The sequence below is a fragment of the Brachypodium distachyon genome, chromosome 2 (genome assembly GCF_000005505.3).
Source record: "Brachypodium distachyon strain Bd21 chromosome 2, Brachypodium_distachyon_v3.0, whole genome shotgun sequence".
Lineage (NCBI taxonomy): Eukaryota > Viridiplantae > Streptophyta > Magnoliopsida > Poales > Poaceae > Brachypodium > Brachypodium distachyon.
In genome coordinates, this window is record NC_016132.3 from 12,035,450 (window position 1) to 12,313,589 (window position 278,140).

The 278,140-nt window shown below is 47.2% G+C and overlaps 20 protein-coding genes and 2 long non-coding RNA genes across 40 annotated transcripts; 12 read left to right on the forward strand and 10 right to left on the reverse strand.

Annotated features, from left to right (window-relative positions):
- Positions 1-6,066: 6,066 nt before the first annotated feature.
- Positions 6,067-8,402, forward strand: LOC100836438 (putative FBD-associated F-box protein At1g61330). 2 transcript variants are annotated; one of them, XM_014898460.2, is made up of 3 exons: positions 6,067-7,322; positions 7,441-7,584; positions 7,705-8,402. In XM_014898460.2, exons 1-3 carry the CDS (start codon positions 6,132-6,134, stop codon positions 8,050-8,052), a joined length of 1,683 nt encoding a protein of 560 aa, XP_014753946.1. In that variant the 5' UTR covers positions 6,067-6,131; the 3' UTR covers positions 8,053-8,402. The 2 variants fall into 2 exon arrangements, with proteins under 2 accessions (XP_014753946.1, XP_003565784.1); XM_003565736.3 differs by having other exon boundaries at positions 6,069-7,322; positions 7,408-7,584.
- Positions 8,403-16,000: 7,598 nt separating this feature from the next.
- LOC100824905 (nitrate regulatory gene2 protein) lies at positions 16,001-20,991 on the forward strand. The gene is made up of 4 exons (XM_003567687.4): positions 16,001-17,453; positions 18,040-18,218; positions 18,634-18,857; positions 19,990-20,991. Exons 1-4 carry the CDS (start codon positions 16,259-16,261, stop codon positions 20,780-20,782), a joined length of 2,391 nt encoding a protein of 796 aa, XP_003567735.1. The 5' UTR covers positions 16,001-16,258; the 3' UTR covers positions 20,783-20,991.
- Positions 20,992-21,600: 609 nt separating this feature from the next.
- Positions 21,601-27,715, reverse strand: LOC100825715. Of its 4 annotated transcripts, XM_010232615.3 has the most exons (8): positions 27,464-27,654; positions 26,497-26,659; positions 24,642-26,293; positions 23,716-23,889; positions 23,527-23,643; positions 23,218-23,397; positions 23,057-23,103; positions 21,601-22,221 (listed from the first exon to the last, which is right to left on the reverse strand). In XM_010232615.3, the coding sequence occupies exons 1-8, from the start codon at positions 27,509-27,511 to the stop codon at positions 21,969-21,971; spliced, it is 2,634 nt and encodes an 877-aa protein (XP_010230917.1). In that variant the 5' UTR covers positions 27,512-27,654; the 3' UTR covers positions 21,601-21,968. The 4 variants fall into 4 exon arrangements, with proteins under 4 accessions (XP_010230917.1, XP_024315298.1, XP_024315297.1 ...); XM_024459530.1 differs by lacking the exon at positions 26,497-26,659 and having other exon boundaries at positions 23,716-23,918; positions 24,725-26,293; positions 27,464-27,715; XM_024459529.1 differs by lacking the exon at positions 26,497-26,659 and having other exon boundaries at positions 27,464-27,715.
- A 3,132-nt stretch (positions 27,716-30,847) lies between these two features.
- LOC100826031 (AMSH-like ubiquitin thioesterase 3) lies at positions 30,848-37,896 on the forward strand. The gene is made up of 14 exons (XM_003567691.4): positions 30,848-31,432; positions 31,666-31,730; positions 31,835-31,928; positions 32,164-32,337; positions 32,471-32,577; positions 33,204-33,309; positions 33,398-33,444; positions 33,585-33,915; positions 34,073-34,162; positions 34,243-34,305; positions 34,926-35,000; positions 35,672-35,734; positions 36,562-36,614; positions 37,464-37,896. Exons 1-14 carry the CDS (start codon positions 31,304-31,306, stop codon positions 37,642-37,644), a joined length of 1,578 nt encoding a protein of 525 aa, XP_003567739.1. The 5' UTR covers positions 30,848-31,303; the 3' UTR covers positions 37,645-37,896.
- Positions 37,897-49,253: 11,357 nt separating this feature from the next.
- Positions 49,254-51,282, forward strand: LOC100826343. Its single transcript, XM_014899886.2, has one exon. The coding sequence runs from the start codon at positions 49,438-49,440 to the stop codon at positions 51,046-51,048; it is 1,611 nt and encodes a 536-aa protein (XP_014755372.1). The 5' UTR covers positions 49,254-49,437; the 3' UTR covers positions 51,049-51,282.
- Positions 51,283-51,779: 497 nt separating this feature from the next.
- Positions 51,780-57,077, reverse strand: LOC100826655 (protein LNK2). The gene is made up of 9 exons (XM_003567692.4): positions 56,815-57,077; positions 55,721-56,090; positions 55,491-55,602; positions 55,266-55,371; positions 55,072-55,167; positions 53,398-54,120; positions 53,063-53,220; positions 52,317-52,459; positions 51,780-52,226 (listed from the first exon to the last, which is right to left on the reverse strand). Exons 1-9 carry the CDS (start codon positions 56,842-56,844, stop codon positions 52,135-52,137), a joined length of 1,830 nt encoding a protein of 609 aa, XP_003567740.1. The 5' UTR covers positions 56,845-57,077; the 3' UTR covers positions 51,780-52,134.
- A 2,830-nt stretch (positions 57,078-59,907) lies between these two features.
- Positions 59,908-61,518, forward strand: LOC100826966 (annexin-like protein RJ4). 2 transcript variants are annotated; one of them, XM_024459007.1, is made up of 4 exons: positions 59,908-60,039; positions 60,162-60,529; positions 60,680-60,914; positions 60,986-61,518. In XM_024459007.1, the coding sequence occupies exons 1-4, from the start codon at positions 59,964-59,966 to the stop codon at positions 61,243-61,245; spliced, it is 939 nt and encodes a 312-aa protein (XP_024314775.1). In that variant the 5' UTR covers positions 59,908-59,963; the 3' UTR covers positions 61,246-61,518. The 2 variants fall into 2 exon arrangements, with proteins under 2 accessions (XP_024314775.1, XP_003567741.1); XM_003567693.4 differs by having other exon boundaries at positions 60,680-60,901; positions 60,989-61,518.
- A 1,450-nt stretch (positions 61,519-62,968) lies between these two features.
- LOC100837367 lies at positions 62,969-70,516 on the forward strand. Its single transcript, XM_010232616.3, has 4 exons — positions 62,969-63,442; positions 64,730-65,177; positions 67,743-67,858; positions 69,825-70,516. The coding sequence occupies exons 1-4, from the start codon at positions 63,088-63,090 to the stop codon at positions 70,247-70,249; spliced, it is 1,344 nt and encodes a 447-aa protein (XP_010230918.1). The 5' UTR covers positions 62,969-63,087; the 3' UTR covers positions 70,250-70,516.
- LOC112270794 (NAD(P)H-quinone oxidoreductase chain 4, chloroplastic) lies at positions 65,479-66,736 on the forward strand. Its single transcript, XM_024459008.1, has one exon. The coding sequence runs from the start codon at positions 66,057-66,059 to the stop codon at positions 66,603-66,605; it is 549 nt and encodes a 182-aa protein (XP_024314776.1). The 5' UTR covers positions 65,479-66,056; the 3' UTR covers positions 66,606-66,736.
- A 193-nt stretch (positions 70,517-70,709) lies between the features above and the next one.
- Positions 70,710-74,742, reverse strand: LOC100827270 (CRS2-associated factor 1, chloroplastic). Its single transcript, XM_003567694.4, has 5 exons — positions 74,049-74,742; positions 73,601-73,728; positions 73,277-73,502; positions 72,376-72,503; positions 70,710-72,299 (listed from the first exon to the last, which is right to left on the reverse strand). The coding sequence occupies exons 1-5, from the start codon at positions 74,659-74,661 to the stop codon at positions 71,286-71,288; spliced, it is 2,109 nt and encodes a 702-aa protein (XP_003567742.1). The 5' UTR covers positions 74,662-74,742; the 3' UTR covers positions 70,710-71,285.
- An 805-nt stretch (positions 74,743-75,547) lies between these two features.
- LOC112270795 lies at positions 75,548-76,410 on the reverse strand. Of its 3 annotated transcripts, none has more exons than XR_002963150.1 (3): positions 76,161-76,410; positions 75,856-76,063; positions 75,548-75,733 (listed from the first exon to the last, which is right to left on the reverse strand). It is a non-coding gene; the product is annotated as an uncharacterized LOC112270795 (long non-coding RNA). The 3 variants fall into 3 exon arrangements; XR_002963152.1 differs by having other exon boundaries at positions 75,856-75,995; positions 76,161-76,409; XR_002963151.1 differs by having other exon boundaries at positions 75,856-75,984; positions 76,161-76,406.
- Positions 76,411-79,563: 3,153 nt separating this feature from the next.
- Positions 79,564-81,680, forward strand: LOC106865943. The gene is made up of 2 exons (XR_001405763.2): positions 79,564-79,998; positions 81,333-81,680. It is a non-coding gene; the product is annotated as an uncharacterized LOC106865943 (long non-coding RNA).
- A 24,647-nt stretch (positions 81,681-106,327) lies between these two features.
- LOC100837978 (probable purine permease 4) lies at positions 106,328-107,986 on the forward strand. The gene has a single exon (XM_003565739.4). The coding sequence runs from the start codon at positions 106,617-106,619 to the stop codon at positions 107,757-107,759; it is 1,143 nt and encodes a 380-aa protein (XP_003565787.1). The 5' UTR covers positions 106,328-106,616; the 3' UTR covers positions 107,760-107,986.
- Positions 107,987-123,994: 16,008 nt separating this feature from the next.
- Positions 123,995-128,684, forward strand: LOC100827882 (sec-independent protein translocase protein TATC, chloroplastic). The gene is made up of 4 exons (XM_010232617.3): positions 123,995-124,349; positions 125,735-126,027; positions 127,216-127,506; positions 128,283-128,684. The coding sequence occupies exons 1-4, from the start codon at positions 124,094-124,096 to the stop codon at positions 128,490-128,492; spliced, it is 1,050 nt and encodes a 349-aa protein (XP_010230919.1). The 5' UTR covers positions 123,995-124,093; the 3' UTR covers positions 128,493-128,684.
- Positions 128,685-130,650: 1,966 nt separating this feature from the next.
- LOC100828189 (metal transporter Nramp4) lies at positions 130,651-140,786 on the reverse strand. Of its 7 annotated transcripts, none has more exons than XM_014899704.2 (13): positions 140,250-140,749; positions 136,826-136,907; positions 136,542-136,582; positions 136,356-136,434; positions 136,165-136,269; positions 134,711-134,820; positions 134,307-134,488; positions 134,016-134,085; positions 133,049-133,219; positions 132,693-132,797; positions 131,953-132,078; positions 131,679-131,774; positions 130,832-131,510 (listed from the first exon to the last, which is right to left on the reverse strand). In XM_014899704.2, exons 1-13 carry the CDS (start codon positions 140,418-140,420, stop codon positions 131,208-131,210), a joined length of 1,641 nt encoding a protein of 546 aa, XP_014755190.1. In that variant the 5' UTR covers positions 140,421-140,749; the 3' UTR covers positions 130,832-131,207. The 7 variants fall into 7 exon arrangements, 6 of the variants coding, with proteins under 6 accessions (XP_024314334.1, XP_014755190.1, XP_010230920.1 ...); XM_010232618.3 differs by having other exon boundaries at positions 136,826-136,904; positions 140,250-140,748; XM_014899705.2 differs by lacking the exon at positions 140,250-140,749 and adding an exon at positions 137,581-139,987.
- Positions 140,787-142,820: 2,034 nt separating this feature from the next.
- Positions 142,821-150,544, reverse strand: LOC100828490 (ATP-dependent Clp protease proteolytic subunit 3, chloroplastic). Its single transcript, XM_003567698.4, has 5 exons — positions 150,197-150,544; positions 148,048-148,162; positions 144,469-144,644; positions 143,434-143,529; positions 142,821-143,351 (listed from the first exon to the last, which is right to left on the reverse strand). The coding sequence occupies exons 1-5, from the start codon at positions 150,458-150,460 to the stop codon at positions 143,073-143,075; spliced, it is 930 nt and encodes a 309-aa protein (XP_003567746.1). The 5' UTR covers positions 150,461-150,544; the 3' UTR covers positions 142,821-143,072.
- Positions 150,545-166,884: 16,340 nt separating this feature from the next.
- LOC100828790 (tetratricopeptide repeat protein 5) lies at positions 166,885-179,201 on the forward strand. Of its 2 annotated transcripts, XM_010232621.3 has the most exons (13): positions 166,886-167,213; positions 170,900-171,009; positions 171,097-171,207; positions 171,281-171,338; positions 172,585-172,674; positions 173,904-173,998; positions 174,139-174,192; positions 174,280-174,417; positions 174,970-175,027; positions 175,123-175,237; positions 177,797-177,866; positions 178,025-178,096; positions 178,736-179,201. In XM_010232621.3, the coding sequence occupies exons 1-13, from the start codon at positions 166,970-166,972 to the stop codon at positions 178,850-178,852; spliced, it is 1,332 nt and encodes a 443-aa protein (XP_010230923.1). In that variant the 5' UTR covers positions 166,886-166,969; the 3' UTR covers positions 178,853-179,201. The 2 variants fall into 2 exon arrangements, with proteins under 2 accessions (XP_024315538.1, XP_010230923.1); XM_024459770.1 differs by lacking the exon at positions 172,585-172,674 and having other exon boundaries at positions 166,885-167,213.
- Positions 179,202-182,022: 2,821 nt separating this feature from the next.
- Positions 182,023-187,262, reverse strand: LOC100829093. 2 transcript variants are annotated; one of them, XM_010232622.3, is made up of 6 exons: positions 186,804-187,257; positions 186,501-186,706; positions 183,773-183,983; positions 183,614-183,699; positions 183,436-183,530; positions 182,023-182,690 (listed from the first exon to the last, which is right to left on the reverse strand). In XM_010232622.3, the coding sequence occupies exons 1-6, from the start codon at positions 187,053-187,055 to the stop codon at positions 182,476-182,478; spliced, it is 1,065 nt and encodes a 354-aa protein (XP_010230924.1). In that variant the 5' UTR covers positions 187,056-187,257; the 3' UTR covers positions 182,023-182,475. The 2 variants fall into 2 exon arrangements, with proteins under 2 accessions (XP_010230924.1, XP_010230925.1); XM_010232623.3 differs by lacking the exon at positions 182,023-182,690 and adding an exon at positions 182,701-182,848 and having other exon boundaries at positions 186,804-187,262.
- Positions 187,263-209,035: 21,773 nt separating this feature from the next.
- Positions 209,036-221,085, reverse strand: LOC100829392 (uncharacterized PKHD-type hydroxylase At1g22950). Of its 4 annotated transcripts, none has more exons than XR_001406416.2 (9): positions 220,601-221,084; positions 218,271-218,318; positions 215,775-215,951; positions 215,539-215,689; positions 215,346-215,432; positions 212,427-212,565; positions 211,971-212,089; positions 209,456-209,567; positions 209,036-209,364 (listed from the first exon to the last, which is right to left on the reverse strand). XR_001406416.2 is itself a non-coding variant. In XM_003567701.4 (9 exons), exons 1-9 carry the CDS (start codon positions 220,925-220,927, stop codon positions 209,329-209,331), a joined length of 1,182 nt encoding a protein of 393 aa, XP_003567749.1. In that variant the 5' UTR covers positions 220,928-221,081; the 3' UTR covers positions 209,036-209,328. The 4 variants fall into 4 exon arrangements, 3 of the variants coding, with proteins under 3 accessions (XP_003567749.1, XP_024315518.1, XP_024315517.1); XM_003567701.4 differs by having other exon boundaries at positions 212,441-212,565; positions 220,601-221,081; XM_024459750.1 differs by lacking the exons at positions 209,036-209,364; positions 209,456-209,567 and adding an exon at positions 211,328-211,575 and having other exon boundaries at positions 220,601-221,085.
- Positions 221,086-222,512: 1,427 nt separating this feature from the next.
- On the reverse strand, positions 222,513-225,569 carry LOC100838277 (phosphatidylinositol 4-phosphate 5-kinase 6-like). Its single transcript, XM_024458734.1, has 3 exons — positions 225,170-225,569; positions 224,976-225,069; positions 222,513-222,632 (listed from the first exon to the last, which is right to left on the reverse strand). The coding sequence occupies exons 1-3, from the start codon at positions 225,274-225,276 to the stop codon at positions 222,513-222,515; spliced, it is 321 nt and encodes a 106-aa protein (XP_024314502.1). The 5' UTR covers positions 225,277-225,569.
- A 7,685-nt stretch (positions 225,570-233,254) lies between these two features.
- LOC100838886 (palmitoyl-acyl carrier protein thioesterase, chloroplastic) lies at positions 233,255-235,573 on the reverse strand. Its single transcript, XM_010234788.2, has 5 exons — positions 235,087-235,573; positions 234,849-234,982; positions 234,455-234,737; positions 234,155-234,223; positions 233,255-234,058 (listed from the first exon to the last, which is right to left on the reverse strand). The coding sequence occupies exons 1-5, from the start codon at positions 235,471-235,473 to the stop codon at positions 233,750-233,752; spliced, it is 1,182 nt and encodes a 393-aa protein (XP_010233090.1). The 5' UTR covers positions 235,474-235,573; the 3' UTR covers positions 233,255-233,749.
- Positions 235,574-239,871: 4,298 nt separating this feature from the next.
- On the forward strand, positions 239,872-251,294 carry LOC100829699 (lisH domain and HEAT repeat-containing protein KIAA1468). The gene is made up of 20 exons (XM_003567702.3): positions 239,872-240,330; positions 241,190-241,342; positions 241,755-241,930; positions 243,982-244,089; positions 246,015-246,185; positions 246,264-246,806; positions 246,914-246,988; positions 247,069-247,197; positions 247,348-247,422; positions 247,499-247,708; positions 247,872-248,024; positions 248,098-248,318; positions 248,426-248,543; positions 248,622-248,760; positions 248,833-249,034; positions 249,124-249,229; positions 249,303-249,443; positions 249,544-249,667; positions 249,804-249,920; positions 250,646-251,294. The coding sequence occupies exons 1-20, from the start codon at positions 240,102-240,104 to the stop codon at positions 251,011-251,013; spliced, it is 3,558 nt and encodes a 1,185-aa protein (XP_003567750.1). The 5' UTR covers positions 239,872-240,101; the 3' UTR covers positions 251,014-251,294.
- The last annotated feature ends 26,846 nt before the right edge of the window (positions 251,295-278,140 follow it).

A 278,140-nucleotide genomic window follows, 5' to 3' on the forward strand; every position in this document is an offset into this window, starting at 1 on the left:
AATGATCACGGTGCTCAGCACATACGTGGCAAGCACCAAACCATCGCCCCTTTCCTGCCATTTGTTTTTCGGTTTGCTATTTCCGATGCTAACGACCGTCTGATCAAATCATTGATATTCGTGCAAGAATCATACAAGTACAAAAATGAAAAAAATCTTTATCGGATGGCTATGATTGTCGACTGAGAAATAACTACTCCCTCCGTCCCATATTAAGTGACGAAATATTACATGTATCTAGACACTTTTTGGGTATAGATACATTCATATTTGGACAAATTTGAGTCACTTAATATGGGACGGAGGGAGTATTTATAAATCGACCTAGAAATGAACATTTTTCACTAACACAAGATGATGAGGATGAGCCAATCCTATCCTTCCGTCATCGAGCTCTTTTCTCCTACCATGGTAGCCATTTGCTATGTCACCATAGCAGCTCTTTTGAGCATGTTTGGTTCCTCGCATGGGCTTGGGTCCGCATCTGAACTGCAAAAATGCACGTGTTTGGTTCCTTGCATGGGCCTTGGCTCGCACCCGCACGCGGTAAAATGAACTTGCAGTTTGAAACTGAATTGCAGCGAAACGAATTTAGAATTGTGTTATTTGTAGCCTTAACATAAAAATATGCTTATTATATAGGAGCATGGATCTTACTGAACCCCAGCGTCTTCAGATGGAAGTTCAGAAACGTCTTCATGAACAACTTGAGGTACTAGTCCAAAAGCACATCATGTACTCCAGTACTGGCTCTAAATTTGCTTGCCGTCTGGTTTCATGCCAAATGATGCCCTAGTAAAAAAAAAGTACGGTGCCAAACGTACTGCACCTTTGGACAAAAAATGTGAGACTGTGATTCTCTTTGTTACCATAAAGAACTATTTGAAAATAATGAGTGCTGAATATTGCACCGTTTGGAAATGAACTTGCAATCGTGTTACTGATTGTACTTCAACTTCTTGTGTTGCTCTTGTAAAATGAACTTGCAGTTTGAAACTGAATTGACATCGAATTGAATTTATAAATGATGCCAAGTGCAGTTTGAAACTGAATTGACAGCCAACTGAATTTACAAATGATGCCCTGTGCAGTTTGAAACTGAATTGACATCCAACCGAATTCAATTGTGATCTCTATTTTTCAGTCTACTTCCTCCGTTTACTCATCCATAAGTGTGATTTCATGCAATTAATGGAAGGCTCCCAGCTGAGCTAGTTCCCATTTGGTATTAGGAATGCGTGTTTGCTAAATTAATTTGTCTATCTACGCACTACATCACTCTAATATCCAACAATTTTGTATCTATATACGCTGAATAATATTCAGTGACTTGATGTAAAAAAAAGACATTTGGTCGACTTATTAATTTTTGATTTTTGAGAAGGACTTACTAATATTATATTAATGTGATGCGTAGAGGGTGGAGTTCTAAAGTTCCAAAGACGAAAAGAAAGAAAGGAAACATCCTTTGTGTGTGATAACCAATTAAACGTAAGATGAATTAAAATTGGGTAAGTTAGTTCGTGTGATAACCAGTTACGGAAGACGAACTAGGCAAGTCAGTTCAAATTGCGTTCGATAGCAACCCAAATGTGAAAATCAAATTCAATTCATCCAAATCTAGATCATATCTTTTTTTTTGTAAGAAAGGAGATTTATTCATTAACAACATAGTACATGGCGGAGCCTGTATAAAACAGAGCTCTGAGAGATACAAAGTTGTCTTAAAGGACAACCTACAGTCCTGTGAAGTTCATTGGTACATGATATAATAGGATTGATGTTCTTCCTATTTTTTGCTGCCCTAGCAAGTTGATGAGCTACAATATTATTGTCCCTGGGAGTATAGATCATCCTAGTGCTCAACCTGGAGTGGATTTCGATGATTTGCGAGAGATAGGCTCTGATAGACCAATGCCCTGGGTGGTTGTCCACATCCTTCTGTTGACAGGCGAGTGCCAGGACTTGATTATCTGTTATTTGTTTTGCTTCCTACTGATTAAGGCGAGAGATGATATCAGCAGCCAGGAGGCCTCCTCGTGCTTCAGCTTGCAGAGCTGAAATGACCGGGGAAGAAGTTGCTTGAATCTGAGCAATCCATCTGTTTTGTGCATCCAGCGAGTCTATGAAGATACCAAGACCTGCAATTGAAGCATCATTTCCATCGGCAGGCACCTTCCAAGCGGCGTTTGAGTAGACATTAAAACCTTGCAAATGAGAAATTTGGGTAGTAGAAATGGGAATGGAGTGAGACTGCAAAAGATTCTGCTTATTATCCAATTCTGCAGCAGATTCCAGCTCCAAACCTGCAAGTAAACTTTTTGTATTTGGAAAAATTTGGAGAGGAGAAGTGACCTTTCTGTTAAAGAGGTAACTGTTCCTGGACTTTCAAATGCACCAGACAAAGGTGAAAATGTTTTGAATAGAAGCTTTTGGATGGCCAGATTGGGTGATAGCAGCAAGAATGTTTATGATAGAGTTGTGCTGAAGAGCATAAATTTCAGACCTGATAAACCAAGGAGAGGCAAACCAACAGCTCTCACAAAAGGAAGAGGAAGAAAATATGAACTTCATCTTCAATCGCTCCACACCTAATGCAGTTTTTAGAAATATGCTTAGAGATTTTACCTGCTCTTTTACCTGTGGGAAGGGCTTTCTGAAAGAGGCGCCAAGCAAAAGTCTTTATCCTAGGAAGGAGGGTTTTGCTTTTTCCAAATCTCCATCATAGCAGAAGATCCTGTTGAGGAATAGGGAGAGGAGAAGCAGAGGGTTGAAGATTTTGAGCACATAATTTGTAATATTCTTTAGCGGTGCAAATCCCAGAGGCATTATGCTTCCAACAAAGAATATCTTCTCCATCTCCTGGTAAAATAGCAGTTTTGAGAATTTCATCCGCCATTGGCTGATCAAAAAGCTGCAAAATCAAGTTAGTATTCCAGAGTTTACAATTATCAAACCAATGATCTTTAACCTTAGCCGGGTAAGTGAAAGGTCTTTCCTGAATTCTAAGATAATCATGGATATCTTTCCAAAGAGGGAACCAAGGGGAACTCCAAATCGAGCTATTACCATCCTGAGTTGATAAAAACAGGAGTCAAAAAGAATATGTTTTATTTTGGAGATGGAGGCCCAAAAGGCTGATTTCGGAGTGTCGCAATTGGGTCTCCAGAAGGAGGATCCTGGAAAATATTTAGCTTTGAGGATGAGCGAAAGATGGTTGTTGGACTCATTAACGATACGCCAGGCCGAAGAGACTAACATGCCTTTATTCATGGCCTGGATGTATCTAATTCCTAGCCCACCCATCTTTTTGGGCTTGCAAATGTCATCCCAGGCTTTGAGACAAAGAGGTTTGGTTGAGCCTCCTTCCCTAACACCTGTCCACCAGAAATTCCTAATGATTGATGTGAGTTTAGCTAAGAATTTTTTGGGAAAAAAGAAATTAGACATGTCGTAGACAGGGATGGATGAAAAAACCGAGTTAATTAGAGTGAGTCTACCAGCATGGGAGAGACGATTGGCTTTGAAACTGAAAGATCGGTATGGTCGACTAGAGAAGGGGGGGTGAATAGGCGACTAACAAATTTAACTTTTCTTTTTTTTTTCTTGAAAAATACAAACACTTAATCCTAGGGTCCACTAAATTCTCTAAAAGGAATGCAACCCTAGTATGAAGTGCTATAGCCGAAGCACTAGCCGAAGCAAAGTATAGACAATGAAGTAAAACAAGTAAGTAAATTCTCCACACGGGAAGACGAAGATTTCACCGGAGTTCCACCTATTGGGATCGGTGTACGTCTCCGTTTGGAGGAGTGCTCTACCACAAAAGGAGAGACGCCACGAAGGCTCACTCTATTCTCCAACTCACCACACCACAAAGGTGGGATGAGCTCTCACAACACCACAAAAACGAGGTGAGTTCCACTAATGGCTTCCTTGAAGGCGAATGCCGAACCTTTACAAACAAGGAGAAGGGCACGAATCCACAACTAAATTGGAGGATCCTTCCCAAATCTTCAAACACCTCCTCACAAGATTGGAGTGCTTGAAGAGACACCTTCCGGCTAGGGATCCCAAAATCCCAAGAGTAACAAAATCCACCAAGGAAAACGAGGGGAATCAACTTTTGATTTGGTGAAACCCTAGATCGAGCTCTTCTCAACCCTTCCTCAAAGTATTGGCTTGAGGGATGCACTAGGGAGAGAGATCTCGAGATTTGAAGTTCTTGGTGTTCTTGAGTGAGAGAATGTGGATGAACTGGGTGTGCTCAGACTAGAAACCCGTTGGGGACGAAACCCCTTTTATACCCCATCGAAATCTAGCCGTTAGGACACATTTCAATAACCCCGGTACCAAGCCGGTAGTGGACCGGAAATTCTAGGGGGTAGAACTTCCGCCCTGCCGCCGGCCTCCTGCCGCTTTACGCAGTAGGATTCCAGTAGCGTTTCAGTACCAGACCGGCACCAGGGCAGAACTTCCGCCCACCGGAACCTCCGGCTAATTAGGCGGTAGTACCGGCTATCACTGGAAAAGTCTGACAGCCAAAGCAGGATAACGACAACTCTCAACTCAAAACTGGGTTTAGGCTTTATGTGGGTGCAATCTAGTAGATTTGTGTACGTGAAGTTGATTCACCTAAAGCTTTCCAAAATGGACTCCCTCTTTATAGTACGGATTTTCCTACGACTCAATAAAATAAAAAGCCGTAAATCCTTATACGCTTCTTTCCTTTTTGAGGGCGATGAATCATGTCACAACACTAGTTATCAAATCTGAAAACACTTGGCGCACGATTAGTCCACAAGTTATGTTGTCATTAACACCAAAACTCATTAGGGATCGAAATGCCCTTTCAGAAACCATTAAGTTTGGAACTGAATTTGTCAATGAGGAAGTTGTAGGCATAGGATCTGTTCTTAGCTGGAAGGATTAAAGGATGCCCTAAATGAAGAGTGTAGTTGTCCAGGTCTTGAACAGGGAAAGTATTCCTAATTTGAGCAGCAAGATTGGGGTCCATTTTCTTACTGAAAAGAATGGCAGATTTGCTCCAGTTGAGGGTCTAGCCCGAGTCACGACAAAAGTCATTAATGATCTGGCGGATGTTTGTCGCTTCATGAATAGTTGCCTAAGCACAGATCAGAAGATCATCTGCATACATTAAAGAATGAATAGGAGCGCAATGTGGACCTAGAGAAATACCACTGAGTTGTCTACCCTGCAAAGCTTCCTGTAAATAGATAGACAATTCGTTAGCAGTGAGAACAAAGAGGTACGGCAATAAATGACATCCTTGTCTTATTTCGCGGCTGCCAGAGAATCTCCCAAAAGGTTGGCCATTAATGATAACGAAAAAGGTAGACGAAGAGATGCAGGCCATAATGAGATTGATGAAATTACCATGCATTCCTTTACGTAGAAGCGCTCTCTGGATGAAGTGTCATTCTAGGCGATCGGAAGCCTTGGCTAAATCTATTTTGAGCATGGAAGCCTTATGGTTCTAGGAGAGGCTGAAGGAGTGAACTATCTCTTGAGCTATGATGAGATTGTTAGTGATGCGCCGACTTTTAATAAAAGCTTGCTGCATGGGGTCAATATGATCAGGGAGATGGCTTTTGAGTTTGTTGACAAGAGCCTTGAAAATGATTTTATAAATAACATTACAAAGGCTAACGGGTCTGAAGTCACGAGTGAAAACAAGAACCATTTCCTTAGGTATTAAAGTAATGTGAGTTTCATTGATCTTTTGGGGCATCATATTGAGCTGAAAAAATTCCTTACCATCTTGACAATGTCATCACAAATCAAATCCCAAGCTGCTAGATAAAAGACCACATTGAAGCCATCTGGTCCTGAAAAAGCATTCTTTGATTCTTTCTCATGGAATTTAGGATCTGCAAAATTTCATCTATGTTTGGAATGGAATAAGTATAATCATCGTGGCCCATTTCGATGTCTATCGCGGGTCTGTCACGTTGTTTACTTCGCTCAAAAGAAAAGAAAAGCAAAAACGTTGTTTATCATGCCAGCTGCAGCCAGACGGGCCCCCAAAACATAACTGGCGTTTAACGGCCTACAACAACGAGCTTTTCCAATTCCCCTTTCTCCCAGACAGTTTATTCGAGAAGAAGGCCATGGCGCTTGATTCCGACGGCGACGGCAGTGCCAAGAGGCCGCGCGCAGACGAGGAGGGCAACCAAGGCGGCGCGTTGGATGGCGACGCCATCGCGAAGAGGCTCCGGGTAGACGAGGAAGGCAACCAAGGCGATACGGTGGCGCTCGAATCGTACGGCGACGACGACACCACGGAGAAGGGCATCCATGGCGATGCGACGGTGGGGGTGCTGGCGCTCGTACCGGACGGCGACGCCGGGGCGAGGATCCCGCGAGAAGACGAGGAGGGGAACCAAGCCGACTCGACAGCAGGGGCGACGACGAGGGCAACCAGGGACCCCCTCTCGGACCTGCCGGATGATTTGAGGCTGAAGATCCTGACCCTTCTCCCACTCAAGTCTGCGATTCACTCGTCGGTGCTCTCCAAGGTGAGGCCCAGGGTGTGGGAGAGCCATTCGCAGGACCGTGAGTGTCCACATCCCTTCTTCCTCCACTACGACCTCGTCGCCGGCACCTTTCCATCGCCGGAGCAGCTGCTCGAGTTGCTGCAGCTTCGACGAGGCAACCACCTCCACCGCTTCTCCCTCGTCGTCGACAGAAGTGGGGTGTCCGCCTTGTGCTTCAAACGCATCCTGGAACGTGTCGCCGACTGCGCCGTCGAGGACCTCCATATCGAGCTGCGGTCCACTTCCGCTAAGATGAAAATCGCATTCCACTTCCCCAAGTCGAGCAGGACCCTCGTGCGCCTCTCGCTGCGCGACATCAATGTCTCCCATGTTCACTATAAAAACGCCCAGGTCTTCTCCAATCTCGAGGTTATCCATCTATACGCGGTTCGCATCAATGATGATGTCTTGTGTAAAATGGCCGCCCTTTGCCCTGTTCTCCGTATTCTCGACCTCTGCTATTGCGATAGGCTCAGCGATGTTAGCAGGCTTTTTGAGCGGACGAACCTCATGAGGACTCTCACTGTTGCGGAGTGCGCCGGAGTACGTGTGCTGGATGTACGGCCGGTTTTTGGCCTCCGCTCCTTTAGGTACAGCGGCTCTTTCCTCTGGCCATTCTACCTTCCGAGGAGTGTCGCGTTTACAGATCTCTACATCTGCTACAATGTCGTCATGCCTCCTCATGTTTCCGGTCAATGGTTTGACAACACCCTATCCAATACTTCTGAACTCACCGTCCTCACCATCTGCAGCAATGCCCTCCAGGTCTGCTCTTTTGTTTTTCCAGGCTCATTTCATTTAGCTTTGCCATCACTTAAATCATTGGTTGCTTATTAGCCTTGCCCATTAGGCTGTGTCTTCTTTGACTGATGCCGGAGTACAGACAGGAATTGCCAAGGTGGGCAACTTTCAGAAATTGAAAGAGCTTCAGTTGATCATGTTTGAAATGAAGGCCGTCAACCTTGCTGACATCTATGCATTCCTCAAGAACTGCCACTGTCCTATTCTTAAGAGCCTCTTTGTGCAGGTAAACACATGTAACACCTTTCCTGAATCACATTGCTTGTGGTCATTTTATTACATGCATGTCTTTGTTGTGTGCTCTTACTTCATTCAAATGCTTAGCAATCACAATTCGTGGTTGCAGCTCCCAACCGTGAGATCTGATATGCCCTTGGTGGATGCTCACAATGATGTGATCGAAGAACCACCAGAGGATGTCTTAGAAAACCTTAAGGTGGTAAAGGTCATGAACTTCAGTTGCCACCACATTGCGGTGCAACTAGTGCTTTTCTTGTTGAGGAAGGCTAAGTCCCTGCATAAACTGCTACTGGTTGCTCCGGATACAAATCAATTGAATGTGTCTGATATTCCTGATATTCAGCAAGCAGACCGTTTGCTTCTCAATGGATCTTTGGCAAATGGCAAGTTAGTTCTCGAGCGTTGCAGTACTGCACCCCGTCCACTTCATTCAGAGGTCTTTGCAAAGCTTTAGTTGTCAGTCAGTAATCAAGTTGTGGTCCTATATGGAGTTTTGTACAAGCTAGTGGCAAAATATGAAGAAACTATATGGCGTTTGTATTTCTTCTGTCCATTTGGATATTCTCAAAGTTACTGAAATGCATGGTATTCCGGTGCCTGCTTACTTGTCCTGTTACTACTGGCATCTTATGCTTTGTATGGATTAAGCAAACGTTTCCGTTTTCCATACTTTGTAACCCTATGACTTGAACCAGTTCCATGTCATGTTTTACATCAAGATATGATTGTGCTATGAACTGGGTTTTAATTTTGTAGCGGCAGCTGGAATTGTTTGTATTTCAAATTTAGTGATGATTGTTACCACTCATGTCGGAGTCTAGTGGTGGCTTGAATTACTTTATATCCCTGTGCGTTGAACCAGTTCCATGTCATCTGTCACAATTCATTAGGATTGTCTGATGAACTGGGCTTCAATCCTGAACTGGTGGCTGGAATTATTTGCAATACCTAATTAGTTATGATCTTGGATATTTGTTATCTTCTCGTTTGGTCAGTTAGCTGATATCACATTGCATCACTGGGGTGTTGGGTATACAGTGTACGCAGTGACTTGTGGACTTATTCCCTATATAATTCTGTAAGATAATTTACTAGAAGTAGACTGATATAAAAATGACATGACTTATGAAATGTATGTTGTTGACATATACTCCCTCCGTTCCTAAATACTTGTCGCTGTTTTAGTACAAACTTGCACTAACAAGTATTTAGGAACGGAGGGAGTACATACGAAGTACAAAACTACAAGGAAAATAAAGATTTTAAGCATTATTCCTCAGTTAATTCGGACGGAGGGAGTACAATCCTGGAAACAAAGCTTTTAAACAGTATTCATGTCACATACACATATGAGTTACAAATCTAGGGATAAATCTTTTAAACAGTGCTTTATGTGTCCCTTGTCCTTGTTATATCCCTGGAGTAGAATAGAGAAGCAGCAACTAATTGCCCTGTTTTCAATAGTATGTCATACTCTGAGATGTTAATGGTTGTGTATCATAAGCATTAAACTGATTTCAAATCTAGACGAAGCATAATGAAGGGAACTTGAGATATGTTTATGTCACTAAATAGATGAACTTGCAGAGTTGTAGTGCCTTTGCCTAGTATCTGTGCAATACATAGGTGCCATGTTTTCTTGCCTACATTCCTTCGAGCTACAGTCTAAATTTCTCTTTATCTGTTTTCCTGCCACATCCCTACAACCTCTAACGGTGGGAGAATTGAGGCTCAGCGGCTGCTGTTACGTGGTCGTATCTTAGTCGTTCCCGTGTGGCTATCTCTGCCGTTGTTTCGTTCCTATACTCTTCGAGTGTAGAGGCCTCGGTCCTGGGGCCTGGGGTGTGCAGCGCCTGTGATTAGCCCGAGGCTGGTCGTCCCCTTCGGCTTCATTGGCACCGTCGCTAGCCAGAGTTGGGTGCTGGAGGTGGTGGCTGCTTCCGGGGATCGCCGGTGTTTAGGTGATGTCGTTTGTTTTGTTTTTTCGCTCCAGGACTGTCGCTCTTTCCGTTTTTTTAGCTTACCTTCCGCTTTCTCACTCTGGCACTTTTCCCTTCGATTTTATTGTTGTAGTTTCTTTTGTTTGGGAAAACTCTGGCAGGCAGTTTTCCCAATCGATGGTCTGGTTTCTATTGTTTTCTTTGTGCAAGTTGGGGCCATTGATTGGGTGATTTGGTTGCCGATTCCTTTCATTGTTCTTCGGTTCGTTTCGGTTAGTTCTTCAGTTTATGTTTCTTCTGCTGTTAGCTTATATCTTTTCCAATTTATCTTCTGGAGATGTCAAATGGACCCGGTGCAATGCAGGCTCTTGAATGGGATGTATAGCTGCAAATATTTCATGCTTGCAGTGCGGTGCCTCTGCAAAGGTTGGAATTCCGATTGGTTTTTCTTTCTACCTGGCAAGGTTTTCTTGGATGATAGTTTGTTCTCCTCAATCTTGATCTTTGCTAGCGGAGCAGAACAATGTTATCCAAATCTTTATTTTCTAAGTGAACTTTTCAGGGCTCAGGTGACACAGTTACTTGAGTTTGTCCATCCATTTAGCTCGTCTTTGATAGAAGCTATGATTACTTGTACCAGGTCTTATTCAGATAATTTAATTTGTATGTTCTAATACAGACATACAGTGGCAGGCATCATAGCTAGGTAGTTGGTTTTCACTTGATTCAACATCTAGAAATGACAATGTATTTTGATTTGCGTTTGGGATTATTATTTCCATTGTTGGGATAACTCAACACTTCTTTTGGCATTTCTGCACACCATGTGGAATGCAGCATGGTGTTTCTTTATTCCAAGGAAAACAAGAATTCTGCAAACACAATAGTAAGTCTATATTTTGGTGAAAGGAATTATGGCTTACGTTGTCTTTAACAACTATGTTCTTAGTGTCCTATGCTGAAAGTTTGGGCACTTCTTAACTGATCATGGTAATCCTGATTAACATAGACGAAGCAATCTAGAAAGTGCAACAGCAAAATGTGACCGATGCTTTGGAACCCAAAAAAGAGGGCAGGTGACTGAAAATAGCTGCACACTAAATTGAGGTAAACAAATAGCTAAAGCTTTTTGAATAAAACGAGGCCCTGTGGATGTTCAAAGTGAGCTCATCTAGGACACACTATATAGTTGTCTCCAATGTACGGCTCCACCATCTCGTACATCTGAATGCTTGCCAAAACTACCCATGCAGAAATGAATAACATTGGCGTGCACTACATTAAAGATCAATGTGCCTGATCAGGCCACCAAACTATGTTTTATCAGTTCAATTAGGTTTCTCCAAGTAGTGCAGTCTTTTGTCTGGAGAATTAATGTTCTGCATTGGAAGCGAAAAATAAGCCTCCTTGAAGGCTAGATCACCAAGCACAAGGAGATTTGTAATATGGCTACCAAAGGATCACCGTACTACCAATGCTACCGGTTTTTCGTCATTTCAGACTTGCACACTGCTCTAAGCAAATCACATTGAAGGCGTGTCAATTTTCGATAAGTGGTTTTGCTCTTACTGGATAGGTTATTTATAAATTGAATTGGGCGATGTTCACAAAGAATATTACAGATGCAACAAAGATTTAAAATATAAAAAAAACGTAAATCAACGGTCAGTTTTCTCTATTGTTTCACTATAAGATGGAGGAAATTGCACATTCCATTCATCTTTGGGAGGGTTGTTGCAGAGAACACCAACTCGACGACTTTTTTGCGGAAACACCCACTTGACGTTCAATCCGTTGCGCAAAGGTCCTGATCCTCGCTTGGGCTTGTTAAGTAGCTTTCTGACCGGTGGGACCCACAAGTTAGAGCCACGTTTTGCGGTTGATGAGCTCCTGGGTCGGCGTGCAGCAGCCTCACGACGCCGGCGGCGACATCCACGCTGTGGTGCCTTCTAAAAAGTGGCCCCTTCGCGCTCGTGTGGGCAGCAGGTCATGCACATCGTGGACCTCAACGGCGGCGCGCTGCAGTGGCTCTCGTTGCTCTCGGCTCGCACGGCCCCGCCGAGTTGCTCGCCGGCGCTGCTCCGCGTGACGGGCTTCGGCGTGTCGGTGGCCCTGCTGCACAACGTCGGGAACCAGCTGGCCGGGCTGGCGAGCAAGCTGGACATGCCGTTCGAGCTCTGCGCCGTCGCCGCCGCTGTGTCCTCCGGCCTGTTGCTCCCAGGAAAGAGGCACAGGGAGGCCGTGGCCGTGCACTGGTTGTGCCACACGATGTACGACGCGGCCTGGGACGAGGACGCCGCCTTGCGCTGGAGCCCAGGGTCACGACGGTGGTGGACCAAGTGGAGAGGCTGCCCAGAGGAGAAGGAGAGGGGCTCACAGGGGAGCCGGAGATCGGGCGTGAGGCTGCGCTGGAGAAGAAGGAAGAACAGAGGGGAGAGGAGGGAGCTTGGAGAAAGGAAGGCACAGGGAGAAGAAGGCCAGCGTGGTTCTGACTTGTGGGTCCCACCGGTCAGAAGCTGCTTAACGAGTCCAAACGAGGATTAGGACTTTTGCGCAACGGATTAGACGTCGAGTGGATGTTTTCCGTAAAAAAAATTGTCGAGTAGGTGTTCTCCACAACGGCCCGCCAAAAGATGAATGAAACTTGCAATTTCCTCCGACTAGACGTAAGCATCAGACTTGCCTTTTAAAGCTTCGATCAAAGAAGACTCACCGTAGTGATGATGGGAGACCTGCTGCACGTAAAAAAATGTACTCCATGTTCCTTATCCAAGCTTCAGATTCAGTGCGCTTCACATGCCAACCTGAATTTTAGTTACAGAAATTCGTAGGACATTGTTGACTTGTTTTTTATTTCCTAGAACTGTGCGCTTCACTCTTTTGATTGCATTGTGGTTATGATCCTGAGGTCTAGCTGCTGAAATCATCTGTTGAGATTGCAGGGTTGTCGATATTTCTTTTACTGTTGTCGTGTTTTAACTGCTTCTCCGGAGCTTACATTTCATGACTCCTTATTTTGTGATTGCAATTCTGGCAGTAATTTGCTGATGCAAGTGTGGTCTTGACGCATGACTGATGATTCATCCAGCTCGAGCACTAATCAATGAGCGTGAAATGCAGTCGACGTTTTCCTTACTGCCACCAAACCATTTACTTAGTACCCTGTACGTTCAGAGGTGGCTTTTGATGTGATTTCATCTTCTACATTGCCTTCAGCATACAGCTGATGAACCTCGAGTGTTCATGTCGAACTAAATCAATTTTGATCTTCTGTTTGACAATGATTGAGAGGCTTCTGATGTGGTATGCCTTAGGTTATTTGCATTGTATGCACCATATGCTCATAAAAGATGAAAGCATCAAGCAAATTTATGTAGATTTTCTATGATCTCTGCTTTCCGGGTAGTCAATATATCAACTGGTTCAAAATTTTAATTACTCCTTTAATTATTAAAAGCACCAATAAAGCTTTTATGCATGGATTTTTTCTGAATGAAAATGACTTGGAACTCTACCGCAATTATACATTTTCAGATTTGCTAGAATGTAACGTTTATTCTTTTTGGAAAAAGCCATCAATACCTTTTTGTATGTCAAATCATGAAAACAAAAACTAACTTTATATGCCGATGACAGGCCGAAGAATTAGGAAAAGACTTTCATGCTCTGACAGTGTAGAGAACATCGAATGAACCGCAGGGGGGAACATACAACAAAAGCTTGCCACCCTCAGGGTAACGACGCGAACATCAGAAAACTACAGGGCAACGGTGGCGAGCAGCCAACTGGCATATAGAGAGATTCACTTGTAATAGGATACATCCGGAATTTCCACGGGAGCTTTTGGAGCAGTATTGTAATCATCACCTTAAGGGCTATGAGTCTCCCAGGCACAGGCGACTTATTCTCCTTCACGGGCCTACCTGGTTGGGTATTCCTCGTCAACTACCCTCAAGGCCTCAAGAACATCTTCATGTTTGTTAAATAATAAAATAGGAAATATGTACTCTCTCTGATCCATAAAAAGTGTCGAAACGACACTTTTTATGGATCGGAGGGAATACTGTTTGAACATCATAATCATCATTCATTGTGTACTTTATTGTCCATCATATGTTTCAAGTAACGGAGAAGTTACCGTGGGTTCCGACTTACACAATTTGTGAGGGGGGAAGTCAGTAATGGAGATTTGATCGAAATGGAGTCGGTGTTGATCGATGTAGATGAATATGATGGTGGTGACCACGATGGTGCTTCCCACGAATAAGCACGGCGTAGGATAGTGACGGCGGCGATTTGCCCCATTGTGAAGGTAGCGGAAACAGTTGAATTCTGCCCTCGAGACTTGGTAGAGGTGTGGCAGAGGCTTCACGAAGAATTTGCGAAAACCTTCTCTAACAGGTTTTTACCCCATGACCAACATATATGCGAAAAGGGTCGTGGCAAACGAGGTATGTGGGCCTCATGTGCCCATGAGACCCGTATTTATGTTGACCGCCTCTTTTTTTACTAAAAATTGCTCTGGTATTTTTCCCTCTTTATAAAAACGTGTTTTTCATGTATGAAAACAAAAGGGAGAGAACTCTGCTAAAAACATCATTAGTTCCGACAATTTCAGTCCATTTCAATAAGATTCCCGAACCAAATTATGAGGAAGTGATTGGAAAATTGATACATTTTAGATGTATCATCGGTCCAGCAAGAAGGTGCAACGTTGGAAAAGTTGATACTCCCTTCGATCCATATTAATTGTCGAAATATTACATGTATCTAGACGTTTTTTGTGCATAGATACATCCATATTTGGACAAATTTGAGACAATTAATATGGATCGGAGGGAGTATGTTTGAGATGTTTAAAAATTATTTCTATTTAAGTAAGTATTGAAATTCAAATAGGGTTAAAATAAAATCAAAGCGGTGACAAAATGCCAAAAATATATATTTGAGTTTACCTAATATAGAACTCTCAAATACAAACTTCTATGGATTTTTAAATAGATTTATCATATTTGATATATATATATATTCAAATATAGTTTAATGGGAAAAAATATTTTAGAATCCAAACAAATTTCCAAAATATCGAAACTTTGCATGGGCTCATCTTGTGAAGAAATTTCTAAGGTCATTACATAATTATATAAGTGGGTTACTTCATATGGGTTCGAGTTAGAGTTACGATATTTATAAAAGCAATTCTTCTCGGGCATGTTTGCTTTGCAACCAAATCTGACCGTGCCAAAAAATTGGCTCTCCGGTAACATTGGGACACTGTTTGCATGCTAGCCAAAAGTTGTCTCTCCCAGCCCATCCGAGGACCCGCCCGCGCTGCTTCAACTAAAACGTGGGCGAAGTCCGGGCAGCGAAAAGCTTCGCCAAAATTTGGCAACTGCGCGCACTCTCTGATCCCTGGTGGGCTCGGCTTTTCTTTATTCTTTTCTTTCTCCAACTTTTTCCTCTGGCTATGCACTGAAGCAGAGCACGACTTTTTCCAACTTCACTCGTCTCATTTCTCAGCCACATTAAAGGAAAAGTCCAGCAACATTTTCCCATCTTTTGTCTTGATTTCTTTTCCTAGCACATAATTTACCTCTAGATCTTGGTCTGCTACCCCACGGATTACTAAGTTCGTTGCAAACCAAATGCAAGTTTTAAAAGTTTGTCAAAAAATCGGTTGTAAACCAAACAATATCTACTTGCCAAAATATTGGTCATACCAAAATTTGCCAAAAATTGGTAGGGCAGATTGGGGGTTAAACCAAACAAACCCTATATCCTTGGTGTTCTCTTCTTAGGATTGTATATACCCCCTTTTTCTATCAATGCACAGTGACGCAAAGCTTTTGCATTTTCTCAAGAAATAGAAAGGTGCCGGGGAGATAAGAGCATCATCGTTCGTCGAGAAAATGAGCACATGAGCAATACGTAATTTAATCAGGTGAGAAACGTCCTTTTCTTGAGCTAAGAGTAACAAAAAACATTAAGTTTAAGTAACGGAATCAATTCTCTTGGACAAACTAATCATTTAATATATGTTCTGCACGTATCGTTGCTATCCACTTTACCCCCTCACCTCTTGCACCCACATCATTTGTCCTCCGTCGCTCCTCCTCCCTAGTCACCGTGGGGTCCTCACCTCCAGTCCATTCTTTGTTCACAACAGCTCTTCCTCTCCAGCCACCGTAGGGCTTTCTCGCTTCTTCTCCATAATTCCCTACTTACTCTCTCTCTCCTCGTTATATAGCTTTTCATCCTTGTCATCATGGAGTCTTCTCCCTTCTTCGCGCCATTTCGTTCAGCGTTTAAACCTAAACGATTTTTTTTTGTAAAACTTGTCTCATTATATTGTCTTGTTATCCTAGAAGCACGTAGAACCGGTGGAAAATGCAAATCTCAACTGCACCAACGGTTAATCAATCAAATAAAATTGGCCAAACAAATGAAACGGGAAGAAAAGAGAGGAAAGAGAAGCGAGAAGAACAGCACCCATCTACTCAGTCACTTTCCCCACTCTACCGTAGCACCGCAGTAGGCCAGCAGCCTATACCATCCGCCGCCACCGGCCGTCACCAATCTCCCCCGATCCTCGACTCGCAAAGCAGACACCCACGCCGCCGCTGCGCCGCATCATCACCCCAAGAACCTTTCCCAGGATCGATCGGAAGAACCCTTCCAAAGGATCACATCGTAAGAACCCTAATCCTCGTTGCCGCACCCATGGGGTGCGGGCAATCCAAGATCAGCCAGGAGGAGGCGGTGTGCCGGTGTCGGGACCGGAAGCGGCTTATGGGCGACGCCGTCCAGGCGCGAAACGCCTTCGCCGCCGCCCATTCCACCTACACCGTCCTCCTCAAGAGCACCGGCGGCGCGCTCTCCGATTTCGCCCACGGCGAGTCGCCCGACCCTGGCATGATGGCTTCCAATTCCCATCAGGCCGCCGTTGTGGCGGCTGCCGCTGCCGCCTCCGTCTCCGCGCCGCCGCCCCCGACCACTGCCGCTGTCCTTATCCCGCCCTCTCCGCCGCCGCCGCCATTCATGGACTTCTCCCAAGCCAGCCTCCAGCGCTCCTCCTCGACCCCCAATATCCCCATGCCCGATCCCAAGAACCGGCCACCGGCTGGCGCCGCTATCCGGGAGGAGGAGGAGGGCGAGGAGGATGATGGCCATATCATGACGGAGAGCGATGATGAGGATGATGATGATGAAGATGACGACGACGATGAGGAGGATGATGATGATGATCACCACGAGCATGACGATTTCAGCATCGACGATATGGTGCATGGGCAGCTGCAGAAGCGGGGTGTGATGGACAGTGTGGGATCTTCTCCAGTGACACCACCGCCGCCGCCACGGGCGAACCCATCCCCACAGACACCAGCGTCTGCGACACCACCGCCCCCCATGCCAGAGTCACAAGTTGGTACCTGGGACTACTTTTTCGGCCCAACTCCCACACCACCCCCTACTCTGGAGCAGCAGGCTCAGGAGACTTGGATGGATAGACGGGAGAGGGAGTCAGTGCCTGAAGTAAAGGCACCGGTGATGAAACCACTTGTTAGTGAGCCAGCTGCACCTTCACGTGCTGCTGAGGAGCGGCTGCCGCAGACAGCGCAGGAGAAGGCGAAGGCCATTGATGAGCTTGCGGCGAACCTCCCCCCTTCAAAACCTATTGTTAGGAAACCACCGAAGGCACCTGGCCCACCACCAGAAGTGCACCACCAGCATGCCGCGTCTATGGGTGCAGTTGAGACCCGGAAAGGGAAGGTTATGATGGTGTCTGCCAGCTTACTGCAGATTGTTGCTCAGCTTGATGATTACTTCCTCAGGTCTTCGGAGAGTGCACATGATGTGTCAAAAAAGCTTGAGGCTACACGGATGCATTATCACTCCAACCATGCTGACAGTCGAGGCAAGTTTGTCTCAATTTGTTTTGTAATCTGTAGTTTTGAATCTTGAGCAACCAGTGCACACCTGTTGAGTCGGAAAATCAAGCCTAAGTAAATATTGTTTGTCCATGAATATTCTTTGGGAATAGATAGAAGTGGAACCTAAATTTCTGCTCTTTGTAGTTTAGTTTAACAATCTAATATCCAGTTTAAGTAGCTTTAGTGAGCATGCTCCCCCTCTTTTTGCTAAACTAGGTGCAAAATGTGTAGTTCCCTTTGATTACAATTTGAGAGGTTACCTTTGATTTTGTGTGAGTTGGGAAATTGCATTTTGTAATTCTTTGTTGACTTGGTGCTCGCAAGGCACAAACACATCTGGAAGGTTGATTTCTGTACTCACATTGAACCCTAGTGCAAGGTCACTATATTTAGTATTTACCGTCACTTATTATTTTATTTCTGCTAACTTATCCCAGTCATAATGGTTGTGAACTTGTGGTCCACCAGCAGCTAGTTTAGAGTTGAATTTCATGTTGAACTTCTAGCTTTTACCGCGTGCAATGTGGTACTGACTTTACCCTCTTTAACTGATTCGTTCAAATTTTTCAGGACATATTGATCATTCTACAAAAATCATGCATGTTATCACATGGAACCGCTCCTTTAAGAACTTACCCGATCAAGAGGATTTAGGTGGTCATTTCGAGGTTGATGAGAAAGTTGAGACTCATGCCACAGTTCTCGACAGGATGCTTGCGTGGGAGAAAAAATTGTTTGATGAAGTGAAGGTAATGTCTATTCAACAACTTGGTTTGGACTGGATTTACTAGGATAATCCTCATCATTTTGCTTTATCTATTTCTCATTTTGCTGTCTGAATACTATAGTGTAGTTCTCTGGGCCTCCATGGTGATGTTTTGATAATCATACTGAACAGTCAGAATTTTTAATATGGCCAAACGTCAGACAAAAACTGTGGGACCATGGTAACTTAAGTTTACAATTTGTGACAGTGATAACCGATAAGACAATTCTTATTAGTTAGTGGGAGCAAGGAGTGACTGTAGGCTAAACTGGCCTATTCAGATTCTATTAACATGTGAAATCCATCGGTCATTATTCATTGGTCATGTTTGTTCCTTTTATCTTATGTTTTCTCAGCCTCTGTTTTTTGTTGACTGATCTATGAATGTACCAAATCAGGCAGGGGAACATATGAAAATTGATTATCAAAAGAAGGTAGATCTATTGCAGAAACAAAAGAAACGTGGTGTTAAACTTGAAACCCTTGAGAAGACAAAGGCTGCTGTTAGCCACTTGCACACAAGGTACATAGTGGATATGCAATCCATGGATTCAACAGTTTCAGAAATAAACCGGCTACGTGATAAACAGCTATACCCGAAGTTAGGTGAACTTGTTGATGGGTAAGTGTCCTTAATTTGACTTCATGAAAAGTAATGAGTGTGCATTTTTCTTTTTATGCCTTTGCTTTGGTTTCTATTGCTCAACTGCAATTAATTGTGTAAATGATATTGACCTTCCCGATGTCTATTTGATGTTCCTTCTCATAATCTTGTCCATGTGCTCTGACTAGGCTCCCTGATTCTTCTTGCTAGCGTAAGGAAATAGAGGTATATATGTATTTGTATGGGGATTGGTTTAAAGGGCTAGAAAAAAGATACAATGGTTAGACAGTTTAATCAATGTTAAGTACAAGAAAAATGCTGCCATGGCATAAAACGCTATTCTAGCCTTGATTGTACCTTTTTAACAATTTGCGACTATCAAGTGGTATGCCACCTATTTCTTTGTTACCAATAATGATTCAGCATTTCATTTAGTTATCTCACAACGAGGAAAAAAATTCCATCCCACCTGCACAAACCACTGAAGAAACCCTCCCATATCCCGCACAAACCACTGAAGAAACCTTAAGAAATAATCTTTCCAAATAAACTCCCAACAAATTGTCAAAGTGGGACAAACCTGTTACCTTTTTTGAGATCATATATGTATGCCAATGATATTGCTTTCGACTACTCCCTCTGGTCCATATTAATTGTTGAAATATTACATGTATCTAGACTTTTAGATATAGATACATCCATATTTGGGCAAATTTGAGACAATTAATATGGATTGGAGGGAGTACCTTTATATTGTTCAATTTTGGGTGTGGCTCACTATTAAGCACTTGTTTTATTCCAATCATATAAAGTCAATGCATCCAATTGGACGCCAAACGCTCGGATTTTCTGCAATGAATGGAATGGAATGGAATAAATAGTATGAATTCCATATTAAATCTCATAGTTGTGCATAGGAATAGAAAATCTGTACTACTAATCAACAAAGGTAGCAAGTCATGTTTGTAATCATTAGTCAGGACACAGATAGAAATTCATGGCAATAAGGGAGTTTATATTGTTAGTTCTCATTTAATGAGATCACACCTTGTGATGTACTGTTTGCTATCTTAGGTTGCACTATTGTCTAAGCTTTGCAGCTTGTTTTTGTTTACCATTTCCCTTTTAAGTCAATATTTGCCTTGTGCAGAATGGCAAACATGTGGGGTTCTATGCACCGTTATCATAAGAGCCAGCTTTTGATCATATTGGGAATCAGAGCTTTTGAGGTTCCACCTGTTCCAAGAGAGACAACTGATGTGCATCATAAGCAGACCTGTGAGCTACGTGATATTGTCAGGGAGTGGCACATGCAGTTCGAGAAACTTATGGACCATCAGAAGGGGTACATCAGAGCACTCAATGCATGGTTGAAGCTTAATCTCATCCCCATCGAGAGCAACTTGAAGGAAAAGGTCTCCTCTCCTCCAAGGCAGGTGGAACCACCCATCAAGAATCTGCTACATGCCTGGCATGACCAGCTCGAGAAGCTTCCAATTGAACTTGCAAAAACTGCCATCAAAAGCTTTGCTGAGGTCATAAGCAATATTGTAGTGCTTCAGGAAGAGGAAATCAACCTAAGGAGGAGGTGTGATGATACTCGCAGGGACCTCGTCCGAAAGAAGGCACAGTTCCAAGAATGGCATCTGAAGTACATGGAAAGAAAGGCATCCCTGGGTGAGGAACCTAACCCAGAAACCGCTGAAACTCCTACCGTAGATCCTGTCAATGAGAGGAAGATAGCCATCGAGGAAGTAGAGATCAGGCTGAAGGAAGAGGAGGGGCATCACCATAGGCTTGCGAGGCAGGTGAGAGAGAAGACGCTCGCAAACCTCCGGATGCACCTGCCAGAGCTCTTCAGAAACATGGCGGATTTTTCATTCTTCTGCCATGACATGTACAGTAGTTTGAGAAAATATGCAGTGCTGCCGAGAGATGAATGAATGATGTCCAAGGCTGATGCTGTTGCGGTTGCTGTATCTGAACCCGTTGAAATTATTTTTGTTGTAGCTGCTGGCCGGTATGTTTAAATTGTGAGGTCTGCTAGAAGATGTTCCAAGTACATTGTAAAGTTTAGTCGTTATTGATGATTTAACTGGTTCTGCCTGTACATTGAAATTATCCATCCTCAGTCCATTACTTATTACCTTCATTGTGATTTGTGAATGTGCCAATGGGGCCAACCTTCATTTCTTTCCTCTGAAAAATGCAAACCGAACCCTTTCTAGATTTGTTTGCGAACCGAACCCTTTCTCCTTTAGCTTTGGTAACTCTGCACCCTTTTGGCTGCGATCATTTCCAGAATGATAATTGCATTCACTACCGTTGTAAAGGCTTTATCGATAAAGTCCAAGCCTCTGTTTGCTTAAGCAACAATGTCTAAGCTTGTGTGTGTGTGTGTCTAAAAGGCCATGCCTAAGCTTTTGTGCGTCTGAAAAACGATGTGTCCATAATTGCTTTCATCAGTATTGAGTTGATTCAACAGAGGATCCACGCAAGACAGTGATGCGTACTTGAGTCCTACACATATTTAAAATTTTCAAATAATGTTTCTAAGAGCATTGGGTTTCCAAATTTTATGAATTTCATTTTTTAATTCCATATTTGACTCGTGCATTAGTTTGCTGTGCACGCTTTTTTGGCATCAGAAATTCGACCTTACCAAAAAAACTGCCAAGTAAGGATGGAAGCGCCGGAGTCAGAATAAAATTGTCAAAAGAAGGTAAAAATAAATTAAACCTGATGGACTGATCTAACAAAATGAAGGTAACATGCATATATTCAAATCATGTTCTTTGCAAACATATAATACGCACACTTGATCTTGTACAAACATAAGCACATCATTCCATGTTTATTTACATGCTCAATTCAAACATATTTAATTAATTACAACACTAAATACTGACAGATGTAGATTTTCATATTTGTGTGTGTGTGTGTGTCTCTATATATATATATATTTACGAAGGGTCAAGCAACGGCATAGTTCAGTAGGTTTCAACTTCCAACAGTAGCAGTTTGGTGCATGGTTTCTGCCATCCGCAGCTGTGGGGTTGTACATAAGTTTTGGGTGAGCCAAAGCGCGGCCTCTTATTGACTCAACTCTATATTGAACACTGAACCAGTCTAGACTCCAATTTTTTCCAGCACCTCCCATCCACCATCGCAGTCATCGTCGTTGTCTGAAGACGCAGTGTGGTCCTTAGCATGGCTCCCCACCATCTCTTCCTGAGGTAGACCATTTCTGTTCCCATCGTTTCCCAGACACCAGTCTATACCAATTGATGCGCTCTTGCAATCATCCATGTGGGAAGAAGTAGCTGAGCAGGCTCTTTCTTTCATTGCCACAACATTTGCATGGATGCTTGATATTTCTCCTCTGCAGAAGTAAAACAAGGGCATTAAGATTCCGAAGTTGTATCGATAATAGAAGGAGAGCTGCATTTTGTCCATATTAAAAATGTGATATAACTACCCTAAAAGAAAATAATGCGGTGCTTGTGCTATTCTATTCTGATGAGGTCTAAATGAACAGTAATAGCACTAGGAAATATTGACAATTATCCAGATAATTTTTTTTATCAAATCACTTATTAGCTGTGTACAAGAAAAATCGACATCAGATACTTTTCCATGGCTCAATCCAGTCGCATTTGTGGAGGCCCCCAGTCAAGTGAAATTCTTCTTGTCACTGTCGAGCCAGAACCTCTGCTGGACAGATGATCATCTGACGCAATGAGGCCTGCCACACCAACCAACTGCCTGCTATGCAACCAAGTGCCAGAGACTGCACCAGCTGATGGTCGATTGTGTCTTCTTTCTTCAGGTATGGTATAAGGTCCAGGCTTGGATCAGATCCACCAGATCACTGCCTGGGCTGGGTGACGTTCATCAACAGAAGTTAAGGGGTGCGAGCACATTGGCTCACAGGAAAGGTCTGGCATCACTAGATTTTTCATTAAGATCTAAGACACCTATGTCTTGGAAGACTTGGGTGGTGGGGGTTTACACCCACACCTCCCAGTCTCCAAGCTCCCACCCACTTTTTTTTCTTTTTTTCGAAAAGGGAAAGATCCCCCGGCCTCTGCATCAATCAATGCACACAGACAATAATTATGGGAGAGTCTCCTTTGTAAATGACACAAACTAGCAGTGACCAAACAAATGCAAGTATAAATGAGCAGCAAGACCATATTATTTGGAGTCTAACATACTGCAAGATATCAATGATGCGACCCCGGTCCAACAATATCCTTCTCAACTGCAATGGAAATTTTCAAGCCATTAATACAAAGTATGCAAGAAGAGCAATGACCTTGTTTCAAAGAAACAACAAATCTACAAATATAAATTTGTCTTGTATGTGCTCTATTACCAAAATGTTTTCTTCAGCTTCCTTTTCAAGCTTTCTTGACCCTTCCATTATACTCCCCATTGTAGCTTCCTTCTCTTTACGCACCTGTAGAGCTAATTTTTCTTCTTGAAATATATTCTCCACTGCTGTGACCTCTTCTTCCAGTGAAGTTGCTAGGCGTGCATCTAGTTCAAATTTAATCTGCACATTGGATTGGGTAAGAGAATAAAATAACACTACAATTTCCAAATTACAGAATAACAGCACATATCCTTGTTCACTATTATTTAGTTGGACACTCCACTCCTAATTAAGGGTAGCCATTGTTACCTGCTGAACAGTTGTAAGTGCTTCGTCTCTCTGAGCAGACAATTTGCTAAGCTGAGACTGAAGGTCCTGAGCTAGAGCCACCAATGAACATTTTTCTTTGCGCATGACTTGAGCTTGCTATAAAGGAATGAATATGTAAGCCGCAATTTCAATAATACGAAAGGAACTGAGCATTAAGAAAAGTAATACCTTATCATTTGACTCTTTGGATTTTTTAATGAGCTGATTAAAGTGCTCTACCATGGAAATAAATTTTTGATGTGCCTTGTCAGCATTTTGGTTTGCCTGTCGAGATTTTTCCTCTTGAAGCTGCACCTCTTTCATCTTCATGGTTGTAGATTCATACAACGAACTCAATAATTCCTGTAATGAGCTTATGAATTGTCTACAGACTTCAAGGTCAAATATAAATTAAGTGTTATTAACTTATTAAAAATCTTGGTCCAAATATTTGTCAAATGTTGGCTTGCCAATTACTCTCTCCGTTCCTTTCTTATGCAAGTTCAAGCTTTGTCCTAAGTCAAAATTCTTAAAGTTTGACCAAGTTTATAGAACAATGTACTAATATATCATAAAGCATTTAATAAAACTAATTTAGAGTTGTAGATGTTGATAGATTTTCTATAGACTTGGTCAACATTTAAGAAGAGCATCTTATAAAAAGTAATAGACTGAGTATTGTATTGGAAACATTCGGCATCAACCCAAAGAATTTTGGCAAATTCTTAATGCTTTAAGTGAAAAAAAAGAGATATTTCTGACTCTACATGCATTTAACAGATAGAATTGGATTTAAGTGGACATATTAAGTAAACATTTATAGATAAAATTAGAGTTTCCATAATTAAGTATAGGGATTTAATCAAGAGCAATTCCATTGACTTAGGATTTGGCTCGGAATTTTAGAAAAATAATCATGTAAATATAAAACTGCTGATTGAGAGCTTTAAAAATTATTTATTAGAAATTAGACATTGCATTTAAGTTTTTTTAGGGTTTATCCTACACTTTTGGACTTATACATCAGTTTTAGACCCTTATCTCTAAAAACTCGAGTCCAGACGCTAGGATAAACTATTGTATCAAATTAGAAAGATTAAACATAGTACAATTACCTTGCTTTTAGTGATATCAGAAATATTCTTGTTTAGTTCAGTGATATGATATGACTGAGTAGAGATATCGAGAAATTCCTCACTTGTATGTGCACCAGGCATCATCCTCTTTTCATTAGGTGGAAATGCATCAAGCTCAACAACCGGGCATACGAAGTGCTTATCCACAATATTAGAACACATGACTCGCCTTTCAGCTTCATTACTCAAATCACATGTAGAATCTAGATTAGACATAGAAGCATTTTGAGTGGAAGATAATGTCTCTGACAGGTTAAACTCATCATCCAAATTGCACATACTAGTAAAAGTTCCATGATTCTTGAAATCTATAGAAGGTTGGTCTTCAGTATCAACTGTATGTGAATCACCCTTTTCTTGACACATATGTAATGAACTATTTGACATTTTGAATGACACAAATAAGTCAAAAAACTTCTGTTGATCATGAAGCTTGCACAAAGACTGTTCAAATTCATCCTTCCCATGAAATTTAGAAGGTACCTGAGTTGTGCTATCGGCTGTGCATAGTTCGACAAATAAATTGTAGAAGCTACCATCATTTTCTGACTTGTGGAGTTTAGGGGGATTTTCTGCAGTACAGAGTATGCCCAATTCTTTTCCAGCATTATCAATGTTTTCAAACAGAACTTGCAAGTCACAATTATCCTCTGATTTCGATTGTGTATGGACAGCTGGAGCACTTGGCAAATTCTTTAATATGTATGTGTCTTCGGTCAAGCTAAAATTCACAAATAAATTCTCTAAATTAGAATTATCTTCTGGTTTGGAAAATAAATGTATGCCTTCAGCTTTAGAAAGCTTAGGAGGCACTTCCTTTTCAAACCAAACTTGCAGGTCATTGCTATCTTCTGATTTGGAGAGTTTATGGACAGTTGGAGCAATTGGCAAGTTCTTTGGTGTTTGTCTGTCCTCCTTTGAGTGAAAATTCACACACAAAGTTTCCAAATAATAGTTATCTTTCGATTTGGAGAAATCATGTTTACTTTCAGCATTAAAAAGTTTCGAAGGTACTGACCCTCCATATTTCAGTGCACAATCTGAAGGGCCCTCCAGATATAGTGGCAACATACTCCCAGAGGAGGCAAACAAACATGACAGCTCATAATTATCGTTATAATGCTTGTGCTTGCCAATAGTTTCCGTCTTTGGAGTCACTTTATCTTTTTCAGCTGCACAATAACCAATAAATGCTGCTGAAGAAGACTGTTCATATTCTACTATGTGTGGCTCAGTAGCAGATGATGATGATCCAACTTGTGCACAATGGTCCTGAATAAGGCTGCTCATAACTTCTGTATCAATTCTTGTTTCATTAATCACCACCTTATCCTCAATCTGGGAAAATTCTTCCATTTTGTTGTGACTGAATAATGCTTCATCATAACCTGAAAATTGATTGCATTCACCAATAATGCCACTACTCTCAACTGGCGTACTAAATACGACATTAGAATTTTCTCTAGCTCCTCGATCCACCAATGAGATTCTTGGTTCATCATAAGATAATGGATTACATTCACCAATATTGTCACTGTTCCCAGCTGACGTACTAAATTTGGCATTAGTATCATCTCTAGCTCTTCGGTCCACGAATGAGATCCTTCCAGAGTATAATTTAGGCTTCTCAGCTAATATATGAAAACAAGCAAGAATGAGACTTCCGGTAGAAGAAAAGGCAAGCATGAGACTGAAGGCCCCACCTAATAAACTACTAGTAGATCCACCCATTTCATGGTCACAAGTACTTTCCATGCAATGGCTGAACACCAGTAATAGCAATGCAAGGGAAAAAAATATTTATGCGCAATACATACTACACAACATAACTTACAATCAGGATGATCATGTTCGTCATAATCAATATCTTGGAGTGCATAATGTGTTTCAGTAGGTTCGCTTACTGCTGGAAGGACATCGGAAAGAACAAATCCGATAGCTGCATCAACATTAGAGGAATATTGACTAGCTACAGCCTTCAATATTCGAAGATCAACCTGTATCGCAAATACAGAAGCAAAATAACATTCATGTTTTCTTTATCTCAATGTGCAATTCTTACATAATGTTATTTGTTTGAGCTGGTTCATGCATGCTATTGAATTCAATCTTCCAAGGTGAAAGTAAACATTGTTTGGCGTCTGTTCACAAGCAAATCATTAATTCTGCTGGACATGAAAGTCAGCATGTATTACATTTTACTTGGCCATTGATATTTCAGATACTACTTTAATTTATATTAGACACGCGCAACCTTCTACCTATCTTTAAAAAAAAAATACTCTCTCCATCCCATATTAAGTGACTCAAATTTGTCTAAATATGGACGTATCTATCTACTAAAATATGTCTAGATACATGTAATATTTTGGCACTTAATATGGGACGGAGGAAGTATATATTATTCCAGTACCTAGTAATGTTGTTTTCCTGAATAGAATAGGATACAAATTTATAGTATTACTATTATCCTGTATTTGGCCTATACTGAATATTCACCCCTCGTGTTAAAAAAAAATTAAAATATCCTGGGGGCCTACTAGATTTCACCAAACCGTTCAACAATTGTCGGCGACCCATGGTGGCACCTCCTATATATCCTGAGCTAAACACAGCAGGGCAATTACAGAGAGGAGTGGGGACAAGCCCATAATCAAAAGGCAAACTGAGATGAAGAAGAAATCCCTAGAGAAACTTTTGGCATGCGACCTTACGGATTAGTATTGTTTTTAGACCTGCAGCGTAGTCATAGAGGAGGAAACTGCCCTCGCGCTATAACAAGCAAAATCAGCTTGGCGTACCTGTGGGAAAAGCTCTCGCAGAGCGGAGAAAACCTGCTTGAATGCCATCTCCGATACCTCCGGGTAAAGAGAAGGTTGGATTTATGGTCGAGAAGGTTGGGGCCTGGGGGAGTGTCCGACAGTCCGAGTGTGGAGGAAACCAGTGAGAGGCCTTCTTCGCCTCAACAGACGAGGAAGTGAAGGAAAGAAGTCCAGAGAGAGAGAGGGTGGTGGGGAAAAGCTCGGATAGAGACATGCCAATTACTCACCAGATAATGAGAGTTGATTTATTATGGCATCTGGGGCCAGCAGCTGTGGAGCCAACACCGTCATTGGCGTAGTGATTAGGTACAGCGCTGAGCGCTATGAGCGCGGTGGCGTCGACTATAGGAAATTGACCAGGCGAAGTTGACTGTTGCAGGAGCAGGACACACCTGTCCAGCGAAGACGACACACGCGGGCTGTTGGCACGTCAAATTCCACTTGGTCTGGGACGTGCAATGCTTGTTTTTTTTTTTACCTGCAATTATTTTATTTTTAAGAAGAGTAAAATACACTCACGGTCACTGTATTTGGTTCCCAATCTCAGTTTAGTCATTGTATTCTGGAAAAAGCAAAATACGGTCCGGAAACTCGTCGAAATATCTCATTTTAGTCACCGGTACGGTATTCTGTACGTACGGGCCGTACCCCGTGCCATGTCAGCCCATATTATGCATTCGCCCCCGTGAATTCAATCCACGTGGACCGGACCCACCCGAGGGACATTTTCCATTTGCCCCCCTGACGAAACAACTTCCAGGGACCGGAGTGGCGAGATTCACGGGCTCTTGGCATTCCTTCCTTGCAACAGACGGAGAGAGAGGCGAAGAGATTGAGGGCGATCGGGGCGGCGATCGGCGGCGGAGAAAACGAGGGCGAGGCGGTCGCGAGGCGAACATTGTTGCAGCGGACGACGATGGCTTGCCGCCGCTGGTGACGGCGGTGCGGCAGGATGAGTTTGCTGCCAAGGATTCGTCGCTCCGGGGCACCGCCAGTTTATGGTAAGCACCGCAATCCCTGCTCCCGATAGATTGGAGCCTATAGTACTGCCGAAATCGGTGCAAATGTATGCGGAGATTTTGCTTGCTGTTAGAACTAGGGTTCGGGTTTTTGATTCGAATTTGTTCATGTGATTGAATGAGGTTCTTCTCTGTTGTTTGTATGTGTAGCTAGTTGCGACACCAACTACTGTTTTAGTTTTTGTATGCACCATGGAGAATTTTTTGTGGGCTCATATGTCAATTTGGGGTATGTTGATGACAAGGAGGTTTGGGTAGATAATGTGGCAGGGAATTTGTGGTGTTTTAAAGATGTTGAGGAAATAGTTAAGGGTCTTGGTTATGACATGGCTGGTAGAGTGCATGTTTACTTCTGCTTACCTGGAAAAGAAATGAACAAGGGTGGGCTAGTGGAGATGAAATCAGATGAGGAGTGCAAGTTAATGAGGTCCCATGTGATCTGTGGTCACAAATTTCTGCATATTTTCCTTGATCATCAAAAAAGCTTGGGCAAGTTGATAGATGATGTAGTGATGTTTCCAATAGCTGAGTTGCCTGCAGTCTTATCACCTAAGAAGACCGCCTACACAGAAGAAGAAGAGAAGGAACGGTTGTCACCTTTTTACAAGAAACTGCCCAAAGGTGTAGTTGAGGAGCACAACTCATCTGATGACTCTGACCCTGACTATGATGAGATAGTTGATAGTGATTATGACATTAGAGATGGAGATGATGATTTACAAGATGACCATGTACCTCTAGGAAAAGGAAAAGGCAAGGAAGTGACAGAGCCAGAAGTAGATTCAGAGGAGCATGAGTTGCAGCTGCCTGATTCTGACTCTGAGGATGAGGATAGAACCAGTCACATGTTCAAGACCTTTAGGCCAGAAGACATGCTTGATCGATCCCACTTTCAAGATTGGTCAGGTATTTCAATCACCTGAGATGCTTAGGAAAGCTATAAGCGAGTACAGTTGCAAAAATAGAGTTGATATCTCTTTGCCTGCTAATGATAGGCAAAGAATTTCTGCAAAGTGTGAAGTTGGATGCCCTTGGTCCATATGGGCATCTTATGATAGCAGAACGAAGTACTTTGTGATGAAGAGGCACAATGATGAATACACATGCAGCAAACAATGGAAGATCAGAGCATTCACTTCAAGATTTCTGTCAGAGAAGTACATTGAAAAATTCAGAGCTAATGAGAACATGAATTTGCGGGACTTTTTAAGGACACTGCAGTTGGAATGGAGCATGGCACCTTCAAGAAGCAAGCTATCAAGAGCAAGAAGGATGGCAATGAAGAAAATATATGGAGATGAGGTGGGCCAGTACAATCTCCTCTGGGATTATGCTAATGAAGTGAGGAAATCCAACCCTGGTAGCACTTATTTCATATCAGTTGACAATGAAGGGAGGTTCAACAAATGCTATTTCAGCTTTGATGCTTCTAAGAGGGGGTTCCTTGCTGGTTGTAGACCATTAATATGTCTTGATGGTTGTCATATCAAGACCAAGTTTGGAGGATAGTTGCTCACAGCAGTTGGCATGGATCCAAATGACTGCATATATCCTATGGCTTTTGCTGTGGTTGAAGGGGAAGACACTGCTTCATGTACCTGGTTTCTGACCACTTTGAAGCAAGATCTTTGCATTGATCTGGTTTCAGCTCGTATTTTGCATTCGGCCCCCTGAATTTAATCCACGTGGACCGGACCCACCTGAGGGACATTTGCATTCCCAACTAAATCCCTAAATCTTCTATTCCTCTCGTGTGCCCAAATGCAAAATGGTCAAGAAAATTGAATCCCTGAATCTCTAAATCCCAAGATCTTGCTTCAAAGTGGTCAGAAACCAGGTTGTCGAGGACTGCAATGGGAATCACAATTGGAGTGTGTGGATTGTGGTAGGTACATCTTCATCCTACCAAATATGTGGATCATGATGGATGCATCTCTGTTCTATCGATTGAATGTTGATTGAATGTTATATATTATGTGATCGTCATCCATCTTTGATGTATAATTTGTGTTGCTTAACTGTCCGTGCCATCTTATGGTGACTCTCGGCTGTTTGGGGACTACAAAACTAGAAAACAACCATTTGCCGCGGCAATAGAGGACGGCTTAGTTAAGTACGAAGAACAAGATGTCACGAAGACGACAGTACCTAGGAACTCCATGTTCATCGATCGTCTCCAAGACAAGAGCCTGCTTCATCAGCAATGGTGTCACATGGCACCAATAATCCTTCATTAAACATTAAAGTAGTGATAAAAACATGATTATTTATTCGAATGATTTGCATTGGAGATGACCTTGTAGATCTTTTTTTCCCCATGGACAGGATCACACGAGTAGGACGAGACAGAGGGCAACACGGTTGGAAAGTCGACCGCGCCATCGGCCACCCACCAGTTAAGATTTGCAAGGAGAGCTGACATAGTGTCGCCATTATCCGTCGATCGCGAACGGCGCCGCCCCCATCGCCGGCGTTCTCCGCTTTCCTCGTCCGTGCGCCTCCCCCTCTCCACCCCTGGCTCATCTTCTACACCTCCCCGTCAACTGACGCGCTGCAGCTGCCGTGCTTCTGACTGCCATCTCGCTTCTCCGCGCTCTCCCCGTATCGCCTCCCCGCCGCGTCGGCCGCTCGCCGGCCGATCTCCCGCCACCTCTCCGTGGGCGTCCCTCTGCCTCCCTTATCCTCTGTGTCCTCCCATCACATCTTCCCCACTTTTGGGGTGGAGACCTGGAGACCTTCCGGATCCTCGTCGCCGTAAAAGCTCGCCGGAGGAGTCGCCAGAGAACAAGGCCCCACGGATATGGCCATGACGTCACGTCGTCAAGCTAGGAGAGACATAAGCATCGAGGGGATGACGCGCCCCGTCGCCGTCGACCACCGCATCAGTCTCCCCTATTACTTCCGCATCGCCGACAATCTCCTCCGCCAGGTACAACCCTAAGCCGAGATCCCCAGGCGCTTAACTGAAATTGCGCTGCTAGAATCTCCCTCTGACTCGCAATATCGCATTTGTGGTGCTACTGTTGTTGGCTTTGCATGTACAGTTGTGGTTTTGGGGTTCAGGGACGCTCATTCGATTCTTTGTTTCCTACAAAATTAACGTAGACACTGCTAACTAGCTCGCCGGCTGTAACATTTTTGGTTGTTTAATGTGGTGTGCAGGCTAACATATATCGCGAGGAAAAGAACCTCCTGGACCTATACATTATACTCCTGAGATACTCGAGGTGGGGGTGTGCTCTGTTGGTAACTTGGTTTATCTTGGTATTAGCATGTACTAATATCTTCAGCTCGGGTGTTAATGGTATGTCTGACTGCTGTTCATTGTCAGCTTGTTGTCCGAGACAATCCCAAAGCATCGTGATTACCACGCATTCAAGTCAAGAGAAAAGGAATTCTTGAAGAAAGGGCCACATAACTCAGATGTATTACCTCTGTGAGCTTAATGGCTATCTTTCCTACTGTTTCAGCATTCTTCGATTGGATGTGTACTTGAAGCATTCTTTGTAAAATGCGCAAGTATATTATGATTAAAATGCTTAACTCAAGCACTCTGTTTTGTTTATAGAGTAACATGGTAATAGAGTATCATAGCTTGTTCTTTTGAATTTAGAATGGAAATATCAAATACTTTTGTTGAATTGTTCAAATTTGTTGTAGAAACTCTTGAATGTCATTAGTGAGCTAGAGTCTCTCAAGCCAATTGTGAAGCGACAAATTGCTGAGCTTACTAGAGGGGGTGCAGAAGAACCTGATGAACTATACGGAACCTATGCTGCAAATAGTACAAGCAGTATGATGGATCAACTTGCTCCAAGTCCATATATGGCACAGGTATACCATTTATGTACCGTCCTGATATTTTGATACATTTTGTAACAAAGGTTATAGTGCAAAGCCCCTGCCACCTTTGCTATGTTTTTATTTTATTCTTGTTTTCATGGAAAATATTTATTTTCTCATGCAGCCATTGTTTGGAAGCTCAGCAGGATCATTGCAGAAATCATTCTCTAGAGGGAATCATCAAGGGGCATCACTGCAGGGTGTCGAACTTGATAGGCAACTAGTCAAATCGTATGTGTATCATTTGGTCCTGCATATGTGCACGTTATGATTGGATAAGTAATGTGCATAAGACCAGTTCAACTGTTCACTAGATTGCCTTAAAAATTCTAACTGGTGATTTTCTAGGGATAGCTGAGCTACTTGATTCACAAAAAAAATTCGAGACATCTCGTTCTATCTCTTTGTGTGTAAATTTAAAGCTAATTTTCACCTGGAAGGAGTCTGCTATGTATATCCTTTATTCTCTTGTGAATACTGGGTATCATTTGGAATGGGCTGGGTACTTTTCAGTTGAAATTCAGAGTTTATTTTGACTGCATTCTGATTGACATGTACCCTCTTGGTCTTAAACTATTTTGTAATATGAAAAATTAACTTGAAATTTGTGTGGCTCCTGAAAATATGAAATCATGCAGAGTAGTCTTCTAATTTCTATTCCTTTGGATCTACTTTAATCTATTTGCTTCTTTTATCCAACTTGTTACTATAGATGAATTTTCTACTTCCTTTTACGGCAAGAAACACATGGACCAGCATATACAAGTCTAGATTTACACATTGTATAGTCATTGAATAATTCTTTCAGTTAATAATCAGGGAAAAAATAATTTGCATTTACTGTGTACATTATGCAGATATGCCAATTTGCCTCGACCAAAAGAAGAAACATTATCCAGACATTCAATACTTGGACCGAATGGCCTTCATGGTCAATGGACAGGGCCTGTCACTGGTGTCAAGGTATAATTATTACGTTCTGATTTGCTTTAATGGCAAGAAACTATTGATGTATGGATTATTAAAGTATGAATTTCACTACCTTTTTCAGATCCAGTATCCAAGTTACCCGGAACTAACCCAAAGTGATATTCCTAGGTGAGAACTCAGGAAGGTTTTAGCTTAGATTTCTTTAGCTTATTCTCTTTTTCGAAGTAAGCAAGCCAGCCCATATGGCTAGATGTAGATATGACTTTCTTTCTGATCATATGTCACTGTTTATTCCATTATTTATGCAGTTTAGTGCCAGCAATCTTGAACGAAAATGGCTCATATGGTCCTAGTACAAGTACAACATCGCAGGATGGCCCTGCAAATAACAGTGGTGATATGCAGTCTGTTCTCTCACTTGATGATGGTCGATGGTCTTTACCAATAGAAGAGCCAGCCTCTGTATCTCCTGCTGGTTTCGAGGCAGAATTTTCACAGCTGAATATCAGGCAGCCTGCTCCCCCACCAGTCCTGGCACAAGTGCACCCTGAACATAGACCAATTTCTCCATCAAGAGTAGCTGATCCAAGACCAGGACTTGCTACCTGTGACACAGGACGTTTTCAGAATTTGCATGTGGTAAATAGACTAAATTCAAACTGCCGACGCTTCTTCACTGTATTGTTTCAGATCCACTGTTTTCCCTAGCATGATTCGTTTATCCATATTTCAACTTGTAGCCAATGTATACTTTAAACTTGTCACACCTCTTGTTTGAATGTTGTTTTCCCTTCAGCCGGTAGCATTAATGGAGTCTTTTCTGAGGCTTGCTGAGGCAAATACTGCAAACAATTTGGAAACATGTGGAATTCTTGCTGGTAACCTGGTATGTACCCTCCCCACGAATGTAATAAAAGGTATGTATATATTTGTCTACATCACTAACATTTAAATATGGTTGTGTAGAAAAAGAGAACTTTTTATGTGACGACGCTGATAATTCCCAAGCAGAAATCAACATCTGATTCAGTAAGTTGTTATTATCGTGATGTATCTTATTCTTCTGTTTGTTTTTCATTAGCTGTGAAGTCTCGTGTCAACTGTCAACTGACCTTTTTCGGGAACAGTTTATTTGGTTGATCATGTACAGACTAGAGAGTTTTTTGTAACGACTGCTGCTCTTAAATCTTCCTTCTGTAGTATATATTTTATATCATTAATTTGCATTTACTGAGGTGATTTCTTAGCAAAACATTTGAATAATTTTACCGAACCTCATGATTGTAAACCGTACATAATACAGAGCACCCTAACCAGTTGACATACAGTTGCACAGAAGAAAATGGACTAGTGAAGGAGTTTCTTTTTTATTTAGCAAATGTATAACCTGTGCTTTAGGAATATCCTCTTTCTGGTTTCCGTTATAGTACTTATGGCCCAAAAGTAGTGAGCAGTGGAAAGTTGTGAGCACGCTTGATTTTCAGTAAGTTGATTTGATTAGTCGCTACTGGCTAATGCTGCATCCATCATAAGCTGATGCTAGAAGTCCATGTCTGTATCTTACTGCAAGTTTACATATTGCAGTGCAGTAGCCGAATTGTAGCATTTTAAGAAACAAGTTACATGGTTTTTCTTCTTCTGTTTTCCAGTGTCAGGCTACAAATGAAGAAGAAATATTTGAAGTTCAGGACAAAGGCTCACTTTTTACTCTGGGTTGGATTCATGTAAGCCTCGCTTAACAGATACTCAAGCTGATATTTGCCCTTCTGAGTACTGCATTTTCTTGTCCTATATTTTAATGCATATCTGATGATCTTATTGGAAAGAAATGTTAACATTAATCCTCCACCTGTTTTGGTTCCTACTAATAATGACTTTTTAACACATAGATCTAGCCCGCTACTGAATATTAAAGACAGTAAGACTCACTGATCTAGCATACTCGTTGCTATTCTGGTTAAGCACTGGGAAATGGGCTTATATCAAACTGTTTTATTACTATTGGGCGCTTAGGAAAGCCTATTCATAAATGGATTATGTTCCCCATTTGCGAGAAGTGCATACTCTGTTCTAAAAGCACCCAAGACGTTTCATGGAAGTCGTGCATGTTGAGTACACCTACGAATTTTATCAGTCATATGTTTAGAGAATAGGCATCCTCTCAAATATATTTGAGAGAGGCTGAGGTTGTTTTTTCAGGACTTTTTGAGGCTAAGGTTGTTGTTCAGTCATTCGACCTTACTCTAAATGCTACAATTAATGTTAGTTCTGTGAGTTTTATGGTGCTCAGCTGTGCTGAAGGCACCATATGTGTCTCTGTATCCAAAACCCATGACATTTTTTTTATTGATAGTTATATTGTCTCCCTTTCTCACAATTTTCTGGTTTTTTTCAGACTCATCCATCACAGACCTGCTTCCTATCTTCCATTGATCTTCACAATCATTATTCTTATCAGGTATTTACCCCCTTTGTGCCATACTTCTGCTGTAGCAATTGTTGTTTCTATTGTACTCAGCACTCAGTGATGCCTTGTCCTGCAACTATCTATTTGTTGATCTGAGGGTAAAAGTTTTGTTTTAAAGCAAGGGGAAAATGTTTTTGTCAATCTTTGTACTGTTTCTTGTTTAGTATTGGTGCATAGATTTGGAACGTTAAATGCAAGATAGCACTGAAGCTGGTTCGTACTTCCGGATCGATAGCTAAATGGTTGTTGTTTCGCGTTTCTTGTATGGATTTGGTTGACACAAATATCTGGAAAACTGACTGTTCGGCGAAATGTTATGCCCCTGAGATTGGGAGTGTAACAGGTGACTGAGCTGTCCCAAGCCGCTCAGTCACTGGGTTATGACCCTTTTTGTTGGAGATAATTCTTGTAAACTCCTGCCCTTTAATCCACTGCCCTTAAAAAGGAGGAATAGAACTGAAGAGAGAATCCAATTAATCGCAATCTATCTTTTACTAACTATTCCTAATTCTAAAGTCCTAGCCTGATGGACAACGAAAGGACTTATCTAGTATGATTCGACCAAACCTCCTTGGGCTTGATTGTGGAGGTACTGAAGTCCATAGTACATGGAGTTTGTCTTGTCTGCTCTTGTCCAGTCTTGGATGTTATTGCTTAGCAAAAAAGGATGGACTTGTGCTCCTACCAATAAGTTCTTCATTTATTAGCATATTTGCAATTGTATTTGTCTGTGCTTCTTGCCTCATATATTTCATAAATTGTTCTAGCAAATTAGTTATTTTTTAACTCTTGAGTGTTTGGCATGATGGTGTCAACAGGTCATGCTTCCTGAAGCAATTGCAATTGTTATGGCACCTACTGATACAACAAGGTATGTGTTCCATCAGAATCACATACAGTTGTTTGGGTCAATTTGGTTTGACAGCTATGGTCATTATGCCATACATTGATGCTAATTTGATGGTTTGAATTCTCGTTGCTGTAGATTATCTAAGTTACCGGTATTTCTGACCCATAGTTCAGCTAAATGCTTTAATGCCATTGATAGTGAAAGGAAAGGGTAGACCTCCTTTCTAAGACCATCGATCGGCCAATGGTTCTATTGACATGTACATCCAACATCCTAACTTGTAGCACTAAAGTTCCTTGACTGCAGTTATTCTGCATTCTTCAGTTTTAGTGTTCTTTTTTACAGAGTTTTGGTGAATTTGTTGAACCTGAAATAACAAGTACTGAGTACTGTTGCATGATCCTCGTAAAAAGTTTGAAAGAAAACTAGAAAAGAAATGGAGTACTGTTTCTCATTGTCTTCAAAAGCCTATTCTGGGAGTGTGCGCTCTATGGATAAACTGTAAAGTCAGAAAAAATGAATAATGTCTGAAAACTCTGAAAACATTCACACATAATGTCTAAAACGATCATATCTTCTATGTGCTTGCAATTTTTCCACAATTTTTTTTGTCCTGCAAATTTTCCACAATTTTTCTTTTGTGCTTGCAAATTTTCCACAAATTTTGGTGTCCTAAAAACCAGAATTTGAGCAACTTGTCTTTTCTTACACAGGGTGCAAAACTAATCCGTTTCGCACGAACATTTACAAGCACATACTCCCTCTGTCCCAAATTAACTGTCGTATCCATGACAGTTAATTTGGGACAGAGGGAGTAGAAAACATGAATATTTACATTGTGATTTTGTTTTTTTTTATTTCTGTGCACAGGAAACATGGTATATTTCATCTCACAGATCCAGGTGGCATGGGTGTGATCCACGACTGCCAGGAGAGTGGATTCCATCCTCATGAGGAGCCCCTAGATGGTACTTCAATTTACGAGCATTGCTCACATGTGTACATGAACCCCAATGTGAAGTTTGATATGGTCGACCTCCGTCAAGTGTGACGAGCCTTACTCTATTTAACAAAGTTTGGCGTTTTTACCTCATGGAGATACAGACCACAATTTGTTTTGTTTATTTTTACTGTACTGACAGACTTGTAAGTACCATGTGATAGTTTGTATATAGCTATTATATATGCCACTAATTTCCATGTATAGAGGTTTCTTTGAGGCGCGGGATATCATGAGCTTGTGTTAACATCTCTTGTGTATCTCAGTTTTATATTGGGTTGTAGTAAGATTTTGTCATTTGAACATTCTGTTTCCTGGGTGAGGTGAGGGCCTTCCAAACAATATACATATCAGATAAATATAGCACCTGAACTAGTAACAAAATCTTAATGTAGCTATTCCAAATTCGGAAATATGTGTTTCTACTATTGCTGAAGTTCGGCCGTGCTTTGCAAAAAAGCATATGCTGCATGATCTAACACACGTTAGATTCTCGTTTCTGTTAGCTACTGCCAATTTAGGATTTAGTACAGAGCCTATTCCAAGAAGTTAAAATTACGACGTGCAAGTACTGTGGGGATAAGGATGACCTGCAGCACTGTTCTTAAGCTCAAATATGTTTTGTCAACTTGTCATATTGATAAGTCCAGGATTCGGATTAGCGCGTGAAGTTACTCTTTGTGTTGGATGTTCTCTTCCGAGCCATCTCCAACTGCTTCTACTTCTCTGGGTTGGACCGTTACATCACTCGTACTTTCTGGCGTTTGGAGATTGGTCGGTACTACTATTATAACTTTAGAAGTATCTATTTATAGAACCTGTTACTCACTTATTCTGTTCCTAGCTATGCTTCATGCGTGTAGCTTGGACTACGTACAGTATAATTACTCTCTATTCTATTGGATTTATTTTGATGTGGGACTAGCATGAACCTCTCTACGCATAGGATCCACTGATCATCATATATATCATAGACGTCGAAATTCCGGTGCGTTGTTTTCCAAAAATTGCGATGTCACATCGTTAACGACGCTGTAGAGAGAAGACTTTTGTTTTAGTGAAGAGACTCTAGTTTGTGTTAGTAAAAGAATCTGTATAGTTAAAGAATTGTCGCGGCACTTTCATCCAAGATTAAACTGAGCTTTTTCTTTCTGATGCATATGCTGTGTGTGACAGTGTGAGGCTTCCATTCATGGAAGAGTTGACTTCACTTTTTTTTTTGTGTGTGTGGGTCGGGGGTGGGTGGTTTATTAACCTCTGGCAACCTGAACTTCCTCCTGGCCGGCATTTCGCTGTGCTGAAGAGTGATCGGTCAGTAGGGTGATCTGTCCTGATCGGATCGAGTCATATCTTATTTTGGCCAACGAAGCATGCATACGTACAGGTTGGGGTTGGTATCTGGGGAAAGTCAAATGGCACGTTGGCGCGTGGAAGGACGAAGCATCCTGGACGGCCACGAAACGGAGGCGTCACAGAGAATCCGGATTTATTGATCCTCAAGCTTGAGAAACAAACATTCGAAGGGCCTCCCGAAAGCGATCGACACCTCCAAGAATCCTTCCTTCGTCGAGAAAAGCTGAGGAGAAACACGAAAGAAACGAAAGGGAAGAAAGCCCATGTCGCTGTTGTCTTTGACGAGTCGGCCAATCCAGAAGCGCCATGGTTTTGGCTGCTTGCCATGCCGTGATTAGTCGCCGACCCACCAAGACTGGCCACTACGACGTGATGCCGATGGTTGATGTCTCTTCTTCACCGCACGCAAATTTAATTATAGAGCGGTAATTTTCAAGCTCCTTTTCGTAAACAATGGGGCGCAAGCTGTATTGGTTCGTAGAAAACGCCTGATAAATTCATGTGAAGTGGTTCGATCTGAAAAAATAAATTCATGACGAGTTCGTACTATCGTCCCGGTCCATGGGCGAAATAACAAGCAATTGTGGTTTCTCACCGGCGTATAGACAAAACATTTTTTTTGAAAAGGATATAGACAAAACAAATTGAACCTATTTCAGGGGGGAAAAGTTGCGTGGCCACAAAATTCTCTGTAACGCACACGACTGTCGTAGAGTCGCCGAGAACAACCAATGATTCCCCATCAGAGTGGCAGGTGAATGAGGCTAAACCAGAAATGGGGTAGTTCCTGACATGCATGTTGGAGGCATAATAATAATAGAGAAAGGCATGTTTGATTTTGGTGGAAAACATGTCCAGGTATAAGTGTCACGTCGTCCTGATATGTGGGACCAACCTAGGACTACCTCATTTGTAAAATGATATTCGAAAATAATATTCAGTGTGGAGTTAGGTGCAAAATATGGGTCAAGCTGTTGCAAAAACTGAGTTATGGTTCAAAGTGATGTCCAACCAGGGATTAACATATCCATTTTGAGGTAGGGGAAAGAGGATCTCCAGCAAAATTTAGGAGGGTGAGGATACTTTGCATAATGATGGAATTAGGATCTTTTAGCTGCCTGTTCTGCAGCCGACGTAAGGAGAAGCGTCGTACTCATCAATTTCCTCGACCGACTCAGTTTAACCCAAATTATATTGTTAAGTCTGTTTGTTGCAACAAATCTGCTACATCACCTACCTAAAAACACTACGTTAAAGCATTGCTATGATACGATGCTTTTACACTTTACGTAGCACACGTGTTGTTCTTTGTGAAAACGATCGCAGAGCACGCGTAAAATGCATATCTTTTTTTTTCCTAAAGAAAAATGCGTAATTTTGTCCACTCAAAACCCAAACACTTTTTTATGTGAACTCCGCATGATTCTTTCCTACTGTATATGTTTCAACGACGCAAACGGACCACTGTTCCTCGGAGCACCCGACGCCGAGCGCCGGTCCAAGGAAGGAAGGTCACCATCAGAAAATCCAACTCGCGATTGCTAGATTAGAGCTAAAACTTATAGGGCACCAAAATTTGAGATATATGCACCAAAACTGTTTTTGTTTTTTGAGATGATGTATTTTAGGACACTGCTACCGCACTAGATGATGTAAAATAGGGCACGGTTGCGCACCAAACACAACTATTTTCCCCGGGCATGGTCTTTTGCCTCTTCGGCTTTCCGTCGGTGGCCGGCGCATTTGTCCTCCTTCGGTCAGCGCATTTGCCTGGCTGTGCCATGTCGCGGCACATTCCCTCCCATGGCGACAGATCAGGGGCACGCGTGAAGACCGAGCGACAGGGGAGGGGAGAGGGGTTGGCACCCGGGTCATGGAGGCAACGGCGAGAGGGGTGGACTGGGTTTTGGCGCCACCGTACACGGCGTTCCGGTGCCGGCGGAAGGCAGGGTGAAAAATTTCCGAGTGGCTATTGAGGGATTGGCACGCGCTGAGATTTTGTTTTGTGACAACAGCTTGGTGTTGCCTATTTGCAGCACTAGGGTGGGGGTGGGAGGATGCTCTAAAAATCAGTTTCTACGATACTACTCTGTTTGATGTGTGCCAAATACAACCTACCAAACGATAGTTTGGCACTCACTTTGCCAATTATTTGACAAGAATCCGTGAAAAAAATGGGATGAACCAAACGACAACCAGATGACCATAGGTTAATTTTTTAAAAAAAAAAAAACAAACCCAGCTATTTTAGCTTGGCTACTAGTTGAAGGCTACTAAACCACGGCCAGCTATCGTTGGCACTTGGCACCCGCCACCGCACGGAGCACCGGCCAGGCACCTTGGCCCCTCGCACTCGCAATCTACGCGCTTTCGTGGCAGTCCCATCCATCCAATCACACACCTCCTCCTTTGCACGTAACCGATGACAGCACCCGGTTCCGCCGAGCGCGACGGCTGGGTCTCGGTCTCGGCCGCGGACCCGTTCCTAGCTAGTTCCACCCCCAGGGTCGGATCGGAACTTTTCCTGTGGATCCATCCATCCATCCATCCAGGAGGAACACACAGCACCGTGCAGGCGCTTGCGTTGCTCAGGTCGGGTCTCAGGTCCGCCGTGCCTGCCTGCCTGCATGCTGAAGTCCGATGCAAGCGAGAGCGAGAGAGCAACAGCTTATTTTCTTTCCCTCGCGTTATTGCTTGCTCAGAGTACCACTTCGAAGTGGCTGTGAAGTTTCCTTCTGCCTTGGCAAATAAAATCAATCTGCGTGCGTACGCACCGGGTGACCGGGCCGGTCAGAACTCATTCGCGTTGAAGCATCGCCTTCCTTCCAAAGCCTACCTCTCGCCTTTGATGGAAGCAAAGCGATTCGATCCGTTCGTAAACCGGTAAACGTCGACACGCTTCAGAGTAGGATTACGTAGAGCAGGTGGATTTCCTACCAAGGGAACGCTGTCAGTCTGTCACACCATGGGAGGGAGTTTTTGGGCTGACCGTAACCTTGAATTAGTCAGTCTCCATGCATGTCCGATGCTCTTATATATGTGACCGACCATCTCTTGCTCGTGGAATTGTATTGCCTCTGCTCGTGGGAATCAGATGGGAGGATTAGGGCGACTGGGGATTAGGGGATGAAATTAGAGACTTAATTTATTTTTAAGTGATTTTTAATGAGCTAATTAGTATATTAAGTAAAATTTATTTTCTTAGGGGGGCAAAGCCCCCGGCGCTCCCCCCCCACCCCCTTGTCTCCATCCCTGAATGTGAGATGTGACCAACACCAAAATTCTTGTTATAAACATTACTCTCTCAGTTCCATAATTCTATGGAGACAGGTAGATAGGGCCACAAAACTCTTCGACAAAAACAAATCTAAACAAGTTCTTACCGAACCTATCTAGTTTTGTCTTAAGTCAAACTTGTTTAGGTTTGACCAACTTTGTTGAAAAGAGTAACGACACATATGACATCAAATCGTCATATTATGAAACTACATTTCATAATTGATCTAATGATGTTAATTTTGTGTCATAAATGTTGTTACGTTTTTCCATAAAATTGGTCAACTTCAACATCTTTGACTTAGGACAAACCTATAAGTACACTTATTTGTAAACGGAGGGAGTAGTTATGGAGCACAAATTTTGAAGCTTGACTGTAAATTATGCCCCCAAGACAGTACCACCCTACGAAGAGGTGGTTTTATGTGGACATCAAACAAATTTATTTTAAAAAAACCCAGTATTGTTTAGCTAATTAATCATATTTATTTAAAAAAAATAAAACCAGTACCATTTAGCTAATTAATTGAATCAATCTAAAAGAAAAGGCAAATATTGCTAACTGTTATGAACGCGACGAGTAAGAAGAAGAACGAAGAAGACATCACGGCACAAGTACACACGGATTTAACATGGAAAAACCTCTCAAGCAACGAGAGGAAAATCCCACGGGCGCCAGCCAGCGAAACTTTACTATATGGGGAGTGTTTACACAACACCGGGGATGTTCCACCATCAACTTATCCCGAAACGGTGGCTTACAAGGGGTATATATAGCAGGAGCATTAGGTCAAAACAGATCTGTATCGGTGCACCCGGAAGTTCCCAGTGCGTGGCCGAAAGTCAAATTCCTCGAAGAGTAACAGAGAGCACTCGGAGAAACAGCCGGATGTACGGGTGGAAGTTCCGGTCTTGGGAAAGCCTTTGCAATGAATTTGGATCATAACTTCAACAAACTACGCCTTGAGACAAATTTCTTCTTGTAGCATGAACAACAACTTCCTGAATCAACCAAAAAGAAACACTTTCGTCGCGAACAGCCACTACGGGCTAAATAGTTATACCAACTAAGCTTGAGCAACTTAGCAATAGGAACAGGCTTTGTCATCATATCAGCAATGTTGAAAAGTGATCCGAATCCGTTACCAACTCTTGTAGACATAGCAGGATAGGTTTGGGCTTTGCGTTGGTACTGACGTAAACTCGTTTTCCTTGTCCTACTAGGACTCATGTTTATTGCCCATTATATATGTCCCATGTAGTCGCACGTAAAGACGGCATGTCATCTCGTGCCTGTAATACTCCAACACAAGTGAAGTTGCGACTTTGTGCATCCGTGATTTTTCCCGCAAGGGTTTCCACGTTAAAATTCATGTCTCTCGGTTCTAGTTTAATCTCTATTTTTGTAACAAGCAGGATTATCATGAGTGCTAATCTTGTATACCTTCAATTTACCTTATGCAACAACGTCGCGAACATAATGATACTTGACATCAATGTGCTTGGTTCTCTCATGTAGCATCTGATCTTTAGTAAGGTATATAGCACTTTGACTGTCACAAAACAGGTTAATGCAAGAAACATCCTGATAAAGCTCAGCATACAATCCCTTCAACCAAACAGATTCTTTGCAAGTTTTAGCAATAGCCATATATTATGCTTCAGTTCTAGATTGAGTAACAACTGGTTGCGGTGTTGCCTTCTAACTCACAGCACATCCACCTACCGTGAACACATAACTTGTGAGGGATCTCCTCTTATCCAAGTCGGCAGCAAAATCTGAATTTACATAACCTGCGAGTCCCTCATCAGTCTTGCCAAACTTCAAGCAAGCATTGCATGTGCCACGGAGGTATCTGAAAATCCAATGAACAACTTTCCAATGTTCTTTACCGGGAGATTAGGCATGTAACGACTGACCGCATACATCAAGGAACCAACAATAATAGAATAGGTAACTCGTGACATGTACTCAATATCTTCATCAGAAGTAGCACATTGCAATGCTGAAAACTTGAAATGAAAAGCAATATGAGTACTAACAGACTTTGCATCATGCATATTAAAACGATGAAGAACTTTCTCAATGTAACTTTGCTGACTAAGAAATAGCAACCTAAATTTTCTGTCCCTTTTAATTTCCATACCTAGGATTTTCTTAGCAGCACCAAGATTCTTCATCTCAAATTCACTACTTAGTTGAGCCTACAAAATAGTGATTACTTCCGTGCTCTTGGCAGTAATTAACATATCATCAACATATAACAGCTGGTATATCGGTGATCCATCAACAAATTTAATGTAGACACAATTGTCATACTGAGATCTACTAAAGCCACGTGAGATCATAAATGAATCAAACCTTTTATATCACTGTCTAGAAGATTGCTTTAAACCATAAAGGGACTTCTTCAACTTGCATACAAACTCCTCTTTAATAGGAACCATGAACCCTTCAGATTGGTCTGTATATTTCCTCCTCAAGCTTTCCATGTGAAAACGCAGTCTTTACATCTAACTGCTCAAGCTCAAGATCGTGCATAGCAACAATACCAAAGAAAGTATGAATGGAACTATACTTTACCACTGGAGAGAACACATCATTATAATCAATACCTGGTATTTGACTGAAACTTTTTGCCACTAAACTTGCCTTTAAACCTCATAGGCTCATTAGGAGACGAGCCCTACTTTCTTTTGTATATCCATATGCAGCGAACAACCTTCTTTTGTTCAGGCAAGGGCACAACATCCCATGTGCCATTTTTCTCGAGAGATTGCATCTCTTCTTGCATGGCAGACAACCACTTAACACGGTCATCGAAAACAACTGCTTCATTATATGTGGTCGGTTCACTATCATGATCCACCTGTTCTGCACAACTCAAAACATAATAAACAAGATCACACTCTTCAATTAAACGTTTGCGAGGACCCTTATTTCTCTTTGGACGGTTAGCTGCAATAGGCCGTGTTGGTTGCTGCAAAACAGGTGGTGAGGGTGGAACACTATCATCATTATTATCATCATTGTTCCCTTCATCATTACCACGATCAACATGAGCATCACCGTTGCCAACAATTTCATCAACATGCTCCGCCTGCACTCTAACTCTCTCCTCTTCAATTCTAGAGGCATCAGTGGACAAAGTATTATGGTACATAACTTTTTCATTAAAAACAACATTCCTGCTCAGTAAAATCTTTTTAGCTTCAGGATTCCACAACCTATAAGCTTTAACTCCAGAACCATAGCCAAGAAATATGCACTTAACGGCCCTAGGCTCTAGATTTCCATTATCAACGTGAGCATAAGCGGTGCAACCGAAAACTCTCAACTGTGAATAATCAGAAGGTTTAACAGACGATATCTCAATGGGAGTTTTCTTGTCAAGTGGAATAGAAGGTGACCTGCTTATGAGGTAGCATGTTGTGAAGGCTGCTTCAGCCCAAAAATGTTTGACCAAACCTGCATTGGACAACATGCAACGAGCCCTCGAGATGATGGTTATGTTCATGCGCTCAGCCACGCCATTTTGCTGTGGAGTACGGACAGCCGTGTAGTGCCTAGCTACACCATCATTGCTGGAAAACTCCTCAAACTCATCAGAACAGAGTTCAACACCATTGTCAGTACGTAATATTTTTACCTTCCTTCCAACTTTCTTTGCTACCATAGCCTTTCACTTCTTGAACGCACCAAAAACATCAAATTTGTGTTTCAGAAAATAAGGCCAAACTTTTCTTGAGTAATCATCAATAATACTAAGCATGTAATTAGCACCACCAATAGAAGTCTTACAGGAAGGTCCCCAAACATCGTAATGCACATAATATAATATGCTTTGGTGGTATGAGCGGAAGCAATGAACTTAACCCTTTTGTGCTTACCATAAATGCAATGCTCACAAAACTCAAACTTACTCAAGTTGCAGCCATCGATCAGCTCTCTCTTAACCTATTCTGACATGCCACGTTCACTCATATGCCCATGACGCATATGCCACAGATTCGTTTTAGCACAATTATCAGAATCATTAGGTGTAACAGCAGCAGCAAAACCAGGTAAAGTGCTAGTAAGAACATACAATTTGGCAGAATTCATATCACCTATCATGTGAATAAGAGAACCTCTTGCTACTTTCAAAAGTCTACGCCCTCCGGCTATTTGTACCCTTCATAATCTATGGTACATAGCGAGATCAAATTTCTTGCCATACTTGGTATGTGGTTCACCTCATTCAACGTGCGTGTCATGCCATCATGCGTCTTGATCTGAATAGACCCAACGCCAACAATATGAATGGGATTGTCATTGCCCACACGCACAAACTCATAACAACTGAACCAATCTTTGTTACAACAAATATGAAATGAACATGCAGCATCAAGAATCCATTCATCATCATGACAAGCACAAGCAGCAAGAACAACGAGGCATTCACCCTCAGAGCTGTCGGTAGAAACGACAACAGCCTTACCAGCACCGTCGGACTTGTCTTTCGGTTTGTACGTACCGTTCCTTTTATCCTTGTTCTGCAGTTTATAACAATCCTCAATAACATTCTTTTTTTTCTTACAATACCTGCGTAACTTATCTTTTTGCCTGTACTTTGAACGAGCTTTCCCGTCCCTGCTCTTATCTATGTTATTGCAGTTGTTGTTTCTCTGCTCGGTCATCCCACAAACCTGCAGAGCTTCAGCCTTGGAAGATGACCCATCGGTCTGCACCATAGATTTCATCTTCTCTTTCTGTCTAAGTGCCTCTTGGACTTCAACAAGGGTTAGTGTATCATGGCTCAAAAGAATTGAATCATGGAAATTTGTAAAGGAACTATGCAACGAGCATAAGAGTAAAAGGCTAAATTCTCATCATCATATATTACTTCCAAAGACCGCAAGTCAGAAATGATCTCTCTAAAGGCAGCCATATGAGATATTTCTGATCCACCTTCTTGGAGCTTATGTAAGAACAACTTCATCTTACTTGCATCTTATTGGTTAGATCCTTTGTCATGCAGATCGATTCTAGTTTCACCCACATGGCTGCTGCGGATTTCTCCTCCAACACTTCCTGCAAAATAGTATTGGACAAATGAAGTTGAATCAAAGACAAAGCCTTACCATCTTTTTGTTTCTCTTCGGCAGTCCACTCTTTTGCATCCTTCTTTCCGAAAGAATAAAGCGCTTCATCTAGATCTGAAGTTTGGACGAGAATCGCACGTATCTTCACTTGCCACAACGAGAACCGTGTGGTGTAATTCAGCTGCAGCAGATCGAACTCAAAGTAGACATGTCGCAAACTCTAGGCAGAACCTGGTGTTCTGATACCACTTGTTATGAACGCGACAAGCGAGAACGAAAAAGAAATCACAGCACAAGTACACACGGATTTAACGTGAAAAAACCTCAACCAATGAGAGAAAAACCACGGACGTCAGACAGCGAAACTTCACTATATGGAGAGTATTTACACAACGGCAGGGATGTTTCACGAATGCAACTCATCCCGAAACGACGGCTTACAAGGGGTATATATAGCAGGAACATTAGGTTAAAATAGATCCGTATCGGTGCATCCGAAAATTCCGGGTGCACGACCGGAAGTTCCGGGTGCGTGGCCGGAAGTTTCACAAATTTCTCGAAGAGTAACCGAGATTCACAAATTCCTCGAAGAGTAACCGAGAGTATCCCGAGGAACAACCGGACTTACGGTGGAAGTTTTGTTCCTGGGAAAGCCTTGGCAATGAATATGGATCACAATTTCAACGCTAACATCGTTCCGCTGGCAAGGTTGTATCCGCCCTCCTGTCTTGTACGGAGTACACCGTAAAGACACCTGATGCCAATCACAATTGAGCCAGATGGTAGATTGTCAAAAGAATCTAAAGAAACCGCATTTCTCATTAGTTGGTCTTTAAGAATTTCTCTTTCACGCAATATTTCCTTCATTTTGAGAATCTGAAGACTTAACCTGCTCCTTCCTTGCTGAGACCCGCGTAATCATTGCTTTGTGCTAGAACCTACTCCTGCTTTCTAGAAAGACAATATAAAAAAAAACTGTAGTGCAAGAACGGAAAGGAAATTCCACTCGTATGAGCGAGTGAAGGTGGTGTTGCAAACTCTACCTACAATACAAGCGGGTCAGACTAGGTGAAGCTGACCGATATATATTAGCTGTCTGGAAACACGTTTATACTACTAATATATAGCATAAACTCTATCAAAGAATATGAAGTAGTATATCACACAACTACTGGGCAGTCACATGCATTCTTGCAATGAATAGTATAGATCCAACGGTCTTGCAATCATCTCCCACATTTTTAAGTGATTTCATGATTGTGCAACCAAATACATACAGATTCTGTGACTCTAGAAGCAAATATTCTACATAGGGATTATTCAGAGTTGTTTTTTCTTAGAATTATTCAGAGTTGTTGACGTAAAGAACTTTTGCAAATACAAAAGGTTGGCCAGAATAAAAAAAACAAAGAACGAGGTGTAGTCCTGTTCCCGATTGTACTCAACAGTAGGATAGGAGGGCCTTTCTTTTCCCTTTTTGAAAGTTAAGCAACGGAAGGAACGAAGGAGAAGGAAGGATTAACCGATGGATATGGATGGATGTAGCCCGAAGACGAGGTGGCTGTGTCTGAGTTGGCTGCCCTTGCTCCATCAGTCCCAACGGAATATCACGTTGGTGTAGCGTAACGCCGAGCCCCATACGTGACGTGATGCATGCACCAGCTGTGTACAGCTAACACCGCCACGCGTTCCCATGCAACCCCCGGGAAACCAAAACCTGACAAAAAATATGAAGAAATTGCGTGGCCGGAACCTGACTGCGGCCGCCAACCGCGCCACGCAGGTTCGTTGGTTTCGGTGGCACCGGGTTGGGTTGGGTTGGGTTGCCAGTCCATGTCCAGCAGTCCAGGCGGTCAGCGGCGCAGCCAGTTTCCCTTCCCTCGCAAGCCAGCCAGCCAGCCTCCCTCACCAGAACAGGACGCGGTTTTATTAGCAGAGCAAGCAAAGGAATTCCTACCCCTCCACATTTAAAAGACAGACGCCACCGAAACACCCCCACAACTCCATCCAACCCTGCTGAGGCCACAGCGGTTCCACGCAAAACTCTTTGGTGCTGAAAGCTCTTTCGCTCGCTCTTGGCTTTGCTTTCCCTGGTTCCTGGTCGACTGGCTGAGTGGCTGGCTAGCGGGCATGGTGCATCACCACCGGGCGAGCCTCCTGCTGCAGCACAACAACCAGCAGCAGCAGCTGAGGAAGCAGGTGGACGAGGAGCAGCAGGCTGAGGAGCAGGAGGGAGCAGGCAAGACGATGAAGGAGCTCCGTTGCCGGATCGTGGACTACGCGTGTCACCACCGGAAGAAGCACGGCCACGATGCGCTCCTGCTCATGCTGGGCGGCTTCGCCTTCTTCTCCTGCCTCCTCCTGCTGCTCCCCTCCAGCCCCTTCTCCGCCGCCATGGACGAGCTGCTGCAGCTGGGGAGGAACAACAGGTGCGACCAGGAGCAGGCGCGCTCCGACCCGCCGTGCGCCGCCGTGGCCGACGGCACCGTCTGCTGCGACCGCACCGCGGAACGCACCGACGTCTGCGTCATGCGCGGGGACATCCGGACCCAGGCCAAGTCCAACTCGCTCTTCCTGCTCCGCCCCGCCAATAGCTCCAGCTCCGGCAGAGCTGCCGACGAGCGCATCCGGCCATACACCCGCAAGTGGGAGTCCAGCATCATGAGCACCATCGACGAGCTCCGCCTCCGCACAGTGTCTGAGGACTCGTCCAGCAGCGTGCCGACGCCGGCGCGGTGCGACGTGCAGCACGAGGTCCCGGCGGTGGTGTTCTCGACCGGCGGGTACACGGGGAACGTGTACCACGAGTTCAACGACGGGATCATCCCGCTCTACATCACGGCGCGCCGGTACAACAAGAAGGTGGTCTTCGTCATGCTCGAGTACCACGACTGGTGGATGACCAAGTACGGGCATATCGTCGAACAGCTCTCGGACTACCCGCCCGTCGACTTCTCCGGGGACAACCGCACGCACTGCTTCAGGGAGGCCGTCGTCGGCCTCCGCATCCACGACGAGCTCGCCATCGACGCGTCCCGGATGATGCCGCCGGGGAGCATCGCCGACTTCCGCCAGATGCTCGACGACGCCCACCGCGGCCGCGTCCAGGTCATCATCGACGAGGAAGCGGAAGCAGCGAAGAACAGCAGCAGCAGCAACAGCAAGACGAAGAAGCCCGCGGACGATGAGGACGAGGACAAGCCGCGGCTGGTGATCGTGTCCCGCAACGGGTCGCGGGCGATCGAGAACGAGGCGGAGCTGGCGCGCGCGGCGGCGGGGGCCGGGTTCCGGGTGGAACTGCTCCAGCCGCGGCCGGACACGGAGCTGGCGCAGATGTACCGCGTCCTCAACGGCTCCGACGTCATGGTGGGCGTGCACGGCGCCGCCATGACCCACTTCCTCTTCATGCGCCCGGGCTCCGTCTTCATCCAGGTCGTGCCGCTCGGCACCGACTGGGCGGCCGAGAACTACTACGGAGAGCCGGCGCGCCGGCTCGGGCTCAGGTACATGCCCTACAAGATCCTGCCCGCAGAGAGTTCGCTGTACCGGCGCTACCCCAGGAACGACCCCGTGCTCACCGACCCGGTCGCCGTGAACGCCAAGGGCTGGCAGGTCACCAAGAAGGTGTACCTGGACGGGCAGAACGTGCGGCTCGACATGCCGCGCTTCAGGCGCCGGCTGCGGGAGGCGTACGCGCATTGGGCGGCGCAGAGGCGACGCCAACACAGCAAACCATTGTAGTAGCAGCGTGTCTGTCAATACCGAGGTTTTTTTGTTTTTTTTACAGGGATACTGTATAGACAAATTATTTTGGTTTTTACATACATGGTGGGTGGGTGAGGACACTAGATTACATGTGTGAGATTCTTTCACATTTGTGAAGGAGAATAGAGGCGTTGTGTACATAATAAATGCAGAAACGGAAACAATATACAGAGCAAAGTATAGAAGAACTCTTGTTCATTTTTGTTTTTTGGGAACACCCTAATGAATGGTTGTCTTCGCTTGGCAGAAAAGTTGCCATGGCTGGCCTCGAGAGCATGCTGCCCGTGCTAATTGTTGTTGAAGTTTAATTCACGTTCGTCGACATGCTAACCGCACTGTTTGGTACTCCATGTGATGCTTCGTATATTCGTTAATTAGTTTCCGGAGGGTTGTTCTGCTATCCTATGCTTAAGGACGCCAACAGAAATATCACGGGTGAACCGTGAACATACACTACTCTAATTTCGTGCCGATGCGAGAGCTCGTAACTGTCGACTACCAATTCTATAAATAAAAAAACTGTCGACTACCAACTTTCTTTTCTGAAGCGACATTTGCAAATCTTAAATTACTTATTCGTCTCCTTTTAAAAAAAAAATTAGCTCATGAATCTTGGCTACCTCCTCCGCTGACACTTGCTATGTACGTTATCAGACAGCTCGCTTTGCATGTCAGCAAGACTTTCATCTCAGCAAGCGAACAAAAAATAAATTAAACATTGGACAGTCACGATATTTCCTTAAGAGAACAAAAGCAAAAGGAAGAAGATATGTACAGAGCCTTTCTATGAGGACTCTTAAGTTACACACTCGCTACAGTCCCGTCTCACGATTAATCCGGTCCGTACAGTTCTGGCTGGAATGATGTAATGCAATGGGCAAAAAGCCTAAAATGGTTAACTTGCTATATACATAATACAGTGGAAGACCAGAAAAACATTCGTGGGTCTCCAGGGACGTAATCTATGGAAAAAGACCAACCAAGGAGGAAACAGACTCGTCAAAATAAAAACAAGGAGTTCCTATTTTACTCCGTTTGAGTAAAATCTTCTCTTAACACGTCTTACATTACATTGAAGGCTGCGGTGCTATTGCCTGTGTGCATTTTGTTGATCTTCTGATGGTACCCCAGGTGTGTCTGCAGGTAACCAGTATCTGTCCAACAATGCAATATTCAAGGCATCATGTTTTGTTTGTTCTATGCACAGCTCTAGTGGCAGCACATACAGATTATAACATACTCACCAGGCTCTATTGACAATGCCGTCGCGGATATGATTTCTTCCTTTCTAGACGTTGCAATTTTTGAACATGGTCTATGAAACAGCAAATGTGCCACCATTCGATCAATTGGATTCGTGTCTGCTTCTGCCTCCTTCACTAGAGATCTGAGATAATGGAAAACAAGGATGAATCATTGTTAGTTGCAACGATAAGTACTGACATAAACTATCAGCTACAAAATGCACAGAAAGATAGGTTTCTGATTACATTCCACTAAAAGAAGGCAAATACAACATGGTTTCAGGATTGCTCTGGAAGGATATGAATACATGCCCTCGATTACTCGTTATGGTTACGTAGGAATTTCTGGGTCTCTTACCTACAGTCAAATTTATGTGGGAGTCACTTTCTGAATCTTATTGTCTCCAAGCCTAAAAGGATGCATGTTCCAGCTACACCATTAAATATCTAAAGCTTCCAATTTTTGGGGAATATTTGGCTGTTGCCTGCAGCAGACCAAGGTGCCCCAATCTTCGAAGATGTCCATGACAAAGGAATGCTTGTACCAAGGATTCTTTAATGAAAATATTACTATCTTTTATCATACAAATATAAAGAAAATACAAAGATTAAGTTTCCTGATTTCTGATTTACCTAGTTCTGTAAATTGCAATATTTTAGGTTGGGTATGAGGACCAAAAATTTCAAACAATACTAAAATTTGTCACTAATACAGAATGAACCAACTAAGGCATGAAGCAGCATACCTTTTTCTCCTGCTGGTTGTGTCGTTTTCTGAAATTTCATTTTCATCTCTTTTAGTCTTGTTACTGCTACTTTTCTCACCAGCAATTTGTCTCTCTGAGGAACTACGAGCCAAACGAAACAAACTGTCACGAATGGAGAGCCTAGTTCTGGCATCCAACTGTGTAAACAAGAAAATATTTAGTCAATTTAATATTCAAGAAGAAAATCCTGCAACTCAATCCCCTAAAAAAATTCCAGAAACTCAATCCCCTAAAAAAACTCCTGCAACTCAAAAGTGTTTCACTCAACACATGAAACATCAAATAACATTTTACAGAAAGAATAAATGAATGACCTTCCCAAGAGCATCTTTAAGCTCATAATATATTTTTTCCTCTATGAAGGGATCATCAAGAATTCCAGAATTCTGCTGAATCTCTTCATGTCCAGTTGAAATCTGCTCCGGTGAGAGGACCTTATTTGCATTTTCGTCTGTGACAATTGAACTCCCTAAGGAACCTGGATTTTTTTTCTTTGGGGAGTAGGATTGAGGTACCATGGTGTCGCTGCCAGCGCCCTCTTGGCCAAATTGCTGCTGCTGCTGTTGAATAGCTATGAGTGCTTGCCGTTGCTGCCGGCGCCTAAGCTTTTCAATCTTTTCTTGGGGTGTCATCATCAGTGGCCTTGATGGCATATCTTGTGGCTTTTCTGTGGAACTAGAGTGCTTTGGGGAATCTGCTGAAGTTTGGTCACTTGGAGCAGCTGGCTTTGTCTGATGGCCTTCAACCTGAATATTTGACACCAAAGGAATTGTAGGAAATGGATGTGCATGATGTCCATAGCCAGGGAAGGTAAACTGATTGGCATGCTGAAATTGCCCTATGCTCTTGTTATAGTGGAGCGATACATGTTGAGGACTCTGAACAGGCTGCACGGGAAGTTTGGACAATGAATGCAAACTGTCTGATGGATTTTGTCCTTGGTTCTTGGAGGAGCCACTTGTATTGCTGGATATTTTACATTTTCTTCTTTCTTCTGTTTTTTTCCGTGATTTGACTGGCTTTTTCTGCACATCTCCCTACATAAAGTAGCATACTTGTAGCAAGTTATGATGAGCCAGGTCACTGCTTCAAACAGATGTAACTAAGTGTCTCAGACTCTCAGTTGAACAATTTCAAACTGAAAAGGGCACATGGAAAAGGCAGTCTCCAATATGATAGGAAAGATAGAGAGCATCATACATGACATGATCCAGAAAAGATCATTGGATCAAAATAATTGAGAAGTTTGTACAGAAATTTAAAATATATATTAAATCAGCTATAATATTTTTTTCGATGAACTAAATCAGGTACATGCCAAGCTTAATGATGGTTGGTGTAGATAATTTTTTTCAGGAAAGAACCATCAGTTCCATTCAAATCAGTTAAAAAAAACCTCCAATTTGAAACACAAATTACTCAATTTGGTCATAGCAAAAAGGAACTGCATGGAAATGAATGTGAGCTCAAAAATCAGTATCCTGAACAACCGACACCTTTCTCTGTGTTGATGTATATGCTTACAAAGAATGGTAACCGTGCAAAGATATTAATTTTTCAGTTCCTCATGACAGGTGGAGGTGAATTCCATTGATGCTGATAAAAATGGGCATCATATAGATGACAACCTCATTTGCAACTGATTTAGATTTTGAGAATAATAACTACTCAGACAATTTATACGCTCAGCTTACATCTGCTCCAGTGCTACCTCCGAAAAGTAGATAAGAATAGTATCCGAGAGATGATTACTAAACATGGGCCCTGTTTGTTTGGGCTTCTGCTTCAGCTTTTGCTGCTTCTAGCCCTCTAAAAACCACTTCTCCCATTTACAGCTTCTGCTTCAGCTTTTGCTGCTTCTAGCCCTCTAAAAAGCACTTCTCCCGTTTACACATGACATGTAAACGGGAGAAGTGGTTTTTAGAGGGCTAGAAGAAGCAAAAGCTGAAGCTGAAGCCCAAACAAACAGGGTTCCTTCAGTCACGTACCTTGTTTTCTTGTTTACTCACTCCATCAGGAGTATCATTAATCAGAACAGAAGAAGATCCACAATCAGAAGATGGATGCTTATTCACTGGTACACGCTGTAAAACAATCACATAAATTACATGGATAAGACGGAGCTCACTGCTACAGGAATAAATGAAAACTTTGATAGAAGATGATTACTATATAGACATACTGGAAAGGTGATTGATTCTACAGTAGTATCAACCACATCTGAAGACGTGGAGAGAAAATCATTGCCATTGCTGATCATCTCATCACCGAATAAGGATTCGCTGTTACTGCAAAACACATCACACAATAAGTTTATTAAATCAATAATAGTGCCCAACTGTGTAGGTATCATAAACTGATTATTTCGTGAATTCTGAAGTGAAAAGAATTTGACTTCCAACCTTACCTAAATAAGCGGTCAAAATCATCAAAGTCTCCAATATTGCCCCAGTCGCAATCAAGAAAGTTGTTACTCTTTTCTTCATGGTCATTACCAAACACTTCAGGTTCCAGCTGCACTGTATATGGGTTAAGTAAAAGCTATATAATTTGCTTCCAAAGTACATCCCTTCTTGTCCACTACATTCGTAGCATCTTTAGATGTATAAACATACATATTAATAAGATGAAACAAACCTGATGTGCTTGCTGTGACTTTCTCTAAACTAGGTGCAGAACTGAAATCCAAATATGTCGATGCTATGTTATCATCGCTGTAGTTTCTATCAAGTGTAGTGTTCAAAGAAGGCAAGTCGGGCCAGGATTCCATGTCAAGTCGTGTAGCTGAATAATGTCCAGTAGCCTCAGTAGCAGGCTGCTTTTCCAGACCTGGATATTCAGTTTGATCACCAGAAGTATGTTCAGTAAGGCCCACAACACTTGCTGCTGCTTCATCATTCTTCTTCTGGTCTTGAGCACAGGCTAAGATACTATCCTTCACATCCTTGGGGTAAGGCATCATACGGTCTTCATTCTCATTGAGTTCAGCCCATAGTTCGTCCCCTACCTGCATTTCAAAAGGAGAGCTTATGATCATCTAAAAATCATCCTGAGGTTAAGCAGTGCATCTGCCTCGTTCATTGAAACTATTAGAAACATCAAACAGCTTTGGAAATCTTAAAAGTATACAATAGCAAATCTCAAACCACAGAGCACTTAGTTCGCTACGTCGCATTCAGTAAAATCGAGTTTATAGAAAAACCATTTTCTCGACTGATTATATTCTTCTTTTCAGAAGTCTGACAACCGCACAAATCTGAATGCCAGGGTCCAGCAACACAACACACAATTCTTGCTATGCTCCTTTTCCCTCTTAAGCATCTCTCCCAGCGTTCCAGCACTTCTAGGCGGAATAGAAAGTCTTACCGAATAACATAAAAACTACTAGCAATTCTGGCAGATATGCTCGAAAAACATGCTTGCTTGCATAGAGATGCCCAAACGACATGCTCTGCTACGCCAACCCGTTCAGGCCTCCATAGAAAGCAACCTCCCTTCGGCACCGAATCCCCTGCCCGTCTCCAACCCCGAGCACTTGAGCACACAGAGGACGAGACCAAAAAGAGCGAAATCCCCTTCCCAGACCACCACATCTAAAGTTCTAAACCTACAACCGCAACATACATGACACGGCAAATCGCAAATCGCCAGCACGTAGCAGATCTAATAGCTTGAGACGAGCAGTAATTAGAACAGAGCAAGGATGGGGATGAGATTTCTCGGCGGCGCACCTGCTGCTGGTCTTGGTTCCAGTCAAACATCCTCCTCCTGCTCAGGTGGCGGCCGCCACGCCCGAACGAGAGCCCGATTCGCGCTGCCTCCCGGGTCCCAGCGGTAGCATATCCAGCCACAGCCACGAACAAGAGAGAGAAAAATCCCAAATTCGCGGACGCGGCGCCTCTTCCCCTCCTCTCCCGTGCTGGCGTGCTGCCTTGTCTTCCCTTGTCCTCTCGTCTGCGCCCTCTCTCGCTCTCCACCCACCGAGTCCAGGGCAGAGGGGAGTCGTGTCCAGGGAGGAGTGGACGCGTGGTAGGCGGCTAATGGGCGAGCGGTGGAGGTGGGGCTTGGAACGCCACGTAGGCTGTGGGCGCATCTGTGGTAGTGGTGGAGAGGGCTCGATCAAATGCTGCGCTGTGATTGGCCGGGGAAGAGGTCAAGTGCGTGGGGTTTCTTTACAAAAAAAAAAGGTGCGTGGGGTTAGCGGGCTGGCCGCTGGCGAGGGGAATAAACGGGCTGGGCCGAGCGGTGAGAGTTCAGGTGAGTGAGAGTCGCTTTGAGATGGTGGCTGGCGGCTGGCCGCCATGGGCCCATGGTAATGAAACCGTGTATCTGGCTTCCTTTCACTCAAAAAAAATAAATCTGGCTTCATTTGGGACTAGAGAATTTCCCTCAAAAAGAAAAGAAAAATCGACCAGAGAACAAACAAGCTACTCCATTTTTTCGGTTATGCCACAATGGAATTGTTTCTGATTATAAGAAATTTCAATTATGTATGCAAGTGTCGGACTTGTGTACCAATTGGTGGCGATTATGGGTCTTGTAGAAATCTTGCCTACTACTCACAAGCAAGACGTATGGACCATCTGACGTAATCAAGATTTTAGCCTTCAGAGGGTTACTTAACTAACTATGTTTATCAAATTGACATCATCCTCCGTTTGATGGATCTGGGAGTCCCGTTGGAGGCTAACAACTTAAACATAAGGTTTTCCTCTCGCTCTTGTTTGATAAATCACACAAATACTAGTGGAATGTTCTAGATAAAACAATTTCATCTACCATCATGTGAGTGTGTTCTCTGTTGTTGTTATACTCAAATAACACTTAATCTAGTGGGTGTCAATGCACGATGTAGCACATAAAGTAGGCGTATACGACGGTTGTATGTCAAAGGTCGTTGTATACTCGACAAGATTGACACGTTAGTAGGTTCGGTCTATCCAATGGGGTGTGAACTAGTCCTATGTTAGGAGCAAGTTATGAGTTAGGTTTCCTCTAGTTTGGGCCAAACGGGGTTTTCCAAATTACAAGGTTAGGAACTCGTCGGGGCATCTCGTGCTCGAGCCGAACGGGGATCCCGAGCGTTGAGGTTATGATACCCACGGAGGATCTTAAACATTTTCCTTAATAACGAATCCGAGTCGGAACTAGGCTCCTCGGAAGTTACAACTAGCTATAGCCCCTCACTTGAGTTTATTCAGACTAAGAGTGAGTAGTTACATATCCCCTTAGGGAGTTTATATAGGCTAATGGTCCATGACCAAAATTCATGACTACCCTTTGTGGAAGTGAGGAAGTAGAGACGAAGTAGGAATCTTGGTCCATGAGTGGTTCGACAAGTGGGAAAATGGGTGGTTCATGGTCCATCATGGACCATATACCTTGTCCTAGTCTCATTTCTTTGGCCTTTTTGCTTGTAGATCACTCTTCTTTTCTTCCTCTCATTCCAGTTCTTTCACTTATTTTACCACAGTTAGGAGGCTTGACTCCTTTTGACTTTGGTTAACTTTCTTTGACAAGTGCCTTGTAAGCTTGACCATCCCATGTAGCCACCTTGACGGAGTTGAATGTTATCGACTTGGCGTTTGCCACGCAAAATTTAGACCCAACTCATATAAGGGATTTATTTTACTACAACTGCAATCATATTCAACCCGAGAATAGAGATCTTCTATTCTTGACTGAGCCCCTTTGCAAAGGCATGTTGAACTTATGTTAGCTCCAAGTTCTCTGCTCAGCCCTCTCTCCACGAGAACTTTTCAACTCTCAAGCAAGAGTTGAATGTCCCTTTTCATGTGGAGATAATCAACCTCATATCTTGGAGCATTTGGAAGATTATAAATGACTTTATTTTCGGCTATATTCAGCCAAGTCTTTACGGATGTAGGAATACTTCTAAAGAAGTTTAATAGTTTTCATGGAGTAAGAAGAATTGTCTTTTTTTTTAGGCCTGGATTGATTCCTTTAGATAGTTTTCCTTGTACATTCTTTCCTGTAATGCTTTCCTCCCTTTACGTCCTTCGTTAATAAAATTTGCGGTACCTAAAAAGCAGGATGCATGGCCTCCGGCCTAGCATACAGACAGTGCATCCCCATCTTTAGATATTTGAAGGTCTGAGGAGGCGTCTCGTGGAACACACACACACCGTGAATTGGGCAGAAGGAGAGATGCCGATCACCATCGTACCCATCTACATGTCGTCGCTACACGGTGCTCTCGTCATAGGGTGTAGTCATCTCATCCCTACTGCACCCAAGCGCGACGACTCGCTGCACATAAATTTCAGCACATATACTAAAAAGTAAAGTCTCTGAATTGCAAGCCCCAGAAAATATCAGGCCAGTGGCAGTGAATAAAACCTACGGCGAAAATTCACGGTGAGTGAAGAACCAAGAGAATCGGACGGCGGCTACGGAGCACTGGAAGAAAATCAAATGGGCTCAAATAATTTGGGTGAGGTGTCTAGCATTCCAGCCCACTCCCTCAACAATTACCTTTAGTACATCTACAAAAAATTACCTTTAAATTCCCACTCCCATTCCCTAATATTGCCAAACACGCTGTTAGAGAATTACCTTTAGTATCTCTCTAAAAAAACAGTTACCTTTGTTCTTCAGTGGCATCGTTTTCTTTAAGGGGAGAATTAACAATTAAGTGCTGTCTATGAACCGTAAAGATGAGTTATTGTTGTGTACAGTCCTAGCACATGGTTAAAACTTGTAAATCAATAGTCGGAGTAATGTTGAGTTACCATTCGGTTTCACCGAAGGTATTTATGCTCAGTGACATTTATGGCTTGAGAGATCACATCTATAAATACCGTGGAGTTTGTGTGCTGGAGAGAGGAAGCAAATTTGCACGGAGACGAACACGTGAGAGATGGCAACGATTACAGTCCCTCAAGTTATCCCTTCTCCGACTGAAGACGCTGATGCACTCATGAAGGCTTTTCAAGGTCTGATTCGAAAAGAAAAAAAAAATACAAAGAGCATCTCTAATTTTCCCTTTGCATTTCTTTCTCCCTTGGAACATATATTTTGTGCTCCAGTGGATAATGTTGTTCTGTGTGGGTTCCAGGATGGGGCACTGACGAGCAGGCAGTGATCTCCATACTAGCTTACCGGGACGCAGAGCAGAGGAAGCAGATCCGGCTGGCGTACCAAGAGAAGTACGACGAGAGCCTCCTCCAGCGGCTCCAATCCGAGCTTACCGGTGATTTCCAGACGGCGATGTGCCACTGGGTGCTTGACCCCGTGGAGCGACAGGCCGCGATGGCGAACGCCGCCACGAAATGCATCCACGAGGAGTACCCCGTGATCGTGGAGATCGCGTGCGCCAACTCGCCCACCGAGCTCCTCAAAGTGAAGCAGGCCTACCACGCCCTCTACAAGTGCTCTCTCGAGGAAGATGTCGCCGCAAGTGCCCCCGCCGGAAATCTCCGTAGCGTATGATTTTATCATCAACATTCAATTCAAATAGTCAAAAAGATTAAAAAGATTAGCCTAGTAGTACTCTACCTTTTCTTTTCGGCTGCTTCAATCGTCTTTTGCACGCAAGAACTAATAATGCACAATCTTGTTTCTGTTGGGTCTTAGCTCCTGCTTGCTCTGGTGAGCACTTACAGGTACGACGGCGAAGAGGTGGACGGTGGGCTAGCCAGATCGGAGGCGGAGCTCATCCATGAGGCCGTGAAGAATGGCGAAAACGGCACAACGGATGACGGGGAGCTCATTAGGATTCTGGGCACGAGAAGCAAAGCCCAGCTCGGTGCCACGTTCAGCTGCTTCAGAGACGAGCACGGCACCACCCTCACCAAGGTCGTCACCCAATGTATAACCAAAATTCAGTTAAAATTACTTCAGTCTTTGGACAAATTATACAGATGATACGATTATTACCAGCAGGCCCTGCGGCGTGGATCCGATCCCACGGGCTACACGCGCGCGCTGCGGACCACGGTGAGGTGCGTCTGGGACGCCAACAATTACTTTGTGAAGGTCCTGAGGAACGCGATGCACGAGTCAGCGGGGACCGACGAGGACAGCCTGACCCGGGTGGTGGTGACGCACGCGGAGAAGGACCTCAGGGACATCAAGGACGTGTTCCGGAAGACGACCTCCGTTGCCTTGGAGCAAGCCATCGCCAAGGAGACATCCGGTGACTATAAGACCTTCATCGTGGCTCTCGTTGGAAGCCAATGAACAACCCAAGACCTGGTTATATCTACTAGTATTGCTGTAGTCTGTCTTACTGTCTGTTGCAGACTTTGCAGTTACCTAAATCGAATAAGCCTGCTTGGTTCATTAACCAGAGCTAACTAAGAACTTTGAATAAAATTCACTTCTTACGAGAAGAAAATTGTACCAAGTGATAGTATGTACTATCACAAAGCCAAAGAAAGAAGAAAACGGAGAATTCATTTGGAAGTGAAAAATGAGCCCTTCAGCTATCTGATATCGTGCGTCCGAGGCATATTCCCCGTTTAAAGTGCGAGTCACTATCACAAAGATTGAACCTCCTCTGCGGCGATCTCATTCCGCGACAGATGGAGCTTTGCGACGCACTACGTACCGATCCAAGATCTTGTAAGAAAACTGCGAGCACAATCCTTTTGATTCAACTCCAAAGCTGTTCTCAGAAAGTGATTTTCATACACGCAGAAATATTTGTTACGGAGTATGATAAACAAGAAAGAAGTAATCGTAGTTTGATTACCACGCTTTTCTGAAAGATAACGAATCCACCGTCGCCAGATGTCTAAGCCTTTAACCGTCATCTTGGAGAAGTACCGAATCACTTTGAAAACGCATGATATTAAAGCACATAAGAAAAGAAAACACAGCACTGTAATGTCACAACTTATTGAATTTCTGAGAATGGTCCATTGGATACAACAAAGGGGAATAACGGAAATTTCATATTAGGTTAGGCCTCCTTCGATGTCCATGCATGATTTTTTGTAGAAAACGACAGTACAAACGCAGATGCTTACAAAAACGTACGCACATTCAACCCTATGAACGCATGCATGCACAACCTACCTTTATGAGCACCTCCAAGAGGCTGACCCAGCGTGATCTTGAGATTGAAGAAATCACCACAGGCACCTCGTAAGAAATCATCACAGGCACCTCGTAGTTGATGGGTATGTCACTCACACTGAAAAAAACAACGCTAATTAAACTCTGAAATAAATGCAGGAAATGCGAGCATCCCGTCAAGTCTACGACTTGAACCTGGGTTTTCAGACAAACTAACAAACCAAATGAAAAATATTAATCTCTCCTACAAAGTTAACGGTTAACAAAACAAATAAAAAAAATATTAAATCTCTCTTACAAATTTAATTAACTGTTACTTAGTAGAACACCAAACAACAATATATTTTGGACGCATTCTTTTATCATTTATTGTTGACTAAAAGACAACACTTGAGAGACTATGCATTATGAGAGATCTAAGACAACTATGCATGATGGTTGCTCAAGTTTTTTTTTTTGAGTCAGTTGATGTTGCTATCTTTATATTGTCACAAATATGGATTTTACCCACGGATATCTTTTCACCATGATCGGTGCATATAAAATTTGTATCCGACGACAAATAGGTAAGGTTAAGAAAACCGGGTAATGATTTGGGTGCGTCCGTCTATACGGACCTAGAAAAAATTCTAAGAGATATGGTCTCTCAAAAAACTAAAATTAATCTCAAAGCATCCGGAGTGAGGAAAAAAATCATTATTACAATAAGGTGAATTTCTTACTTGTCACAACATAAAAATGATCTTTCGTGCTAGAGGAGAAATCAGATCTTTTAGAATTATTTTCTACTCCTATCTAGAAGTACTAACATGTATGCTTCCTCGGTTCATCCTTGATTCGTCTAAAAAAACAAAAGAAAAAAAAAATTCTCTCATCACTCCCACTCGGGCACTCCAATCCCGATCCGCCACCGTCACAGGACTCCAAGTCCCAACCTCCCCCTTCACCGTCCCGCCGCCGACATGCACGACACAGGCCTCTCCGCTCGCGCCGCCGGCGCCTCCTCGTCTTCCTCTTCCTCACCCTACGCCGGCTCTTCCCCGTCCTCCGCCGCCACCAACCCCGGGGACGACGACGACGAGTCCAAGACCCGGAAGGCGCACCCGGCCTTCGTCGCCGCCGCCTACGCCCGCCTCCATTCCTCCCACCGCGCGGCCGTCTCCCTTCTCCTCCTCATCGCCGTCGCCGCCACCGCCTTCCTCGCCGGCCGCGCTCACCCCCGCGCCGACTGCCTGCCGCCGCGCATCGACGCGCGTTTCCTCGCCCTCCAGGACGCCGCTGCCGCCTCCGACTTCGGATCCCTCGGCGTCCCCTGGTGTAAGCTCTCGTGCCTCTGTTTGTTTCCTTGACGAGATAGATCCGGTTCCCTTTTTCAGAGTAGTCGGGCGCCCTTTTTGCCAACTAATGTACTCTTTCGAACGATTATTATGCTCATGGCAACTAAACCCGATGTTTTCCATGTTGGTGTTTGATGGCGACCTCATCCAGACTGTTTTATGCTTGTGGATATATCTATGTGAGTAAAATACACCACTGGTCCATGAACTCGGCAAAAATGAACACTTTAGTCCACGAACTCGCAAAATGCACACTTAAACCCCTAAACTGGGAAACTATGTCACTCTAGTCCAAAAACGGTTGGGCGAGGCTTAAACACGCCACATGGACGCCACGTCGGCTTCGACGACCCCTTCACCGGCGTCCTCTTGTCAAAATTGAGCGTTATGGGCTTGATAGCGACCTTAGGCGAGGCAGCGGCATCAACGACGTGGTTCTCAGGGCCTCAGAATCCCCGTCTGGGCGCGGCCGCCTTGCCCCTCACGGGCGGCTCGAGCATGGTGATTTTGCAAAAAAAATCTTGAGAAAATCGAGTAGCAGCCCGCGGTCCTGGCCGAAGCCGACGTGGCGTGTTTAAACCTCGCCCAACCGTTTTTTGACTAAAGTGACACGGTTGTCCCAGTTTAGTGGTTTAAGTGTGCGTTTTTCGAGTTCGTGGACTAAAGTGTTCATTTTTACCGAATTCATGGACTAGTGGTCTATTTTACTCTATCTATGTAGTTCTGGGTTAGCTTTGTTCATGGTGATAGTAAATTATCTTTGCGGGTTAGCTCTGTTCTGGTCGCATTGCAGATTCACCTGCAATCCTGAATGCTGTGTCATCAAATGGCTCGATACTTCACATTTGCCTTGCAGGAATGGCTAATGAACTAGCGTAAGCTGCTCGTTATGCATAATTCACTGATCTCTACTTAAGAGGCGTGGAAGTTTTATCTCTAAGTTTGTCCCCAGCATGATTCAATTAATTCTATAGAGTAAGGATGTGATCATGGTACTGTAGTTACTTTTCTTTGCATTCCTCCAGCAGTAGACCAGCACAGTTGCCAACAGTGAATTGCTGTTTATGTTGGTACCTGATGTATAAGTTGTTAATGGTGAGAACAATTATGTTACTCTATGTATCATTAGGTATTGTTTGTAAGGTGTAGTTACTATTTCATGGACATCTTCATATGTGCATGATTTTTTGAAATAATAAAATATCAGTTTGCATTATACAAGATATCATTAATCATTAGACTGTCTTATGCTTTTTCTTCACAAAAGGCAGATCAAAAACTGGGAAGATAGTGGAGTGGACTTCGAAGGATTTACTTAATGGACTGGAAGAGTTTGTCCCTATATACGAGACACGCCCTATCAAGAATAACATGAATGGAATGGGCTTTGACCACAGTTTTGGTCTTTGGTTTATGGCTCGCTGGCTTAAGCCTGACCTGATGATTGAGAGTGGCGCATTCAAGGGGCACTCAACTTGGGTTTTGCGCCAGGCCATGCCAAACACTAGGATTATATCAATCACACCCAGACACCCTGAGAAATATCTTAGGAAGGGGCCTGCATATGTTGATGGGAATTGCACTTATCTATCTGGGAGGGAGGGCTTTATTGACTTTGGAAGCGTTGATTGGGAAAAACTGTTGAGGAAGCATGGCATTTCTGATCCCAGTAGGGTACTTGTTTTCTTTGATGACCACCAAAGTGAGTTGAAGAGGTAAAGGTTTCTGGTTTTCTTATTTGCTGATGTAGAATAATTATTGTTGCATACTACCATATACATAGTGTTTCCTGTCAGTATTATTCTTATAAGCAAAAGTCTTAGCATCAGCATGCAACAAGGCCTAACAAGTGCAGTTTTGTTCAATATATTCTTTTTACAACATTGTTCCTTTTTTTAGTAGGTTATTGCATAGTATTCTTTTTTACTTAAATGAATTTTTCTAATTCATTGATATTGCAATTTGAATATTGCAATAATTTATATTGAAAGACGGTAGCCAATTTATTGGCGAATTCTAAATTCGTATAATTATGATTGTTGAGGTCCAAAATTTAAGTCTCTTGGCTCTTTTCACGCTTTCTCACAAACAGATTAAAAAATAGATTTTTTTTTTTGAAGTTTGGACAAACCATTGCTTCGTCTGGTGTCTACAATACATATGACTCATACAGTACTAATTTACCAGATCGGAAAAATTTTATGTTGAAAAGAAAAATTTATAGATCCAATGTCACATTCTGTAAAAATTTATGATACATGTATAGGATGCACTCAATGTGTACGAGCTTGTCCAACAGATGTATTAGAAACGATACCCTGGGATGGATGTAAAGCCAAGCAAATTGCTTCCGCGCCAAGAACCGAAGATTGTGTGGGTTGCAAGAGATGCGAATCCGCCTGTCCGACAGATTTTTTAAGCGTCCGCGTTTATTTAGGGCCTGAAACAACCCGTAGCATGGCTCTATCTTATTGATACGTTACAAAAAACTCCACTTGAATCGTCTGATTCCTCTTTACCGAAGAAGCCTGTGCTCGAAATAATCGAGCACGGGCTTTTGTGGGCAAAACGTATCTTATCTTTATCACTTTATCATGAGTTATTTTCCTTGGTTAACAATACTTGTAGTTTTGCCGATATTTGCAGGTTCATTAATTTTCTTTTTACCTCATAGGGGAAACAAAATCGTTAGGTGGTATACTATATCCACTTGTTTATTAGAATTCCTTCTAATGACTTATGCATTCTGTTATCATTTCCAACTGGAGGATCCCTTAATCCAATTAAAAGAGGATTCTAAATGGATAGATGTCTTCGATTTCCACTGGAGATTGGGAATTGATGGACTTTCATTAGGATCCATTTTATTGACAGGATTTATCACTACTTTAGCTACTTTAGCTGCTTGGCCTGTTACCCGGAATTCGCGATTATTCTATTTCCTGATGCTAGCAATGTATAGTGGTCAAATAGGATTATTTTCTTCGCGAGACCTTTTACTTTTTTTTATCATGTGGGAGTTAGAATTAATTCCTGTGTACTTACTTTTATCCATGTGGGGGGGGGGGGGGGGGCAAAGAGGCGTCTATATTCAGCTACAAAGTTTATTTTGTATACTGCAGGCGGTTCCATTTTTTTCTTAATCGGAGTTCTGGGTATGGGCTTGTACGGTTCCAACGAACCGGGATTAGATTTGGAAAGATTAATTAATCAATCATACCCTGCAACCTTGGAAATACTTTTATATTTTGGCTTCCTTATTGCTTATGCTGTCGCAACAATCATATACATTTAGCTCCAGGCTAATGAGAGTATCTGATCACTTGGACCTTCCTATTTTCCAAACACCTCAGTAGTGTCAATCCATTTGTCATTCCAATGATTAGTGACATCACCATGAGAGTAACCCAGGGTCAATATTGCATTGTTAATGCCACCTTCCACAGCTTGCAGAAAACAGGCTTCTTTTCCTAGGGTGGTAACAAGTAACAACCAGCTGCCATCACCAATAAGCTTCTTCTTCCTGGTTTCCAGATCGGCTTGCTGCCTATTTGCTTGCCCTGTTTCCCTAACCTGTTTGCTTTAACAATTTGTCATGGATCGGTGGATTATGAGGCTGAAAGCAATGTTGCTTAACCATCACCAATAACCTGATCTCCTATGGATAAATTACGAAGTTGCGTATGCCATGGCAAGAAACACCATTTGCATTGCGCCTAATGCTGTAACCTTACCGTTATTAATAATAACAACCCTGTTTAGGTGTAAGCACATTGTCCCTGATCCAAACAGCAACACTCTGTTTACAGCCAACCGGTTCAATATCCTATAGCATAATTGTCCGGAGTAGCACCTATTATTTTGGAGATAATTGAATTAGTATAAATAAAAGTTGGGTTTCCAGCATGGCCTATGGAATAGGTAACATATTTTTTTTTCATCCATCCCCACTCTTCATGCTTGTTTGAGTTTATTTCATAGGTGTACTAAGGCATTTTACTAGGTTTATTTTACAACTGTTTCTTCCATATGCTAACATCATCCCGAGCATATCATCTCAATGACTTACGGGTTTCATCATTGTTCATCTTATAACCGTTCAACACTGGTTTGTATTTCATAATTTTTTTCTTCTGATCATATAGTTAGGTATCAGATGATGGTTTAGTATTTGCTACATCATTTTTATCAAGAGCCTCATTATCATCCAAAAATTTGGATAATTATTATTCATGATTCTTTTTTTCATTTTTTAACTTACTCTGACTTATTCTGTGCAGGTTAAAGCAGGCACTGAAGGCTGGATTCCGGCATCTCATATTCGAGGACAACTATGATACTGGTACAGGTGACCATTATTCCTTGAGGCAGATATGCGATCAATCACACATCAGAGGTGCGTGTGACCTTGCCACCTTCGTAGAACCTAAGCGTACAAGATACATCGAATGCTGCACGTAGTTTTGTTAGTTGAATTGAGATGATTGTATTGTTAGCATCACTTGTCTATTGTAAGCTTGTCTTGATAGTATAACTTCACTTCAGATTAGATTATCAGTCCCCGCTACTTGTTATCTACTTCATCTACTGCCTAGAGTGATAAACATTAACATCATACCCATAAAACCAATAAGATTTGATTATTCTTATCTGATGGTCTCATTTGCTTAGAGTAGAAGCTTTGGGCCTTATTAATATTGTTTTTGAGGTGATGGTTGGTTTTGTCCCAGTTTTTAGCAGCATTTTCGTATCGAAGGTTTATACAATACTTGGTCTAAATGGATAAAACATTACTTCATACTATTTCATGTGTCTTCTGCAATCTGTCTTCTTCTCTCCATTATTGTTAATTTTAAGCATTTCTGTTAATCATACAATTATAAATGGTATCAGCTTGCTGGATTTGTGTTCTTTTGTTGCATTTTGGGTACACGGTGGTGACTTAATTGTGACGCTCTCTAGTGTAAGGTGCTTAAAAGCGATAGAGTATGCTATGCCGTTAAGTATGTGGAAAGCTAACCCGCCAATGCAAACACCTCTTATGGGTGGTTACATGCTCCCATACTTTCAAGCGCAGCAGTGGCATGTGCCTTGCACGAGATGGCTGTTTGAACTTTGAACCTCTGGGTAGTTGGTTAGGAGCCGTGTTGCTTGAGTTCCAGGTTATTCCCTGTGGGTCCTTTTCTTTGTTGTCCTTTTTCATCCTTTTTAGCAAACTCTTGTACTCGCTGTTCTTTCTCTTCTTGGTGAAGGAGTCATGCAAAGCTTTTGCATTTTAACTAAAAAGAAATGCATTTGTTATCATTTTATTTCTCCAGCGTAGTAGCAAAACTATCTCTAGCACCTACCACATAGTAGCTCTGCAGTTTTCCAAAATGATATTAAGAATGTTTTTTCTCATCTGTCTAGACATATTTAGATGTGCTTCCAATTATGATTTGATCTTTAAGTTCCATTTTTCTTTGATTACTTAATACTTTAATTCATTGAGTTAAAACCAGATCAATTGGAAGCGTTATGGTATATCATGGTAGTTTTGTATGCAGCTAGAATCCACTTGCAGTTTTTTTATTTCTACTTTTTGTGTGTGTACGTTTTGCCTATCCTAACTTCTATAAACTGCTATGCGGAACTGTTTAACTCAAGTTGTGCACTTGGGCATGATGTTTTACACGATTCTGTAGACAGATATTCTCTTGCTTGTTTAGTTTATAATCCATGAGGTAATGAACATTACTCATGGTAATTACTTTTGAAGTTTATATTTTTATTAACTGTTACCCAGCCCTGTGCTAATTTTTGTTTTGCTCTTGGGCAAAATATTTCTGTTTACTGATTGTTTTTCTTATTTCTGTGTTATAAGCCACGATAAGTATTAAACACTGTTTCATGGTAAGCAAGAATGCTGTCTTATATTAAGAATTGAAGTCTGCTATTTCGTATACTTCTCTTTATTACTCATATGTATCGATCAATCGCTTTTCTTTTCATGTTTCGTTCTCAATCAGATTTGCTATCTGTACCCTTCGCTCTTTTCATGGCAAGCAAAATGGCCTTAAGTGTTCCATGTTGCATGTTTGGCGTCGTCATTATGCAATGTTAATGTAGTTTGTTTATTTTGAATGATTTTTCTAACGTCTATAGTGTGAATTAAGTTTGTACTCCCTCCGTTCCTAAATACTTGTCGCTGTTTTAGTGTACAGGGAGTAATAGTTTATATTTCCTATTTTGAACATGCTCTGTTGCAATGTTACGCTCCCAGCTGGACAATTAATATGCCTTTGAGGATTCCTTGCAATAAAACTAACAGAAGCATACATCCATTATTGTCAAAACTAATTAGCACATTCATCTGCATCCAGGTGGTGGACATAGCTGCTTTTGGGATAGTGATGAAGCACGATTAAGGTCAAAACGGAAGAAATTTTGGGAGAAAGCTGTGGAAATAGATGAACTATGTGGGAAGGATGATGCATGGTGGGGTATTAGAGGCTACAAGCGTGACAATTTCAACCGCAGTAATGAGGCAATCTCACACAAAGAGCATTTCCAGAACAGCAGGCTTCTTGAATCTGTTTTGGATTTATATTGGGAACTACCTCCTGTTGCCGGTCCATCCTTAACCCACCAAACAAGATATGACCCAGCACGTGCGTCTGATCCTATCATCGAAGATGGACGCTATGGCTTGTTTCAGAGAATTGGTCTAGCGAGATTAGACACTTCAGTGTTCAATGGTTACACTCAAATGGTATATGTTCAGATATCAGGTACAGTGCTGAGCTGAGCTGAGCAGAGAGGATAATTAAAAGTTTTGTTACATGGCCATATTTTTTCTGTTTTACTCTAACTGAACACCGTGTCTGGTTACTCTGGTAGGTTTTGTATAAGGTTGGCACGCTGTCATTTTGGTAGTACCGACCTTAATTCTCATGTAGAACTTGTATCTTAGTTCTCACAGTAGGAGCCTGTGCCCTTGATTCTCGCTGTAGGACTTGTATCACTGTGTGAAAGTTGTGAAAATCAATGGAGGGCCTTGTTTTACTTTCCAAGATGTTTCTTGGTACAATTCACCTGATCAGAAATATTGCAAGGATAGTACTCTTCAATGCGTAATGGATATACACACATATCCAACACGTGTCGGAGCTCTACACTTGAACCAAAGAAACTGCTGCTGCATGGAGCAGCTCATCCTTGGTCAGGAGGCCTGGCGTGAAGAATTCTCTGGTATTCAGATGGAGAAGTCCCCAAATATAACACGATCTTCAGAAGTTGACTAAGATCAGTTAGTTTGGTATTTTAACATGTTCCTAGTTCATGTTACAAGAGCTACATACCGAAGATTGTACTAAATTTGAATCTCAGAAGATAATCGAGTCAATTACACAAGAATTGATAACATGGTGATGAGGCCAACCTTTCTAAAATTTGTGCTGTCATTGGAGTTCTTTCAAACTTTGTTAACCACGGCAATACTAAAAACTTCATATGATGACGAAGACTGCAATTAACGGAAGATATTCTGCAGCAGTTCACGACTGACCGCGGTGCATTGGACTACTGCCCTTGAATCTGAAAACTGCTATCTGGTGATAATCCGCCAACAAGGCGTCCACTGTCTGAAACTACTCTGTATACTGTACGTGATCCAACACTTTTTCAATGCCCAAAGCAGGATGTAGCACAGCATGACCAACTTTCATAAACAGTGCTGCAGTTTAGGTATGAATCATCTCAAAGTACACTGCATGTGTATTTTGCACGTAAAATGAAGGATGGTGATGCAGGAGGCTGCATGATGAATTGAAGAGCAGTAATATCTAAGAAAGTAACTTTGCAAGTTCATCCACTCTCAAGGTACCTTGTGGAACCACATCCGATAGGAACTCTTTAGCATGATAACTACTCTGCTTTCCCAACCCTTTGTTGACATCATCTTTCTTTACAACATTACACGGTACTTCATTTTCTGCAGCATGCTTCTTTATTCTTACATGCTTGTCTGGTTCGTTTTTTCGGACACCCACCAACTTCCTTTGTGAATTCTGGAAAATCGGTCCTCGTGGAGCTGCCTTTGCAAAGGCAAAGGACTTTTGATAAATCACATCCGCATCAACAAACTCATTTTCATCCAGAATATGTGCCCTGCCACTGTCAGTGGCCTGTTTTAAGAGAAGTAACACTCCCTCCATATAGGACAACTTCGAATCACTTTTTACACCATCCAGGCCATTAATATCTTCATTGTTTCTCCTAGTAGTCTCCAATTTGTCATTCTCATCAACAGTGTTCAATGGACCAAGGGAAGCTTTCAGTTCTGAATATTCTTTAGATTTTCCACACTTATCAGGAGACTTCTGAACTAGCTCTCCATTTTTACTGTCGTCTGACAGGATGCTTTGGCGATATAATGCTGACTTAAGAGATCGACTCGCTTCATCTGAAGTAGAATTTTTTAATGGATCAGTAACTGAGGGTTCAGTTCCAGCTACAGCTTTAGAATCACACAATCCAGAGACTGTAGATGGAGAACTCAGCATAGCATCATTGGCAAGATTAGGTTCCAATGGATCTTCCATATAAAGGTCACCTTCACCCAAGCTAGTGTTCTTCACATATGTTGCATTTTTTACCACGTCAATCGAGGTTAGAGCAGCAACTCCTGAATCTGTTACTTTTTTATTCAAAATTTCTTTGCCAGTGAACAGTGGTTGCTCACTTCCTGCTTCAAAATTATCTTCTTCAGATGGAGGAAGAGATGATCTCCAATCATTTCCTCGCCACATCAGTATATGTTCAAACTCAAAAGATAACAAGATACAGGGAACTAGGTCCTGCAAAGGTGCAATTTATCAAGTTTTAATCAAAATAACAACTTCACTAAAAAATATTCAGACAGATCACTCAAACCTTTAGTTTAGCTCCAATTTTTCTGCAATCACTTTTGTTGAGACCCGAGCAATCAACCCGGACAAGATCACATGCTTCAAATGCTTCTCTAACTTCATTCACAAGGTTAGCATAAACACCATTTTTTCCTATACAAAATCAAACAAATTGAGGATTCTGGTAGGAGGCTGGAATATGGCACAATCACTGAATGAACAATCCAAACATGTGCAGATCAAAATTTTGTATATGGATATACAATATGCACCATGCTAAGAAAATTCAGAGAAGCCGGAACCGGGTTGAGTAGCTAACTGTAGCATACAGCATACTCCCTCCATTCCTTAAATTATGGCGTATATTGTTTCTTTTGATCGTGCCTTTGACCAAGGATTACTCATCGACGTTTGCCTTATGTGATACAAATCATAACCATAAACAAGTACTTTTGAATACGAATGCAATGATATAAATTTTATTTCACAAAAATATATATTAATAGACTAATTATTGGTCAGAGGTTCGGTCAAAGGAAACAATATATGCCCTAATTTAAGGAACGGAGGGAGTATTAAATAACTTAAACAAAGCAAGTGCAAAACTACAAAAGTCTATGCTGGATACGGTATGGGGGTTACACCTTTATTTTTTATTCACATATGAAATATATGAAACAGATAACCACAGAGACAGACAATTTTGTGATATTAACTACTCCATCCTTGGTTGAGAGATTCTCAAATTTTATCTGTTTCTTAATAAATGATATATCATACTGGAACAATTGACTGGTACATTTGTATGCCATGTATGAATTTCTTACTTGTGATCTCTTTCCCCATACCATGACCTATGTGTTCTCTTTCTCCTTATTATGTAACCTATGGACTCAACAAATTTAGATATACAGTTCAAATATTACCAAGTTTGCAAACTGGTGTTAGTTGCCGTCCTTTCTTGCGCATCTCTGTTGCCTCATCTGAAGTTAATCCATCTGGCACCGTTTTCACCAGACGAGGGTACACTGGTGCAGCAGGTTTCCAGAGCATAAGTGGAAAAACTGGGCGAGTTCTGTAATTGTAGTTTCTACCACGAAAAAGAAATACAACACCGCCTTGACGGTGAATTACTTTTCCTCCAACTCTTTCCTGCTCAAGTAGTAGACAAGAAAGCGTACAATAAAATAGCAAGTACAGAAAGGAGTTCAGTCATCATGGTAATTTAATAGAGGGTGGCTTATAATTACCTCTAGCTGTTGGCAAACATTATCCATGTCAACTGTGCATACACCTTTGCATTTTATCTTGCAAACTCTCTTCCTCTTCCAGTGTGCATGAATGTTCTCCAACATATTGTGTGTTAAACCGTCCCTGCCTACAGAAATGTGCATTCAGACTAGAAGGACCATAACTGTAATAACACCATAAAAAATATAACTCCTAACCTAATGGACACCCGAAGAATTAAATCTACCAAAGCAACGCCACATTGACTGTTAAACAAAAACTTAAAATGTCTCTCCCAATCATCTTTAGGCCAACCAATTTTTATTTATTTCTTCTTTGCAAAACAAAGTACCAAGCAGGCAAGCATCATTCATGAAGTTGTATTGCGGTGTGCATAATAGGGCTATCCTACTTTTTTTAAATGACTATCCTACATTCGTACTTCAGAGCTGAGCTGAGGGAACTCACCGATATTCAGCTGCCGCTTGGCCTTGAGGTTCCCCTTGACGAGCTCGGCGACCTCCTCTTTGCTGAGCGGCTCCCCGAGCACCTCCTCCCGGGATTGCGCTTGGTACCTTGGCTCCATCCCTGCGAGGAATGGCCCCGGCGACTGCACGGGCTTAACCCCTTTCTTGCCATGCGGCGGCAGCACGAAAGAGTCGAACTCAGGCAGCTCCTTGCGGCTCTTGGGGAGAGGCTTCCGCCCGGTCCACGGGCGCGGAGTGGCCTCGGGGCCGAAGGGCAGGAACGGGGCCTCGCGGAGCGCCACGGGGCGGGCTCGTGGGGCCTCCGTGTAGCTGTACTGGAACTCGAAAGGCGCGCCCTCGAGGTGGTACGCGAGGCCCCTGTCGGTGACGCGGACGCCGGCGGCGGGGTCGCCGGTGTCCAGGATGGGGATCGTCTTGGCACGGCGGCGTTGCGAGAATGCCGGGTGAGAAGGGACGGGGGCCCGGCGGCGTTCGGGGACGGCGGCTCGTTCGTTGCGGTGGCACAGGGAGATGCGGAGTGAGGTCCGGGGCCGTGCGTATGGGTGCTGGGCTGGGGGAAGGAGGGAGAGAGAGGCGAGGGTGTTGGCTGCCATGGATTGCTTCGCCGTGCAGGGGATGGGAGCGAAGGACGGAGCGAAAGGTTTATCGTTTGGACTTTGGACTATCTCCGCTAGAGAGGAGCTTGAGTTTCAGTCAATCTTTGCCCATCCAACGGCCTGAAAGGCCATGATGCTTCTCTGGAGTACCTCCAAGCTGTAACGAGTCCCGCTACACCACAATTTTGTGGTGAAATTTGCTGTGTCACAGCGTTATTTCCTGGCATTGCCCGGACCACACCCAAAAATAAGTCTTTACTGTCTAATTTTTATTTTATTTTTGAAACGGAAAAAGATCAATTAACTGGAAGAACAATTACACGAGTCATTACACGCATCCCGCATCGTGTGCGGTAGCGACCCAGCAAGAGTTCTCATGGAACCAGACACTCTAACATAGTGAGCGAGCCTATGAGCTAGCAGGTTACCGGAGCGGTGACCCCAGCTACACTTCGCATTATTGAACAAGGTGATTATATGCCCGATCTCTCCGATAAGAAAGCAGATGCTAGACCGATTCACCTCTTTGGACTGAAGACAGTTGATCAGCGTCTTTACTGTCTAATTACAACGCTCGATTCACTTCATCTGATGCACACCGCACCCTTTACACCTTCTATCATCCAAATCTGGCCAGATCTTACGTCAAGAACATACTAAACAACTAGAAGGATACCCCTCGCGTTGCGGCGGGAATTTATAAATCAAACCACTGAATATATGAAAAGTTGCACATGTATCATGTGACACAGTATCGGAGCACATAAAAATATTATATCATATTTGTGTATGATGTGTTTTTTAATTTTTATTGCTTCAAAGTGCCCTGCAACAAAGTGAATGAATATGGATCGATGGGAAACAATGGAGAAGTAGCGGGGCATTTTGAGTTGTATCAATACCGATTTGATATTTTTCAAGTGAAAATGTCACCCTGATATATATACATAACCATACAGAACAAATCCACGTGTTGTCCAATGACAAACTGCATCTCCTTTTCTCTCAATTGTTGAAGATGATGTAATCCATAAATGGCCAGCATCCATTGAGACAACAATCAATGTACCTGTGTAACATTATAGAGATTACAGATATCAATCGGAGCAATCTCGGAAGGATAAGATTTGAAGGCAAACTAATATAGGAAGAAGAAGAGATTTAGGCACCGGGGATCAGATCTGCATGTACCTGTTGTGGCAAATGGATTGGAAACGTTTGATTTGAGGCTGTGAGCGGAAAAGGCAACATCATTTTCAATCGTACAATGCCGAGACAACAGCGAAGAGAGTTCTTGGCTAGAGACTTGCACATACATCCCTGACAATTAGCTATACCATATCATACAGTCTTATTGTTCAAATAATATAAGTTGGATGCCAGAACTGCTCCTTCATTTCTTACAAAAAGCAACCCAATAAACATATCAATTAGATAAAATTACAAAAATTAGATAGGGGCAGCACAAATACCATGCTTCGTGCAAAACTGCATACCAAGAGAAGGGGGAACTTGAGTCTTCTATGTCGAGATCAAATCTGCCTGAGGTCGAGGGATGGAGTGCGTGGTGATCGGCGCTGAGTCGGAACATGGCAGAGGAGAGCGATTGAGAGGGATTCCTTGCTGTTGCCGGTGGCCATCTGGACCCAATCTGTAGCCAGTCGAGTGGAACTGTTAGATGCACGGGGAGAATAAGCGAATGCATGTTTGTGGCAGCTGGAGGTCATGGGGGTGGTCACGGATAAAAATCAATCGAAGGGAGTGACTGCTTGTATCCCTTCCAGAGTACTCCAGTCAGTAGTGTGCTGGCTCAGTGAGAATAGGAAAAGAGGAAACGTCCATGAAAAATTATGAGTGTTCAAGCTTCAGTTACTGCATGATAGAAATTTAAAAAAGCACAGCGTGGGCCGGTGAGAAGGCAGCCTAATTAGATGTAGTGGGCATTAAACTTTGCTCAGATGAACAGGTTACATGTGAAGAGAAATTAGCGGGGGTTATCTATTGCTGCATGTGTAAACTAATGACCATAGATTTAACATCCGATGGATACACACAATTGGGGTGACGTGGAAGCACCATGTTTGAGCTTGCAAATAATAAATGCATTTAGTGGGTATGAACTTTATAGAGATTATAGATATGCATCTTTTTATAAATTACTCACAGTCAAACATAAACAAAGGGATTACAAAAAAAAAAACCATCCAGATTCCTGTTTACCAAGCCGCAAGAATCTTAGGGAACATACTGACGGTTGAGAGCGTCGACTGAGAAATTATTATGTATCACCCTAAGTCGACTGAGCGCTAGCAAAACTGTTAACTTATCTCATACTACCTAAATGTCCATGCTCTGCTACGAAATAAATTTGTGTTATGCATGAGTTGATTAAATATGTGTCGCTCATATTTTTAAAATTTCTGATAAATAAGAATTATGTCAAAATATTATTTTTGAAAAATTCAATTACTCTTGAAAGTCATGAAAACCAATCAAACATAGTCATTAGATCATGATACGTATAGAATTATTGGCAATTAGATGATTCCGTAGCCTTTAAGAGGTACTCTTGTTGGAGTGAACTCACGACCACCAACTTAGATCTTTATAAGTGTAAAGATTAGTGACAATTAGATGATTCCGTAGCCTTTAAGAGGTACTCTTGTTGAAGTGAACTCGCGACCACCAATTCAGATCTTTATAAGTGTAAAGATTAGTGACAATTAGATGATTCCGTAGTCTTTAAGAGGTACTCTTGTTGGAGTGAACTCGCGACCACCAACTTAGATGTTAGCGTAAAGATAAAGATAAAGAAACAAGGATAGACCGAGGCACCGATTATATTAGTTGATTGTAATCATGTAAGATGGCTCATACTATCTACGATTATAATCATTGAGGCAAATGAAGAGATACAAACTAATACCACAAAATTTGCTCAGAGGTGAACTACCCCTTTTGCATGGAAGAGCAAGGCAGAAGGTTGACGAAGGTGGTGTAGAGCCTTTGACGATGATTCCAAACGGTAGATTCATACGAGAGCCAAGATGATTGAGTCTCAAGCTAAACAAAAGGTAAGGTTTCTTCGAATAAGAACCACCTGATAATCATTTTTATGGAATCCGTGTAATGATTAGACAAAATGGAGGGGAAAAAGTTGACTTCTGGGCAAGGAAGAAAAATTCTTTTTTAATTATTTTATTAAGAACTACTTAAAAAAATTTCAGTCCGGTTACGAGGTCTGAATAGTGAATGAATCGTAGTTCCATTTTTTCCACTATCTATTTGTGTTCCGGAAACTAGAATAAATAATATCATATTGATAGAGATAACACCACCCCTTCGGATCAGGGATTTTCTGAATCGAAAATGCCTCGTGTACGAGATATGCGTGCTACAACTCAGAAGCAATAATTAATGAACGTCCGCACATACTGACAGCAGACTAGGTCAGTGGACCTCCGGACTCCACCGAGAATACGTGTACCCGTAGTGTGGTATGACTGTTCTGAGACAAACTAACAGTATATCTAAGTATGAGACATTTGAGGCGAAGATAACAAACGAGGAGAAAAAAAAGGGACCGAGGTATAGAAAAAACCATATTTTTTGGGCCAGCTGTGTGACAGAGCCACACTTAACGAAATACCGTCCGCAAAACCACACCTTTTGAATCAAGTTGTCTCAGTAAACCCGAAAACCGCTTATGTTGATGGTTTTGCTCAAATCCTGACAAGTGGGGCCCACATGTGGGTTGCCAAGTCAGCCCGAACCCGATCCGTAAGCCCGTCACTTCACTTCTGGCCTTTTCTCCTCCCCGCAGTCTAATTCCTCACCTTCGGAAGCGATATCCAGATGCTCCAGTGAGGGGCACCCGGCGGCGATCTCAGCAAGGCCAGAATCGATCACAAGCGGCACATCCCACAGGGCGAGTGAGCAGATGTTTGTGCTGCCGCGGGCAACAGCCAGGTGCCACTGGTCCGTGACGCCACGAGTCGTGAAGCCATGGATCTGCAAGGCGCCCGGCAGCCCGCCCGTGACGGCGCCGAGGGTAAGGCTCAGGGACAGGTCGCACCTGGCTTACACCAAGTCCGGGGTGCGCAAGGAGGAAGCGCGGTTCAAGGTCGTCTTCTCCCACGGGTTCTCCGGTTCTCGCCTCGACGCCCTCCGCAGTAGTCCTCCACGATTCTTGAGTGCTCTGTTCCGGCTTGCAATGCAATCTGCAAAGCAGATTTCAGTTTTAGCTGCTGCTGGATGATGTGAGGAGGATTACGACCATGGATGGGTTGGAGAGAATTGGGGATCGTCCACCGAAAAGGTTGTGTCAAAACATTCAACGAGCATATATGCTTCAAGTATTGGATTTGCAGTGCCGAAATTTTTACAGTAGTTTTCAGAAAAATTATGTTGGTTCAGATCACAAATCCGAAACAGAACTTCGCAGCCCGTCGAGTACTTCTGACGTCTCCGGCCGATGGAATCCGGCACAATGCGCACGTGCAAGAACAGAAGCAAGCTAATTGATTGATTAGCACCACGTTAAATGCTGCACACACGCATGTGACCGACATGTGGGCCCATCTGTCAGGATTTGAGCAAAACCATTAACTTATGGTTTTCGGGCTTATTGAGACAACTTGATTAAAAAACGTGGTTTTGCGGACGGTATTTCATTAAATGTGGCTGCACGACAAAACTGACTCAAAAAACGTGATTTTGTGAAATTTACTCTGGCCTAAAAGGATATCTAAGGAGTCTCTCTCACTGTTTCGTGGTATTAAAAACACGTACCAAATGTTTTGCTGTTATTTTGTGTAGCGATTATTTGAGCAACCACGTGGTGTAGAATCTATCAAGTCAAGTGGGAGGCTCTGTCCCAACTTTTGCGGGCGACCAGTTTTTTCGATGGCTGCAGTGGATGTGTCCGCGTGTGATCATGTTAAGATTTGCATAGGTAGGTAGTAGGTACGAGTAGGTTAGGGGAGGGGCCCAGGGATTCCGTCCGACCAGCTAGCGCAGCCATGTGGGGGAGATGCTGCCGCCGCCTCCCTCGCCAGATCCCGTGGCCGTTCCTAATCCTCCCCACCAGATCCCGTCGAGCACCCTCCCTCCCCAGACCTCGTAGCCACTAACCCCGCCCCGCTTCCCCAGATTCCGTCGAGGCGGCGGACTCGGCCTCCGGGGAGATGGTGAGCGCCATGGCGTCGGTGTAGCCGGCGAGGAGGTCGGTGTGAGCTTCTCGGCAAGGGCCAGAGCCAGGAGGCCCCGCGTCGTTACCGGGGAGGAGGAGGACGGGGGCGGGGTCATCCTGCTTCCCGAGCCTCCGATTCTGCTGTGTGTGACCGCCGCAGCCTCCTATGTGCTCTGTATTTCTTGCTTCTGCTCTCAGTTTAGTTTTGTTTGTGCAAAGTGATGGAGCTTGTTTTTCCTTTAGTTCAATTAAGGCTATACTATTTTCTGTTCGAATCTGAGTTAGAAAGTGCTAGACATCTCATTGTGTGCTGTCTTTTAAGCAAATTATGCATGGTAAAGAGGTTTTTTGTTAGATGTAGTAGATGTTTATTAAGGAAAGCTGGAAAGGTAAGAGGGACAGATTTAGGTAAAATGATTGCTGAGGGGGCTAGCCTCCGGATAATCAATTCCTATGTTTGTCTCTTCCCACTTTCAATGTTAGATTTTCGTCTGATCCGTTGGAGGGTGGTACTGTTGCTTTGATCTTCGCTGGGTTCCATGTTGGATCACGAATGAATTTAAGGATACTGTACCTCTCTCTTTTGTGTGGTCTGAATTTTGTTGTTTCTGCTCTTAGTTTAGATTTGGCTGTGTCAGTCTGCAATAGGCAGGTGATACATTTTTCATGTTGGAATTTGAGATTGAAAGTGCCAGAATTCTCAATTATTGCTTTGTCTTTTGAGCAATTCATGCATGTTAAAGAGGTTAGCATTAGCTGCTGTAGTTGTTTGAGAGAATGGGAGGATGATCAGATTTGGGGAAGATATCAGTTAAGGGTCAGGCCTCCACGTGATCAATACCTTGTCTGTATCTTCTCATTCTAAGTGTCGTTTTAATTTTTCATAGAGCTTTGTAGTGTTGTTACTCTATCTGTCAAGAAAGATGGGAGACAATTCATTTTATAAGTTTCTGTTAGATAAACTGTTTTGGAAGCTTGATGCAAGGGGGAGGTTTTCAGTATGCTCTTTGTCTCGTAGTATGAAAAGATCTCAGTATTATTTTCTTTGGCGTGTTAAAATTCTTCTGTTGATCAAGGCATATATGGTTGGCCGGTAAGGGGAGCATTTTAACTAGAGTTGTGCTCAAGGAAAGGGGCGGTGAGGGGGATTATCTTTGCCTTTTCTGTGCAAGAAAGGAGAGTATTGATCACCTGTTCTTCTCGTGCTCGCTTGCTAGGTGTGTCTGGCGAGTTGTGCTTTGTAGCTTTGGATTTCAGTCTGCTCCTGTGTCTGTTTAGGACTTATTTGATCTCTGGCTGCTGCGCTTCTGTAGGAAGGAATTTGTTTCGGTTTTTGTTGGTGTTTCTGCTGTTCTGTGGTCAATTTGGAAAACACGAAAACGATGCTTGCTTTCGTAATATTTGGCCAAATGACCCTACTGCTGTTGCTGTGATATTTGTTATTTGTTCGACCATTGGCTCGTGGGCTGGCTTGCAGGAAAAATCATCCCAAGAGCTACTGCGGGGCTGTTCTTAGCGGCTTTGGCAAGCAACGGGTGAGGCCTTCCGCAGGTCGCAAGGGTGGGCGCCGACAAATGTTGAGGTTAACTGCCTGAGGGGATATGAGCTCGCTGTGATTGCTGGAGGAGTAAGAGCTTGTTGACAAAACTGGGAGGAGCAACAGTGTGTTTGTTGCTGCCTGTGAAAGTGTGGGTTGCTCAACTGAGTTTTGATGTAATCCTCTTGATTTCCTTTTGTGTTAACTGCAAGACTATTTATGTAAAAGACATATGGTTTTATTTAATGAAACCGGAGGGAGAGCCCTCTGTTTGTCCAAAAAAAAAAAGGTACGAGTAGGTTGCTAGCTTTTCGATCACTCATTTCCTGCGTAGGGATGGATCTTATGCCCACCGAATTAGCAAATGCCAATAATCCAACGTAGTGTTGGTCATCTGGTTAATCAAACTTCTGCATTTTATTAGATACCATAAATACCTTATTTCTTTCATCGTTAGCCCATTTATATTGAAATGCTGGGTGAAACAAAATTGCGAAACTCTTGCTCGCTGCCTTTTTCTTTATATTAGGGCCTCATTTGTTTCGTAGGATTATCGTAGGTAACCTAAAAGATTAAGGATTGCAAAGGAAAATTCACTGCAGATACATTTGGTCCGTATGAAACAAGTAAAGCTATCCTTTAGGAATCTCATCGAAGTTTTTTGTTTTTGAATTGAACGAACTGAGGTTGGACGAATGTGTTTTTGAAGAAGAGGACTTGAACCTAGGTATTTGGGCTGTACATCCACTCTTCTAACCAAGTGAGCTAAGCACACTTTCTAGGTTGGACCAATTCGTTAGGACGGCAACTGCCATCCTATGGCAATGCTATTTTTCTATGTTTTTCTTTTCTTGAACTGAATAGGCCCTAGATAAAACTAATGTAGCCTCCGATAGTCCGATGTCTGACTGACGTACTAGCATGCCCATTGTTGTACTCTTTGGAAAATTTTATCAGGGAGTTCTCTTTGTTGGACGAATCGGCCAAAATGGCCCTAAGAGTTTGTATGTCCATTGTGATGGCGGTGATGGAAGGCAATGAGCATGGTCGCATTGCCAGGTTGATCTTATCAAGTATTTTATTCTTCGTTTAGCACCACGTAGGTCCCAACTCGCAAGTGTGAGTTCTAAGCCCAATTTGCAATTAGTTTCATCTTCGGTTTCTGTAACAAGGAGATTCATTGTAGTATAAGATGAACTTCAGTAAGAGTAGATTTTCATAGGATTTTGTGTCCAGTAAGAGTCTTAGCGTTGACTCTAAACCGAAGTTGTATTCGGGTAGCGTCGTGTTGGGCAGGCATTCCTGTCGAGTTGGACGCGGAGTCGGTCTCGTTTGTAACCCATATATAAAGGAATACAAAGGCACGGCAAAGACAACTTATTGCAAGGAAAATCTCGAGTTCAAATCTCTTCTAATCGATAGCTCTAAAACTCTGTTTGCTGTTCTGTTTTCTGCCGCAGCAGGAAGAAAGCTACCGCGGCAAGATGTGAATCAGGGCCAAATCCAACATTTGGTATCAGAGCCTCGTTGTGATCTCGAAGGAAAGTAGATCATGGCGCCGGGAGCATCTGCGTCTGGGGCCGCTAAAGAATCCGCGGCGCCACCAGCGACGTTCTATCCACGATTGGATCGGAATGACTACAGTATGTGGGCGATGAAGATGGAGGTTGCGTTGGAGTCCCAGGAGATCTGGGAGGCAGTCGATCCCGGAGGCGCCGCATACGCGAAGGGAGGAGCTGAGTATCGGAAGGATCGCCTGGCTCTATCGGCGATCTATGGCACTGTCCCTAATGATGTGCTGCAACATCTGAAGGGAAAGAAGACAGCGAAAGAGGCATGGGCGACGGTAAAAACCCTGCATAAGGGTCATGAACGTGTCCATGAAGCAAATCTTCAGACTTTGCTCAAGAATTATGAGAGCCTGAAGATGGGGGATGATGAATCAGTCGATGAGTTTGCAGCAAGAGTTTCTACTCTGGTAAACGGAATTAGGGATCTCGGTGAAACCCTAACAGATGTATCGGTCGTGCGCCGATTCCTCCATGCTGCGTCCCCTCGATACATGTAGATTGTCATCTCGATCGAGCAGTGTGTTGATCTCAAAACCCTCACAATGGAGGATCTGGTTGGGCGGTACAAGGCCCACGATGAACGTCTTCGACTTAGCTACGGAGATGGAAAAGAGGACGAGCATCTCATGCTCACTAGAGCACAATGGCAGAACCTGTACACCAAGAGAAGTGGCGAAGCATCCGGAAGTGGCGCTAAGAAGGACCAGAGCAAGCAGAAGAAAAAGTCCCAAAGCAATGGCGACAATAATTCTGTTGCTCCGAAGCGTAAGTTTGATATAAAGAAAGTAAAGTGCCACAACTGTGGACTCATGGGTCACTTCAAGTCATAATGCCGAAAGCCATTGAAGGAAACCGCCTACGTTGCAAAAGAAGGTGACGATGATCCGGCGCTGCTCATGGTTGAGATATGCGAGCTGATGGATGAAGATCAGCAACCACAACAACCAAAAGAAGTTGAGGTGGTGAAACTTGTCGAGAGAAAGGTGTTCCTTCACGACAAGAAGAGAAACAACGCTAGCAACGTGTGGTACCTCGATACAGGTGCAAGCAACCACATGACAGGCGACAAGAGTCAGTTTTCTGAACTCAACATCGCAGTAATTGGTATTGTCCGATTTGGTGATGGTTCAACAGTGGCAATAGAAGGACGGGGCACGGTTCTATTTGAAACCAGGTATGGAGATCATAAGGTACTCACCGATGTCTATTACATCCCAAAGCTGAAGAGCAATATAATCAGTTTAGGACAGTTAGAAGAGAGCGGGTGCAAGATAGTACTCGAAGATGGTTTCTTATGGGGCTATGATCGGCAGAGGAAATTGCTTATGCAAGTTAAAAGGGCCCCTAACAGATTGTATATTTTGAACCTTGGTCAGACAGAACCGGTATGTTTGTTGGCAGGTCTTGATGATCCAGCTTGGCAATGGCATGCAAGATATGGACATCTGAACTTAAACGCTCTACGTCAACTTGGGCAGAAGGGCATGATGTAGGGTATGCCTTGCATAGAACATGTGGAACAGATCTGCGATGGATGTCTCATTGGAAAGCAGCGGCGAGCCCCGTTTCCAAGAGAAGCAAATTACCGAGCTAGCAAGGTACTGGAATTGATGCACGATGATCTATGTGGTCCAATTTCGCCGGCAACTCCAGCAGGGAATAGATACTTCCTGCTTGTAGTTGATGACTTCAGTCGTTACATGTGGGTTGTACTTCTGAAGAGTAAGGATCAGGCGCTTCGTGCATTCAAGCTAATCAAGACTGCCGCTGAGGTAGAAGCAGAAGCGAAACTGAAGGCCTTCCGCACGGATAGAGGTGGAGAATTTACTTCTCGCATGTTCACCTCTTTCTGTGAAGAACACGGCATAAGGCGATACCTCACTGCACCCTACATGCCACAACAGAACGGTGTCGTGGAGAGAAGAAATCAAACTGTCGTAGCCATGGCTCGTAGCATGCTAAAGAGCAAGGGGCTGCCAGGGAAGTTTTGGGGAGAAGCAGTGAACACATCCGTGTATCTACTTAACCGGGCACCAACCAAAAGTGTCCCGGGGATGACGCCTTATGAGGCTTGGTGCGGAAGAAAGCCTAGTGTCGATTATCTATGCACGTTTGGGTGTGTTGCACATTTGAAGAACATATCAGGACATGTTGGCAAGATGGATGATTGAAGTACTCCAATGATCATGATCGGGTACGAGTCAAGCTCCGCAGGACACTCAAAAGCATACCGTGTGTATTTCCCGTTGACGAAGAAAGTACATGTCTCACGGGATGTAGTGTTCGAGGAAGGAAAAAAGTGGACGTGGGGCAAAGACTCAGATGAGAACCAGATTGGGCAAGGTGAAATTTTTTCTATAACTTACCCTGTACCCGATGTTGCAGATCATGGAGGAGGTCATGACGTGGATCATGATCATGACGGGAATGGTGGAGGAGAGCCAGGCACTCCGCCCGGATGAGCCACGAGCGCCAGAGGGGCAAGTTCTGGCTCTACACCATCCTCTGAACCAACAGTTTCTACCGCGGCAGAATCTGAGTCTGCCGCGGCAGAAGAACCAGGAGGCACGCAAGAACCAGCGGGCAATGCAGATGTTGCCAGCTCAGATCGAGGTGCGAGCCAGGAAGTACAAGGCTCTGCCACGGCAGAATCAGCGCAGGAGGAGAGTACTGGCGCTGCCGCGACAGAAAACACAGACAGAAGCTCTGCCGCGGCAGGAAAGAACTCTGCCGCGACAAGAAGATCGCCCAGATTGGCTGCCGCGGCAGCAGCGGCGGCAGAAAAAATGGTAGCGCCTGAGCCACCGCGAAGAACATCTGGACGACGCAATACACCAGAAAGGTTCCGAGCTCTGTCTGAGTTATATCCGGCTAAGCAAGTGAAGCCCAAGCAGGTGAAGATGAAGCGCACAGTCAAGGCTCATTGCATGCTAAGTACGGAAGAGCCAGAAAACTTTAAAGAAGCTAGTGGAGAAGAAAGTTGGCATCCAGCTATGGAGGAAGAGATAGCCTCGATTCGGGACAATGATACTTGGTCCCTAACTGATCTACCTCCAGGTCATAAACCCATTGGGTTGAAGTGGGTGTTCAAAGTGAAGAAAGATTCAAATGGAGTTGTTGTAAAACACAAAGCCCGGCTTGTAGCAAAAGGATACGTGCAACAACAAGGCCTTGACTCTGAAGAGGTGTTTGCTCCTGTTGCAAGGATGGAGTTCATGAGGTTGTTAATAGCACTAGCTGCTCAAGAATCATGAAAGCTACATCACATGGATGTTAAATCTTTGCGTTCTTAAACGGTGTTTTAGAAGAAGAAGTTTATGTTCAGCAGCCTCTGGGATTTATCAAGAAGGGAGAAGAGCACAAAGTATTGAAGTTGAACAAGGCGTTGTACGGGCTACGACAAGCGCCAAGGGCATGGAACATCAAACTGGACAACACTTTAACTTCACTCGGGTTTGAGAAGTGCCCTCTAGAACATGCTATGTACAAACGTGGAAAAGGGGCAGATCGGCTTCTAATTGGTGTTTATGTTGATGATCTCTTAATCACTGGTGCAGATGAGAAGGAGATCACAAAGTTTAAGCAGCAGATGAAAGAAAGATGAGTGATCTTGGCTTACTTAGCTACTACCTCGGGATCGAGGTACATCAAAGCACTGATGGGATCACACTCTGTCAGAAAGCATATGCTAGAAAGATACTGAGTAGCTGCGGTATGGAGGATTGTAATCCAACATATGCACCAATGGAGCCACGACAGAAGTTAAGGAAGACGAGTGATTCTGAAGCTGTAGATGCCACGGAATATAGATCGGTTGTGGGAAGCCTAAGGTACTTGGTGAACACCCGACCTGATTTGGCATATTCAGTCGGAATCATGAGTAGGTTCATGGAGGCACCTACTGAAGAACACCTGGCAGCAGTAAAGCTTATTCCGCAATATGTAAAAGGTACAATGAACTTCGGCTGTACTTATGTTAAGAAGAAGAAAGATGAGAAGGCAAAATTGCTGGGATACAGTGATAGTGACATGGCAGGAGATGTGGATGACCGTAAGAGAACCTCGGGCGTTGCATATTTCTTGGGCTCAAATATGATCAGCTGGCTATCACAAAAGCAGAAAGTTGTTGCCTGATCATCATGTGAGGCTGAGTACATTGCTGCTGCAACAGCAGCGAGCCAAGGTGTGTGGTTGGGTCGGTTGCTTGCCGATCTGCAAGTAGAGGAACCGGAGAAGTTCGTACTAAGAGTCGACAACAAGTGTACTATTTCCCTGTGTAAAAATCCAGTGCACAATGACAGGAGCAAACACATTGATACGAGGTATCATTATATCAGGGAGTGTGTAGAAGAAGGCAAGGTAGATGTTGACTATATAAGTACCGATGATCAATTGGCAGATATTCTAACCAAGTCACTTGGAAGGTTCAAGTTTTAGGAGATGAGGCAAAGGATAGGAGTCAAAGAGGTCAAGTAAGTGCACATTGTGCTTAGGGGGTGAATGTGAGTTCTAAGCCCAATTTGCAATTAGTTTCATCTTCGGTTTCTGTAATAAGGAGATTCATTGTAGTATAAGATGAACTCCAGTAAGAGTAGATTTTCGTAGGATTTTGTGTCCAGTAAGAGTCGGATTGATATCCAGTAAGAGTCTTAGCATTGAGTCTAAAACGAAGTTGTATTCGGGTAGCGTCGTGTTGGGCAGGGATTCCTGTCGAGTTGGACGCGGAGTCGGTCTCGTTTGTAACCCATATATAAAGGAATACAAAGGCACGGCAAAGGCAGCTTATTGACAGGAAAATCTCGAGTTCAAATCTCTTCTAATCGATAGCTCTAAAACTCTGTTTGCTGTTCTGTTTTCTGCCGCGGCAAGAAGAAAGCTACCGCGGCAGGACGTGAATCAGGGCCAAATCCAACAGCAAGAACTGATAGTTCTAGATGCATACGCTCTCCCCAGTGTCAGTGTGAGCCAATCAGCATACATGCAAATGGATCAAGATAACACTGTAGAAAAGTGGGATTGAGAGAAACACCTCTTGGTGTGGTGGTGGAGTTGTGGGTGCATAACTCCACCCACCAGGGTTCAAATCCTGGTGCTCACAATATTACTATAGGGGTTATCCTCTACAGTATTTCCGTACAATGGAAAAGACAAATAACTTTTTTGACCGAATCTATCTTATCTCTAACTTATGCACAATTGTATCTCTAACTAACACGACATGATGCAGAGAGGAAATTGTTGGGGAACACGGTAGGCTACGCGAGCACAAAATAAAATTTTCTACCGATTCCGTCTGGATCAATGCTGTATATAATGGATCACGTGATTACCACTAGACGCGTAGACCCGTAGCGGAAGTAGAGTCGGTGATGCGTGTCGATGCCGAGTAGTCGATCGGCCTGTTCCTCCTCACCGATCCCACAAACAGTTCGTCCAAGCGCCGCAGGCGCAACACCTCCGAGGTATCCACACGTACAGAGAGGAGCTCCATGCGGCGGACTGCTAGATCCGATCGCAAGGTTTGGGCGTGGAGATGTGATGGCCGAGTCTGACTCGTGCCACAAACTGGGGTAACCCTAACTGGGGATGCCTCCTCCACTTATATAGACCTCCCTGGTGGGCTTCAACAATTGAGGCCCGTTAGGAGTCTAAACCCGATACGAGTTGGATCTGATCCAATTCGGTCCCATCCCCTTAAGTGTGCGACCCTACAGGTTCGCGGTCAGACGGACACGACTACGAGTCCGAACACAGGTTCCGAGCCAAGTCGATAGTCAGTAGCGGCGCCTAGCAGCACGTGCTGACTTCCGAATAACCACAAAATATATTGACAAACCATACAATGTGTCCACATGCAACATTCCTTTTGCCTCACGATATGTGTGTCGTGCTCAAGGCGATTACTTGTCATCCTTGTGTATAGCTCGACTCTCTTCTCGAACTCGTGATTCCGATTTCTGAACGGGTTAACGCTTAACCCAAGTCGCATGGCCATGCTTTCCGAATTTGATCACTCGAGAGGGCCCGGAGATATCTCTCCGAAAGGGAGGGGCAAATGCCATCTTGATTAACCATGACTTGCAGCATGCTTCTCAGCAAACCCAAAAACTACCTTTATAACTACCCAGTTACGGAGTAGCGTTTGGTAACCCATAAGTAAGCCGATTCACATCCCAAGCTCATGCAATGACCTCAGGTCTAGGACTGGCATAAACATCGTACTTGAGACTAACAAATGACAATCATCTCGTTGTGTCTCAGCGCGGGTTTGTTCGACTCGGCAGTCTCATTGTCGAGTCCAATGCTATCAGTTGGCAACACCTTGCCTTATGACTTGTGAAACATAGTCATCATACTGAATCACATTGCTAGTCTAGGTTGGGTGTCCGCATAACCTCAATGACTAGAGACCATTAGAACAACAACATAGAATATATATTTTCACAAACAAATCACATATTTATTGATACATATCAGTGATGATGTTCAAGGACAATAATATTAACTCATGAATACATAGGAAATAACATCATCACATGATCGCCTCTAGGGCATATCTCCAACAGAAATCACCAGATCAAAAAGTGGTTCTATTACAGGGCGCGGTGGAAAAAATAATGACTTTACCGAAAACCAAAATAAAACCGAAAAATGAAAAACTTATTTTTTTTTCATTCCACACACACCAGATAGGCACCCGACCCTGTTGTCTTCCTCCTCACATCGATGATGCTTTGTAGATGCCTACTGAATGGCTCGTCACGAATCCCCGGCCTCACCGTCCCGCGGCCTTGCCAGGGCCAATGACGCATGACTACAAGAGCACACGAGCACGTCCCTGCTGCCTGCTCTCGGCCTTGGCCTCGCAGCCCGGTGTTGCCCGTCCGCTGGTGTCCACCCACCGACGTTGTTGCCTCTCCTGTCTCCCTCTTCTAGATTCCCATACTGCCGTGGATAAACTTGAGTTTGCTTATTTCGTTTTGAAACTTCGAAACTTGTGAGTTAAGAATTGAGTAGTTTTGAGTTGTCCGGTAATTTATATTGTTGTTGTTCTCAGACAACAATTAGAGTAAGGGGTGCCAATGCTTGATGGCACAAGTGCGGGTATAAAAGTAGGCCGTGTACGCGGGCCTTATAGCGAAGGTTGCCGTACACTTGGACAAGTTGACACGTCGATATTTTTTGGATAGGTTCGGTCGACCCTGCGGGTGCGACTTAATCCTATGTTAGGAAAGGCTTCAAGGGGGTTGTTAGACAAGGGCTTAAGCCGAACGGATTTTCCCAAGACACCTTTTAGCAAGAGGTTCGTCGGGGCCGCCTCGTACTTGGACCGAACACGTCTTTCCAAGTATCGAGGTTAGGATACCCTCGGAACTCTAACCCAACCCCTTCTCCTTCGAGCCCGAGCCAACCAAGGCCAGCTCGGGGCCTCGAAACTAGAGTCCCCTAGAAGGCTTCCTCAAGGCCGATCGACTTTCAGTCGAGAGCGGCGAGTGAGAGTGAACCTTCGAGGGAGCACTCTAGCCCTCTCCCCTTGAGTTTATTCAAGTGAGAGTGAATGGTACATGCCCCCATGGGGGGGTATTTATAGCCTAGGGGTCCATGACAAAAGACCATGGCTACCCTTGAGAGAGAGAGAAAAGTGGGGGCAAAATGGTAAAAGTAGCTCCTGTGGTCCATAACTTTTGTGTGTACCATGTGAGAAAAGAGGGGCTTGGCCCATGGTCCACCATGGACTAGGGCCCCCCTCCTCACACCTTTCTTGCCTCCTACTCTAGCTCATTTGACCCTTTGGCCATGGCATGAGAGGCTTGACTTGTTGACTTGTCTTCCTTTGCCACGTAGGATTGACCGCACCACGTGGGCATCTTGACTCATGCTTGAGAAATGTTGACTTAGCCGTCGCCATGTAGGATTTACGGCCCGGCCCATATAAGGGTTTTATTTTGCTACTACAGTAGCCCCCTTGAGCTGGAGGCATTGAGAATGCCTTCGGGTCAACCTTTGATGCGAGAATCCCGAGATCTTCCCTTCGCAAGAGGAAATGATACTTTGGTGGCTTTCCTGCAAAAAACAGGATCCTTGGAGGAGTTCCGGGGAAATTCCATGCCCACGACGAATTTCTATGCGAGAAATCGAGTTTCGGGGGGTATTTTAGCAAAACCAGGACCCTAGGGGTCTCTCTGCGAGAAATCCGGTGTCCCGGAGGACTTTTTTGCAAAAATCAGGGGCCCTACGAGCCTCCCCAAAATTTCCGGGGTCTTACTGGTAATTTCTACACAATTTTGGGTTTTTCCGCAAGATACCTGCACCCAGCCGACCGCATGGGCCTGCTGGGCCAGCCTCGCGGTTGCGGGAGTGGACCGGGCCGGCACCTGGGCTGTCTCCGGTTGCACAGCCCCCTCCTTTTTTTTATTTCGGCCGTTAGTTGGCCCGCTCCTGGGCTGTGGCCCGGCCGGCCCGCTACCGATTCGTAGCTTAAGTGGATGCATCGGACGGCTGGGACAGAAAGGCTGCCCTAGATCCAACGGCTAGTGGCCGTCTTCCTGCTTGGTACGGGGTTGGCGACGGGTGGGGGTCGCCCGGCCCCCCGTTTCCTCCTTTGCGTAGGGCGTCGTCACCATGGATGACGGGGGAAGCTCCTCCCCGGCCGGGGCCGCAGGGGAGGGCTCTGCCCATCCTCCTTTCTTGTTTTTGGGAAAGATAGCTTGCCTCCCCCCCATATTTGTTGGCCTTGGACAGTGAAGAGGACGGCGGGGTGTCGCCGCGTGGTTGGTCCGACCCGGACGTCAAGGGGCTCCGGTGGCCTATAAAATGGAGCTCCCTGCATCCCTTGAAGCTTCACACCGTACTTGTTTGGTTTGCCCGGTGTCAAAGACGCGTTCGGCGGCACCCGGCACTCCTTCGAGGGCTTGGTGTAGTAGGGACCTCCGCAGGGGCGCTAGCTACCTTCCATCCTCGACGGAGCTCGCGTTGGTCGCTGTAGCTCGGCCGCAGAAGCTCTTCATTGCCGAGTCCTCGTGGGGACGTGGGGGCGCATCCGAGGCCGCTTGGAGCGAGGTGTCGGCGGTGTCTCCAAGTTCTCCTGGGGGATCCTCGTCACCGGCCACGTCCTCCTTGTTCTTGTGAAGGTGAGGTGGTGTTAGTCTTGGACGTCCTTGAATCCGGCGGTCCTTTCATGCGTTCGGTCGAGCACCTTTGGTGCGGCATGGCCGTGAGCTTGGACGCGGCGCGGAGGTGGACGTGGGTGAGGCGCGGGTGCGAGGCGGCGCAAGTGCAGCGCGGCACAGGCGGCACGGGCGTGCGTGGGCGCGGCGCGGGGGACGTGTCGCAAACGCGGGCGGAGGCGCGGCGCGAGCGAGGGCGCGTCGCAGCGGACGCGGTGCGAACATGGGCGGAAGCGCGCGGCATTGGTGCGGGCGTGGGCGCGGCACGCGCGAGGCAAGGTGAGCGTGGGCGCGGCGCAGCACACGCGGCACGAGCGTGGGCGCAGGCACGATGCCCGCGAGGCAGGGCGAGCGCGGGCGCGGCGGACGCGGCGCGAACGCGGGCGGAGGTGCGGCTGGCGCGCGGGAGGGCAAGCGCGCGCGGCACGGGCGTGGGTGCAGGCATGATGCGCGTGAGGCAGGGCGAGAGCGGGCACGGCGCGGCACATGAGGCACCGGCGCGGGTGTAGGTGCGGTGTGCGCGAGGCAATAGGCCGAGCACCTTGCGTGCACGGGAGGGGAGGTGGCTCCCATCTTCTCCTCCCTTGTTCAGGCTGGCTAGCCGGGCGGGCCATGGCCCATGAGATGGCCGCGATGGCCTGGGCCTCCCTTTTCTTTTTTGCATGGGCCCTGTCGGCCCGACGAGCTTGGCTCCCCCTTTTCTTGTCTTTTTCGGAATTTTTCCGTATTTTGCCAATCCTTGGCGGGCCTTTTTCAGGTGAGATGGCGGGACCCGATGTCGAGCGTCCGGTGGGTGAGCCAGCGAGGGGGTCTTCGGTGGGGCAGCTTGTGGCGAACCGACCGTCACGGAAGAAGACGATTTCCTTCCGTCCTCGTGGTGGCCCTCCCTTGGTTCCTACAGCGCCGGTGGACGGCGGAGGGTTGGCGCATGACCACCTTCTCCCTTCATCGATGAGCCCCGAGGATCTTGCTTAGCTGGAGTAGGCGGGATACTTCCCCAAGGGGGATGGTATCCTGCCCGATGGCGAGGAGGTGAGGCTCGACCAGCAGCGGCATCCGGGCTGCATCGTGACATTCTCAGCATGATTCCACACTGGCTTGTGCGTGCCTGTTCACCCCTTTTTGTTGGAGTTCCTGGATACGTACGGCATCGAGCTGGCCCAGCTTCACCCGTCGGCGATCATGAGGTTGAACGTTTTCAGGTGGCTGTGTGAGATGGCGCTTCACGAGGAGCCTTCGATGAAGGTTCTGCTGTTTTGTTTCACCGTGGAGGTGAGGGAGTTGCTCACCCCGGACGGCTTCGCTCTGAGCGCCTTTGGTTCGGTGAACCAGAGGCTTCGTTCCGGCTTCGGGGACGACTTCCTGCTCATGCCGGGGAAGAGTGCGGAGAAGTTGTTCGTCAAGTGGGAGTCCCGGTGGTTTCTTCTCCGGACTTCGATGACCCATCTTCGGCACACGGGTGATCTGCCCCGGCGCTCTAGGGCCGGAGGTCTCAGAGAGGTGTCTCACCCCGGCGATCCTCGGTTAGCCGACCATTGAAAGGTGGCCAAGATCAAGGAGGTGTCCGCCGAGAGGAGCTTTCGTGACCTCATGGAGGAGATGGTGATGGCGGGGCGCTTCATGATGAGGAGCCATCCGAGTTCCGTGATTGGATCCCTCGATCTTTCCGTCCTCCAAAGCTCGTCACCGCACATGAGTGGCGCCCCTCTCCCCTTCGTGCTTTGATTGTTTTCCCTTGTGAAGGTACTTGATGGTTTTGGCTTGTCTTTTTCAGCGATGTTTTCCGAGGAGAGGGCGGCGTTGTGGGCCACGCAGATGATAGGTCCGTACGGCGGGCCAGAGCACCGTGAGTACGAGGCCAAGATCAGCGAGGGGGGATGCCACAACATCATCACGAGGTGCTTCGGGAAGATGGTGCCTGTGCAACAGGACCCGAAGCTTGGTCGCCTTCTTCGAGTGGGCGATCGCTACTCCCGCTTGGCCACACCGTCCATGTTGGCGGTGGGGTCCAAGCTGCGAGACTCCTGCGGGAAGGCGAAGGCGGGAATGACGGTGCTGGGTTTGGCGGTGCCTGTTGCGCCGGTCCCCAAGATACCTCGTCCGTCGAGTGGATGAAAGAGGAAGGCTCCTCCGACTCCTTCTCCTTCTCTTGACTACGCCCCGGCGGATCCGGCGGATCCTGTCGTGGGCGAGTTGAGGTCCCCCCTGAGGGTGACCTTGGATCTGCACATGAAGTGGGAGATTGGACTTGAGCAAGTTCTTCCTCCATCAAGTCACGAGGTTGAGGCTTTCACTCGTGAGACCGGGCTTCGGCTTCGGAGCGACTCAGTGGTGGAGTTGTCGACCGGAGCCAGCGGTGCGGGCGTCTAGTTGTTCTCCATTGGTCGCGAGCGCCCTGAGGATGATGCTCCTACCTCGGGTGAGTGCCCCTATCTTTTGGTCACGTCATTCTTTTTCCGAATGATTTTGACATGATCTCCTTGGTTTGTTTTTAGGTGCGAGGGCCACGGAGCCCGGGGTTCCCGAGGGCGAGTGTCACACCCGTGGCACCCGGGGTACCACCGTTGCACGACGCGTGGGTCGCATCGCTGAGTTCCCGAGAGGGTCTCACCCCGGGCAGCAACGTACAGGCTGCCCGGCAAGCTACCAGCCCGGAAGGGCTAGCGGGGTTTCGGGGAATATTCCTGCCTGGGCGCCTCCCGGGAAGTCACTTGCCGGGAGGAGGGGTTCCCGGGCGCAGGGTCCCACTGTGAGGACGGGGCCGAGCGAGCAGAGCAGTGACGCCACGTGGGCGCATGCCAGGCGCCCAGTGTGCAGTTTCGCCAGGGCAAGGAGTGAGACGCACGGCGCATTTAATGAGCCGACAGGAGGAGCGTTACCTATCTAGTCAGGCGAACAGTGGTTGCCCAGTTCTATTTGTTAGGCTCTAGACCCCTAGCAGCGGGGTTGGTGCTCATGCATGCATGCCAGCGCACCGAGGAGTAGCTGCCTAAGCTCATTGCTCGCCACTTGTAAACCATGCACCGCGGCACCTGTGGTATCACCTTGGCTATAAAAGGAGGACCCCCGCCAGCGGTCAAAGGGTTCAGTCTTTGGTTGGTTTTTCAGTTAGCTCGGTCTTTGGGCAGGTTGGTTGGTTCATTCAACCAACACGCAGTTCACCACTAGTAGTAGCTAAAAATAGCGAGGAGCACTTAGCCAAAAAGAGAGCACCCGGGGACCCTTCCCCGGCAACCTGTAAATAGCCGATTTCATAGTAATACAAGCTCAGACAAGCAGGACGTAGGGTTTTACACTGCAAGGTGGCCCGAACCTGGGTAAAAAGCGTGTGCATGTGCCCTTGGTAGCGTTCATGGTGCATTCCTACGCCTCGCATTGGTCCCGCCAGCGATCGCCGGAGCGATCCCTGTAGCCCACTGCCGAACCTAAAAAGGGGGTACCCACGCATCCCCGGTGTCGGAGCCCCGTGCGACGACAGCGAGCCCTCGACTCAAGCAAGGGATGGAGCACTTCCGACGGCCGAGGATGAGCGAGAGACCCTTTCGCGACACTGGAGCTGGTGAGCATCCGTGACGTATCTCCCTTTGTCCTTTCGGTTAGCTTTGTTCTAACTCCCTCTTCTTTGCAGGTGAGGGGTTTGGCCGAGGCCGTGGGTGCCCTTCCTTCCCTCAAGACTCAGGTGGGGGCGCTTTCTGCTGCTTTGGACGTGGAGATGTCCAAGCCTACCCTTGCCTTTTGTGAGTTGGCTTCGGAGAGGGTGCGGTGCGAGGCCGTGGAGGCCGAGCTTTCCCGCGTTTCGGCGGAGCTCGCGGCCATGGAGACCAGGGCTCGGCTTGCTGAGGAGCGCTAGAAAGACGAGGTCGCGAGGACCCATCGAGTTGAGGAGGACTTGGTGGTGGCCAACCTTGATAGGGAGCATGCCTGCGTGGAGGCTGCTTCCCTCAAGGTGGAGTTGGCGGCAGCGGGTGACGGCCTGATGCTTGCTCTTCGTGCTCGTCCTCCTCCAGGTCGTCCTCCCGAGGTGGTTTCGCTTTTGCTTGCCCAGGCCACCGAGATTCGGGAGACGATGACTTGCTTGAGGATTGTTCCCCAGCCGGATCTTCCTCCGTGTCGCATGGTGGATGAGGCGAGCAGGGTGCTTACTTACCAGGTGGAGCTCATTGAGCCTACCGTGAAGAAGTGCCTCTTGAGTACGGGTGCCCGACTTGTTTCGTTGGCGGTTGCGGCAGTCCTTGACGGCGGTGCCGGGATGAGCAGTCTTGAGGGTGAGATGTCTCACTGGGCGAAGAAGTTTCTGGCGGACCAGGGTGCTCCTCTCCGCGCTCAGGCTCGACGCTTCGTGCGTTACCTTGAGCCCGCTCTTCAGGAGGGTGACGGTGAGGTGTGAGCCTTGTCGCCCTCGGAGGTGGTCATGTACCTCAGCTGCTTACTTATGCGATATTGCATATCTGCACCTGACTTAGCCTCATGGCTAGCATGCTTAGGCTCTTAGTCGTAGAGGTTGTAAGGCAGCTTTTTTGTTGTGTTTCATGCTTCACTGTGTAGCCAACATTATCGGAAATGTTAACTTAGCTCAGCATGTATTTCTCATGTTTCACCATGTGGTCGACATTATCGAAAATGTTAACTTGGCTCAACATGTGTTTCTTGGAGTACTATATTTCCTTCTTGTGAAGTACTATATTTCCTTAGTTTATACAGCTCGCGATCGTTCGCTATGATTGCACTTTTGTGCCATCAATTGCTGTCGCCGTTCGGATACGACTTGGCTTCAGCGCCTTAGGCCATGGTTACGAGCCATGGGTCCTAGTACCCTTGTGAGGGTCTCTATCGATATGCCGGTAGTGATCCGGACATTTCGACCTGCCGTTCGGGAAATTTCATGCGGAACTTTCCCTCTTTGGACTTCAGGAAGTTATGCTTTCCCGCGATTATTATGGAGCCTTAACTCGGTTACTATCATGCAGGCCCGTGCGCGACGTCTCGCATATGGGTAGCACGGTTCTCCGAGGTAAGTATGCTCATGCATAACTCGCTTATTTACGATTCTCATTAAATGCGTTTTAAGAAGCTTCCGGCCCTCGGGGGACTTGGTTCTACTTGGCGGATGGCCTCGAAGCACGCTAGGATCCACCAAGAAACAAGTCGCTAGTAGCAACCTATGTCTGTGGACATTTTTAGAAGATGCTTGGGCCAACGGAGGCCTTTCCGTGTTTCTCGGTGAGCGGCATAGGGGCAGCGGCTCTTTTTACGACGATGAGTGGTGTGAGTGTCTCGTGTCACTCTTAATTTTTCCTCAAGGACTTGTTTTATTGATCCTTGCTTCCTTGTCTTAAGGTATGGCCCGATGGGCAGTTACAAGCCTTATGTAGACGCGGGCTCGTTGGCGCTTACGATCCCTCAACGTTTCATAGGGAAAATGTCGGTTGGGCGCTGATAGTCTTCTTTCGGGAGCGGGAAGGATTGCCCTTGAAGGTCCTTCTTAGGTGTAGAAACGCCGGAGCTTGTCGCCGTTCCAGGCATGGACATGTTTTTGCCCTTTCATATTCTCGAGGTGGTATGCACCATTTCCCAATACTGCGGCGATGCGGTATGGTCCTTCTCATTTAGGATTGAGTTTGCGCTGGAGCTTTGGGTCGACATTCTTTTTCAGCATGAGATCTCCTTGGGAGAAGCCTCGTTCCCGCACTCTTGTGTTCTAGAAGCGTGCGGCACTTTGCTCGTAGACGGCATGCCTCATGAGAGCTTTGTCACGAGCTTCTTCCACAAGATCGACGGCCGTCTTGTGATGCTCTTCATTTTTGATGAAGGCAATTGGGGTGGCTTCTTGGAGCCTTTCGACCCGAGGTGAGCGGAACTCGACCTCGGCGGGAAGAACTGCTTCGGCTCCATACACCAAAGAGAATGGTGTTCGGCCCGTGGAACGGCTTACGGAGGTGCGTATGCCCCAAACCACGCTAGCGAGTTCTTCTCCCCATGCTCCCCTTGCTTTTTAAACTGTGTGCTCTACCCTTTGGTGGAGTCCTTGGAGGATTAGTCCATTCGCCCTTTCGCATGCGCCGTTGCTCTTGGGGTAAGCTACAGATGCGAAGTGCAGCTTGATCTCAAGTCATTCGCAGAATTTGATGAATTCCGCACAGTCGAACTGTTTGCCATTGTCCATGGTTAGCTCTCGCGGGACGCCATATCGGCATATGATGTTTTCCCAGAAAAAAAATTGAACAACCTGGGTGACGTGATCTTGCTGAGCGGCGTTGCTTCTATCCATTTGGAAAAGTAATAAATCGTCACCACGAGGTATTTGCAGCCCCCGTTGCATGCGGGGAAGGGCTCGAGAAGGTCCATTCCCCAGCGTGCAAGTGGCCATGTTATTGGGATATTCTTCAGGGAAGTCACGGGCGCATGGATTGACTTAGCCATTTTCTAGCAAGCTTCGCATTTCCGCAATATGATGATTGCGTCTTGTACCATGGCTGGCCAATAGAATCCCTGACGTAAGGCTTTTGCCACGGTGGCTAAGATGGTGGTTGCATATTCCCAAATGGATTTCGAGGAGGAGCTCGGCTCCCCGGTCAGGAGTTATGCACTTAAGCAATGCGGCCGCTCCCTTCTTGTATAGAATGCCGTCGAGGAGGACGTACATCTTGGCTTTTGCGAGCAGAGTTTTTGGCGCTTGGGCCTTCTGCTTCTTCGTCCACCTCACCTTTCAAGGCGCGGATAATCGGTGTCATCCAAGAGGGTGGAGCGTCGATGACCATGCTGGTCTTTGAAGCTTCGTCAAGGGCGTCGGCTTCTTCCTTTATGGATGGGCGCGAATTACTTTGAAAAATGCACCGGGTGGCAGTGGCTCTTTGGAACCAGCCGTTCGGGATAACCTGTCGGCTAGATGATTTTCTCCTCGTGGAATGCGTCGCGCCTCCATGCCCAGAAAATACCGTTCCATCATGCGAACTTCTTCGATATATTTCTTCATCCTTTCATCAAGTCTCACCAGTAGGGAGTCTCCTTGGATGAGAAGGCGTCGGACTCCCATGGCCTTGGCCAGTCGAATCCCGAGAAGTAGCGCCTCATATTCTGCCATATTGTTGGTGGCATTGAAGTCAAGATGGGCAGCGTACTCCAAGATTTTTCCTTCGGGGCTTGGAGCCATCGAAGCTCATTATCCAATGTGGTTCGGGGGGCTCGATTTTGGATGCGATTTTATGGCCGTTCTCGCCGAGAGTTCTAGCGAGAAAGGGGCTCATTTGGCGATTCTTCCGGTGGCTTCCTTATTGCCGAAGACTTCCTGGAGTGGGAAGATAGTTGGCACCATCATTGTGTGGCCCATGAAGTAATGACGGAGTTTTCGAGAGGCCATGAGGAGGGCGTATGCGATCTTCTCGATCTGGATGTATCGACCCTTTGCTCCTCCCAAGGTTTCGCTCACGTAATATACTGGGCGTTGTGACCCGTCTTCCTCCTTCACGAGTGCGGCGCTTACGGCGACCGGGGTCGCGGCCAGGTACAGCAGCAAAGGCTCTCCTTGCTTCGGGCTCGTGAGAAGCGGAGGGGTCGACAAATAGGTCTTGAGTTCTTCGAAGGCCCTTTGAGCTTCATCGGTCCACTCAAAGTTGTCGAGGCTTCTCAAGGCTTTGAAAAAAGGAAGACCCTTCTCGGCGGAACGGGTGACAAATCGTCCTAAGGCCGCCATTCTTCCCGCTAGGCGTTGCACATCTTTGACGGAGCGAGCAGGCTCCATCTCCATGATGGCCGGATTTTCTCCGGGTTGGCTTCGATCCCTCGTTGAGAGACAAGGAAGCCCAGGAGTTTTCCTCCTCGAACTCCGAATGTGCTCTTCTCCGGATTGAGCTTTACGCCGTACTTGCGGAGATTGTCGAAGGTTTCCTGCAGGTCCTGTGGATGGGTCTTCGCAACTTGACTTTTGATGACGGCGTCGTCAACGTAGACTTCGGCGTTTCTCCCCAATTAGGCGTTGGAAAGTTGCGCCGGCGTTCCTCAATCCAAAAGGCATTCTGCGATAGCAGAAGGTGCCGACTGGAGTGATGAAGCTGGTCTTTTCCTCGTCTTCCTTGGCCATGTGGACTTGGTGATACCCTGAATAGGTGTCCAAGAAGCTCAACCTTTCGCATCCTGCCGTGGAGTCGGCTAGTTGGTCGATCCGAGGGAGCGGATAGTCGTCCTTGGGGCATGCCTTGTTCAAGTCGATGAAGTCGACACACATTCGTCACTTGCCGTTGGCTTTCTTTACCAAGACTGGATTGGCCAACCACTCGGGGTGCCAAACTTCTCAGATGAGCCCGGTGTTGGAGAGTTTAGTGATTTCTTGTTTGATGACTTCGCTTCGCTTGGTGGAGAGCTTCCGAAACTTTTACTTCACGGGAGTTTTGTCGGGTCTCACGGCGAGACAATGTTCCATGACGTCGCGCGGGACTCTTCCCATGTCGGAAGGTGACCAAGCGAAGAGGTCAGAATTCTTCCGAAGCAGGTCGACGAGTTCTTCCTCGAGTTTACTCGGGAGTTCGGCTCCAATCTTCACCATGCGCGTGGCGTCATCTTGGGAGACGCGTACTTCCTTGAGCTCTGCTTCGAGGAGAGGCTTGGGGATGTAGCGCTCGTGGGGATTTGTTTCGGATGCTCCCGCGTTTGAAAGCAAGTTAATACTCTTGGATGATTCTCCCGTTTTGGCGCACTTGGTCTCATGGCGGTAGAGTGTCTTCCTATCGGAAGGTTGCTCGCCGGGGACCGTTATCACGCCCTTCGGGCTTGGGATCTTTGTGCACAAGAAGTTGTGGTGGATGGTGGCGCAAAGACGGTTTAGCGTCGTCCTCCCGAGGATGGCATTAAAGGAGGCCTCCATATCCACCACGTCGAAGCGTACGAGCTTAGTTCGATGATTTGTGGCGTCTCCGAAGGTTGTGAGGAGCTCAATTTGTCCGAGCGGCTGAATGGACTTCCCCGGCACGAAACCGGTGAGGGGATAAAGGGATGGCTGAAGCGAGCCGTTCTTCTATCCCTCCTGTGGCTCCATTAGCTTCTTTAATGTGCACAGATATAGGATGTTGGCGGAGCTCCCACCATCCACAAGAATCTTCTTGAGCTCACAATTGGCGACGATCGCCATCACAAAGAGGGCATCGTAACGTGGGAAGCGTATCCCCTTGGCGTCTTCTTCGGTGAAGGCAATTGGCACGCTCGCCCACTTGGGTGGTGGTGTCGGGGTGAAGGTTTCCACGACATTGACTTCGCGAGCATACTCCTTGCGTTGTCGCTTTGATCCCCGTCCCGTGGCGGAGCCCCCGAGTATCACTCCGACATGATGTGCGGGTTCCTGGAAAGGGAGATTATCCTCCTTGGATGCTGGGTCAGTGCCAAGGACGTTGGCAGGGCGTGCAGCCTCGGCTGTCTTCTCATCCTTGCGCCGGGCTTACATTCGTGCCTGGAACTCTTCGCAAGCTGCGATGAGAGTGTTGCATTCTTCGGTGCTGTGGCTTGCCGAGTTGTGGATGAGGCATCTCCCAGTTCCCCCCTCGGCGGGGCGAGGTGGCTTCTTTGGTTGCCAAGTCTTTTGGGATGGTGCTTGTCCTTCGACGGCAAAAATCTTCCGGGCTTGGTCGCCGGGGGCCTTTTTCCCCCACCTCCTCTTCTTCTTGGAAGACGAAGTAGGCGCAGGGGGTTTGTCGGACGAGGGAGCTCCTTCAGGAGCGGCGCGCGACACGTCCTTTTTGGCGATGTCCCCGTCTTCGCCCCGGGTGTATTCTTGCAAGATTCGATAGAGCTCCTCGGTCGTCTTTGGAGGGTTACAACTTAGGGCCCGATTCACTTCTCCTTGGAGAAGACCTTGCATGCAAGCGTCGATCACGGTGGTCGACGGCGGGTTGGCGATTTGGCTTCGTATCTTCTCAAAGCGATGGAAGAAGCTTCGGAGGGATTCCCCCGGCTTTTGTTTCACAGCGTATAGCTCGTGAGCCTGCACGGGCTCTTTGAAGTTTCCTTGAAAGTTGACGATGTAGACCTCTTGGAGGCGTTCCCACGAGTGCACAGAGTTCTTCCGCAGGTTATAAAACCAAGTTTGCGCCATTCCGGTGAGCGCGAGCGGAAAGAGGTTGCACATCTCGACGGGACCTCCCCCGGTGGCCCGTATGGCGGTGGAGTAGACATCCCAGAATTGAAGAGGATTTGACTCCCCGTCGTACGGCCGTATTGTGGGTGGCTTGAACCTTGGTGGAAAATGCGCGTCTTGGATCTCCTGCGTGAGCGGGTTGCAAGTCGGCCAATTCTTTCGTTTCCTTCGGTGGCGAGGTCCTCCCTCGTCGCTTTCGTCGCTAGAGGGGTCGCTTGGAGAATGATCTCGGCGTTTTCTTGGAGGGTCGGAGCGTCGACGGGAATTCCTTTCGCCGCCGGCACGGGCTCCGGATTCCGCCACTTGCTCGTTTCCATGCACGTTGGGGTCTCGTTCCCCGCGAGGAGCAGCTTGAGGTGGTACCCGGTGGCCGCCTTGTTCGACCCAACGGGAGGAGCAAGGGGCGCTTGCGGGGCACTTGCAAAGCGAGGTTGATGTTGAGTGTGTGCGACTTGGAGAGCGCCTTGCGGCAGAAAGCCCCAATAAGGATGATACCAAGGAGCTCCTTGGGCGATTGCGGCGAGCGCCAGTGGAGGTAATCCCGGGTTGGAGGGGTCGTAGGCCGGGACTCCTTGGTTTTCTGGCGCGGATTTTCCCGACGCCACATTGTTTCCTCTTGTAGGTTCTGAGGGCAGGGTCACTACAGTTGTAGGGAAGGTGGCACGAAGCCCATCGAGCGAGGCATGCCGAGTTCCGTATCCCCTGCGGGGGCGGCAATAGTAGGCAGCTCGCCGATCCTTGCCACTACGTTGGTGAGTGTCGAGGGACTGCCTACGACGGTTTCGAGCACCTTGGTTCCTTCCGGGACGGCCGGTAGCGAAGGGGCGACCGCGACTTCCGTCGTGGCGACCATGCTTGCAGCGACGTCCGGATTGGTGAGGGTTCATTCTTCCTCGGGAGCCCCCGCGGCACTTGCTTTCCTCGTTTGCAACTGTGTAGACTTCGTGGCAAGTTGGGGACCCGATGAAGTAGGCTTCGTCGGGGCCATTAGATCTTCATTTGCGGCGAGGGTTCCCCACGGTCGGCGCCACTGTTGTTGATCTCGACAACAATTAGAGTAAGGGGTGTCAATGCTTGATGGCACAAGTGCGGGTATAAAAGTAGGGCATGTATGCCGGCCTTATAGCGAAGGTCGCCGTACACTTGAACAAGTTGACACGTCGATATTTTTTGAATAGGTTCGGTCAACCCTGCGGGTGCGACTTAATCCTATGTTAGGAAAGGCTTCAAGGGGGTTGTTAGCCAAGGGCTTGAGCCGAGCGGATCTTCCCAAGACACCTTTTAGCAAGAGGTTCGTCGGGGCCGCCTCGTATTTGGACCGAACGCGTCTTTTCAAGTATCGAGGTTAGGATACCCTCGGAACTCTAACCCAACCCCTTCTCCTTCGAGCCCGAGCCAACCAAGGCCCGTTCGGGGCCTCGAAACTAGAGTCTCCTAGAAGGCTTCCTCGAGGCCGATCAACTTTCAGTCGAGAGCGGCGCACGAGAGCAAACCTTCGAGGGAGCACTCTAGCCTTCTCCCCTTGAGTTTATTCAAGTGAGAGTGCATGGTACATGCCCACATGGGGGGGTTATTTATAGCCTAGGGGTCCATGACAAAAGACCATGGCTACCGTTGAGGGGGAGAGAAAAGTGGGGGCAAAATGGTAAAAGTAGCTCCTTTAGTCCATAGCTTTTGTGTGCACCATATGAGAAAAGGGGGGCTTGGCTCATGGTCCACCACGGACTAGGAGGCCCCTCCTCACACCTTTCTTGCCCCCTACTCTAGCTCATTTGACCCTTGGACCAGGCTTGACTTGTTGACTTGTCTTCCTTTGCCACGTAGGATTGACCGCGCCACGTGGGCGTCTTGACTCATGCTTGAGAAATGTTGACTTAATCATCGCCACGTAGGATTTACGGTCCGGCCCATATAAGGGTTTTATTTTACTATAACACATATAGTGTACTGCTATAGTGTGTTTATGTGATTTGTCACCGGTGGAATGCTGAAAACATGCTGTTTTGTTGTTATGCTATTGAAATTTCGAGTGAATGTCCGACGAATGATAACATGACACTTGTTTTATTTAGGTGCAAAATAAAGGTTAGCCCTTTGTATTTAGTGGTAAAAGACTTAAAATCTCAGTCGATAGTATTGGGGCCATCTTAAAGGGAAACCTTGCCCCTGTATGGGTTTTGATGAATGCTGACAACATGGTTGAGGAACTAATGAGTTACACGGAGTGTTTCAGGTTTTAGTTCCTCAGAAGAATTGGTTTAGCCAGCATCGACGACCCCTAAAAATTGAAGTACAGGTACTGACTTGAAGTATGAAGAACTCAGTGAAGAACGGAGAAGAATGGTGAAGCGTAGCTTTCATCATAGGTCTCTCCGTAGCTCTTTCTTTACTTGAGTATAGGAACGCCGTACTATTAAGAGGGGTTTGAAGCATGGAGCTGGTTTAGGTGAAACCTTATTCTTCATGTTCAGCTTAGGCGAAAACTTTTTTGTGTGAGTGTTTTTCGTCGGAGTGAAGAATGAAGCATTTCAGACTTCACAGAAACTTCCGCGTGAAGTCTTCACTCTGATTTCAAATGTGTTTGAAAATCTTTGTCGCTTTATGTTTTGACCACGTAATCTAACCGTTGTGAGATAAAGAGATAAAATGTGAGCTGGAGTCTCAGGGATCACTTTATCCAACGGGTCACAACGACTAGATCGGCGGAGGTCCAGACTATATAAGCCGACCCACCCCGATCGGTTTCGGTGGTGATCCCGAAGGAGTTATTTTGAAGTACACTCGAGAAAAAACCCTTAGAACTGAACTGAGCGTGAAGAATGTGATCCCCTCTCTAGCCGAACACTTGAAGCTTATTACTCTTGGTGATTTGCATCACCTAAACGGCTAGGAGTCAGTGTTGAAGAGCAATCGAAACTTGTGATTCGCCATCAACCGGTTTGTGAAGGTGTGGAGATCACGTCAAGATCTGCCACGAGTAACCGGGCGAGACTTTGGTCTTAGATCAGGAGAATTGGGTGGACTTGTGTGTCCGCGAGTCTTGTGTGACTCAGCCCCCTCAACAGAGACGTAGGATTGTACCAACAATATGAACTTCGGAAAACAAATCTCTATGTATTCGTGTTCTGGTGATATCGTTCCTCACCCTTGTATTTTCTATTGAAGTACAACTGTTCTTGCTATTCTTGTCTGTACTGCTATAAACTTGTTCATCTTTCTTCATTCCGCTGCAACTCTAAAACTTGCTAAGTATAATCTCTGTTGTTGAAGTACTGTGACTGTCTTCAGTTTTCATTTTTAAAAAAAACTTAAAATTGGTCACATTCACCCCTTCTCTGTGACGTACTCGATCTTTCACCGCCAGATTAATATCTTAACGCTATCACTACTCTCTCCTCTCCGTCATTCGTTCCAAATTTTAAAGTACAAACTTAGATCTGACGGTTGAGCAATCGATTGATCACTGACTAAAAATCTGGAAACTAAGATATAGCAAAAACGAATAAAATTGTGCAAATGTGGACAAAGTATAAAAATTCCATACTCAGGTCTGGACGTCTGGTACCTGACCTTCCAAACCGGCTAGATACGGCAACCGGCGGTTCACTGAGGTTGGCCAGACCAAGATACTGAGATACACGTTTTGCCGTGGCCACGATGATTCCGCAGACGCACAATTCATGGTGAGCAATAATACTCCTATAATAGTGTCGCATGATAACTTTAGCACAAGGTTGCTGCAATGAGATCGAACGTATATTGATATGTTGATTTGGCATTACGCTAGAACATGTAATGCCGGACTAGAAATGTGGTGTGCAGACTGCCGACGTTTCTAGCATGCAGAGCAGAGCCGTAGTAGTACCCTGACACAGAGAAATTTCTTGTGACTGCAAATGTCACACATGAGACAAAGGAGATACTATTCCTGCAGTGATCCATCCCCACGGAAAAGATTAGACACATGTGAACAACACGATGGATCTGCAGTGCCGTTCACACAGACATACGACAATGTTGAGTGCATAATGATATGGGGAGCATAAACATTACATGTGTAGGCCCCTGAAGCCCAAAAGGGAAAACAATGAACACGTCAGTTGATAGCGAAAGCATATCCTTTTGGGGGCAAATAATTGCGCCCCGATTAACATACTTGTACAAGGAAAGAGCTAGTCCACTCCGTGTGCGTGTCACCAACTGGGACCGAGCTTTTAAACAAAACAAAGGCGCACCAAACTACACCGGGAATCCCCTGGAAAAATCCCCCTTGAAATACCTCCCTCCCGGATGACTCTCCGAAGACCATAAAACATGAGTGGAGAACACAACCTCTCGCTGTCTGTCCCTCTCACACTGAATCGTGATGGACGCTAGCAGCAACGGCAACAACACAGGCGTCAAGCAGCTCTCTGCTGCTGCTGCTGCCACACCCCTGCTCCAGCAGCCACCGGCTCCTGTGCTCAGGGGACGGGCCGTGCGCGGCGCGCTGCTGCTGGGCGCGAACTACGCGGCGCTGTTCGGGGGTTCGCTGTCGTCCAGCCTGCTCTCCCGGTTCTACTTCGCGCACGGCGGCGCGGACCGGTGGCTGGCGACGCTCGTCCAGTCCGCCGGCTTCCCCGCGCTCCTGCTGCTCCTTCTGTTCACGGCCAGGGCCAGGCCGTTCAGCGGGTTCACGCCGCGGCTGGTCCTCTGCTGCGTGCTGCTGGGCCTGGTGATGGGCCTCAACAACCTGCTCTACTCGTGCGGCACCTCCTACCTGCCCGTGTCCACCACGTCGCTGCTCCTCTCCATGCAGCTCGCCTTCACGCTGGCCCTCGCCGCGGCCCTCGTCCGGGCGCCGCTCTCCTTCGCCAACGTCAACGCCGTCGTGCTCCTCACCCTCTCCTCCCTCCTCCTCGCGCTCCGCCACCACGGCATTGCCGATGAACCAACAACAAGAAGCACCCGCGGCGGCCAGGACTACATGGTGGGCGTGGCGGCCACTCTGGGCGCCGCGCTGCTCTTCGCGCTCTACCTGCCGGCCGCCGAGCTCGTGTACCGGCGCGGCGGGGTGACGGGCTTCCGCATGGTGGTGGAGGCGCAGGTGATCATGGAGGCCGTCGCCACGGCTGCCGTGGCCGTTGGAGCCGCCGGCACGGGAGGCGAGTGGCCGTGGAGCGGCGGCTTCGTCGTGGAGGCGACGTGGGAGCTGTCCCCGGGGGCCTACTACGCGGTGGTCGGCGCGGCGGTGCTCAGCTGGCAGCTGTGCTTCCTGGGCACGGCGGGGACCGTGTTCCTCACCACGTCCTTGCACGGCGGCATCTGCATGACGGCGCTGCTCGCGGTCAACGTGGCCGCCGGGGTGCTGCTGTTTGGAGACGACTTCGGCCCGGAGAAGGCCGTCGCCATGGTGCTCTGCCTCTGGGCCTTCTCGTCCTACGTTTATGGGGAGTACAAGAAAGGGGGGGACAAGCAGACGACGGTGGTGGGGTACGCAGTGGACCATGGGGTTCTTGATGTGGTTTAAGTTTTGCTTGTTGTTAACTCTCTTGATTAGTCGTGTCTTTTTGTTTAACAGGATGATCCTCTTAGTCATGTTTAACGCTGCGTATTGTAAGCATTGCACATATCAGTATGTATGTGAAGGCTTGTTATTTGACTAAGCCTCTCGTCATTTGCTCCCTTGTGTAATACGAACATAATTTTGTTCCATTTTTTTCGACATGGGGAGAAAATATTTTCCATATTTTGGTAGACTTGTTCTTATTTCATTTAGGTTGTGTTTGTTTGGACTGCGGCTTCATGCTACAGATTCCAGAATCAGTTGTGGCTGCCAGCTGCAGCTGAAAGGTTGGAACTGTTTGATGCCTGTTTGTTTGTGCGGTTGGTCCGGATGCAGCTGCAACTGAAATGTGCTGAAATGACCTGAATTCCCCTGTTACTTCTATAGATTTGATATTAATGATAATTATACTGTTTTACATGTAAATTAGTTGTTTAAGAGTTGTTTTGTGCTACAGATGACTCTATCAGACAATGTATGCATGACAATAACCATAGTGTACTATTAATATATTGTCCATACATAGTTTGGTTGCAAAATATATGGTCATCATGCCAGTACATTAGTTTAACCTATTACAATGCTAATCTCTCGCGGCCATCAGAGCATCAGCAATTCTATCACGAGATGAGTCCATTGTGGCATTCCGACTTCCCACATAGCTCCAACCACTTGCGTTGACGACATGGCCGGGAGGCATGTAGTTCTCGTATGAAGTTGTGCAACGGCACACAAGTAATGATAATTCTTGCTTGCTTTCTCGCTTTGAACATGCGCCATTTTTGCTTCAAGACAGCAAAGCATCGTTCTATGACATTTCTGAGTGATGAATGTAGATAGTTGAACATTTCCTTCCTACCACTTGCAGCGCTTCACGATGATAATTAAGTAGATGGTACCTCGTGTCTCTAAACAGTCCTAGATAACCAGTATGATTGGGTATCCAGAATCAACAAGATAGAATTTACCTATACAAAGGCAAGTGTGAGTCAAAAGAACGGACTATAAAATGTGAACTGGACTTCTGCAATTTTTTTTAAAATTATTCCTCTTGGAGGATGAGGAAATTTTTCTTTATACTTGTCCAAGCTGTATCCTTGAATATCGTTGTGTCATGTACTGAGCCTGGCCATCCAGTCACGACTGAGGTGAATCTCATGTCAAAGTCACATACCGCCATAACATTCTGTGTTGCATAACCAGCTCGACCAACATGGTTAACCGTGCCTTTAGCAGGCATGATAACAGGTACGTATGTCCCATCAATAGCACCAATGCAATTATTGAAGTGAGGATAAAACCATGAGATCTGCAATATCTCATGCACATTTCTGAATTGGGGATCAAATGGTCTAATGTGTCTGCAGCTAATAAACTCAAGCACTTCAACACATGATTGAATTTCCGATTGATGGTTTCAGTGGACCTCTAAAAACGATTCTGAACTTGACTCACGGACTGTGGGCTACCAACGGTCCACAAGAACATCCCATGGGCCTCTTCAGAACACATGTTTCTTGTTTCTTGCAACCCATAGTCGCGTACCAAAGTCTCATGCAATGCATCAAAACAAGGCCCATGCATTCTGAACATCTTATAGAATCTTTGGAAGGCCCCAAACTATCATAAACACACTGCTATCCAGTATACCTTGCCCCTGTCCTTTTGTTTTTCATTAGATATTTCTGGAAGTGAGTGACAGCAACAAAAACAACATACATGTATTGTTGATATATCTTCTCTCTCAACTATTTCCTCCTATGGCAGATTCACCCTCACTTCCACTTCCAATTTTATACCTTGATCAATTCAGCCCACTGCTCATCGTCAGCTATTATGGTCTGTGTTTCTTCATTCCATCCAAGTCCAAATGCCTTCAATTTGTAGAACACCCATGCCGAATAAATAGCCTTCAAATCGTCCCAACGATTTTTCAGCTGCCTTCTTTCATAGTTTCTTCCTGTCTGAGCATTGACATCTGCCACTAAGTTCTTGTAGTCGGTAGCACTCAAGAATTTGGTTGGCCTATTTCCAAGATGAACTTGTTTCGCGACGCACTCACAAAAAATTCTAGCCGCGATAGCATCTTCACAGGTTCCATCTAGACAGTTTATATTGTATCCCATATATACATCAAAGAACAGTGAGCATTTAGACAAAAAAGTTGCACATGTACACATCAACATGAGTGCCAATCACTGGAAATTATGCTCATTTCGCACTAATACATTGACAAAGCTACCAACAAAAGCACAAAAAAATCTCCATTTTCAGAAACATCACTAGATGTGCAGAGGGAACAGGGGGAGGGGGCAGGGAAGCCAGCTGCTCTCTTACCTTGGTAGTGTGGAGCTGGGCGTCGGGGGCGGCCGAGCGTGGCGTGGAGGCCAGCAGAGCAGGAGCGTCAGGCGTGGGGGCGGCGGAGCGGGGCGTCGGGGCCGGCAAAGCAGCGGCGGGGCGTGGCGGAGCCGGCAGAAGCACGATGGTCGGCCGACGGCGCCGGTGAGGGGAGCCCGAAGAACCCTAGTTCACCATCTTGAGAGGAGAGAGGAGTCTTCGGGTGGCCGGGTGGGTTGCTTTGCTTCGGGATGTGGCTGGGGAGAGGAGAAACAAAGCACGGAACCGTATTGTGGCATTTTGGACATTACATGTGGTTTGGTGGGACGGTGCAGTTTTGGGCTAGTAAATGGTCAGTTTTGGAGCTACATCCGGTTGGAAGACCCCTTGCCCATATCGCAGCTTCGGTCACTAGTTCATTTTTGAGGAGCGCTCCATGGGATCCGTTGCTAGAATCTGGGCCAAAAATTGTTGTTTGTTTGGGCTCCAGCTTCTGTGGCCTGTGTCGTCGCTCGGTGCTTCGACACCGGGGGCGTGCGGCCACGTCCCCCTTTTAGGTTCGGTAGGGGCGTCTGCGGCGGAGACCCGGTGATCGCCGGCACGGCCGATGAGGCCCTACGGGGCCGGTGAGACAGAATGCTAAGGGTGCGTGCGGGTACAAGAACAAGTGCACACACGTTTTTTACCCAGGTTCGGGCCACCCGGAGGTGTAAAACCCTACGTCCTGCCTGTCTGAACTGATATTGATTGCGGGTGAAACGTTTACAAGTTGCCGGGCCAGTTCCCGGACTTCCTCTCCATGTCTAAGTACCCCTTACTGCACTCTGCTGGCTGTCTACTGGAACCAACTGACCAACTCACTAACCTACCAACTGTCCAACCTCCTCACCGTCTAACCCCTTTGACCGTTAGCATGGGTCCTCCTTTTATACACAAGGGGATGCCACACGTGCCACGGTGCATGAGCTACAAGTGTCTAATGGGGAGGCATGCAACTTCCCCCGTGAGTTGGTGGCATGCATGGGTGCCACCTCCGCTGCTAGGGGCCTAAGACCCTAGGGTAGGATTGGACAACCACTGTTCCTTGGATCGGACAGGTAACTACTCGTCGGTCGGCTCGTTTACTAAGCCGCATGCCTTACTCCTTGCCTTGCTGGGATCGCGCGTCCCGCGCCCGCCACGCGCCCGCGTGGCGCTGTCCACTGGGCCCCATGACCCGAGGCAGGGGCACGTGCCCGGGAACCTCCAGTCCCCGCAAGTCGACCCCAGGAAGCACTCGGGCCCAGCGCACCCGGGAACCTCCTCCCGGGAAGCAGCTTCCCGGGAGGTGCCCGAGCGGGAATATTCCCCGAAGCCCCGCTAGCCCCTTTCGAACTGGTAGCTTGCCGGGGAGCTCACAGACGCTCCCCGGGATGAGACCTTCCCGGGAACCCGGGATAGGGGGACCACGCGTCGCGCAGCGGTGGTACCCCGGGTGCCACGGGTGCGGCAGCAGAGGATGCCGTCGGCGCCGTGACGGCTCCTGGAGATGCGCCCAAAGCCGCGGACGTGGTAGGCACGGGCTCACCTGTCGCCCAACAGGAGGCAACGCTTGCCGGGAGCGGGGAGCCCTCTCCAACCCCGGTGTCCCCGAGCGCAGGCGCGGGGGAAGGTTCCGGGGAAGGATGGCAAGACCCCCGGGAGCAAGTTGGCGATCCCGCGTCCAGTCCCACTTCGGCAGCAGGGGCTTCTTCATCCTCGGGGGCTCTCCCCGGCACCGACCTTGGCACCCTTGCGGGGGTCGCTTGGAACCCCCTTACGTGGGATCCAAGTGTCTTTGAGCGGGGGCACCGGTTCCTGGACGCCGTCTGGGACTAGCAGTTCGCCTTCGTCACCTCCTACAACGAGGTGAGGAAGCGCCACACCGCCGTCAAGAATCAACTCGGCGAGATGTGGGAGGCCGTGGAGAGATAGCGGCACGAACTCTCCCGGCTGCGCGAGGAGGCGCGCCTCGCCGAAGAGGAGGCGCGGCTAGCCCGGCAAGCCCTGGAGGCTGCACGGGAGCCGGTAGTCCCGGAGGCCGAGCTTTAATCGGCAACTGCAGGTCCAGCGCGCGGAGCTCCAGGGAAGGGTCGACACGATGGCGGCTACTCTCGAAGCGTCCCGGGAGGAGCATGCTGAGGTGCTCGCGACGGCCCAGGCACGGCTGGACGAGAAGAGCGAGTTGATCGCCAACTACCGCGGTGAAATCCAAGGCCTCCGCGTCCTGATGGAGGTGCAGGTCAAGGCTGCCGAGGATGTGGCGAGAGCGGCAGCTCAGCATGAGGCCGAGCTCAACTCCGCCAAAGGCAGAGCGGCCGGGCTTGAGGACGAGTTGGCCGCCGTCCGGGAAGAGCTTGCCAAGGCCGGCGAGGCCAACGCGACATAGGCCTTAGAGCTTGAGAAGCTGGAGGGCCGCGTCAGCAAGGCCAAGAAGGCCGCGCAAGATACCCGACTCCATCAGGGCACGCTGATCGGGCAGCGGCAGCTCGAGATGGAGAAGCTGGCGAAGATCGCCCAGTCGCTGCGCGACCTGCTGCCCAAGTTCGAGCTGCAGGCGGGGGAGGTGGACGGCACGGACGGCACGACGCTGATCCCCTTCTTCTCCAACTTGGTGGGGAAGCTCGGGGCGCTCGATATCTGGATCGCCAAGTATGGCGCCAACGAAGTCGCCAACTGCGCTCGGAAGGTTGCCGGGACAATCCTCCGGCGGATTCATCTCCAGGACCCGGAATTCCCCTTCGAGTCCCTGCTGGATGCTTGGTCCGACAGCGAGGACGAGCCCACACACACCCAAGCAGTGCGCAAGTTTGTTGACGAGGTCGTCGAGCGGATGCAGATGAAGCCGGAGCCTGATCCCCCCGTCGACCCCCCGGCCGAAGACGGCGACAACTAGTTGCCGCAGCCCCCAGCCGTGCTCGTTGCTTCCACTGTACCTTCTTCTGTTTGTTTTCCCTGCAGTATGGCGCTTAGCGCCGTTTGAACAATGACCTTTTGATCAGTCCATGTAATCGTTCGGTACTTAATCAATCAAGCTTGTTAATTTGCTCAATTTTTGTCCCTCGTTCCCGAGGCTGCTCGCGGGGTGGTTCCCTTAGCCTTTGCGTGCTTGGCCTTGTGTTGCCGGGGACTAGCACGCCCCACCCCTGACCAGACCAGGGACCCGAGACGGACCCGTGGTGCCGACCTGGGGCCAAGCGGTAGGCGGCAAGCCACTTCACTTGCGAGGTAACTACTCCAAGCCCTCCCGGGACAAACCCGGGAGCCACATGGGGAGCGCACTCCCCCCGCAAGTGTCCTCCTCACACCCCGGCCACGCGCAGGTTCCGGGACCACACTTGGCGAAGCAGCGCTAACTCTTAGTTGAGTAAACTTTTCGACAAGTTCGCTGTTCCTGATGCTGTCTGACAGGGTGGCCCCTTTTAGCCTTCGCGTATTTTGCCTTGTGTTGTGGGGGACTCGCGCGTGCCCCACCCTTGACCAGACCAGGGACCCGGGACAGACCCGTGGTGCCAACCTGGGGGCAAGCGGTAGCGGGGAGCCACTCCGCTTGCGGGGTAGCTACTCCAAGCCGTGCCCCTCCGAGACGGACCCGCAAAGCCACACGGGGAGCGCACTCCCCCCGCAAGCGTCCCTTTTCACACTCCGGCTACGTGCGGGACTCGGGGTCGCACCCAGCGAGACAGTGCTCAGTTTTGTTCAGCTCTTAGCGAATTCAGCGTTCATGTTTAGATACTTAGCTTTTCCGTTCGGTCCAATGTCTCGTGACGCTCGGCGGTAGAGTGCAGACAGGGCACTGCCTTGGTAGGAAACCACCTTGTGTACCTGCTCAAGGGAAACGATCTCTGAGGGATGCGGCGGGAGCGCGGGGGCAGGATCGCCACCAGAGGCAACTGCCGCCGACGATGCTACCACCACGCTCACGCGGCAACCCTCGCCTTCAGGGGCGGACCCTGGCTTTCAGGGAAGAACCCTGGCTTAGGAGGACTCCGCCCTGGGAGTAGCCGCGAGACGGCTATAACGTCCTCGCCGCCGGCTTCGCCGCACCCCGAACGGCAGGCACGGGTGGCGAGGAAATTATAGCCTCCCAGCGACAGCACCCGCAACTGGGGAGACCTGGTTTTTTTTTTTGGAGAACTCGTCCCAAGGGAGGTGACGGCCCTTGTTACCCGGAAGCAAAACTGCTCGAGGGCCGCGGCAGGGATGCGGTGATGGGCCGGAATGGGCGACGAGCGCCGGCACCGGCACCATCACAGCGTCCTCGCAATGACCCGCGCCCGAAAAAGGCCCTCTCAAAGGGAATGCGGCCGGGTCTCTATGATAATGCACCCATCGGCGCAAGGCACGGATGGCACGCACTACCATAGAGTCTCCGCGGTAGCCCCTGCTCCTTGCGGAGGTGGCGGCAAGGGCACTGTGGCAATGCACCCCGTCGGCGCTGGACGCTGAGGGGATGCACCCCCACAGTGCCTCTGCGGCGACCCTCGCCCAGGAGCCGCCCCCGTGAGGAAGCGCAGCAGGGGCACAACGGCAGTGCACCCGTCGGCGCAGGACGCAGATGGCATGCTCTTCCATCGTGCCTTTGTAGCATCCCTCGGGGCTGGCTCGATGGGGTGATGCAGCAGGGGCGCGATGGCAGCGAACCCGCCGGCGCTAGGCGCAGGCGGGAAGCACCACCTCCGCGCCTCCGTGGCACCACCCGCCCTAACGGCCCCGAACTCGGCTTCGCTCTGAGCCGTTCCACGGTTGGGGCGCGCCTTTTATAGGTGCGGGAGGGAGGTTGGCCACAACGCGCGACGGACCCGCGCAGCACCGTGGCGCCCTTCCCTCGAACACGGCGTAGTTTCCGCCGCCATGCTTACCGGATAACCGCGGCACACGTGGCGGCAACCTGTCAACTCAGAAGCCTCAGAGTGCGGTGAACCCCTTGTGTGGCGGTCCTCTCGCACCACAAGGCACCGGTGTATGGTGCGACCCGTGGGCAGCTCACGGGCACCACAGCGTAAAAGATTCCACCCTTTCCTGCAGGTCAGACTCTTACCAGGCCCGAGGTGCTGCAATGTTTTTTCGAAACTTACGAAAACAAGCAACACAGGTAGATCAGATAAATCCCTCCTGCTTCCCAGCCCTCGGGCACAAAGGGGTCGATGCCAAACTTGGACGTGAGCATTTCCTTTCCCAGGCGCAGTGACTGCACGGTGCAAGCTGCGGGAGGCCCGGCAACTGCACGTCCAGTGATGCACGTTGCGGGAAGCCCGCCAACGGCATGTCCAGTGATGCACGTTGCGGGAAGCCCGCCAACAGCATGGCCCGTGCCGGAACGATCCGGCAACGGGTTTTCCTTTTGGGGCCACGGCAGCCCCTTGCTCACAACCAAGTATAGAACGACACCTTTGGGCACTTAAAGCAGGAGGCAAAAGAGGGGAAAACAGGCGAATGAACAAGGCAAAACCAAAGCTCGGGGGCGAAACACTTATCTTTATTCACGATTAACTAGCGGTTTACACACGGGGGCTGCCCGGTTACACTAGTTCGAGAGGTATGCATTGGAGGCATCACCTGAGGGTCGGGCTCCGCCGCTTCACGGGTAGAACTTGCGCAAGTGCTCAATATTCCAGCTATTGGGCACCGGCAAGCCGTCTTCGGTTTCCAGGCGGACAGCCCCGGCCTGGTCACCTGCGCCACCCGGAAGGGGCCCTCCCATTTCGGAGTCAACTTGTTCCCGGCCTTCGTTCCTTGTATCCGGCGCAGGACAAGGTCTCCGTTCTCGAGCCCCCGGGGACGGACTCGCCTGTCGTGATAACGACAGAGTCCCTGCTGGTAGCGCACAGCTCGCACAGCAGCCCGGCATCGAAGCTCTTCGATGAAGTTTAGATCATCGACCCTTTGCTCGTGTTGGCTGGTGTCGCCGTACGCGCGTACTTGGGGAGATCCGTACTTGAGCTCGAGGGGCAGCAGTCCGGACGGACCACAGCATGGGCTGGAGTTCTTCGATCCAGTGCTTCCCGTGGCCTTTGAGCTTGTCAAAGGTTCTCGTCTTGAGCCCCCCCAGCACCTCTGCGTTGGCTCGCTCCGCCTGTCCGTGGCTCCTCGGGTGAGCGACGGACGCGAAGCGCAGCTTAGTGCCCATGTCTTCACAGTAGGCTTGAAACGCCACGCTCGTGAATTGCGTGCCGTTATCGGTGATGATGCTGTTAGGAACACCAAACCGGCATACAATGCCCTTGAAGAACTTGATGGCCGCCTGGGCGGTCACCTTCCGCACTGGTTCCACCTCCACCCATTTGGAGAACTTGTCGATGGCCACGAACAAATATTCGTAACCGCCAACCGCCCTTGGTAGCTTGCCGACGATGTCCAGCCCCCAGACCGCGAAAGGCCATGAGGATGGAATGACATGCAGGGCCTGCGCCGGTTGGTTGCTCTTCTTTGAGTGGAACTGGCACGCCTCGCACGTCCTCACCAGCCGATCTGCGTCGGCCAAGGCCGTGGGCCAGTAGAAGCCATGCCGGAAAGCCTTGCCGGCTAGAGCCCGGGAGGCCACATGGTGTGAACATGTGCCTCGATGTATGTCCTCCAACAGTGCGCACCCTTCTTCCTTCAGCACGCAGATGAGTTTGACACCATTCGCACGCCTACGATAGATGTTAACATCTACCACAGTGTACATCTTGGCTTGCCGCGCTATACGCTCCGCGGCAACGTCATCCTCCGGGAGAGCCTCCCCTTTTAAATAGCGGGCAATTTCTTCCGCCCAGGGGGGAATCCCCCTGCCAACGCATGCTGCCATATCCGCGGCATGGACCCCTGCTGATGCAGGGGTTCCTTCGGTTGCCGGAGGGGCGTCCCCGGCAGCCGGCTGGGGAGCGACTGAAGGAGCCACTTGATTCTGGCAGAACACCCCTGCCGGAGGCTTCCGGCATTCTGCTGCCATCTTGGCCAACTCGTCGGCAGTGAAGTTATCGTTCCGCTTGACGTGCTCGAAGCGCAAACCTTTGAACTTTCGTTCCAGCTTGCGTACCACCTCCACGTACGGCGGCATTTGGGGGCAGTCATAGTCCTTGTTCACCTGGTTGATCATGAGCTGGGAATCGCCGCGAACAACCAGGTGCTTGATGTCGAGGGCAACCGCTACCCGCAACCCGGCAAGCAGGCCCTCGTACTCCGCCGTGTTGTTGGTGGAGTTGGTGAAGTCGAGTTGAACAGCGAACCGCAACTGGTCCCCTGTTGGTGACTCGATGACGACCCCGGCCCCCGCTCCCTGAAGACTGAACGCACCGTCGAAGTAGAGGACCCAGTGGCCCTCATCCAGCTTGCCGGGAAGGCTGGTCTCCGGCTCGCTTTCTTCTACGCCCGTAGATGTCCATTCCGCGACGAAGTCTGCCAGGGCCGTACTCTTAATGCTTTTGGAGTTGGTGAAGCGGAGGTCGAATTCTGACAGCTCCATCCTCCACTCGGCCACCCTCCCGGTGGCTTCACGATTGGTGAGGGCTCGCTCGAGGCAGAACCTGGACACCACCGTGACACGGTGCACCTGGAAGTAGTGGTGCAGCTTGCGGGACACAAGGAGAATCTCCAGAAGTAGCTTCTGTACTTGAGGGTACCTTGTCCGCGCGTCGTGCAGCACCGTCCTAACGAAGTACACCGGGCGCTGCACCGACCGCTTCCGCGGTGCCAAGGTTGTCGACTCAGGGGCGGTCCCCGGGTCTAAGGTGGTTGCCGGAGGCCACTCAGCCCCCTGCCCTGCCGCCCCAGTCCCCGGGACGTCCTCCTCCCTCTCGGCAACCAGCACCGAGCTGACCACCTGGTCAGTCGCCGCTAGGTAGAGTAGCAGCGGCTCGCCCAGCTTGGGAGCGACGAGGGAGGGCGGCGACCTCAGGTACTGCTTGAGTTCCTGGAACGTCGCCTCGGCCTCGGGGGTCCAGTCGACTGGACCCTTCTTCTTCATTACCCGGAAGAAAGGCAAGGAGCCTGGAGACGAAACGTCCCAGCGCGGCAACACAGCCGTTGAGGCGCTGGACATCTTTCACCTTGCGGGGGGCCTCCATCTTCTCGATGGCTTCTATTTTGGTCGGGTTGGCCTGTATCCCCCGGTGTGAAACCAAGAAACCCAGAAGCTGCCCGGAGTTGACACCGAAGGTGCACTTATCAGGATTCAGCTTGAGCTTGATCCTGCGGAGGTTGTCAAACGTCTCCCGCAGGTCATCAACCAGCGAGTCCCTACGCTTCGATTTGATGACGATGTCGTCCATGTAGGCCTCCACGTTGCGGCCTAGTTGGGGCCCCAAACATTCGCGCAGGGCGCGCTGGAATGTGGAGCCCGTGTTCTTCAACCCGAAAGGCATGCATGTATAGCAATAACAGCCAACCGGGGTGATGAACGTTGTCTTTTCCTCATCCTCGACCGCCATCTTGACTTGATGGTAGCTGGAGAAAGCATCCAAAAAACTCAACAAGTCACAACCAGCGGTAGAATCAACTATCTGGTCGATACAGGGTACAGGGAAGGGATCCTTGGGGCATGCACGATTAAGATCGGTAAAATCCACGCACATGCGAAGTTTATTCCCTTCTTTAGGCACTACTACAGGGTTAGCCAGCCAAGTGGGGTACAAAACTTCCCTGATCGCCCCGGCAGCCCTGAGCTTGCCCACCTCTTGCTTGATGAAATCTTTTCGCTCTTGTGCTTGCCGCCAGATCTTCTGCTTGACGGGGTGCGCATCCGGGCGCACCGCGAGCCGATGCTCAATCACCTCCCTGGGGACTCCGGGAAGGTTCGACGGTTCCCAGGCGAACACGTCAGCCTTATCCCGGAGGAAGGTGACGAGGGCGCTTTCCTATTCGGCGGTCAGGTTCGCACCGACGGTAACGGTGCGCTCCTTGTCGCCGACTTGGAGGGCAGCTTCTTCACTTTGGCGGCCTCCTCCCGGAGCCCTTGCCCCTTACCGGGGCGCGAGCTCGAGCCTGCGCCTCCCCCAGCAAGCCCTTGCGGGTGGCGCGGGCCTTCTTCGTTGTCAGAGCATCACCCGGCAAGGCGTCGCCCTCGACAACACCCTCGTCGCCGGCGTCAGTTGCAGCAGCGGCCCGGACGACCTCGCCAACGCACCAAGCTGCGTCTTTGAGATCGCACCTGATGGAGAGGACTCCGTAGACGGACGGCATCTTCATCACGCCATAGGCGCAGTGCGTAGCCGCCATAAACTTGATCAGCGCCGGCCGACCAAGGATCCCGTTGTAGGGCAACGGGGTATGCACCACGTCGAACACTATGTGCTCGGTCCTGAACGCTTCCCGGGACCCGAAGGTGACCGGCAGCGTGATGCGTCCCAGTGGGCGCACGATCCCGGGGTTCACCCCCCGGAACGGTTCGGTGGGCTTCAGCTGCTCCATCGGCAGCTGGAGCTTTTCCACCAGCCTGGCGGACAGGAGGTTAAGCCCCGCTCCGTTGTCCACCAGCACCTTGGTCACCGTCATATTGCTAATGATCGGCGAGACGGCGAAGGGTATTACCCCGGAACCCAACTGTCGCGCTGGGTGATCGTCGGCGCTGAAGGTGATCGGCACATGCGACCACCTCAGCGGCTGCTGCGGCTCCGCATCCGGCAACAGTGCGCACACGTCGCGGGTGAGGCGCTTCACCGCGGCGTGCGATGGGAGAGCGTAAGCTCCCCCATGAATGCAGGCGACGCCACGAGGCTCCTGGAAGCCCGGTTCGTCGCCGCCGGTATAGTCGGACTCAGCGCGTGCCCTGTCGCGTCCCCGAGGAGGACGTTCCCGCCCAGCGAGGGGCTGGCCGCGGCCCCCTTGGGGTTCACTCCTACCGGTGCCCCCGCCGGCCGGCCTTGGACCCGCTCTGGGGTCGTTCGAGCAATCTCGGGAGAGATGCCCGATGTCGCCACAATTGAAGCAGGCGCCGGCGGCGCGGCGCTCCTCGTGGTGCTGCTCCCGCCGCTGCTTGATCCCTTGCAGAACGCGGCAACTCTGTGCGTCGTGGGTAAAGTTTTTGTGGATGGGGCAGCGGGGCGCGTCGCCCTGCTTCCCGCCAGACTCTCCACCCGGCGAGGCCTTCTTCGCGGGCCTCGCGGCAGGAGCCCCCGAGTCCGCAGCGAGGACTTGCTTCCCGCTGCGCTTGCGGGAACCCTTCTTCTGCGAGCCCTCGCCAGGGCTCGCGGCACCCTGGGCTGCCAGCTCGGGCGCTAGGCGCCCTTCCTCGGCCATGGCGCATTTGTGCGCCAAGGCGTACAAGTCCCGCGTCGTCCAGATCTGATGCGTGCTCAGCTTCTCGCGCATCTTGGGATCGCGGACGTTGATGGCGAAGGTGTTGATAATGGCGGCCGCCTCCGCCTCCAGGATGGAATAGGAGAGGTTGGAGAAGCGGTTGACGAAGGCCCGCAACGTCTCTCCCGGTTTTTGCACGATAGTGTGCAGCTCCGCCATGGTTCCCGGGCGCTTATAGCCGCCCTGGAACGCGCTCACGAACTGCTTGCACATGTCTGCCCAAGTGGCGACGGACCCGGCGGGCAGGTTGAGCAACCAGGTTCGCGCTGATCCCTTCAGGACCATCGGGAACCAGTTCGCCCTGACCTTGTCATCGGCGCCGATGGCATGCATGGCCAACGTGTAGGTCAGGAGGAAATCTTTGGGGTTAGCGGTCCCGTCGTACGTTCCGAGCGCGGGCGCTCGGAACTTACGGGGCCACGCCACCCGCCGCAGCTCGCGCGTGAACGCGGTACAGCCGTCCTCGGGGCCCATGGGAGCGTCTTCCTGCTCCTGTGGGCGCTGGCGCTCCACCTCGCGCCTGCGCCGGCTGGCGCAGATCCTCCTGCTGGCGGGCATTCAAGATGCCACGCGCATCGCCCCCTGGGACGGTGGGTGATGAGTTCGAGGACCCCTCCGGGCCCCCGTCTACCTGGCCCCGCTGAGGAGGGGGAGGGTTCTCCCCCTGTCGCGAGGCGGGTGGCGCATCTCCGCGCTCCAGGTTCTGCCCGTGGCCAGAGCCTACCGGGGCGCCCTCGCCTTGTGGCTGCTAGGCGGCCAGGTCGAGAAGCGCTTCCAACTCCTCGCCCCACGTCTCGTGCGCCGGCGTGCCCTGCTGCGGCTCGTACCGCACCATGACGCGTGCGGCGACGATGGCTTCAGCCGGGGTTCGCACGGGGGGCAACCGGTTTCCTGAACGGCTGCTTCCCGCCCTGGCCCCGGACGCCTCTGGGTCTGGAGGGTGCGAACCTCCAGGGGTCGCCCGTGACACGGCGTGCTCCGGGTGTCGCTGCCGCGGGGCGTCCTCGGGCCGCGACTCAACCCGTTGACTGGCCCGGGCGACGCCATGCGTGCTCGCCCGACTGCCCCCGGCACTGGCGGCAGCCGGTCCCCTCAGCCGATTGTCGGTCGACGGTCGGGGAGGCGGCGGGGGCAGCTGCGTTTGCTGCACCCTCGAGGCTCGGGATTCTCTTGAGCTCCCGACTCGGGTCGCACGTCGTGCGACCGCGTGTGCGCCGCTGGGGCCTCACGCGGGTCTATGCGGGAGTCACCAGCCCGCTTGGGGGGCATGGTGAAACGCTTACAAGTTGCCGGGCCAGTTCCCGGGCTTCCTCTCCATGTCTAAGTACCCCTTACTGCTCTCTGCTGGCTGTCTACTGGAACCAACTGACCAACTCACTAACCTACCAACTGTCCAACCTCCTCACCGTCTAACCCCTTTGACTGTTGGCATGGGTCCTCCTTTTATACACAAGGGGATGCCACATGTGCCATGGTGCATGAGCTACAAGTGTCTAACGGGGAGGCATGCAACTCCCCCGGTGAGTTGGTGGCATGCATGGGTGCCACCTCCGCTGCTAGGGGCCTAAGACCCTAGGGTAGGATTGGACAACCACTGTTCCTTGGATCGGACGGGTAACTACCCATCGATCGGCTCGTTTACTGAGCCGCGCGCCTTACTCCTTGCCTTGGTGGGACCGCGCGTCCCACGCCCGCCACGCGCCCGCGTGGCGCTGTCCACTGGGCCCCACGACCCGAGGCGGGGGCACGCGCCCGGGAACCTCCAGTCCCCGCAAGTCGACCCCGGGAAGCACCCGGGCCCAGCGCACCCGGGAACCTCCTCCCGGGAAGCAGCTTCCTGAGAGGTGCCCGAGCGGAATATTCCCGAAGCCCCGTTAGCCCCTTTCGGGCTGGTAGCTTGCCGGGGAGCTCACAGACGCTCCCCGGGATGAGACCTCCCGAGAACCCGGGATAGGGGGCCCACGCGTCGCGCGGCGGTGGTACCCCGGGTGCCACTGGTGCGACAGCCTGGAAGCTACGCCCAGACTCCGATCTCTTCAGTACTCATATGATCATCATGCACGTATGATTTTGTGTTTTCCCCAATTGAGATTAAGAACAGGAATGATCATAAGTTATTAATTGATTCATTATAGGATTATATCATGTTTATGCAGTGTGTAGCAAAAAAAGCTCAACCTTGCATACCAATTTTGAAAATCCTAGCTCCGCCCTTCCAGCTAGATTGCAAGCAGACTCCGATGATACCATGGAAAAAGGTATTGATAACACATTCCATGCTAGTATGGAAAGAACTGAATATGCAAGATTGTGGCCATTCCACCATTCTAATTGGTTGAAACTATCTTCGTGGGACCATGTCGTTGTTCAGATACTTCCCTAACTCCCCGCCATCTAAAAGCATAGGCGCGTGTGTTCGAATATATTGCACAAAACTCGGAGACTCACCAAAACCTAATGGTATTGTAGCATTTTCTGGATCATATTTGAAAGTGTGTACCATATGGTCGTGCGGGGTTTGTACCTAAGCGTGTTTTGTCGTGCCTTGGAGTCACCATCCTTCCTAGCATGGTCTTCATCGTTCCTCGCTAGGTGGTTGGTTCCTCCATTGCTCTACATGGACATCTCCTTCGTGCATCCTGGGTGGTTGCACCATCTTTCAACACGGTGCTCCCATCCGCCTCCTTCACTTCTATGGTAGTGAAGTGATCCCACACCGGCGAGATGTTCTTGCGACCCACTTTTGCACCGGTGGTGGTGCAGGAAGTGCTAGCACTAGTGGAATGGATATGATATTGTTGGCTAGGTTGCGTAAGGGGGATCGGCATTGCCACCGTCGATGAGAGGAGTCTGGGCGTAGCTTGGGATTTTGTTGGGGAACTGGTACCAAATGTGTGTTCCCCTTTTTTATAGCCAAATCCGAGCCCAAATGGGTCCCCAACGGCCAAAATTTTGAATTTTTTTTTGCCAAAAAGCTCCCTAAGGCTGAACGGGCCAAGAAAGGCCCCTCATGCTTGCTCCCTCCCATAACTAGCATCGCAATGTGCCCCTCTCTCTCTCTCTCTCCCTCCCTCAAGCGCGCCCCTCTCTCTCGCGCGCGCCCCCTCTCTCCTCCTGCACGCCCTCTCTCCACCCGCACCCCTCCTCTCTCCTGTTGCCACATGACTCCTGCCAGTTGGACCAAATTCAAATTAAACAGGCTACCAGGGCCTTGTGAGCCACCCATTAAACAGGTCGTGCCGTACCGGCCCTCAGGCTTGAGGCCGAGGACCAGGCACAACCCAAGCCGGGTTGCGGGTGGGCATGGCCCGTTTAATTTCATTCCGAGCCGGACCGTGCCAATGGACCGGGTCGCACGGTCAGACCTAGCTAGGTATAGGCCCATAGTCATTGGGTTTTTTTCCCTCAAATATATGGTGGATGGTCGGATGAAAATGGTTACAGTCCAAGGTGGTTTATTTATTTAATTTTAATTTTAATTTTGAGTGGATGCTCAATTTTGTTGTGTGGACCTGGAAATGGCACAAGCACATCCCAGCCCAGGCCCGGCCGACGAGACGCTTCACGCAACGAACACGCACGCAGAACTCACCGAAGCGAGCCACATAATTATCGCCTATCCGAGCTCCCGTTGCCTCCCAGTGCGGCAGCAGCAGCAGGAGACCATGGGAAGCGCGGGCGCGCTGCTCTCCCACCCGCCACCGCAGCTCGGCGGCATACTCCACCGCCGCCAGAGTCTCTCCCTTCCCCGCCTCGCCTCCTGCACGCCCGAGCCCCTCCACTGCCGCCGCCGGTACCTTCGCTGCTCCGCTGTTGACGGTAACAGCCGCGGGCAAGAGACGGATTCCCCAACGCCTCAAAGAGAGGAGTCTCCGTCGAGCGGTCTCGGCGCTGCCCTCAAGGATCCACTTCCAGGGCCTGGTACGCCCCTCTAACCTCTTCGCGTACCTCCTTGGTATCAGTGTTGTGCTGGAGTTGCCAAAGAGTTATATGGCCCTTTTTAGTTTAGTTGAAATCGCATGCTAAGAGCAAATAATAGGGGCTGAATGACTGATTGGAGGGTTTTAGAGGGTCAACAGTCCACTATCGTTTGGATCTTATGAGAAGATTCTGACCCAAAGAGAAATTGATTGTCCAAACTAAGGAGAGTGGATTATATGAATATGGGCGCACACCATATTGGTTAGTTGAGGCATCCGGAACTTCCAAAAACTACAGGGAAAAAACGTGGATACATGGCATGATATAAGATGTAAACCCCGCAAAATTTCCTCAAAATATACGGGCATTTGTAGCCTGCACACACCTCAGGAAAAGAAAAAACAAGAGTTAAATAGCTTAAACTGCGTCCCTATTCATTTAGCTCTTGTTTTTCTGTGCAGGCTAAAGTCACATGATTTTGAATCAAAATTTCCAGGTTCACACTGTGCAATATGCACTATGGTCTTGATTATTATTTTTTTCACTCTCAACTCGATATGGTCACATTTAGTATGCACTACGTTGTAGTTTAAGTTGTTTAACTCTTGATTTTTGTTGTGTAGGCCACAAATGGTCATATGTTATTGGATGGAAATTTTCAAATTCACATACTATATTATGCATTACATCCACATTTTTTTCATAACTTTTCAAAATTTCGGAGTGCCTCAACCTATATATTGTGTGCACCCTCCCATACTCATATTATCCACTCCGAGCAAAGGTTAAAATTGCATCGTGGGCTGATACTCATTTCATTTTCAACATTAGCACATGATATCAACAAAAGATAGAAAAAGGTTTCTTTGTTTTTTGTGCTGTCCGCAAACCATTAATACACTATTTTCCTAACTTGTTTGCGTGTTGTCAACTATCAGTGCATGTTCCACAGTGGCTGGTTTTTTTATTTGAATTTCCACCATGTCGCCATTGTATCAATGTTGGTAAATATAGCTCTCCAGTATCAGAATTTATCACTAAGATTTGAATAAGAAATATACATGAAAGAAAGAAAACAGCGTAATTTTGCGTAATAAAGCTATCATTAGAAAAATTATTGTTCGTCTGACTTTAAGTTGTGCCTCTAGTTCATTAGTGTTAACTGTTGTCATTTGGACAAGAAATGTTGTAGTTTATTAGCCCTACTTCAGCTTACTAGATAAGTATTATAGAAAAATCTATTTCATAATGCCCATTTCATATTTTGCTGGCTAACCTATTTATATTTTGTTTCTGTTACACGATGTCTTATTTCTTTTATTTTTATTTTGCCTTGGTGTAGTTTACTTCTAGAGTATGTGACAGCTCTATTTAACTTTGTACAGTTGAAAATGGTTCCTTTGGAGGTATCACGCAGGAAGAAGAGCAGAGTACTCTGTATAATTTTCTGTATCCAAGCAAAGAGCTACTTCCAGACGACAAGGAAATGAGTATATTTGATCATCTAGAGGAACTTCGTGAGAGGATATTTATATCAGTATTGGCTGTTGGAGTTTCCATACTTGGTTGTTTTGCTTTCTCCAAAGATATAATTAAGATTCTAGAAGCTCCTGTTAGTGTTCAGGGTGTCCGTTTTTTACAGCTCTCTCCTGGAGAATTTTTCTTTACGACATTGAAGGTGAATTTCTAGAAATACTCCCTCCGTTCCTGAAATTAGGGCGTATATTGTTTTCTTTGACCGAGCCTTTGACCAAGGATTACTCCATCGACGTATGACTTATGTGATACAAATCATAACTATAAACAAGTGCTTTTGAATACGAATACAATGATATCAATTTTATTTCACAAAAGTTATATATTAATAGACTAATTCTTGGTCAAAGGCTCGGTCAAAGGAAACAATATAGGCCTTAATTTAAGGAACAGAGGGAGTATAAAATAACACTCTTCATTTATGTATTTCTTGTATGTGGTGGTAAACCTCTAAGGCTTAGTCACCTTTGCTATTCCTGCATGCGTATGTCTCAGCCAGCGAGTCTATCTGGTGCAAAGCATATGGACTGAGAAATCCAATCATGTGTATCTCAATCATTTCCTCAATCTGCATACAAACACACTATCAACAGAAGCATCCTAAAGATTGAAACGATGAAACCTTCCCTCGCACGGTTGCAAGCTAAATACAAGTTCACTTGTTCACTTCTAGGAACCCATTTTCACATACCGTACAATGCAAAGATACAAGTAACCGGATTGGCCTATGTGCCTCCACAGAAGCAGGGAGGTTTTTTGAAGCTGAATGAGGGGTGGCAAGATTAGCGACAAGTGAAAGGGATTTAGGTTAAATTTCCAATGTGTGTGTGTGTGTGCTCAGATAGGTACACAATTGCAATACACGAAATTTGTTTGGTGCACTTGTTAATATGACAGAAAGTGGTGAATTTCATTCTAGAAACTACTGGACCATTTTGCTAGCTTGTGATGAAAACTAGCTAAATATACGCAATTAACTGAAAAGTAAATGTATAAGGTTGTAAATGTAACTCTGGCTTCTTCAAGAAATTGATCTGCAGTTTTTACGTTCATTATTCTATGTGGAGAAGGTGGCTAACTACGCAGAAAGACACAAACTACAAGCTGCTGCACACACTGGTCTATAAACTACTCTGAGGACTGTTGGATTTCATGTGGGACATTAGTCTATAGGCAAAAGAAGATAATGTATTTTTATATTATGGTCCTCCTTCTGTACTAGATGTTAATAACATGCACCCTTCCATATTTTACATTGTATTTATGCTTTATGGTGGCCATTATTAACAAAATTAACTGATGCTAATTTATTATTTTAAATGTTCTGCAGGTCTCTGGTTATTGTGGCCTTCTACTTGGAAGTCCTATCATTTTGTACGAGATCATTGCATTTGTTCTCCCAGGTTTAACAAAAGATGAACGGAAATTCCTAGGGCCCATTGTTTTGGGTTCTTCAGTTTTGTTCTACCTTGGCATTCTATTCTCCTACACGGTTCTTGCTCCTGCAGCATTGAACTTCTTCGTGAATTATGCAGAAGGGGCTGTTGAATCTATATGGTCAATAGACCAGTACTTTGAGTTCGTACTTGTGCTTCTGTTCAGCACAGGGTTATCTTTTCAGGTAAACAAATGACTATTGGTTCAAAATAGGATATGAAGACTGATCATGGAAATTTGTTCTCTGTTTATGATTGTACCAAATTAACCATTGAATCATATGGTTTCCCTGTCAAATTTGCACAGGCAAATGGTTCTGTAGCATATATTTTTCTGAGAGTCCACTTTAATGTAGACATAGTCCTACTAGGTAGATGGCAGAACCATGAAATGGTGCGTGACATTTCTACAGAAAATGCGGTCTTAACCACCAGTAGGTCGGAAGTAAGTCCATACTTGCAAGATTTATGTCTGGCAACAAAGTTCTTCGCAGAGTCTAGTTTATTATTTATGTTTTGAAACCTTATCCCATAAGTCAAATTTTTCATGAGCGATGATATGGACCATTGCATGAACAACTAAAGGAAGTAAATTGGAAAGATGAATGTGCATAACTTTTCTAATCATGTACGCTCCAGTCAGTAGCTGATTGGTGATTAGAAATTATTTGATACTCATGTATATCTGAGTACATTGTTATCTGATTATCCAACTGTATGTTGTTTTCCTTCCGCCTTTTTTCCCCATCTGCCCGCGAAAAACGCGGCCGCACTCCATACCGGAAACATAAACGGAGCTTGTTTTCCTTCCACCTTGTGCTGATAACCAAACAAATGATGTCAAAACAGCTCTTTGGTTTGAATTATCATAGAACGGCACAACGAATACATTAAATACAGAGAAGGAGAATTAACAAGAAATATCTCTTGGACCTTTACAATTTCCATTTTACTTTTGCAGGTGCCAGTGATCCAGCTGCTGCTGGGGCAAGTCGGATTGGTTTCCAGCGATCAAATGCTCTCGATCTGGAGGTATGTTGTTGTTGGTGCGGTGGTTGCTGCTGCTGTGCTTACGCCCTCGACTGATCCATTGACTCAGATGCTCTTGGCGGGTCCATTGCTTGGTCTGTACTTGGGTGGTGCATGGATGGTCAAGCTAACAGGGCGGTAACTGCAAAACATGTTTCAGTCGTTGGGTGTTGTACGAGTTTGTTAGCATCATAGCCATAGTGATTGTTGTCGACAGGACAGTCCCCATTGTAACATACCGTTGTATAAAATGAACTCGGCTCTTTTTTTTTGAAAGTGATGAACTCGGCTCTTTTGTTCATTAAAAAAAGGAAAAACAATGATATTGTTGTAAGGGAGAAAAATTGGCTCTACTCAAGGGGCTCTCTCCTACGAACGGATTGACAAATGTGACAAAACAAAACAAGGAAGAATTACATGGATTACATTAAAGATCAAGGCGGTCAAAGACAACAACTTGGTGCTGATGGGTTCCTGATCAGTGGTGCCGACTGAAGCTTGGCTGTTCTACTTGTGGTAATTGCTTCAGCTTGTGGTCAACCTACTAGTGACTCCTACTTAATGCTGTCACACGATATGAAGGTAAAGTATCATGCCATTCTGGGTACTAGTAAATGGCCTTGTGTAAAAGAGAAGATTATACGAAATCCAATACACATGTCACTTGTCATTCTAGTTCTTGGTAGATGTGGTGATGAGCTGGATGGAGTGTAGCTCACGGGGAAAATCCGCATCAACTCAAAAGGAGACCATCATCAACTTTGCCCTTCATAACCATGAAGCTTGTCGGCTTGACACCTATTATTGGCTTTCTAGCACCAACCTTCTTGCCCCTTCGAGCTGCGAGTTCACGGAAGAGAAGGGTTGCAATGTCAGAGTTCCTTGGCATGTTGTCTGGGTAAGTCCAGATGACAACGGGTTCTGTTGACGTGGGGCTTATTGGAAGGTAGTCATACGACCGTACTATATACGTCTTATAACATACTCCCTCCGTCTCATACTAAATGATTCGAATTTGTCCAAATATGAATGTATCTATGCTTAATAAGCGTCTAGATACATGTATATTTGGACAAATTTGATGGAGTACCACACAAGCCTAGAATTATACTCCCACCGTCCAAATTAACTTAACCGACGTGGATATGTATAAAAATTCAGGACGGAAGGAGTACATGCTTTAGTAGGTTCCTACAAGGGGTTTCACAGATTCACTGATCTAGATGGAATACACCCTGGTTTCGTAAGTAATTCTTTTTTTTTCTCGAAAACGCCGAGCGGCGTGTCATTTTCATTAAGAAGAAGGCGCAAGAAGCGCAAGTACAAAGACAGCCATAAGAGCAAAAATGCTCAAAAACAGCAAAAAGAAAACGAAAAAAAAAGAAGAAGAAGAGGAAGAAGAAAAGGCAGGATGGGCTCCAGGCCCCTATACAGAAGGACTAAGCCCGGCATCAGGGGGCCGGGAGGGAAGGGGGAGGCGGTCGAGCACCGGCAGCACGCCAAAGATCCGCCTCCACGAAGATATCCTCAACGAGACGAGCGACCACCGGAGAGGCCCCCTCTAAGACGCAAGCGTTACGGAGCTTCCAAATCCGTCAGAGGGAGAGATTGATTAACGTCCTGATGGCCATCACGTTCCTCCGGAGCCTACGAGCCCTGTCCGAAAGCCAATCGACCAGGCTTTCCGAGGGGCGAGGCAAGCAGCAAAGAGCCCCAACTCTGGACAGGACGGCATGGAGAACTGCCTTCGAGAAGGAACAGCCAAGGAGAAGATGGGCCATGGATTCCGGCACCTGATCACAAAGAGGCCATCGCACATTGGAGGAAAGGTTGCGACGCTCCAGACGATCAGCAGTCCAACAACGATTGGCACAAGCAAGCCAAACCCAGATACGACACTTCAGGGGCGACCAACATCGCCAAATTTGCGACCAAGGGGCGAAGCTCGGGCGATCGGCAAAGAAGTGAAGAAATGCCGATTTAGCAGAATAAACGCCCGCTGACGACCAGGTCCGGCGGAGAACATCCTCCTGACCGGGATGGAGTGTCACCGACGCGAGATAATCAGCCAAGCCTTGGGCATTAAGAGGGCCCGAAATGTCCTGAATCCGGGCACTCTCCGCAAGGCCGTCACCCACCGTGCGGGGAGCGGGATCGTAAGTAATTCTTGTGCATCAATCGACGCACAACTTTTTTTTATTGCTAGTACCGGTCTTAGTGACGAGCTGACTTTATGCTCCTGGTACCAATTGAATTAACGCTTTCATAGAAGGTGCGTGGATGCAAAAACTGGATTCAAATGACCGTTCAATTAGATACTGTGGTTTCCTTGTTGAGCATCTGTATCACGGAGTTACTACGTACTCCCTCCGTTTCCATAATTCTTTGTCTCAAATTTGCCAAAAAATGGACGTATCTATTTCTAAAAAGTGTCTAGATACATGTAAGATTTCGACAAGAATTATGGAACGGAGAAAGTACTTACATTTACACACAAAAAAACATTTGAAAAACAGAAGATACACTTCCAAGTTCCAAATTTCCAATGCAATGTCATGCGCGGACCGGTCGCTGTTTCCAAACAAAATTCAGAGAAAATAAGTAGCCATCCCTAAAGTTCCTTCTACTTGCTGTTTCTACTAGCTGCCTAGTTTAAAATGATGAACAATTGACTAACTAAAAGGACCCAGAATATGCTTTTCAGCTATATACACCTTCAATCAGGTTGATGCTATGCTATACATGCACAAGTTGATGCTTTGTTGATCAAAGAATTACATTGGAACGCCGCAATTGGATGATTTCTGAGTCCTGCAGAAGTCAGAAACTACCTTGTTCCATTGGATGGAACAATCTTTTAGACCCCACAATTTACAGCCAAACAATCATCCTTATCGTCTTGCCTTTGTACCTCTTCCACTTCAATCTCACAAGAAACTGATCTGGATGGGAGTGCGACATTAATACTAACCTTTCTGAAAGTCAAGTAAATGACTGCAGCAATATAAGCTGCCATGAAAGGGAAGACAAGGGTGCTAATGATTGCATTAGCAAACCTTGGAAGGTCACTATCGACAAGCCAACTGACAAAGCTAGTACAAAAAAAATATGTATTAATGCCGATGATCACCACAGACAGGATTCCTGAGATTCGGGTGATCTGCATAATGTTAAGTGACAATCTGCCGTAAGGAAGAATGAATAAATTCAAAGAGATAAATTCAAATGAACAAATGTTGGAACAAGACATTAAAAATACTGTAAAACATAGTGCTTAATGCCCAACAAAAGAGAAATTTGATAGTAAACATAGTATGAGTGAGCTTACACAGGTTGAGTTCTTGTGTGGCCCTATCATTGTACGACAGCTACTGAATTTCAGGAGAGGAACAAGCGCAAATGGCAGCACAAAGGATAGTATGATCTGCAACACAAAACATATTATAGACTTCTGTACAAATCTATGTTCATTAATTTACTCCGCAAGCAGTTTTTAAAAAGTGAATAGGTTTTATAAGTAAATACTCGATAGTTCTTAAATCATTATATATCATTTTTTAGCATCGTTTATGTGATGAGTAAAAATAAGCTAGAGAAGTCACCGCAGCTATGTTGATAAGTTGACGAACGCGTGAAGCACCACCAATGCTGCAAACCACCAAAGTGGGCACAACGGTGAGACATGGAGCAATTAGAAATATGATGCATTTCCTCATCCCTGAGAAGCCCTGTAAAACTTCAGTTTATAAAAAATTGTACCTAAGGAACATCTGGATAGAAATTCCAGAAAAGATAACAAAAAGTAAAATTTAGGGCTTGGATGTATTTTCTCAGTGAGAAATAGTAAAGCATAGCCACATTCTACACAAAGTATTACATTCAAATTTGGTAGTTCGTAAGTTTCTGACCGATATTTGCTCACAAACATATAGGATGAAGCTATTTCAAGTGCATGAGAAATATAGTACTCCCTCCGTCCAACAAAAGATGTCTCAAGTTTGTCCAAATTTGGATGTATCTAGACATGACTTAGTATATAGATGCATTCAAATTTAGTAAAAGTTGAGACATCCTTTGTTGGACGGAGGGAGTACCATGTTTCAATTTTTCATCGAACCCCTGTAGGATGATATTAGTATGAAGTATGAACCAGTATTAACTAATGCTACAAATAGTACACGTGTGAATAGTACTACTATGCAAGTTATTTGAATAAACATATTATGTAGCTACCTACGATCTCCAATATAACATGGAGAATTCATAGGCACAAATTTTATATGTACCTTGATACGCACAACAGGCTAGCTTGGCGTATCCTTGCCTTTGGTTCAAAATTTACCTGCATGATGTATTGGCCAGAATAGGTGGTAACTACCGTGCAGCTTTGTCCAGAAGCCAATAATGCCAAACCGTATACAGTTGACCTTGATTTTCCCAAAACATTCTGCATAGTAAACATTGTCCAGAAGCCAATAATGTTATTAGCTGGTTAAGATCTTTTGCTACATATACAATTTATATGGCCTGCTGATTTTATAGTAATTTATGCAAATTTTATCTTTTTTAGGAGGAAAGAGTATATACCACAGATTCCTGGGAAACGGTATTATGTATTAAACAGTATAATAACTAAGCATGCTTATAATTATGAAATGTAAGGGAATGAGACCTCAATTATGTTTTAGGAGTATGAACCTTGAATAGTACAGCTGCTGAATTCAACGAAAGACTACTGCATCTGTTGTTGTCATCAAGTGAAAGATTATTCGCACATATGGTGCCAGAGAGTGACACAACAGCAACATTTACAAGTAGTGCAAGAAACAAAGCCAAAGCATTCTCAACCAGGAAGAACGTAGATGCATCCTGCAAGAAAAAATATTCGAATTATCTCTTCTCGAGGGATAAAATATCGGTGCCTCGCAAAAAGTACAGTACTCGTGTGCAATTTATTTGGTTGCAGGGACACACTCGGGTTAGCAAGGATCTCTGGGCACGATTTTACCTAGGTTAAGACCCTGGGATAGGTAACATCCCTACTTTGGCTTGATTGAATTATATCAGATTCACAGTCCAAGGTACAACAAATGTTGCCAACTTTTTGGCCAGAATAGGTGGTTTATCCATTGTCGCAATATGCGCCCGCCACACTTTGATGACCCATTGACGCAATATGCGCCGAAGCAGACACGTTAAAAACAATGGCAGTTGTGGTCAACAGGGTACACACTCTCTCATCTTCCTTCTAGCATCCCGTTACATCTCGCAGCCGTAGAGCCCAAGAACTCCATGCCGCCAGACCATGCAGATGCAGGAATATCAGGTGAGGGAGCTCAAAACGGCCTCAAAAGTGGTCAAAACCATAGGAAAATTCTTTGAAACTAAACATTGATGGAAGTTTCTATTCTGTAAATGGTACAGGCAGATAGAGACTCCTTGTTAGAGACCACCAGGAGATGTGCTAGAGTCCGGCGCGGGATGCTTAGAACAAGTGCAAGATTCCCTCCATGCAGAATCGAAAGTTTGCTGAGAAAGCAATTTTACTATGGACAACCGAACCAGGTGGCTATCTTCAACATGAGATTATACTATTGGACACGGTACGTACGGGGACAAAAATGTGCATAATTGTTATAAAAATGTGAATGCATTGATCTTTTACCTTGACTCCTTTGGAACAAGATGGTATTTTTCTTGACAGAACCAAAGAAGAATGCAGGAAGAGATTGTGCCTAAATATCAAAAACAGAAATTAGTAGACATTTGAAATCTTCACACCGATGGTGGAAATGACACTAGCTTCGTGGATAGATTTGTTTATAACTCAAACAAATGAGCAAGGAAAATCATGCAGCCACAGAAGAAACATGTGCTAACAAAATGGTGGATGCATTGAGTCATACTGATAACCATGAAGAATTTATTGCTTGGTACTTATAAAACTTATACTTACGGAACAACAAGAACACTGAACAGAGCAACCGCATCTGAGACAGCATAACGTCCTTTGAGTCTTGGGATAAACAGTCCCTCAAGCTGCTCTTTTATAGGAGGATTGACGTGGCTCAGCTCTATAAAGAAGCAAGAGGCCATAAAAAGCATAGCAACTGCTATAGTGAACTCCATTTTACGAGCCTTCAGAGAAAAAGGACGACATACATATTAGTCCACTTATTACATAATGTGATCATTGTCTAAAGAAATACATACTGTCATGCAATGAATGCTTAGTTATTTTGCTCATAAATGGTAGGTTTTCCTCAAGACAGTGACTGATATTTTTACAAGATTATCATTTACATTACTGCATCTTAATTGTTTGTCATTTATATGTTATAGCAGGATAGAAGGTCTTACCCCATAGCCTTGTAATCCAAGAAGCAGGACAGTGCTAGCTCCACAAATAAGAACTCCAGCCCAAAAAGGAATGTGAAGCAGCATATTGTAGGCTAAAGCAGTTCCTAACACTGCACAAAGATCATAAAATAAACAGTAGCACTGCATAAAGCAGTTCCTATACAAGCAATAAGAAACCAATCATTTATCTCCCCCATAGTTATCTATCTTCCTTATGATCTAAACTCATGCTAATCAAGTTACCCCTGATGTGTATATTGTGCTACTTAAGGTTAAAAGTTAACCTGGTGAAGTATTCAAAGACATATGATTGAGAAAGAGTGGTGGAGTTTGAACTTGGCCAATATGGTGAGGCAAAGTGAGTGGCATATATGTAACATTGAGTAGCTAGGTTCATCTGATACAATCTCTATGTGCGTATGGGAGTTGGCACGTCCTGTAGGGGCCTCTACCAACTAATGATCGAGTAGGTCCTATGGGGCCCTACACTTACTGTGCTAGATCGTAATTCAATCTGAATTAGATTGGGCATTGAGTCCTAATAAGCCTCCAATGTAAAAATCCATTGTGAGGACATCTTCACCCCCCCCCCCCCCCCCTTCCTCAAAGTATCCCATTCGGATCTACCAATGTGGGTGAGCGGAGTTCCTCCCTGAATACATGGATACCTTGGAGGCATTGCGACTATGACGATTGGACAAACTGTTCAAGGGAACCACAAGGAGAAGGAAGTACAACTACACCGCGTCAACATACTGCATTGACTCTGCTTAGGCTACAAGGGTTTACACGTCTAGCGCTAATCCTATGATTTATTACTGCAGCATGTTCCTGGTTTAAGCGGTAGAAATTTTTCATTTGCACCAGTGTAGCCTACCAGTTTGACATGTCTTATGTCACATGTACTATACACCACTGTCCGGCACTGCAGAGGCACCTGTCAGTAGAGGAGCCATCACTGACAGATGGGGATAGGCTGGCCGTCAGAGGAGGTGTCACCAACGCCCCTAAGACGTGATGCTTCAATTGACTTCATGGCCAGCTTGGAAGGATGCCCATTGTTTTGTTCGTGAGGCTTGTCAAAGGCAAGCTATCTCCACTGATGGGTTCGGAGCCAATTAGCAATGATTACATTTACACGAATACAGACCGTAAGTTACTGACAGGCGCCAAAACCATCAATGCAGGGGTTTAATTGCCCGTCAGTAACTTGTAATTCTGTATCATGCAACATGTTTATTTGTCATCTCTTGAAGTGGAAAACTAAGAGAAGGTTGTCTTCAACCACTATACATATCCTAATGCCACATAAATACTTCCTCCGTTCCTAAATTCTTGTCGTGGTTTTAGTTCTTTGAGTGTTTCCTAAATTCATACTCCCTCCGTTCCTAAATTCTTGTCGTGGTTTTAGTTCAAAGAAGTGAAAAGGGAGGGGAAAGGTGCGCAGAGCATACCTCCTGGTATAGTGGCAGCAATCACACCTAGCTCCGCAAGAAACCATAGGCAGTACTTGACATACTTTGGATATTCACTCGTACACAGCTCGGCAAGGTGCCTACCTAAAGTACATAATGCATAATAAACAATAAGTTTCGCATATATGATATATACACATATCGACCATTTATGACAAGCTTAGCTTCACCTGTAATGATACCCAGCTTTGCAGCCAATGATTGTATGATCAACACGAAGATGAACCCAAACAAGAGAACCCATAATAACTGGAAAAAATTAAGAACATATGTAGTTATCCCAGAATGATGGATGGAATATTTGCAAGATTTTTTATCATCGGAATTAGCAAATGATGTTTAGAAGAGTTTTAGACCTCGTATCTGTGACTGTATCCAGCCTGCAGGTCAGTCTGCACTGTTTGTATTAAAAAATAAACAGTCAATATGTATCCAATAGAAATAAGAAAACAATATTTCCCTGTTCTTTTTGGTTGTGTCCATCGATGTTCCTTGCCCCAATTGTTAAATCAAATCATCTAATAGCGATGAACTATTTTTGTTCACCGTTGGATTAGGAGCATAAATGGACACAAACATGAAAGGTGTAGACAAAGCAGATTTCAAGTCCAAGGGAGAGAAGGCTGTTGGGTGGGCTTACAGTTGCTAGGATCAAGATAAGCCATGGAGACCAGAAATCCTGGTCCAACATGTGCTAGAAATCTCTTCCACATCGGCCCCTGCTGAAAAATAGAAGTTACTATTATTGCAAAGCTGAAATATATAATTCACCTGAGGGTTTAAATAACTGGATTTAATAGAGAGTATCTGTAATTGCACAAGCAGAATGAAAATTGATAAAAAAATTGTCAAATATGTACACGAGTAAGGTTTACTGAGTATTATTTTGCGAAACAACGAATATGATTAATGTTGATGTAATCAGCATAGAGTAAATTATCTGAGTCAAGCATGTCTGATCCAGGCCTAATATATAAAGACACCAAGGGATAAATAAAAAGGAGTATCCTATAATAGCACAAACATAGGGCGTAGGTGCACGGGCTGACTCAGGAAAAAAACTTGAGAGGGGAAAAAAATGTACGGGCCCATATTATATATATTCTGATATGCATAAGCCAACAAGGCAACATCATACAAACCAAATTATATGCAAAAGACAACAAGAAAGTACTAACGGGTGATCCGAACTTGCACAATACGTCAGTCTTGAATTTATATACTGTAAAAATTTTACTCTCAAGACGCAAGTAGAAGTTGACCATTTTGAAGAACAAACCTAATCATCCAATTTAATAAATCAGTACATCACACAAGTCAATTCATGAGACTAAGAAAAAGAATCATGAAAAGAAAAGACCATAGTTCTGCACACCTGCTTATAGGAGAGTTTACCTTGTCACCTCGTGAAGGAAACTGAGGATTGGGTTGCAAGCCGAAATCCTGCAGGTTTCAACGAGCCAACGGCAGCACGGCATGGTGGGGATTGGCGGATCGCCGGATTGGGGAGAGGCTACGGCTGTGCGGTGAACGGTGGAGGGAAAGGCGGCAAGCGACCGGCGAGGGCGTGGACGCGATGCAGTTGGGTCGATCCCGCCGCAGTGCGTCTCCTCGACGGCACACTGCAGCAGCGCTGATAGATTTGATTTTTTTTTTAGGGGAAAGTGCTGATAGATTTGTTGTTTTAGGGGAACAACGTTGGGTAGTTCCTTTTTTTTAAAATAACAACGTTGATAGATGAACCGATGCAAATTGCAGTGAACAGAGGCATATCCATGGATGGATTAAGTGCGACATATCTATGCAGCGAGTGAGGGCTTTCTCCTTGTACGGACAATTACCCCATGGAACGCAACAGGTCCGTCCGTCCCTTGATAGGTCATGCGGCGGTGCTTAGTGTAGTACTCTCGGTTTTTCGATTTTGAACAGTTTAGCTCGTGGAAATAGGTTAATCCAATCATCAGTTAGCTGAATCGTGGACATTTCTCGTTAACCGAATTACTAAAAAAATAGAAAAACCAAAACGAGTTATCAGCTAAACCTGAAGCGCACACCCTAGGTTTTACCTAGAGCTAAGTAGAATCATGTTCGCGACACGCCTAAAATAATTACAGTGTTCGGTGTTTGAGAAAGGAAAATGGAACCGCTCTTCTCCTCTCACTCTCGCTAATTAATTGGAATTCCAATTAATCACTGAAGAAATGAAAAAGGGATTAAATAAAAAAATCCAAGTCTTAAATGAAAGGATCCGGTTGGAATCTTAAAGTGTGGTATGTAGTTTTTTCTACCACACTTTAGAGTCTTTTCTTTCTATTATATTAGCTTTGAATCTATATAGAATAGATCAGTGGATTGAAATAGTAGTCTAATTCAATTTCTTTTTTCATTGCATCCACTTAATTTCAATCAAGTCAAAATAAAAAAAATCGAAAACAATTCTTGACCAAAGAATCTATGGAGGGAGCGCCAACTAGAGTGCTAGGGGGAGGGAGGTGCGTGCGTGTATAGTTTTTGGTAGGGCTCTCTTCCTCTGCTCATCGTCGATTTGGAGCCATCGACGTCTCCCTCCAGGCCCGTCGACGAGGGTGAGCGAAGTGCATGATTGCTCAGGGCCACCCAAAAAATGGGGCCTCCAAATCACACACTTATGTAGGTTAATTAATCCATCTATTTACATGCTTAAGCACTTTGTTGGGCCGTGCACGCGTAGCTTCTCAAGGCCCGCAACACTCATTGACTAGTTCAGTGATGCATTGTGATGGTCGACCGACCTAACCAGCTCCAGGCCAGTCCATCGATCATTAATTTTGTTGTTTTGCAACGCAATCGACCGATTGATCGATCCGGTCGTCTCGGCGAGACTCTGTTCGCGGCACCTACCCTCCACATCCGCCACTATTCCGTTCCTAATTGGTAAGTCCATACTCGATCGATCAATAAATTCATCGGTCCATTGTTAAACTATTTTTCTAATCATTCAGTCATCGCTAGACTCCTTTAACATTGATTGATATATGATATATTTCTAATATTGTACTGTATAAAATATCAAAATTTTGAGGTTGAATAATTAATTGAAAATATATTTAGCTGTGTTAGTTATGTGATCTTTTTACAAAAATAAGATTTCATTTTTGCATTCGCTCCGGGGCCTCAAATTCCTGGAGACGGCCCTGTCTCCCTCTATCTCCTGTGAGCCACTCTTCACTGCCGGAGTGTCTGGTACTGAAGATTTTGTGTCTGAGGATTTAGAGAAGAGCATCTCTAATAAGCTCTACATAGATCTATGCTCCTATCCATGGCCTGTTTTTGCTCTGGTTTCTGCCGGAGCTGTAGTATCGATGGAGATTAGGATTCTGAGATCTGTGTTTCATTATTTTCCCTTTTTTTCATTCCCAATAAAATTCCATGTTCAAGTTCTCCAAGTTTGCCAGATTTTACATCTCCTAATCATAGCAGCCAAGTTTTTTTCTATGCTCAACTTTGATTATGGCCATTTTTTCTATGTTCTGCACCGGTCGGAGAAGGCATACACCTCCGTTCTTATGGCCATTCTCCTATTCTTTGTTGCTGATGCTTCTAACCTACATTCCACGCAATGATGGACTTAAGGGACTTGGATGTAATTTTACATTTTCCTTCTGTTCCAGTTTGTAACTCTGCCCTGGGGATTATTCTCCACAGTTGTAATATAAAGCAGGGACCTTTCAAAGAAGAAAAGAGGAAAGTGAGCTACAGTGACACGCCTAGAATTACAACCGCGTTCTGCTGTTCCTTTGCGTGGCAGTTGGTAACTTGGTTTTTTTTTTTTGAGAGAGCAAGTTGGTAATTTTTTTTTTTGAGGGGGCAAGTTGGTAACTTGGTATGCGGCGGTGGAGGAGATGCCGATGTACTCCACGGCCCACGGGCCATGGCATGTGGGGCCTACCCGAGACTAGCAAGTAGCAGCCTTCGAAAAAAAATCAGGGAACTATTTGGCTACTTTTTGCAGGCACGGGGAAGAAGACTGAAGACATACGGAGGAACGCGCAGGGTATGACGGAGGAGGAGCTAGCAAAACCAACCTGGAGCTGGAGACCGGCGTCCGCATCGGCTCGTTGCCCAGACGACGAAGCCGCCGTCGCCGTCGCCGCATCGGCTTCCGTCTCTATCTCCCGGAAGATGGCCGCGACCCTCCCGCTGCCCATCCCGTGCTGCTGCTCTTCGTCCCTACGGACGCTTCTCCCCTCCTCCATTTCCTCCCCTATCGTGGCATAGGCGTGAGAGCTTGATTGACTTGGCTTAGGGCGCTTAGCTCCTCCGGGTTACTAACTTGTATCCAATCCGAGATGCAGCTTGCGCTGCAAAGTCAACTCTCTGGCGCGCGTTCGCTTTTATATACATATCGATTCGGTAGTACGACGCACGCATCCAGGCCAGGCTGTGGAAGTCGTCGCTCAGGCAAGAACACGGAGGAAGGAGCCTCTCCTCCTTACCGAACCTCTAGTTTAAGAGTACTCCTCCTAGTTTAATCGCGGCTGGGCTGTCGTTGTAGTAGATCGTACGTACTACTACGCCTCTTTCGTTGTACGGGATTGCTTGCTTGCTTGGACTTTGGGGGCACAATGGGAAGCGACGGTACGGATGGATTGCGAGGGGCGCGTGGGTTCAGAAGATCGCCAGGCCGCACGATTCGCTCGTGGTTCACATCTTGATCAAGGACAGAAATGGTTTCCGCAACTGTCGCTGGGGTGCGTGTTGCTGATCGAACTTATCCATGGGGATGGGGTAGGTGGTGCGTCCCCTCCAGCTCCAGAGGTTGTTTCCTATGTTTACCGAGGAGAAGTGATGTGGAATTAAGGAAAACCTGCAAACTCGTGACATGGGAGAACGACAGATATCAAAAGTGGCATTTCTTTTTTTTTTCAAAAGGGAAGGAATATTCCCAGCCTCTGCAAAATCGATGTACACGACCATAAAGAAAAGTGGCATTTCCAAAAAAGCCTGAACTCTATGTCATATATAGGTAAAACGAGGGGGTTATTCCTCATTTGTCAAGATGTTGAAACAATGGGCACTTATCTAGACATCTATCCAATCTACTAGTAATCGAGTACTTACAAGCCAATTGAATCGACTGTTATAAATTGGATACAGTAATCAAAACAAATGCAACAAAGGAATCTTCATCCGTAAGAAACACGCAAACGAAGATGTGCAGAAATAAGCTTGGACACACACACACACACATCGTTTATAGAGTAGAGACTAGGGTGTCAATTGGGATCCCATCAATATCTCACTTATAGGCCAATTTCTAAATTTTAGTTCAAATTTTAAGCCAAAATTTTGAACTAGCAAAATTACATGTACATGGAAGACACAAACATTCACATATGTGTGTTTTTTGTGAAATATTTTGATGATAAACTTGTTTTCATTGGAAGCATGTGCTTCTAAGAGCCAAATCGAATTTCCACAAGAAGTTCTAATCCTCTCCTAATAAAAAAACTTTAATTGTGCAACAGTACGTCTCGACTGGAATCTCTCGCTGCTACAGAATGTCTAAACTCTGACTCTTCCTAAACCCTGCTAACTGACGCATATGGAAAGCGTGAGCAAGGAAGTATTAGAAATGACTCTACACTGCTAACGCTTCGCGTCAAAGGTGAGTGGGTGGTAGGACAAAAAAAAGTGAACTTTTCCTAGCAGAGTGAAGTTCTCCAAGTCGAGTGGGTCGTATCGGAATTCTTCTGCTGACTTTCCTTCCGTAATAAGTGTGAGAGGCAAGTTTCCTTGACGCAGAAGCGTCAGTGCTGGATCTCGTAGGACAAAAAAAATAGTTATTTGTTTCTACGAACTTCAGGGGCAACAATGTTAACGAAGAAATTTAAGTCGCACAAAAACATTGCACCGATATGAATTTCATTGCCCTGCAGCCTGCATACACGAACGATCACATTACATTGCATACATGATCAGCTACATCTCATTGTATTTCATACAAAATGATACACGTTTCACTGCATTGTCTATAAGGTCAAACCATGCAATGATACATCACGGCCAAGAAGTGGTGAGGTCATGCAGGGAACAACAAAAGAGTCGGTATTTTATGGGAGAAGGAAGAAGGTTCTTGTGGCTATAGATGGTAGTCGAGGCAATTAAGAAAAATAATGATGGCATTTAAGGAAGGTAATCACAATCACCGGGATAACAAGCCTCTTTGATGATGAACATCAGAAACCTCGGCAGAGGGGGCCGGGCTCTCGACCATCTCCTCTGAAGAAGACGAGCATGAGAAGAGGCGGTGAAACTCGGAGCTCCGGATAGAGGAGCTTTCGCCGTCGGAGACCTCCCTCGTTGGCACTAGAAATGGTTCCTTGGGCAGTGGCGCGGACCAAGCAGAGCAACAGTTGACATGGGTCGTATCTTCGATCGGGCCTAGATTTAGGATAGGTGCGTTCAACCTCTGTAGGCCGACCGAGCCAGTGTTCTAGAAAGTTACAACCTCCGATCCAAAATACGTGGGAGTTTTGAACAAACGTATTACCTGATGGCAAAAGCGGCTGCATAGATATCGATCAGCTCACAAGCCAGCTGTGCAAAATTACCAGTTTACCACCGAGTCAGGCCATGAGGCTCAGGCAAGAGCAGGATACAACTTCGTACCAATATGCATAGTAAGCATAGCATCGCTCAAAATCGAGACCAAAGAATATGTTCAACATTATTCTCTGTCCCCATTTATTATCTGTCGCATCACCGGAACATTCTAGCTTACAAATTTAACAACAGCTTACAGCGAGGATATGATGACAGTGCCGACCTAGGCTATGCAACAGTCAGAGCTCAGCATAGCTTGACGGTAGAGCAGTGAGGAACCACCGCCTTGTACAGGCTATGTCTCAGGTTGCTGAGGCCTGCTTGAGCTTTCCATCGTTTCCACTTACCCTGCCATTACCATTCCGGATGAGCTTTTCCTCTGAAGGTAGGTTTTTCATTATTTTTCTAGTTGGTCCTGAAGCATTCCACAAGTACCACACGCGCGATTTCGGAGGTGGCACGGCTCCCGCCATTGGAGCAACCAACCCCAATTTCCCCTCATCTATAATGCTGTCAACTATCCCGTAATCCTTAGCCTCCCAAGGACTCATGAAATAGTCAAACTTTGTGTCCTCGTCGATCTACAAGAAACAGCAATCAGCAGCGCAGTTTTCTGTTGATATCGGGCAAACAATGACTGGGCAACAAGTTCAGAAGGACTACCTGCGCTTCAGGCTTTCCAGTGATTCTTGACATTATCTTATTGATCTTTATCTTCTCGTACAGCATTTCTCTTATCTGCAATCCCATCTCTGTGGCCTGCCAAACGGATGAATCTACATATTACTCTTTCAAAGAAAGAAAGAACGAAAGAAAATCATGTAGTATTTCTGAATTTGAGTGCAAAGAACAGCATCACGTGGCCAGGAAGCAGACCAATAGAATGCTAGGCAGAAACAAAGACGAGCCAACATGATTTCTAAACGTTGGTCAAAGGTAGCATTGTTCAGATACAAGGAACTAGAGCGACAGGTTGTAACTATACTTTCAAGTCCCGATTTTTGTACATCTTTCACCTCAATCATGGTATATATTGCTTGTTGTGAGCCTCTCATCACATAAGTTACAAAAATCAACACATCACATAAGAACCAGCAAATAGTCACTATTTATGAACCTATAATATCGATGATCTCCAAACTTAACCAGGATATTAGACCAATAACTGGTCTAAAGGATCTGACACGTAGGATTCAGCATAAGATCGCCTGTTAGGTATATGAAATGGTGAACTGGTCTGGCCGGAACTCCAAGCCTGCTCCCACGTGTATCAAAGGGCCCAGGCCCACGACCATAATGCACCAGTGTTTGAAACCGCTTAAGAGTAAGTGGTGAAACCTTGTAGAGAACCATTGGGGGAAGGAGGGGCATGACATGGCAGTGTATTTTGTTTCTAAACATTATGAACGAAACAGTATAAGTTACCATAGCAAAATAATGTTTCTTAGTTATTTTATCGGTGTAGGTCGATCTTGGTCGCTCCACTTCAACATGTTTGATATAACTACAAGCTGCATCCATGATTTCTAGTCTTTGGCTCTAACTACTTACAAGTTGGCACTTCGACACAAGTTGTTTCATATAACTATACATTGTCAAGGTACTTTTACAAACAACCCATGGGTTTTCCTACATGGCAGGCTAATTCATGATTTCAGCACCACAGTCTTTAAGTTTGAACTAAATAAAAGTACTTACCTTCCCACCAGCTCCCCCTGATGGCTGATGAATCATAACTCTTGCATTTGGCATGCAAAATCTCTTTCCCTTTGTCCCAGAAGCTAACAAAAATGCACCCATGGAAGCAGCCAATCCAAAGCAAACAGTTGAGATGTCAGACTTGCAAAATTTCATGGCATCATAAATTCCCATTCCTGTAAAATTGGTGTGCCAAATGTTATATTACATCATACAGTAACAATGTGGCAGCAATAAGAGATAACTAAGAAATTCTGTACATGGGCACAACCTGTACCAGGTTCTTACATTCATAATAGAACTAGGGTGAGAATTCGAGTTGATTGAACTGTTAAAGGAGGATAAGACACTCTGAACTCGTCTAGAAAAGGTAGGCTAAGTGAACGTAAACATAAAAAAATAAATCTCATGTGTTTAGGAGACACGCTGAACTAGAAAAATAAACAAAGCTGACTGAGGCGTCAAGATTTTGGTCAGATCAGTTGAAGCAGGTTAGTTTCAAGGAGCCATGTAAATTTTGGGTAGACAATTAAAATAAGAGCTTAAAAGCTGCGATGTTCTTCAGAAACTGCAGTTGACATTCTGTATAATGAAGAAGCCACGTGCTCTGATGTTTCAGGACATGCTATAAAGTCCTCTATAAAGTATTGGCAACTTGGCATTTGTATTGATTGAAAGGTGAGGACTGTTGACTAACCCAGTCCTCACTGCTGGTCATGACACCGCCAAGGTCTTCAGAGTGCTAGTGCCCTCTGATAGCTGTTGTTCATATCCAAACCCATACCCATAATATTTGGATAGGGTATGGGCAAACACACCCTCCCTTCCTGACCTCGAGTTCTCTCTCTTCACTGGGCAGCAGCGCCGTTCGACAGATCTGCTCCTCAATGATGCCCTTCTACTGCTCTGGCATGGATATGTCATGCCGCCACAGCCTTCGATTAACTATGAAGGTTACCACTATACGCTCTCCTGGCCCCTTGTGTTGCGATCTCGTTGTTGCTGTGCTCCAGACTCCAGCCACCATGAATGAACAAAACTATTATATTATGCTTCTTCTCTTCCTATAATCCTTTATTATCCATTAGATAATTAGTACCCATCGGGTAATACCCAGACTATTTGGGTATGGGCATTGGGCAACACAAGATCAAATGGTATGGACATTAATGGGTATGGAGTTGGGTAACCCCAAACCCTCCCAACGGCAGCCCCATATAATTGTGTAACGACCCCATTGTCCGCGGGTGAAACACAGTCAGGAACAGGGGAGAAAATGGATTCAGAAGAAGGCACCACCTCAGGTTGGAGACTTATTACGGGTCTTTTCAGAAAATAAAGCAAATTTCGGGCGGATCTCTGTGAGAGGTGTTAATACGTGTGTTGGTTCATCGAGGCAGTATGCTTGATACCACCTCTACTCTCCAGTTGTGGCAGACTGAGTTGAATGAAGAAAATGGTTTGATATCCATCTAATTCTCTTGTGTTCTTCCTCCCTTGAATCTTCTCTCACGTCACGGCACCAGCGGCAACGGGGCCATTACAACCATGTATCAGATTCGGGATACTTCTGTTGGTTTGATCCCACAATCCTCTCAGTCTTGAGCTGTAAAATTCTGGGGAAGGGTTGGTGAAATTGGCACCGAACTCGATTTCGATCTTGTTCCTTGCCGGTATCCCGTAATACCAGACACTGGTTGGCTTGGCTTAGAGTGCGACCACCATGGCGCCACCCAGACTCTGTTCGTCCTTGTGGCGATGTTGGCCCAGATCCAGGCAGGTCTTGAGAGGCTGGAGGTGTGCGTCGTAATGATCGACACCTTGCAGCAGCACCTTGTGGCACATCTGGACCTGACAGCGCAAGCTATGCAGCATAGCTCATTGCAGCACAACGAACCAGAGCGGTCGCCATGACCTCCTGTTGAAGCAAATGGAGTTGATAGCTCAGGCAGTGGCCAAATTGCAGACACCACTGATGCGCCATCAGCAAGGGGAGGAAGACCTGATTGGGGAGATTCAGACGAAGGTGCCACCTGAGTTGGAGACGCATTTCGGGTGGAGCTGTGTGAGAGGGGTTAATCGGTGCGTGGGGCCATCAAGGCAGTGGGTCTGTGCGTTGATATTACCACCTGTACTCAATGGTTGTGGCAGACTGAGTTGAATGAAAGAAAATTGTTCCATTATCCATCTAACTCTAGTTTTCTTCCCCCCTTGAATCTTTTCTCACGTCACAACGACCTCCAGCAGAAACAGGGCCATTACAAATTGATACTCCTTTGTTTGACTATATCTGTCACCAGCCAAACCATGCACACGGACAGTACACAGTGATTCTTGCCCAAAAAATAGGAAAAGTACAAATTATATTATTAGTCGAAGACTCGAAGCACTCCAAGTAAAAAAAAATGAGAGCAGGGGGAAAACGCGCCCCCTCACTTTTTAATTAAGAGGGTGAGTCCTCAAACCTGGGCGGGCGGGTTCACAACCATGTGCCCACCCCTGCACCCCAGGAGAGTCCTCCAAAGCACTGCAGGTCATTGTTGTAATAAAGTATGATTACCAATCAAATAAACAAGTGATTTTCCAAATGGCCGACGAATACATTACACATAATTACTATTTTCTACATTTGCATTGGCCAGTCACAATATTTGTTTTGTGTCAGGATTCCTAGAACGAACTTATACGGCAACCATGTTGTAGCTGTCCAACTGCTCAAAAGTGCAAGTTGTCCTATGGTGCTCACACCAGCAAAGACAGTGAGCAAACATCAACACCTAATAGAGGCATGCACATATCAGGGTTATGAACCATATTATAGGATCTTACGATTTCAACTTCCTATTGGTTGAGCAAACATCTTCTTTAAGTCCAAGAACATGACCAATGTCATTATCAATCCTTTGCTGTTAAGAGATAAGGGCATACATATTCTATGCCCCAACATGACTAATATCATAGTATGATATAACTATGATATTAGTTATGTGGATGATATCTCAATTCGATATACTCTCTTCATTTTATTTTCCATTTCAAAATAACTGTCTGTCTACAACAAATATATACAGTAAACTTGTTTAAAAAATTTTAAAACTATATAAGAAGGCTGGAAAATTAGGATATTCATTTGATTAGTGTAAACAAGGTCCGAATTTACTAAATATTGTTAATTGTGTTCCTTGGTCTATGTGCAAAGAGTATCCAGACATATGTTCTGAAGAAAGACTGATGGGTCGACTTGTCACCCATAGGCCATAGCCTCCCCGACAATCCACTAACTGTACACTCTTGCTTTGGTAAATTGACATGGTCACATGACCACTCACGACCCAACAAGACAAGAGACCAGTTTTTTCTAGCCTCAGAAAATTATGATCCAGTTCACTGTACCCTTGTTTGGATAAAATCTGACATGACCAAATGACCAATGACCCCACAATCCAATCAGGCAAGAGACAGACCGCATACATGAATATTCAAATTTGATGTGAAAAGCAATATCCTTGAAATTGTAATCGGTGTTCAACTATTCTTAGCACCAGGAATAGTTCTTACAATGAGATCAAGAATACACACCTGCTGTTATGGAGCCTCCAGGTGAGTTAATAAACAACTTGATGTCCTTTGTTTGGTCCTCTGCATCCAACAATAAGAGTTGACTGATGATAAGATCAGCACTCATATCATCCACCTGTTAAGCAGTCAGCACAAGGCATTTGAAGCAACAGATGTGAATATATCTGGTTTGGACCCCATCTAAGCCACTTACTTTTCTGGTGCAGAGCATTGAATTAACTAGTTTGCAAAGCCGAATCACTAACAACTGAGCCACTTGTGTCAGGGAGCAATCAAATAATAAAATTCTTATGACTAACACATACCAGTGCAGATTGTACAGTGGAGCTTTTAACATACACAGAAAAGGTAATAGTGTGCAGATGAAGCATAATTCGATCATTGTGGCGATATTGAATGGTGATCGTATTAGTTTTGACTTTTTGTACTAAAGCCACTCTGTAATGAGAACATCTGTTCAAACAAGGTGGTGTGAGTTCCAACTGAAAAGTGACTTCCAATGTCACTGCTGCAGTTATGCTATTTATCCCAGTAAAAGAAGGATAGCAACCATACGATAATTTGGCTCAAATAATAAGTAACTGTATTTGAGATACGTTTTTAGTAATTCAGATGAACAGGGGAAGGAAGTAGAAGGTAACAGTATGCCTGAGGAAGTACTCCCTCTGTCCCATATTAAGTGACTCAAATTTTGTCTAAAAATGGACGTATCTACATACTAAAACACGTCTAGATACATGTAATATTTCGGCACTTAATATGGGACGGAGGGAGTAGTTTATACTTGATATATATTTTCATAATTATCATCTCAATACAAAGTAGTAAATGCTCCAAGAAAACCAGTTGACTTAAAATCATTTCCTGCAATAATTAATTACATAAGGTGCAATGGTGCCTAGGTGTCTAATTTAGGACATTATAACCAGGCATTCTAAGAGGCCTCTTACACCACCATGCTCGTGAGTCTTTGGTTTCGCAATTTGGACGTTCTTGAACATGATTGCGATCGGCACATGTTCTACAGGCTGCTATTCCAGTAGAAAAATCACAGCGCTTAGGTTGATTGGGCCATTTTCGGTTATTTGGGCCTTGCTCACTGTAGGGCCTGGGGAAAAGGGTTTCCGCGAGATGCTTGCAGGCATGGAGGAAGAGGGTTCCATACCTTCTATTACGGCCAGAAGTGCCTCGCACGCCAATGCAGACGTCGCACTCGCACGATACAAAAAGATTTTAAAATAACATTTTCCACTGTTCTTCACGTATTTTAATGTTTATGTACACGGCTCCATCTATATGCATAATTTCATATCGATCATCCAATGACTAGTGCAGGCCATCATGATCTAGTCCATCAACAAACATCAGACATATGTCATATGACTGCAAGACTTAAGATGGAAGAAGCTTGTTCAGTTGTTCATTGTGTAATAAAACTGATAAAGAAAACATTTACTCCTATTCTTCTGCATATTACAAACAAGCAATAATGATGAGAATGAGATAAACAAGAACAACCTCGGTAAGAACTAAATGTCAAATATTAATATTGGATTATTGGGCAGTCACCAGAGTTTGTAGTGTTACTTTGCACTCCATTTATCATTAAACTAATTATTTTGAAACTCTACCACTAGTGGCGGAGCTAGGGGGTGAACAGAGTGAACACACCGTGAGGTTTCTTCAAGGCCCATATACTAATGGTCCACCCTGACCCAAACTCCTGGAGACGCCACTGTCTACCGCAAAGCTCACGTCCGTTAATCTAAGGCATCCCAAAATTTACCTAACATGGTGAGCTTTTATCATATGCACATTAAATGTAAAAATCCTCGAGGGAAAAATGTTTCAATGCACTGACGAAACAGACCTACTGGGTTATGTTCCGGCTGTCATGACTCATGAATTACTTGTTAAATTGCCATGCCATTTTTTTCTACACTTGTTGCAATACCATTCCAAGTTTCCAGAAACCACGCTATTCATCTTGACTTGTTCAAACAACAAAATTCACTTCAAATTAGGCTTTCAGGTTTACCAGCATCTAACACCAAAAAATTCTACATAAGCCAATTTAAAGGCGAAAAAAAAGGCAAGAACCAAATACACAGACGGTGCGATTTGGTAAGAAATAAAGAAGGAAGCTAACCGGGGAACCCAGAAAGATGATGCGCTGACGAAGGAGCATGTTGCTGGTGTCCAGCTCTTCAAGGCGGGCCTTTCTAGCTGCCGGTCGGGCTGCCGACAGCCCGGACAGGTCCCACCCGGAGGAGAGCGTCCGTCGTGCCGCCGCCGCCGCCGATGCACGGAAGGCCGCTCTTGGCGCCGGCTTCCAGCAGTAAGTGTTGGGGGTGAGCAGCACAGACGATTGAGAGGAGGAGCAGGGAGGCCCCGGCGCCGGGAGGGTCGTCATGGCTGCTGCGGTTTCCTTCTTCGTTTTCGGCTCGCTGCGGCTTCTCGCTGTTATCCTGGAAGGGTTTCATCAAGGCTGGGGATATCTTCGTACTTAGGGCTTCTTTGAATCAGGCCATAAACACTGAAATAGGAAAAAAAAACTTATGGTTAGAACGTTAAAACTAGATGAATGAAAAATACTCCCTCCATCTCAAAATTTTCTCAAATACACCTCCATCTCAAAATAAGTGTCGCAATTTTGTCTAGATACATATGTATATAGACACGTTACATTATGTAGATTCACTCGTTTTGAAAAAAATTGCGACATATTTTGAAACGGAGGAAGGACATGATTTATTTTAAAATGGTGTTTGAATGTTACACAGAAAAAATACATAAATTCTGAGGCTAGATGATACCTATAATAGGCACAAGAGAAGAGAGAGAAAACTTCATTGAGCCTTTCAGAGAAATAAATTATATGATTTAAAAAATCTACTAGTGAGCTTGCACAACGCAGGTCTCCACGATACATGTTTTTTGAATTTAATTTCTCTATAAGTTATTTTTATTACTGTTTTTATCGTTGAATCATTTAAGTAGTTGTCATTGTGTAGCAATGCAAAACTTGCACATGCAACGTATAAAATCCACGAGCACATAAATATATTACAATTAGATAGCCAAATATTACAACTCGACAGAAATTAGAAGCAAGAATTAATTAAAATACAAGTACTCCACAATATTATCCACTATTATGGTACAGAGAAATAGAACGAATCTTGCTGAAAGACCAACAAAATTTTCAGGTATAGAAACTCCATGTTTCCGAATGGAAGGAAGCATTAATACGTACGCGTGATCTAAGAAAAAGACACAACCATCCAAATCCTAAACGCCTTGAGCAGCAACTGCTAGTAGTGTTACCAGTGAAATTCTCATGTTGACCTCTGATGAAGCACCTTTAAGCATTGCAGCCTGTGTTGGATTGGTATGTGTGACAGATTCTGGTTCATTTGGACACTGAATTATTGGATAAGTTCATGCTCTGCATGCCAGGTGAACACGGATAACATTTAGAAAAAAAGGCTGAGAGTAAAAGGCTGAGAGTTTAAGCACCATCAGTTCCACATCGAGCAGTGATACCCAGTTCAGTTCTGCAGCCCTTTCGACTTGTTTTAGCTGTAAAAGTTGAAAGTTCAGTTATAAGTGGTGTTCTTTGGGTCTTGTCTAAGCCATGTGCTTCCTTCCGTGGAGATCAACAATGTTGATGCCTCAGTATGGTGAGCTAAGAGAAAAAAAAACTGTCAGGATCTAAAAGAAACTTACATGAATGAACTCATGTTCCAATTTAACGGCGGATGGATTGAGGGAGCATAATATGCTCTTTTGCAACAGAATCTGATAATATGATATGGACAACAATGCGCCTAGTACTCTTTCCAACAGGCAACAGGCACTGAAGTCTGAAGTGCTAAAGATTAATAAGTGACTTGACTTCTGAAACCAAGCAATCAACAAACGGATGAACATACTCTTTGATATCTATAATCAACTTATGCGGAAAAAAAATATCTAATTTGCTTCCACATGCTCAAGTCTTAGAAACTCATGCACACCAAAAAGAAAATTGGCGCAAATTTGTGTACATTGCAAGCAAGCCAGAAAACAAGACAGGAGTCTGAGGCATACTTCCTTTGATCAAATACGCAGTATTTCTGAACAACAATAGCGTCCACCGTGAGGATGAGACAGAATGGAGGACCTGGTCGCATGCCTCACCGTGAGGATGAGACGGCGGCGGACGTTGACTACATGGCCATGCCCATGTTCCTTGAGACCCAGCCCTTGGTTTCGAACGGCTCCATTGCTACTATTTCAGCCTCATCATCCATGGTGGCCACGGCGGGGCCCCATGCAGCAGATCAGCAGCTCCAAATCTCCCATTGCTCCGGCTTCTAATCATTCTCCTCCTCCTCTTATGTAAACCTGCAGGTTTCAGATTATATCACCTTGTATGAACAAACATTTTAAGCTACAATTGTAAACAGTAAACATGAAGAAGTACAGCAGGTACCCTGTGTAGAGTTTTGCGTCTTCATAGTTCCATTTCTGGTTGAGCACCCTCTGAATTTTCCTTTCACTATACAATGACCCTATCTATCATATCTTGAGTTCTATGTTGAAATGTCCTAACCCCTTTGCTTTTACTTCTTCATAACTACCAAGAGCTCAGGAAGGCAACAAACACTAATGTATGTTGGAAGAAAAAATTACTAAAAAGCATAACAAGGTAAAACTGAATACTACTCTTTCCACCGTTGAATAGAGTGGACCTTCAGAAGTAATCACATCCAGGTGCCTTCTGTTTGCAGAAACGAAGCTATAAGGTAAGATAATTAACAACCAGACCCATTCCATATGAAAGTCGCTCACCGAAATCACTTCACAGAAGAGCTTTCCCACCATGTACATAATTAGAGCATTGGAATGTTTTACAAAATATATGAGACGGAGGGAGTATTATTTTCGTTTTGTTTGTCTACTCATCGTCACAGATCTATCTAGGATACCGATGGACATTCATTCACACATCACAAACTTACTGGCAATAGCTGATGGCTCAGCACTTTGAAATGTCAAATGATTACTTGGAGTGCGCAGGGTACCTGAAAAGTTCTCAAAACTGTTGTTCATACCTGCAGAGAAGGTGGAGGACGACTTGGACTCCAGAATCGTACGGGACTATGGTGGCGCCATGGATTGGGGGATGGGGAGACACCGGAGCAAGAGCCCGGGCAGCGTGTGGAGCAGATGGGGTGGAGCGTGATGGATCTGGAGGGCTGGGGGCGCCAGAGAAAGAGGGTGAGTGGCGCCAGAGGAAGGGTCGGCGGTGGCTAGCGGAGATGGATTGTGGTAGGGAAGGGAATACTCGATGCTCCTTCTCTAGGTGCAGGAGGATGGTGGGCACCGGAGAAGGAGGGTGGGGCGGTGCCAGAGGTGGGAACAACGGTGGTGATGGGCATAGGGGAAATCCAGACCTCCTTGACCAGCACCAACCACCACGCAGCACCCCGCCGAGATATCCACGTCCAGCAGCGCCTTCAGGCAGTTGAGGGAACCCATGGCCGAGGGGTTGTGAACCCTGAAAAGCCAGCCATCGAAACCCTTATACCTGTACCGCTCAGTCCTGAACTAGTTTACCCTTAGACCTGTACCGCTCAGTCCTGAGTATTTGGCTAGAGTCTCATTTGACCATTGGCGGGGGTCCTCCTTTTATACTGAAGGAGATGCCACAGGTGCCACGGTGCATGGGTGACAAATGGCGAGCAGGGAGCTAGGGCAGCTCCCCCTCAGTGCGCTAGCTTGCATGCAAACCAGGTAGCCCTGCTGTTAGGGGTCTAGGCGCCTGAAATTTATCCCAGGCGGGTCACTGCTGGCTGAAAGGATAGGGAATCCCGTTTTGGTCGGAGCATTAAATGCTGGCGTGTTCTTCACTCCTCGTCCTGGCGAGACCCCCGCTGCGTGCCTGCTAAGGTGCCACGTGGCGCCGAGGTTGCTCCCGCTCGCTCCTGCCTCTGTAACGGTTGCTTGCGCCCGGGAGCACCCTCCCGGCAAGTGAACTTCCCGGGAAGTGCCCAGGCAGGATTCCTCCTGCTGCCTCGCAAGGCAAACCCCCGCAACCCGGTGAGCCCCGCCGGGCTGGCGACTTGCCGGGCATCTTGCGTGGAGCTGCCCGGGGTGCGATCCTTCCGGGGACCAAGCGAGGTGGCCCATGCGTCGCGCAGCAGTGGCGCCCCGGGTGCCACTGGTGCGACAGTAGCCCCCGGGCGTGGGCCGGCAACGCTTGTTCCCGGGTAGGACCTTCCTAGGTCGGTTGCCAGGCTACGCCCTTAACCGACGCGTGGTCCTCGAGCTGCTTCGGGGCCCTGCCGTTACGCACAGAGTAATGGGCACGAGATTTCCGCCGTAACCTCCCCATTAAACATGCGTGGTTAAGGCCACGTCCTGCATTATCCCCTCTTGGGGCGTAGTTATCTCTGCGCACCCGTAGGGTGCGGAAGCGATCGTTGCTCGGTGCCGGGGCGCTATAAGACCCCGCCGCTGTGCTAGGGAGCAAACACTTAGCCCCCTCCCCCTGCTTTTCCCCTTCGTCTCCAATCTTGCTCGCATCCCTGCCTTCGGCCAGCTTTCGCCCACACCTCCCATGGCGCCCCCTGCTCCCAAGAAAGGGAAAGGCTCCAAGAGGCCTGCTGCCGGCAGGAGTGAGACGGCCTCCTAGAAGCCCGTCTTGGATAAGGATCAGAAAAGGAGGGAGTTGAGGGCCTCGTGCGCCTTCTTTCGGCCTGGCTACAACGGCGAGGCGCCGGACAAGGTCCGGCATGCCGTCGCCTCACGCTTCAACGAGTACAGGGAGACCCTCATTTTCCCCGCCGGCGCTGACCACCAGGAAAACAACTTCCGGGTGTTCGCGCGCTTCATCCTTGCCGAGCCGGTACCCCCGTACTCCCTGTTCCTCCATGCGCTCATGGAGGCGTACCAGCTCCGGGTGGCGCAGCTCCACCCCGCTTCCCTCTTTCTCCTCGCCGTCTTCCAGTTCCTCTGCGAGGCGTTCGTTGGAGTAATGCCGTCAGTGGCGTTATTCCGGCACTACTTCTACCCCCGCATCGAGCAAGCGGGGGCAATGTCATCGGGGGTGGTGTTCCGCGCCCGCGACCGGATGAAATCAGAGTTCATCGTCCGGTCGGAGAAGAAGATAGAGAAGGAGTGGCGGGCAGACTGGTGCTGGGGCCGCGTGGAGGAACCCAAAGAGTTCATCTTCACGCCCACCGAGCTGCCGGTGCCCAACGACACCTGGCGGAACTGCTACCACCGCAACGCCGAGCTCCTCCCCATCGTCACGAAGATCAAGGCCCTGCGGCTAGCAGGGCTCACTGATCTCGACGTGGCGCGCGCCTCCATCAGCCGGCGCATCGCGCTGCTACAGCTTCGCTCCCGCCCCGCGTGGATGTACACGGGGTCCGGGGACAGGATACGCCTTCATCAAGCGAGCGTGCATCCGGAGGCCATCCAGGCGTGGGTTTTTCTCCCTCCACACCGGCGTTCCGGAGCTGCACGACATCATCGCCGCCTACCCGCCCTGCAACGAGTGGGGGCTGATGATTGACTCCCCCGCTCGGACCCCGCGCCCCCCTCCGCCTACACCCCACGGGACGCGGGTGCTCGAGGAGAGCGGGGAAGAGTCGGAGGTCAGCGGGCCCGACATCCCATCCTCCGACGACAAGGCGGGCCGGGTCGCCGGGACCCGGGCGGTCATCCCCGTGGTGGACGGGGATGATGAAGACGACGACGCACCCCTGATCTTACGGAGGTCAAGGGCGCCCGTCGCGGCGGCCTCCTCCACAGTGGCCACTGGCGCTGCGGCGGCCTCGGCGGCACCCAGGGTTGCGGCAACCCCTCGGGCGCCCACGGCCCTGCCTAAGCGGGGGCTCTTCCGGGGGTTCGAGTTCAAGCTCAATCCCCCAAAGGATGGCACCCCATCAGGAGCCGGCAAGCGGGGGAGAGCCGACTCGCCACCCGCCGCGCCGAGCAAGAGGATGCGCCTCCGGGCCGGCACGGGGGCCGGCGGTGCCGCCATTGCGCCCACCGCCGACCCAATTCCAGTGGAGGAGGAGCCGGCAACAGGTACCGATCCCCTCCTTGATCCCATGGCACATCTTAATCCCGTTCGTTTACCTGCAGCGGCATCACCTTCTAAACTCGCAGGCGAAGTCCAGCCCGCGGCAGGCGGCCCAGCGACAGGGGCCGGAGTTGGAGGGGAGGAGGCCCCTCCCGCAAGTTCAACGGCCCCGCAAGGTACTTGGAGCCCCCTTGCGTCCCGCAGGGGGGGAAGGCGCCATGGTGGTTGACCTCGGCGCTGACGCCGAGGGCGCAGGGGCGAGGGAGGAGCCGGAAGGGGCTCCTGCGCCCAGCTCCCCTGCGGCGGACGCGACGGTGGCGGCGCCCGCCGTCGCGTCCGAGGCACAGCCTGGCAGCGCGTCCCGGGCCGTGCAGACTGGGGTCGCAGATCCCACGGTGACCCCACAGGATGCGCCTCCTGCCGGGGAAACGGCAGCTCCTGCAGGGGCGCGGGTGTGGAGGAGGTTGCGGCAGGGGAGCGACAGGCTCCGCCGCAAGCGGATGACGCCCTCCCCGGCCAAACAGTCGCGGCGGAGGCCTCATCGTCATCCGCAGCCACTCTCGGCCCGAACTCCGGCGTACTCCCTGGGCCGACTTGGGACCCGAGCGTCTACGACCAAGGGCACCAAAATCTTGACACGATGAAGGAGCAGCTGCTGGCATTCGTCACCTCCTTCAACCAGGTGAGGGAGCGCCACGAGCTCGCGAAGGGCCAACTTGGCGAGGTGCGGCAGACCGTCGAGAGGGAGCACCAGGAACTCTCCCGGCTATGGGAGGAAGTGCGCCTAGCCCGGCAGGCCAAGGACGAAGCCACAGTGCCGGTCATCCCGAAGGCGGAGCTCCATCGGCAGCTGGAGGCCCAGCGCGCCGAGCACCGGCAGCCCCTGGACTCGCTGGCCGAGGCGCACGCGAAGGCCAGGAAGGAGCACGAGGAGGTGCTTGCTACGGCCCAGGCTCGCCTCAACGAGAAGAGCGAGCTAGTCTACAGCTACCTCTCCCAGCTCCAGGGGCTGCGCACCAAGGTGGAGGAGCAGGCTAGGCGGCGGAGGACGCGGCAGCGGCGTCGGTCCGGCGGGAGAAGGAGCTCAACTCCGCCAAGGAGAAGAGCGCCCAGCTCGAGTCCGAGCTGGCCGCCTCCCGGGAGGAGCTTGTCAAGGCCGGCGAGGACAATGTGGCCAAGGCCAAGGAGATCACGTGGCAGGCGGACCTCGTGCGCAAGGGCAAGCACGTTGTGACGCTGGCGCGCAGCAACCATGCCACGTTGGTGGAGCAGCGCCGGAGGGAGACCCTGAAGCTGCTCAAGATTGCCAAGGCGGTGCGCGACCTGCTGCCGCGATTCGAGTTGCTGGGCGCGCAGGTGGATGGCATGGACGTCAGCACGCTGATCCCGTTCTTCTCCGACCTGGTGGGGAAGCTCGGGGCGCTCGACGTGTGGATCTCCAAGTTCTGCGACCAGGAGACCGCCACGTGTGTCAGGGACATCGCCAGGACGATCCTCCCCCGAGTACACCTCCACCACCGAACTTCCCCTTCGAGACGCAGCTGGACGCCTGGTCCGGCAGCGAGGACGGTCCTACCCACTACCAGGCAGTGAGCGGGTTCGTCGACGAGGTGGTAGACCGGATGCAGAGGAAGCCGGAGCCCCTAGCTGGAGACGCCGGCAACTAGTCGCCGCAACTCCCTGTCGGTCCTCGTTTTACCTTTAATTCCTATCAGTGTGGCGCTCGGCGCCGTTCAAAAGTTTAAAGCTCCATTAGTACATGTAACCGCTTGTTGTTTTTAAGAATTTCGTTCTTTGGTTCTACTTAGGGCTCATTTCTCGTTCCCGGGGTTGGCTCGCGGGGTGGATCTCTCGGCCCTCGTGTGTCATGCCTTGTGTTGCCGGGGACTCACGCGCCACACACTTAGCCGGACCAGGGACCCGGGACGGACCCGTAGTGCCGACCTGGGGCCAAGCGGCAGCGTCGAGGCACTCCGCTTGCGGGACATTCACCCCCAAGCGTGCGCTCACGGGATGGACCCGCAAGCCGCACGAGGAGCGCACTCGCCCCGCAAGCGTCCTTCTAACCCTCCAACCACACGGGGGGCTCGAGCCACGCTAGCGAGCCAACGTTAAATATCGGAGAGTTCAGCATCCAGGATCGTGTACTTAGCTGTTCTTTCTTTTGCGCTCGGGATACCTGCCGGAGGGGTGAGGCAAGGACGCTCCGGCAGTGCGCCCTTGCCCCGACCCGCCTGTTTGAGGGATGCAGCAGGAATGTTGTGGCGGCGCCGCCGCCAGCGCCACGTGCCGGTGGCGGCGCCACCACAGCGTCTCCGCGGCAGCCTTCGCTTGATAAACGCCTGTCGGAGGGGTGCGGCAAGGGCACGGCGGCAGTGCACCCATCTGTGTTGAGTGCTGATGGCATGCACCACCACCGTGCCTCCGCGGCAACCCTCGCCCTGAGGCACCCTCTGGAGGGATACGGCAGGAACGCTGTGGCGGGGCCGCCGTCGGCGCCGAGCGCCGGTGGCGGCGCCGCCACTGCATCTCCGTGGCACCCCTCGCCCTGGAGTAGCCTGGTGGAGGGGTGCGACAAGGACGCGATGGTAGTACACCCGTCAGCGCCGAGCACGGATGGCATGCACCACCATCGCGTCTCTGTGGTCTCCCTCGCCTTTGTGGCCGTCTTCCAGCTTCGCTCTGAGCTGCTCCATGGCCATCGCTCCCTTTTATAGGCGCAGTAAAGAATCTTGCCACCATGCGCGCCTAGTCGCCGTGGCACACGTGGTGCTACACCCCTTGCCGCACGGTACGGGCCTTGCCACCGCGCGTGCCAAGACGTCGTGGCACACGTGGCGGCTCCCTCCGGCTGCAGGATCCTCGGAGTGCGTTGGGAGCCTCGAAGTGTGGTTGCTACGCACAACCGGGCACCGCTAAATGACACCCTTCGTGAGCGACCAACGAGCACCACAGTGCGCACAACTCCGTCCTCACCCTGCATGACAGATTCTTACGGAGCCTAGGATGCTGCAAATTTTTTCGAAATACATGAAAAAGATGCAACATGGATAAATCACAGGTAACCCTCGTGCCTCCAGCCCCGGGCATAGAAAGGTCGATACCAAACTTGGGTGTGAGCACTTTTCTATCCCAGGACGCAGCTTCTGCGTGATGTGCGTTCCGGGGAGCCCGGCAACGGCACGGCCCCGTGCCGGAGCAATCCGGCAGCGGGTTTTTTGTTTCTGAGGCCCCGGCAGCCCCCTGCTCACAACCAAGGATGGAAAGACACTTCTGTGCACCTAAAGCAGGAGACAGAAGGAGGAGAAACATGCGAATGACCGAGGCAACTTGAAACTGAGGGGAAAAACTTATCTTTGTTCATAGAAACTAGCGGTTTACAATCGGGGGTTCTCCGTTTACGCTAGTTCGAGAGGTATGCTACCGGAGCATCACCTGTGGGTCGGGCTCCGCTGCTTCACGGGTAAAACTTGCGCAGGTGCTCAAGGTTCCAACTATTTTGCACCGGCAAGCCTTCTTCGGTTTCCAACTGGACAGCCCCCGGCCTGGTCACCTGCATTACCCGGAAGGGCCCCTCCCATTTCGGAGCCAGCTTGTTCCCGGCCTTCGTTGCTTGTATCCGGCGCAGGACAAGGTCTCCGATCTCGAGCTCCCGGGGGCGGACCCGCCTGTCATGGTAACGGCGGAGTCCCTGCTAGTAGCGTGCAGCTCGCACAGCAGCCCGGCATCGAAGTTCTTCGATGAAGTTTAAATCGTCAACCCTCTGCTCGTGTTGGCTTTTGTTGCCGTACGCGCGTACCCGAGGGGATCCATGGTTGAGCTTGAGGGGCAGCACCGCTTCTACCACATAGACAAGGGCGAAAGGAGTTTCGCCCGTTGCCCGGCTAGGTGTGGTCCTGATCGACCATAGCACGCGCTGGAGTTCTTCGACCCAGGGCTTCCCGTGGCCTTTGAGCTTGTCAAAGGTTCTCGTCTTGAACCTTCGCAACACCTCTGCGTTGGCCCGCTCCGCCTGTCCGTTGCTCCTCGGGTGAGCAACCGAAGCGAAGTGGATCTTGCTACCCATGTCCTGCAGTAGGCTTGGAACACAGCGCTCTTGAATTGTGTGCCATTGTCGGTGATGATGCCGTTGGGCACACCAAACCGGTACACGATGCCCTTGAAGAATTTGATGGCTTCCTGTGCGGTCACCTTCCTTACTGGCTCCACCTCCACCCACTTGGAGAACTTGTCGATGGCCACGAGCAAGTACTCGTAGCCGCCAACTGCTCTCGGCAACTTGCCGACGATGTCCAGCCCCCAGACCGCGAACGGCCAGGAGGATGGAATGACTTGCAGGGCCTGCGCCGGCTGGTTACTCTTCTTTGCATGGAATTGACATGCTTCGCACGTCCTGACCAGTTGTCCGGCGTCAGCCAACGCCGTAGGCCAGTAGAAGCCGTGCCGGAACGCCTTGCCGACCAGAGCCCGGGAAGCCACATGGTGCGAGCAGGTGCCTCGATGTACCTCCTCTAGCAGAGCGCGCCCCTCGTCTTGGGGCACGTAGAGGAGCTTCACTCCGTTAGCACGTCTCCGGTAGAGGTTCCCGTCCACCAGGACGTACATCTTGGCTTGCCGGGGTAGGCGCTCCGCAGCAATGTCATCCTCCAAGAGGGCTTCTCCCTTCAGATAGCGGGCAATACCCACCGCCCAAGGCAGGGTCTCCCTTCTCACGCATGCCACTACGCCAGTGGCATGGACCTCCGCTGCCGGGAGGTTTCCTTCGGTCGCCGGGGGGGGGGGGGCTTCCCCTTCAACCGGCTTGGGGGCGACCGAAGGCATGGTCTGCCAGTGCCAGAACACCCCCGTCGGAACCTTCCGGCGCTCCACTGCCAACTTGGACAGCTCATCAGCCACGAAGTTATCCTTGCGCTTGACGTGCTCAAATCGCAAACCCTTGAACTTGCGTTCCAGCTTGCGGACTTCGTCCACGTACGTTGCCAACTGCGGGCAGTCATAGTCCTTGTTAACCTGATTGATCATGAGTTGGGAGTCCCCACGAACAACCAGGCGCTTGATGTCTAGGGCAATCGCCTCCCGCAACCCGGCAAGCCATCCTTCATACTCGGCCGTGTCGTTGGTGGAGTTGGGGAAGTCGAGCTGGATGGCAAACTTTAGCTGATCGCCCGTAGGCGACTCGATGACGATTCCAGCGCTAGCCCCCTCCAGGCTGAATGCTCCGTCGAAGTACAGAACCCAATGGCCTTCATCCAGCTTGCTGGGCAGGCTGGTTTCCGGCTCCTCTTCCTCCACGTCGGTTGAGGTACACTCCGCAACGAAATCCGCCAGAGCCGCGCTTATCATACTTTTGGTGTTGGTGAAGTGCAGACCGAACTCTGACAGCTCCATCCTCCACTCGGCCACCCTTCCCGTGGCTTCACGGTTGGTGAGGGCTCGCTCGAAGCAAAACCCTGACGCGGTGCGCCTGAAAATAGTGGCGCAGCTTGCGCAACGCAAGCAGAATCCCCAGCAAGAGCTTCTGCACTTGCGGGTACCGTGTACGGGCATCGCACAACAACGTGCTGATGAAGTACACCGGGTGCTGCACAAGCCGCTTGCGCGGCGCCAGCGCCGCAGGCTTGGCGTTGACCCCTGGGTCCGAGGCGGTTGCTGTGGGCCACTCCGCCCCCTGCCCCACAACCTCAGGCCCCGGGTGGTCTTCCCTCCCTTTCGGCAACCAACACTAAGCTGACCACCTGGTCAGTTGCCGCTAGGTAGAGTAGTAGCGGCTCGCCCGGCTTGGGGGCGACGAGGACGGGCGGCGACTTCAGGTACTGCTTCAGATCCTGGAGCACCACCTCAGCCTCAGGGGTCCACTTGATCGGGGCCCTCTTCTTCATCACCTTGAAGAAGGGCAGGGCGCGCTCGCCTAGCCTTGAGATGAAGCGCCCCAGCGCGGCAACGCGGCCGTTGAGGCGCTGGACGTCCTTTACCTTGCGGGGAGCCTCCATTTTCTCGATAGCCTCTATATTCTTTGAATTGGCTTGAATCCCTCTGTGTGAAACCAAGAAACCCAAAAGCTGGCCCGAGTCCACACCAAAGGTGCACTTCTCAGGATTCAGCTTGAGCTTGATCCTGCGGAGGTTATCGAACGTTTCTCGCGGGTCACCAATCAACGAGTCCCCACGCTTCGATTTGATGACGATATCGTCCATGTAGGCCTCTATGTTTCGGTCTAGCTGGGGTCCCAAACACTCGCGCAACGCACGCTGGAATGTTGAGCCCTCGTTCTTTAACCCGAAAGGCATGCACGTGTAGCCGTAGCAGCCAACCGGGGTGAAGAACGCCGTCTTCTCCTCGTCCTCGACTGCCATCTTAATTTGATGGTAGCCGGAAAATGCATCGAAAAAACTCGGCAAATCGCAACCGGCTGTGAAATCTACTATTTGGTCAATGCGAGGTACAGGGAAAGGATCTTTTGGACACGCACGGTTAAGATCAGTAAAATCTACACACATGCAAAGTTTATTTTCCCCCTTGGGTACTGCAACAGGATTGGTTAACCAAGTGGGGTACAGTACTTTCCTGATAGCCCCCGCAGCTTTGAGCTTGTCCACTTCTTGGTTGATGAAATCTTTGCACTCCTGTGCTTGCCGGCGGATCTTCTGCTTGATGGAGCGGGCGTCTGGGCGCACCGCGAGCCGATGCTCGATCACCTCCCTAGGGACTCCGGAGAGATCCGACGGTTCCCAAGCGAACACGTCGGCGTTCTCCCGGAGGAAAGTGACGAGGGCGCTTTCCTATTCGGCGGTGAGGTTCGCACCGACGGTGACGGTGCGTTCCTCGTTGCCGGCTTGGAGGGGCAGCTTCTTCACCTTGGCGGCCTCCTCCTTGAGCTTCTAGCTCTTGCCGGGGCATGAGCTCGAGCCTGCGACTCCCCCGACAAGTCCTTGCAGGGCAGCGCGGGCCTTCTTCGCTGCAGGGGCGCATGCGAACAGGAGGTTCAGCGCCGCTCCATTGTCGACCAGCACCTTGGTCACTGTCACGTTATTGATGACAAAGGGTAGAACCCCGGAACCCAGCTGCCGGGCTGGGTGATCATCGGCGCTGAAGGTGATCGGCACATGCGACCACTTCAGCGGCTGCTGCGCCTCCGCGTCCGGCAACAGCGCACACACCTTCCGGGTGAGGCACTTCACCGCGGCATGGGATGAGAGGGCGTAAGCTCCCCCATGGATGCAGGCAACACCGCGGGGCTCCTGGAAGCCGGGCTCGTCGCCCGCGCTGCAATCAAACTCACGCTGCTCCTCAACGCGAGCCTTATCTCGTCCCTGGGGAGGGCGCTCCCTGCCGGCACGGGCCTGGCCGCGTCCTCCTTGGGCTTCCTCCCTGCCGGCGCCCCCACCAGCAGGCTTCGGCCCCGCTCTGGGGTCGTTCGGGCAGTCCCGAGAGAGGTGGCCGATGTCACCGCAGTTGAAGCAAGCGCCGGCCGCTCGGCGCTCCTCGTGGCGTTGCTCGCGCCTCTGCTTGATACCCTGCAGGATGCGGCAATCCTGTCCGTCGTGGGTGGCGTTGGTGTGGATGGGGCAACGGGGCGCGTCGCTTGGCTTGCCGCCGGTCCCGCCACCGGATGAGGCCTTTTTCATAGGCCTCGCGGTAGCCCCCGATTCCGCGGCGAGGACTTGCTTCCCGCAATGCTTCCGGGAGCCCTTCTTCTGCGAGCCCTTAGCCGGGCTCGCGGCAGCCTTAGCTGCAAGCTCGAGCGCCAAGAGCCCTTCCTCGGCCATGGCTCACTTGTGCGCCAGGGCGTAGAGATCCTGTCTCGTCCGGATCCGGTGCGTGCTCAGCTTCTCCCGCATCTTGGGGTCACGGACGTTGATGGCGAAGGTGTTGGCGATGGCAGCAGCCTTCGCCTCCGGGATGGAGTATGAGAGGCTGGAGAAGCGGTTGATGAAGCTCCATAGCGTCTCTCCCGGCTTCTGCACCACAGTGTGCAGCTCTGCCATGGTTCCCGGGCGCTTGTAGCCGCCCTGGAACGCGCTCACGAACTGCTCGTGCAGGTCCACCCCCGGCAGGCAGGTTGAGCAGCCACGTTCTCGCTGATCCCTTGAGGACCATCGAGAACCAGTTAGCCCTGACCTTGTCATCGGCGCCGATGGTGTGCATCCCCAACGTGTAGGTCAGGAGGAAATCCTTCGGGTTCACGGTCCCGTCGTACGTCCCAAGCGCCGGCGCTCGGAACTTGCGGGGCCAGGGCACCCGGCACAGCTCGCGGGTGAACGCGGTGCATCCATCCTCGGCACCCATGGGAGCATCCTCCTGCTCCTCCGGGCGCGGGCGCTCTACCTCGCGCTGACGCTGGCGCTCCAGGCGCGGGCGGAGATCCTCCTGCTGGCGGGCGTTCAGGACGGCGCGCGCGTCACCCCGCGTGACGGTTGGTGACGAATCCGAGGACCCCACCGGATCCCCGCCTCCTTGGCCCCCCTGCGGGGGAGGGTTTTGTCCCTGTCGCAAGGCGCGGGGTGCGTCTCCACGCCCTAGGTTCTGCCCGCGGCCTGAGCCAGCCGGGGCGCCCTCGCCTTGTGGCTGCGGGGCGGTGAGCGCGAGGAGTGCGTCCAACTCTGCGCTCCACGCTTCGTGTGCCGGCGTGCCCTGCTGCGGCTCGTACCGCACCATGACTCGCGCGGCAATGATGCCTTCTGCCGGGGTTTGGGCTGGGGGCAATCGATTCTCCGACCGGCTGCCCTCCACCCTATCCCTTGGCGCACCCGGGTGAGTGGGGTGCGACCCCGTCGGCGTCGCTCGCGACGCAGTGTGCTCATGGCGCGGCTGCCACGGCGCGTCTTCGGCCCGCGATTCAACTCGCTGGCTGGCGCGGGCAGCACCGTGGCCACTTGCGCGACTGGCTCCGGCGCTGGGAGCCGCCGTCCCCCTCAGCCGGTTGTCTACCGACGGCCGAGGAGGCGGGGGTGGCAGCTGCGACTGCTGCACTCTTGAGGGCTCAGGGTTCTCCTGAGGTGCGACCGTGTGTGTGCCGCTAGGGCTTCACGCAGGTCGATCCGGGAGTCACCGGCCTGCCTAGGAGGCATGGTGGCTGGCTCCGCTACTGGGGTAGACAAGGCCGATGTTGACGTAGACGACGGCGCCGGCGGTCATCGGCGAGCTCTCCTCTCGCGCCCCCTACCTGGCGCGCCAGATGTCGTAGCACGGGGCTTTGACACCGGGGATGCGTGAGCAGCCCCTTTTAGGTTAGGGGTAGTGGGCTACGGGGATCGCTCCGGCGATCACCGGCGGGGCCAATGCAAAGCGTATGAGCATGACGAACACGGGAACACTTTTTACCCAGGTTCAGGCCATCCGGAGGTGTAAAACCCTATGTTCTGCTTTCTAGTTTGTTATTAGCCAAAGAACTGGGGTTTACAGGTTGCCGGGGGGAGTCCCCGGGTGCTCTCTCTCTTTTCGGCTAAGTACCGTTTGCTACTTTGGGCTATTGCTAGTGGTGAACTGAGAACTGGTCCAACCCTTTGACCGTTGGAGGGGGTCCTCCTTTTATACTGAAGGGGATGCCACAGGTGCCACGGTGCGTGGGTGACAAATGGCGAGCAGGGAGCTAGGGCAGCTCCCCCTCGGTGCGATGGCTTGCATGCAAACCAGGCAGCCCTGCAGCTAGGGGTCTAGGCGCCTGAAATTTACCTCAGGCGGGTCACTGTTGGCTGAAAGGATAGGGAATCCCCTTTTGGTCGGAGCATTAAATGCTGGAGTGTGCTTTACTCCTCGTCCTGGCGAGACCCGCGCGCAGCGTGCCCGCTGAGGTGCCACGTGGCACCGAGGTTGCTCCCGCTCGCTCCTGCCTCTGTAACGGTTGCTTGCGCCCGAGAGCACCCTCCCGGCAAGTGAACTTCCCGGGAAGTGCTCAGGCGGGATTCCTCCTGCTACCCCGCAAGGCAAACCCCCGCAACCCGGCTAGCCCCGCCGGGCTGGCAACTTGCCAGGCATCTCGCGCGGAGGAGCTGCCCGGGGTGCGATCCTTCCGGGGACCAAGCGAGGTGGCCCATGCGTCGCGCAGCGGTTGCGCCCCGGGTGCCACTGGTGCGACAAGGTCGATCAAGTGCTGCAAACCTAGGCCGAAACGGGTGAGGGAGCGTGAAAATATTTGTACCGCCCACTAGTGCAGGAGCGCGAAATGTCATGCCACCCAACCGTCTCTTCCTTTAAGTGGTGAGGGTGCAAGGGAACCACTCTTTTACCCTCATTTGCCGTCTCATCTTCTCTGTGCACACGTGTTATTTTTTTCTCGAACCAGTTTGCATAGTTTCTAAAGCGCTGCACCGCACCGAGCTCGCAAAGCCACATCCGTGCTTCGTCCGCTGCAGGTAGTGCTTGCTCCACCTTCAGTTTTGCTCGACGCTTTCACTCCTCGCACCACGCCAAACATAACCATATCCTTTCGATGTGTGTATGGTTGCAACATGCATTGATTCCTTGGTTGTAGCAAACAAATCATGTAGAATCAATTTAAATACACAAACCATTGCACGTGTTACATCACCGTTCACTCTAAGTAACATAAAAAGTCAACACTAAATCTAACTTTTTGCGGAATGCACTTAATTGACAAACGAGATCTGACAGCGGGGGACCACCTTAATTGGGGAACAATATATTTGAACTCCACCGTTCAATATTTGTACAGTATTGTTTTCGATTGATGATTTTTGCTAAAAATAATCCTCATAATCCGTTAAACCTAAATTAAAATTCCATTTACAGTCATAAAGCCTACTACTCCATCCCTCTCACCGCCGGCCCGCCCGTCTCGGGCCTCCTCAGATCGCATCACCGCCGCGCCCGGAAATCAAATCAATGAGGCGCGAGGCCAGCGGCGCGGCGGCCAGCTCCGCCTCGGGGCTCGAACCACAGCGGCAGCAGGGGGAGGGGAAGCACGTGGCGGAGGCGAGGCGGACGCTGCTAGAGAAGACGGCGGATACGGTGGAGGAGCTGTACCATCTCCGAGACACCTTCTTTCCTCGCGACCCAACTGAGAAGCCCGCCGCCCTGCGCGCCTGCGCCGACGCCGCCCTCGCGGTCCTCGATTCCCTCCCTGCGGGTACGCACCCCCACTTCCCACCCTCCAAACCTTAACCCTTCTTCATGGAGCATGATTCTAGTCTTAAAATGGGGCCGAATCACATACGGCACATCATTAACCCATACAGCACCAGCATCATGCGTATGGTGCTTCATGAACGGCCGTTTTGGGAGAGCATCAGCTGCCCCATCAGGTCTTGTTTGGTTGTACGGGAACTAATTCAAATGTAAATTCATCTTACCATGAGAATTTTTTTAGTGATGAGCAGACTCCGGCTGAACCGTAATGCTTCTACATTAACCCAAGGAATTATTAAGACATCTTTCACCTATACGGAGCATTTCTAGCAAGCACCAGAATAATAAACCTAAACAATGCCTTGAAAGTTCTCTCTACTTATTAGCAAATTCGGAGCAGAAGATACTGTTGGAAGTTGGAACTTGTCCCTCTCCCTCTCTTACCCAGGGGGCCAGGAAGGTGGCGATCTATAAAAAAAATCAAACAGCTGAAAAAACATTAGTATCTATATATCTTCAGAAAAAATAATATCTATATTTAAAATCGTCCAAGCCATCCTGAAGTGCAATTCTATTACTAATTGTAGACTCATAAGTTAAAATCTGAAATGACACTGCAGGCACCACAAATCGGCATCGGTTCACTTTAATACAACAATTTGAAAATGCTACCCCAACCCCACTAACTTCGCACCGGCATTCACTTTGGTCAAAATGCAAAATCACACTGATACTGAATTTCCTGGGCTAGTAAAAGAACAAGCATGGTTAACATAGTTAACTCACACTGTCCATGGACGCAATTCTATTGGCAATAATACTTACATAGAGTGAATTTGATCGCTTCAATTGTCGACGAGTTAAGATCATTGGCGGGGTGGTAAGATCTTTGGGAATGATCTTCAAAATTATGTTTCCAGCATTCTTTAACCCCTCGATCTTCCCCTTCAACATTAGTTATGCCAAAAGTTTTCCTAAATAAATTAGTTATTATGCCCAAATGACCCATATCAGGATGCACTACTGACAGGTATCACCAAGCCAGTATAAACTGAAAAACCACAAGTCTTGCTAGCAGGAATTTCAGGACAAGACACTAGAATCCAGAAGTACTAACTTGTTAACACTATTTCAGTCAAGAAACTGCAACTTGCTGACAGCAATTTAATCAAAGAAGCACAAGGTTCTTCTAGTACTAAAGCACCATCAAATCACTGCAGGATAAGATCCCCAACTTGGAGCTCAACTCGCGACCATCTAGATGAAATTCTTGTCAATTTTACAAGTATCTAACATAATACACAATCCTTTTCCAGCAGTGCTAGCTACTCCCTCCGATCCTAAATTCTTGTCGTTGTTTTAGTGCAAATTTGAACTAAAACAACGACAAGAATTTAGGATCGGAGGGAGTACTAGCTAGCTACTAGTAACAGTAGCAGCAGTACTATCTCAAATGCGAAACCTGCACGATTTTGGAGCAACTCAGTACCCTACTCTACACACCACAATATACATGCATATTAATTACTGGAGGAGAACCAGGGGCGGCTCAACAAAAGAACTGGAAGCCCTAGATTTTGGGAGGAGAGGAGGATGCATTGCAGGGTACTTACCAGAGATATCGAAGCGACTGTCGTCGTCGTCAGAGGTGCCACAAGTGGTCATGAGTGCAGGGTAAGAAGATGTCGGCGCCATTGTCTTTGCTCATTCCGGCAAGTTGTGGGAAGAGGAGAAGGTGGATGGTTCGCCGGAGAAGATGAGATCACTGGGGGCGAATGAGTCGCCGATGGACTTCATCCAATAGTACAGTTACGTCGCTCCTGGGGGCGGCTCAGGCGAAACCCTAGCCGCCGCGCCCCCACCCTCCTCAGGCTCCCTCTCCCCTCGCTGTCGCCGGAGGAAGCCGGCGGCAGCGAGGCACTTCCCTTGGTCGCCGGCTGGAGATTTTCTCCGGGAGGCGGCTTGCCATGCGGGCAAGCGGAGGCGGGCAGCGCGGTGGTGGCTGGTGCGCCAGGCAGGCGGCGGCCCTGGATGGGGGCGCGAGGAAGGCCGCGCGGGTGTGCGGCGGCAGAGGCTGGCTGCACAGGTGTGCGGGCAGGTGGCAGTGGCGTAGGGGCTGGCGGCGCGCGGTCGTCGGCGGGTCCCGACCGCTACGGCGGTGGGTAGCAGGGCTTGGGCGCCGCCGTTGCTGCCCTGCGGCATGTGATTTGGCTTGGCTGCGCGTGGTCGCCGGTGCGTGGAGGCGCTGGCGTGCGCGGATCTGCGGTGTGGCGGCGCGAGGAGGCCACTGGCGCGTGGAGTTGCGGCGGTGGCAGCTCGGTGGTCAGATCTGTGGTGGTGCCACCCGATCCAGGGATGGGCTGCCCTGGCGGCACTGTGACGCATGGTAGAGGCGCGTCTGGCCCTTGCGTGCGACTACTGCTGTGGTGCGGCTGGTTCTCGGCCGCGGTGGGCGCGGGGCTCTGCGGGTGTCCTGAAGCGCTGCCATGGTGGTGCAGGTGGTGTTGCGGCTGCTGTTGCGTCTTGCACGGTGGTGCGCGTGGTTTGGCCCTGGCTAGTGCGGACCAAGATTGGGGCTGCAGCTTGGTTTCTCCTTCCTTCGGCAGTGGATGCGTCGGCATGATCCCCTCGGCCGCCTGGACGGAATCGGGGTTCGTAGTCATGGGCCGGGGAGAAATCCCTGCGTTGCTTGCCGACGCCGACGACGATGACGTCTGCGGGCGCCATGGCCTTCTTGAAGGTGTCATTGCGGCTTGACTGCGGTTCCTGCGTCCTTTGTCACCGGGGGAAACCCTTGGTCTGGTGCTTAGACCAGACAACGGCGGCGCTGCAATGTCGTCTCCCTCTCTTGAGAGCGTTGTCTTGGTGGCCTTGGAACCTTTCAGTGAGCATGGAGGTCGTGGGTGTTGGTGCTGGTTCCTTGCCTCGGGCGCTAGACTTCTGGGCGCGATGCACCCCCCTCGTCGACGCATCTTGGAAAATCCCCTTCCTCGGTTCCGGCCCGTTGCTGCCTCACTTGCTGATCTTCTCTCTTGGCATGACGGTGGGTAAGCCCGGGGCGGTCCTGATGTTGCAGTCTTCTTCGAGAGGCTTGGCGGCGGGCGTGAAGCGGTTGTGAGGTCTTGTGCGCAGTATCTGCGTCTTTTGGACTTGGTGTTGTGCAGGGAGTGTGTTGTGGCTGCAGCTGAAATTTTTGGTCCCAACTAGATAGGGTCGGTGGAGTGGGTTTTTCCTTTTGCCACTTGTTGGCATTGTTGTTGCCGTTGCGGCTTTGTACCGGCCTTCTGGCCCTTCTTCTTTAATCGATGATGCACCCACTGGGTTGCATTCTAGAAAAAAAAATAGTACAGTTACGGTCTTCATAAACAAAAGTGTGTGCACCCTGAAACGGGGAGATGAATCTTCGGGTATCAGGGCTTCTGTATGTTTAGGTAGCCAAACCTGCTATTGTATTTGAGGGTAGTGCTCTACCAAATTCACATTTGTTTCTTATGAAAAAGAATCACTATTTATATCTGGCATTATCCGAAACATATCTGGGCTAATAGCATCGCTTTACAAACTGTTTTTATCTCTAGTTGTAATAATATGTCCATATTTATCTTCATCAGATGTCTTGTAATTGGTCTCCTACGAAAATTTCCTGCTGCGCCTTTTTTTGTATTAACTTGTTCTTTATACATGTAGAGCAAAGGAAATCACCGCAACAGCGTGCTGTTTATGAATTTTTGATGGGGAAAATACTGGATGTTTTCCCTGATTATCATAAGGAGGCTGAAGAGCATTTATCGAAAGCAGTAAGTAGCAGAAGACTACACAATTCCGTGTATATGTTTCTCTTTGTTAGAAACCTAAATAACGTATGTTGCTACTGGATATATTAGGTAAAGCTGAATCCATCTCTTATAGATGCATGGCTGTGCTTGGGTAACTGCATTTGGAAGAAGGGGGATCTGGAATCAGCGAAGAATTGTTTCTTGTCAGCACTAAGCAAGGTAAATTGACCTGATGTAATTACTAAGTTTCTTTCTCTATGTTGCCAAAATCTCCATCACGCTCATTTGGCAGGGTTCAGATAAGAGAATACTATGTCAACTCTCCATGCTTGAAAGAAGTATGGCTCAAGGTAAGTATGCCTTCTATCACATAGTAAGTCCTGAGCTGATATTTTTGGAAGTTTTATTACGGACTATACAACCATCTTAATAGCATTGTTGAATGCTAAGGCTTGCATAATCTTTTTTTTGTATACAAGGATAAAAACCTCTGGTATTATGGGTTAAAACTTAAAACAATCAGTTCAACCTGACTTTTCTTTTGCTCTAGTGTTCAGTAAACAAGTTTTTCTCAAGATTATTAGTAGGCCATATACTGGTGATGTTTTATTAGAGCATTATCCAATAAACAACCACTTTCAAGTGCTGCAGATTTTGAAAAGGCTGAAAAGACTCCCTGAGAGCAATACCAGCAATTGTTTGTTTTCACCGTCTTATACACTACTCTCAGGCTCTCAGCTTGAATTTTACAGGCCTGAGCTCAAGCTTTAAGATAGTTTGGGCTGAATGAACTTAACCACCACCATTATACTCACAATAATGGTTGATTGCTTTACCGAGCAATTTAGGAGTGATTCAGTTGAATAGCAAACATCTGCCAGGAGGGGAAAGGGGAAGGGGTATCAGGTGTTATTTTTTTTTTGCTTGTAGGCAATGGGTAGCTGCATCAAAGAGCTTCATATTTCAGAATGGCATGGAGCACCCATTTGACTTGATGAAACAGCATGGCAAGCTTATATATATATGCACATATACCCTCATGTGCATGTATACATACACGCTCATTGAATCTGCAGAAGATAAATATGTGTGAAGTATTTTTGTCTCCAATAAAAAATAAAATATTGTAGAAAGGTTAGTAAATCACCTGAAAAATATAAATGCATGCAGTATTTATGGTCATATCCAAAGTAGTGGTGTCCTCGTCAATATCAGATTAAGAATATTAAATTTCGTGCTTTCGATCTCTCCCCCTTTCAATTATATAAGCCTTGCACATTAGCTTATCTAGAGTTTCGCTTGCCTTTTGATGTAGATGGCTTTAAGCTGAGCAAAGTTTGAGAATTTTCTGGGTGGTTCATGAGCTTCAATTTATGTCTTCAATAGGTCCAGCATAATCCCCTCTAAAAAAAGTCTACACATGGTTTGATTAGAATTGTTTCACAAAAGTCCTGCATAATTCTTTGTTGGTGCGCACTTAGGTGTTGATTTCCTTAGTTATTTCTCTTGCACCTAGTGTTATGGTATAGCTTTTTTTTTTCTTTTGTCTCAGCAGTTTTCTCATATGCACTCATCTTTTTGTGTTTTCTTTTTCAGGTAGTGATGGCCAAGCTTTCTTAGTGGACGAGAGCATTAATCATGCAAAAGAAGCTGTATTGCTGGACATAAAAGATGGAAATTCCTGGTGTATGAACTCTTACGTTCCAAATACAGTTGCAATTTTCTTACCCAACAGACAATTATAAAAATATTGTATTGCAATTTTAACTCTTTCTGCATTGATTATTCGACTGGGCAATATGTACATCATGTTTGACTGGGCAATAGAGTTTTAGATATCATGTTTTCTTAATGATACCGATACATGATATGACCGCAAATTTGAGTTATTTCTATGGATGCATAATCAGAAGTCCAACTGGCTACTCTAGACCTTGAACTTGTTTTTCAGACCAGGAATATGTTCTTATATTCCTTAAATCTCCCAAAGCATGTTTTGTCTCTTTGGGCATCAAGAGATTTTTTTTTCTGTATACTATCAACATGGTAATTCTAACCCTCATTTCTGAATGTTAGAACATCTGTTTGCGAGACATGTCTGAGGAACTTTGTTACCGGATAATATCTCTTTTACTCTCATGCAATGATGTTTGCCACACACAAGTATTTGGTAATTTAGGTGAATTTTTAATTGCCACCATCCATGTTGTTAAATACAAAGCTTGAATAGGCCAATTTGTGGTTATTTTGCATATGTATGTTATAGTGATGTACAACTCAATGACGAAAAAAAACCATATGAAATTAAACAAAACAGATTATTCAACATTGGCTTACTGTGTGGAGCAGACAAATGCCAGTGTTGCTTAAAGAATGGCTCAACTGCTGCAAAATGTTTTGTCGAGAGTTTCATTCTTTCCTGCAAAAGTGTAGTAACAAGTCTATAGTATTTGATATTAATTGTCAGCAGAATGAAATTTGATAGAATAATTGCTGCAGTAGTAATTTTAATACTGGAAGATCACTCTATTTATATCATATCCGGGAATTGGCTTGGTGGATAAAATGGTCCGCAAGGCATTCTTACCATCTCAAACCATACTCACTTACATGCACTAAGCCGGTTGGGTAAATTATAGCCAGACCGTTATTTTGCCTTTTTTTAAATTGCTGATATGTTTTCATGCCTTAACAAAAATAAAATAAAATCGAACCACTACAAGGTTATGCAAAATAAATGTTGCTTTCAAAAAATAGGTTCACTATTTTGATTCTCAGATTGTCAGAGACTAGTATTTTAAGCAATAATCCATGCTTGTCTTTCAACCTTTGATTATTCTGAGATGAATTTTCAGTTTTTTATGCAAGACATTCCCATTTCATGAAAATTTGTTCATTTGCCCTTTTCTGTATAGATAATCTGGGTAATGCATACCTCACAAGCTTTTTCGTGAGTGGCGCCTGGGATCATGCTAAGCTTCATCATTCGGTCAAAGCATATCAAAATGCTGTAAGCTGTGCTTTCATGCTTATGTACTATCATGTTAGTTTGAAAATTACGAAGAGTGAGACATGAAACACCTCTTTTATATACATTTCCATTCTTTTCAATAGTGATCCATTTATATTGTTTTGATACTTTTTTTCCAGGAGAAGGATGAAACTATGAAACTGAATCCTGACCTCTACTATAATTGTGCCACAGTGAGTATCTGAGATCATTAACTGGGTAGTGAAATCAGCTAAAAGTTCACAAAGAACTTCATCCTCAATATATTTGGTTCCTTCCAGGCTGAAAAATACTTAGAGAACTACGAAAGTGCCCTTCGTGGATTTGAAGCTGCAGCTCTAAAAGATCCTGGTCTCAGTGCTGATACAGAAGTTCAGAAGATCATCAGCATCCTTGATAAGCTAGATAATGCAACAAAGGTAACTTCGTAACTATGGTCTGCACTTGCAGACTGCAGGGTTTGGCGTGAACTAAAAAAATTTACCTAATTGGGCTCATTTGAACCTTGACTAACCTGTATTATACAATGCTACTAATGGCTATGCATATCTGTAGATTCTCAAAGTTATCTATTTTCATGATATTCAGCACAAACTAGATGAGATGATACGAAATGAGATTAATCTTGTTACAGTTTCAGTAATTAAGAAATTTCTGTTTTTCTTTTCCTTTAAATCTGAGTATCATATGTTCTACGCTTATTTTTTGTGTGAAAATGCCCTTGTCAGGTTACCCCTACCTTGAAAAATAATTTGATGTCTATATAGTTAACTGTTTCTTGGGATTTAACTCCTTAGCATATACGTTTTTTTATATATGTGGCACATATGCTTAATCATTTTCTCTATTTCATTTTTCATTCGCTCAATTAGTATGATGCCAAGCATTGACTTTAGGTGCACCATTATTGTGCTTTTCAATTAATTTTTTTCCGCTGGAAAAAAGTTCCTAACTTGATATCTCTTGCACAGAGACAACTACGGCCCACGATACTAGCATCATCGGTGTCATCTTTGAGTGAAGTCAATTGTAATACTTCGTTTTGGCACTTAAACATTGAAGTTGTAAACCATCTTTTGTTAAAATTATTCGTTGTTTAACTTTTCCTCTTTATCCTATAATAGCAAAGTTGTCCCACAAGAAAGTAACCATAAATATCCTATCAGAAGGTTTGAACAAGACAGTTGCTGTTTTGGGGAAAGTGGCTCTTCTGATAAGACATGACAATGTTGCTCCACTGTAAGTTGTATTAATCAATAAACTCATTATGTTTGTTATGCTTGCTCCATTATAACTTGATTATTCTTTTCGTTGTACACTGTTGCTTTGGAACATCTGGAATCATTTTTTGAAGTAAACATGAATTGTTAGTATTTATGTTATAACGACGTTTTGTGAGAACTCAGAGGAATTATTAATTATGGTACTTGCTACAGAAGTATGTTCCATTCTCCCAGCATCCACTTCTGGTTTAACTGAAATGGAAGTAGACAGTGAAAATCTACTTATGACCTAATTCTGTTCATGTTTAACAAAAAATAATCAATCAAATTTCACCTGTCGTCCGAAATAGTTTTTGTTCATTTACACCACGAATTGAATTTGTGCTGGGGTGTTCATATTGCCAAATTGCAATGGCAACTCGGATATAAAAATTACTCTGCGGCGCAGATAATAATTTGTAAGGATTTTGAGCGATTTGAACTAGCTCAAATGGAAACATCTAGCTGTTCTATTAACATTAAGCCTCCAATCTGTTCCACAATTGCTTGCTGTCGGTGCAACTTCGCACCACCTTGCTGCTCTCTGTCAGAGCCTCCCACCCACCCTAACACTATTGCCTCCCATTCCAGCTTTTCTATCTTTGGTCACAAGCTCCTAGCCCCCCGTCAATAGCCTCATCAGCCCGCCGCCACAACCATCTGCATCAATGTTGCTTCATGCCGCTTCGCCGCTCCACATGCAAGTCATGAACATGCTAGAACTGGGGTCGCTGCTGGTGAGCACAAGAAGTTGTATGTGGGAGGAGTGTTGTGGTACATAGACATATACATACTGGTATGGTATATGGTAGTACAACTATCCATCGGCAAGCTCTCCATCAGTATGTGTAATGAAGTCGAGACGGCAAAACAAGTCGTGACAGCAACTTGAGCCACAGTAACTCATATTAACTCGGTGCCTTCTCGCTAGTGATCACGTTAAGGAACTCGATGCAGTATCAGTTCCATCTTTACTCGCTAGTCAAGCCGTGGCAAAGGATTTTGACCGCTCAGGGCTAAGAAATGAGCCTCTTGAGTTCCCAAACAGCTAGTTTGACCCGTCGTCACCACACGGCGAACTTGCGTGTTTGGCGAGACGACATCTGTGAAATTTATGGATGCTGATGGTTACTAATCTTGGGTGATGTTACAGCTTGATGTGACATCACCAGTCCCATACGTCATCTCGAATTGTTCGAGATACTGCGTCTGCTCATTGATCCTCATGCGTGATTAACGCAAAGTTTGGAAAACGAACGGTTGCTTTGCATCGATAAAAGGTGATGGAGGGGGAGATTAGCAGTTTACCAGACGCTTCAACTTCCAGCTCCCACACTCCTCTGCATGATCCAGAGCTCCCGGCATCTTGCGTCTGGCTTTCCCCTCACTACCACTGTCCACCACAAGCGATGGTCGGCGTTAAGAAGAGGATGTTCAAGCGGCTTCCCGCCTGGGTTCGTCTGACAGGCTTCAGAGATGCGCACTGTGGACACGCAGTAGGTGCCAGGCAGTGACAACACCGTGGCCGCCCCGTTGCGGAGGAGACCTGCAGCAAGAGGCTGAGTTGTATCCTGGCCGTGTACGAGTAGGATTCCATACTCCATACCATTTATGAGTAGGACTCATGGTTTCTTTCCAAATATTCGCAAGACTTAGCCACGTGGGTTGTATTCCACCTTGGTTGGTGGATTCCTGTGGGCCCCCCAGGGCATGCATATACTTGGGCCCTTACAACCCATGTACGGCATATACAGTTCCGGTATACGGCAACCCACTGTGGGATAGTACTATTCTCAAGGTAGTAGTTTTGCAAACAATTATAAAATAGCAGAAATAATACTGTATGATCAATGTCTAAAGTCGCTTTCCTCCACTCAGGTTAATTCGCACCTTACTCTCACCTGTTATCCCACTTTAAAAGTTTGTGACATTTTGATTGTTTCGTGGTTGTAATAAAGAAGGAATTTGATGCAAAAATATAATCATGTGTCCTCTTCAAAAATTAGGAAATTGGTACATCCTGACTAGTGAACAATATGATATTCTGAGCTGCAAAATTTGTTAATTTTGTGTACGACAAATGCAGTCTTATTTGTGCACCAGATTTTCCAAGTGACATACTTGCACGAGTAACACCCATGAAATGTTTTGAATTTTTTCACAACTTTTTGAATAGGTACGAAGTAGAGATAATATAGGGTGTGAATCAACCTCGGTGGATATTAGCATTTATTTGTCGAAGCCGAACTAGTATTTCTGAATAAATTAAATGGAATAACAGCTAATACCTTCCTTGTTCAACTGAAAGCTATGAAAATCTCCATTGCACAATGTGGTGTCCTGCATTATTTTTAGACAGCCTTGCTGCTAAAGATTCAGCAACCTTGTTCATAGGTACTAGCATAATCGTTGTTCCTTTATGGAATGCGTACTAGAAAAACACTGCTGTATCTCCTTTTTCCTCCACTTGCTCATATGCTTCATGTTATATATTACAAACTCCAAGGGGATAACCCTTTTTTTAATCTTATTTCAGGTATTATTTGTCATGTGATTTGGATCAGTCTTATTTTATACTATCAGTTTATGGGCTACGAAGTGAAGCAGTAAGATCCCATAGAACTGTTGAATATTTTGTTCTTTGAAAAATAGAGGTATTACATTACCGTTTTTGCTGTGAAAGCTGCAAAAATAGAGGTATTACATTACCGTCTACTTGTAAATTCCTGCTATACCTTGCTAATGTAATCCTTCTGTGGTGTAGATTAAAGAAGGTGATCGAGTGGCACTATTGGAACCATACTATAGAATCATGGATATATCATGGAAAGGACAGGTTTGCCACTTAGACCTTCATAACCTTCATCTTCTTCTAACTCCTTTGATAGCGTCGTTATGTTCCAACTCCTTTTGCAGTTTGTCACTTGGACCTTCAGAAACTTTTTTTTTCTTTTAACTGCTGCCCTGGCTGTTTCTCGTTCTTGAATAAAGTTTGTACTCCCTCTTCAACGGTAGATGTCATTTTGGGTCCCACACATGGTCTTCGACTCTCCGCCGTGCAACTTTTATACCTTCCATATGAATGTGTTAGTAGAAATTTGTACTAAAATTATTGACATTATGAATTTTTGCATCACAAATACGAGGATACAATTTTCATTTGACCAATCCAAATAAATTTGTATGTTGTCAATTAGAAAAGTTTTTAACTACTTTCAGATGGAGATAGTAAAAAATACATCTACTTTCATTTGCATGAGGACGATATTATGTATCTTGATTAGGCCCAGAATCGGGTCTTTCTAATGTAACCATACTGACAGTTTTTCCCTGTAATTTCTTAAACAAATTCTTTTTATTTGTGTGTCAGCATTTGCGATGACTACTTATTTCTTAGTTGCACATGATATTTATTTTTAGTGGTGATGTCATGCTTAGCATTAACTTGCATGTTCAATTCTTTGTTGTCAAACAGCGCTACAAGTTCAAATCAATTCGTGTGGACTTCCCGGAACAAATTCGTATCAACGAGAAAGCTCCTGCTGCTCATCATGTAGTCAGGGCTTCAATCCATGCTCACAATAAATCGTGATTGTTAACAAAAGGTCTGTGCATGAGCAAGAGCAGCCAAAAAGTTAAAGTCACTATGCGTGTACATAAATCTCACATGATGTGTGCTGTCGTGAAGATTGCTAGAGTATTGGACTCAATGGGTTTCTGTACCTGATTGAGTGTTGGGTCAGCTATGGTGTAAAAAGATAGTCCTGTATCAGTTATGGTTCTTATTTCCTACCTTGGGTTATCCGAAGAGTACATCGTTCTATCGCGCATCTCTTGTGGGTTCGTGTGTTGTTTTTGCGAGAGATCGCTTGTTGGTTCCTGATTCATTGCACATTCTGTATCGATCTTCTAATGAAATACATGACCGAATTGGTGAGGTAGACTTTGGCAGTTTGACAACTATTTGTGAAGACGTTGCCTCTTAGCCATCTCTGAACCAACTGAGCACAAAGAACAATCAATCTGAGCACGCTGCAAGTAATTGAAAACAAGCATGGATTAAAATAATATTGAACCATTCTTATATAATTCCACTTCACTTATTTCCGGACGGAGTGTATGGAATAGTTCTGACCGTTCCCTTGTCCAAATAAACTCTGGAATTGTTCTATTCTCTTACCAAACACCGAGATGGTACATATATATATATATAACCATTCTATTCTATTCTATTCAGTCATCACAATCAAACACATACTAACAAATTGGGGTGCTATAGTTGAAGAATGCAAGTTGCAACAAGATGTTAATGAGTCCAACTAATTACACACAGACATTGACGAATGCACAATTAGAGGATGTTTGTCAATGGTTATCTGACTTGAATTTATCCTCGAACTGAATGACAGAAATGGAAAAAAAATCCTATGAGACAGTCTTTTCACTCATCACCAATCTAAAAGCATTTTGAACAAGAAACGACTCACGGAGAGCAGACGCTGCTGAAACACGCATGAAGAACCAGGAAAGGCGTACCTTGAAAGAAGTCTGTGGTAGGTCCAGAAAGAACATTGCAATGGATCCAGTAATCAATTGGTGGAAATAACGAGTACCCCGGTGATGCGATTCGATCCCCGTCCTAAGATCTGCCTGGAGGGATGCTTTACAAGAGCTGGTTGATCGGTAGATCTAACACTCGGACAAAACAAGAATTCTGAAAAGAAAAATCCTAAAACTCTCACTTCACGAATATATCTTTATTCTAACCATGCCATGGACCCATCCTCATGGCCCGCTTCCTTTTATTCGATTCACGTCACTTATTTTGGTACGAAGGGAGTATGAAGATTTGAAGCGATTGTTAGCCGAGGTCATCACTGCCCGGAGAATGATCAGAATGATGACCGATTGCTAGCTTAAGGCCAGAACTCAGTGTGGTACTTCACCGCCGCTGATCTGAATCAACAAATAAAATGAAGCTACTTCCACGTGAAAAGAAAGGTCACGAGAACCAGGACCATCTGCCATGCCGTCGTAGCCTTGGCCACGGAAGAGAAGAAAACGGATATGCCATGGTTTTCAGTTTTCACAGATGGGAATTGGAACGGCTCAGAAAAGAAGACAACGATGCGTGAGATTGGTGATTACAAGTGGAAATGCCCGTGCGATGCCACGGGCACGCACAGTTGTCACGACTACTTTAAAAGGTGATTGACGGTCCTCCCTCGCCGTCGGCGGTGCCGCACGCGCTAAGGATTGCAATAAAACTGCGTATGCACATGTGGGTCTGGAAGCAAGCTTACCTTCCAATGTGAGAACGTCCTATGCCAGCATATGGATTAAGCGCAGCATCACAGGATCAACTCATAATTGTTGCCGTGATCATGTTAATCCAATTCTTTCGCGCACGGACAATTCGGTATGACATACCACAATCCCACTCAGGAAAGGGAAAAACAAAATGCAAGGGGGGAACAGCCTCTGTATCCAAGGTATATTGTACCAGATTTGGGCAAATACAAAAGCCCAAAATAAAAAACAGAACAGAGCACAATGATGGATAGATAATAGAAACAGAGCATCTCACGAACGGAGGACGAGGGCATGAATATTCCAGTCCAGCGTTGGATTGCAAAACGAAGAAAAGAGAAGAAACAAAAAAAGAGACATGCAGTGTTACGATACGCACATAGGTGTTGAGCTGCCTAACAAAACTGAAGAAGTTGTTGTGCTTGAAGTTGTGCGGGAGCACGTCGCGCGCGAAGGTGGAGGCATCCCACACCATGAAGCTATTGCCGGCATGGCCCCCAGGAGATGACCCCATCCAGCAGCGGCTCGCTCACCAGGTCGTATGTCTTCGATAGGAAAGGCGGCAGCTACGGACCCTGCAGCAGCGCCTCCAAGTGACACGGCGGTGCGCATGGCACCACCAACGGTGGTTGTTGCGAGTGAGGAATGGGCAGCAGTGTGGGGCGAGGGCGAGGAGGAGCGAGGGTCAAGGGAGGACCGGAGGAGAGGTGGAGGAGCCTCGGCCCGAGGCGCGCTCCGGACGGGCAACGAGGAGAGGCCGGCAACGTCTTGATCTGGAGGAATAGACAGGGCAGTGGCGGAGCCACGCCGCACCCAATCGGCTAGAGCAAAGGTCGAAGAAAGAAAATCGGGGGAGAGTGGAGGATTCCGATTTGGGACTTACCAAGGGACGGGTGCGGTGGCATCAACGTGCGCGGGCAACAGACGCACAACGGTGGCGGCGACCCATGGTGGCGTGGAATTAAGGCAAGGGAGAGAGGGATCGAGGAGGATGGATCGATCGGCCAAGATAGGAGCGGCGTGCGAAGGGAGAGCCAGAGAGGGGGATAGGCACGAGAGGAAGAAGGGATAGCCGGATGGGGGTTGGGCCGGTCAAGCCGCGTGCGAGAGGGTCAAGCCGCGGTTTTTTTCTGCAAGGTAGCTCAAGGTGAGCGATCACGCAGAAAGGATTGAGGACGTACCTACGGCGACGGCGACCATACCATCACTGCCAACTCCAATTTAATATATTGATATAAATATGCACAGTATTAGAACTAACTAGTGGTGTCCATCGCCTAAAGGCACTTGTAACAGAACAAAATATTCAGGCAGGATCCCTGCCGAACAGTTGTCTCCGCAGCATGTTCTATCCAAACATTTGCCATTACAGTTCTACTCAACTTGTGAAGAGTAGAACTGTAATGGCAAATGTTTGGATAAAACATGCTGCGGAGACAACTGTTCCGCATATGGTACAACGACATTCTTACCAAACAAAAACAAAAAAGATGAGGCAGACAGCCAAGTTGCTAAAAGTTTCTTCAACACCATACTATGTAATGCCGACAAGTTCAGAGGGGGCTCTATCAAAATTCGGCCCCTTTTCTTTTTGTACTACATAAGAAAGTACAACTGCTCGCAATGGGTTTTCCTCACCTTTCACTATTAGTTTTCCTCTATTTTATTTTCATTCTCATCCTGACTACCCAAGGAGGATAACCGACTGGCTAGAACTATAAAACACAGCAGACCCTATCAGTTTACAAATCAGGTCAAGCTGCCTCGCCATGGAAGCTGAAATCTTGTGTCGTCATGCATCACGGTACGCAAGCAGTCAGCCATTCGGACTTGGTTATGTATACAACAGATCTCATTCAGACATTCTGTTATGAGTTGTGCCAAAAGTGCAGTTTTGGTGCGCCACTACCTGCGGTATGCATCACGAGAAACAAAGAACTGATAGTCTGGATGGCTTGCATGGCTCTCTCTCAGCCAATCTGCAGCAGCTTGCCTTAAGCAGCTAGCCAGTTGCCAGTCTCCATGAGTTGAAGACCATACCGAGTTGCTGAACTTGTAAGAAGCCATACCAAAAACTGGGAGCGGTATGCTTGGTGCGCTATCAGGACCCCACATATGATCTAGGCAAGATAACACATAATTCAAAAACAGCATTTAACCAAGTAGGTGGCACAGATGGTTTCATGGTTCTGCAATTTCATTGCTCAAAAGAAAGGCAGCATCAACATAAAAGAAGACAGCAGTATGCTTGGTGCGCTATCAGGACCCCACATATGATCTAGACAAGATAACACATGATTCAAATATCAGCATTTAAGCAAGTGGGTGGCAGAGGGTTTCATGGTCCTGTAATTTCATTGCTCAAAAGAAAGGCATCATTAACATAAAAGAAGGCATGAACATGCATGGAAGAGCATAAGGAAAGGAAATCACAAATGTATGAATCTCCTTCTCTCTAGATGACAGCTCAGTTGGTATATCTCAATGAACATTTAAACCAGAAACATACAGCGTTATAAATAACATATACTAGTGATTTCATATTTACTGTCTAGCGCCAAGGTCCTAACCAAATGGATAACGTTAGTTGGCTTTTGCAGATTATGGCTGCTTACATCAGCAACTAACGAGGTACAAGCCAAGAAACTAGTTACTGGGGCTTCTTCATAATCCTAACAAATTTATTTCAACATGCTCAAAAGCATGTACACTCCAGATGATATTAAAGTAGATGTAGAATTTTCAGATTTAAGGTGTCCGCATCATTAACATAGAAACTGAATTAACAATGAACATGGTATATCAAGCATTAAAAGGTAACCTTAGCACATGATCCTGTAAAGAACATAGTTTGAATGCAATTACCTCCTTGTGGGCAATTAGAAAGCCGATGGAAAGTGAGAAAGCAAGCATCTAAATCCTTTAACGTTGATCCAGTAGGGATTCGGTAAATTGGATACCTGCATGATTCGTATGGAATATTAAATATAAGTTGTTACAATTTTTGGACCAGAACCAGTGCACTTATAGAAAACAAACATACCAAGCAATGCTCATCCAACTTCGTGGCGATAAATCACAGCTTCCAAGGGTCCTCAGTCCTGGAAATCTTGCTGAAAGGCTAGATATCTGAAAGAACATATATGTTAGAACACGAAATTGCCATGGAAGACTAAAAAAACTCAGTTATATAAAGTCTTGCCTTTTCAGTCAATGGTTCACGGCAAAATGGAGAATCAAACTCAAGGTACTGAAAGAGCAAGCAGTCATTGGTATCTCCAGATTCACCATCATCGCTAGAGAAGCCTTCCAAGCCTTCCTGCGATAAGTGTTTGACCCTTACATGTTCATAATCACAGCTACTATCACTGCTGGAATCATTGCAATCCATGTCACTATCGTCCATCATATGTCTGCTTCAACAGGTTGATGCACAAAGAGTTAAGATTAGCATGCCAAATTGGAATATTAGCGTTTGTGTAGAAACAAATATGTATGTGTGGAGGCATCGCCTTTGAAGGCACATCCCCTTGCATGTGAATAGCGGCTTGTGTTCTGCGCTATGTTGTCTTGCCTGCAGCATACAGGGACGGTAGACGTTGTCGGTGGAGGCATGGTTCATGCTCGGAGGACGGTGTGGGCGGTGCAGCGAGTGGATTGAAAGCCAGGGCCATGGCTGAGAGTCTGTTTTGCGTCGTGGCGCATTTGTTCTTGTGTCACATGGGTGACAGGGCCCTTGCCGCTGAATCTAGTCTAGCTATAAGGGTTGAGCTCGTTGCTGGGTTTTCAGAAATCACGTATTTTTGGTCCCTCACATTGGATTGAGTGGTTTCCGAGATGATTGGTCCAGTTTTGACTGATGAGTGATGAGGCATGTTTGACCATTGCCCCGTAGGTATTCTAATGTCTGGTTCAGGCCAGCCTTTGAGATGCCTGACTCAAAAAGCTCATGCCCGACCAAAAAGATTCGACCCACATAACCCCTGTCCAGCACAGCCAAAAAACATAGAGAATGCATTTATTTAACTAAAATAATATTTATTTAATCATTTTTGGAATAAAAAGGAACATTTATAGTTATTTTTCAATTTTGATTAAATGTTATATTTTAAGTAAATCAGGTTATTTATGTGCTTTCAGGAGGCTGTCAGGCTGAAAGTAGATCCTGGCCCAACCATCGGGCTTTTGAGGTATACCTATCTCAATGGTCAAACATGCCAGAACAGTAAAAACCAGGCCACATCATCTCCAGAACCACTCGAACATGCGTGAGGGAGCAAAAGTATATGGTTAAGCGACGGGACCAGATAATCGTAGTAGAGTTGAGGGACCAATTCTAGACTACCGGCCACAGTCGAGGGACCAAAGGTATACTTAGAAATATTAAAATTCGGTAAAAGTGGATGGAAACAATCCATGTCTCACAGCCTAGGTTACGGAGGGGATAATCGTGGGATGTGAGAGGACGAGGGCGAGGTAGCTTGGGCTCATGTACTTCTTTTTGATAACTCATTACAACAGAATAGCACAGATGGTGATAAGAAAGGAAAGACCTGAACCGACTCTAGACATGGAAAGAACTGAATAAAATCTTAACTAACCAATCAACTAAACTTGTAAACCATGAAAATATCATTCTTAACCCTACGGTTGCTGGTGGGAGAATTGCCTGCCCCACATGACACCAGGACAAAAACAGGATGTAACTAATGTGCTACTCCGAAAAGGAAGGCACAGATTTTTTTTTGCCCAAAATTACAGAAAGGAAGGCGTGCGCCTGTTTTCTCCCGTGACTTCCCCCGAAACACCCCTGCCCGGCCATTTATTTTTGTCCACAGAAACTCAGAGACACCTACGTCCACGTAAAAAAACACCTCGTGCTGAGAGCCATGTCATCTTCCTCTGCTGCTCACAATCACATCTCCCATCCTCCTCCTGCTCACATCCCCTTCCTCATCCCGTGGTTTCCTCAAAGTCCAAAAATGCCTCCATTTTTCTGATCTCACACCATGGTGTTCTTCAAGCACCAAAAAATTACCTCTCATCTCTATCGCTAGATCTGCTGCGCTCTCGCCTCCTCCTGTCCATGGCCGAGGAGAAATCGACGGGCAAGGGCCTGCTGTTCGCGGAGAAGCTCCGCGTGCCGCACGGGCGAGCGCGCGCAGAGACTTGGGCATTGCTCCTTTGGCCGGCCAGCCCATCGATCTGGAGGTGTGTGTCGATTTGAAGCTACCAAGATCTTGCCTCTCTAGGATTGCATGTAGAGAAGGATTCCAGTGGTTGCTTGAGATGTGCAGAGACAATAGTCTAACCTTCGGCAACTTTTGCACAGCAGGACGCTGACTTGGTCTTAGCGAAGTAGCATGAATGGAGGGAGTATTAATTTTTAGGTTAATTTAACTTCATGTCAGAAAATAACTACTAACTACCACAGAAATACTCGCAATTGGCAGGGTTTTAATCCATCTCCAAGTATTGTATTGAAAAAAGGCAACTATAAATCTATAACAGTGATCTTGGTCTCATATCAAATTAGAGAATACAGCACAAGATTAAATGTCATAAAATAATTTGTGATTGTCCCGTTAGATATTGCTCTAACTTGCTAGAAGCAGTGCACTAATTATTGGAGAAAAAGTGCATTGCAGTGGTCGGTGGATAATATATACTCCCTCCGTTTCATAATTCTTGTCTCAAATTTGCCCAAAAATGGATGTATCTATTCCTAAAAAGCGTCTAGATACATGTAATATTTCGACAAGAATTATGGAACGGAGGGAGTACTCTAAATCATTAAATTACCTCAAACATTTACTTTAAGACAAAAAAGAACTCAAATCATTTGCACCTTCTAAATGGAACCATAGGACATACTAAAAATCAACACCAATCAGCTGTTAAACTGTGGATTTAGAGTAAACTCCTATTACCTTGTGTTGGAAGATAACCGCAGGGCTGCCGGGTTCCCATAGAGCTCGATGGCAGACAAGTAGGGCACATAGTACTGCACGACCCCGTCGCACCCATCAAGAACAAGCGGCACCCCAGCACCATACGCACTCCACTCCCTATAGGCCTCCCATAGGTCGCCAAGAACAAAGTATGGCTTCTCCCATTCGCCATCAACGCTTCCTCTCTGCATCCATATCCCGAAATCCACCAGTGATTCAGAAGCGGTCGACTATCACAAGTCATAACGATCCAATCCTACAGTGTGTTGTCCATAGGCGAACCTTGGAGGGGTAGTGCGCCGGCACCGATAGCGTAACGGCTGCAACGAACCGCTCGAGATTCCCAGCGACTCCTACAGGCAACGCCGCGGCGGGGGAGGGGGACGGCTCCTCCGAAGCCTTTTCCCGCGACACGGCGGCGGTGATGCACCGCGACTTGGGAAGGCCGTGATGGTGGCCTCGGCGAGCCCTGGCGGCGTCGTAGAAGCGGCTATCCCCCTGCCTCCGTCCGAGCTCGACGGCGGTGCCCATCATGCCACGCGCAAAGCAACCTCAGGGGCCTGGCGCACTAATCTGGCGACGAAGTAAGGAACTGAGGAAACCCTAACCCTAAGATTTGGGGGAAGAATTCGATTGGAGAAGACGACAAGAAACGAAATGGAAGGGAAGAGAGGAACCGACGCCGCGCCATGGGGTGTAGGTGGAGTATAGTTTATAGGGAAAGCCAGGGTCAGAAGGCAAGGAGATTTCGCGCGTGGGACGACGCGTGCCCCTGCCACAAGATACAGAAAATGCCAGCTCCACCTCGCCACCCACAGCTGACAGCCCCCTCCCCTTGGCCACCTACGGCCCGCCGCGTGGGTTCTATCAAGAATATTAAGGCTGTTTGGTAGTAGAGTATTTTAAAAATCAAAGTATTGACAAATTAGAGTATTTTATCCTATGGCTACAAGATACCGTAGTTTTGAGAAACCACAGTGTTCTGAAGTATCGAGAATATCAGGACCCGTTTGGTGGTGCTGTTAAAATCTCCTCCCTTCCACCTACTCATCTTCTTCCTGCAACACATATCGTTGCATTTCTATCTCTCAAGAAACAGCGGAGCCCAGCAACACCATCCCACACGGCCGCTCCCGTCTCCGTCCAAGACGGTAGGCCGCGCCGCCGAAGGCACCTCGCCTTGCCACCGCTGCCTCTAACCTGCCCCTCGGCACGGCTCTGCATCCGCCGCCTCCGTCGGGCCCTGTGCGGCGCCGACGCAGATCCGCGTCCGCCTTCTCCAACGCCCCGCGCCGCATCGTGGATCCACATCCACCGCCTCCGCGGGCTCCGAGCGAGCCGCTCCTTGGTGCCACTCAACGTCCGCCGCCTCCCAGCCGCGTCTACCGCCTCCGACGAGCCCCGTGGGGCGCCCGCTCCTCAGCTCCGATCTGTGTTTGTCGCCTGCCACCCGCAGTGGGGGCGCGCGACGACCGGTAGCAGCTAGCGGGAGCAGCGACCTGCAATAAGAGTGGCGTGGCGACCTCCAAGGCGATGGCGCTTTGATCTGCAGCGGTGGCGGCGCGGCGGTCTGACATGCAGCTGCAGGGCGACATATCCTATCGTCGATGCACGACGTCCTGCTGTGGTGGCGGCCCAACTAGCGACGACCATTCGGCTATCGGCGGCGCAGATGTGCGCAGCCTCGGTGTGGTAGCGGCTGCATGAGCGATACCGAGTTTTTCATTCGTGTTCTGTAAAAAGTAAAGAGGTCCCGACCTCTTTTTTTTATACAGAGGAAATACCTCAGTTTTGGGCGGTTTTTTTGGGTAGCTAAACACCTCTATGGTATATAAAACTAGAGTACATCCAAAAACTGCAGTATTCTTAGAATGCAGAGAAACACTGAGCTACCAAACAGAGCCTAAGGGTGCGTTTCTTTGGGCTCTAATAAGCTGCTCCAACATCTTTTGGGCTATGGAATCTGGAACCCAAACAAACAGAGTATTTTCGTCCAGCTCCTGGCAGCAGCTCCTCGAAGCGTTCCGAAAGAATACACTACAAAGGAAAAGTTACGATTTGGGTGCTTCCACCAGCCACTGCAGCTCCAAATAGCCTCTTTTACCAATTTACCCTCCCACCAAACTACATTAAACGTCCAAATTGTCACGTACCGGTTCGTTTCTGTTCGCTCTTCCCGACCGACCGCATTCCCATCCCGCGTCCCCTTAGCCGCCATCTCTCTGCAATCGCCGCCACGCCGGCACGGTCGGAGGAACGGAGACTCTGTCCTCCTCACCGCCGGTACGGAACATTCATGGCCCCAATCACCACCGCCCGAGTTCCTAGCTCCTTGATGCCTGCCGCCGCTCAGTCTGCGTGGCACTGCCCTCTTCTTGCCGGTGGAAAGGAGCCGGCGTGGCCCCTCAACTCCGCCCTTCGTCTGGGCACCGCTGCCGGCAGGTCCCTTCCTATGGGTCTGGGAAACGCCGCCGCACCCTCTCCTCTGCGTACCGCCGCTCCCACTTCCCATGTTCCCTCGAGGACCCACCGCCCCCTCCTGTCTTCATCGTGAGCACGTGTGACGCGAGTAGCAAGGACTCCCGTGCTCTGATGGCAATGGATTAGTACTACTTCGTTTCGTGCAAAAGAAAAAAAAAGGATTAGTACTACTTCACGTCTTAGTGCAATTAGCTAAAACAAGAAAAGAATTTTTGGGAATTTGAGGTGTTCAAATTTATTGCATGATGTCCAATATATGTATATACGCCTCACATCTTATAGACCACTTATTGTCAGTTCAAACGGTACAACCGACAGTCATACCAAATCTACAAAACAACAAGGTTATTCAGGTCATTTCAGTACATTTCCGTTACAGCTGCAGTCGGACCAGCCGCTCAAACAAACAAGCATCAGACAGCTCCAATCTTCCAGCTGCAGCTGGCAGCCATAGCTGATTCTGAAATCTGCAGCTGTGGAGTTCCAGCTCAAACAAACACAACCTAAGAATAGAGAGTAAACGAGATTGAGATAAAGCAAATGATTCAAGTGTGTGTTCTTTATTGATGATCATTGTATATAAAGGATTTCAAGGGGTGCCACCGAAAGGTATTTATTGGAAGAGCTACCATTAAAAGATGTCAATTACATATTGGAGAGAGAGTGAAGGAATGTGTCCCTTAAGCATGGATTTCTACATATTTAACATGTGTTAAATATAATTCTAACACTCCCCCTAATATATGCTTGTCCTCGCGATCATCTTGAATAAAAATTCCTCCAAAAACCCTATGGGAAAAATATGAGGAGAATGTTGTATGTATGTTGCTAAAACTCCTTTAAAACCCAATGGGAAAAATAAGGAGAAAATGTTACAATATATAATGGTTATTATCTTCATGATAACTCATATGAGAAAAACCTTAAATAAGGGAAAACCCCATGAGTTTAAAGAATAATATTTATGTCTTCTATACTTCCTTCAAAAACCCTATGGGGAAAATAGGATGTCTGACATATGGGCTTGTGTTGATATTACCTCATTAAAAACCTCGATGTGAACCTTGAGAGTAAACTCATAAAAGGAAAAGAGTGTAATATAATGTCTGAATATGTTATATTTCAGGAAGATACCCACCCATGCAAATCTTGAAATTGTCTCATACCAATTCCATAAATGTATTTCTGGAATGTTGAAGTAGGTAGGGTCTTCGTAAATAAATCAGCGAAATTGTCCCATAACTTGACTTGCAAAATGTGTATATCCTCACTCTGCTGAGGTTCATGAGGATAAAATGATTTTTTTTCTCGAATACACCCAAGCAGGTGTATCCTATATTGAAGAAGAATACCGCGACACGGTTACATGCCCGGCGAAAGAAAAAAGGACTGCTCTAATACATTCCACTCGGAAGCCACATAACTAATACTAGGAAAAGAAAAATTGACCATATGGACAGACCCGCTCGCCTCCACGCCACACCTTCAGATTGGATCAAGTGCTGCACACGGGCAACACTAGGAATGGCCGCATCAAATACCACCGAATTTTGATGCCTCCAAATGCACCAACAAACCAGCGTGATGCTAGTGTTTAGATTCCTTTGCTCCTTCTTGTTGTGAACAACGAGTCTAGTCCACCAGTCCGCGAGGGAGGCATCCGCCAAGGGCAACCAATTCAGTCTCTCCCAATCTGTGAACACAACATTCCACACCTGTCTGGCAAAAACACACCCAAGCAGCAAGTGGTCAATAGTCTCGATCCCCTGGTCGCACAACGGGCAATGATCAGGGTGAGGCATCCCATGCCTGGCCAAATGATCCGCCGTCCAGCATCTCTTTCTCACGGCCAACCACATGAAGAACTGACATTTACTTGGTGCCTTCGACAGCCAAATCTCCGCAGCCGCAGCCATAGACTCACGGCCATATAAGAAAGCCGTATAAGCTGACGAGGCGGTGTACGAACCACTACCACACCACCTCCACCGGAAGTTGTCCTCAACATCCGTGAGGGCCCTGCCGGCCACCCTTTTGGAAACAGCAAGGAGATCAGTCAGAGCCTCAGAGAGAGCTCGGGGCTAATGGCCTGCAGCCAGCCTTGATCAACCAAAGCCTCCGCCACCGAGATACTGGCGGCCCGATGTGAGATCTCCCAAAATAAGGTCGGGGCCAAGTGATCCAACGATCCGCCGGGCAGCCAAGAGTCCGACCAGAACGAGACATTTTTGCCATTCCCAACTTGGGCCTCAATAGCCGCATCACACAAGTCCAGAGCCTGGGCCGGGATCTGAAGCCGAAATTCAGCCCAAGGCCGGGACGGGTCAGTCCGCCACAATTCAGCCCAAGGCCGGGACGGGTCAGTCCGCCACAGCCACTCCCATCTGGCCCTCAAGGCGATTGACGAAGTTTCACTTCGGCAATACCCAAACTTGAGGGGTTTTGACTAAGGAGAGCACGGGGTGCACCAGCAATCTCGTTGACTAACAAGGACTAGGGGAGACGCAAGGTTTACCCAGGTTCGGGGCCCTCGGAAGGTAATACCCCTACGTCCTGCTTTTGGTGTATTGTATTGATCAAGGTTACAGGGAAGCTCTGAGGCTATGGTGTGCAGATGAGATCTGGCGTGTGTGTAGAGGATGTCCACTCCCGATCCCCCCTCCTAGCCTTATATATTGGCAGCTAGGTCTTGGGCGTGATAATCGGGAAGGTTACAATCAAATCAGTACATTCTGGTATAGTAAGATTATGTTCCTTGGCTTGAGCCGCACTTTGAGGGATTCGACCTGCATATACATGATGGGCCTTCGAGTGGACCCCTGTTGGGTTGTACCAGGTATATGAAGGTTGAGGACTCGAAGGGTCATTCCCTCGTCAGTTAGCCCCCGAGTCCTTGTTCGAGGCGTAGGTTCGGGTAGGGACTCCAGAGTTTTTTTTCTGATGACTCGACTGTGTGTCAAGCTGCAAATAAATTTCCCAACTCGGATGATCGTCCAGTGGCGATCGAATGACTCAGGTGTTCATCAGACTCGAACTTCGAGAGTTCTCATCCTGTGACTCGGAAATCACAAGGTACTTCCGCAAATTAGATTGATGCTTTGAGTGATGATTGCATAACGCGCCTGGAGTACTCGACTGGTCGAGCCTAGTTAATTGCACCGGGGCAAAAACTCTGTTAGCATACATCAGCATTCGAGTCCCTAGGCCCGAAACTGGATAACTGGTGGTATTCGAGTCTAACCATCCGGGGGTTTTACAGACTCGAAATCCAGTACTGTGGGGGCGATCAACCAACGCGTCCGTTGGGATCTTTTCTTCATGCAAGCGCATGGATGAACTGGAATCGCTTGAGGGTGCTGATTTCCAGACCCGATGGGAACCATCGGGTCTTACCTTCACGTTATGAACGTGGCTTCGTGTAACATCCCAAAAATTTCAAACTTTTACATATGCATTGCATCCATGAGCATCATGCCACAATTGCATGTTTGAATTCAAATTTGAATCTCAAAAGACTTTGGAAAGATTTTTATTTCATTTTAAACCCTAAGGTTTACACCCATTTGAGCTTTGGATTTTCAAACCAATAGGTTTTATGTATAAAAGGGGTTTAATGCATATATAAGCTATCCCATAATTTTTGGATAATTATTTGGAGTTGAAAAGGTATTTTATTCAATTCGTTATATAGCCCTAAGGCATTTATAGGGCAAATGTATTTTTATATATTTTATTTTGAGGGGAAACTACTCCCAAAAGTTGTATCATGGTAGAACATGATTTTACAAATTTTCTAGAATTTAATTGGACCAATTTGGAGTTCAAAATCAAAAGATACAAAAGAAAAACAGAAAAAAATCAAAAGGAAAAAAAACGGACCGGTCCGGCCCCCTTGGACCGAACCGGCCCAGCCAGCTGCGAACCGCGCCCGAACCGGACTGCACGCCCGCGCGGGGTCACCGACAGGTGGGCCCCACCTGTCGGGGTTGTCTTCCCCGCAGGGAAGGTGGCCGCGATTCACGCCGGAATCACCGCCCGCGCCGTCTCCGCCGGATTTCCGGCGATCCCGTGATCCCCGTCGGTGCCCGAGCACACCGCTATAAAGCTCTCGCTCCCCTCTTCTATTTTCCCCTTCTCCCTGCTCCCAATTTCGCCTCCAGGCCGCGGAATTGCTCGCCGGAGCTCCTTCGCGTCGCCGCCGATCTCGCGCCGTCGCCGCCGCTCCGGTGAAGGATCCGCGCCGCCGACCGCCGCCCGTCCGTCGCCGACCGCGGAGCCGTCTCCACCTCGCGCCCCCGAGCCGCCCGCCACCCCGAGCTGCTCCCCGCCGCCCGCGCGCCCCGCGCCACGCCGCCCACCGCGCGCCCCGAGTTGTGCCCGCCGCCCGCCGCCCCGAGCACCCGCCACTGCCGTCCGCCCGCCTCCCGGAGCCCGAGCCCGAGCCGCCGCCACCGGTCATCTTCCCCAAGACCGGCAGCTCCCTGGTAAAAAAAAAAACCCTAACCCTAGCCCCCGACCAACCACAACACGCCACGTGGCAGAGCTTTTTTTTTCTTTTTGGCCGAAATACAAATAGCACTTTTGCAGATAGGCCCCTGTAACTTCAAATGATCATAACTTTAAATCTGTTTGGCCAAATTTAGTGATCCACACCTTTTTGGAATACTTAGGTTATGTAGAATCTTTTGGCACTGTCCAAATTCAAATTTGAATATTTTAATCACATTCAAATTACAGACTAGGGTTTTATGCCATTTAAATCATAACTAATTATCTAGAAGTCCTTTTTGAATGGAACCAGTGTCCAAAATTTTGTTTTATTGTGCTCTGTCCAATGGGACAGATAAATAAATATTTTGAATAAAATTACTTTGCAGATGCAAATAAAACCTCATTTTAGGGTTTAAACCCTAGCCTTTGCTTTTACTTAAAAACCCTACTTGCATGTGCTTAATTCTCAAGGCTTTGGATCAGTAGATCACCCAAACAAAATAAACCAAACTCATGTCACATGTTCTGCATTGCATCATGGCATACATAATCTTTTGCTTGTATGGTGTGTTTATGTATGTGTATGTTTGCTTGATTGTATAGTTTTCTCGGAGAGCGAACTGTGTGACTGTGAAGAGTGTCTGAATACCAACTACTATCAAGGCAAGTTCACTTTGACCATCATCCCATTATTTTATTATGCACTAGTTTTTATTGGTTGCATTGTTAGGATTATTATTGTATCTATGGTATGCTATGATTCTCCTAGTAGTATAGGATACCTTTGCCATGACCTTACCACCAATTGCCATCATAGTAGTAAAATGCTATACTATGATAATATACGAGGGTGGTATTATTACAATGTGATACTATTGAATTACAATATGATTTTCCTAGTGTATGGCAAAACAAGTAATTCAATGAACCGTCCTGGGTGGGCTGCTTTGAGTTGTCGGATGTCGTGACGTTAGGTCCATTTCTATGGGGCCCGCTGAGTTGTCTCTCCGTGTGATTCGGGAGCATCCATGGTCGTCTCCCCGTGCGATTCGGGGAGCGCATGCGTCACAATGTGGGATGCCAACCGGGATAACCAGAGACTAGACTAGTTTCATGTTTAGTAGCTTCCAGTACAACCACATAGTAATATGGGCTCTGCCAGGATGGATGTAAGACATATGATCCTGGATCCGAGGGATTGTGCAGATGTAGCCGTGTAGGTGGGAACGTAGGTCCCTCAGGTGGTCCGGGTGATTATGGTCTGAAAATTCCTGTAATCGATGCCGTTGCTACTCTACCCTGAGGACAGCAAGGGATTAACCCGTCGATTTCTGTGGGGAAAGTGTACAACCTCTTGAGAGTGTCAAACTAAGTACTTAGCCGTGTCCTCGGTTACGGACAATTATGAGCAACTAGATATTGGGGCTGTAAGGAAGGTTCACTCATTCCAATTTCCTAATAAAATGAATGGTTTGAACTGGGTAGGAACATTGATGTTTCTACTCAATGTGCTCTAGGTTAATAGGAGCATGGGTGTTTCTACCCCGTGTCCAATAGTGATAAAACTGTTTAATAAAATGATAGGATGTTACATTGATGCTTTTATGCAATTAGCCAAACCCCACCTAGCCAAATATTGCATATATTTGATAGGATCTGTTATAACCCTTTTGTGAACTTGCCAATACATTCAATGTATTGACCCCCTAGTGGCTGCAACGTTTAAATGTTGCAGGTGAACCAGGTGAAGAGTGAGGTACGAATTGTTAGGGTTGCGAGTTTACATTCCAACATGTTTCGACTGTGGAGTTGTTATGGTGCTCCTACATCTTCTGCTTTCCGCTGCAAGATTTTATCTTCTTCCGAGTTAACCCACGAGGTTATGCAATATGTAAGGTTCTGGATCAATGCGATGTAATATACTTTTGACCTTTATATCTTGATATTACATCTTGAAACTGTGTGTGCTAGCGAGTCGATCCAGGGACTAGCACTGTAAGCACAGAGATCGAACCCTAGTAAGGGGGAGGATCGCTTCACTTCGGATGTGTTTCGCAGTCTGTGCGACCCGGATAAAATTGTCGAGTACCCGTATGTCAGGTATACTTCGAGTCCCTGTGTTGTCAGGTGAAAAGCCCGAGCTTTCTAGAGTTTAAAATGACATCATTGCTGACGTTCTGATAAAGAATTGTTGTGGGCAGTCGATGGGACGTACCTTGTGCTTTATGCACGGACTGAATTGAAACACTGTTGGTGTGGTCAGTTGGATTTGACCATATGGCGAGCGCGAGAATTAAGGTGCAATGATAGCTGTCTGGGTTCCCGGACTGGCGGAAGGAGAAACGGCTCACTTCCTTTGGGGCCACGCGTCGTAAGTGGATGCGAAACATGTGGCACTATCCTCCATCTCACAGCGGAAATTCCGCCCTTGGCTGTTCTATGCTACTCTTCTTCCCTTCTTCATTTCCCACTTCGTCCTCCGCATTCAACCCCTGCTTCCCCCAGCGGGCATTCTCGTTTTAGCACCAAAAATCCTCCCCGCCGCCGCTCCTCTTTCGCCGCCAATCCTTCCTCGCCATGGGCAAGAAGAAAACCTCCGCCGCCGGCGTAGGTGCCGCTCCTAACAACAGGAAAGCATCTCGCGGCGCTGCCTCCGGCGTGGATAAGAAGCTGAAGAAGGCTGCCGATACTGCCCCCGCTGTTGACAAGAAGATCGGGGAATGGGAGCGCTCCGGGATCTTGGCGCGCCATTTCTCGGTGATGAGGAAGCACGGGTTAATCCCGAGGAAACAGCCGACAAGACCCGTGTTCCCGGCAATGAGGTAACACCTCGCCCTAGACCTGGAGAAAGGGTTATGTTTTATGACTTCGTCATCCGTGGTCTCTCGCTCCCTGTCCACTTCTTCTTCCATGCATTGCTTCTCGCCTACGGCCTCCAGATGCATGATCTGACGCCCAACAGTTACCTGCACATCGCGTGCTTCATCACGCTGTGTGAGTGCTATTTGGGTGTCAAACCTCACATGGGGTTGTAGAAGGAGATATTCATCATCAAGCGCCAGGGAAAAGGCGATAGGATCTATAAGACCGGAGGCGCCAACTTCCAAGTTCGTGGCGACATTCAGTACTTCTCGTTCCATCAGATCGAGTCAGTGCAACAGTGGAGGCGCCGATGGTTTTACCTCTAGGATGAACGAGTCGACGGCAAAGATTTCAGTTTGCTCGAGTTCTCAGCATCCGCTCAAGTGAGGAAATTGAAGTCTTGGGAGCATGAGCTATCAGCCGAGGAAGACGCAGAGGCTACTGCTCTGTTAAAGCAGGTAGTCGAGCTTCAACAGACTCCTGAGAAGGAGGTGAGCGGTTTGTATCTCGTTGCTCTTTTTATGAAGAGGCGGATTCAACCGCTCCAAGCTCGAGTGCATCCCATGTGGGATTATTCGGGGGCGACAGATTCGACTCGAGTCTGCATGCAAGAATTGTCGGGCGAGGATCTTTTGACTCGAGTTCGGGTAGTCACTCGAAAGGAAATCACCTCAGACGATCTGGAGTCGCCTCTTCCCCCTTACGGTCCCGACCGACCGCGTGAGGAGGTAACACTCTTCTTTTCCTTATACCTGTCATCTCTTCTGTTGTATTCACTATGTTAGCCTGATCGAAAGAATCTATTGCAGGGCCATCTGGAACTCGTGTGCCAGCCTCCGCTCGACAAGGGGGTGCCAGTCGACAATGATGGTCTGGCTGACTCCTCCAACTCCGATGCTCTTTACGAAGACGATGTGGATGAAAACGAAGATGGGCTTCAGTCCCGTAAGCGGGGCCGGTCGAGTGAAGCCGAGCAGTCGACTGGAGATTCCTATCGGCTCGAGACGCATGAAGAGGCGATCCCTTCGAGTGCCATGGCCGTTTCCGATGAACCGAAGCTTCAGTCACCTTCTCCGTCGACTCCTTTGACAAAGAAACCTAGGGTTGCTGCCAAGCCCAAGGGGCGTCTTCGCATCTTCAACGTTTCGTCGGGTAGCTCCTCCAGGTACGCTTTGATGAAAAACTCCTCTTTTTTGTTTGTTGAAGATTCTTTCCTCTAGGTTAATGGGTAACCTACCTCCATAGTGACGGTGATGTCGCGGCTAAGAACTCTCGTGCCGTTTCTCCGACACAGAGTCCCTCAAAACCAAGTGCGTCTTTGGCCCGATGCGAGGTCAAAGATTCCCCGCTGGCGGGGAACTCGCCAGCGCAACTTCCAGAAAATCCCCTAGCTGAAACGACGACACGGCCGTCGACTTCTGTGTCTCAGCTGTGCATCAGGTCGCTTGCACTCGAAGATCATGTAAGTATTCTCCCGATGGGAGTATTGAGTGAAATTTTCCGTTAAGGATATTCACTCTTGCTTGTGTCCATTGCAGCCGTTTATTCAAACGCTGGTGGATCTTGGCGACCGCCATTTGAAGCTGGAAGAGGAGAACCAGCAACTGCGCCTGGAACTTGACCAAGCAAAAGAAGCCGTCCTTCATGCCAACGGTATTATTCTGTGTTCCTTAGCTAGGTTTATGCTTCTGTATCCTGTTATCGTGAATTGTCGCTTGTTAACCAACTCTATACTTATAGGATTGACCGAGCAAGCCAACCGACTGCGCGAGGTGGCGGTTGGTCATAGCCAGGAGTGGCGGTCGAAATACGAGCAGCTGGTCGCCAACTCTGCGAAGGAGCTTGCATCTGCTCGTGTGGAGGCAGACGCAGCCGTCAAGCAGGCAAAATCGGAGGCGCAGGAGGCTCAAGCAGTCCAGAAGAAAGAGACAGCCTCTCGGGACAACAAGATGAAATCGCAGCTCTCGGCTCTCGTTGACGCGCTCACCGGTGAGTTGAACTCTCCTAAGAACTTTTCCTCCCACCTTGAATGCTTCGACTGATGTGAGTCCTTTGCGTAGACTCTCTTGGCTCCTTGGCCACTCTTCGGGGCAAACAACAGGTGGCTGAGCTGAGCGGCATTGTGGGCTCCGTTGAGGAGCTTTGCAACCATGCGGGTGACATGCTCGCGAAGGTGACTTCCTACTTGAGGTCTCTACTCGCGAGTATGTATCCTGATGCTGAGGCGCCGGGTTCACTCGACGGCTTGCTGGGTTTCTTTGATGGGGAGGATCCACTCGAGGATTTCACGTGAGCTCAAACACAGTCTGGTGCCGAAGCTGCGTTCATCCAGTCGCTTGCGCATGGACTCGACCAGGCGGCGCTGCAGAAAGTTGCTTATGGTGCCCCGACGACCCCGGATGGGCAAATTGTCGACTTGAAGCGCTACGCCAAGTGGGGACGGAAGCTGGCGAAGAAATTTACTGCCGTCATCGAGCAGTTAAATGCCGCGACTGCCAGGACCATGTAGGAGGCGATGGATGAGGTTGGAGCTCGTCCTTCATCGTGATACCAGTAGTTGTCTTTCTTTCGTTGTATAACTTGTCATGTCGACTCCTTAATGACTGCTTATGGAATGAAAAATAAGTACTTGTTGTGCCTTTTCCTTCTAAGTTTGATTCTCTTCGTGTGTTATTTACTTCCCTTGACCATCTTGAGCAAAATGTGCTTCTCTTATCTGGCACTGTAAAGCGATGACGACGAAAAACACGAGTCACCACTTACTGGGGTCGTCACTGTGCAACCACGCTCGATACTGACCATCGCGGCGAGTCCGGTGCCTACCACCGCGTCCCTTCTGGACCCGACGGTCTTGAGAGATCAGCTGAAGGGTCTCAACCAGAAACTTCGGGTGGTTACGGGGGAGGCGGCCATGCAACGGACCAAAGCTAAAGCTGCTGCTGACCGTGAAGAGTTCCTGATGAAGGAACTGTCGACATTGTGTGAGAAGTTGGCGGGTAACAAAAACTTCTTCATGTATCTTGTCTGGTTGCTAACTTGCGGCTGTGATTATTACTGATCCTTATGTTTCAGGTCTTCAACTCGACCCCCAATTAGAGTCCGAGAGGGTGAATTCCCGACTGAGCAATTGGAGACTTCCAACAGATCGTCCTTTTGGTATGACAGGGACAGAGGTCGAGCTTTGGCTTTGATGCAAGATCGTGTTGACCAGGTTGGGGCTTTTGCCGACTCCTGTCGATCGACGCTGGAGCATGTGTACCAAGCTTTGTTTCCTTTGCGTCGACCACCCACTGGACTCGACGCTTTGATGCAGAAATTTCATGGCGATGCGGGGATACAAGATTTTGCCCTGAGTCTGATGATCAGGGGTGCTCAACATGCTCTAGCTTTCGCCCTTGTGAAGCATCCTGATTTAGACCTGGAGCACAAGCATGAGTTACCCGTGATGCCTGGGGAGACGATTGATATTCGTCCTTAGATGGATCGAACTCTGCAACCGGCTCGGTGGATAATTTTTCTTCACGAAGAGGCGGAACAGAAACAGCTTGAGGCGAATAGGATCGCAAATCAAGGTGCTCTGTAGGCGCATAGGAGAAAAACGTCGGGTGCGCGACCAGCGCTCCCGATGGGAGTAGCCCCCGAGTGCCTGTCCAACTGCCTGTAGTTGGGGACGGACTCGAAAAGCAAATCTTGTGTCTCTACTTGCTATGCCATTATTTGCCAAGAGGCTTTATTTCCGTTTGAGGATCTACCTCCCTCCTTGCCCTTGCTGTTGCTAACCTTTTGCAGAAGTTTGAGGATGTATTTCCAGAAGAGACACCACCAGGATTACCACCGGTTCGCGAGATAGAGCACCAAATTGATTTGATTCCCGGGGCTGCACTTCCCAATAGAGAACCATACCGAACCAACCCCGAGGAGACAAAAGAGATTCAGCGACAAGTACACGAATTGCTCGATAAAGGTTACATTCGTGAATCTCTTAGTCCGTGTGATGTTCCTATTCTTTTTGGTGCCGAAGAAAGATGGATCCTCCCTGCATGTGCGTTGATTGTAGAGCTATCAACAATATTACCATTCGCTATCGTCATCCCATTCCACGATTGGATGACATGCATGCTTGATGACTTGAGCAACTCCACCATGTTTTCTAAGGATGATTTGCGTAGTGGTCACCACCAGATCCGTATGAAGCTTGGAGATGAATGGAAAACTTCTTTTAAAACTAAATTCAGTCTCTATGAGTGGCTAGTAATGCCTTTTGGCTTAACCAATGGCCCCAACACCTTTATGCGACCAATGAATGAAGTTTTACAAGCTTTTATTGGATGCTTTGTGGTAGTTCACTTTGATGATAATCTACAACAAGTCTTTAGAGGATCATTTAAATCACTTACATGTTGTTTTTTATGCCTTACGAACTGCACGTTTGTTTGGTAACCTTGACAAGTGCACCTTTTGCATGGATAGAGTTTCTTTTCTTGGCTATGTTGTGACCCCCTAGGGACTTGAAGTGGACAAAGCCAAAGTTGAAGCCATCCAAAGCTGGCCACCGTTGAAGACGGTCACTCAAATGAGGAGTTTTCTTGGCCTTGCCGAATTCTATCGGCGCCTCGTGAGGGATCTTAGCACCATTGTTGCCCCTCTAAATGAGCTTACAAAGAAGTATGTTCCCTTGTTTGGGGACCTACGCAAGAAGAGGCATTAAGCATATTGAAAGATAAGTTAACACATGCTCCTTCGCTCCAACTTCCTGATTTTAACAAAACCTTTGAGCTTGAATGTAATGCTAGTGGGATAGGTTTGGGAGGTATGTTATTACAAGAGGGCAAACCTATTGCCTACTTTAGTGAGAAATTGGGAGGGCCTGCTTTGAACTACTCCACTCATGACAAAGAATTATCTGCTCTAGTTCGAACCCTCGAAACTTGGCAACATTATTTATGGCCCAAAGAGTTTGTTATTCATTCAGATCATGAATCTTTGAAGCATATTCGCAGCCAAGCAATACTGAACCGTAGGCATGCTAAATGGGTTGAATTCATTCAGTCTTTTCCCAATGTAATCAAACACAAATAGGGTAAGGACAATGTTATTGTTGATGCTTTGTCACGCCGTTATACCATGCTTTCACAACTTGACTTTAAAATCTTTGGGTTGGAGACCATCAAAGAACAATGTGTGCAATATGCAGATTTTAAAGATGTTTTGTAGCATTGTAAAGAAGGCAAAACTTGGAACAAGTTCATCATTGATGATGGATTTCTGTTTCATGCTAACAAGCTATGCATTCCAGATAGCTCCATTCGTGTTTTGTTGTTACATGAGGCGCATGGAGGAGGCTTAATGGGTCATGCCGGAGTCAAGAAGACGGAGGATGTGCTCGATGGCCATTTCTTTTGGCCTCGGATGAGACAGGATGTTGAAAAATTCATTGCTCGTTGCACCACATGTCAAAAAGCTAAGTCTCAATTGAACCCTCATGGTTTATATATGCCTCTCCCTATCCCTAATGTCCCTTGGGAAGATATTTCAATGGATTGGGATTGCCTATAACTAAGAAGGGAAGGGATAGCATATTTGTTGTCGTGAATATATTTTCAAAGATGGCTCATTTTATTCCTTGTCATAAGAGTGATGATGCCATACATAGATCGGACACTAAATTCTTGAGCCACTTTTGGAGGTGTTTATGGGCCAAGTTGGGGACAAAATTATTGTTTAACACTACTTGTCATGCCCAAACTGATGGGCGAACTGAAGTTGTTAATAGAACTTTGTCTACCATCCTTAGGGCTGTTTTAAGGAAAAACTTAAAATTGTGGAAAGAGTGCTTGCCTCATGTTGAATTTTCTTACAATCGTTCGATGCATTCTACCACTAAGTTATGCCCTTTCGAAGTTGTCTATGGTTTTATTCCTCGTGCACCCATTGATTTGCTGCCCCTTCCAACTTCGGAAAATATTAATCTTGACGCTAGTTCACAGGCTGAACTGATTCTAAAATTGCATGAGACAACTAAAGCAAACTTTGAACGCATGAATGTCAAGTATAAATTTGTTCGTGATAGAGCGAGAAAAGATATTGTGTTTCAGCTGGGTGATCTTGTTTTGTTGCACTTGCATAAGGACAGATTTCATGATTTGCGCAAGTCTAAACTTATGCCACGAGTTGCTGGTCCTTTCAAGGTGTTAGCGAAGATAAATGATAACACATATAAAATTCAGCTTCCTGCAAATTATGGTGGGGTAGTCCCACATTTAATTGCAGATTTGAAGCCCTACCATGGCGAGGATGATGAGGTGATGTCGAGGAAGATTTCATGCAAGAAGGGGATGATGATGAGGACATCACAACCAATGATACAACCGCAGCCCCTACAGCACCTACACCTCAAGTACCGGAAATACATGGACTAATTATTAGAACTCGTGTGCGCCAACTCAATTATTAGATACTTTTGTTATTGGTACTATGGGCAATTATGTTGATTAGGAATGAAGGACCAAGCCATGACATAAGGGATTGGAGCGAGTCGAACTTCGAGGATGACGGCACGCATACGAAAATAAACGGTGCAGCAACTACCACAATGAAAGGGTATTTCGATCCCTAATGAGTTTTGGCGTTAATGACAACATAATATGTGGACTAACCGTATGCTAAGTGTTTTCAGAAATTATATAGAATCAAGCAAAGCGGTTCGTTGCCCTCAAAAAGGAAAGAAGCTTTTTATTTATATTGAGTCGTAGGAAAATCCGTACTATAAAGAGGGAGTCCATTTGGGAAGGCTTGGGTGAATCAATTTCACGTACACACAACCACCATATTGCACCCACCAAATAGCCTCAATCTCATCGGTGAAGATTAGCTAAAACCTATTCGTGAACCAAAGGGTTCTGCTTGTTTTCTGTCCAGGGCAGCAGTATCGGCGTGCTCAGGCCGATAGTACCGGCCGCGGTAGTACCGCTCCGGTACCGCACCAATGCTATGGGGTAGCAAAACGCTACTGTCATATAGCGGTACTGGCACGGTACCGGAGCTGCACTACAGCTGGCAGTAGTACCGCTTGGACGGGCGGTAGTAGCTCTGTGCTGAAATTGCACATAACGGGCAGAATTCGGGGACTCCTATAACCCCCCTTCGTCCCCAACGGTTCCAAGCCTGACATTTCCAAGTGTTCTTCACCTCCATAAGTTTCAAATCTTGAGATCTCTCTCCCTAGTGCTTCCCCCAAGCTAATACTTTGAGGAAGGGTTGAGAAGAACTCAGTCTAGGGTTTCACCAAATCAAAAGTTGATTCTCCTCGTTTTCCTTGGTGGATTTTGTTACTCTTGGTATTTTGAGATCCCTAGCCAGAAGATGTCTCCTTAAGGCCTCAAATCTTGTGAGGAGGTGTTAGAGGATTCGGGAAGGAGCCTCCAATTAAGTTGTGAATTTGTGCCCTTCTCCTTGTTTGTAAAGATTCGGCGTTCGCCTTCAAGAAAGCCATTAGTGGAGCTAACCTCGCCTTTGTGGTGTTGTGAGAGGAGAATAGAATGAGCCTTTGTGACGTCTCTACCTTTGTGGTAGAGCACTCCTCCAAACGGAGACGTACACCTCCCCAAAAGGTGGAACTCCGGAGTAAATCTTTCGTCTCCCGTATGGTATCATTCTTGTCCCATTACTTACTTGTTTTACTTCATTGTGTATCATTTGCTTCGGCTATTGCACTTCATACTAGGGTTGCATTCTGAAGCGACCGCCCCCTTACAAGGGTTCGATCTCTGTGCTTTAGTGCTAGTTCCTGGATCGACTCACTAGCACACACAGTTTCAAGATGTAATATCATAGAACAAAGGTCTCAATATTACAACGTATCATCTAGAATTTAAAAGATACTTACAACTCGCATAACCTCACGGGTTAGCTGGAAATAAAACAACTGTTTAGCAGCGGAAAACGGAAGATACAAGGGCACATCAACACCACGGTGAGAGCGTGTTGGAATGTAAGCCCGTAACCCAAACATGCAGAACGTACATCTTACTCGTCGTCGAAGTTTCCTGCATCATTAAACGATGCAGCCACTAGGGTCAATACATTAAATGTATTGGCAAGATTCACTAGGAGTTATACCAGAGCCTACCAAGTATATGCATAATTTGGCAAAGTGGGGTTCAAGGCTATTTGCATCAAAACTTAGTTATTGAGTCCTATCTTTTAATCAAATAGAATTTTATCACTATTGGACACGGGGTAGACACACCCATGCTCCTATTATCCTAGAGCACCTTGATGTGGATTCATCAAGTGCTCCTACCCTGTTCAACCATTCATTTTATTTAAGAAGTTAGAATGAGTGAGACTTTCCTTACAGCTCCACATCTAGTCGCTCAAATTGTCCGTTGCCGGGGACACGGCTAAGTACTTAGTTTTGATGCTCTCAAGAGTTTGTACACATTCCCCACAAAAAACCGACGTGTTAATCCCTTGCTGTCCTCAGGGTAGAGTAGCAACGGCATCGATTACGAGATTTTTAGAGGTAATTCCCTAAACCACGAGAGAATCACGCTCCCCCTACACGGCTACCTCGGTGCAATTCTTCGGGTTTAGGTTCATACAACTTACTCTTGTCTCGCCAGAGCCCATATAGCATTGTGGTTGTACTAGAAGCTTCTAAATAGGAAACTAGTCCAGTCTCGGTTACCCCAGGTGGCATTCCACATTTGCAACGTAGGCGCTCCCTGAATCCACGGGAGAGACGTCCATGGACGATCCATTCCTGAATCCACAGGAACTCGACTCAGAGGGACCCATAGAGATGGACCTGACGCCACTAATCCTCAAAATCTTCAAAGCAGCCCACCCAGGACGGTTCATTGAATTAATTGTTTTGCCTTACATCTAACACAAACATTTCATATCGCCAAAGGCATAACAATATCATAATGTAGTTATTTCCCTCACGATACTACCATAGCCTAGCATTCAACTACAATCGATGGCAATTTTGGTAGTAAGGTGATGGCGAGGGTAACTATACTACCTGGGATTTATAGCTAGCATAAAAGTACGAGTAGTATTCCTGATGCAACTAATAAAACATCTAGTGCATAGTAAAAATATTTAGGAGAATGATCAAAGTGAACTTGCCTTGTCCAAGGTTGTGATAGTTCTCGCACTCTTCGCAACAACAATGATTACACTCCACACAATCTAAAATAAAAGGAACACACACAATAAACACAACATTCAATACAAAAACCATGCCATGATGCATATGCCATGATGATGCACACAAAGGTTACTTCTAAAGTACAAAGTTTCGTTTCTGTTTTGAAAAGTTTTTCAAATGATTTGCACAGATTATACAACATCAAAGTGGTAATTACTATGCATGATACATGGATAGGGTTTAAAACAAAAGATTGTGCAGCTTTTGCAACATAGAACAATATTTAACTTGTATGCCATGATTATACACAAAATAATATCTTTTCTGGTCCTAATGGACAGAGAACAAGTTTAAATAATTTTATAGCAAGCTAACATGCTCAAAACTATTTTGAAACAATTCATTTGAAATTTAAACCATAAACCACCATTCTGTAAATAGCTACTGTCTAAGTTATTCAAAACTGAAATTAAACAGTGCCAAAATATTCTACACGTTGAGATGATTCCAAAAAAGTGTGGATCGTAAATTTTGGACAAACGGTTTAAAAGATATGAGGCTTTGAAATTACAGGGTTTTTCTGCAAAATTGCATTATCCAATTCGGCCGAATTAAAATAAAACAAAAGTTTTGCCACGTGGCAGCGTGGGATAGGCCGGGATCTAGGGTTCCGGCCGGCGGCTAGCTCGCCGGCCGCGGCGCGGGCAGGCGGCGTGGGCGAGCGGCGGGGGCGGCGCGCGCGGGGCGGCTGCGGGCGACGCGGGAGCGCGCAGGCGGCCGGAGGCGGCGCGGGGCGGCGGCGCGCGGGGCGCAGGCGGGTCGTGCGGGCGGCGCGGCCAGGCGGAGCGGGAGGCGGAGGCGGCGCGGGGACGGCGGAGCACGGCGGCGGGCGGCAGCCGGCGCCGGGGAAGACGGCGGGCGGAGGCGCGGAGCTCCAAATCGCGGCCGGCTCGCGTCACAGCGTGCGCAAGGAGGAGAGGAGGAAGATTAGGGGGTCGGTGCGGGCGGAGACTCACTGTAACGGCGGCGAGACGTGGAAAACGGCGGCGGCAGAGAGTAACTCCGGCGAGAAATTAATCTCTAACCGAAACGAAATTGGGCGAGTGGTTTGGAGGAAGTGAAGGAGAAAAACGAGGGCTTCGGGGTGACGCGCAAGGATTTGGAGAAAACGGCCCGAGCGCGGAGAAATCGGAGCGGAATTGTGGGTGACTCGGAGTCGTGAGAAGAAGATGAGCGCGGGTCCCACCGGTCAGTGAGAGCGGGCCGGCCGGTCCGGTTCGGTCCGGTTTGACCGGTTTCCGCCGGTTTTTCCTTTTCTTTTATCTATTTTCTGTTTTTGAATCTCAAAATTGATTCGAAGCTCCAAATCACTCCAAATAAAATGCAACAAAAATTGTAAAATCATATTTTCATATGATCTAACTTTTGGAACAAGAATTTCCTCAAAATAAAATATTTAAAAATACATTTGCCTATAAAATGACTTTTAGGGCCCTTAGGCTATCGAAACAAATTATTTTTCCAAAATACTTTCAAAAGCCAATTTATGGGATAGCTCTATATATGCATTAAATCCCTTTACCACAATAACCTCATGGGTTAAAATGCAAATACTCAAGAGCAAGATCAAAGCCCAAAATCAAATAAAGGCATCTGTGCAAAAGGGTTTTCTGAGCAAATTTTAGGGTTTTGAAAGTGATCAAATGCAAGGGTGACATGATGCTCATGATATGCAATGCATATGAAGGGTTTTGAAAATTGGGATGTTACACATTCCCTTTAGAGAATCTAGTGAACCCTAAGATTAAGTGTTTGTATCTTTTAAGAAAAGAAAAAAAAAGTAAAATGTGCTAATCACCTATTCACACCCCCCCTCTAGTTGACCATACCGATCTTTCACACAAGAATACGAGAAGCTGCAGACACTTAAGTTGTAGGAAGAGGGGATACGCTTGAGCTGCCACTTGCACTTCTTATGGGTCCAAGGCCTTGTAAAAGCTCAGCCTATCTTAGGATCTGAAATCCTATCTTTTTTCCACCTCCCACTCCATATAAGAGCAGCCACCATCCTCCCTTGGCTGGTTGGGTTTTATTTAGATAAGTTAGCCATTGCTGCAACTTCCGATTCACCCTATTGCTCAACGGCTTAGTGGAGAACCGCTATCGGAACCCCACCTTGTTACTCATCTCCTTGAGACTATTGTACTTCATTTACATATGCAATTTCAGATTGCCTTATCTCGATTCTTGTTTGTTCTCGATTCCATCAGGGATTGGAACTTCGTGTTCAGGTTGACGGTGCCTTCGGTTCTGTCAATAACCACAGGAAGTTGATTCAGTGATTGCTAAGGCGCATCGTCGTGTGCACGGTGTAGTCGGGTCGTGGGAGTCAACCCCGCCCAAATCGTAGTTATCCTTCTCATCGAAAGATCGGACCACTCCCATAGGCCGAGGAAGCGCATCACTACATGTCAGCATGACCTGTCCTCATCCTGTCATCCTACTCGATATGGTGCGCTACACCTAGGTAGACCCCGCCTAAACAAATGTCCTTATTCTGCAACAACGATTGGAGAAAACACCTCCGTATATAACACAAGGAAAAATTGGTGTTAAAGTTGGGCTCAATTGCAACCTAAGAATCTAGCTTGAATTGGAATCCCTGCATCCTAAAAAAAGGGGAACGATCGTTTTCACCCTACGGATCGCACGCTGCGTTCGGCCGCCTTCCTCGCCCGACACGATCTGCGACTGGCGTGCGGCGGTGCTTCGAGGCTATGGTCATAGGTGGTACAGGGGAGGCAGAGGTGTTGCAACCCTGCAAGGCCATGGTCGCCGGTGATGTTGCAAGCGATGGCCGTTGGTGCTGTAAGTGCAAGGCGAAGATGCTGTGATCAGTGTGTGACGGTGCTTCAAGGCCATGGTCGCCGGTGTTGTAGGGGACGAATAATAAGGTTTGAGGGTGAATATATCGGCATGACGGCCCAGGCACCGGACACCGGACACCGGCCCAAGACTCTAGAAAATAGTACTCTGTACTAAAAGCGCTAGAGTAGAGACGGATCTGTAAGGCCGTAAGGGGCAGGACGAGGCTCGCCCAGTCACAGCTGCCAAGACTGGAGCCATCGCGAGCATGAAACGGAGCCTAGTAGCCTACGGAGGGAGGAATTTGTAGAGATTTGTAGAGAGGGAATTGCCGAAGAGTGCTATTTGTACCCGGTGGCATTTGTATGCCATTTCATTCGGGTAAAGTAGTCCCTCTATCCCAAAATAACTGACGTGGATTTGTATAGAACGTGGATTTGTATACGTCAGTTATTTATTTTAGAACGGAGGGAGTACATCACTAGTACATAAAATGACAGCAAATGAAATTTTTTGTGTCAAAAACGGTTATGAGTTTATGGACTGATGTGCATTTTACTATTTTTTCTCTGCTGCAATTACGAGCACTGCTAAGTACCTTTCTAACGCTATACCATGTGCATCATCAGGTTTCGCGGGAAAAAAAAGGCATATCCAGTTGCAAATAATCAGGTCACCAAAATAATCTCAAACGGTACGGAATCATGTGCTAGGAAGATGTACATTGCAAGAGAGCCCTTGAAAGTTGGTAGTCTGAAATAGCGTTTCCTTTTACGCCCCCCTATAATTAAACTTTTAGGACTCGGCCACAGCAAGTTAAGATTTACACACAGCTGTGATCAGACATCGAACACGATGGCAGAAAATGACGATTACACTAGATGTTTCTGAAATGATAAAACGATGTTTAATATGATACAGATTGTCTAAAAGACATCCAGTAAATATGACTTAAATCATTGCCCCTCCAACACCCCTAAGAAATGCCTGCTTGGAAGGAAACAAAACAAGGTGTAAGAACTAAGAATCCAGTAACAGGATGGATACTATACGTATGTGTTCTAAATATAGTGATTACCAGCTTGGTCGCTTTGACAGACTGAGTTTGTCTTTCCGTCTTTTCGCGTTGGCACTCACCACACCAGTTAGAAAAATCAGTCTGGTATTTCTTCATCTCCCTGAACACAGAGCTGCATACAGGAAACACTAATTTAGCTGTGCATCCAACGAACTTACGAACCCCTTTTAATACCAACACACTGGAACTAAAAGTAAAAGTCTGGGAGGCAGTAGTCTAGTAGCAGGTTATGTGATTATCAACGTAGGAAATCACTATTGCAACATGTATAAATAACCTAAGAGCATCCACATCCCTTATCATCTTACCAAAATAACATTTTTACCTGATTTACTACAGCCTGTCACCTCCTACAGCTAACGATAGCTCCGGTACCAAGCATTCTGGCCTTCCTTACAAGTCCACGTCCCTTGGCACCAATACGCTCTTTATAAGCACCAAGGTGGCAGAATTAGATGCAGTGTTTGAACTAAATTGGCTTTCAACATGGAAACCGACCTAGATTGTGTGAATATGATGTAGGTCTGGGTGCCCAGACCAAGTGGGGACTTAGGTGCACCCGAAAACCTGTAGTGTGAAATTAGACCTTAAATATAGAGTTCTGTAATTGTGCGTACATTAACCGGTAGTTCCATAAAATTAACTCGTACTATTATTACATGTACATGCACAATTCGGAGTATTTTGTGGAAACATATTAAGCAAAAACCAAGCTTTTATCTCTGGTTCACATTAGCAGTAATCAATCTACAACTAAGGTTTCACGAAGAACAGGCAGGAAGTGTTAATCTTCTTCATGACTCAAACCACGTCACCCATGGAGGCAACTCTCATCTTTTGGATTAAGTATTTGCTTACTTTTAGCTATGTGATACACCTGTTTTGAATACTCCGTCCATCCAACAAAGGATGTCTCAACTTTGACCAAATTTGAATGCATCTATACACTAAGTCATGTCTAGATACATCCAAATTTTAACAAGCTTGAGACATCTTTTGTTGGACAGAGGGAGTATAAAAAAATAAGCAATGCTATAAAAAACCAGTGAATTAGTTACATCTGCCTCATTACATAATATAAGGTGTATTAAGTTTTGTCAAGACAAGGCTTCGATCAGAATTACTTTGTAATATGTATTTATGTGGTTTATATGACATGAAATTGGTATAAGTAGAGTCGTTTTCGAAATTAGTTACTCCCTCCGACCCATATTACTTGTCTCAAATTTGCCTAAATATGGATGTATCTATGTTTAAAAAGCGTCTAGATACATGTAATATTTCGACAAGTAATTCTGACCAGAGGGAGTACTAATAATTGTAATTTCTTATCATATAAACGACGTATTAATGGAGTAATTCTTGGTCAAAATCTTGTCTTAACAAAACCTACTACGGGTTATGTACTTATGTTATGAAAATGAGGGAGTATCTAAAATGCCTAAACAATACGAAGTATCGGGCACAAAATTACCTTCTGACTTTTCACTGAAACAGTATAACATACAAGACTATTCATTAAAAATAAATAAATAGTACTCCCTCCATCCCATATTAAGTGACGAAATATTACATGTATCTAGACGTTTTTTGGGTATAGATACATCCATATTTGGGCAAATTTGAGTCACTTAATATGGGACGGAGGGAGTATATCTTTGCACCTGATATATATCAAAGGCAATGAATAAAGTACTCCCTCCGTTCAGCATTAAGTGTCGCAACTTTGTCTAGGTACGCATGTATCAAGACACATTTTAGTATGTAGATACATGCGTATTGAGATAAAATTGCGACACTTAATACCGAACGGAGGGAGTAGCACCTAAAGTACAACTCTAGCCAAATTTGCATTCATGGCAACCACGTATCTAGAATAAACAGGCAGGATAAGTAAATTTTATTAATATCTTTATATACATAAGTTGTCAAACACTGGTCCATGGCCAAATATTTGTAAACCATGATACAGGCACAGAACAGAAAGTTATAACACCCCGTTTGGCTTGGGTTCGGCTACAGTTTAGAGCCATACAAGCTGACATGAACGCCAATCAGGTGATGGCAGTGGCAAGAGGCCTGTGGGACATATAAGCTCCAGCAGGCTTATTACACAAATCCTAGTAAAAATACAATTTGCTTCAGTTGAATATTTGGTTACGTCAGGCTATGAACTCTTGCAAAGAACCATAGAGGCACTAAGTCAAATAACAAGCAAAAAGACACCCCAATATTAGTATTCCACAAAACAACGGTTATGTGTACACCTGACAATGTATCAACTTTTCAATAAAATATCATAGCGGGAAAGTATATATGATATATAATATATGGACAAATTAATTCGTTAATCCTCAGATGTTGCATGTGCTTGAAACAAATCTGACGCATTGGCCAGGGAGAAGGAAGAGTGCAGCGGCAATTGGGAGGAGGGGGGCAAGGGGGAGGGGCAGACCAGTCTCTATGGTCCATTGCATCCCAAATAAAAATGTAAATTTCAACGAATGACATATACCTTCTGCACCACAAAAGAAGATTCATTCTAAGCCCAGATGATGTTGGTCTAGCACCATGCCTATGACGACCACGATGAAGTACAGCCCATCCAGGAACATGAGGGTAGTCATAAATTTCCTGCAACAAAAATCAGGCAAGGAATGTTTGAAACACTAAGTTTGTATTGCTTCCTTCCTCCTAGATAAACAATAATTTCTTTTAGAAAAGGCAAGTCATGAACTAGACTATTTTATTTGCTACTGCATATTGATGTTACACACCCTAACTTGACAATACCGGATGAGCAATTCCATGCAAAAAAGTTCAGATAGAACTGAGCTTCAGTAGCACATTCAAAATTAATCAGTATCACCGGCAACAGCAAAATCCAACATTCATGGGCACATGGGTAGATAAAATAGAACAAACAATCTTATAAGAAATGCAAAAAACTGAGGAAGTTTACAGAAGTCACCAGTCACCATGTACCTCCTGCTGTGCCTCTGAATTCACATGATTCTCACAACGGACGCCACGAAAGTATAATTGCCCGCCAGAGAATTGCTTGCCAAGGCAAACATTTAATGTAACCTCAGAATCATCAACATGGAAACCTACAAGGGCGAGTACAACAGTTTAGACCAGGAAAATGTTAAAAGAACTTAAATCTTGAAAGTAGTTTAGGCTCGTAACAAAAGACGACATTGATTCATCACACAACAGATGTCTAAACTGGATTAAAAAAACTGAACATAAATAATTCATATATGTATTCAGCCCAAAAACAAATAGCAGCAGATTACTATAATTTCACTCTATTGTAAAATTAAGAAAAAAGTCCGTTTTAAACCCCATCCTCATAGAACTCATCTGATTCAAACTCTAACCTCCTAATCCCGGATTTTCAGACCCTAATCTATCTAATCCCGATCAATTAACCCCTTAATCCCAGCCAAAACCGTTTGGTCGACTGGGTTTCATGACGTGCCACAGGGATTTTTCATTCTCGTTGGACGCCGTCACGCATTGGAGCACCAGTGCTGTGGCCTTCTTCCCCAACTCCGGCGAAGCGCCTCCGCACTCCGATCCGCCAGACTGCAGCCTCCCTTCCTCGTCGCGTAGCCCCTCCACACCGCTGCGACCTCGCCGAGTCGGTGGCGTCCCAAGTTTCTACCGCCTCGAAGCTTCGGTCAGAGCACCAGCGCCGCCGTCCGCGCTCAGATCGATCCGCCCGATCTTGGCCATTCCAGCTAGAAGCAGCAGCGCTATGCCTACGGAGCAAGCGCAAAGCCACCAGCCAGCGCCCTCAAGCCACATGCAAGCATTGGATCGCGTTCCACCCTAACGTGCACAACACGTCGCGGTGTCGGCCATCTCGGCCGCCGAGGACTTCCTCAGCTGGCAGTCGCCCTGGTCCCCGTGACGGAGGGAGTGAGGCTCGGTGGCTTGGCAGCTCGTAGGTGATGCCAGGTGCCACGTCCTCCATGCCCGCGCACGAGTTGGAGCAGATGTGCGATGCCGCCGTGCACGGGGTCTTCGCCGCTCCTCAAGCCACGGATGCTACTCAGGTGGGGTCGTGGGGATCAATCTAGCTTTTACCGGAACTGCAAATTTGCAAACAAGCTGAGCTGCTGCTTCTAGCTTCAACGGTGTCCATGTTCCCGTTGCTGCCATGGCTGGACAACAAGCAGCTGCAAATCATAACGCCGGTCCTTTTACTGAATCACAAATCCTGGCGCCACGTCATCAAACCCGGTCGACCAAACGGCTTTGGCTGGGATTAAGGGGTTAATTGACTGGGATTAGGTAGATCAGGGTCTGAAAACCTGGGATTAGAAGGTCGGGTTTCGAACCAAACAAGTTTACAAGTACAGGGTTTAAAATGGACTTTTCTCTACAAAACCCATTGATTCCATTGGTGAGAAAATCGCTGATGCGAACTCGGTAGTGCTACTGAAACCACTTTGTGCATCTTCTCTTGCCAGGAAAGAAAGACATGCGTACTATAACTAGAGCTGTGCAGTGACAAAGTCGAGCGAGCTAGCTTTGGCTCGAACTCGACTTGTTTTTCAACGAAGCTCAAAATTTGCTCATACTCGGTTTGTTTCTTTTTTAGTCAATCTCGAGCAGATAACAAGCCCCGAGCCATTTTTGCACCCCTGACTGCTTACTTTACAACATGAAATTTAGAACAGTAAAGTAGGCATCTTCCGAGCTATCTCAGGGCATCAACCCCGTCAGCCGTCCGATCCCACGCAGGGAGTATTTTCCACCATCCGATTTTGTCCTTGGGGCAGCTATTCCGCCAGAAAAAATCCCAGGCCTTTGGTTAGCCAGGCCGTTTTCTCTCAGCTGGATACATGCGATGCGCCCAGCAGGGACCCCTCCTGATCCCCTGTCGACCTTTCTCCTTTCCGGGTCCCAACCTAGCCGGCATGCTCCGCCGCCCAGCATTCCATCTGTATTATAGCGCCTCCCATCAGCCGCACCGTTCAACCTTCTTGACTCATCCTCCACTTTCTGAACAACCAGATCGGGCTATGAGCAGAGCAGACCGATGCAGGTGGACGGACCCTCGCGTGCGTGGAGCGCATGATGCTGACGGCTGCTTCACAATCTTCCTATGCGCCATAGGACCATCCCCTTCTTCCTCTGCACCGGCAACAAGGAGGTGTTGACGGCCACCCCTCCTGCGACCAGGCACAGCGATCATGGTGGCGGCATCACGCACCACCTCGCTGCTGAAGTGCTGATTGGTGTGGACCCGCAATGCGAAGAGGGTCTCATGCGTACCTCTTCACCACTGACTTGCTTCCAACTCATCCTCCCACCGGAACGTCTCCAAGGTACGGCGCCCTCTTGATTCCCCTCCTCGATCTGTTCCCCCATTCCACAATCCTACTGGTTTTGATCATTTCTGGGTTTTTTATTGGTCTTCAGAGACCCTATCAGAGGCTGGGCATTGTCACCTTCGGCATCCATGGGAATCTGAAACGGGTCAAGCGCCAAGCACAGTCTGTCCGTACATTGATAAGGTAAAGCACCGATCACATGTTCGCTACATGCATGGACCGCAGGGTACATTGCTGTATCAGCAAAAATTGCATGCCTTTTCTTTGGTATTTACTCGGTTTAGAACAACACATGGCAGAAACTAAAGAATGGTTGATATTTAATCTCGCAATCAGGCTCTGATCTGCAGTGGAAGTGCTCAACATATTCTAGAACCTAAGAGAAGCAAAGGTACCCTTGAATCTTGGTGGCAAAAAATACTATGAAAGCCATGAGAAAGATTTACAACTACATGCCATGACTGCATTCAGATATGCACAAAATAAGGAACAGAAAACTCCAAAGAACTTTGTCAGCCTTTAACATAACAATGGTAACATACCTAGTTCAACATCTCTATCTTTCCCGTACTCAACAACGAAAGCATGGTGAGAGTCTAATGTTCCTCCACCCACCTCAGGATAAAAAACTGAAGGTTAACACAAAAAACATAACATTAATATGGGAAGGTATGTTGAAATAATGAAACTACCAGTGTTTCGTCGTCTCTACAACAACACAGTCAATTAAATAACCTTTAGAAATTGGGGTTATGAACTTCTCCATGAAGTCGTTCAACATAGTCTCCAGGCCAAAATCATCAAGGACAGCACCATACTTGTTCATTGTATTTGGTCTCATTATCTTAAATTTCATGGCATGAACCCAACTCTCGAAGTTATCTACCTACAAAAGTGTAAACAGTTTTCTTTTACAATCTAGTAAAACACCGACATAAGAGCTAAACTGGCCGTTTATTGCTATACCATACCTCCTCAAATAGCATATCACAAAATTTTGGCTGTAGCATAGGAAATGAAAAAACACCAGGAATTGGCTCAGCCATTATACTTGCAATACTTTCTTTTGTGTTGGTTCTAACTGCTTCGAGGAATGTTGGTAAAAAGAAAGCCGAAGCATGCATACTGTATAATTCTTCATGTAGCGGCTGTCAGAGAACAAAAAAGTGAATTACTTCCAAGCATTAAGCGAAAGAAACAATACAGAGAAAAATAGCCCATTAGTAACCACACTTTACGGAGAGTTTCAAAGGATCCAACAAAATTTTGTTGTTGAAGGCTGTTGCACATAGTAACCAGTACCATCATCAACTAGGATATCATTGCCAAGGTCAGTTAGCTCAAATCACTACTCAAATATCTTTTGCAAATACAATATAATATTTCTAGTCTTGTGCATTTCGCCCTCTGAGTATTAAAATAGTGTCATCTGAATTCAAGCAAGAAAAAATAAGCACATCAATTGATTAAATTTGGCATTTTAATTGATTGAAGTAGAGAACTGGCAAAACAAGACTTCGACTTGTCATTGAGAAAGAAGCTCACAAGATCTTTGTAGGCACCATGGGTAGCCCATGATTCATCGAAGAGGCACAAGCATAACCTGGCTCAATGTGCCAAGATGAGGGGATGCAAAGAGATGATGTTTCAGGTTTGGTCGGTTGGACTTGTAATTGTTAAAGGATCAGTTCTGATTGTATTCGTTGGCTGGAAAAGAGCCTGAATGAGATATATGTATCTATGGCATTATTTAGTGTCCACTATAATAAATCCTATGTACAGTTGTACACAAAATAAAGATAAAGAGAAAAACATAAACAACCTATGCTTACAAAAGATTAATATATGTCAAATCAATTAATTCTATAACCAAGCTGGGTTGCTGTTGGGGGAGTAGATTGAATCACATGCCCTGGGCCTCCCATGTAGGCCAAATATACATCATTACATCATTGTCTCAATCAAAAGATGCTGTGTCAGTGGTCCAGTTGGCTACCTACTTAATTCCTCTGATCTTGGGATCCATTACGATTTAAATATGCCATCGTAATCAATCAAAGACTTGTACAAAAGACATTCTTTATGTTCCAGAATTATTTATACTATATGATCAGTATTCTCAAGCAAATTGCTAAAATTGGCACACAAGAGTACAAGACAACTGATATGGTAAAAAAACTACATTTGCCTGCCTAAGCTTCTCAGAGGGCCTATCAACCCCTATACACCCATCTACTAAGTAACCTCCTAACCAAGAAGGAATTATGTGCTTGTCAGTTTTGGCAGAAGCAGCCAATGTGTTGACAAACCACTAACCATGGTTTTAAGGAGAAAAATGCATTAATGATACATAACCAAAGGAAGAGTCCTTTTCTAAGAAATGACAGAATGAAAAAAAAAATTAGATTCAAATACACTGTTTAGTTTAAAAATCTCCATGCTTTAGGAGACCCTCGTATCATGTTTGAATATGATGCAATTCTTCTGTTACCACTCTTATCGCCTTTTGAAGTTTAAATACCACCTCCATTCCTAAATACTCTTATCGCCTTTTGAAGTTTAAATACTACCTCCATTCCTAGAAAAATGAACTATATCTACAATATCAAATAAGTATGCTATGAAAGTATATATCATGACGTATTTAAAAGAACTAATTCAAAGTTGTAGATGTTTATAGATTTTTCTATAAACTTGATCAAACTTTAGGATAAAGCTAGAACATCTTACATTTAGGAACTGAGGGAGTATTTTGTTACAGAACCGACAGGTGCAAACACGTATATACATATAGAGGGTCCTAACAGCTAACCTTGTTGAGATAAAGTGTACTCCGGTCTATAATATTGTTAGCTACACAGTTACATCCACATTACTTAGATAGCTAGATCTACGATTTTGCATGTAGTATAGCTCATCTTTCCCACTCATATTAATGTGGCTGTAGCTGCAGTGATTTCCACAGTTATGACATTCAAGGTAGGAACATTTTTAACTATGGAAATGGATCTTACACGGCATGCTGGATTAACACCATTTATCTATGCAGCTTCAAATATCCTACACATTCAACAGAAGGACCCCATCCAACACATACTTTAACAACAATCTTACACGGCATGCTGGATTAGCATTATTTATCTATGCAGTTTCAAGTATCCTACACACTCAACAGACTCTACCCCATCCAAGACATACTTTAACAATAAATTTGAAATTACAAACACCTGTAAACTCTGGGGTCTAGGCCATCACATATGGCGGACTGTACAGGACCGACATGATTGCACCATTTACATTTTTTGTGACACCACTCAAATGAAAAATCAAACCTTGCAAAACATAAGGTAATACTGATCTGCATATTGGATATTTCTGCTGGCAAATGTATCCATGTAAATGAATAAAAAACACGGTTGTCCATTCAAAATATTTTAGATGTGGTAAGTCCATGCAAAAATGCAAACCTTATAGAGGTGGAGTATCTTTTGCCTGTATTCTTTGTGCCTCTGAACCTGCAGTCAACAGAATAAATCACATGAGTATGCTCACTTAAGTAGCAAGAGAAACAAAATGTTATATCTATGCAAAAAAATTAGCAAAAGATGAATTGCTGAATGACAGCCAAAGCTAAATTCAACAACAATATGTTTTGCTTTGAGATTTTCTAAATCAAGTTGCAGCACAGACACTGATGAAGGTTTCAACCTCTAGCAATCAAATCATTACAACTAAGGAAGAAAACTCAGTTCCAGTGTATTGACCATAACTGTTCATGAAAACTGAGCTCTAATTTGAGAAAGCACAATTATCATTTTGATATACTATCTCAATGGTCTATGACTATGCAGTAACAGTTTCTTGTAAATACCTAAATCTGTACTCACAAATCTTCCTGCTGCTAAATAAAGCACCAGGTTTTACAGCTTGGTTGGCCAAATATTGGACTAGGAAAAATAACAATTGCCAAATATTGATCTTGCTAATTTATTGAATAATAAACATTTGAAAGTAAAAAAATACGATTGCACAACTAAAAGCACCACATTTATTCAAGGACGCATGTCAATTATGAACAAAATTATATTCCTTTTTTAGTGCACATGATGGCTTATGAGGAACAGATATGCAATTCTTGTCCTTCCACAAGTTCAGCTACCACTCCAACAGATTAGAGATTATTATTCAGATGTAACACAGCCTTGTCACATAATGTTGAAATTGTTAATTGGATAAATAAAAGCTCACTCCTTTAAACCAAGCACAAAACCAAATAGCTGAGCACATCTATCCCCATTCCATTAAGCATGCATAAGAACCAGGATTGTTTAGACTACAGCTACCTTTCTGCGAAATAAATCAAGCAATTTTCTAGCCACACAGCTGCATTACTCCAAAAGATGTCAAACAGTTACAATTTACCCATACTATCAACTACCATATTTGATCAATACAAATATATTTTTTATATTCCATTTAATAATCTCAGATATTTGTATTTCTCTTCAAAGTCGCATAAAACTTGGGTAGGAATATAGTATTACAATTGATACAGATATGTTATTCATGTATTCTGATTCCAGAATGCCTTCATCCAAGCAATTCGTATCCATCATTGAATTTTGATAAAGCAACATATCCATTTGGATGACATTTTTTTGGCTTAAACTGACATCGTGTTTCTTTAGGTGAAATGAAAAAAATTAGAATTAAAAAATGAGCTAAGAGGAGAGACACTATTTTTAAGTATATTGCCGTCACCTAATTTACAGGAGTTGAAATATATATTTCCCTCCTTCCTCGTTAGCTTATTCTTTTGGGTGAACTGGTTCTTTGCATGCAATTCAATATGGTATAGTCAAGAAGTCTGAAGTTCAAGACCCAGGCAACACACTATAATAAAGTAGTTGCAACAACACATTATTACTAAAGTAGTTGCAACCTGCATCGATCCCATCTCTAAGGCTTGGAGGAGCCTTATCATGAGGGAAGGTGTTGAAATATATTGCCCACATCTCCCCATCAGCTTGAGCTTGTGGACATACAAAGGAATTGAGAAGATATTCTACTTGAATTCGGATGCTGTAACATCCCATTCAAATTTGTATGTGTTCCCCTTAAAAAGTATGGATACAAATACGGTTACCACTATCTGATTCATGTTCAATAAGTTCACACCCATGCACACCGCCCATCCTTTTTTCACCAACAACTACCTGCCCCTGTAACCCAAAAGATGTGGGTATCAGGATTGGTGTCTTCCCCCGGATATTTTCTCTCTGTCCTGCACATTGTGGTAGTTTGCCCGTGGCCTCCATTCCCCCAATCACCCCTGCCAACAAATTCAGTGCTTCTCTCAAGAAAACAAAACAAACAAACTCAGGACTGACTTCATCGGATAGCCAGCTTCTCCTCCGAAATCCCCGCTGTTGAATGACAACATCTACCGCAGGTAGTCCAAATACAGGGTTTCAAACACTAAGGGCTAGTTCGTTTGCACGTTGTTCCCCGTGGATTGAGGGGGATTGGGAGGGATTAAGGGGAAGATGAACTAAAATCCCTCTGAATCCCTGCCAATCCCCCTGGTTTTGTTGGGAAATGGTTGAAATGAACGGGGCCTGAAGAGGTCTCTCATCAGACTGGTAAAACATAAACCTGGAATTATGCTATAATTTTTATTGTTCTAGCAAAATTTAAAAAACTCAACCGATAAAATGAACAGCAGACAATTCCAACACATCAATCCACACAATGCACATACATATTACTAAACTAACTAAAGAGATCGAGACTCGACCTTGTTGCGTTCGCCACGGGGCCAGTAGCGCGAGAGGATGTTCTGCATGAATTGCAGCTTGTCGTCACGGTCGGCCTCGAGGAGGCTAGGCGGGAGGTGCAGCTCCAGGGCGCTGTACACGGCCGGCGCGTACTCGCCGCGCACATCGGTGTAGTCCTGCGGCTCGTGCTCCGTGTTCGGGTGGAGCCGCAGCCGTTGGTCCGAATGCAGCGCAGCCCCCGACGGCATACCGGACATCCGCGGCGGTAGCGGAGCCATACCGTTCCCGTTCGCCATCGCTGCCTGCTGACCCTCGTCCCGTCGCTCGGCAGGCCCGTCGAGAGTCATGGGCACGCGCGCGGCGGGATCACAGCATCGAGCGGACTAGGGTTAGCCGGTTAGGGTTTCGGTGGGGGAATTGTGGGTTGCAAGGGCTTTGGGGAGAGTCCCGCGAGTCTCGATGTACTGCCGTCGGCAGGGTAGAAAATGACACACTGGGGGTTGTCGAGACCGAGGACAGATAGGATTGTAGCTTGTGACTTGACAGAAAATGTGAACATGAAGAGTTGTGCGACTACTGACTACAGCTACTCTCACCCGAGATGAAAAAAACAAAAACAAATTAACACTATTCAACGACACCTGGTCATGTGTCAAATTATTGCATGTAAATCGGCTTATACCTCATAATTCATTTTTAACATAATATTTTATGTTATCTTCTTTGCTTAATAGTAAATAATAATTCCATCTCCGTCTCAATCTTCTTCTTTGCGGAATCTTTGAAGCAACAGGTTCATGTGTTGACTGGATCTATGCTGAGAACGTAACTAATCAACAAACAAGCCCAATCCTAAGCATGTTGGACCAATACGTCGGCACTGGCCCTCCAACTGTAGGGCCCAACTCATTGCGTCTACACAAATTACCGTATGTCTCTACGCGCAAACTAGTGTGTCGCGGATCACTTGGCCCACACAAATTCTGTTGCAACCACTCAACAAAAGCATGCAACAAATCAACATTAAAAGCAGGCCGAGAAAAAGCAATAGGAAATAAGCCACGAAAGAAGCAAATAACGACGAGTTAAAATGTTGCGGCATCCCGGTATGCCGCCTCCTTCTCTCTTTTTTTAACCATCTTTTCCCGTTCACTCATGGGTAGAGCCAAACCCCCGGCCACCCAGGGCAGTTGCCCATGCTCCACTAATTAAACTCCCTTTAATGAAAATAATAACATGAATAATTTAGCAAAAAAATTGGGCAACTTTCGGTTACAATGTATTTTGCCCAAGCTTCCATAATGGGCTAGCTCCGCCACTGCGTTCCCTAATATGATAGCCATTCCACAGGCAAGGTCATCTTGTCGGACCCATTTCACGGCATTCCACCACAAAACACAAACAAACACCATTCAACAACACCTTCTCATGTGTCAAATTATTTCATGTAAAACTAATTATACTTCGTAATTCAATATTTTATGTTATTTCCATTTGAATAATAATAATTCCATCTCAGTCTCAATCTTCTTCTTGCCGCATCTTTGAAGCAATAGGTTCATGTCTAGAATTGATCTCGATGACTGAATCAATTTTGAAGATATGAGAACGAAACAAACAGGATCGACCCTAGGCATGTTCGACCGATACCTTGGCACTGGCCCCCCAAAAGGTAGGGGGGCAACCGAGTGTATATATAAACAAATTATTGTATGTCTCTACGCAAAAAACTAGGTCATGGGAACCTCGGCCCAGATATTCTGACAAGGACATCACAACCATCAATGCAATGCTGTCCATTTACGTACAAATAACAAGAAATCGTGCCACACACATAAGTGATCATGTGAACGCTAACTTGAGTTTATATCTTAACCTTGATGATATGGCTATGCTTTCATCCTATCTTGTATTGTTTACTGAACTTAGGTGTCATGCCGAGCAAAGGGAAACACCTTTGAGCTCATAAAGAAACAAGTTACCAAAAGAAACTTTGAAGAAACCTGAAGCTTTCACTTTCTGCCTCTGATCTTTTGTTATGCCATCACCAACCTGGAAGAACAACGTGACAATGGGTCATACAAAACAAAAGCTACTACCAATCTACTTTCCAACCCGCAAAAGTTATCACTAGTTTGGTGAGAGGTGTCCAGGTTGTTAAATGCTACGGGAGTCTCCAAGTTGACTTCTTATCCCCCCCCCCCCCCCAAAGAAAGCCAGCCATTTTGGTCATGTTCACACCTAGCTAAGGGGGATGTCCATGTGCTGTCAAAAAAAGAGGGATGTCCCTGGTATAAAATCCCATTTCCCCGGTCCTTACATTGGCCTTTTGTCAAACCATTTAGCTAAGGGGCTTATGCAGCAAGACTGCGAGAGATCCTTACGACCTTTGTTCTTGTGAGTTCATCCAGATTCGCGAGAAGAAGCCTCTGTTTCTCCCTAATTTGTGCTCTACGGTTCATGTCATTTTGTGTGGGTTAGCCTCGGTTTGTGAATCTGCGATTGTTCGGGCGGCGGGTCAAAGTTCTTGCAGCTTCGGATCACCTTCCCCAACATACGGGTCGCTTCCAACCCTTTCAATCCTATTTGAGGATTTTCCTACAAAGTCCCCAATTTTTGGAATTTAATCCTAGGAGGCAGATTTGTTGTCTTTCTTTGTTTTGGTGTTTCAGAGATCTTCTAGGTGTCAAATAAATAGAGGAAAGAAACTACAACACTTTTTTATTGAGGAGACCGACATGGGACAAAGGAGCAAGAGAGGCAGGCCGCGAGGCGCCAGGTGAGCCCCATGGCATGGCCAGGAAGCTGGGCCGCCCCATGGAGGCTTCCCAGGGCCTCGAGTGCCGCAGTTCCCCGTCCTTTTTACAGTACCTTCATCCCAGTAGAAACCTACCCCGGAGATTTTCCACGATTTTACGAGACAATAGCTGTGGTGAAAACTCTGCCCTCCTCCGGGAGAGGGCAGATCCGGCTGATTCGCTGCCGCCGGTGTGGGGAAAGGCGGCCTATGCCTGCATCGAATCTTCCTAGGGGTGGGACAGAGTCTATCCATCACCAACTTCATCATCTTCACCGCTGGACCATCACCATCTTCATGATCCACTTCGATCCCCTCGCAATTGATGTATACCGGAACATCAGGATAATTTACTAGCACTTGTGATGCTTATGCTTGGTGAATTGTTATTGTATTGTGGTGAAGTTATATTTCGATGAACATATATGTTTTAGTAAAATAAAATCCTTAAATGGGCCGGGCCGTAAATCCTACGTGGCGAAGACCAAGTCAATATTTCCAAGCATAAGTCAAGACGCCCACATGGCGCGGTCAATCCTACGTGGCAATGGAAGACGAGTCAACAATTCAAAACCTCTCATGCCATCGTCAAAAGGTCAAATGAGTTAGAGTAGGGGGCAAGAAAGGTGTGAGGAGGGGGCCCTTAGTCCATGGTGGACCATGGACCAAGCCCCTCTTTTCCCCATGGTGCACACAAAAGTTATGGACCAAAAGAGCTACTTTTATTATTTTGTCCCCACTTTTCTCTCTTCCTCAAGAGTAGCCATGGTCTTTTGTCATGGACCCCTAGGCTATAAATACCCCCATGGGGCCATGTATCACTCACTCTCACTTGAATAAACTCAAGGGGAGAGAGCTAGAGTGCTCCCTCTAAGGTTCGCTCTCGCGCGCCGCTCTCGACTCGAAGTCGATCGGCCTCGAGGAAGCATTCTAGGGGACTCTAGTTTCGAGGCTCCAAGCTAGCCTTGGTTGGCTCGGGCTCGAAAGAGAAAGGGTTGGGTTAGAGTTCCGAGGGTAGCCTAACCTCGATACTTGGAAAGACGCGTTCGGTCCAAGTACGAGGCGGCCCCGACGAACCTTTTGCCGAAAGGTGTCTTGGGAAGATCTCCTCGGCCCAAACCCTAGGCTAACAACCCCCTCGAAGCCCTTCCTAACATATGATTAAGTCGCACCCGCAGGGTCGACCAGACCTATTCAAAAAATATCGACGTGTCAACTTGTCCAAGTGTACGGCGACCTTCGCTATAAGGCCGGCGTACACGCCCTACCTTTATTCCCGTGTCTGTGCCATCGAGCATTGGCACCGCTTACTCTAATTGTTGTCGAGAACAACAACAATATACATTAACATGAGTTTGAGTTGTGAGTAGTTCCCTAAGTTCCTGAGGGCATAGGATGATCATATTGTGACTTATATGAATGTCGACCGTTCATTACTTCATCTTTATGGGCTCCTAGACAAAACCTTGTTGTTTGGGGGAAGAGAAGGGATGGTCAAGGTGACAGAAACCGTATCCCAAACCCGAACTCAACAACAAGGGGGGATATATTTGAACCCGTTGGACTTAATGCAATGGTTGAACTTATGTCTTAATTACCTCATGACATCGATCCTTGAAGTGAATGCCGACGAAAAGACTGTAACCCATGATCCTCTCTTGCTCCAGCAACTCGCAATCTCTGTCCACTTGCCTAGAGATACAAAATATAAATCATACATGAGTACAATGTACGCTGTATGTAGGGTTACGTCGTGAGATAACGGAAAGGAAAACAAGATGTGAAGATGCACCTGCACAAGTCCTGGAACCGGGATCCGCCTAACCGGAAAATGAAATTGAGATCAAGATGCTTCAAAGTGGTGTGCTCATCGATTTGATCGATAGGTTTGTCGGGCATGCGGCCCTGCGATGATCCTTTCAAGTCGAATCTCCGATGAATCACATAATGGGAGCAGATAATTCTCAGGCATATATATCATCTTTCAGTAACTTATCTTCTGAACAAAGTAATCATTGAACTGTCAATCACATCCTAATATAACCTTCTTCTGGATAGCTCCTCTGATTTTTACACAGTGCAGACCGAAGAACTTGGTCACAAGAGTATTGTCGAAAGAGCGGACATGTTTATAATAGGCCGGAAGCATCCTAAGGCCCTATTTGGTTGAGAGGAATTCTGCAGGTTTTTCACAGGCTCCTAAACCTGAGTATATTTTCCTATATGACCCATTCAGTTTACAGGATTTGGTGTACCACGTTCCAGAGGAAAACATCGTCCCGAGCCTGTTTCCAGAGGATTCCTTGTTCTTCTACTGAAACATATGTTGTATCAGCTAGATACTTTTTCTCACGCAACTTATTCACTAGTGCGTGAAAAATGGGAACCTCCATGCGGAAGTTCCTTTTGCATAAACTTTCCTGTCCTGTTAATATCTCATGAACACACAAGTCCCTATAAGCTTTGATGTGTGCAATGGTCTTCTAATAGAAACTGACTGTGATGAATCTTCTAAAGAAGGGAGCACAAAATAAATGAACTCATCATCAGTTGCTGATCTACGCTGGTAGCTTCAATACATGCTGTGCAACAAATGGTGCTGAAAAATGAATGTAAGAGATTTAAAAAGATCATTACTTCTGCTAGAGAGAAAATGTCATTTTCTTGCGCAAGCTGGACATGTACTAACCTTATTTCTCCGGCCAGAGCGATGCCTTGTTGTGTTGGCTTGTTCAGTAGTAAAGTTTCTTCCGAAAATGACCAGATTGAAGAGAAGAAAAGAGAGCACAGAAGTGTTCAACTCAGAGCAAGTGGAAATAGGGAAGAAGTGAAGAGAACCAGGCATAGTTGAGGCAATTAATTAAAGGTGCTAACGGCTAGTGAATTCCGTACGTTTCCTATGCAACCGAATGCCCCTTTGTCAGAATTCCTGAGGTTTTGCTATTCATAGGGTTTGAGTGGTATGGACATCCTGTTTCTATATTTTTCCTATTCCTATGAATTGTAAATCCTTTAAATCGAATAGGGCCTAAGCACCTGGCCATATCATAAAACACACACAAAATTTTAGATCATGCAATGCCATGAGAATAAATATTAACTTTGCAAGCTAGCTAGCTAGCTAATATAATAATTAAGCTGATTTATATATTTTGTTAAAAATCTGAATTACGTGTAAGGGGTGAAGAAATTATAAGAGAGGTAGCTAGCCTACTTTAACTTCCGATTTCTCCATCGTCTTGATCATGTGTCGTCATTGGGTTTTTTAGATAATGAAAGTTTTATTACCTCCGGCCACTGCATGTCGTCATTGGTGAGGCAGAAAAAGCTCCCGCTCTTGCCTGGTGAGGAAAGCTCCCAGAGATCATGTAGTCCACAGGGTCGACATCGAAGAGCTTACGCAACGTCCTGGGAGGAGTGGAAATCACAGCAAAGGTAAATTTATACCTTCTTTCAAATAATCTCTGGTCCTGCTTCTTTGACTTCCTGAAATTTACAATGAGCTTAACTCATAAAAATCACCAGCAGCGACTCCACCAGCATTGGCAGCCAGCCTATTGCCAAAAACAATATCGCAGCCGTCAGGGTCAGAATGTGAACTAAAATCGTCCTCGTCGGATCCAAATCACTGAAGAAACTCATTGTTGAACTGCCCATAATTCCCTGAACAACAAACACTAAAATGGATTAAATGTCACCATATGCCACTATGGCAAAATGATTTATAAACCATAAATTGACACAACTGCAAACCAAAAGCACGAACCAAATTAGCACTACCTGGTGAACCAAAAGTTCAAAGGTCCATTGACCATAAACCTAAAACTGTTGATAGCAACATCAATAAAACAAAACCATGGAAAAAAAAACTCACTAGTATAGTTTACACATTTAACACAGCCCAGGCTACAGCCATATTCTAGTGATAATAAAACCAAGTCATCGTGGTTGAGTGAGCTTGCATACTTTGCAGAACATATAGCTAAGGGCTAAGGCAGATGTGACAAATTTGAGGTACATAACATGGACATACACCTACTACTATGACAGCACAAATGTTCATATAGGTAACTAGTTTACAAGTATTTATCCGAGAAAGTAGGCGAAAGTAAAAGAATAGCCAAGAAATTTCTTACAGGTAACTGCAAAACAAATGATCCTATTACTATGAAAAATCACACATAAGGCTGAGGTGGATATTCAAACCAATTCTGGAAGGAACAGCGAGGTTGAACAGCACGCATCGAAAGGAAAAAGGCAAAAAAAACAAGAGCGAATGAAGTATTCTCTAATTTTATTTTCCTTTCTTCGTATATATTATACTCCCTCCGTCCCATATTAAGTGAGTTTCTATTACATGTATCTGGACGCTTTTTAGGCATAAATACATTTAAAGTACTTAAAGGAATTGAAAACCCCCCCTTCCCCTTTGTGGCATTTTTCCTGAGGGGCATAGTTCCCCCCTATTCTCCTCCATCGCCCCTCAGGACATACCCCCTACCCCCCGGCAGCGCCCCCCCCCCCCCCCCCGCCCGCCAGGCATAGTCTCCCCCTCTGGCCTGCGCCCCAGGCATACCTCGCCCCACTCGCCTACACCCCGGGCATACCTCTCCCCTCTCTCCTGCGCCCCGCTAACCCTAGACCCGTCTCCTACTAATCCTTTTTTTGACATCTCTCCTACCCCTAATCCTAACATCTATACCTATCTAAAAAATACGGACCGTTCCCTTCACCATCGCCCGTCAAGCTTTCCATATTTCGTCCGTCGTCCATCGCATGGCCCACCCCGCTACTTCCGTCGCCCCGAACCGAAACGATCGATCGATCGGTAGCAAGCCCAGCAGCTGTCGTCCGTTGCACGTACCGAACCGTTCGTAGCAGGCCCAGCCGTCGTCCGTCGCCCGTACACCGATCGGTAGGCAAGCCGAGCGCCAATTTCAATTCCAAGTCATAGCCCATTGTGTGTAGCGGGCCAAGCCCCGGTCCATATCCTGCTCAATCATGGTTCATCCCGTACGTCCCCGCCCCCTTTCCTCCACGCACACGGGCCGCTCCGCCGTCCTGATCTCTCCCTCGCCCCGCCCTCTCCTCACCGGACGCGGCTTGCCTCTTCCGGCTGTATACTCCCATCGGCGCTTCCATCTAATCCAACGGCTCATATTAATTACTCTCTCTGATCTTAAATTCTTGACTCAAATTTGTCCAAATATGGATGTATCTATTGCATGGAAGGGAGTACTATCTAATGGCTCGCATCTTCTTCTTCCCCATCGTTCAGATGTTGCGACTCGATGAGGCTCCTGCAGCTTGGCCGGCGAACGGCACTCGGGTAGCGCTGATCCTCTCTGCTTGCAGGAGAGTTCCTACACATGGCGACGGAAGTCTTGCACAAATTGAAGTAATTTTGTACTGCAATACAAATTGAAGTTACTATGATATACCCAGACAAGACTAATTAAGTTGCAATTCTTGGAATTCGAACGCACGGGCATATATCTTCGACTCTATCTTTTTGTAATTTGTTTCGTCGTTCCGAACGCACTGGCATTTCGGCTAGTTATTAGTTCCTAAGTCTAATCTATCTGTTCTAACCGACTTGCAACTGATCCGAGGTTCGCCTTGCATCGCCGGACGGCGGCCGCCATCGTCCTGGCGCTGGCGGCGGCGAGGGGTTTCGTTTCTTGTCCGCCCTCTGGGTCGGGGCTTATTGCGCTACACTGTTGGGCCTGGTCCGTTTCTTCTTTTGCTTATTCCCAGCGTCTGTTTTTTTTTTTTCATTTGGATTCATATGCAGAGATGTTTGTCCCCAAACGGCGGTGACGGCAGGGCTCGCCGGCGGCGGCCTGCGTGACGGGGCTGGCGCGCTACGGGGAAAAGAGAGAGAGGAGGGAAAGGGGCTCAAGTCGGGATTGAGGGGTTCGACGGCCGATGGAGAGCGGCGGCGCAGTGGAGATGGCGGGGAAGACGGGCCACCGGAGTCGCCTGAGCTGAGGAAGACAGCGGCGGCTCCGGGCCGTCGGGCGCCGAGCGGCGTTCCGAGAGTCTCTCCGCGTGCGCGCCAGCACGAGGAGACGGTGGGCGGCGGGAGCTATACGGATACGTCTCTGGAGAAGACGGCGGACGTGGAGTCGGCCGGCGGTGGATTTCGTCGCGGGGCGGCCGGGGCTCGCGAGAATCAAAGCCGATGGCAGCAGCGGCGCTGCCACCGGTGACGGGGAAGAAGAGCACGGCTAGGCGGCCACGGCACGCGCGGCGCCCAGGCGTGCTGCGCAGAGGGTGCGGAGCGGCGTCGCTATCCGCGGGGATGCAGCGCAGGGGAGAGGCGGCCTCGGGCTTGCTCGGGCGAGGTCGCCGGTGACAGAGGAGAAAAATGGGGGCGGCTCGGTGGGGGAAGAAAAGAGTAGCAGAGGCAGAGAAGAGAGGGAGAAGAGAATGGGGGAAGATGGGGCACTCGGCCAGGAGATAAGAAGAGTGCAGGGGGAGCAGCTCGGAGTGGGCAGGGACAGGCGGAGTCCCCCGGCCGGACGACCATGACGCCGGCCCAGTGACGGCCAGGACAGCACAGGACGAGGCGACGGGACAGAGTTGGGGGAGGGAGAAGACGGGTGGGGCCAGCAGGTAAGACAGAGAGGGGGAGAGAGGGGTGTACAGTAGGCCTGCGGTCCTCTTGTCAGAAGGAGAAATATCTAGAGCGGTCAAACCATGGTCAAAGGCCTGGGTCAGTCAACTGGTCAAAGGGCCCATGGTTCAGAATTTACTACTCGGTATTATTCTTTTTTCCAATATTCATTTCTGTCCAGATCTTTATTAAATCAATTGGAGGCTCAAACCAACTCCACAAATTATGAAAATTTAAAGGTAGTTTCACAAACATATTATCTAACTAATGTAAATCTTCAAAATCATTTTGAGCAAGATTGAATTATTTGGAAATATTTGAATTCAAATACTCCCCGTCCCAAAATAAGTGATTTGGGACAGATGGAGTACATTTAAATTCAGGTTTTTAAACTATATTCCAAAAGCTTGTTGAAACATCGCTCCCTCTGGGCGGAAAACACCCTCTGGCAAGCTATGTCTGGTTTCCGAGGGTAAAGCCTTTGTTGGCGAGCTGCGCCCCTCCTAGCCGCGTGGGCCCTTCTTACGAGTGATATGGTTCCAGCCGATGTGTCTTGACTGGGCATGTGCCTTCTGATGCTGTGACATGACCAGGCATGCGTTGGGAGCGACGACTACTGTTCGCGAGTGAGGCCCACTCACCGAGGACCGAGCTTTGGCCACAATACTCAAACCTCAAATACAAGTTTTCAAATACTTCGGTAAATATACTAGACTTTAACTAACTTAAAAAGGGTTTAAATCTTTTATACCTTGTTAATTCAAATCCAAAACATTTTAGTCATTTGTTAAAACTAATAATTGAGTTTTCCCAAACCAAAAAAACTTCCAAATAAAATAACACATGGGTTTGAAATTAATTTTACTATATTTGCAAGGTTTTAAAATATAGTTTGAATAGGAACAAATTATTTGGGCATCCAAATAATTTCCAAATCTCCTCAGAATTTGGAGGGACTCATATTATAATGAGCTGTTGCAAAATTCCCAAGGTCATTGGTTCATTCTTGTATGTGGATTGTTTAACAGGATTCAAATTAGGTATTACGAAGCCTTATTATTAGTTTGAGTTCTTAGCCAAATTCATTAATGCATAAGTGAGAACATGTTTAACCTTTAGTATTAATTGGTATTAATCAAGCTTAACTAAATATAATTAGGCTTAGTTAATTTTACGATCGTTACAAGTAACTTGTCAATGGTGCCGGAACTATATTTTCAGTTTGTGGTGTACCTCATTATTCCTCTAATCATTGGCATGTTTGATACTCTCAAACACACATGTCCCTTTTGAAGTTTTTAATCTTGTTAATATTGACTTTTACCAATTTTATTAAGTTTTTGGACTAAATTGCCTTTAACTGCGGCCTGGTAGATTTGCCCCACGTTTTGTTTATGACTAGGTGATTCCCCGCGTGTTGCCGCGGAAAATTCTATATGCACGTATGAATATGATTTTAAAAACAAATGATAATAATATAATTTAATGTAAAATAAATATGAATATTGTAGGATAAAACGATTTATCATTCATAACACCTATGCAACAAAACAATAAGTGTAATTTTGATGTGCATGAACATTAACAACTTCGAAGAAACCGAAAAGTGAAGTTTCATCAACCTTAATATTTGCAAATCTTAGAAAAATTGACATACATACATATCATGAAAATATGTGTGTTTGGTGAAATATTTATATGCAGCGTGAAGATGAAAAATCTTAGGTATCAAAATATTAAATTCGAATGAACCACCAAAGTGGATTCCTAGTGTACAACAACACATGATATGGATGGTGATGTGGAGCCTTAGAATGCCCATGATTTGCATGATGTGAACACCTTGCATGTCAAATTTGCAAACATTAATTGCACTTAGAGGGGATCAACTTTATAGGTTATATAGATTTCGGGAACCTTCCCTTATAAGGAAAAATCAAGAAAATTCATGAGTGGATATTTAGAAGAGTACAAAGGGCACATGAAAGGGTGTAGCTGGGAGCCATCCGAGGGTGCCCCATGGAGGGGTTGTGCCACCTACCGCATGGGGCCCATATATATATTTGTTGAAGGCACCGTTTGGAGGGTAGCTTGCAGTTCTCACATTCTTACTACCATATTTTTCGGATTTTTTTGGATTTTATGGATCTCCGTCTGCATATATAAATTGGGGACGAGGGACAGAAATAGAGGCGCATGAGGACCCCTCTGGAAGCTAGATCCAATATGTAGGGATTCTTTCGGTTTATCCAGCACCATAATTAACACTGAAGATTACAGCAGAAACTCATCGCCCTTGAGGGGAGAGGTCCGAGAAGCAAGAAAAAGGAGGACGGCCCTCCCCCTCGCTTCTGGCAGCTCTGGAATGTTGTTAGGTGCATTATCTTCTCGCCATCGCCTTCATCGACATCAAGGATTCCTTCACTTCTGTAATCTCCATAATCTCCCTCTTCCATGGGATGGATGGTGTTGGATGAGATCGATCTTGTAGTGATAAATTCTACTATTTTTGGTGGCATCTAATTCATATACACTAGATGATGCCCCGCACGTTGTTGTGGAAATTTTTAGTTAGCATACGTGAATGAAATTGAGTGCAACGAAAGAGTATCCAAAATTGAAATTTTTTAATGAAATTGTATGATAGATTCTTCACTTAGTAGGGATAGCTTGATGAAAAGTAGCATGTATGCATGTGCAAGAAATATGAGTTTCCCACTAAATAGGTGTGAACAAATTAATAATGTGATGATGTGACAGGCTTGCATGTTGAGAGAAATCAAATAGTGGGTTCTCCTACTTAGATATCCAAAATTGGAAACAAATAATTAAATTGTATGATAGATTCTTCAATTAGCAGGGATAGTTTGGTGGAAAGTAGCATGTATGCATGTGCAAGAAATATGAGTTTCTCACTAAATAGGTGTGAACAAATTAATGATGTAATCATGTGGCATGCTTGCATGTTGATAAAAATCAAATAGTGGGGTTTTCCTACTTAGATATAGAAGATTCCTTATTGGACTGTTGATACTACTTTAGTATGCTTAATAATTCTTACTAGGTCTTGAGTAATATGATTACAGATGTAAACCTTATGTTATATTTGTGTTTCGATATAAGAGATTGGACAAAGGCTGTGAGAGAGCAATCAAGGGATCCCAAAGCTTAGTCCAAGGCCATTGTGACACGCCAAGTCATCGCGACTCACCGGACACCCTCCATTATAAACATCTTTATACTCTGAAGTTTCCGATAATACAAGTAAAACATGAGTAGGCCTGTTACCCGATCTAAGGAGGCCCAAACTTGGGTAAATTATGTTGTTCGTCTGTTAGGCACCTGAGGTCTTCCCCACATCCAACCAAATCACGCACGTGATTTGGTTGTGTATCGAGGGACCGATCTTTCATCCATTTAGTCCCATCTTTTTTTAATTTTTCTCTTCCCTTCAAGTTCTTCCACCATTTTGACTATGGTCTTCTCCCCTGCATCTTGTTGGCATGTTGATTGTGATGGAAAATTGTTGACTTGGTCTTTGTCGTGTTGGATTCGTGGCTCGACCCATATAAGAGATTTATTGTATAACAACATTATCTTTCTATGATACTTTGCCCTGGCAACATGTACACACGTATAGATAGCAAGCACATCTCCAACACACCTGGAGCCGCTAAAGCAGAAGACACACGTAGAATACACAAAATCAAGAAGCATAATTCTCCAAATAAGAAAATCATGGTCTAGGAGTCGTTATAACTTTTTCTTCCACGTGGTTCTACCCCTTACAATCTCGCCATACCCATCACCTGCTTTCAATTGCAGAAGATGTGTGTACTTCGTTGGCCATTTGTGAAGTGCACCAGCCAAGCTGTGGTGGCCATTGATGATTTCTGGCAAAAGTGAGGGTCCCCTCACCATGGTAACGTTTTCTTCCGGTGAAATCGAGTCCTGGTCTGGTTCGCAAATAGACTGCACAACATCGGAGATCCCACACTCCTTCCTGTACTCTAGGATGATGCTGCTAAGCTGATGGTGCCGCACGAACTGATCGGGGATAGTCTGTGTGCATCCACAAAATTAAGGAAATATATTTGTTGACTCGACTAGTGGTTGGAATCGGAAAATTGAATAAATGGACCATGCGCGGTACATTACCTCGAGCATCCACCGTACGTATTTGACGTTATTGACGTGTTGGTTCATATCCAAATCACTGCGCTTGGGCTACAAAAATACGTTCAAGTTATTTTTGGAAACCATCGGAGAATAGAAAAAATTAAGATGGACAAAACTGCGGACAGAACAATCCCCATGTGCATTTAGAAGCATTAATTTTACAGATCAATCCTGCTGAAGTCCCTAGGAACATCAGACGAATTAATTAACCACGAAAACGACACAAGTTTAAATATCCTAGTACTAAATTAATCAAGTAGCGAAGCAAATGAAGCTAACCTTCAAGCCAGAGTCGACGTATTTGGCGCTACTGTCGAGTTTGACAATGCTGTCGGTCACCTCCTCCTGGATGGCGTGCGAGTCGATGAACCACGGCGAGATCTCTCCCCTGACCTCCTCGGGCATCTTGGACAGCCTCCTGGTGACCTTGTTCATCATCACCCAGGTGCTCGTTGCTCGGACGAAGACGTCGCCGGAGCTGCGGCGGCGGATGAGCCAGTCGCGCCGCATGCCGTTCTTCCCCGAAGAGCCCACCCACGTCTCGATCTCCAGCACCTCTCCCCTGCAGCCCAGCAATGTACGTACAGTTATAAGGCGTTATACTACTTGGAATTACATTCAAGAGATGCATGTGGACGGAGGCAGCACATGATTACTTTAACCGATTGATTACCATATGGGGTAGCGATCGACTTGGACTTGCATCCGGGAGACGACCCAGATGAGGCTGTTCTTGATCATCCCGTGCGTCGCGCCGAAGCCGTCGCCGAGGAGACCCGACATCCACACGTGGTTCAGTGCAGTCTCCTGTGCGCGTGCAAGTACTTCCATCCTCAGCATCCATGAACTACTCTTGTACTCCTAATATGCGTGGTTTAATTAAAAGGAGCTATCTGGTTTAATTAATTAACCTGGAGAAGGTTCAGCAGGGTCTCGAGCGTGGCCGTTTTGTCTGGGCCGACCTCGTACGAGCGCACCACCACGGTCTGCCGGTACCGCACGCCGCCCTCCACGATCAGCGCCTGCCGGAACGGGTCCTCGTCCTGCTTCTCCGTCGGGATGTTCTGCCGCCGGCTGCAGCCATCGTCGTCGTCGACGACCGTGGGCGGCGCCTGCAGCTCTGCTATCGACACGTGGATGGACGTCTCCAGCGCCGTCCCCACCTGCAGCGGCGTGCGGTGCGCCGCCCCATTCACCCTCACGGCCGCCACGCTCTGCTGGCCCCTCCCCGACGACGAGGAGCACCTGATGAGCACGCGCGAGTTGCACACGATACTCGACACGCTGTTGTTGGCCATGCAGTGCTCTACAGGAGTCCTTGCTCTCTCACTCTCTTGATTCTAATTACAGCTTTGCTGTAACAGTTACTATGATCAAGCAAGCGCGAGCTAGTGAATTAATGATTGGTGACTGGAACACGGGATCGTGCGGCAATGGGTCTCTTATACTGGCGCAAAGGGCGGAACTCTCGAATAGGGATTTCGGTTGGCATTCGTTGAAGGGGACGAGGAGCAAGGGAACAAACGTTCTTGTACTTTGGTAGCACACCGTCGCTACAAACAATGCCAGAAGCTCGCATATTTTTTTGGAGACGACAGAAGTGGAAATGGAGCGGGATCCGTCCGGACAAGAATGGCGTGCGTGCTCACAGGCACTTGTTTTTGGGTACGGCGGTCATAAACTTTGACGCCTCTGTTGCACGGCACCTTGGTATTCCCAAGAGCATAAAGTGACACTTTTAGATTATTTCGGAATCTAAAGGTGTCACTTTATAGTGGGGAGTAACATAAGCCAGTAACATGCATATGTTACAGTCTACGTTACTACTTCAATAGTGGGTAGTAGTATATTTATGGTAACATAAAAATCTCATTTATTAGTTTTATAGACTTATTGTATCTTGGGAAGTGTGATGTGATGGTAACATATATAGTTATCCCAACCCTCTCTTTCCTCATTAATAACATGACACATCACCCAAATTGCTTAGTTGGCACTTTAGTTACCACCTTTGTTACTCTTACTATGACCAGCCTGAGCAGTACAATCTTCTTGTCATGCAACCACGAGCAATTAATTGCTTTACCTAATGCTATGTACCGTGTGACGCTGCCGTTGGGACCCAGATGCTCGCTGGTCCCACACGACAGTGAACATGTGTGAACTCATTTCTGTATTTGATGCCAGAAATCCCTTGACCCGAGCTACCATACCAAACACACGCTGCCAGACGCTTCCCCGCCTCCGTTCTGTCCTCGTGTAATCGTGTTCCCCTTGCACGACCCAGATGGCACCTAGGTTACAGTTTGTACCTAGGTTACAAAAAAGAGTGAGTCCTGGAAGCTACTTCACTCGACTTTCACTGAGTGTAGAACTATATAATATACACGTGATATTGAAAATTAAAATAATTTACTACTCCCTCCGTTGTTAAATTATTGTCGTAATAACTAAAACAATCACAAGAATATAGGAACGAAGAGAGTTGTTAGAGTTGGTGTATCTTGCAAACAGTATGGTCTTTGTAGGTGATTTCTTTAGATGTGTGGATACGCTCGAGGGATGCTAAAGGACTCCAAGTCATGTTTAAGTAATTAAAATCCGCGTTACACATTTTCAAATAATTCGGTCCTTAGAAACCAGCTAGGCCGAGATGACACCTTATGAGCCTCAATAAAGGTACGCATACTCCAAGGCCCACCTGGCCAGTTTATACGATGCATATACCATACCAATGTTGTGGCATGACTATCTATCGATAAGCCTCCCGTCAGTATTCATAATGAATAAGGACTACTTCATTCCTGCTAAAGCTTCCAAGGCTTAGATAAACCACTTGGACTTGCCCTCGGGCTTTGAATGGCTATGGGCTTCGTGCTGTCAGCTGAAACATAATTTTTTTTTGATGCTCCTCATCAAACGCCTCAACAGTAGAGCCATGCTGCTCAAAAGGAATTTTCACCTGCCATCATATGAGTGTGTGATATACGGGGAGTCACTCCTGAAAACCAAAGATCACATGTTCTTTCGCTGTTTCACTCCACTGCCTAATGTGCGTGAAAATGTGGGACAACTGGAAAAACAAGCTCAAAGTGCCACTCTTCATGGAGATCATCAACCTTGCGACATGGAGCATTTGGAAAACAAAGAATGACTTTATCTTCAACAGGAAATCTCCAAGCTTATACAGAAGCAGGCAAATCTTCAAAGAAGAGCTCAATCTAGTCTTCCATAAGGCAAAAGAAAGAATTCTGCAGCTTTCGCCACATGGCTACAAATTTTTTGATAGCTTCTGTATTTTCATCTGCCATTTTTCCTACAGCCTTTCACCCTCAAAAAGAAGAAGAAGCCAGAACGAAGGTTAAGTCGGGTGACGAACTCGAGATAAGGCGAATATCCATAACTGGACACTGCTAACACGTGTCGAGGAAACCAGACATGTGGCACCCCTTCTTTTTTCTCGAACTCGGAACTCGAGTAAAGGCAAAAGGGTTTTGACCGCGACATCACGTAGACGGTCGTACCAAGTTCCCAACAAGCAGCTAGCTTATCCACAACCCGTATTGATCATTCATGTACTCATGAATCAAGTGTAATGGCACCTGTGGATTTGCGGATGATGATCATCGGATCTTCAATACTGTTTGTTGTTTATTCTTATGGCACACATCTCCTCGTCTTGCTAAAAATCGGGAAGCCAGATCTCCCTTTGATGAAATGTTGCACCTGTCGCTACAAGACAGTGAAGATGCACACCTCCATGATGCTGGTCCATCCAGGTTGAGATTTATACAGGTGTATAAATCATAAGATGATTCATTTGATTGTTTGTCTCGCACTAATGCATAAGGTAAACATTGTACAACTGAATGGCCGCCCCATGCTGTTCTTTGCGCTCATTAGGTTGGTGAACTGCCATGCAATTTCTGGGAGCGTGAATCAGATTACAAAAAAAATAGTATTGTCTCATCAACTACCTAGTTCATTTCAGAACCACAAAAACAGTTATTGTCCAGGACACTGCCCTTTGTAGATGTTTCTACATTGTCTTGTTGATCATCTCCAAAGAGCATCTTATACATCTTTCCCCTAGTGGATCTGAGTACCCCAATTTTGCTTGGTTTGCCTTGCTTTTTGGTTGGACCGACAAAAACATTACACAATGAGGTCTGGACCATCAAATACAACATGATCCCACTGTTTTACTGGCTACCATACTTACATGATCAATATACAACATAAGATACAAAACTTACAGCTGGCATATTTCTTCGTCTCCTCGTTGTGCCACGCAGGTGGTTTTGTTCCCAGACGTCCAAGCAAACGTTTAGTCCCTCCTCGGCTAGACACAGAGATTGAAATCTCTACGAGCATATAAAAGGTGCAGGTGGTGCCCTGCTCTATGGTGATAATTAGTAGACCAAAACGAGTCTAGAAAATTTCTATTGCGCGATGAATTTTCTGAAAAAGAAATTGAACTTCAAGATTAGCGTCTGCGTGTCATGTAGCATTGTACTTTCTGTCATCTTATTTATGTCAACATCACACCAAGCCTAAACACAAACCCTCGGTGACTGATAACCAGACAAGCATTAATATATATGTCCAAAATCAGCATAACCTAACTGCTTTTACAAGATGTCCAAAATCCATATCAGTGACCAAGTGTCCACATCACAATGGTAAAAGACATCTACTTTTCCATTTAACACCACAGAAAAAGCCATCATGATGGACCTCAACACTACATTGGCCATCAACTTTATCTACATTATGAATTAATCATAGGGGAAAAAATATGTCAGTTTTTGGCATATATGTACCCAAAACCAGACATTGTCTCTGATACGCCAAGAATCAAACAAAAAATTATTACATACACGACCCTATTGCCATGATTTATGCGTTCCAAACCATACAAACCAGAAAGCGAGAGAAGTGAGCACAGGGGGAGGGCAACTATGCTAACCATAGCTGTGAGGCAGGTAACCTGGTTGTTGTCGCTACCGCGACGCCATTGATGGCTTCCTGACATCGATTTGCCGGTCAGCGACAACGATTGCCGAAGGTCATGATCGTCTTGACGTCGTCGATGTTGGAGAAGGAGATAATGACATGGTGGAGAGGGCTTTGGGCCGGACTAAGGCTTGTGCCTCCTTCAAATTCCTCACATGCGTGCATGCTTGAGAAAAAATGGTAAAAAACCCCGTGATACCTATTTTCAGGATGGGGCCGTAACCGTTTATGAATTTATTCGTGTAACCGACGAGAGATTAGAGGTTTATATGTACTTTTTGTGAATTTGCGGACTTTATAATGTTCATTTCTTCGGAGTGTATGGACATGTGTATTTTACTTTGGTAATAAGACTAAGTAGTACCAGGTTATTTTTATTTGATCCAAAGTGATATCATACTCATTTAACAAAGAATTTCTCAACTTTAACTAAATTTGAATGCATCTATACATTAAATTACATTTAGATACATCCAAATTTTGATAAACTTGAGACATTTTTTGTTGGACAGAGAGAGTAGTTATTTTTTGTTTGAGGGAAAATATATAGTTGAGTTGTGTTATTGAATTACTGAATTCGCTAGTCAATTAGAATCTGTGATACTGCGTATAAAATTCGGTAATCGTGGGAGGGACCGAGGGAGTATGAGTATCCGTTTGCCCGGGCCTCGATCCCATCCGTTGATCCACCGGCGCTTCTTCCAGATCACACGCTTCGCGTGGCGTGACTTCCCTCCGCAATTTCCCCTTCCTTCCAATGCCACCTTCTGCCTCGAGTCGCCCGCGCGAGATCCGCCCCCCCGTACTGCCACATGCTTCCGCGCTCGTCTCCTCGACCCTGCCACGGTTGATGTAGAGAGACCGGTACCGACCAAGGAGGACCGGATCCGACAGATCCCGCCGGACGAGGATGGATGTGGCGGGGGCCGCCGGCGCCGCGGAGGAACGGTGGGCGTCGCTGTGCAACTGCGTGGTCAACTTCCTGTTGGAGGAGAGGTACCACCTCACGGCACTCGAGCTGCTGCAGGAGCTGCAGGAGGACGGCCGCCACGCCCAGACGCTACGCCTCCGCTCCTTCTTTTCCGACCCTGCGCTCTTCCCTCCCGACCAGGTCGCCCGCGCCTCCTCAGCACCGGCAGGTACAACCATTTCCCCATCCTTCCGTCCGCTGCCCGAGCTCCCGGCTCCCTTCCCCACCCGAGGCCAGACCACGCAGTGTGTGTCTCTGATACCTTCTGCTGGATCTCGCGGGTGTTTTCTAGTAATCGCACCTTGTTCGTCTCTGACATGCGGCCCACCCAGCGCACAGCCTTGCTTCTCTATGATTGATTTCAAATGAGTCTAGTTCCTCCTCCTTGAGTGGTGTTAAGTTGATGTGTGTAGCTCTTTGTAAGTAATGTACCTTGCCGATCAATTGACATTTTTACCATGCAGAACAGCTGCATCTTGATTTTTATGTGATAATTCATATGTAACTTTTGACATGGTGCTTGTGAAGTGCCCGTTTGGTTGGTGTGAGTTGATTCGCTCAACTCCCCACCTTGATACGGCTACATGTTGGACAAACAGTACATGCATTGTCTTTGGGTTAGGTCTCGTTATGACCAGACCATGCTTCTGAATGTATCAAAACTAGATATTGACATGCTTTCTACTGTAATATATGAACTCTCCTTGTACATTATTTCAATCAAGTAAATAAGAATTGAGAATGCTAGATGGAAGAGTAAAATGAAATTAGGTGGTTGGCTGGACTCTTTGTACTAATATAATAATCACTCTGATATCAAATATTAGTTGCTTTAGAATCTGTGTCAGTCAAACATTGAAATCTGGGCTCTCTGCTAGATCGGTCATGAAATATACTTCCATCATATTTTCTGGACAAAGGGTTGCCATGGAGACTGTCTCAACGTCCAAAACAATTTACATTTGGAATCAGAGGGTATAATTGCGCAGGTCTGTGTGATTAATCACGTCTTTGTTGTTTTCTGACAGGTGCCGATCCACAGAATTTGCTAGAAGAGAAAATAGCAGCTGAAGAAAAGTTGGCACTCACTGATTATGATCTCCGACTAGCCAAAGAAGATCTTTCCTGCTTGAAGACTGAGTTACAAAAACGACAAGAATCATCTCCTGATAATACAAATGGTTTGTTTCCTTGGAAATTATGGATAATGAGATGCATGAATGAATGTTCTGAGTCTGATCCTTCCCATCCCTTTCTCCCTGAATCTCATTCCCTTCCTCTGTATTCCTCGCACCATCTCTGTGTGCCCCTAGATCTCTCTGGCGATTAGGGTCCTCACAACTTAATACTGGGAGGCAGCTGCGCTCCTAGCTTGTGCCGCCAGCTGGCCTAGGCGCATCTAGGGGTGCTTATATTGTTGGCCTCACATAACATTTTCAGATTTCACTTTGAGCTGCAGAGCAAATAATTTAACTCCCTTTTGGACAATCTAATTATACCGCTGCGAATACTTCTGCACCACAATTGTTTTTTCCTGAGAATGACATCCGTCATCATAATATGTTTCAAATGATTCATGTGTTCTGCTTACAGGATCTCCTTCAGATGCTTTTACACATGAAGAGTTTAACCAACAGGACAAACGGGAAGTCAAAGTTTCAGCATTAGGCCCTCTGAAAGATAACGAGCGGAAAGATCTGAACTGTGCTGTCAAAGAATACCTGCTTTTGGCTGGGTATCGACTTGCAGCCATGACTCTCATTGAGGAGGTCTGTCACTTACTCTTCATGTTTATCAGCTTGTGATTTGTATTTATCACTTTAAATTCCTGGAGAATGATATTTTGTAATGCTATACAAGTAGTTTTGATCTAGCTGTCATGTCATCTTTACTCCTATAAAAGACTCAATTGGTGGCGACAGTAAATCATTTCTGTTCATTGGACCACATCACTTTTTTTTTGAGTCAATTGTTGATTAATTTAGCACATCAAAATAAGAATGAATATTGATCATATAACATAAGTTCGACAATATAGGTGATGGTAGAACATTTCTTAGAACATATATTTCCGCTAGTAGTTGATAATGCTGGAACTGATATTTCATAATGTTTACACAAGTGCATTGGTATATTTGTCATAATATTTATTAGCTTGGTAGATCATTAGTGGTACTAATGATATTTACACTGTGAATAAGAGGTTCTTTAATTGTTATCCTAAAAGAGAAAACACAATTTTTTTAAAGAAATTTTGTCCATTTTTCATCCTCAAACTTTCAAGAAAGTTCACTTTTCCTCCAAAAACTTTGTTTTGGTGCAAAGCATCTCTGAAGTCTAAACTATCACAATCTTGCACTTCGCTAGGTTTGTTGATTTTATTGCTGAAGTATGTTTAGAACTCGAGCATTGTTGGAGTTGTATACAACTTTCATATTTCTGTGTGTATTTTCCACGTTGTATAAGGGGTTTCCTGCATATTTAGAACACACGTACGTGTATATGGCCCTTGGTCTACAGGAAATACAAGTTGCATATTTCCTCACATGGTATCAGAGACTTAGGGGTTTTATTTTCTCTTGCACGCGCAACTCATTACTTGTGCTCTAGATCCCGTTCCCGTTTTTCCTGATTGATTTCTCCCGTTCCAATCCCGTTCGATTTCCTGACGCCGATCCTGATCGTTTTTCCCTGTCCTCATCCTGAATTCCTGATCCCTGACTCCGACCTGGGTGAAAGGATTGGTAAGAAAGGACAAAATCATCCCTAGGTGTGATAAGATCTTTTTTTTTGAAATGCATTATTGGGTTGCCATTGACTCCCATTCTGTTAAGAAAAGTGATGCAAATACTTACAATGGCGCGGACTCTGTTTCGTCTAAAGATTTACTGTTCACTGCATGGAAAAATTTAGTATTTTTGTCACCAAATTTAACCCATCTATTAGTGCAACGATTACGCCAATAAATTTGCTTGAAGTGAAGGAGCCTAATAATATGCCTGAAGTTCCATTCAACAACAGAGAAAATGCTGCTCTTCAAGACCATCCAAGAGATTGACCACACAGTTGCATTTTCCCATAGGAATAGAAAGAGAAGAGAGTTTTCTACTCAGATTTCGGAGGGCTTTTCTAGTGTTTTTGAGTTTGGAAGTTAGAACGGCGGCACTGTCTCTAGCTCTAGGAAATAAGCCAAGCGTTGTGAATAATATTCATGAACTTAGGGTGATCAATCCAGTAGTTTTCAAATCTGAAGATGGAGGCTTTCAGGATTTTAGTGCCTATAGAAATATGATTTCTCTAAATGTTACTCTCTCCATCTAGAAATACAAGACCATTTTGGAGAATCACATGAACCAAGGAAAATTCCTCGTATTTAGCGCACAATAGAATTGTTGTAATTTTGATTGAGCCAACAGAAGAGCAAGGTTTTCTCTTGTAAATAGAAACAATTAAGTTGTGCATGCATGCAGAACAATCAGCAATTAAGATATGAGTCACGATGAGTTTTTTATGCTAGGGACGCAGGAGGGCAAGTGGCCTGATAATTTTGGACATTTCAGTCTTAGGATTTGGCCTTGTATTTCTGGATGGAGGGAGTAGAAATCAACTATGCACAGAAAATGTGCAAATTCATTGGAGTGCCATTTGCATCTTGCAGTTACCTGTCGTCAATGTGTCAACTTTGGAGGAGCATCGTCTTTATGTTTTTTTTATAATTTTGGAAGTTCAAAGTTATTATTTACTATCACTTAGACGTTCAAATCTTCTGTTACCTTCTTTTCTGAAATGTAAAAATGTCTATTTATGATCATGGTTCCAGGTTCCTGATCAGGACCTTGATGTTTGGACCAACAGTTCAGCTTGTGTGCCTGATGCCCTTCGTCGGTATTACTACCAGTATCTTTCCTCTACAACTGAGGCTGCTGAGGTAATCATGGACATCATGTTGCTAGTGAGCCCTCTAAAATGTTACTGATCTCTTACTATTATCTGTACATGAGTGATGCACACGGCAACTTCCATCTATTTTACTGAAACAAGTCATCATCAGCACATATTGCTCTGAGATCGAAATCTTCCCAACCATAGTCAGACGAAAATAGATATCTATACCTCTTGGTTTATGAGTCCGAAACCTAATGGTGCAAAATCAGATAAAATATAACAAATCCAACTGTACTTTGTAGGTATTATTATAGTTGTATAACATCCAACTCCAAAATTATCCATTTTAGCATCTAGTTGTGCAATTATGGTTGAAATAGATCGTAGCTAATTATGGTTTAGTTTGATTTCTGGTTAGGTTTGGTTTAATATGGTTTAAATAAAAATAAAAAGGTAGAACCATATATTCATATTTAGTTACTGTACAAATTACAAAGGTAATGCCTATTGGGTTACCACCCTCGGGGCCCTTCTTCCCTCTGCTTCTTCCACAAGTTTGACAAGCTCCGGACACCTCCTACCACCGCCCCCATGCTTACTCGATGGATCACCTATTGCGGCAGCTACTATTTGACTCCTGTTCTGTTGCTGGATGCTCCCACCATCTGTCTCCCTCCTTAATCCCGATGAACCCTAACCCTATTACTGGGTGCATCTTCTGCATGTAAAGAATGATTCATGCATGGAGGCTGGTGGTTTTGTTCTTGGTACAATTAGTTAGGAAGCAATACCCTAGCTATACAACAGGATTGAGATATCATGATATATTCAAATATATAGACTAATCAAACAGGTCATTTCTAGTAGACAGTGAACTCTCAACATTTGGTAAGGATTAATGACATGTGTCCGTGTGAGTCCATCAAGTGTATTTGGATGAAGCCCAATGATGATCTACAATTGGAGGGAGAGACAGAATGATATGACTATAGTAACTGTACCTATCGAAGGCATCTCCACAATATTAACAAGGAGGCTGATGATACATTCCTCATGGAGGGGGGAGATGCACTTCCCTGCCGTGAGCCGGAAGGACCGTACCAGTCTGACTGCTAAATACACGACGATCAAAGAATTCCAGGGAGGTTATTTGGAGGAAGGATCGGTCTGACTGACAGTCTGGGCTTAATTCCAGACGGGTGTTATTGGCTTCTTTTTTCATCATTTATTGGTGCTTTGAGAAAGATTTTCTACTCTTTTGATTGTTTTTTCTGCTGTGATGGCATACTTGCGCATCAAATAAGGTCTTAACAAGTTGGTAGGTGTCAGAGAAGCAGACTATACTACTGTACAGATTTGATGGCGATGCAAGGTAGATACCATGCCAATAAAACCAATCGATGGCTATTATTAGCCAGAACCTGTGATGATATTCCTCAGTACTAATGACATAATTACTCCCCTTTTGAAATTCTTATTGTTACTGTTCTTTTTTTAACAAATGTATTTCGATAGTGCTATTTTTTTAATAGAAAACTACCTTATATACAGCAATGTAGCATAATGCATTTCTTAGGAACTGGTCAAGTAGCTTACTGATATTCAAAAGCATAATCTACAGCATAGTCAATCATGGTTACAAGTTACAATTGTGGGCATAATAAATTCATTTATTCATGCATGTAGAAAGTTTAATGCCAAAGGACAGTGAAAATTGCTGCGTAGGACATGAGTAGATGATTCATCTTGTTGGTGCAATCCATCTTTTTTGGAATATAATGATCAAAGAATCAATCAGTAGCACAATTACCCTTTTAACAATGCCTTTGGCCTTGAACGATGTTCATGTCACTATTCTGTTTAACTTCTTTTCTCTGGATTACTAAATGCCAGTTTAGCGTATGCTTTTCTTGCAAGCCCAGAACTTGTAAATATTCTTAACTTGATCATTTATGTTACATATTGCAGGAAAAAATATCCATTCTTCGCGAAAATGAGGCACTAAGGAAGGACAGTAAAAGGCTCTGTGCTGAAAAAGACTCCTTGATGAAGATCAGGGAATCTGCTAATAATCAGGTTGCCACTTTAAGGAAGTCTTTGGAAACTGCACACATGGACATAAAAGACAAAGAGAAATCGGTAATCCTCTCAGGAATTATCCATGCGATTGATTTGTTATTTCTTCGGAACTTTTCTAACATAGTCGTTTTATGAAAGTTTCAAGACCTGAAGCAATCACTGGATGTCCATAGGAAGGAGCTGAATGACTGCAGAGCTGAAATTACATCCCTTAAGATGCACATTGAAGGGACTCAATCAAGTAAAGAAATGTCAGTTCGAGATTCTGATGGTTTGACTTCCCAGTTCATTGCTAATTCTATGGGAGAAGCTGCAGCATTGATCAATGAACATCAAAACCTCAAAGGAACTGAATCCGGAACTACTAAGCTAGCATCAGCAGCGAGTCTAACTGGGGACACACGGGAAGATAATAAAAATACTGAAAGTAGTATTGAAGGTTCCCCAGGTTCAGAAGCCCCAGTTTCTTGGTCAACTGCCGAACATAGGGGTTATGATACTTCAGGAGAAGATGAATCTGGTACAAATACTTCACTGGAAGATATATCTGTTAATGGCAATCTACATGGAGATGGTAATAGCCAGGGGAATTCAGGTAGCATATCTGTTTATGTATCTGAAGATAAAGTTCATACTGAGAAAGTAGAGAGTCCAAGTAAGAAAAAAACGTCAGATAAGATGGTTAGTCACTCGATTTATGCATCTGAAGATAAAGTTCATACTGGAAGTTTTTTCATTTACTACTATTTGTATTTCATTACTTGATCTATTCTTATTCAATCCTGCAGGCCTTGGAGACTATTAAGATAGTTTCAGATGCTCTTCCGAAGATTGTTCCTTATGTGCTCATAAACCATCGTGAGGTTTATCTGTAACCTTTGTACTTTGTGCCAATCTTTATGTGAGTATAACTAGTGTTACATGTGTTGCTAAATGACTACAGGAGCTTCTTCCATTGATCATTTGTGCTATAGAAAGACATCCAGATAGCGACGTGCGGGATTCATTGACTCACACATTGTTCAATCTGATAAAGCGGCCTGACGGACAACAGAGACGCATCATAATGGATGTATGTTCCGACAATTATTGTTTGATACAGATTGATCTGGAATCTGAACTTCTCATGACATGACTTGCAACTTATTCAACATATGCACACTTCTTATCGTGTACATTGTTGTTTTGTATTTAACGTGGACCTGTATTCTATGTTCTGCAGGCTTGTGTGGAGCTAGCCAAGAGTGTTGGTGAGATGAGGACAGAGACTGAATTATTACCACAATGTTGGGAACAGGTATTAAATTCTATGATGGGTATTTTGGCCTTCTACGTCTTTGGATCTTATATTTTATGAAATTGCTTGTGTTTAGATAAATCATCAATATGAGGAGCGTAGATTGCTTGTTGCTCAGTCTTGTGGAGAGCTGGCAGTATATGTTCGTCCTGAGATACGTGATTCCCTTATCTTATCTATTGTGCAACAACTTGTCGAAGATAGCGCAACTGTAGTGAGGGAGGCTGCAACACATAACCTGGCGTTACTGCTTCCTCTGTTTCCAAACATGGATAAATATTATAAGGTCAGTCTAAGTCTCACTAGTTCTCAGAATCTTAATGGAGTGGGAATTTGAATTCAATGAATCAGCTAAATGTCTGCTGTGTGGTAAGCTAGACCATTTTGTTTAGAGAGCTTAATCACTAGAAGATAATACTTGTCTCATCTAAATTTTGTTTGTTTGGTAGGTTGAGGAGCTATTGTTTCAGTTGGTCTGTGACACTTCTAGGGTAGTTGTGGATGTGGCACTCAGGGAACTTGTTCCTGCAGTAGTAAGATGGGGAGGTAAATTGGATCAGATATTGAGAGTGTTACTATCACATATCCTGGCATCTGTTCAGGTATGGATGGTTCTGAATTTGGGGTACCTTTTACATTATGAATTTCCATTCTGATATAACTGTTATCTTTCAGCGTTGTCCGCCCATTTCGGGGGTTGAGGGTACAATAGAATCACACCTCCGTGTTTTAGGAGAACAAGAGCGATGGAACATTGAGGTCCTCCTTCGGATGCTGGCTGAGTTGTTACCATTTGTTCACCAGAAAGCTATACAGACGTGTCCTTCAACAGATGCCCCTACAAGCTCCACGGCAGAAAACTTTGTGTCTGAATCCAGCATAAAGCTGTATGCAACGTAAGCTGCTTCCATATATGATGTTATCTTTTAGCTAAGAAATTATGATATAGAACAAATAAATGCTTGTCTTGTGTCGATTAATTTAATCTTGGGGCACTTTACAGAGGTGACACGGAATGGTCAGCATTTGAGTGGATGCACACTGAGTGCCTGCCGGATTTGATCAAGCTCGCCTGCTTGTTGCCTGCGAAAGAGGATAGCTTAAGAACAGCGATCACGAAGGTAAAATGTTCAAACTACATCACAGATCCTACATTCTTTAGTTACAAATTCTGATAAATTATTTTCTAAAAACATCAGTACCTGTTGGCTGTATCTGGGCACTATGGAAAAGATTATTTGGAGCACATTATGTTACCTGTATTTCTTGTAGCAGCTGGTGATGTCGATAGTGGTGACTTTACCTATTTTCCTCTGTCAATCCAATCCAAAGTCCGTGGTAAGAATCCATGTATTTAAATGCCTGTTTTGTATTTTTTACTTTTGTTCAGACATATTAGTTGTGCCACAGGTTTGCGTCCAAAAACTTCTATTGCTGAAAAGCTTGCAATCATCTGTGTCCTTCCATTGCTATTGTCTGGTATTTTGGGTTCTCCTTCAAGTCGTCAACAGTTAGAAGAATATTTGAGGAAATTACTTATCCAAAACACGAAGGATGGTTCATTTTCTATGTGTCACACAACTGAGATCATTGATGCGGTCCGGTTTCTTTGGTTCGTACTTTGAGTTAACATGCAGCAAATATCATTATATTGTTAAATATGCCCTATTTTCATGTAGTTAACTATTTATCACTGTGTAGCATATTTGAGCAGCACCATGGAGTTATCTTCAACATTTTGTGGGAGATGGTTGTGAGCCCTGATACCGATCTTAAAATCAATGCCGCAGCTTTACTGAAAGCACTTGTAAGTTTACTGTTATATGAATGAATCAGTGGTAAATGTTCCTTGCAGTATTCTTGATTGTTTTAACACACAGGTACCCTATGTTGGCGTCAAAGTTGCATCAACTCATATTTTGCCAGCACTTATTACTCTTGGATCCGATCAGAACTTGGCTGTAAAATATGCTAGTATAGATGCATTAGGAACTGTCGCTCAGCATTTTAAAAATGACATGGTATGGAAACACCCTTTTATATTTTGTTTGATACTTTGCGTAGTTTGTGCAATGTCCTTAGTTGATAACTGCACTGCACTGCACTGCACTGCACTGTCAGGTTGTTGACAAGATACATATTCAAATGGATGCTTTTCTAGAAGATGGATCACACGAAGCTACTGTTTCTGTCATCCGTGCACTTGCAGTAGCTGTGCCGCATTCAACAGATAAACTACGTGAATATATCCTACATTTGAAACTTAATATCTGTATTTTTTTTACAAAAATTTGCATTGTTCATTGACTAACCTGTGTATCGCCTATTCGCCTTCATATATCTTCATATCAATATGTTCTGTTTTCTTTGACCTCTCATACATCTTTTAACGAAGATAATTAAGCTGACAAGTGCCTCACCTTCTGGAAACGATATTGAACGGCGTAGGGAAAGAGCAAATGTGTTCTGCGAAGCACTCCGTGCTCTCGATGCTACAGGTTGGCCTTATTTGAAATTAGCAAGTGTTTCACTTAAAAAGATAGTGGAAGTCAACAACTTCTATATTGAGCCTGTCTCTTATCTTTATCTGTAGCAGTGCTTGTGCCTTTTGTTTATATCTCAGTATTGTTATTGAACATTTATTAACGCATCATTTTACCTTTCACAACCTGAACAATATCTAGGTAATGGAACTGCATTTGCATTCATTTTGGACACTCATATCCAGTTAGTAATGGAAAACTCAGTTGTTTTAATTCGCGATCGGTACTACATCATCTCAAGTTTGGAGGTGCAAAAAATAAAGCTGTAAACATGTAACCAATAATTTATGGTGTGTAGCTTCAGCCCAAAATTATTGTGATTTTTTTGCTTTGATCTGATCAAAATATGATCCCTGCATGTTGCGTGCTAGTGTTAACCATCTTAAGAGAGGTCAAACATCGTAACAAGTGCCTATGATTACTCTTTTGTCCTTACATCCCACAAGTTTATCGTAACTAGCAGAGAAAACCGAGAACTCTACTAGATGTTAATAATTTAGTTAAAGCCAGTTAGAATCACGTTCTAGCTTTGCCATAACTTGACTAAATCAAAAGAAAACCAGATAGATATCTGTATCAGTACGCCACTTGTCTGGTGTATGTCAGAGGACTAATTTCCAAGAGTTTATTGAGTGTTAGTCCATGTTTACTTATGTGTTTTTTTTCTTTGCCTGTTGTAGATCTTCCTGCTACAAGTGTGCGCGATCTGCTTTTGCCGTCAATACAGAACTTGTTAAAGGATCTGGATGCTCTAGACCCTGCACACAAGGAGGCATTAGAAGTTATAGCTCGGGAAAGGTCGGGAGGTGCACTTGAGAGCATCGGCAAGGCGATGGGGGCACATCTTGGGATTGCATCATCTGTCAGCAGTTTCTTTGGCGAGAGCGGCCTCCTTGGGAAGAAAGAGGGTGCAGAGCAGCTTGACCCTGCTCCTCCCCAACCCAGCTTACAAACTCAGCAGGAGAACACGAGGTTTGGTCGCATGATGAGGGGTGGTTTTGGAGACATGTTACGAGGCAAAGCAAAAGGCAGCGAGGAACCCAGTTGAAATGATCTATGAATTACTGAAGTTGCCAATACAATACTTTTCAAGCTTGATATTGGCTATCGCTATGTGCGGTACCATAAATAGTTAAGGCAGAAATTTTGTGTTCATTGGTGATATCCTCAAGGATACTAGCAGTTTTTGTTGTAACCTCAGACCAAAAACATTGTATAGAGAAAACATTATAGTATACATAAGGGTTGCTTATCGCTAATGCCCGTGTATCAATTACTCCGTATACCTGTAGATGAAGACAATAGGGAAAATTTCTGCATTACATCGCATTTGCAAGTTCTGTCGAGTCTGATGCGGGCATGTCTGCCTCTAATTACATTAGGTCAAAATTAGAAGTTAGAGATGGGTATCTAACTGGACAGATACGCGTAGGTGAACGTGAAAATGATGAGGATCCCAGGAAATTGGCCATCAGCGCCGAGGAGCCACCTGACGTATCTAGGCCCGAACCATCTGATCTTTGCGTTTGGGTCGTACCCGATCGTCGGACCTTAGCTGGGATCCTTGCTAATCGTCATATTCGAAGTGATCAACGAGGCCTGTGCATTGGATAGATCTGGAGCTATCGGGCTAGAGCATATTCTCTGCAACAAAAGGTCCCTGGGATTTGCTGGGCGGGATTGGCTTACCGGAATTAATCCTCACTGGCGCTTGGTATATCTGGTGGGATCGGAGGCAAATTGTGCGAGGTGAGCCTGTTCAAACGACATTGGTGCTCTGGCTATCAATTATTGGTGTGTCTCAGCTCGTGTCCGGAGAGATGGCTGGTCTAAATCCCCTGAAGGTATGATGAAAACAAATGTTGATGCTGCTTTCAGCTTGGGCAAGGGGCGTGGTAGTGGAGGTGCGGTGATTCGCGGTGAGTGAGGGAAAATTAGTGGCGGCCGCGTGCTGTGTGTCATGCAGTGCTCCACGGGGTCCCACTGATACGGGACACGTGGGTCGTTAGTGACGAAGCCCCGTTAAGAAGGACTCCCGGAAAGCGACGAGCCGGGAAGCCTGTCTCGAGGAGACGACCCCTGGTGAAGGTAAAGCTAACTGCTGAGTACAAGATGCTCCCGGGAACTCCGGTCTCAGGAAACCGAAGGAACGCCTCTCGGCAAAGCCGGTGCGCTAGACGGGAAGGTGCACCCTAGCAACCCGCGCTCGGGCATGCAGGCGGGACCCGCAGAACAGTGAAGACAGGACAAGCCGGCGGGCGCAGTGCATTTAATGCACCGACAGGAGCCTTATCGGCAGGCCTAGTCTTACTGAGCAAGGTTAGAGCGGCTACCCTAAGAACCATTTTTTTCTACCGTATACAGTGGACTGGGCGCTGCATGGCGTCCAGCACGGATGAGTAAAGTTGTATTCCATGCGGCCGTGACACGTGTCTAGGGGACGTGTCACCCTGCATGCATAGGCACCTGTGGTATCCTCTTGTCTATAAAAGGAGGACCAATGCTACCGGTCAAAGGGTTCAGTTCAGTTCAAACCCGAGTGAGTAGAACATAGCATAGCGTTTACCTAAGTAGCCAACCTGGGAACTTCCCGGGTGATCTTTATGCTCTCAAACTTGGAATACAACTAAAAACAGGACATAGGGTATTACACCTCCGGGTAGCCCGAATCTGGGTAAAACTCTTGTGTCTACACTTCGTGTTTATCACCATGCCGGCCAGCGAGTCCACTCGCGGGCCGAAGACGCGCAGCGGCAGTTGCGCCATGAGCACCGCGAGTCGCGTGCGACGCCGATAGAGTCTCGCCCCACTCACCCGAGGGCACCGGGTGACAGGGCGGAGGGCAGCCGGTCGGAGAATCGGCAGCCTCCCGCCCAGAACCCGGTGGAAGCCATCATAGCCGCGCGTGTCATGGTGTGCTATGAGCCATCGCAAGGCACGCCGGCGCATGAAGCATGGAGCGCGGAGCTAGACGCGCTCATTGCACTCGCCGCCCAGCAGCCGCAAGGCGAGGGCGCTCCGGCCGGTTCGGGCCGAGGACAGAACCCGGGACGTGGAGACGCGCCCCGTGTCTCGGGCCACGGAGAACACCTTCCCCCGCTGGGAGGGCAAGGAGGCGAGGATCCCGTGGGGTCCTCGGATTCGTCACTGACCGTTACACGAGATGACGCGCGAGGCGTCCTGAACGCCCGTCAGCAGGAAGACCTCCGCTAGCGCTTGGAGTGCCGGCGCCGGCATGAGGCAGAGCGCCAGCTTCCAGAGGAGCAGGAGGATGCTCCATGGGCGCCGAGGACGGCTGCGCGCGTTTACTCGCGAGCTGCGCCAGGTGACGTGGCCCTGCAAGTTCGGAGCGCCGACGCTTGGGATGTACGACGGGACCGTGAACCCTAAGGATTTTCTCCTGACCTACACGTTGGGCATGCACGCCGACGACAAGGTCAGGGCCAACTGGTTTCCAATGGTCCTCAAAGGATCAGCGAGGACTTGGTTGCTCAACCTGCCCACCGAGTCCATAGCCTCCTGGCCTGACCTGCGCGAGCAGTTCGTGAATGCGTTCCAGGGCGGTTACAAGCACCCGGGAACCATGGCGGAACTGCACACGGTCATGCAGAAACCGGGAGAGACGCTGCGGGACTTCACCAACAGGTTCTCCAACCTCTCCTACTCTATCCCTGAGGCGGAAGCGGCCGCCATCATCAACACGTACGCCATCAACGTCCGCGACCCGAAGATGCGTGAGAAGCTCAACACGCACCGGATCCGGACCACAAGGGATCTCTACGCTCTTGCGCACAAGTGCGCGATGGCCGAGGAAGGGCGCTTGGCGCCCGAGCTTGCCGCCAAAGCAGCGACAAACCCACTAGAGGGCTCCGGGAAGAAGAGCTCCCGGAAACGCGGCGGGAAGCAAGTGCTTGCCGCGGAGCCGGGGGCTCCCCAGAGGCCCGCCAAGAAGGCGGCGTCGGCAAGAGCATCGGGCAGCAAGCCGGCAGCGGCCGCGCGCTGCCCCATCCACACCAATGCCACCCATGACGCACAGGACTGCCGCACTCTTCATACCATCAAGAAGAAGCGTGAGTAGCGCCACGAGGAGCGCCGTGCTGCCAGGGCTTGCTTCAACTGCGGGGACATCGGGCACCTCTCCCGGGACTGCCCGAACAACCCCTGCGGTGGAGGAGGCCGGGGCGCAGTCGGTGGCGACAAAGGAGAACCCGCGGGGGGTCGCGGTCAGGCTCGCGGCGGCATGGACCGGCCTCCTCGGGGACGCGACAAGCCTCGCGCTGAGCAGCACGGGGATGTCTACAACGCCGACGACGCCGACAAGCCCGGCTTCCAGGACCCTCGCGACGTCGCCTGCATCCACGGGGGAGCGTATGCTCTCACGTCTCACGCCGCCATGAAGCGGCTCACGCGTGAGGTCTGCGCCCTCCTCCCTAGCATGGAGGCGCAACAGCCGTTGAGGTGGTCGCATGTGCCGATCACCTTCAACTCGGACGATCACCCGATCCGTCCCTTGGGTTCAGGGGTGCTCCCCCTCGTAGTGTCGCCGATCATAAACAACGTGACAGTGACCAAGGTACTGGTGGACAGCGGGCAAGCCTCAACCGGCTGTCCGCCAAGCTGGTGGAAAAGCTTCAGCTCCCCCTGGAGCAGATGAAGCCCACCGACCCGTTCCGGGGGATCAATCCCGGAGTGGTGCAGCCCATGGGGCGAATCACGCTCCCGGTGACCTTCGGTTCCCGGGAAGCATTTCGAACTGAGCACATCATTTTCGATGTGGCTCACACCCCGTTGCCGTACAATGGGATCATTGGTCGGCCAACGCTGATCAAGTTCATGGCGGCAACACATTGCGCCTACGGTGTGATGAAGATGCCGTCAACATACGGCGTTCTCTCCATCAAGTGCGACCTGAAGGACGCTACTTGGTGTGTGGGCGAGGTTGTGAAGACCTCGCAGCGGCGGATCCCGGTGACTACGACGTTGCCGGGAGTGAGGATCCTCTTGCGGGTGAACAACCCGCACAGAAGAAGGCACGAGCCGCTCTCGGGCAGGATGCCGGGGGCAGCTCCAACTTCAGCCCGTGCGTAAGCAAGGGCACGAAGCTGAAGGAGGAGGGCACCAAGGTCAAGAAGGTGCCCCTGTAGGCCGGCAACGAGGCACGCACTGTCTCCATCGGTGCGAGCCTCGGCGAAAAATAGGAAAGCACCCTCGTCGCCTTCCTCCAGGAGAACTCTGATGTGTTCGCTTGGGAGCCGTCAAATCTGCCCGTAGTTCCTAGGGAGGTGATCGAGCATCGGCTGACGGTGCGGCCGGATGGGCGGCCCGTCAAGCAGAAGGTTCGCCGACAAGCACAAGAATGCAAGGACGTCATCCAACGGGAAATGGAGAAGCTCAGGAACGCCGGGGTGATCAGGGAAGTGTTGTACCCTACTTGGTTAGCAAACCCTGTTCTAGTCCCTAAAGCTGGAAATAAATTGTGCATGTGTGTATATTTTACTGATCTTAACCTTGCATGTCCTAAGGACCCCTTCCCTGTACCCCGTATTGATCAAATAGTAGATTCTACAGCGGGTTGTGAGTCTTTGTGCTTCCTAGACGCCTTCTCTGGCTACCATCAGATCAAGATGACAGTCGAAGATGAGGAGAAAACAACGTTCATCACCCCGGTTGGCTGCTACTGCTACACGTGCATGCCTTTCGGGTTGAAAAACGCGGGCTCGACATTTCAGCGCGCCCTGCGCGAGTGTCTGGGACCCCTGCTAGGACGGAACATCGGGGCCTACATGGACGATATCGTCGTCAAGTCGCGGCGTAGGGACTCGCTCGTCGGCGACCTGCAGGAGACGTTCGACAACCTCCGCAGGATCAAGCTCAAGCTTAACCCCGAGAAGTGCACGTTCGGTGTGGACTTGGGACACTTGTTGGGCTTCTTAGTCTCTCACAGGGGAATCAAAGCCGATCCACAGAAGATCAAAGCGATCGAGAAGATGGAGGCACCCTGCAAGGTTAGAGACGTCCAACGCCTCAACGGGTGCGTGGCGGTGCTAGGGTGTTTCATCTCAAGGCTGGGCGAGCGAGCCCTTCCTTTCTTCAAGGTGATGAAGAAGAAGGGTCCAATCAATTGAACTCCCGAGGTGGAAGCGGCGTTCCAGGACTTGAAGAGGTACTTGAAGTCGCCACCGGTCCTCGTCGCCCCCAAGCCGGGCGAGCCGTTGCTGCTGTACCTGGCAGCGACAGGCCAGGTGGTGAGCTCCGTGCTCATCGCCGAGAGGGAAGAGCAAGTCCCGGGGGCTGAGACGGAAGGGCCGGGGGCTCTCGGCGAGCCGAAAGAACCCCCAGCTACCTCCTCTGCCCCTAGATCCAAGGGACAGCCCATGCAGGCTTCCCCCCGCAAGCGGATAGTACATCATCCCGTGTACTTCGTTAGCACGGTGCTGCACGATGTCCGGGTACGGTACCCGCAGGTCCAGAATCTTCTGCTCGGGATCCTGCTCGCTTCAAGGAACCTGCGCCATTACTTTCAGACGCACAGCATCACGGTGGTGTCGGGGTTCTCCTTGGAGAGGGCCCTCACCAACCGTGAAGCCACCGGAAGGGTGGCCGAGTGGAGAATGGAGCTGGCGGAGTTCGGGCTGCGTTTCGCAAACACCAAGAGCATCAAAAGCACTGCTCTCGCTGACTTCGTTGCGGAGTGGACGTCAACAAGCATAGAGGAAGAAGAGCCGGAAGCAAGCCTTCCCGACAAATTGGACGAAGGGTACTGGGTCATGTACTTTGATTGCGCCTTCTGCGTGCAGGGCGCCGGTGCCGTGGTAAACAAGGACTACGACTACCCTCAGATGGCAGGGTACGTGGAGGAAGTGCAAAAATTGGAGTCCAAGTTCAAAGGACTTTGATTTGAGCACGTAAAGCGCAAGGACAACTTTGTTGCGGATGAACTGTCCAAGTGGCGGGCGGAACGCAGCAAGGTGCCTCCTAGGGTGTTCGTGCAGAGGCAGTCGAAGCCCTCTGTCGACCCCAAGGTAGTTACCGGGGAAGCCCCTCCGGCAACTCAAGGTGACCCTGCAGTTGCAGGGGACTATGCTGCCAAATTGGTGGCATATATGTAACATCCCAAAATTTTCAAAACCCTTCATATGCATTGCATTGCATAAGCATCATGCCACCCTTGCTTTTAATTACATTCAAAACCCTAAAGTTTAACCAAGAAACCCCTTTAACAAAAGTGCTTTTATTTGAATTTGGGCTTTGTTCTTGCTTTTGAGTATTTGCATTTCAACCCATGAGGGTTTTGGTGTAAAAGGGATTTAATGCATATATATAGCTATCCCATATGTTGGTTTTTGAAAAATAATTTATTTTGTTAGCCTAGAAGGCCCTAAAAGTCATTTTATAGGGAAAGGTATTTTTAAATATTTTATTTTGAGGAATTTCTTGTCCCAAAGGTTAGATCATATGAAAATATGATTTTACAAATTTTGTTGCAATTTATTTGGAGTGATTTGGAGCTTTGAATCAATTTTGGGGTTCAAAAACAGAAAATAGAAAAAAAGAAAAAGGAAAAAAAAAAAAAGAAAACCGAGGCCGGCCCGGCCAAATGGGCCGAAACCACTTACCTGCGCCCGACCGACCGAGCCAGCCCAGCCTCGCGCTCGTACCGCTGACAGGTGGGACCCACCTGTCAGGGCCTTCTTCCCCAACTGCCCAACCCGATTTCTCCGGCCACGACGGCTACCCGCGTCCCGTTCGCCCACGACCCCAATCTCCTCAACCGACCGCGTCACCTTAAAGCCCCTCACCCCCGCAGTCTATTCCCCCTCCTCTCTCGCTCAATTTCGCCGCCAGGCTGCTCTAATTTCTCGCCGGAGCAAACCTTTGGGCGCCGCCGTTTTCGCGAAGCCGCCACCGTCCCGGTGAGTTTTGCGCACCGCCAACCCCCTCATCCTCCTCCCCTCTCTCTCGCACACTGTGTGATGCGTGCCGTTCTGTTTTTGGAGCTCCGCAGTGCCCAGTCGCCGTCCGCCCACCTCGAGCCGCTGGTCGTCCGCCCGCCTTCGTTCCCAAGCCGCCCCAGTCGCCGCCTCCCGAAGCCAAGGCCGCCACCGGTTGCGCCTCGTCCCCACCCCTCCCCTGCTCCCGAGCCGCCGAACCGCCCCACGCTGCCGTCGCCGCCAGCCGCCACCGCCGCGTTCTCCTTTGTCTCCGGCAGCCCGCGCCGCCCCGGTAAGCCCTTCAATCTCCACTGTTGATTCTTAATCTGACGGCCTCAAATGAAAACCTAGATTGAACCGGTACCGACCAACCATGAATTGCCACGTGTCCCGTATAATTCTAATCTTTTTCTCGGCCGAATTAAAATTGTAATTTTGCAGAAAGGCCCCCGATTATTCAAACCATCATAACTTTTAAACCGTTTGTCCAAAAATTGTGATCAATACCTTTCTGGAATCCTCACAACCTGTAGAATCTTTTGGCATAGTAAAATTTCAATTTTGAACAACTTTGTCAGAAGCAAATTACAGAATGATTGAATATGGTTTAAATATGAAATTAATCATTTCAAAATAGTTTTGAGCATATTAGCTTGCTGGAAAATTATTTGAGTATGCTCTGGTCCATTAGGACCAGAAGAGAAAATTATTTTATAAATGATCTTGCCACACAAGTTGAATCTTGCTCTATGTTTTGCAAAACCATATAAGCTTTTAATTAAAGCCTACCCTTGTTTCGTGCATAATAATTATCTTTTATGTATTGTTTTAATCTGTCCAAATCTTTTGAGAAGCCTTTCAAAACAGAAACTAAACAAGTTACATTTAGAAGTAACCAAGTGTGCATTATCATGGCATATGCATCATAGCATGTTTTTGTATTGAATGTTGTGTTTATTGTGTGTATGCTTTCTTTTATTTTAGAGTGTGTGGATTGTGAACCTTGTTGTTGTGAAGAGTGCGAGAACTACCACAACCTTGGACAAGGCAAGTTCACTTTGATCATCTCCCAAGTATTTTACTATGCACTAGTTGATTTATTAGATGCATTAGGAATATTACTCGTACCTCGATGCTAGCTATAATTCCTAGGTAGTATAGTTTCCCCTTGCCATTACCTTGCTACCAAATTGCCATCGACTGTAGTTGAATGCTAGGCTATGGTAGTATCGTGGGGGAAATTACTACATTATGATATTGTTATGCCTTTGACGATATGAAATGTTTTGATAGTTTAAGGCAAAACAATTAATTCAATGAACCATCCTGGGTGGGCTGCTTTGAGGATTTTGAGGTCATGCGACGTCAGGTCCATTTCTATGCGTCGTCTCTCTCGTGGATTCGGGGAGCGCCTATGTTGCAACTGTGGAATGCCACCTAGGGTAACCGAGACTGGACTAGTTTCCTATTTAGCAGCTTTCAGTACAACCACAATGCTATATGGGCTCTGGCGAGACAAGAGTAAGTTGTATGAACCTAGACCCAAAAAATTGTACTGAGGTAGAATGTGTAGGGGGAGCGTGATTCTCTCATGGTTTACGGAATTACTTCTGAAAATCTCGGAATCGACGCCGTTGCTACTCTACCTTGAGGACAGCAAGGGATTAACTCGTCGGTTTCTTGTGGGGAATGTGTACAAAGTCTCGAGAGCGTTAAAACTAAGTACTTAGCCGTGTCCCCGGCAATGGACAATTTGAGCAACTAGATGTGGAGCTATAAGGAAGGTCTCACTCATTCTAATTTCCAAATAAAATGAATGGTTTGAACTTGGGTTTAGGAGCATTGATGTGTCTACTCAATGTCCTTAGTTTAATAGGAGTATGGGTGTGTCTACCCCATGTCCAATAGTGATAAAATTTCTATTTGATTAAAAGATAGGATTGAACAACTAAGCTTTTATGCAAATAGCCTTGAACCCCACTTTGCGACATTATACATATACTTGGTAGGTTCTGATATAACTCCTAGTGATCTTGCCAATACATTCAATGTATTGAGCCTAGTGGCTGCATTGTTTAATGATGCAGGAAGCTTCGACGACGAGTAAGATGTACGTTCTGCTTGCATTGGGTTACGGGCTTATATTCCAACACGCTCTCACCGTGGTGTTGATGTAGCCCTTTTTATCTTTCGCTTTCCGTTGCAAAACAGTTGTTTTATTTCCAGCTAACCCATGAGGTTATGCGAGTTGTAAGTACTTTTAAATTCTGGATGATGCGTTGTAATATTGAGACCTTTATTATATGATATTACATCTTGAAACTGTGTGTGCTAGTGAGTCGATCCAGGGACTAGCACTAAAGCACAGAGAGCGAACCCGTTTACGGGGGCGGTCGCTTCAATATACTAGCTAGGAGCCACCACCCTGGGGGACGGATATTATTCGCTACCTCAAGGACGGGACTCTCCCGGAAGAATACGTTGCTGCGGGGCGAGTAGCCCGGCAAGCTAAAATGGATGCCCTGGTGGACGGATAACTCTACCGGAGGCGTCCTAACGGAGTCATGCTCCTCTGCGTGCCCCAGGAGGAAGGGCGTGCGTTGCTGGAAGATATACATCGAGGCACATGCTCACAACATGTGGCCTCTAGGGCACTAGCTGGGAAAGTGTTCCAGCACGGCTTCTACTGGCCGACAGCACTAGCCGATGCCGAACAATTAGTCAAGACCTATGAAGCATGCCAGTTTCACGCCAAGAAGAGCAACCAACCAGCACAAGCCCTGCAAGTCATCCCGTCCTCGTGGCCGTTCGCGGTCTGGGGGCTGGACATCGTGGGCAAGCTACCAAGAGCAGTTGGCGTCTACGAGTACCTACTTGTGGCCATCGACAAGTTCTCAAAGTGGATCGAGGTGGAGCCTGTCCGAGCCGTCACGGCGCAGGCGGCCATCAAGTTCTTCAAAGGCATGGTGTGCCGGTTTGGTGTGCCTAACGGCATCATCACCCACGACGGCACGCAATTCACTAGTGCGGTGTTCCAAGTTTATTGCGAGGACATGGGCACTAAGATTCACTTCGCCTCAGTTGCTCATTCGAGGAGCAATGAGCAAGTTGAGTGAGCCAACGTAGAAGTACCGCGGGGGCTCAAGACGAGAACCTTTGACAAGCTCAAAGGCCACGGGAAGCACTGGGTTGAAGAACTCCAGCCCGCGTTGTGGTCACTGCGGACCACACCGAGTCGGGCGACGGGTCAAACTTCGTTTACCCTCGTCTACGGGGCAGAAGCTGTGCTACCCCTCGAGCTCAAGTATGGGTCACCTCGGGTATGCGCGTACAGCGAGAAGAGCCAACACACGCAGAGGATTGATGACCTTACATTCATCGAGGAGATTCGATGCCGGGCTGCTATACGAGCTGCAAGCTACCAGCAGGGACTTTGTCGTTATCACGACAGGAGAGTCTGTCCCCAGGGGCTCGAGGTTGGAGACCTCGTCCTGTGCCGGATACAAGGAACGAAGGCCGGGACAAGTTAACTCCGATCTGGGAAGGCCGTTTCCGGGTAATGCAGGTGACCAGACCAGGGGCTGTCTGGCTGGAAACCGAAGAAGGCTTGCCGGTGCTCAATAGTTGGAACATTGAGCACCTACACAAGTTCTACCCGTGAAATGATGGCGCCTTACCCACGGGTGATGCTGCGGCAGCGTGCCTCTTTAAGCTAGTGTAGCCAGGAAAGACCCGATTGTAATCCGCTAGCACAAAGTTGAATAAAGATAAGTGTTACATTGGTAAATATTGTGCTTTGCTGTCTGTGAATGCTTATGTTTCCTGCTCTAGGCGCACATAATTGTCTCCTCATCCTTGGCTATGAGCAGGGGGCTGCTGGAACCCCGAAAACCAAGCTCGTTGCCGGGACGCCCCGGAACAAGGCCTAGCTTGGCGGACCCGTCCGCAACGTGCTACGTGCCAGCGAGGCACCGTGGGAATGTAAAGATGCTCAGAACCAGGTTTGAGGTTGACTCTTTTGTGCCCAGGGGCTGGGAGGCAGGAGGTTATCCAGTTGATATTGTTTTTCGTACATTTCAATTTTTTTTGCTATGTACCTTGTGCTTCTGAGTTTGTGTTAGCCAATGAATAAATGTTTACAAGTTGCCGGGGGAGTCCCCAGGCGCTCTCTTCCTTTTCTGTTAAGGGGCTACTTGCTACTTTCGGCTAAAGACCCGAACTCTAACTCCACTGAAGTGCAATCTAGAGAGAACCCAACCCACCCCGACCGTTGGCACTCGTCCTCCGATTATACTCAAGGGGATATCACAGGTGCCTCGGTGCATGGGGGACAAGTGTCGGGCAAAGACCCTAGGCAGATTGCCCTTGCTGCGCTGGCATGCATGCATGGTACGAAGCACTGTAACTCGGGCGGTACGTGCCTTGGATTCACATCAGGCCACTCACTGTGGGATGACTTGACAGGGAATCACCCTTCTATCGGAGCATTTAATGCTTGCTTGTGCCATACTCCACGCCCTGACCAGACCTGTGCAAAAGGTGCCTCCCGGGCGGCCACGTAGTGCCAATACTCTGCCTTCTCTGGGCGCCGGCCCTGTTGTAAGCGCCTACGCCAGGGAACATCCTCCCCGGCAAGTGACCTTCCCGGAGGGCACCCTGACGGGAACCTTCGTGTTGCCATCCGGGCAACCCCCGCACCCTGCTAGTCCTGCCGGGCTGGTGGCTTCCCGGGCTGCTTGCACCGGGATGCCCGGGGTGCAGTCCTTGCGGGGGAGCAAGCTAAGCGACCCACGCGTTGCGCAGTGGTGGTACCCTGAGTGCCACTGGTGCGACAGTAGCCCCCGGGCGTGGGCCGGCAACGCCTGTTCCCGGGCGAAGTCATCCTTGGTCGGTTGCCGGGCTACGCCCTTAACCGACGCGTGGGTCCCGAGTCGTTTCGTGTTCCCATTCATGTGCTGCTCCAAGGGCTCCGTCGTTACGGGCAGAGTAGTGGGGGCGAGATTTCCGCCTAACCCCCCTTTGATTGCGGGTGGTTAAGGCCACGTCCCACATTCTCCTCTTAAATCGTAGTTATCCCCAGCGCACTCGTAGGGTGTGGATGTAACCGTTGCTCGGAGTTAGGGTGCTACAAGACCCCACCGCTGCGCTGAGGGACAAACACTTAACCCCCAGTCCTTCCTCCTCATCCCCATTCCTCCTTGCGGCCCTGAACCCTGCTAATCGCCACCCACATTCCTCATGGCGCCGACGGCTCCCAAGAGAGGGAAGGGTTCAAAAAGCTCTGCGGTCGACAAAGGCGAGAAAGCCCCCAAGTAGCCCTTGTCGGAGAAGGACCAGAAGAACCGGGAGATGAGAGCCACGCGGGCCTTCTTCAAGCCCGGCTACAACGACGAAGGGGTCGACAAGCTCCGGCACGCCGTCGCCACCTCATTCAACGAGTACGGCGAGACGCTCATCTTCCTCGCCGGTGACGACCACCAAGACAACGACTTGCGGGTGTTCGGCCGCTTCATCCTTGCTGGGTTCGTACCTCCGTACTCCCTCTTCGTCCATGCTCTCATGTGGCCTACCAGCTTAAGGTTGCGCAACTCCACCCCACTTCCCTCTTCCTTCTCGCTGTCTTCCAATTTCTGTGTGAGGGGTTTGTCGGGGTGATGCCATCGGTGGCGTTGTTCCGCCATTACTTCTACTCGCGCGTCGAGCAGTCAGAAGCGATGTCGTCGGGGGTCTCGTTCCGCGCCCGTGACAAGATGAAGTCGGAGTTCATCGTGCGGAGCGAGAAGAAGATCGAGAAGGAGTGGCGTGGGAGCTGGTGTTGGGTTCGCGTGGATGAGCCTGACGAGTTCATTCACACGCCCACCGAGCTGCCGGTGAGTAACGGCAGCTGGCGGGACCGCTATAGCCGGGATGCGGAGCTCCTTCCCATCATCAAGAAGATCAAGGCCCTGCGGGTAGCGGGGCTCACTGAATCTGGATGTGGCGCGCACCTACATCAGCCGGCGCATCGCGCCACTGCAGTTGCGGTCCCGCCCCGCGTGGATGTATACAGGGCCCGGCGACTCCACGCGGCTAGATAGCGTGGGTGTGACACTGGAGGTGATCCAGGAGTGGGTGAAGGGAATCACCTGGGAGGACGTTCCATTCGCGGAGCTGCCCCCGGGGGCTCCATCCCTTCACGCCGGCGTCGCGGGCCTCCACGACATCATCGGCAGCTACCCACCCTGCAACGAGTGGGGGCTGATGTCCGATCCCCCGGTCCCAGCCCCGAAGCCTCCGCCACCCGCAGCCCGTGGGAAGCAAGTGGCCGAGAAGAGTGAGGGGGGATCGGATTCCAGCTGGCCCGGCGGTGAGTCCTCCGGCGACGAGGCTGGCGGCGTTGCCGGGGCCAGGATAGTCCTCTCGAGGCAGAGGTGGAGGACGAGGACGACGTGCCGCTAGTGCGGCAACAAAGGGCGCCGGGGGCTGCAGCTTCCTCTGCAACTGCTGCGGGCGGCTTGGCGGTTGCCGCGGCAACTGGGGCTGCGGCAACTCCACGAGGGTCCGCGGCCCCGCCAAAGCAGGGAATCTTCATGAAGCGATCCTCCCCCTTACAGGGTTCGATCTCTATGCTTATTTGTGCTAGTCCCTGGATCGACTCACTAGCACACACAGTTTCAAGATGTAATACCAAGATACAAAGGTCAAATGTACTTTATTACGTCGTATCATCCAGAACTTAATTGTACTTACAAATTTGCATAACCCCTTGGGTCAGCCTAACAAATATAGTTTCAAGATAACAAGAATATTGTTTCAAAAACTTGCAACGGAAAGGTAGAGCAAATGGGCCTCAAACTACCCCCAGAGGAGAGAGCATGTTGGAATGTAAGCACATGACCCAAATAACATCGACGAACCTCACTCTTCGTCAGATTCACCTGTATTATTGATTGCAGCCATCACGTGGTCAATACATTTGAATGTATTGGCAAGTTCACCTGGAAGTTATAACAGATCCTAGCGAGTATATGCAATTGAGGTATACTGGGGTTCAGGCTTTATGGCGTGGTAGCAAAACATAGTTTATCCTACTACAATTGAATGTTACATTATTGTTAACTAATGGACACGGGGTAGAAACACCCATGCTCCTATTAACCTAGAGCACATTGAGTAGATACATCAAGTGCCCCTACCCTGTTCAAACCATTCATTTTATTTAAGAAATTGGAATGAGTGAGACGTTCCTTACAACCCCCAAATCTAGTTGCTCATAATTGTCCGTAACCGGGGACACGGCTAAGTACTTAGTTTGACACTCTCGAGAGTTGTACACATTCCCCACAAGAAATCGACGTGTTAATACCTTCCTGTCCTCCAGGTGGAGTGGCAACGGCATCGATTTGAAAAATTTTCAGAACATATTTGCCCAGACCACCTGAGGGACCCGCGCTCCCACCTACACAACTACCTTAGTACAATCCCTCGGATCTGGGTTCATATTTCTTACTCCATCCAGCCAGAGCCCATTTAGCTTGTGGTTGTACTGGAAGCTACTAAACAGGAAACTAGTCCAGTCTCTGATACTCCAGGTGGCATTCCACATTTGCGACGCAAGCGCTCCCCGAATCCACGGAAGAGACGTCCATGCACGATCCATCTCCGAATCCACGAAGACTCGACTTAGAGGGACCCAGAGAAATGGACCTGACGTCGCATAACATCTCAAAATCTCAAAGCAGTCCACCCAGGATGGTTCATTAGGGTTGTTTTTGCCAAGTTTCCAAAATCACTCCACATCATCATTTCATAGTGATTGAGATTACCTCCCACGTTTACTAATATAGCATGGCTAAGCAAAACTAATCACGATGGCTATTGGTGGAGGATTCATGACAAAGGTAACCCTATCGCTAGTGGTCAATCATAGCTAGCATAAGTATGAGTAATAGTCCTATCGATGCATTTCTACAAACAACTCTAATGCATAAGTATTTTGAAAACAAATAGTAATAGGATATGATCAAAGTGAACTTGCCTTGGTAGCAGTTGGAGTTCAAACACTCGTCACAATCACAAGGTTCGCTCTCCGAGAAAACTATACGAAACAAACAATATACACACACATAAACACACAATTCAATCACGACAAAAAAATGTATGCTATGATGCAATGCAACATGTGACATGATTTGGTTTATTTTTATTTGGGTAATCAACTGCTCTTAAGCATTGGTAATTAAACATTAATCCATTAGGGTTTTAAACAAAAGACAAAAACAAGTTATTAAAACCCTAAAATATGGTTTTATTGGCATCAGTCAAATAATTAAATTCAAAATATTTATTTTTCTGTCCCAATGGACAGAGGATAATAAAACAAAATTTTGGGCACTGGTTTCAATTAAAAAGGATTTCTAAATAATTAGTTAGGAATTAAATGGTATTAAACCCTATTCTCTAAATTGACTATGATTCAAATATTCAAATTTAAAATTTATAAGTTATAGGCATTTGAAGTTATAGGCATTTGAAAGTTATAGACATTTGAACTTACATGGGCTTTTCTTCAAAAGTGCCAATTAAATCAATTCCGGGATTAAAATTTTATTCTCGTTTTTATTTAAGTAGTGCCATGTGTTCGATTAAAAGAATTAATCCGATCTAATCTGAGTCGTTGATCAAGGAGGGACGGTCGGGATCGTACCTCCTTCGTCTCCGGCGAGCTCTAGGGTTCCGGCGACGACGCGGGGTGTTCCGGCGAAGCGGGCGGCTCGGGGACGGTCAGGGACGACGCGGCGCAGCACGGCGAAGGCGATGGCGGTGGTGGCGCTCCTTGAGGACGTCGGCGTGCTCGCCTAGGACGACGGAGGCGCTGCGGGCGGCGGCGAAGCTCCGGTTTGACGACGGCGAGGTGCGGCGGCGCGCAAAAACAAAAGCGGACCACGTCATGACGTGCGCAAGAGAGAGGCGAACAAGAGAGGGCAAGCGGCTTCGAGAATAGCTCACCGAGCTCGTCGGCGGTGACCCAAAAACGCGGCAGCGTCCGTGCGGCTCCGGCGAGGAATTGGGCGGCGTGGGCGCGAGGAGACGGGGAAGCAAGAGGGGGAAATAAGAGAGGAGGGGCGGGGCTTTATAGGGACGCGCTCGGCGAGTTTCAGGAAGGTCGGAAACAGTGTGGCGGCGATGGCGCACAGCGAATCCTGCGCGGACTCGGCGCCGTGACGGGCGACGCTTTCCTAACGAGGACGAAGCCTGACAGGTGGGCCCCACCTGTCAGTGGCCGCGGGCACGCACGAGCAGACCGGGCTGGCTCGGTTCGGCTCTGCGCGGTCGGGACTGGGCCGGTTCGGCCCAAAACGGCCGGGCCGGTCTGGTTTCTTCCCTTTTTTTTCTTTTAGCCTTTTCTTTTTCCCTTTTTCTTATTTCTTTGATATCTTTTGATTTGAACTCCAAATTGGTCCAAATAAATTCCAATTTTTTTGTAAAATCATGTTTTATCATGATTCAACCTTTGGGAGTAATTTCCCCTCAAAATAAAATATCTAAAAATGCATTTTCCCTATAAATGCCTTTAGGGCTATATAACTATTTAAATAAGATAGTTTTTCAACTCCAAAAATTATCCAAAAAATATGGGATAGCTCATTTATGCAATAAACCCCATTTGTAGTTAAACTCTATTGGTTTGAAGATCCAAAGCTCAAATGGGTGAAAACCCTAGGGTTTAATTTGAAATAAAATCTTTTACAGCCTTTTGAGATTCAAATTTGAATTGAAATATGCAATTGTGGCATGATGCTCATGGATGCAATGCACATGAAAAAGTTTGAAATTTTTGGGATGTTACACTTCACGAGTTACTCGCTCAGGGTCAACCCCCTAAGGTAAGCTGACGGTTCCTCCCCCCTTCTATCTACGAGTTTGTGCTTGCCTTGATTCCTTTGTTTCTCCGTTGACGCCTTGCAGGGACAGCGCTCCAGCCGGATCCGGCAAGAGGGGGAGAACCAACACTGCACCCGCCACGCCTAGCAAGAAACCACGCACCCGGGCCAGTGCAAGCACGCGGGTCAGCGACGCCGCCACTATGCCCGCCGCCGACCCGGTCCCGGAGGAGGAGCCCGCAGCAGGTACGGTCACCTCTCTTGATTCCATTGTACACGCTCCTTTTGCACGCCGATCCTTAACCGTGTGTTTATCTTGGCTTGCAGGCAAGACCCAGCCTGCTGGGGACAGTCCGGCGGAAGAAGCCGGGACAGAGGGGGATAAGCCTCCCCCCACAAGCACGGCGACCCCGCTAGGTAATCACCCATAACTCCCTTGCGCTCGTCGTGGGGTACCCCATCTTAGCTTGGGATACTCATTCTGCTCTTGTTGCAAGTCCCGGTGCGCCCACCACGGGGGCGGACGACACCGTGATCGACCTCACCTCTGACGTCGAGGACGCAGAGCTGAGGGACGAGCCGGAGGTGGCTCCCGCGCCAAGCCCCGCAGCCCCAGATATGACGATGTTGGCACCCACCGCCACTACCAGAGTGGGGCTCGACGGCGCATCCCCAGCCCTGCAGGCCAGAGGCAGGGACCCCGCAGCCGCTCAGCAGGAGGCGACTCCTGTCGGGTGCGTGGCCCACCCACCAGACCCGCAACCCACTGGCGCGGGTGTGGAGGAAGACGTGGCTGGGGAGCAGCAGGCGGCTCTCCTGCAAGGGGACGATGCTCCGCCCGGCCAGACCATGGCAGCGGGGGTCTCGTCCTCGTCCGCCGCTACTTCCAGCCCGGACCTCGGCATCCTTGCCGGGGCGACTTGGGACCCAATCACCTGGGACCCAAGTATCTACGATCAGGGTTACCAGTTCCTCAACGCCATCAAGGAGCAGCAATTGGCATTCGTCACCTCGTTCAACAAGGTGAGGGAGCACCCCGAGCTCGCGAAGGGTCAGCTGGGCGAAGTGCGGCAGGAAGTCGAATGGGAGCGGCAGGAGCTCTCCTGGCTAAGGGAGGAGACCCGCCTGGCTTTGCAGGCTAGGGACGAGGCCGCAACGCCGGTAGTTCTCGAGGCAGAGCTCCACCGGCAACTGGAGGCCCAACGCACGGAGCACCAGCGAGTACTAGACTCGCTGGCCGTGGCGTGGGAGAAGGCCAACAAGGAGCACGAGGAGGTGCTCGCAACAGCTCAAGCTCGCCACAACGAGAAGAGCGAGCTAGTCAGCAGCTACTCCTCCAAACTCCAGGCGCTGCGCACGAAGCTGGAGGAGCAGGCCAAGGCCGCGGAGGACGCGGCAGCGGCGTCGGTGCGGCGAGAGAAGGAGCTCAATGCCGCCAATGAAAAGAGCGCCCATCTCGAGTCCGAATTGTCCACCGCCCGGGGTGGGAGCTCGTCAAGATGGGCGAGGACAACGTGGGCAAGGCTAAGGAGATCGTGCGAATCACGGATCTCCTCCGCAAGGCCAAGCATGTGGTGGCGTTGGTGCGCGGCAACCACGACAAGTTGGCGGAGCAGCGGCGGAGGGAGACCGAGAAGCTGCACGAGATTGCCCAGGCCGTACGCGAGTTGCTGTCGAAGTTCGAGCTGCAAGCCGTGAAGGTGGACGGTACGGATGTCAGCACGCTGATCCCGTTCTTCTTCGACATGGTGGGAAAGCTCGGGGCACTGGACGTGTGGATCTCCAAGTTCTGCGACGGGGAGATAGTGTCGTGCGCCAGGGAGATCGCTGAAATGATCCTCCCCGGGTGCACTACCACCACCCCAACTTCCCCTTCAAGACGCTGCTGGACGCGTGGTCGGACAGCGAGGACGGCCCCTCCCACACCAGGGCGGTAAGCAGGTTCGTCGAAGAAGTGCTGGAGCGGATGCAGAGGAAGCTGGAGCCGGAGCCCCCAGCGGAAGCCCCCGGCAACCGGCCGTCTTAGTCCCCTGCAAGCTTTGTTTTCATTTTGCTTCCTGCAAGTTGCGCTTGGCGCCGTTGAACAATTATGGTTTTATTAATCCATGTAATCATTTGCTTCTTTTAGAAATTTCGTTTTCTGGTTCTACTCGGTACTTGCTCCTGGAATTGACTCGCGGGGTGGATCCACCAGCCCTCGTGTGTTGCGCTTTGTGTTGCCGGGGACTCGCACGCTACCCACTTAACCAGACCAGGGACCCAGGACGGACCCGCGGTGCCAACCTGGGGCCAAGTAGCAGCGGCGAGCCACTCCGCTTGCAGGTTAGCTACTCCCAAGCACGCGCCTACGGGATGGACCCTCAAGCCATATGAGGAGCGCACTCCCCCCGCAAACGTCCTTTTAACACTCCAGCCACATGCAAGACCCGACCCACACCAACGAGCCAGCGTTGAGTATTAGAAAGCTAGGCGCCTAGGATAATGCACTTAGCTGTCTGTTCTCATGTTGAATGTATCAGCTTTGCACTTGGAACGCCTGCTGGAGGGGCGCGGCAAGGATGCTGTGGCAGTGCACCCATCGGCGCTGAGCACTTATGGCATGCACCACCACAGGTCTCTGCGGCAACCCTCGCCTTGGAACCTCCTGTTGGAGGGATGCGGCAAGGGCATGGTGGCAGTGCACCCATCGGCACTGAGCACGGATGGCATGCACCACCACCATGTCTCTGTGGCCTCCCTCGCCTTTGTAGCCATTTCCTTAGCTTTGCCCTGAGTTCCTCCGTGGCCACCATGCCCTTTTGTAGGCACGGCGAAGAATCCTACCACCGCACGCGCCGAGCCACCACGGCACACGTGGCGACACCCTCCCGCGGTAAGAACCTTGATGCGGTCGCCATGCACCAGTGGCTGCCCGCTAGACGACACGGCCCATGAGTACTCCATGAGTATCACAGTGTGTCTGACCCCTAACCTTATCCTGCACGTCAGCTCCTTACCAAGCCCGAGATGCTGCAATTTTTTTCAAAATGCACAAAAAAAGGTACAGCACAGATAGCCCTCCTGCCTCCCAGCCCCCGGGCATAGAAGGGTCGATACCAAACTTGGGTGTGAGCACTCTCCTATTCGCAAGACGCAGCTGCTGTGTGGTGCGCGTTGCGGGGAACCGGCAACGGCACGACCCCGTGCCGGAGTGATCCGGCAACGGGATTTTTCTTTTCGAGGCTCCGGCAGCCCCCTGGTCACAGCCAAGGATGGAAAGAGACTTCTGTGCACCTAGAGCAGGAGACAGAAGAGAAAACACGCAATAAACGAATCAACTTGAAATTCAGAGGAAAACACTTATCTTTATTCATAGAAACTAGCGGATTACCATCGGGGGTTGCCCAGCTACACTAGTTCGAGAGGCATGCTGCAGCAGCATCACCCGTGGGTCAGGTTACGCCGCTTCACGGGTAGAACTTGCGCAAGTGCTCAAGATTCTAGCTGTTTTGGCAAGCCTTCTTCGGTTTGCAGCCGGACAGGCCCCGGCCTAGTCACCAGCACTACCCGGAAGGGCCCCTCCCATTTCGGAGCCAACTTGTCCCTGGCCTTCGTTCCTTGTATCCGGCGCAGGACAAGGTCTCCGACCTCGAGCTCCCGGGTACGGACCCGCATGTCATGATAACGGCGGAGCGCCTGCTGATAGCGTGCAGCTCGTACAGCAGCCCGGCATCGAAGTTCTTCGATGAAGTTAAGATCGTCAACCCTCTGCTCGTGTTGGCTATGCTTGCCGTACGTGCGTACTCGAGGGGATCCATGCTTGAGCTCGAGGGGCAGCACCGCTTCTACCCCGTAGACAAGGGCGAAAGGAGTTTCACCCGTTGCCCGGCTAGGTGTGGTCCTAATCGACCACAGCACGGGCTGGAGTTCTTCGACCCAGTGCTTCCTGTGACCTTTGAGCTTGTCAAAGGTTCTCGTCTTGAGCCCCCGCAGCACCTCTGCGTTGGTTCGCTCCGCCTGTCCATTGCTCCTCGAGTGAGCAACAGAGGCGAAGTGGATCTTGGTGCCCATGTCCTTGGAACACGGCGCTCGTAAATTGTGTGCCATTATCGGTGATGATGCCGTTAGGCACACCAAACTGGCACCGGCTTGGAACACGGCGCTCGTAAATTGTGTGCCTGAGCGGTCACCTTCCGCACTGGTTCCACTTCCACCGACTTGGAGAACTTGTCGATGGCCACGAGTAAATACTCGTAGCCGCCAACCGCTCTCGGCAACTTGCCGACGATGTCCAGCCCCCAGACCGCGAACGGCCAGGAGGATGGAATGACCTGCAGGGCTTGCGCCGGCTGGTTACTCTTCTTTGCATGGAACTGGCATGCCACGCACGTTTTGACTAGTTGCTCGGAATCGGCTAGCGCTGTAGGCCAGGAGAAGCCGTGCCGGAAAGCCTTGCCGGCTAGAGCCCGGGAGGCCACATGGTGCGAACATGTGCCTCGGTGTATGTCTTCCAGAAGTGCGCGCCCTTCATCTTGGGGCACGCAGAGGAGCTTTACTCCATTTGCACGTCTCCGGTAGAGATCCCCGTCCACCAGAGCATACATTTTGGCTTGCCGGGCTACGCACTCCGCGGCAACGTCGTCTTCAGGAAGGGCTTCCCCCTTGAGGTAGCGGGCGATGTCTACCGCCCAAGGAGCGGTTTCCCTCCTCATGCATGCCGCCACATCGGCGGCATGGACCTCCTCTGTTGCGGGGTTCACCTCGGTTGCCGGGGGGGGGGGGTGTTTCCTGGCAGCCGGCTTGGGAGTGACTGCTGAAGGCGTAGTCTGTCTGTGCCAGAACACCCCCGTCAGGACTTTCCGGCGCTCTGCTGCCCACTTGGACAGTTCATCAGCCGCGAAGTTGTCCCTGCGCTTGATGTGCTCGAATCGCAAACCCTTGAACTTTCATTCTAGCCTGTGGAATTCCTCCACGTACGCTGTCATCTGCGGGCAGTTGTACTCCTTGTTAACCTGGTTGATCACAAGTTGGGAATCCCCGCGAACAACCAGGCACTTGATATCGAGGGCGATCGCTTCTATCTTCTTTGGGTTGGCCTGAATCCCCCTGTGTGAAACCAAGAAGCCCAGAAGCTGCCCCGAGTCTACACCAAAGATGCATTTCTCAGGGTTCAACTTGAGCTTAATCCTGCTGAGATTATCAAACGTCTCCCGCAAGTCATCAATAAGCGAGTCCCCGCGCTTTGACTTGATGACGATATCATCCATGTAGGCCTCAACGTTTCAGCCTAGCTGGGGTCCCAAACACTCGCGCAACGCACGCTGGAATGTTGAGCCCGCGTTCTTCAACCCGAAAGGCATGCATGTGTAATAGTAGCAGCCAACCGGGGTGGTGAACACCGTTTTTTCCTCATCCTCGACTGCCATCTTGATCTGATGGTAACCAGAAAAAGCGTCCAAAAAATACAACAAATCGCAACCGCCAGTGGAATCTATTATTTGATCAATGCGAGGTACAGGAAAATGGTCTTTAGGACATGCCAGATTAAGATCGGTAAAGTCTACACACAGGCGTAATTTATTTTCCCCCTTGGGTACTACAACTGGATTCGCTAACCAAGTGGGGTACAGTACTTCCCTCATAGCCCCCGCAGCCTTCAGCTTGTCCACTTCTTGCTTGATGAAGTCTTTGCGCTCCTGTGCTTGCCGGCGGATCTTTTGCTTGACAGGGCGAACACGTCGATGCTCGATCACCTCCCTAGGGACTCCGGGAAGATCCGATGGCTCCCAAGCGAACACGTCGGCATTCTTCCGGAGGAAAGTGATGAGGGCGCTTTCCTATTTGGAATTGAGGTTTGCACCGATGGTGACGGTGCGCTCCGTGTTGCCGGCCTAGAGGGGCAGCTTCTTCACCTTGGCGGCCTCCTCATTGAGCTTATGGCCCTTGCCGAGGCGTGAGCTCGAGCTTGTCCTTCCCCCGGCAAGCTGCTATGGGGTAACACAAGCCTTCTTTGCTGCGGGGCAGTCGCCCGGCAGCGAGCCTTCGCTTCCGGCGACGCCTTCGTCACCAGAATCGGCTGCGGCAGTGGCCTTGACGACCTCGCCAACACACCAAGCCACGTCCTTGAGATTGCACTTGATGGACAAGACTCCATACGTGGACGGCATCTTCATCACGCCATAGGCGCAATGGTTTGCCGCCATGAACTTGATCAGCGCCAGCCGACCAAGGATCCCGTTGTACGGCAACGGGGTGGGAGCCACATCAAACACGATCTGTTCAGTTCTGAACGCTTCTCGGGACCTGAAGGTAACCGGCAGCGTGATGCACCCAGGGGGCGCACGATCCCGGGGTTCACCCCGTTCCTGAACGGGTCGGTGGGCTTCATCTGCTCCAGCGGCAGCTGAAGCTTCTCCACCAACCTGGCGGACAGGAGGTTCAACCCCGCTACGTGGTCCACCAGCACCTTGGTCACCGTCATGTTGTTGATGATCGGTGAGACCACGAAGAGAAGAACCCCTGACCCCAGCTGCCGGGCTGGGTGGTCGTCAGAGTTGAAAGTGATCGGCACGTGCGACCACTTCAACGGCTGCTGCGGCTCCATGTCCGGCAACAGTGCACACACCTTCCGAGTGAGGCGCTTGACCGCGCTATGGGATGAGAGAGCATAAGCTCCTCCATGGATGCAGGCGACGCAGCGGGGCTCCTGGAAGCCAGGCTTGTTGTCCTCACTGTAGTCAGACCTGCGCTGCTCCTTAGCGCAAGCCTTGTCTCGCCCCCGGGGAGGCCACTCCCTGCTGGCGCGGGCTTGGGCTCGACCCCCCTAGGCTTCCTCTCTGCTGGCATCCTCGCAGGCAGGCTTCGCTCCAGCTCCGGGGTCATTTGGGCAGTCGTGGGAGAGATGCCCGATGTCCCCGCAGTTGAAGCAGGCGCCGGCTGCTCGGCGCTCATCGTGGCGCTGCTCGCGCCTCTGCTTGATACCCTGCAGGATGCGGCAATCCTGCGCGTCATGGGTGGCATTGGCGTGGATGGGGCAGCGGGGCGCGTCGCCCGGCTTGCCACCAGACCCGCCAGCGGGTGAGGTCTTCTTCGCAGGCGTCGAGGCAGCCCCCGTTTCCGCGGCAAGCACTTGGTTCCCGCTGTGCTTCCGGGAGCCCTTCTTCTGCGAGCCCTCAGCGGGACTCGCGGCAGCCTTGGCTGCAAGTTCGGGCTCCAAGCGCCCTTCCTTGGCCATGGCACACTTGTGCGCCAAGGCGTAGAGCTCTTGCGTCGTCTAGATGCGGTGCGTGCTCAGCTTCTCACACATCTTGTGGTCAAGGACGTTGATGGCGAAGGTGTTGATGATGGCGGCAGCCTCCGCCTCAGGAATGGAGTAGGAGAGACTGGAGAAGCGGTTGACGAAGCTCCGCAATGTCTCCCCTGACTTCTGCCCAACGGTGTGCAGCTCCGCCATGGTTCCTGGGCGCTTGTAGCCGCCCTGGAACGCGCTCACAAACTGCTCGCGCACGTCAACCCAAGAGGCTATGGACCCGGCGGGCAGGTTGAGCAGCCAGGTCCTCGCTGCTCCTTTGAGGACCATCGGGAACCAGTTGGCCCTGACCTTGTCGTCGGCGCCGATGGCATGCATCCCGAGGAAATCCTTGGGGTTCACGATCCCGTCGTACGTTCTAAGCGCTGGTGCTCGGAACTTGCGGGGCCATGTCACCCGGCGCAGCCGTCCTCGGCACCCATGGGAGCATCCTCCTGCTCCTCTGGGCATTGAAGTTCTGCCTCACGCCGGCATCGGCGCTCCAAGCGCAGGCAAAGGTCTTCTTGCTGGCTGGCGTTTAGGACGGCCCGCGCATCACCCTGTGTAACGGTCGGTGACGAATCCGAGGACCCCTCAGGATCCTCGCCTCTTGCCCTCCCTATGGGGGAGGGTTTTCTCCCTGCCCCGAGATGCGGGGCGCGTCTCCACGTTCTGCCCTCGGCCTGAACCAGCCGGGGCGCCTTGGCCTTGCGGCTGCTGGGCGGCGAGCGCAAGGAGCGCATCCAGCTCCGCACTCCATGCCTCATGCACCGGCGTGCCTTGCGGTGGCTCGTAGCGCACCATGACACGCGCGGCTATGATGGCCTCTACCGGGGTTTGGGCAGGAGGCTGCCGATTCTCTGACCGGCTGCCCTCCGCCCTGTCCCCCGGCGCCCTCGGGTGAGTGGGGCGGGATTCAGTCGGCGTCGCACACGACGCACTGTGCTCTTGGCACAGCTGCCGCTGCACGTCCTCGGCCCACGAGTGGACTCGTTGGCTGGCGCGGGCAATGTCATGGCCACGCGCGCGACTGGCTCTGGCTATGGGAGCCGCTGGCCCCCTCAGCCGGTTGTCCGCCGACAGCCGAGGAGGCGGAGGTGGCAGCTGCGACTGTTGTTGCACCCGGGAGGGCTCAGGGTTCTCCTGGCCTTGTGACGTGGGCTGCACGTCGTATGATCGCATGTGCGCCGCTGGGGCACCACGCGGGTCGATCCGAGAGTCATAGCTACGGGTTCTGTCATCGGAGAAGACGAAGCTGACGTAGCTGTAGACAACGGCACCGGTGGTCTCCGGTGAGCTCTCCACATGCCCCCCTACAAGGCGCGCTAGATGTCGTAGCCCAGGGCTTAGACACCGGGGATGCGAGGCACCCCCTTTTTGGTTTGGCAGTGGGCGCTGGGGATACCTCCGGTGATCGCCGGCGAGGCCAATGACGAGCGTACGATGCACATGCCTCTTTACCCAGGTTCGGGCCACTTGAAGGTGTAAAACCCTACGTCCTGCTTCTAAGTTTGTATTAGCCAATGAGTAAGTGTTTACAAGTTGCCGGGGACGGGCGCTCTCTTCCTTTTCTGCTAAGGGGCTACTTGCTACTTTCGGCTAAAGACCCGAACTCTAACTCCACTAAAGTGCAATCTAGAGAGAACCCAACCCACCCCGACCATTGGCGCTGGTCCTCCTATTATACTCAAGGGGATACCACATGTGCCTCGGGTGCATGGGGGACAAGTGTCGGGCAAAGACCCTAGGCAGCTTGCAATTGCTGCACTGGCATGCATGCATGGTACGAAGCACTGTAACTCAGGCGGTCCGTGCCTTGGATTCACAGCGGGCCACTCACTGTGGGCTGACTTGACAGGAAACCACCCTTCCGTCGGAGCATTTAATGCTTGCTTGTGCCATACTCCACGCCCTGACCAGCCCTGTGCAAAAGGTGCCTGCCGGGCGGCCACGTGGTGCCAATACTCTGCTTGCTCTAGGTGCTGGCCCTGTTGTAAGCGCCTACGCTAGGGAAGACCCTCCCCGGCAAGTGACCTTCCCGGAGGGCGCCCTGAAGGGAACCTTCGTGCTGCCATTCGAGGCAACCCCCGTAGCCCGGCTAGTCCTGCCGGGCTGTTGGCTTCCCGGGCAGCTTGCACCGGGCTGCCCGGGGTGCAGTCCTTGCGGGGAGCAAGCGAGGCGACCCACGCGTTGCGCAGTGGTGGTACCCCGGGTGCCACTGGTACGACAACGTGCGTGCTGGGGTATTTAACCCGCAGGCGGAGTGACTAGCCGCTGTTGATTGGTCCTAGGTCAGCACCGCGGGTCCGTCTCGGGTCCCTAGTCTGGCCAAGCATGTGGTTGGTGAGTCCCAGGATACGCAAGGCTAAAACACGGGAAGGACAGAGCCCCTCCCCGGCAAGCTAGTTTTAGGCAAAGGAGCAAGTGAAAATAACATCGGATATATATTAAAGCTAGGCCAAAACAAGTTGACGAGTAACACTGATAATGACAAGGGTAAGCTAACACAAAAAGTTCTAAGGCACCACGTGCCACTTGCAGGGAAATAAAAAAAATGAGAAGGAAGGGAACTACGCGGGAGGTGCTCCCGGGGCGGCTGCGTCGCTGTCAGGGGTGTCCTCGGCATCGGGGGCTTCTCCGGCAACCTCCTCAGCGGTGGCTTCGTCTTCATCGACCTTGCCCCGCATACGCGCCACCATCTCGTCCACGACGCCTTGCACCGCCTCCTGGTGGGTCTTGACCTCTTCCTCGTCCGACCAGGCATCGAAGACCGACTCGAACGGGAAGTCGGGGTGGGTGGAGTGGACCAGGGTGAGAATCTGCCGGCGACCGGCTTGGCCGCAAGGCCGACTTGCCGGTCCTCGAAGGCCGTGACACCGCTCTGTAAGCCGCTCAGCCGACCGAAGAAGTCGGCGAAGAATGAAGTGAACCTCCCCATGTATGCCCCATCGAAGGAAGCCACAGGGATGTCGAACCCCTGCAGCGCCTCCACCGCTGAGTCGGCCAGCTTCTTCAGCCTGGCCACCTCCCCTGTCCTACAGGCCCGCAGCTCTATGCATGCACCGTGAGCCTCCTGAGTCTGTAGCTTGTGCTCGCGGCACTCAAACTTCAGCC

Bases quoted from the DNA above. Each gene is read 5' to 3' on its own strand.
- LOC100836438 (XM_003565736.3), top strand. From the start codon at position 6,132: ATGGCGCTTGATTCCGACGGCGACGGCAGTGCCAAGAGGCCGCGCGCA. The intron at 7,323-7,407 runs GTCTGCTCTTTT...CTTGCCCATTAG, and splicing joins TCTGCAGCAATGCCCTCCAG to GCTGTGTCTTCTTTGACTGA. The intron at 7,585-7,704 runs GTAAACACATGT...TCGTGGTTGCAG, and splicing joins TTAAGAGCCTCTTTGTGCAG to CTCCCAACCGTGAGATCTGA.
- LOC100824905 (XM_003567687.4), top strand. From the start codon at position 16,259: ATGGGGTGCGGGCAATCCAAGATCAGCCAGGAGGAGGCGGTGTGCCGG. The intron at 17,454-18,039 runs GCAAGTTTGTCT...CAAATTTTTCAG, and splicing joins CAACCATGCTGACAGTCGAG to GACATATTGATCATTCTACA. The intron at 18,219-18,633 runs GTAATGTCTATT...GTACCAAATCAG, and splicing joins AATTGTTTGATGAAGTGAAG to GCAGGGGAACATATGAAAAT.
- LOC100825715 (XM_024459529.1), bottom strand. From the start codon at position 27,698: ATGTCTCTATCCGAGCTTTTCCCCACCACCCTCTCTCTCTCTGGACTT. The intron at 23,644-23,715 runs GTATTACTTTTC...ATTCCTTTATAG, and splicing joins CCAAAGAGTCAAATGATAAG to CAAGCTCAAGTCATGCGCAA. The intron at 23,104-23,217 runs GTAATAGAGCAC...TTTCCATTGCAG, and splicing joins AAGCTGAAGAAAACATTTTG to TTGAGAAGGATATTGTTGGA.
- LOC100826031 (XM_003567691.4), top strand. From the start codon at position 31,304: ATGGCCATGACGTCACGTCGTCAAGCTAGGAGAGACATAAGCATCGAG. The intron at 31,731-31,834 runs GTGGGGGTGTGC...GTTCATTGTCAG, and splicing joins ATACTCCTGAGATACTCGAG to CTTGTTGTCCGAGACAATCC. The intron at 32,578-33,203 runs GTATGTGTATCA...TACATTATGCAG, and splicing joins GATAGGCAACTAGTCAAATC to ATATGCCAATTTGCCTCGAC.
- LOC100826343 (XM_014899886.2), top strand. From the start codon at position 49,438: ATGGTGCATCACCACCGGGCGAGCCTCCTGCTGCAGCACAACAACCAG.
- LOC100826655 (XM_003567692.4), bottom strand. From the start codon at position 56,844: ATGTTTGACTGGAACCAAGACCAGCAGCAG. The intron at 55,372-55,490 runs GTAAGGTTGGAA...TGTGTTTTGCAG, and splicing joins GATTTTGACCGCTTATTTAG to TAACAGCGAATCCTTATTCG. The intron at 52,227-52,316 runs GTGAGTATGTTA...ATTGTTGGACAG, and splicing joins GGCATTGTCAATAGAGCCTG to ATACTGGTTACCTGCAGACA.
- LOC100826966 (XM_003567693.4), top strand. From the start codon at position 59,964: ATGGCAACGATTACAGTCCCTCAAGTTATCCCTTCTCCGACTGAAGAC. The intron at 60,040-60,161 runs GTCTGATTCGAA...TGTGGGTTCCAG, and splicing joins ACTCATGAAGGCTTTTCAAG to GATGGGGCACTGACGAGCAG. The intron at 60,902-60,988 runs GTCGTCACCCAA...TATTACCAGCAG, and splicing joins ACGGCACCACCCTCACCAAG to GCCCTGCGGCGTGGATCCGA.
- LOC100837367 (XM_010232616.3), top strand. From the start codon at position 63,088: ATGCACGACACAGGCCTCTCCGCTCGCGCCGCCGGCGCCTCCTCGTCT. The intron at 65,178-67,742 runs GTAAAGGTTTCT...TATTCTGTGCAG, and splicing joins CACCAAAGTGAGTTGAAGAG to GTTAAAGCAGGCACTGAAGG. The intron at 67,859-69,824 runs GTGCGTGTGACC...ATCTGCATCCAG, and splicing joins CGATCAATCACACATCAGAG to GTGGTGGACATAGCTGCTTT.
- LOC112270794 (XM_024459008.1), top strand. From the start codon at position 66,057: ATGAGTTATTTTCCTTGGTTAACAATACTTGTAGTTTTGCCGATATTT.
- LOC100827270 (XM_003567694.4), bottom strand. From the start codon at position 74,661: ATGGCAGCCAACACCCTCGCCTCTCTCTCCCTCCTTCCCCCAGCCCAG. The intron at 73,729-74,048 runs GTGAGTTCCCTC...ACATTTCTGTAG, and splicing joins CAAGCGGCAGCTGAATATCG to GCAGGGACGGTTTAACACAC. The intron at 73,503-73,600 runs GTAATTATAAGC...CTACTTGAGCAG, and splicing joins ATGTTTGCCAACAGCTAGAG to GAAAGAGTTGGAGGAAAAGT.
- LOC100837978 (XM_003565739.4), top strand. From the start codon at position 106,617: ATGGACGCTAGCAGCAACGGCAACAACACAGGCGTCAAGCAGCTCTCT.
- LOC100827882 (XM_010232617.3), top strand. From the start codon at position 124,094: ATGGGAAGCGCGGGCGCGCTGCTCTCCCACCCGCCACCGCAGCTCGGC. The intron at 126,028-127,215 runs GTGAATTTCTAG...AATGTTCTGCAG, and splicing joins TTTTCTTTACGACATTGAAG to GTCTCTGGTTATTGTGGCCT. The intron at 127,507-128,282 runs GTAAACAAATGA...TTACTTTTGCAG, and splicing joins GCACAGGGTTATCTTTTCAG to GTGCCAGTGATCCAGCTGCT.
- LOC100828189 (XM_014899704.2), bottom strand. From the start codon at position 140,420: ATGGAGGAGGGGAGAAGCGTCCGTAGGGACGAAGAGCAGCAGCACGGG. The intron at 136,270-136,355 runs GTGAAGCTAAGC...TATGTACTTTAG, and splicing joins AAAGCTGGGTATCATTACAG to GTAGGCACCTTGCCGAGCTG. The intron at 134,821-136,164 runs GTATGCTCTGCG...ATCTTTGTGCAG, and splicing joins TGCTGCCACTATACCAGGAG to TGTTAGGAACTGCTTTAGCC.
- LOC100828490 (XM_003567698.4), bottom strand. From the start codon at position 150,460: ATGACGACCCTCCCGGCGCCGGGGCCTCCCTGCTCCTCCTCTCAATCG. The intron at 144,645-148,047 runs GTGTGTATTCTT...CCAATTTTACAG, and splicing joins TGGAGGCTCCATAACAGCAG to GAATGGGAATTTATGATGCC. The intron at 143,530-144,468 runs GTAAGTACTTTT...TCCGTTTGGCAG, and splicing joins CAGGGGGAGCTGGTGGGAAG to GCCACAGAGATGGGATTGCA.
- LOC100828790 (XM_010232621.3), top strand. From the start codon at position 166,970: ATGAGGCGCGAGGCCAGCGGCGCGGCGGCCAGCTCCGCCTCGGGGCTC. The intron at 173,999-174,138 runs GTAAGCTGTGCT...CTTTTTTTCCAG, and splicing joins TCAAAGCATATCAAAATGCT to GAGAAGGATGAAACTATGAA. The intron at 175,238-177,796 runs GTAAGTTGTATT...ATCTTATTTCAG, and splicing joins CATGACAATGTTGCTCCACT to GTATTATTTGTCATGTGATT.
- LOC100829093 (XM_010232622.3), bottom strand. From the start codon at position 187,055: ATGATGGGCACCGCCGTCGAGCTCGGACGGAGGCAGGGGGATAGCCGC. The intron at 183,700-183,772 runs GCAAGACTTTAT...ATGTTCTTTCAG, and splicing joins GTGAACCATTGACTGAAAAG to ATATCTAGCCTTTCAGCAAG. The intron at 182,691-183,435 runs GTAATTGCATTC...TATCTTGCCTAG, and splicing joins TTCTAATTGCCCACAAGGAG to ATCATATGTGGGGTCCTGAT.
- LOC100829392 (XM_003567701.4), bottom strand. From the start codon at position 220,927: ATGACTCTCGACGGGCCTGCCGAGCGACGGGACGAGGGTCAGCAGGCA. The intron at 209,568-211,970 runs GTATATGTCATT...TCCTGTATGCAG, and splicing joins CTTCTTTTGTGGTGCAGAAG to CTCTGTGTTCAGGGAGATGA. The intron at 209,365-209,455 runs GTAATCACTATA...CCTTCCAAGCAG, and splicing joins CTGTCAAAGCGACCAAGCTG to GCATTTCTTAGGGGTGTTGG.
- LOC100838277 (XM_024458734.1), bottom strand. From the start codon at position 225,276: ATGCCCGACAAACCTATCGATCAAATCGATGAGCACACCACTTTGAAG. The intron at 225,070-225,169 runs GTGCATCTTCAC...TTGTATCTCTAG, and splicing joins CGGTTCCAGGACTTGTGCAG to GCAAGTGGACAGAGATTGCG. The intron at 222,633-224,975 runs GTAATTAAGACA...TTGTTCTTCCAG, and splicing joins TCAAGGATCGATGTCATGAG to GTTGGTGATGGCATAACAAA.
- LOC100838886 (XM_010234788.2), bottom strand. From the start codon at position 235,473: ATGGCCAACAACAGCGTGTCGAGTATCGTGTGCAACTCGCGCGTGCTC. The intron at 234,983-235,086 runs GTTAATTAATTA...GCACGCGCACAG, and splicing joins CCCTGCTGAACCTTCTCCAG to GAGACTGCACTGAACCACGT. The intron at 234,738-234,848 runs GTAATCAATCGG...GCTGGGCTGCAG, and splicing joins GTCGATCGCTACCCCATATG to GGGAGAGGTGCTGGAGATCG.
- LOC100829699 (XM_003567702.3), top strand. From the start codon at position 240,102: ATGGATGTGGCGGGGGCCGCCGGCGCCGCGGAGGAACGGTGGGCGTCG. The intron at 241,931-243,981 runs GTCTGTCACTTA...TCATGGTTCCAG, and splicing joins CCATGACTCTCATTGAGGAG to GTTCCTGATCAGGACCTTGA. The intron at 247,198-247,347 runs GTATGTTCCGAC...TATGTTCTGCAG, and splicing joins AGAGACGCATCATAATGGAT to GCTTGTGTGGAGCTAGCCAA.